Here is a 247,528-nt window from a genome sequence, read left to right as displayed (position 1 = left end):
AAAATATAGACGTTGGTATTTCTGACGTCTGGATGTTTGGCGTAAGATGTTAATGTCTACAGCAGATGGTACTGTTGGACACTTTTAAGAGGCTGCAACAGTGGATATTTACGATTTGAATGGGAGACGTGAAATACAAAACATTAAGGACACCTACTATTTCCATGACATAGACTGACCAGGTGTATTCAGGTGAAAGCTATGATCCCTTGATTGATGTCACTTGTTAAATCTCTTACAAAAAAAGTCATATAGGAATCCAGAATGCAGAAATGCAGGAATACAAATGCAGAAATAGGAATCCTGCAGGAAAACAAATATCTCAAAGGATTTTGTGGGCCACTTCCCTGTGGGACAATTTCTGCAGGAATCCTGCAGGGTCCAGCAGGAATCCTAAAGGTAGTCCTTCAGGAGAAAAATCATGCATGAATCCTGCAGATAGTCCTAAAATAAATCCTGCAGGATTGTTTCCTGAATAACTACATACAGGACTCCTACAGGAATTGTCCTACAGCAAAATGGCCCCAAAATCTTGTGGGATATGCTGTAGGTAAGATTCCTGCTTATAATTCCACAAGCTTTTCAGGGCCATTTTCCTGTAGGACAACCTGCAGGGTCCCCTCATCATCCTTCATAGAGAAGTTACTGTAAGACAATACACATTTTCAAAAGAATGGACAGAAAGCACAAGATATCAAATTCTATTGCAATTGTATTATTCAATGCAGCAATAAAGGATGAAAAATCATGCATGAATCCTGCAGATAGTCCTCAAATAAATCCTGCTGGATATTTTCCTGAAGGACTACGATAAGGAAGAGTCTTACCTACAGGATATACCACAGGATTTGGGGGCCATTTTGCTGTAGGACATTTCCTGTAGGAGTCCTGTAGGTTCATAGAGAAGTTACTGTAGGACAGAACACGTTTTCAAAAGAATGGACAGAAAGCACAATATATCATATTCAATTGCAATTGTATTATTCAATGGAGCAACAAAGGATGATTTTGATTGTCCATTTCAGCTCCAGGGTTGTATAAAAGATGATTCCTAGGAAAATCACCTGCATGGCTGTCCAGTGCTGCATCCTGTGTTAGTCAGTCTCACTGTTGTTCATAGGCTCGGTCTTAACTGGAGAGGAGATAGATAAGAGGGGAAGAGTTCATAGGATGTAACAGCAGAAACTGTGTATGTGAATGTTTGGCTCCGTTTTAACAGTTGTTATAGAAATGCACCACTAATGACTCAAACTCAATGTAAATTAATCAATCTTTATTATCACGGCCGGAGAGGTTCACAAACTCAATCCAAGCTTAATGAAAACTCTTATAAGGGTGTTTGTTCCCTTTCAGTCCTTATATACTGCTACACAAACAAGTCATATAAACATAATTTACGTTACTCATTATTCATTTTTGTTTCTGCATGTGACTGACATGGCTTCTTCTCTCAAAGCTGGGACCTTGAAACCGACATACTCCTTTTGGATCCCAAAGCAATGTTCTAGATTAATCCTGTGTACAATCAATCAGATTGTACAGTCAATCAGTCACTCACATAAACTCAACAGAGTTAGTTATTAAAAAAACAGCATTGATCTGATACACACGAACAGAAAATGTCAGTATAACAGCTGAAACACAGTATAACAGCTGAAACAGTGCATTTTGTTACCTTCGCCTGCATGTGTGTCCAGTGCTGCGAACCTGTGTTAGTCAGTCTCACTGTTATTCATAGGCTCGGTCATAACTGGGGAGGAGAGGAGAGAGATGAGTCATAGGAATTCATAGGATATAACAGAAGAAACGTGTGTGTGTGTGTCATGAGGGATAGTGACAAAATAACAAGTAACAGTTAGGTCATACTTACCAGAAAAGTACTTACTGTAATAAATCTACATCAATGAAAGGGGTCATCTTGGAACAACAACAAACTTGATTGTTGTTAAACATCGTTATCAATCAATCAAAACCATTTATAAAGGCCTTCCTACATCACCTGATGTCACAAAGTGCTGTACAGAAACCCAGCCTAAAACCCCAAACAGCAAGCAATGCAGGTGTAGAAGCACTGTGGCTAGGAATTAAGGCCATTAAGTTGTATTACCAATAGGCTGTCAACTCAGTTACATGGGTAATTATTGACCTATGTAATTATATACAATTAAACATGATACAAAAGAACACCGAAGACAACTTATTTTTTACTTTTATTAAATATTGATATTATCTTTCTCTCTATGCTGAAATTTAAAAAAAAAAGCACAACACAATGGTCCAAACCAAATAGCCTCATTGTGACAACAATACAATAATGTGACAACAACACATAATGTGGTTGACTCCCTGGGGATATGCCATCTCTTGTGAAGAGTGGATCAGTTTTCATTAACTTGTCAGTCAAAAATCAACTAGAGGAAAAGTGATCAGAGCCCAAATTCTGAAAAGCATTAGAATATAAGTATTCTTATACAAAGTCAGCCTTTGTAGATGAGACTTTCAGGGACCTGCACGGGCAGGGTGTAGTGGTGTATATTGATGACATTCTGATATACTCCGCTACACGCACCGAGCATGTGTCCCTGGTGCGCAAAGTGCTTGATCGACTGTTGGAGCATGACCTGTACGCCAAGGCTGAGAAAAGTCCATCTGTCTCCTTCCTATGGTACAGCATTTCCACCTCAGGGAGATGTGGAGATGGAGAGTGACCGCATTTCAGCCGTGCGTAATTGGCAGACTCCCACCACGGTAAAGGAGGTGCAGTGGTTTCTAGGGTTTGCCAATTAATTACTACCGGAGGTTTATCTGTACGTTTGCGGTGGTTGGCTGAGGCGGACAAGGCTTTTGGTCACCTGAGGGCTCTGTTTACCTCGGCTCCCGTGCTGGCCCATCCGGATCCCTCTTTTGCAGTCACACAAACAACACTCTCCATCTCCCGGCCTCCTGCCTGATGGCGCCGGTAGTATTGGAGCTGGACGCGGACATTGAGCAGGCGTTGCGTGCAGATCCAGCTCCCCTCCAGTGTCCCGCTGGGCGTCTGTACGTTCCGCCTGCTGTCCGTGACTGGCTGATCTATTGGGCCCACACGTCACCCTCCTCTGGTCATCCAGGCATCGTTCAGAGGGTGCGCTGTCTGAGTGGGAAGTACTGGTGTCCCACTTTGGCTAAGGGCGTGAGGGTTTATGTTTTCTCCTGCTCGGTGTGCGCCCATTGTAAGGCTCCTAGGCACCCGCCCAGAGGTAAGCTACACCCCTTACCCGTTCCACAGCGGCCATGATCACACCTGTCGATCGATTTCCTGACCGATCTTCCCCCATCACAGGGAAACACCACGATCCTGGTTGTTGTGGATCGTTTCTCTAAGTCCTGCCGTCTACTCCTGCTGCCCGGTCTCCCTACAGACTGCGGAGGCCTTGGTTACACACATCTTCTGGCTCTACGGGGTGCCTGAGGACATAGTGTCTGATCGGGGTCCCCAGTTCACTTCGAGGATCTGGAGGGCGTCCATGGAACGTCTGGGGGTCTCGATCAGCCTTACCTCGGTTTTTCACCCCGAGAGTAATGAGCTGGTGGAGAGAGTAAACCAGGATGTGGGTAGGTTTCTGAGGTCTTGTTGCCAGGAATGGCCGAGGGGAGTGGGCAACGTTTGTGCCCTGAGGAGAGATGGCCCAGAACTCGCTCCGCCACTCCTCCACTAACCTCTGCCCCTTCCAGTGCATACTGGGGTATCAGCCGGTTCTGGCTCCTTGGCATCTGAGTCAGACCGAGGCTTCTGCGGTGGACGACTGGTTCCGCCGTGTGAAGGAAACATGGGATGCCACCCATGTTCACCTTCAGCTCGATGTGCTGAGCCAGAAAGCCGGCGCAGACTGTCACCGCAGTGAGGCCACGGTGTTCGCACGAGGGGACAGGGTCTGGCTCTTGACCCAAAACCTGCCCCTCCGCCTGCCCTGCCGGAAGCTGGGTCCGCAATTTTGCAGGTTACAACTTCCCCCCGATTACCGAATTAACCCCTCGTTCCATGTGTCTCTCCTCAGGCCGATTGCTGGCCGGCCCGCTCCAGGAGTCTAAGGTGCGGGAGGTTCCTACGCCCCCTCTGGACGTCGAGGGGGCCCCGGCGTACTCCGTTCAATCAATACTGGATTTGAGACATCGGGCGAGGGCCCTTCAATACCTTGTGGACTGGAAGGGGTACGGTCCGGAGGAGAGATGCTGGGTTCCGGTGGAGGACGTGTTGGACCCTTCAATGCTGCGGGAGTTCCACCGTCTCCGTCCAGATCGCCCTGCACCTCGCCCTCCAGGTCGTCCCCAAGGCCAGTGTCTGCATGCTGCTGGAGCCGCACGTCAAGGGGGGGATACTGTCACTTTTTCCACCGAAGTTGTTTCCTCTCCTTGTTCGGGCGGTGTTCGGCGGTCAGCGTCACTGGTCTTCTAGCCATTGTCTATCCACTTTTCATTTTCCATTTGTTTTGTCTTGTTTTCCTACACACCAGGTTTCCATTTTCCTCATTAAGTGTTGTGTATTTAACCCGTTGTTTCCCCCCCCCCCCCCATGTCCTTGTGTGGAATTGTTTGTTTGTTTGTTACTGGGGCGCATCGGGTTTTTTACCCATTCAGGTCATTTTTTTATTGCTGTTGGTTTTGAAATTAAACTGCTCCGGCTGTTACCTATTTCTGCTCTCCTGCATCTGACTTCACTGCCACCAGTTCCGCAACCCTTACGTAGACCTTTGTGATGTGGGCTGCTTTGTTCTTGTGTAACCTTGAGGACGGGACTGAGAAAAGTGTGACTTTTGTGAGCCTTTTCCACCACGTGCATCACTGACCTTGTGAACACCTTTCCGACGTTCTCAATGTCCCAATAGCTCAATAGTATCCCTGTGGGCAAGCTCGAGTCCAAATGCGATATCACAGGCTTTCTTAAAGGTCCTTCTCTGACAGAAGCCTTCTGTGATATGCTTCACCTGTGAGACCACATACAAACTTGTCTCGGAGAGCGTCATCAAGAAATCATGCAAACTCACATGTACTTGCCAGCCTTTTCAAAGCAAGGATGTAGTCAGCCACGGTTTCCCTTTGACTCTGGTGACGTTGGTAAAAATCTGAAATGTTCTGCAATGAGAATTGGCTTATGCTTGAAATCCCTTGAAAGCGTTTCAGTCAACTCCACTACTTTTATTGGTTCAATGAGGCCTTTCAGAAATCCATACTCAGTTGGACCCAAAACACTGAGAAATACGTCTGCTTTCCTTTCATCTTTGATTTCATTTGCAGCCAGCCAACACTCAAAACGCTCTAAATAGGAATCAAAATCTTCTTTTGTAGCCTCAAACTCTGGTACTCGGCCAATGGTTGCCATTTTCACAATTAATTGTTCAGTATCCTCATTCCTTGTATTCCTTAATTTTCTGAATTTTCATGTAATTCTTCACTTTCTTCATTTCAGAAGTTTCTGCAATTACTTAATTCACTGCACTCATTTGTAATAATGTAGACACTGTGTTAAGTTTCTTCTTCCTTTTTTTAACAATATTTCTCCACTGAGATTGCCTAATTTCAATGGGTTCCATGACAGTTTTTAATTTAACCACCAGAGGGCAGCTCCTAAACGCTGTACCTACTAGCAGTGCTTAGCCTTTTCTACTGCGAAAAAAATGCATAAATAACTGACGATTTACAAAATCATTTTGAGTTCCATTACTCACGCAACATTCTTCCCTTCAAGCAATGTCTGTTTAAGAAGCTTAATTATCTCGTCGCCGCTGTAATATTTGTGTTGTGGAGAAATTACCAGGCAGGAGACGGGAGTACAGTTAGTTTCGTTTAGTCAAAACCTCTCGTGCTCTACAGCCCCTGGGCCCAATAGTGTGCATGTGCATTTCCTATTAGGTGTAGTAACGTAACACTGCCATAATAGATTACTGCTTAGTAACAGCATAGTAACTCATATAAACAGATATAGATTACATATACTACAAGCATCTGACGACTTTTTTTATTGATTGAGTCACTGGTGCTTCCTGCTTTAATTATTTCTTGTTAGCAGGAATCAGGAGGATGGAATTATGGTCAGATTTGCCAGATGGAGTGCGAGGGAGAGCTTTGTATGCGTCTCTGTGTGTGGAGTAAAGGTGGTCCAGAGTTTTTTCCCTTCTAACACATTTAACATGCTGATAGACATTTGGTAAGACCGATTTAAGTTTCCCTGTATTAAAGTCCCCAGCCACTAGGAGTGCAGCCTCTGGGTGAGTGTTTTCCTGTTTACTTATGGCGGAATACAGCTCATTGATTGTGGTCTTAGTGCCAGCCACAGTCTGTGGTGGTATGCAGACAGCTCCAAAAAATACAAATTAAAACTCTCTAGGTAGATAGTGTGGTCTACAGCTTATCATGAGATACTCTACCTCAGGCAAGCAAAACCTTGAGACTTCCTTAGATATCGTGCACCAGCTATTATTTACAAAAATACATAGTCCACCGCCCATGTCTTACCAGACACCGCTGTTCTATCCTGCCAATAGAGTGTATAACCAGCCAGCTGTATGTTGATAATGTCGTCGTTCAGCCACGACTCCGTGAAGCATAAGATGTTACAGTTTTTATTGTCCAGTTGGTAGTTTAATCTTCCGCATACCTCGGCGATTTTATTCTCCAAAAATTGTATATTTGCTACCAGAATGGAAGGCAGAGTGGGTTTATTTGATAGCCTACGAATTCTCAGAAGGCAGCTCACCCTCCGGCACCTTTCTCTCCACCTTCTCTTCACACAAATGACAGGGATCTGGGCCTGTTCCCGGGAAAGCAGAATGTCATTTACTTCGTGCTCGTCAGACTCGTTAAAGGAAAAAAGGATTCTGCCAGTTCGTGGTGATTAATCGCAGTTCTGATGTCCAGAAGTTATTTTCAGTCATAAGAGATGGTAGGAGCAACATTTTGTACAAAATAAGTTAAAAAACAAGTTACAAACAACGCAAAGAAATGAACAAAAAAACACAATTGGATTGGAACACATAAAACGTCAGCCTTCTTCTCCAGCACCATCTTAATGATAATGGCTAGAATGGCGTCAGTGGAATGGTATCAAACACATCAAAGACGTGGTGGTTTCCATGTGGTTGATTCCACTCCATTCCAGCCATTACTATGAGCCTTCACTGCACTCAAGGTGTACCAGGACAAATAGTGGAAATGTTCACTCTCTACGAACACTGTCATGGAAAATTGATTATGTTATAATGTTTGTATTGCATTGTAGTGTTTTTTTTATTCGACAGAATAGAGTATTGTGTTTGCGTTCCACTGAGGATGGGCCTCTATGAGATAGCACTGACAGAGGAGATTTACGATGTCTTTGGGTGATAAAACCTAAAGAGCATTCCAGATTGGATGAGGTAATGGTTTTGTACTATGAAGTACCAGGAATGAGATTAGAACCTCGTCCGAGGGACCAAACTCAACGATAAATAATAGTGAATGTTATCAGGTTAAGGGATACTCCTTTCTCAAAAAAAAGTATTCCATTGTGAACAGTTTCTAAGATCTGTGGTTCGTCATGTAAGTTGAGAGGGGTGTATCTTGGCTATAAAAGATCTTTGTATTTTTCTGTAGTCACTTTCAATGGTTCATTAGAGATAGCGCATCATTGAAAGTCAAAAAGGCTATTGCAAAGCTTATTATTATAAAATATGTTGTTTACGTATATCTCTGACTGGTGTGTAGTTTGTAACTCTCCTCATTTGGTAAAACAGACAAATGCCACCACATTTGGCGATGAGGATGGGATGTGAATCTTCACTCGATGACCTCTCCTGAAGATCTGGGCAAATCGTGCATGAGCGATCCCTCAAACTTGGGATCTCAAGGAAACCATACTTCGGGAACGAAGCAGATGGACACACCTTTGATCTGAGAGGCAGCGAGCCGAGTGGATACCACATCTCGAACTTTGTGGATACCACATCTCGAACTTAGTTGTTTTAAGAAAGAGGTGAGCGAACCTCTGAGTTTTTAGATAAGCCTCTGTTACATAGGCTCTGAGTATGTATTCCTTTATGAGGAGGGCACCTTGGAGGCGTAAGCAGGGCCGAATCAGTGGGGGATGATCTGAGAGTCAATCGACTCAAAGACACCTATCGTTGGTCGGTTGTGGGCGACCTAGAGCCGTCCTGACACTGAATTGATCACAGTGGGGATTGGTGTGGTCTGTGGGGGTGAGGGGCGAAGGTGACTGTGTGTTCTGTGTGAAACACAGTACTTGTGAAGCCCTATTGGAAGAAGGACCTCATTCTGAAAGTCTCTGTGTGACTGTCTAAGTGACCCTCAGAGGTGGTGAATTCCAATTATTTTAAATGTGCTAGCCAGGTATGCCCTGGGTTACTATGTGTGAGTATTTTGTTTTGGGACCACTAGGTAATATTTTGATTACATTATGGGTTTCCCTGTACATATAGACAGGGTGTGAAATCCTGTGTGGGTAATCTTTGTAGGAGCGTTCTGTGTGAGCGCGGTAGGTTGACTCTGTGTGGGTAACCTTTTAATTATGTTCTGATGTTCTGTGTGAACATCTGACCAATCCTGTGTGGGCCATCCTTAAAGTTCTGTGTGATTACCTAAGAATTTCTTACGTTTTATATGGATTCTGTGAATATATGAAAACACGATAAATTGTATGTGTGTATAATCGATTACTAGTGATATCGATGAAAGTAATACTGAGAATATAATTAGATACAATTTAAACCACCCCTTTGTAGACGTACGTAGGTTTTGAGTTGGTATCTTTAATGGATAATTTGATAAAGATGAGGTTTTAAGCACTATTAAACTGTCTACAAAATCTGGGCAATTGTGCTCTAGAAACTGATCGGAGTGTGTACACTTTTGGTTAATTTACTGTAACGATGTAACTATAAATGCTTATTGGATTATCTCCGTCTGGGAACAACATTTGAAATAAAACTGCCCTTAAGGTCTGAAAATGTTTTCTTTTTTCTTCCCAGTATGAGAGGAGTTGCGGAATTTATTGAATAAACCGTTTTCCATAATGTTAGAGCGAAGATGGAATCTCGACGTAATTTATAATGTCGTACAAAGCCTAGGGTATCCATCAAACTAATTATCATTGCGTGATTAATGTTATGTAGTAAAGTAATTGAAATAAGTTGCATGAGAAAACATAATCTACTTTTATTCAAATGCTCAAGATCTGTTTCCTAGTCAATGAATGTCGATTTTACTCTTTGACTGCTAATCTATTCATTTGGCATGTGAGAATCATCACCGGAGTAACGCTTGGACCTTTAAATTAGGACTATTTTCTGGGAATTGTCTCGGTTGTACGTGCCTGATTATACGACTACAGACCATTGTGAAGTTGGTTTATTTGCGGGGAGTCTTAGTCATTCAAATAGCATTGCTGGTGTAGTGGTAGAATTCTTGCCTGCCAAAAAGGAAGCCCGAGTTCGGTCCTCAGCCAATGCACTGCCTAAAATCTGAGTTTCTGATTGTAATTCAACTATTGGTATGTTTTGCCTGGAAAGATACGGTCACTAGTGTTTGTTTAAGATATAAACTGAAAGTTTTAATAGCTTGTGTCATATAATATAAATATATAATAATAATATATATCCCATGTCATGTCTTGTTATGTCTGTTCCTGTCCTTTCTCTTCATTCTCTCTCTCTGCTGGTCTTTTTAGGTTACCTTCTCTGTCTCTCATTCCTCAGCTGTTCTACATCTGCCCTAACTAGCTCTTTCACTCTTCCCCACCTGTTCTCTCTTCCCCCTCTGATTAGGTCTCTATTTCTCTCTCTGTTCCTGCTACTTTCAGTGTCTGATTCTTGTTTGTGTTTTTTGATGCCAGAAGCAAGCTGTCGTCTCGTTTGCTTCCACCTTGTCCTGTCCTGTCGGAGTCTGCCTGGCAGGAGCATCCTGCACTATACAAACGTTCTTTTTGTTCCGCTGACAACGTTGGAAAAGGATTTATGCCATTCCTGTATTTTCATTAAAGAACTCTGTTTTCTGTTAAAACCGCTTTTGGGTCTTCACTCAAGTTCATAACAGAAGAATCAGAACAAGAATGGACCCAGCGGCTCCGGACCCTTTTCACTCCGCCGTCGAGATCCAGGGAGCGATGCTAGGCAGACACGAGGAGGAATTGTCTGCTGCTCAACATGCCGTTGAGACCCTGGCCGTCAAGTCTCCGACCTCACAAGACGGGTTCACCTACTCCACCTCGATCCACCGCCCACTTCCAGGGTTTCCGAGTCTCCGGAGCCCAGGATCAACAACCCGCCGTGTTACTCTGGGAGCCCACTGAGTGCCGCTCATTCCTCACTCAGTGTGATGTGGTGTTCTCTCTCCAGCCCAACACTTACTCCAGGAGCGCAGCCCGCATCGCCTCGTCATTTCTCTCCTTACCGGACGGGCGCGTGAGTGGGGCACGGCAGTCTGGGAGGCGAGGGCTGAGTGTATTAACCAGTATCAGGACTTTAAGGAGGAGATGATACGGGTTTTTGACCGTTCTGTTTTTGGCGAGGAGGCTTCCAGGGCCCTGTCTTCCCTATGTCAGGGGAATAGATCCATAACGGATTATTCTATTGAGTTTCGCACTCTCGCTGCCTCTAGTGACTGGAACGAGCCGGCTTTGCTCGCTCGTTTTCTGGAGGGTCTCCACGTCGAGGTTAAGGATGAGATCCTCTCCCGGGAGGTTCCTTCCAGTCTGGACTCCTTAATAGCTCTCGCTATTCGCATAGAGCGACGGTTTGATCTTCGTCGCCGAGCTCGTGGAAAGGAGCTCACGTTCTCCGTTGCTCCCCTCTCCACATCACTGCCACCTGCCGCATCACTGCCACCCTCCTCCGCCGGCTCGGATGCTGAGCCTATGCAGCTGGGGGTATTCGCATCTCGGCCAAGGAGAGGGAACGGAGAATCACCAATCGCCTCTGTCTCTACTGCGGCTCCGCTGGTCATTTTGTCACCTCATGTCCAGTAAAAGCCAGAGCTCATCAGTAAGAGGAGGGCTACTGGTGAGCGCAACTACTCAGGCCTCTCCTTCTGGATCACGCACTACCTTTCCGGTCCATCTCCGCTGGCCCGGTTCATCTGCTTCCTGCAGTGCCTTGATAGACTCTGGGGCGGAGGGCTGTTTTATGGACGAGACCTGGGCTCGGGAACATGACATTCCTCTCAGACAGTTAGGGAGCCCACGGCCTTGTTCGCTTTAGATGGTAGTTCTCTCCCCAAGATTCAGCGTGAGACGCTGCCTTTAACCCTCACTGTCTCTGGTAATCATAGCGAAACCATTTCTTTTTTAATTTTTCGTTCACCTTTTACACCTGTTGTTTTGGGTCATCCCTGGCTAGTGCGCCATAACCCTTCTATTAATTGGTCTAGTAATACTATCCTATCCTGGAATGTTTCTTGTCATGTGACCTGTTTAATGTCTGCTATCCCTCCTGTTTCCTCTGTCTCTTCTTCACAGGAGGAGCCTGGCGATTTGACAGGGGTGCCGGAGGAGTATCACGATCTGCGCACGGTGTTCAGTCGTTCCAAGGCCACTTCTCTCCCTCCACACCGGTCGTATGACTGTAGTATTGATCTCCTTCCGGGAACTACTCCCCCCGGGGTAGATTATACTCTCTGTCGGCTCCCGAACGTAAGGCTCTCGAGGATTATTTGTCGGTTTCGCTCGACGCCGGTACCATAGTCTCCTCCTCCTCCCCCGCCGGAGCGGGGTTTTTTTGTTCAGAAGAAGGACGGGTCCCTGCGCCCATGCGTGGATTATCGAGGGCTGAATGACATAACAGTTAAGAATCGTTATCCGCTTCCTCTTATGTCTTCAGCCTTCGAGATCCTGCAGGGAGCCAGGTTTTTCACCAAATTGGACCTTCGTAACGCCTACCATCTCGTGCGCATCAGGGAGGGGGACGAGTGGAAGACGGCGTTTAACACTCCGTTAGGGCACTTTGAATACCGGGTTCTTCCTTTCGGCCTCGTTAACGCTCCAGCTGTCTTTCAGGCACTAGTTAACGACGTCCTGAGAGACATGCTGAACATTTTTGTTTTCGTTTACATGGACGATATCCTGATTTTTTCACCGTCTCTCTCTCGATTCATGTTCAGCACGTGCGACGCGTCCTCCAGCGCCTTTTGGAGAACTGTCTTTATGTGAAGGCTGAGAAGTGCACTTTTCATGCCGCCTCTGTCCCTTTTCTCGGTTCCGTTATTTCCGCTGAGGGCATTAAGATGGATCCCGCTAAGGTCCAGGCTGTCATTGATTGGCCCGTTCCTAAGTCACGCGTCGAGCTGCAGCGCTTTCTGGGCTTCGCTAATTTCTACCGTCGTTTCATCCGTAATTTCGGTCAGGTGGCAGCTCCTCTCACAGCCCTTACTTCTGTTAAGACGTGCTTTAAGTGGTCCGTTTCCGCCCAGGGAGCTTTTGATCTTCTTAAGAATCGTTTTACATCCGCACCTATTCTTGTTACACCTGACATCTCTAGACAGTTTGTTGTTGAGGTTGACGCGTCAGAGGTGGGCGTGGGAGCCATTCTTTCTCAGCGCTCTCTCTCTGACGGCAAGGTCCATCCTTGCGCGTTTTTCTCTCATCGCTTATCGCCGTCAGAACGTAACTATGATGTTGGTAATCGCGAACTGCTCGCCATCCGCTTAGCCCTAGGCGAATGGCGACAGTGGTTGGAGGGGCGACCGTTCCTTTTGTCGTTTGGACTGACCATAGGAACCTTGAGTACATCCGTTCAGCCAAACGACTTAATGCGCGTCAGGCTCGTTGGGCTCTGTTTTTCGCTCGTTTCGAGTTTGTTATTTCTTATCGTCCGGGCTCAAAAAACACCAAACCTGATGCTTTATCTCGTCTCTTCAGTTCTTCTGAGGTCTCCACCGACCCCGAGGGGATTCTCCCTGACGGGCGTGTTGTCGGGTTGACTGTCTGGGGAATTGAGAGGCAGGTAAAGCAAGCACTCGCTCACACTCCGTCGCCGCGAGCTTGTCCTAGGAACCTTCTGTTCGTTCCCGTTCCTACTCGTCCGGCCGTTCTTCAGTGGGCCCACTCTGCCAAGTTAGCCGGCCACCCCGGCGTTCGGGGTACGCTCGCTTCCATTCGCCAGCGTTTCTGGTGGCCCACTCGGGAACGTGACGCGCGTCGATTTGTCGCCGCTTGTTCGGTCTGCGCGCAGACTAAATCTGGGAACTCTCCTCCTGCCGGCCGTCTCAGACCGCTTCCCATTCCCTCTCGACCGTGGTCTCACATCGCTTTAGATTTTATCACCGGACTGCCTTCATCAGCGGGAAGACAGTTATTCTTACGGTTGTCGATAGATTCTCTAAGGCGGCTCATTTCATTCCTCTCGATAAGCTCCCTTCTGCTAAGGAGACGGCTCAGATCATTATCGAGAATGTTTTCCGAATTCATGGCCTTCCGTCTGACGTCGTTTCCGACAGAGGTCCGCAGTTCACGTCTCAATTTTGGAGGGAGTTTTGCCGTTTGATTGGGGCTTCCGTCAGTCTCTCGTCCGGCTTTCATCCCCAGTCTAACGGTCAAGCCGAACGGGCCAATCAGACTGTTGGTCGCATTTTACGCAGTCTTTCTTTTCGTAACCCTGCGTCTTGGTCAGAACAGCTCCCCTGGGCAGAGTACGCCCACAACTCGCTTCCCTCGTCTGCTACCGGTCTATCCCCTTTTCAGTGTAGCCTCGGGTACCAGCCTCCGCTGTTCTCATTTCAGCTCGCCGAGTCCTGCGTCCCCTCCGCTCAGGCTTTTGTCCAGCGTTGCGAGCGCACCTGGAAGGGGGTCAGGTCGGCACTTTGCCGTAATAGGGCGCAGACTGTGAGGGCCGCTAATAGCGTAGGACCAAGAGTCCTAGATATTGTTGCGGTCAGAGAGTATGGCTCTCCACTCAGAACCTTCCCCTTAAGACAGCTTCTCGCAAGTTGGCCCCGCGGTTCATTGGTCCGTTCCGTATTTCCCAGGTCATTAATCCTGTCGCAGTGCGACTTCTTCTCCCGCTATCTTCGTCGCGTTCACCCGGTCTTCCATGTCTCCTGTGTTAAGCCCGTTCTTCGCGCCCCCGCTCGTCCCTCCCCCCATCCTTGTCGAGGGCGCACCCATCTACAGGGTTCGTAAGATTTTGGACATGCGCCCTCGGGGCCGTGGTCATCAGTACCTAGTGGATTGGGAGGGGTACGGTCCTGAGGAGAGGAGTTGGGTTCCCTCTCGGGACGTGCTGGACCGTTCGCTGATCGATGATTTCCTCCGTTGCCGCCAGGTTTCCTCCTCGAGTGCGCCAGGAGGCGCTCGGTGAGTGGGGGGGTACTGTCATGTCTTGTTATGTCTGTTCCTGTCCTTTCTCTTCATTCTCTCTCTCTGCTGGTCTTTTTAGGTTACCTTCTCTGTCTCTCATTCCTCAGCTGTTCTACATCTGCCCTAACTAGCTCTTTCACTCTTCCCCACCTGTTCTCTCTTCCCCCTCTGATTAGGTCTCTATTTCTCTCTCTGTTCCTGCTACTTTCAGTGTCTGATTCTTGTTTGTGTTTTTTGATGCCAGAAGCAAGCTGTCGTCTCGTTTGCTTCCACCTTGTCCTGTCCTGTCGGAGTCTGCCTGGCAGGAGCATCCTGCACTATACAAACGTTCTTTTTGTTCCGCTGACAACGTTGGAAAAGGATTTATGCCATTCCTGTATTTTCATTAAAGAACTCTGTTTTCTGTTAAAACCGCTTTTGGGTCTTCACTCAAGTTCATAACAGCTTGTTTGGTTCAAATTGAATGACGAATTAATTCAACTTAAATAGCGAGGCGAGTTTGATGTGATACGTCTGTTGCCTAAATGGTCTGCTGAAATAACTTATTAAAATAGGAGTCATATTTAAATAACTGAATCAAGGAAGAGACAGTTACCTAAATCTAATGAATACATTTGGCGCTTTATATGTTATTTTTAAAGTCTTGAACATTTCATAAGTGTGAAGCCGAAAGAGAAGAGAAAGTTGTAAAGTTTGGTTTTAATCTTACGATAGAGGTAAGGTAGAATGTTGTTTGAGTAGGGATTATATTTTTACCCACTGGTAAAAAAAATAATAAGAGGGTTGTGTGCGTTGGGTTATGTTGGGATGAAAGTGATTCAGGTCTGAATAGTTGAATCGTAAAAGTTTTGTGATGGTTTCTGGTTATTGAATATTGGTTTGATTGTTGAGGCAACACCAGTGAATTTGAACAGGAAGTTAATGTATTCTAACATTATAATCTGTTTCCATTACGTGGAACAATGTCATGTAATTGAAGTGGATTGCAGTTTGAGTTCATTTGTATTTTTACACACTGAAAGTAGTTTGACTAAAGATGCTTTTCCTTAAGGGAACTATACAGTCATCTCTCATGGTGGATCTTGTGGATTTGTTGCCATAAGGTTTGGGTTATCTGTTTAACAAAAGTACTGAGTGGAGGGGGAGCCTGGACATTTAGAATCTTCAATTCAAGATAGTCAGTATATTGCATAAGACTTTTTCCAACTCAGGAGCTTATGCTTTCTATAGCTATTGGGTTTCCTTTCAAGTACTTTGAGAGCCTGTTTGCAGACAGACTGAATGGGTTTTAATGTTGAACTGCAAGCTTGGGCCAAACTAGTCAAGTAGTATGTTAAGTGAGGGTATCATACATTTTAAATATAGTTTTGTTAACCTCTGTAGTCAAAACAATTTCATATGTTTTGGAAATTTGCTAGGTTGAATTTGGTTATTTGAGTTATTTTTCTTTTCATTTGCTTTTTAAAAGAGAGGTTGGAATCAAGTATGATGCCGTGGTACTTAAAATCCGATACCACCTGGAGCTTTTCCCCTGATACATAGACATCTGTCTCAGGGGCATCAGTTGTTTTCTTTGTGAGGAACATGCAGACTGTTTTTTAAAATTGAGATGCAAACATGAGTCTCTGTGCAACTTTGTCATCTAAACCATTACAGTAGTGAGTTCTTGTGTAGGTTGTTGTTTGTTATTTGTATGCATTTATCACTGCATCATCAGCATACATTGGAACTTCAGACCCTGTACAGACAGAAGGAAGATCATTAATGTACGAGCTGAACAGTATTGACCTTTGGGGAATGCAAACATTGTAGATATGAGTGGAAAAAAAAGTTAGTTTTGATTTTTACGCTGATGAGACAGCGCCCACTTTTGAAAGATTTTAGATTTGTTAAGAATCAGGATAGTTTTTACGAAATTTATGCAACAAGTTGAAATGATTAGATTGGTGGAAAGGGGTTATGGGTTTGTTTATTTGTTTACTGTTTATTGTTTATTTTAGGTGTTGACTTAATTAAACATTGTATTATCTGATATGTTTGAGTAGGTTTCTTTCTTCCGGAATGGATGGAAGTAACCTAAAGTATGTATGTTAAAGGAGCCATGGGAGAACACGTCTCAAACAACATTTTATTAAATGCCTGGGATTAAATATCACTTATTCCTTACGCTGAGAAATGTACTACATTTGCGACAGAGGAAAAAAACATTTAGATAGTAATGATACCAGGATAATTGTATCTAAGGGTAGCGTATGTTCAATTTAGCATACATATACATTGATGTAGATTAAAACTAATGATTAATGATTTGAGGTACAGTGGAATTATCATTATTATTAGGTTTTGTTTATAGTTAACTTTTGTGTTTCTGAATCGGTGTAGTATAATGATTGCTAACAAAGTGTTTTGTGTTTATTCTGGGAAAATGGGGGTGTCATTGTCTCTTTCTGAAATGTTTCCTGGGACTATAATCTTGGAGAAAGTGAGGGAGATTGAGGCCGTAAACTATCCAATTTGAAAAGGGCCTGGAAGTTTTTGTGTTTTTACCTTAAGGTTTGCAAATACACACACACACAACACATGTTTTATGACTATTTGTTGGTGTTTTTAAAATACTATGTTTGATTTGTTTTTTAAATTTCCTTTGGGTTTATTGAGTTTTCCATTTGTTTTAGTGCCAAGGTATCTTAAAGGGGCATGCATGCACATGGAATTTTTTATGAGTTTTTATTTTCTGAGTTTTAAATAAACATGTGAATTCTTTTGATAAAGGAATGTTCTGGGAACCTGGGATACAACATGTAGGAAATGTTTGACTATTTTTAAAGTTGTCTAATGTAGTAAGAAACACTTCTTTGAAGGGTTTATATGACCTATGTGTCACGACTCCTACCAAAGGTGGCTCCCCTTCCTGTTCGGGTGGCGCTCGGCGGTCGTCGTCACCGGCCTACTAGCTGCCACTGATCCTTTCTCCCCTTTCTGTTTATTGGTTTCACCTGTTTGTGTTTAGGCTGATTAGTCAGGCTTTATTTGCCCGCCTGCTCTGTGTGCGGGATTGTTTGTTGTAACTTGTGTGCACGTCTGTGGGTTACGCGTTTCCCATTTTGTGGGTTTTGCTGGACAGTTTAAGTCCCCATGTTTGGGGTATTTGTTTTGTTGTGCGCTCTGTGTTTTCGTGTGGTTGGCTTATGTTCGCTGTTTTGTGCATTAAATTAGCACTACCCTGAACTCTCTGCTTCCTGCGCCTGACTTCTCACCCACTACACCCAGAATGTTACACTATGACCTCTGTCATGACTTTCCGTTGTGGCTTCATCACCCTCATTGGAAAGCCATTTGGATAATGAATTTAAGGTCATTTGTAATACTGATTTCAAGGTCATTTGTGTAATTGATAAATATGATGGAGTTTAAAGTTCTTTGCCATATTAACTAAGGGTAGGCTGCTTAACTAAGTCTATTTTCCTGTGACCATATGGGTAAAATTATTTTTGTATTCTTTTTTTTATTTGAATTTGATTAGGTTATTTGAAATGTTGTTTTATCTTCTGTACCAGTAGTAGATTTGTTTTATATATAACTCTCATGGAGAGTTATGTGTTAAAAATGGGGGAGGATTCAGTTCTTTGAGGTTTTGGATTGAAGTTTACACACCTTGAGTGATATTATTGTGGGTTAACCTCAGCAACATTATGCTATTATCACATAGTTCTCAGTCACAAGTAATGGAAGAATAATTACTAAATTCTTACATTTCATTGTTGGTCTTTCCAACAGGCGTCCGTCATTTTGCCTTGTTGAAGTTGATCGGAACAGGACCAACCGCCTCAGGCACTGTGGAACTGTTTCCACTCAATGGTGAGTCTTTTTGTTTTCTCTAAAGATGATACTGTGTACTAACACAATGTCAACAGTTAATGTCAACATGTCATGCATTCTGTGTTGTTGGGCAGGAAATGGAATCCAACTCCCTTTGAATGATCTAACCATTCCTATACACAGACCTTTTCCAAGAGATATGCTACAGAAAAACAATCTGTCTATGCTGCCCTACCAAGCAAAAAGGCAGTAACTGCTCATTTGGTCGAAAATGAGTTAATGTCATTTTTGCTACATTAAATACATGCTTAATCATGTGGACAAGTATCCTGCCTCTATTGTATTGTGTTCTGGAGAAATTTTGGTTTATGCTAGCAGTAATTGCATAAAGTTACTGTGAAACCAGAGTAAATAAATGCCTTTTTTTTCAGTTCAACGCTATGAGCAGTTACTGCCTTTTTGCTTGGTAGGGCAGTATGTTATTCTGTCATGTCCCACACTGATTCATACTCACTCTAATATATCGACTCTGGATTGGTCATTTGACCAGTTCTGTCATTTCTTGATTTCTTGTTTAGATTGATTTATTATTTGTATTGTATTTGATAGACGTTCTCCTTCACTGTTGGAGCTAGTAGCATAAGCATTTAGCTGCACCTGCTATAACAGCTGCAAATCTTTGTACGTGACCAATCAACTATGATTTGATTTATTAACAGTCAAATGGTGATGGCAATAATGGGGATATAGCATGACAAACACCTTTCCTTTATCCTTGACAGGAAAGAGCCAAACGGAGAACGAGCCTTTGTCACGGGACGTGGTCACTGGTCTCCAGGACCAGCTGAAGATCAACCGGGAGTACTTCAGTATGCTGGTGGTGGGGAAGGACGGGGACGTGAAAGCCTGGTTCCCCTCGCCCATGTGGTCTTTGGCCAACATCTATGACCTGGTGGACTCCATGGAGCTGCGGCAGCAAGAAGAGAAGCTGCAGAGGACTTTAGGTATTCGCTGCCCTGAGGACACTGGCGGTAGTTACCAAGGTTATGATGAGGAAGCAGATGACCACAGGTCAGAGGAGTGAAGGACATTAAACAGCCCAAAGGCCTCAAAGACCCCATGGCAGCCAGCTCAAATGAATGGTTGTGGGTAAACATTTGACACAATAACAGATTGAACCATGAAAGGCTTTTTATTTTAAATGTTTTTGCAAACATTTATCAGAGGCGTGGCATTTGTAGTTAGAAATGTCCGACATTACATAAAATTATCTACAATTGAAGAGTTGCATTCCAAAACGCTGTATATCAATTTTCAGAAATGTTGGTAAATGAGCTTTTATTGTTTAATGTAATATCAAATCATGACATGGGGTTGTTCAATAACAAACATGTATTTGTTTAAAATCTATCTTTTGATGCTTTCAGAGAGGCAAATAATCATGTTTTTTCACAAAACACTATATACGGGCCTCACTCTCAGAGAAATAAGTTGTACTGGTTTTACACAGTGAAATGTTACAAATAACTACATTTGTAATAAAGAACAGTACAAATTATACATTTATATTAAATTTTAAAATGTATAATTCACTACAGTAATATGAGATCTGTATGGAAAACATTTACATTTGACATTTTAGTCATTTAGCAGATGTTCTTATCCAGAGCGACTTACAGTTAGTGCGTTCATCTTAAAATAGCTAGGTGAGACAACCACATATCACAGTCAGATATACAGGATACAAACTTTCCATTCCAGCTAAACAATGGACATATACTGTTTTACCCCCCCCCCCCAAAAAAAAAGAATCTAACATCAATAAATAAAAATCAGAGAACAGTAATATTTTACACACATTATGGTACCCGTAAACAATCATTGCTGATTAAAAAACACAAATGTAAAAAATTGATGGATGTAACGTTTTGGAAATAAAGTCTTCAAATACTTAATATGTTTCTTGAAATTAAAAAAAGGTTTGTTTTTATAATTGTGATGTTGACATCTGTTTCTTTCAAAATTACAGACGTGGAAAACTTTAAAAAAGAAAGTAATGAAGAACTATGCCTGAAGGTGTGCTTCAACAACTCCCCTATTTGGCCACATCAATCACACATGTCTACATTGTCATGGAAAATAACTCCAACTCTTACAGTTTGTTATAGACTAATATCCAGGTAGTAGGATAGGAATTGGTTTGACAACAGAAGGTCAGGTCATTAGCTGTAAACTAAGAGTAATCTGTGTTTCATCGTGACCTACAGATGTAAGATCTTAATTTAATCACCCTGTTGTAGGTGAACTTTTCTGCAATGCAGGAAATCCAAAACGTATAATGTATTCAAGGATTAAAAAGACTTTTGATTTTTGTAATTTCCACTTTCAGACTTGACTTTCCCTTGTGAAAAATGTATCAACCCCTACAAAAATGTCCATTAGTTATAACCCTGTTGCGTCAGGATTATTTTCCTGCTGTAGCAAACTGGCTCAAATTAAGATCCTACATCAGTAAACATATAATAGGAATAAGATGGGTCTAAGAAATGTGGTTGTACAGTATTTGACCTGGATATTGGGCTGTTGTTTTTCAGCTATGCTGGGAGCAATTAAAGTAGGATTTGTGGGGAGAAAAAAACATGTGTTCAGCAGCTTTGAAATGGACGCTGATAACTAGGTGCAGCACATAGTAAAAAAGAAAGTTACAGCATGCCGGGAAAAAATTGCAGTAATAACTGTCAAAGACAGACCTTCATCTTTCCATTATTTCAGTTTGGACAAATCAGTTAATTTTAGATCAATCTATTTCATTAAAGATCTTGGCAAGATACTATCTAAAATTTCACACAGCATTCATCCAGACACTTTTCATTTCATTTCCACAGTCTCTTTCAACAATGACAACAACCATATCAACCCTTCATTCACATATTGGCGAGCCCTCAGGTTTGACTGTATTGGCCAGTGGACTTTCTGTCTTTGCGTCTCTGATCCTCTTGTCACATAATACAGTCAATTGTATTACAGGGTTTTGTATACTAGTCCATGATGTACACTACCGGTCAAAAGTTTAAGAACACCTACTCATTCAAGGGTTTTTCTTTATTTGTACATAATAGTGAAGACATCAAAAATATGAAATAGCACATATAGAATCATGTAGTAACCAAAAAATTGTTAAACAAATATACATATATTTTCCATTTGAGATTCTTCAAATAGCCACCCTTTGCCTTGACATCTTTGCACACTGTTGGTATTCTCTCAACCAGCTTCATGAGGTAGTCACCTGCAATGCATTTCAATTAACAGGTGTGCTTGTTAAAAGATCATTTGTGGAATTCCTTTCCTTCTTAATGCGTTTGAGCCAATCATTAGTTTTGTGACAAGGTAGGGGGTATACAGAAGATAGCCCTATTTGGTAAAAGACCAAGTCCATATTATGGTGAGAACAGCTCACCAGCAGGGAAACAACAGTCCATCATTACTTTCAGACATGAAGGTCAGTCAATCCGGAAAATGTCAAGAACTTTGAAAGTTTCTTCAAGTGCATTGGCAAAAACCATGAAGCTCTATGATGAAACTGACTCTCATGAGGACCGCCACAGGAATGGAAGACCCAGAGTTACCTCTGCTGCAGAGGATAAGTTCATTAGAGTTACCAGCCTCAGAAATTTCAGCCCAAATAAATGCTTCACAGAGTTCAAGTAGCAGACACATCTCAACATCAACTGTTCAGAGGAGACTGTGTAAATCAGGCCTTCGTGGTTAAATTTCTGCAAAGAAACCACTACTAAAGGACACCAATAAGAAGAAGAGACTTGCTTTGGCTAAGAATCAGGAGCAATAGACATTAGACCGGTGAAAATGTGTCCTTTGGTCTGGAGTCCAAATTGGAGATTTGTGGTTCCAACCGCCATGTTTTTGTGAGACGTGGTGTGGGTGAACAGATGATATCCGCATGTGTATTTGCCATCGTAAAGCACAGAGGAGGAGGTGTTATGGTGTGGGTGTGATTATCTGGTGACATTGTCTGTGATTTATTTAGAATTCAAGGCACACTTAACCAGCATGGCTACCACAGCATTCTGCAGCGATACGCCATCCCATCTGGTTTGGGCTTAGTGGGACAATCATTTGTTTTTCAACAGGACAATGACCCCTGTGTAAGGGATATTTTACCAAGGAGGAGAGTGATGGAGTGCTGCATCACAATCCCCCGATCTCAACAAAATTGAGATGGTTTGGGATGAGTTGGACCGCAGAGTGAAGGAAAAGCAGCCAACAAGTGCTCAGCATACGTGGGAACTCCTTCAAGACTGTTGGAAAAACCCTTGAATGAGTAGGTGTTCTAAAATCTTTGACCGGTAGTGTACGTCCAGAGGAGGAGACTGCCATACTTATGCCCCAACAGGAGAAGTTGTTAAAAGCACACAGACACCGAGATCACAAATGCTTCACACACACACACACACACACACACACACACACACACACACACACACACACACACACAATCACTGTCTCTCACACTCAAACATTCAGTACACACAGAGGAACTCATTCACATGCACAAACAAAGACACTCCTCTACCCAAGGACCACCAGCCCACGTACAGACTAGATAGATACCCTGGGCGCTGACTGTTCCCACTATGGTGAGTACCAGACTTGCAATCATATCATCGTGAGTTGGGACCCTGAGAAGTAAATGGTACTGTATCTTTATTAGCTACTGTATAACTAGCTGCAACTTTCAAAGTTTATTTGCCATGTGCACAGGATACAACAGGTGTAAAACAGTACAGTGAACAGGAGGGTGCTGAGGGGAGAACCTAGACCACTCCAGTATCCCTGTACATTGAGTACAGGCACTGGCACTGACCTACATATACTTGCATTCTCATGTTTCTTTAACTCTCATCGTTGTTCTTGTATAGTTTTTATTCAGACTTATTTTTTAAAATGTTATCTAAGTTATTATCTATGTTATTATTATCATCGCATTGTTGGAAATATCTCTCAAGGTTAGAATTCCACTGTACCACAGGAGGTTGTAGGCACCTTTAATTGTGGAGAACGGCTCATAATAATGGCCTGAACGGAGCAAATGGAAAATAACACCTGTAAACAATGTTTTTGATGTATTTGATACCATGCCACTAATTCCACTCTAGTCATTACCATGAGCCCATTCTTCACAATTAAGGTGCCAACAACCCCCTGTCCAATATCCTGGCATTTGGGACTGCCTCAGCCAAACCCAGTCGGCCTCCTAGGTTCAATTTGGAAAAGTTCAAGAAGGGTATAGAGGCTTGTACCGATGGTAAGTGTTCTATTTCAAACATAACTAATAAGTCACATGAGGCCAAAATCTGACAACTGAGAGACAGATTAGAGCTGTTGAATTTGCTTTACAGCACAGTGCGTTGCTTTATATAAGCTCTGTTACATAAAGAATAAGTGAAGTTAAACACAGTGCTTCCCTGTAATTTAATGTCAAAATGTAAAACCAAAGATGCAGAAACGAATGCTTCCCCTAAATAAGTTCCTTCTCGTTTCTCTTTTTTCTTCCTCCTTTCTACAGCTGATGTTTGCACCCTAACTGGGATGTTCGTCTTTAAACAGGCACATATTCAAGTGAAAAGTTTCAGGTTTGGATCCACATGGGGATATGGTTTTGACTAAAGACAGATTTTAGCATGGTTTGCATGCATTACTGTTAGCCAGCAGAGAGAAGAATCCAATGTGAATTCCACACTCCCCCTGGTGAGAATGTAGGCCAAAACTGTTACAGACACTATTTATCGATTTGAGTAAGGATTGTTGCCTACATGCAGGTTGAAAATCAACATATTCAGTAACCAGGTATCCAAGAGTACAAGGGTCATCTCAATCTCTACTATTCTCCCTTTCAACTACATAATAACATCCACAGAACAAGTTGGACTGAGACTTGATTCAAATAAAATAATTTGTATTTGTCACATACCAGTTTTGCAGATGTTATTGCGGGTGCAGAAAAATGCTTGTATTCAATCACTATATGTAGGTGATTTGAAAATGAACATGTTCATGCAATTTCCTTATTCACTGTATGCGTGAGGAGGTCATCTAAAGGCCTGTGTTGTCTCCCCTGAAGGTCCTGCTGGGTTAAAGAAGAGATCTGTTGCCCCAACCCCTGCCTCTCACCCCAGTAACCATATGCCCCCCCCCCCCCCCTGCCCTCTCACCCCATGGCCCTTAGCCTGCCCCCGCGACCACCAGAAGCCATGTGAGTGCCGGACTCTGATAATCAAAGGGGAGTCGTATGAAAACCAGACGATATTAGAAAATACCACTACTGGCATTGAAGTACATCACAGGAGGCTGCTGAGGGGAGGACGGCTCATAGTAATGGCCAGAACAGAGCTAATGGAATGGAATTAAACACATGGAAACCATGTTTGATGTATTTGATACCATTCCACACCAGCCATTACCATGAGCCCGTCCGTCCCAGTAAAATCCACATAAGGCTCTAGAGACACACGGTACTTGCTTCAGAGCATAGAAACAGCACATCTTCCCTTTCACAAAACCCAGCTCTTTGTTTATATCCTACTATTCATTATTTCCTTCAGTAACTTTCACAGTTGAATCCCACTGGGCACACAGTGGTTGAATCAACGTTGTTTCCACAACATTACAAATACATTACAGTGAACTAACATGGAATCGACATTGAATTGATGTCTATGCCCAGTGGGATACTTGTCCACTGATCTTATTTCCATTGTGTTGTCCTGAGTCATTTAGGCCAGTTGACTGACTTTTTGACTCTGCCTCCAGAATCCAACCAGACCCAGAAGAGAACTATGATGATGTTACGTACGCCTCTAGGAAGAGGGAACGCAACACCCTGCTAGAATTGAACTCTCCGTGGAGTGAAAAAGGTATGGGATTGTAGGTGCGAGTAAGGATGACAAAAGCAGAGAATTTATTCCTTCACAAGGTCAATTTGGGGAAAAGGGGCTGTAACAGAACCAAAGCAAAGAAAGTAAATGTCAAAGCCTTCTCTCCTACCTTACCTGCCTGCCCACTACTTACCACCTGGTGCGCTAACCAAAATACAGGGAGTGGTCTGCCCAGGTCCAGACAGTAAATACGACAGGTTATGTATGCCCGCAGGCCTCTTGCCTAAGCACTCCCTAGGTGCCTTCCCCCTGGGAACAAAATCAGAATACAAACGGAAGTAAACGATTTCAATAATCAAAAACACACATACCTTAATAGCAGCGGCTACAAAGTACTTAACAATAACATTTCCAACTCACTCACACACTCACACACACTCACACACTCACACACTCACACACTCACACACTCACACACTCACACACTCACACACTCACACACTCACACACTCACACACTCACACACTCACACACTCACACACTCACACACTCACACACTCACACACTAACCAAAATACAGGACATAAACCTCAGCTCTCTGTAGCAACAGAACACTCGCTTATATAGAAGGAGTCTGTAATGGGATACAGCTGTATCCACTGACGAGGGGGCGGGGTCAGCTCCAATTACCATAAAGGGCTGACCAATCAGCTGCTTGGGGGAATTTCAGGAAGCCATCCTGAAACACGCACATACAAAAAAAACACAACACAGAAACTGGGGAACGTAACAGATTATATGGGGTTAATGAACAGCCCTCCAACCCCTCCAGTATTCTGACTGCATCTTTTTCATCTAATAGGACAGTGAAAGTGATGAAATGTATGAAGATCTTGATGAAAGATGGTGAAAAAGATTCCCTCCAAGTTCTATTCAACTTTTTCTATTGTACCAATCTGTGAAATGTGCAACAGGTTTTAACATAGAGACTCTATAGTGACTCTATAGCGCCCAAAATCTGATGATGTCTGAGACAAATCTATAGTTTTATACACTGCCCTCTAGTGAGCATTAACACCACTGACACTTATTTATTATCAGGGGGGCAGTGGAATCAAAGGAGCAGGAGTGAGAGGGAGGAAAAAAGCAATAGGAGGTGGAAAAGACAGAACAGAGAGAATATGAGACAAAATAATAAGAGACCAAAAGGAAATTCAAAGTAAGTGTTCCCAAAAGCCTGCTGTTCAGTAGTTCCCCTAGATCTTGTTGTATTGTAGAATCCATCCGGTAGACTATAGAGAGAATAAAGTAGACTGATTTATGACCCTATGTCCGGATGACGTGTACATACCCAAATATCGGTATCCGGCCAGGACATCCTGTTCCTGTTGTCACGTGTTAGAGGGTGTGTTCATTTATATCTATATTGCATCCATACCTATGGGGGGGGGGGGGTTGCGGCAGACGCATTATAAATAAAGCCCAGAACAACACGTGCCCCCAGAACACTAAATGAGATTTTAAAAATAAAACCCAGAACATTAAACAGAAAAGTATGTCTCCTAGGCCAATTCTCGGGGTGCTATGCATCTCTTGTCACGAACCCAATGATAAAAGCATCGAGGACATTTTATATGAGGCCCCTGAATGTTTTAAATGAGTTTTGGATACGAGTGATGGACATATGTCTTACATATTCCAACCTGAGGATTCTACTGTTAAGATATTCACAGGCAGTGGCCCCAAACACCTTTATCATGCAAAACCCGGGAGTTTTTCTCCTGCGCTGCGTATGAGAGAATGGCTTAAGATAAGGCTAGCGCTCTGTCAAATTGAACAGGCCGTGAGCGGTACAACCCTGCCAGGATATGCAATGGAGGAACTTGTGTGCGGGCACAGTGATTTGAAGGCCCTAAGAATCTCTTCAATAGCGTATAGCCCCGACTCTAAAGTGACAATTTTAGCATGTGAACAATTTGATAGTACAAATGTGACGAAGTCTGTCAGTTCATATGTATTTTCCAAAGCCTGCAAGGATGTAAACTTTTTTATGCCAGTGTTTAGCTTTAAATGGATTGATTACCCTATATTCATAACCCTGATGAATAAGCTGGACAGTCTTTTCCAAAATCGTGAACAATTACGGCGCTGGCCGCATCTATCCTTAAAACATACCCAGGATTTACATGCCAGACGTTTGATCTATCCCTGGAGTGAAAACTTACGGAGCCTTGACGGAGAGTGTGTGGGATATCCTGAGAGCAAGAGAGCATGTCTTGATGTGGGTGAATTGGAGACGGATGGGGGTCAGGGCTAACCGGTCCCTTTATCTGTAATAAATGAATAGTTAAAATGTTAAATTAATTATAACATGTTTTACACTGTACAGTGCCTTGCGAAAGTATTCGGCCCCCTTGAACTTTGCGACCTTTTGCCACATTTCAGGCTTCAAACATAAAGATATAAAACTGTATTTTTTTGTGAAGAATCAACAACAAGTGGGACACAATCATGAAGTGGAACGACATTTATTGGATATTTCAAACTTTTTTAACAAATCAAAAACTGAAAAATTGGGCGTGCAAAATTATTCAGCACCCTTAAGTTAAAACTTTGTAGCGCCACCTTTTGCTGCGATTACAGCTGTAAGTCGCTTGGGGTATGTCTCTATCAGTTTTGCACATCGAGAGACTGACATTTTTCCCCATTCCTCCTTGCAAAACAGCTCGAGCTCAGTGAGGTTGGATGGAGAGCATTTGTGAACAGCAGTTTTCAGTTCTTTCCACAGATTCTCGATTGGATTCAGGTCTGGACTTTGACTTGGCCATTCTAACACCTGGATATGTTTATTTTTGAACCATTCCATTGTAGATTTTGCTTTATGTTTTGGATCATTGTCTTGTTGGAAGACAAATCTCCGTCCCAGTCTCAGGTCTTTTGCAGACTCCATCAGGTTTTCTTCCAGAATGGTCCTGTATTTGGCTCCATCCATCTTCCCATCAATTTTAACCATCTTCCCTGTCCCTGCTGAAGAAAAGCAGGCCCAAACCATGATGCTGCCACCACCATGTTTGACAGTGGGGATGGTGTGTTCACGGAGCTGTGTTGCTTTTACGCCAAACATAACGTTTTGCATTGTTGCCAAAAAGTTCAATTTTGGTTTCATCTGACCAGAGCACCTTCTTCCACATGTTTGGTGTGTCTCCCAGGTGGCTTGTGGCAAACTTTAAACAACTAGTTTTATGGATATCTTTAAGAAATGGCTTTCTTCTTGCCACTCTTCCATAAAGGCCAGATTTGTGCAATATACGACTGATTGTTGTTCTATGGACAGAGTCTCCCACCTCAGCTGTAGATCTCTGCAGTTCATCCAGAGTGATCATGGGCCTCTTGGCTGCATCTCTGATCAGTCTTCTCCTTGTATGAGCTGAAAGTTTAGAGGGACGGCCAGGTCTTGGTCGATTTGCAGTGGTCTGATACTCCTTCCATTTCAATATTATCGCTTGCACAGTGCTCCTTGGGATGTTTAAAGCTTGGGAAATCTTTTTGTATCCAAATCCGGCTTTAAATTTCTTCACAACAGTATCACAACAGTTCATGATGCTTTCTGCGCTTTTAACGGACCTCTGAGACTATCACAGTGCAGGTGCATTTATACGGAGACTTGATTACACACAGGTGAATTGTATTTATCATCATTAGTCATTTAGGTCAACATTGGATCATTCAGAGATCCTCACTGAACCTCTGGAGAGAGTTTGCTGCACTGAAAGTAAAGGGGCTGAATAATTTTGCACGCCCAATTTTTCAGTTTTTGATTTGTTAAAAAAGTTTGAAACATCCAATAAATGTCGTTCCACTTCATGATTGTGTCCCACTTGTTGTTGATTCTTCACAGAAAAATACAGTTTTATATCTTTATGTTTGAAGCCTGAAATGTGGCAAAAGGTCGCAAAGTTCAAGGGGGCCGAATACTTTCGCAAGGCACTGTACAGTACAGTGTTGTTACATTGTGCAAATAGTGCTACATGTACTTCTGGCGCCGACAGAGATGGCCGCCTCGCTTCGCGTTCCTAGGAAACTATGCAGTTTTTTGTTTTTTTACGTGTTATTTCTTACATTAGTACCCCAGGTCATCTTAGGTTTCATTACATACAGTCGAGAATAACTACTGTATATAAGATCAGCGTCAACTCACCATCAGTATGACCAAGAATATGTTTTTCGCGACGCGTATCCTGTGTTCTGCCTTACAAACAGGACAACGGAATGGATCACATGCAGCGACCCAAAAACGACTCCGAAAAAGAGGGAAACGTGGCGTTCTTCTGGTCAGACTACGGAGACGGGCACGTCGTGCCCCACTTCCTAGCATTCTTCTTGCCAATTACATTTACATTTAAGTCATTTAGCAGACGCTCTTATCCAGAGCGACTTACAAATTGGTGAATTCACCTTCTGACATCCAGTGGAACAGCCACTTTACAATAGTGCATCTAAATCATTAAGGGGGGGTGAGAAGGATTACTTATCCTATCCTAGGTATTCCTTGAAGAGGTGGGGTTTCAGGTGTCTCCGGAAGGTGGTGATTGACTCCGCTGTCCTGGCGTCGTGAGGGAGTTTGTTCCACCATTGGGGGGCCAGAGCAGCGAACAGTTTTGACTGGGCTGAGCGGGAACTGTACTTCCTCAGTGGTAGGGAGGCGAGCAGGCCAGAGGTGGATGAACGCAGTGCCCTTGCTTGGGTGTAGGGCCTGATCAGAGCCTGGAGGTACTGCGGTGCCGTTCCCCTCACAGCTCCGTAGGCAAGCACCATGGTCTTGTAGCGGATGCGAGCTTCAACTGGAAGCCAGTGGAGAGAGCGGAGGAGCGGGGTGACGTGAGAGAACTTGGGAAGGTTGAACACCAGACGGGCTGCGGCGTTCTGGATGAGTTGTAGGGGTTTAATGGCACAGGCAGGGAGCCCAGCCAACAGCGAGTTGCAGTAATCCAGACGGGAGATGACAAGTGCCTGGATTAGGACCTGCGCCGCTTCCTGTGTGAGGCAGGGTCGCACTCTGCGGATGTTGTAGAGCATGAACCTACAGGAACGGGCCACCGCCATGATGTTGGTTGAGAACGACAGGGTGTTGTCCAGGATCACGCCAAGGTTCTTAGCGCTCTGGGAGGAGGACACAATGGAGTTGTCAGCCGTGATGGCGAGATCATGGAACGGGCAGTCCTTCCCCAGGAGGAAGAGCAGCTCCGTCTTGCCGAGGTTCAGCTTGAGGTGGTGATCCGTCATCCACACTGATATGTCTGCCAGACATGCAGAGATGTGATTCGCCACCTGGTCATCAGAAGGGGGAAAGGAGAAGATTAATTGTGTGTCGTCTGCATAGCAATGATAGGAGAGACCATGTGAGGTTATGACAGAGCCAAGTGACTTGGTGTATAGCGAGAATAGGAGAGGGCCTAGAACAGAGCCCTGGGGGACACCAGTGGTGAGAGCACGTGGTGAGGAGACAGATTCTCGCCACGCCACCTGGTAGGAGCGACCTGTCAGGTAGGACGCAATCCAAGCGTGGGCCGCGCCGGAGATGCCCAACTCGGAGAGGGTGGAGAGGAGGATCTGATGGTTCACAGTATCGAAGGCAGCCGATAGGTCTAGAAGGATGAGAGCAGAGGAGAGAGAGTTAGCTTTAGCAGTGCGGAGCGCCTCCGTGATACAGAGAAGAGCAGTCTCAGTTGAATGACTAGTCTTGAAACCTGACTGATTTGGATCAAGAAGGTCATTCTGAGAGAGATAGCGGGAGAGCTGGCCAAGGACGGCACGTTCAAGAGTTTTGGAGAGAAAAGAAAGAAGGGATACTGGTCTGTAGTTGTTGACATCGGAGGGATCGAGTGTAGGTTTTTTCAGAAGGGGTGCAACTCTCGCTCTCTTGAAGACGGAAGGGACATAGCCAGCGGTCAGGGATGAGTTGATGAGCGAGGTGAGGTAAGGGAGAAGGTCTCCGGAAATGGTCTGGAGAAGAGAGGAGGGGATAGGGTCAAGCGGGCAGGTTGTTGGGCGGCCGGCCGTCACAAGAAGCGAGATTTCATCTGGAGAGAGAGGGGAGAAAGAGGTCAGAGCACAGGGTAGGGCAGTGTGAGCAGAACCAGCAGTGTCGTTTGACTTAGCAAACGAGGATCGGATGTCGTCGACCTTCTTTTCAAAATGGTTGACGAAGTCATCTGCAGAGAGGGAGGAGGGGGAGGGGGAGGAGGATTCAGGAGGGAGGAGAAGGTGGCAAAGAGCTTCCTAGGGTTAGAGGCAGATGCTTGGAATTTAGAGTGGTAGAAAGTGGCTTTAGCAGCAGAGACAGAGGAGGAAAATGTAGAGAGGAGGGAGTGAAAGGATGCCAGGTCCGCAGGGAGGCGAAGTTTTCCTCCATTTCCGCTCGGCTGCCCGGAGCTCTGTTCTGTGAGCTCGCAATGAGTCGTCGAGCCACGGAGCGGGAGGGGAGGACCGAGCCGGCCTGGAGGATAGGGGACATAGAGAGTCAAATGATGCAGAAAGGGAAGAGAGGAGGGTTGAGGAGGCAGAATCAGGAGATAGGTTGGAGAAGGTATGAGCAGAGGGAAGAGATGATAGGATGGAAGAGGAGAGAGTAGCGGGGGAGAGAGAGCGAAGGTTGGGACGGCGCGATACCATCCGAGTAGGGGCAGTGTGGGAAGTGTTGGATGAGAGCGAGAGGGAAAAGGATACAAGGTAGTGGTCGGAGACTTGGAGGGGAGTTGCAATGAGGTTAGTGGAAGAACAGCATCTAGTAAAGATGAGGTCGAGCGTATTGCCTGCCTTGTGAGTAGGGGGGAAGGTGAGAGGGTGAGGTCAAAAGAGGAGAGGAGTGGAAAGAAGGAGGCAGAGAGGAATGAGTCAAAGGTAGACGTGGGGAGGTTAAAGTCGCCCAGGACTGTGAGAGGTGAGCCGTCCTCAGGAAAGGAGCTTATCAAGGCATCAAGCTCATTGATGAACTCTCCGAGGGAACCTGGAGGGCGATAAATGATAAGGATGTTAAGCTTGAAAGGGCTGGTAACTGTGACAGCATGGAATTCAAAGGAGGCGATAGACAGATGGGTAAGGGGAGAGAGAGAATGACCACTTGGGAGAGATGAGGATCCCGGTGCCACCACCCCGCTGACCAGAAGCTCTCGGGGTGTGCGAGAACACGTGGGCGGACGAAGAGAGAGCAGTAGGAGTAGCAGTGTTATCTGTGGTGATCCATGTTTCCGTCAGTGCCAAGAAGTCGAGGGACTGGAGGGAGGCATAGGCTGAGATGAACTCTGCCTTGTTGGCCGCAGATCGGCAGTTCCAGAGGCTACCGGAGACCTGGAACTCCACGTGGGTGGTGCGCGCTGGGACCACCAGATTAGGGTGGCCGCGGCCACGCGGTGTGGAGCGTTTGTATGGTCTGTGCAGAGAGGAGAGAACAGGGATAGATAGACACATAGTTGACAGGCTACAGAAGAGGCTACGCTAATGCAAAGGAGATTGGAATGACAAGTGGACTACACGTCTCGAATGTTCAGAAAGTTAAGCTTACGTAGCAAGAATCTTATTGACTAAAATGATTGAAATGCTACAGTACTGCTGGAGTAGGCTAGCAGGCAGTGGCTGCGTTGTTGACTTTGTAGGCTAGCTGGTTGTGGCTGCGATGTTGACACTACACTAATCAAGTCGTTCTGTCGAGTGTAATAGTTTCTACAGTGCTGCCAATGTCCAGTCTCTTGACAACAAGGTTGATGAAATCCGAGCAAGGGTAGCATTCCAGAGGGACATCAGAGACTGTAACGTTCTGTGCTTCACGGAAACATGGCTCACTGGAGAGACGCTCTCGGATGCGGTGCAGCCAGCGGGTTTCTCCACACATCGCGCCGACAGAAACAAACACCTTTCTGGTAAGAAGAGGGGTGGGGGTGTATGCCTTATGGCTAACGAGGCATGGTGCAATGAAAGAAACATACAGGAACTCAAATCCTTCTGTTCACCTGATTTAGAATTCCTCACAATCAAATGTAGACCGCATTATCTACCAAGAGAATTCTCTTCGATTATAATCATAGCCGTATATATCCCCCCCAAGCAGACACATCGATGGCTCTGAATGAACTTTATTTAACTCTTTGCAAACTGGAAACCATTTATCCAGAGACTGCATTCATTGTTGCTGGGGATTTTAACGAGGCTAATCTGAAAACAAGACTCCCTAAATTTTATCAGCATATCGATTGCGCAACCAGGGGCGGAAAAACCTTGGATCACTGTTACTCTAACTTCCGCGACGCATATAAGGCCCTGCCCCGCCCCCCTTTCGGAAAAGCTGACCACGACTCCATTTTGCTGATACCTGCCTACAGACAAAAGCTAAAAAAAGAAGCTCCCACGCTGAGGTCTGTCCAACGCTGGTCCGACCAAGCTGACTCCACACTCCAAGACTGCTTCCATCACGTGGACTGGGACATGTTTCGTATTGCGTCAGATAACAACATTGACGAATACGCTGATTCGGTGTGCGAGTTCATTAGAACGTGCGTTGAAGATGTCGTTCCCATAGCAACGATTAAAACATTCCCTAACCAGAAACCTTGGATTGATGGCAGCATTCGCGTAAAACTGAAAGTGCGAACCACTGCTTTCAATCAGGGCAAGGTGTCTGGTAACATGACTGAATACAAACAATGCAGCTATTCCCTCCGTAAGGCTATCAAACAAGCTAAGCGTCAGTACAGAGACAAAGTAGAATCCCAATTCAACGGCTCAGACACAAGAGGCATGTGGCAGGGTCTACAGTCAATCACGGACTACAGGAAGAAATCCAGCCCAGTCACGGACCAGGATGTCTTGCTCCCAGACAGACTAAATAACTTTTTTGCCCGCTTTGAGGACAATACAGTGCCACTGACACTGCCTGCAACGGAAAAATGCGGTCTCTCCTTCACTGCAGCCGAGGTGAGTAAAACATTTAAACGTGTTAACCCTCGCAAGGCTGCAGGCCCAGACGGCATCCCCAGCCGCGCCCTCAGAGCATGCGCAGAGCAGCTGGCTGGTGTGTTTACGGACATATTCAATCAATCCCTATACCAGTCTGCTGTTCCCACATGCTTCAAGAGGGCCACCATTGTTCCTGTTCCCAAGAAAGCTAAGGTAACTGAGCTAAACGACTACCGCCCCGTAGCACTCACTTCCGTCATCATGAAGTGCTTTGAGAGACTAGTCAAGGACCATATCACCTCCACCCTACCTGACACCCTAGACCACATATGTCAGAGTCAAGGCCCGCGGGCCACATCCGGCCCGCGAGAAGGTTTTTTACGGCCCCTGGGATGATCTTGATTTATTATTAGAACCGGCCCGCAGACCGCAGCAAGCCGGCAGCCCGCAGATCTTTTACACGCACCAATACTACATTTCCCACAATGCAACGGTGACGCACCAGCAGTAGGCTGCTTCATTTCAATATTTATTGGCACAGCAGTCGTCAGCATCACAGTAAAATTAACTTTCAGATACCCATCAAAAATGGCAAAACGGAAGGTGGACACTGAGAACCGGGGTTTCAAACAAGGTGGGAGTCGGAGTATATGTTCACGGAGCGCACAGTTGGCTGATAAAATAGGTATGCTTGCCGCTGACTTTCGACCCGATTTGCTGACTTTGAAGCACAAAAAAGCAGGTTGGAACTGCAACCCATTTGCTGTTGACGTGGAAAGCTCACCACCAAACCTCCAAATGGAGTTGATTGACCTCCAATGCAATGATGCACTGAGGGCAAAATATGCGGCAGTGGGTGCTGCGGAGTCAACAATGCCCCAGCTGCGCATCCAGGCTGCTCAAACGTTGTCTATGTTTGGCAGCACATACCTGTGTGAACAACTTTTTCTTTGATGAACCTGAACAAAACATCACACAGAAGTCGACTTACTGCTGAACACCTCCACTCAATTCTGAGGATTTCCTCAGCTCAGAGCCTTACCCCGAACATTGATGAACTTGTGGAAAAGATGGGACACCACCAAGTATCACCCTCAACCTCAAACAAGTGAACATTACTGTGCAATCACATATTTAGAGTTTTTACTCAGTTCAAGTTTAAAAGTTAAAGTTTAATATTTGTTTTCACTGCATGTTACTTCTCCTTAAACAAAGTGTTGTTTTTGATTAATAGATTTTTGCACTTTATTTTATTGTATTTCAATCCAATTATATTTTAAAAATATTTCAGTTGAGTGGATGATAGAAAATTGCTATTATTGTTTTTTTCTTTGAAGTAAATTTAGCCCACTTTTGCTAAAATAGAAAATATAGGCTACTGATGGTGCCTTGAATACCGGTTTCTTTCATTTAATGTTCATGTTATGGGGATTTTTATATAAAGGAAATTTGTCTTTTGTGTCTGTTGAAAATTAAAGATTACTGACAGAGCCATAAGAAAATATTGCTTTATTTATCTGATCATATTGGAATATATTTGTTAGGTTTTCAGTTGGTTCAATTAGGTTCACTAGACTATATGCGTCATTTAAAAAATTTTCAATGAACATTCGAACAGTCCGGCCCTCGGCTTGTATAAATTTTTTATTTGGCCCTCCGTCCATTTGACTTTGACACCCCTGCCCTAGACCCACTCCAATTTGCTTACCGCTCAAATAGGTCCACAGACGATGCAATCTCAACCACACTGCACACTGCCCTAACCCATCTGGACAAGAGGAATACCTATGTGAGAATGCTGTTCATCGACTACAGCTCGGCATTCAACACCATAGTACCCTCCAAGCTCGTCATCAAGCTCGAGACCCTGGGTCTCGACCCCGCCCTGTGCAACTGGGTACTGGACTTCCTGACGGGCCGCCCCCAGGTGGTGAGGGTAGGTAACAACATCTCCTCCCCGCTGATCCTCAACACTGGGGCCCCACAAGGGTGCGTTCTGAGCCCTCTCCTGTACTCCCTGTTCACCCACGACTGCGTGGCCACGCACGCCTCCAACTCAATCATCAAGTTTGCGGACAACACAACAGTGGTAGGCTTGATTACCAACAACGACGAGACGGCCTACAGGGAGGAGGTGAGGGCGTGTGGTGAGTGTGGTGTCAGGAAAATAACCTCACACTCAACGTCAACAAAACTAAGGAGATGATTGTGGACTTCAGGAAACAGCAGAGGGAACACCCCCCTATCCACATCGATGGAACAGTAGTGGAGAGAGTAGCAAGTTTTAAGTTCCTCGGCATGCACATCACAGACAAACTGAATTGGTCCACTCACACAGACAGCATCGTGAAGAAGGCGCAGCAGCGCCTCTTCAACCTCAGGAGGCTGAAAAAATTTGGCTTGTCACCAAGAGCACTCACAAACTTCTACAGATGCACAATCGAGAGCATCCTGGCGGGCTGTATCACCGCCTGGTACGGCAACTGCTCCGCCCTCAACCGTAAGGCTCTCCAGAGGGTAGTGAGGTCTGCACAACGCATCACCGGGGGCAAACTACCTGCCCTCCAGGACACCTACACCACCCGATGTTATAGGAAGGCCATAAAGATCATCAAGGACATCAACCACCCGAGCCACTGCCTGTTCACCCCGCTATCATCCAGAAGGCGAGGTCAGTACAGGTGCATCAAAGCTGGGACCGAGAGACTGAAAAACAGCTTCTATCTCAAGGCCATCAGACTGTTAAACAGCCACCACTAACATTGAGTGGCTGCTGCCAACACACTGACACTGACTCAACTCCAGCCACTTTAATAATGGGAATTGATGGGAAATGATGTAAATATATCACTAGCCACTTTAAACAATGCATACGTATATACTGTACTCTATATCATCCTTATGTAATACATGTATCATCCACTTTAACTGTAATACATGTATCACTTTAGCCACTTTAACTATGCCACTTTTTACATTTACATACTCATCTCATATGTATATATATACTGTACTCGATACCATCTACTGTATCTTGCCTATGCTGCTCTGTACCATCACTCATTCACATATCCTTATGTACATATTCTTTATCCCTTACACTGTGTATAAGACAGTAGTTTAGGAATTGTTAGTTAGATTACTTGTTGGTTATTACTGCATTGTCGGAACTAGAAGCACAAGCATTTCGCTACACTCGCATTAACATCTGCTAACCATGTGTATGTGACAAATACATTTGATTTGATTTGATTTGATCCCTATTACTGAGAGGATGCGTGCTTATTCTCATTTCACAAGATTCTGACATCTTCCTCTTTTCGGCTGATTTCTATCCTCTGTGGAGTCTTAATTTGCATGGTGCAACGTGCTGAATAAGATATATGTGAAGACATACTGCAGATCTGTTCCGTCCTACACCAAGTGTCCCAAAGGAGTATGCAATGCAAAGGGAAGGCTGCACTGAAGAGCAAAATTCAGGACATTCTCAGCGGTCGCTCCAGGTTCATCATTCGAAAGACGACCACTGATTCAAAAGGAACACAAGTTTTCATCACAGGGAAGGCAAACTCCAAAGCTGTGGGAAAGGACAACCAAAACAAGAATGGAAATGTTTTTACAGAAATAAACACATATCCTTCTACTGTAGAGATAAGAGAAAGAAAGACCGTGGCCAACTCTAGAGATAATAAACCAGAGAACGTTGGCGAGGGAGAAGAATCCTTGGAGAAAAACAACTCCCCCAAAAAAGGCAAGGGAAAGAAAGATGGGAAGAAAGGGAAAGGGAAAGGGAGAGTGAAGAAAAACCACAGAGAAGTGAATGAGAACAATAAGAAAGCACTGATGGACTTTGTAGAGCATTTGAAGGGGAAGAGAAGACTTATGGTATGTGCTTTTATAGGTATCTTTTAAGTATATCAAATAATCTGTTTGTTTGTGATAGATGTGTTCATCCATTTGTGATACAGGTGATAGCCACGCCCAGTGCCACGAGCTTCATTTCTGTGACCTTGCCCTGAGAAAAGTTACTATGGCAACCATCCTGAGCTCAGGGCCTGACACTACCCTCACCCTGCACCACTACCAACTTGGTACTACTATGTGTGTGTCTGTGTCTACTGACTCCATCTCCCTTAGATAGATCCTACATTGATCCTACATCATATTCTCTTCAGAACTATAGTGTCATTATCGTCTTAAAGAGATTATCCTGTACTTTTGTATACTTTTTAGCCAGTAGTTCTGAAAGTAGCCCACATAAGCCAAAAATGAAACCCGAAAATTGCATAATGCATCACATATGTGCACCATGTCATTGCGCTCTCTCTCTCTCGCTCTGCTGTGGGTGTATCTTGCTAGCTGTCACTCAAATGGAGAGGGGCTGAAACTAATTGGCTAGAACTTGAATTGCTACGTGGGGGAAAATGTAGGGAAAAAGGCGTAGCACAGCTTCCAGAAAATCTGTCGCTTTCAAACTAGGGATTTCGTAGACAGTTGAGGTAAGACAGTAATAGTGGTCATAGATTATGTACAGTATATATGAACTACACATAGACACATTCAGGCCAAAGCAGGAGGTTACAACAAAGCCTCCTTCACTCATGCCGCCAAACATACCCTGGTAAAACTGACTATCCTACCGATCCTCGACTTTGGCGATGTCATTTACAAAATAGCTTCCAATACTCTACTCAGCAAACTGGATGCAGTCCTATCACAGTGCCATCCGTTTTGTCACCAAAGCCCCTTATACCACCCACCACTGCGACCTGTATGCTCTAGTCGGCTGGCCCTCGCTACATATTCGTCGCCAGACCCACTGGCTCCAGGTCATCTATATGTCTATGCTAGGTAAAGCTCCGCCTTATCTCAGCTCACTGGTCACGATAACAACACCCACCCGTAGCACGCGCTCCAGCAGGTATATCTCACTGGTCATCCCCAAAGCCAACACCTCCTTTGGCCTCCTTTCCTTCCAGTTCTTTGCTGCCAATGACTGGAACAAATTGCAAAAATCACTGACGCTGGAGACTTATATTTTCCTCACTAACTTTAAACATCTGCTATCTGAGCAGCTAACCGATCGCTGCAGCTGTATATAGCCCATCTGTAAATAGCCCACCCTGTCCCGTCCTGACCATAGAGAGTCCTTATTTTCTATGGTGGAGTAGGTCAGGGTGTGACTGGGGGGTTAGTCTAGTTTATATTTTCTACGTGGGGTTCTAGTTTTGTTTTCTATGTTGGTGGTTGGTATGATTCCCAATTAGAGGCAGCTGGCTATCGTTGTCTCTAATTAGGGATAATTTTTAAGTAGCATTTTTCCACCTGTGTTTTGTGGGATATTGTTTATGTGTAGTTGTATGTCAGCACGTTGGTCCTAGTATGCTTCCAACGATCGTGACACACCCAATCTACCTACCTCATCCCCATATTATTTTTTATTTGGGGCAGCAGTGTAGCCTAGAGGTTAGAGCGTTGGACTAGGAACCGGAAGGTTGCAAGTTCAAACCCCCGAGCTGACAAGGTACAAATCTGTCGTTCTGCCCCTGAACAGGCAGTTAACCCACTGTTCCTAGGCCGTCATTGATAATAAGAATTTGTTCTTAACTGACTTGCCTAGTTAAATAAAGGTCAAATTTACTTTTCTGCTGTTTTGCACACCAGTATTTCTACTCGCACATCATCTTCTGCTCATCTATCACTCCAGTGTTAATTTCCTAACCTGTAGTTACTTTGCTACTATGGCCTGTTTATTGCCTTACCTCCTCATGCCATTTGCACACACTGTATATTGACGTTTTCTTTTCAATTGTGTTATTGACTGTATACTTGTTTATTTCATGTGTAACTTTGCTTTATCTTGGCTGGGTCACAGTTGTAAATGAGAACTTGTTCTCAACTAGCTTACCTGGTTCAATAAAGGTGAAATAAAATAAAATATAAAATACTTTGTAGTCGCCCAAGTTGAGGATCATGTCTTTAACAAAAAAACAGGTTCCTCTTTGGGCTTTCATACAGTAAAACTCTGCATTTCTATATTTACTCCAGATTCTGAGGCGCCATTCACCTCACGACCAGAGAAGTTCACTGACCCAGATCTCATCTCTCAATTGATGAAGCACCATGGGATGTCCTCTAAGGTTTTCTCTATTACTATGACTGACTATGATCTGAAACCCAATGTAAGCATAATCTCTATCTTGCCAGTGATATTTTGATAACACAGATCACCTTCCTCAGAAAAGTGTATAAATGTTTATTGCACTTAATGTGCCAAATTTAAATGCAGTATGTGGTATTTGTAACGGTCGTTGTTGGTGGAAGAAGAGGAGGACCAAAGCGCAGCGTGTTATGTGTTCATGATGTAAATATTTAATGAATCAAACTGAACACTGAAATACAAAACAACAAAGTGAAAGACCGAAACGACAACGAACCAGTCCTGTCTGGTGAAGACACACAACAGAAAATAATCACCCACAACTCAAGGGTGAGAACAGGCTGCCTAAGTATGGTTCTCAATCAGGGACAACGATTGACAGCTGCCTCTGATTGAGAACCATACCAGGCCAAACACAGAAATCCCAAATCATAGAAAAAAGAACATAGACTGCCCACCCCAACTCACGCCCTGACCATACTAAAATAAAGACAAAACAAAGGAACTACGGTCAGAACGAGACAGTATTTGTATCCTAATTATTTATATCCCTTTTAGAAAGTATTTGATGTACCTCCACCCTCATCTGCGTTGATGGAATATGTTGACATCTTTCCATCGCGACGATCTGAAATGGAGAGAGAGAGAAACTCCACTGACCTGCTCCAAATCCCAAGAACAGGGCGGGGCATTGTTGAGGTATGTGATTAAGACTACACAGTATCTGTAATGACACCATACTTAAATACTTTAAAGCTGCTATAAAGCATTATAATACCTGACGGCAGGTTGGTGGTTAATAGCGTTGGGCCCGTAACCAAAAGGTCACTGGTTTGAATCCCCGAGCCGACGAGGTGAAAAATCTGCTGATGTGCCCTTGAGCAAGGCACTTAACCCTATGTCAATAAATAATGTGGTTCAAATGTCACATGCGCCGAATACAACAGGTGTAGACCTTACAGTGAAATGCTTACTTAAAACCAACAACGCAGTTATAATAAAATACCTATAAAAAAAGAAATAAAAGTAACAAATAATTACAGAGCAGCAGTAAGATAACAATAGTGAAGCTATATACAGGGATTACCTGTACAGAGTCAATGTGCAGGGGCACTGGTTTGTCGAGGTAATTGAGGTAATTTGTACATGTAGGTAGAGATATTAAAGAGACTATGCATAGATAATAACAGAGAGTAGCAGCAGCGTATAAGGGGGGCAATGCAAATAGTATGGATAGCCCTTTGATTAGATGTTCAGGAGTCTTACAGCTTGGGGGTAGAAGCTGTTTAGAAGCCTTTTGGACCTAGACTTGGCGCTCCGGTACCACTTGCCGTGCGGCAGCAGAGAGAACACTCTATGACTATGCTGGAGTCTTTGATAGATTTTAGGGCCTTCCTCTGACACCGCCTGATATAGAGGTCCAAGCTCCCTGCTATCCAGGACCCGGTGATGTACTGGGACATAGGCACTACCCTCTGCTCTCGATGGTGCAGCTGTAGAATCTTTTAAGGATCTGAGGACCCATGCCAAATCTTTTCAGTCTCCTGAGAGGGAATAGATTTAGTCTTGCCCTCTTCACGGCTGTCTTAGTGTGCTTGGACCATGTTAGTTTGTTGGTGATGTGGACGGAAGGAAGTCCAGGATCCAGTTGCAGAGGGAGGTGTTTAGTCCCAGGGTCCTTAGCTTAGTGATGAGCTTTGAGTGCACTATGGTGTTGAACGCTGAGCTGTAGTCAATTAATAGCATTCTCACAAAGGTGTTCCTTTTGTCCAGATGTGAAAGGGCAGTATGGAGTGCAATAGAGACTGCATCATTTCTGGATCTGTTGGAGCAGTATGCAATTTGAGTGGGTCTAGGGTTTCTTGGATAATGGTGTTGATGACCAGCCTTTCTAAGCACTTCATGGCTACAGACGTCAGTGCTACAGGTATGTAGTCATTTAGGCAGGTTACATTAGTGTTCTTGGGCACAGGGACTATGGGGGTCTGCTTGAAACATGTTGGTATTATAGACTCAGACAGGGAGAGGCTGAAAATGTCAGTGAAGAAACCTGCCAGTTGGTCAGCGTATGCTCAGAGTACACGTCCTGGTAATCCATCTGGCCCTGCGGCCTTGTGAGTGTTGACCTGTTTAAAGGTCTTTCTCACTCCGGTACTCACAAGCGGTACCGGAGTACCAAGTCTAGGACTAAAAGGCTTCTCAACAGTTTTTACCCCCAGACCATACAACTCCTGAACAGGTAACAAATGGTTACCTGGACTTTTGCATTGTGTGTGTCCTCCCCCCAACCCCTCTTTTACACTGCTGCCACTCTCTGTTTATATTATATGCATATTCACTTTAACGATACATTCATGTACATACTACCTCAATTGGCCCGACCAACCAGTGCTCCCGCACATTGGCTAACTGGGCTATCTGCATTGTGTCCCACCACCCGCCAACCCCTCTTTTTACGCTACTGCTACTCTCTGTTCATCATATATGCATAGTCACTTTAACCATATCTACATGTACATACTACCTCAATCAGCCTGACTAACCGGTGTCTTGCTACTCTTATTTTCAAATGTCTTTTTACTGGTGTTTTATTTCTTTACATACCTACACACACACACACACACACACATACTTTTTTTCTCCGCACTATTGGTTAGAGCCTGTAAGTAAGCATTTCACTGTAAGGTCTACACCTGTTGTATTCGGCACACGTGACAAATAAACTTTGATTTAATTTGATCTACATTGTCATGGAAAATAACTCCAACTCTTACAGTTTGTTTTAGACTAACGTTAATATCCAGGTAGTAGGATAGGAATTGGTTTGACAACAGAAGGTCAGGTGATTAGCTGTAAAATAATAGGAATATGTGTTTCATGCTAACCTACAGATGTAGGATCTTAATTTAATCACCCTGTTGTAGGTGAACCTTCCTGCAATGTGGGGAATGGAAAGGAAATAGAAATGGGGAGAAACCTATAAATGTTTTCAAGGTTTAAAAAGGCTTCTGAAGTTTGTAATTTCCAATGATTTCCCCTTGTGAAAAATGTATCCACCTCTGCACAAATGTCTAAGACATTTCATTATTTCTTTAATCCGGATAATTTCTAGAACTTTGAAAGTTTCTTCAAGTGCAGTCGCAAAAACCATCAAGCTCTATGATGAAACTGGCTCTCATGAGGACCACCACAGGAATGGAAGACCCAGAGTTCATTTGAGTTACTAGCCTCAGAAATGGCAACTCAAATAAATGCTTCACAGAGTTCAATTAACAGACATGTCTCAACATCAACTGTTCAGAGGAGACTGTGTGAATCAGGCCTTCATGGTCAAATTGTTGCAAAGAAACCACTTTCTTAAGGACATCAATAAGAAGAAGAGACTTGCCTGGGCCAAGAAACATGAGCAATGGACATTAGACAGGTGGAAATTTGTCCTTTGGTCTGGAGTCCAAATTGGAGATGTTTGGTTCCAACCGCCGTGTCTTTGTGAGACGCGTTGTGGGTAAACAGATTATCTCTGCATGTGTTTTTCCCATTGTAAAGCATAGAAGAGGTATTATGGTGTGGGGGTTCTTTGATGGTGACACTGTTTGTGATTTATTTAGAATTCAAGGCAAGCTTAACCAGCATGGCTACCACAGCATTCTGCATCATTCTGCAGATACACCATCCCATCTGGTTTGGGCTTAGTGGAGCTATCATTTGTTTTTCAACAGGACAATGACCCAACACACCTCTAGGCTGTGTAAGGGCTATTTTACCAAGAAAGAGAGTGATGGAGTGATGTATCAGATGACCAGGCCGCCACCTCAATCAAATTGAGATGGTTTGGGATGAGTCGGACCACAGAGTGAAGGAAAATATGGTTAATATGTAATGAAATGAATTATATGTACACATGAAGACAATTGAAAGGGTGAAATGAGAAACGTCATTGTTTGCAAACTGATCGACTTTGATACCAAACTAATGGGGATTATAGATTGAATAACCATTCACTGTTTGTATTCTTTCATGATTTATGATAAATAGTTACGAGCCTAATTGACTTACGGATGATTACTATTGACTTCTTAATGAACTGGATTGTTGACTTCCCTATTTATGTTAATCATGAATGATTGTTATGATATAATCTTTGGCATGAGGAATTTGAACGGATACATGTTGTTTGTTTCCTTAGTGATGCAGCACAAACTACTCAGTAAATATACCACTTTATGGTTAAAGGAATTCCTGCCTCAGTCTCATCCATTCATCTGTCACCTGACACTTTGATTTAACACCTCACTGTCAGTCATCCTACCTGTCCAGCTACCCACACAGATTCCACTAATCTTTCAGATGGCTACTTTGAAGAATCTCAAGTATAAAATATATTTTGATTTAACACTTTTTTGGTTACTACATGATTCCATATGTGTTTTTTCATAGTTTTGATGTCTTCACTATTATTCTACAATGTTGAAAATAGTACAAATAAAGAAAAACCCTTGAATTAGTAGCTGTTCTAAAACTTTTGACTGGTAGTCCAGAGGAGGAGAGAGGCTGTATTTCACATGACAAACATTACAGTAGACATGTGACACTAGTGGTTCAGTGGAGATGGAAACAGCAGTGGGGCTGCTTGGAATAGGCAAATAAAGGAGATGAATAGAAAGTGATAAGGCTGCCATACTTATGACTCAATAGGAGTCCCTCTGCAGAGAGGGGAAGTTGTTAAAAGCACACACACTGAGGTCACAATTGCTAACACCCACACACACACACACACACACACACACACACACACACACACACACACACACACACACACACACACACACACACACACACACACACACACACACACACACACACACACACACACACACACACACACACACACACACACACACACACACACACACACACACACACACACACACACACACACACACAAGAGGAACTCATTCACATGCACAAACAAAGACTCTCCCCTACCCAAGGACCACCAGCCCACGTACAGACTGGAGAGACTCCCTGGGCGCTGACTGTTCCCACTATGGTGAGTACCAAACTTACAGTCAATGGTACTGTATCTTTATTAGCTACTGTATAACTAGCTTCATGTTTCAAAGTTTATTTGGCACGTGCACAGGATACAACAGGTGTAAAACAGTACAGTAAACATGAGGGTGCTGAGGGGAGAACGGCTCATAATAATGGCCTGAACGGAGCAAATGGAAAATAACACCTGGAAACCATGTGTTTGCTGTATTTGATACCATGCCACTTATTCCACTCTAGTCATTACCATGAGCCCATTCTCCACAATTAAGGTGCCAACATCCTCCTGTGGTACAGTAATATTCTAACCTTGAGAGATCTTTCCAACAGTGCAATGATAATCATAACTTAGATAACATAGATAAAATGTCTAAAAAACACACAAGAACTGCATTGAGAGTTAAAGAAACATGAGAATGCAAGTATATACAGGTCAGTGCCAGGTGGGTTTATACATAAAAAGTGAATGGTAGTAGGATTGTTGTGACTTAGATGAGGAGCAGATCAAATTTGATGACCAATTGCTGGGGATGAATCAGAATAGCTGGGTAACATAGATAACATGTTTTATTTTCATGATATGCTTGTGAGTTATTTCTCATTTAGAATGTATCTTGTTGTACTATAGTGGTGGCCATTTGCAGTTATCCTTTCTCTGTCCTGGGTTCAGTTACTTGGGCCGCAGAGAGGGGAGAGGTCAAGCTTGTCTTCATATGTAAACATATCTTTTAAACCATGTGAAGGGATGATTGAGGGGAAACCAATTATCTCTTGGCTCCACAATGTCTGTCTGCACATACCACCTCAATAAGCCTGACTAACCGGTGTCTTGCTACTCTTATTTTCAAATGTCTTTTTACTGTTGTTTTATTTCTTTACATACCTACACACACACACACACACACATACTTTTTTTTCTCAGCACTATTGGTTAGAGCCTGTAAGTAAGCATTTCACTGTAAGGTCTACACCTGTTGTATTCGGCACACGTGACAAATAAACTTTGATTTGATTTGATCTACATCGTCATGGAAAATAACACCTGGAAACCATGTGTTTGCTGTATTTGATACCATGCCACTTATTCCACTCTAGTCATTACCATGAGCCCGTTCTCCACAATTGAGGTGCCAACATCCTCCTGTGGTACAGTAATATTCTAACCTTGAGAGATCTTTCCAACAGTGCAATGATAATCATAACTTAGATAACATAGATAAAATGTTAAAAAGTCTGACTAAAAAACACACAAGAACTGCAATGAGAGTTAAACATGAGAATGCAAGTATATACAGGTCAGTGACAGGTGGGTTTATACATAAAAAGTGAATGGTAGTAGGATATACATGTAACAGGGCAGAACATTTCACTTGGGAAAGCTTTACTGTTTGTTTACCGTCCTTGTTGTACAACGTAGTGTAGTGGCAGGTAGGAGCGGGAGTTTTGTAAATATATACTATTCTATTTTAATTTTCTTTGTTATACGGTGCCCTGTTTTCTTTGCACATTTCTCTTTGAAGTTTTATGAAAGCGCTATGAGACGGAGATTACAAAAGTTTGTTGATGTCTTTTTGTTTTTTTTCTTATTAGAGTAGCTCTTAACCTCTGCATTAGAGAAGTACTTGTTCAAAGCAGTTTTGCTAAACAGGGTTGTGGCAGTCTGGATTGTGTAATACAGCCTTTTCAACTTGAAACTTTTGGTTCCTCTTTGCTTTTACTCAAGACATGTTATCCTTTATTGAGCTACAAGAACAACATCTAAGACACTGACCTCTCCTTAGTGTGTCAGGAGGTTAGTTATTATGTTGGAAAAATCATTAATACTAAGTCATCTTAATTACAACAGCCTACTTTTTTTTCAGCCATGGATTTTGTTCAAGGCCATGTCATACCAAAATAATTCCCAGCTCACAGCCAAATCATCTCATGTATCAAAAAAGTCAATGTGTTGCTGTAGAACCTCTGTTATTGGCTGTAATTTACTGCTGATAGAGATGCAGAGAGGGGAAAGGTCAAGCTTGTCTTCATATGTAAACATATCTTTTAAACCATGTGAAGGGATGATTGAGGGGGAACCAATTATCTATTGGCTCCACAATGTCTGTGTGCCAGTCACTGTGTCTCTGTGATCTTGTCCAGGAGGGGTGTATTTGATATATGCTAGTGGATGAGTTTTTGTTTTTGGTCCTGAGTGGTACCAAGAGCGAGATAAGAACATAGTTTAGGAGACAAAGCTGTACGATAATTTATAGCCAATGCTGTCTGGCTATGTGTGTCTTTGAATAAAGGATCTCGGTTGCAATGTGTAAGGACTCTCAGAGAATTCATTTAAAGACACTGAATTGATCTGAGAGTCACAGGGTTGTGATGGAGCTCATATTAATTAAAGATGGACTTTATGATAACTCTGACTTGTGTGGTGGTTTGGTCTCATGATATGGTAAATACAGGAAATTTCCACTACACAATTTACCCAGAAATCCAGATAATTCCAAAGGGTTCACATATGTTTTCTTGCCACTGTAAGTGGATTCCACCTGAAGTGGATTCCGTGTCGTTTCTGGGGGGAAACTATGGAGTTGAGCAATAGTCATGCATGCTCACCAATGAGGCAAAAGGTAGTGTTTAGCTAATGATTGAACATGTCACGTGCATTGACTGCTTTAAGCAGAACCAGTGGGAATGATATTCAGATACCTAATAAATAATCTCCCTCTGTGGCTGTGTTACAAGTTGCTCTTTATATGACATGACACTATTTATTAGGCTATTTGTGTATTCATTAAATACAATACATTGTGAAACAAGTGTTAACATGTTTCATTAATTGATTAGTTGATGCCACTTCTTATGGACACTTCTGCCCCCCTAGCTGTCTCAATTGTCTGTCCAAGTTCAACAACAGCACAGCGTGTTCCTCCCTGTGCAGGGTGCCGTTGGCCTTGTGCCGACGGCACCCTGTCACCCTGAATGTCTGTCCTCCGGACTTATCAGCACTTCCACATGATAGGCTGCTCTGTCTCAATTCAAACAAACCTCATTAATGTGAGGTGTGGTGCTACAAGAGGAAAGCCATCCACCACTTATCCCTTACTGTCAACAACATGGAGCATACAGTAGTCTTTTACTGCAGCTATCACTAGTGCAGCTTATAACAGATGCATGTTCAAAACCTCACACCAGAGTAGAGTTCCCAGAACCTATGGTACCTGTTCACACAGACAGAACACAAATAAACAGATTTTTTGTCATTTGCATCTTGAGCATGGAAATACAGGATTAACAAGAGACTACAGCTACAACAACAATGTAGGCGGACACAGAAGTTAAAGAACTCTTTCACCATAGAGTGGTAATCTGGTTATTTGGGCCATCTTAGGTCATCGTAATTATATTTTTAACAACCAGCCATTCAATATATTGTTTTTGTCAAATAGTAAGTAGCAGAACCATTATCGTTAGACCTCCTATATTGACTATGAAAAACAAAGCATGGGTTAATCAAGTAATGTGAGCACAGAACAGCTATGTGTCCACTTCCTGTTTAGCACCGTGACTGTTGCATTTCCTGTGTGATCTGTCACACACTGGGTCCTGAGGGTCTAAGTGCTCTTAGTACCTCAAGACACAAATAGGTAAGTGAATCATTGTTGGCTTACTTCAGTGAGATTGAAGTGGCTAAAAATACCAACATGGTGCAAACACAGTATAGTTTACTCAGGGTTCGGTCGTAAGGCTTAGGATCCTTTTTAGATTCTGTCCTTTGAGTTTCATCAATCTGAGCTGTAAAATCATAGACAACCTTTCTCTTAGATGTTGTGATTGGTTTGGAATGAGTAGTTGTACGTGTGGAAGTTGGAGTAATTTCTAAATGTCAGTTGAACAATTGTTACAACCTCCAGCTTTCTCCCCCCTGGGTCCCACCCCTTTCTCTCCCTTTCTCTCCCTCTCTTCTTTCTCTAGCTCCCTCATTAAATGTGCCTGTGTTTGTATAGTAGAGACATTTTCAATGGTGGTTAATGAATCAATAAGGCAATATTGATGTGAATGACATTAAATGTTTCCGTCTTCCTCAAATTCATATTTATTAGGGGAAACTCCTGAGAGTGTATACATAAAGCACACTTCCTCCTCAGTAGTCTTTCTCTGTTTCTTGCCAGCAGGACAACAAGTCTGATGTGAAGGCCATCACTGCTCGCTTCAACACGGGGGGAAATGCTACAGAGGGTATCTCCTCAGAACGTCCAAAAGCTACAGTGCACCCCACCCTGTCCTCAGGACCCCCCATCCAGCCTAAGAAACCTGCCCTGGAGACCAGCCTCTCAGGCAGTGCAGCCTCCACCGCGCCCAAACCCAACTTCCTCAAGAGCACCATCTCCACCAAGAGCGCTCCAGAAGTCAGGGACAAACCCTCCTTTGTCAAACAGTACCCCTATAAACTCAAACCACCTGGCCCAGAGATATCCCAGGATGCTGAGGTCAAAAGCCCTTTGCCCAAACTCCCTCTCCAGAAGCAATCTCTGAGCTTGACCTCGTCTGACACCAAGTCTGCCTTTCCCAAACCTCCCCTGGGTGTGGCCAAACCCTCCTGGGTCAAAGACAGCAGCCCCAAACCTGACGATAGTGGGGGTACCTCGAACTCCATCCCACCCAAAATACCCCCTTCCAAAAAAAACATAATCTCCATTGCAAAGATGAGTCTACAGACAGAGGATAGTGTGGATGGAGCAGTGGATTCTACCACCAAACCACTGGGAGCAGCTTCTATCCTCAAACCCTCCAACTTCAGGACTGCACAGAACATGTTCAATAGAGGAGATACCCTATCTGAGAATGGGGTAAAGGAAATAACCAAACTTCCCCTCACTTCCAGCGACTCTTGTCTTCCTATACCTACAGCCAGTAAGAAACCAAGCTTCATTAAGAAGCCCCTGGGTCCCACCTCCCCAGTCGTGGGGGTGAGCAACAGTAGCCCGTCCCCCCCCAAATTGAACCCCATGCCTAATTTCCTGGCAATAGGGACTGCGCCAGCCAAACCCAACCGGCCTCCTAGGGTGACCTTGGATAAGTTCAAGAAGGGCACAGAGGCTAGTACTGATGGTAAGTGTTCTATCTCAAACGTAACTAATAAGTTACATACCGCCAAATCCATTAATAGTGAAGATGCTTCTGCTGTGGTTTTCTAAACATGCTGCAGTTGTTCAGACTTTCCGTCTTGCACCCAGACCAGAGGGGTTTATGTGGTTGTATGCTCCACTGATCAGAACCCCCAGAGACGGGTAGTAGAGGACACGCAGACACACACACACGCAGGCAGGCAACTTGCATGTACACACGCGCACACACACACACACACACGCAGACAGGCAACTTGCATGCACACACGCATACGCACACACGCACATGCATGCACACGTAGAGTACACACTCACTCACACACTCGGCTGCATCATAGGTCTTCATCACAAACCACAAGACAGAATCTGACAACTGAGAGACAGATTAGAGCTGTTGAATTTGCTTTACAGAGCAGTGTGTGGCTTTATATAAGCTCTGTTACATAAAGAATAAGTGAATGGTGGTCATCTAAAGGCCTGTGTTGTCTCCCTTGAAGGTCCTGCTGGGTTAAAGAAGAGATCTGTTCCCCCAACCCCTGCCTCTCACCCCAGTAACCATATGGCCCCACCCCTGCCCTCTCACCCCATGGCCCTTAGCCTGCCCCCGCGACCACCAGAAGCCATGTGAGTGCCGGACTCTGATAATCAGAGTGGAGTCGTATGAAAACCAGACGATATTAGAAAATACCACTACTGGCATTGAGGTACATCACAGGAGGCTGCTGAGGGGAGGACGGCTCATAGTAATGGCCGGAACAGAGCTAATGGAATGGAATTAAACCCATGGAAACCATGTTTGATGTATTTGATACCATTCCACACCAGCCATTACCATGAGCCCGTCCTCCCCAATTAAGTTGTCACCAACCTCCTGTGAAGTACATACATAATTAAAATGCACATAAGCCTGTAGACACACACTGCAATTGCTTCAGAGCATAGAAACAGCACACCTTCCCTTTCACAAATCCGTTTTTTTGTTTAGATCCTAATATTCATTATTTCCTTCAGTAACTTTCAAAGTAGAATCCCACTTGGCACACAATGGTTGAATCAATGTTGTTTCCACATCATTTCAATGAAATTACAATGAATCAACATGGAATCGACGTTGAACTGACGTCTATGCCCATTGGCATACTTGTCCACTGACCTTATTTCCATTGTGATGCGGTGGGTCATTTTGGCCAGTTGACTGACTTTGTGTCTCTGCTTCCAGAATACAACCTGACCCAGATGAGAACTATGATGATGTGGGATTAATGAACAATCCTCCACCCCCTCCCTCTGGAGGACATCCTAGTCAAAAGACTAAGGTGAATCTTTTTCCTAATTCCTCATTTGTCCAATTTAGGCCTATGTATTTGATTAAATACCACCATACAGGCCTACAGTATTCTGATTGCATCTTTTTCATCCAATAGGACAGTGAGAGTGATGAAATGTATGAAGATCTTGACAAAAGATGGTGAGAAAGATTCCCTCCAAGTTCTATTCAACTTTTTCTATTGTACCAATCTGTGAAATTGGAAACCGGTTTTAGACATAGACAGAGGACTCTATAGCGACTCTATAGCGACTCTATAGCGCCCAAAAGCTGATGAGATGTCTGAGACAAGTCTATAATTTTATATAAACACTGCCCTCTAGTGAGCATTAACACCACTGACACTTATTTCTAATCAGGGGGGCAGTGGAATCAAAGGAGCAGGAGAAGAAGAGAGAGATGGAGGAGAAAAAACGACAGGTGGAAAGGAAAGAACAGAAAGAACGTGAGAGGAAAGAACAAGAGGCCAAAAAGAAATTCAAAGTAAGTGTTCGCAAAAGCCTGTTGTTCGGTAGTTCCCCTAGATCTTGCTTTATTGTAGATTTATTTATTGTATTCCAGTATACTATTTATGAAGTGAATGTGTTTACGCTGCATCTTCTATCATGTATTTATGTTTCCTTTTGTGGCAGCTGACTGGTCCACTGAAGGTCATCCACAGGGTCCAGGCCAGAGTGGACAGTAAAGGGAGTAAGACGGACCTGGGGCTGAAGCAGGGAGAGTCTATTGACATCATGCGTGTTTTGGACAACCCAGAAGGACGCTGGCTAGGGAGGTCACAGGACGGCTCCTGTAAGTGACAGCTGTCTCCTCCTCCTTCTTCTCCTCGCTCCTATTCCAGGTTTCTTTTCTCCCTCACATCCTTTTGACTGTTCTTCATGTGCAAGACTAACATGTGCTCTGTATATTTGCAGATGGCTATGTGAAGACTGAGTCTGTTGAGATTGACTTTGACACCCTGAAGCATCAGGGTGTGTCTATATCCAGTCATATGGAGCACAAACCGGAGGTATACGATGATGTGGCCTTTCAGAATGACCTCAGCAGGTAAAATGGCTCTCGATCCTGCTGACACTGTAAAAAACATTTGAGACAAATAACCATTGGAAAGACATGAAAACCTTATTATTGTAACTGCATGAATTTCTTTCTGTCTTTTGATTGTGTAATTATGTGATCCAATGGAATGATGTCCTCCTCATTCCAGTGGGATTAAGAGTGCAGGAAGTAAGTTTCAATTGACCAAAACGTAATATTGAAACTGATCAACACAATATGGTAATGTGGTCACGATTTACTTTAGTTAAATCTAGATTACATTTTTATCTTGGTCATTCCTAGTGGTTTTTCCTTCCCCTCCTGATAAGGATAGTGACATATATGATGATCTTGACGATTCAAGCTTCGTCAGGTGAGAATATCTTTTTGCACTATGATGGTGTAGATTCATTGGTGTGCATTCATCTGTGAGTGTATATTTTCTATGCATGTGTCTGTGTAAGTATGTGAATAAGTATGTATGTGCAGCCCTAGCCCCTCGGACTCCAGATCCCCTCCTAAACCTCGCTCTTGGATGTTTATTAAGGGCTTCGACCAGTGGAGGAAAAGCCCAGGCAGCAAAATTGAGTAATACCATAAGATGGATCAGGAAATACACTGTAATTACCTCCTATCCCGATAACCCCAAATATCAAAGCACTAATCAGGAGGGACTGAAGGGATTCATTACCTCACTACTGAATAATTTAATGAAATCATACTTACATCATCAATGCTTGACTTGGACTGAAATAGGTGCTAGTACTCATGTTGGGTCCCGGTACCATTAATATTTAGGTGCAGGAGCTCCACAATACCATTGAGCTAATATTCTATAAGAGGAACAGGAGCTCAAGCAGTAGAAAGTTTGGGGTAACGGTACTTAGCTCTGGTGAGCTCCTGCCCAAGTCAAGCACTGTAAATCATTAAATAAATACTTATTTTACATCCTTTAATGAATGAACAGCCTTCCCCATTTCTTTCTATACATCTACTGTAGATGCACTCACTTACAATGTTCTATGCACAGGTGTGGAAAAAAAACCTCAACTCTAATCATAGTTCCATTGGTTGTGATTTGTTGACCTGTTTTTGTTTTATTATTGCTAGATTCTCTGTATTGATTTGTGTCCTTTTGCTTACAATGAACCCACAATCAATAAAATCAACTTGCACCAGACATAACATGGACTAATATTTTAATTCTGTTTTTGTCATTTTCAGAGTATCCCCACCTTCCCAGTTTGACCAGACAGGAAAAACTGGTAACTTAATATGATTAATATGCAGAGTGACTATGTGTGTTCTGTGTCGGTGGCATTACAACAACTGAAGAATAGAATTGTGAAAGTACTGTTAACTTCCCTTCCGTTTCAATGTGTTCTTGATGTTATTTCTCTGTATCTTTTGTTGTTCTAAAAAGAATCTTCTGAAGTCAGTGATTCAGATATTTATGATGATGTTGACACCACTAACTTCCATCTGCCTCCACCTATTAGCAGGTAATGACAGAGAAAGTATTTTTTTTAACCCGTATTTAAACAAAGTCGCAGTAATTACATAAGAATGTCCTTATCATCCACTGGGAAGCATTTTGATAATGTCCCGTTTTTCTCTCTTCAGTCTCCCACTAAGTAAAACCAAGGGTAAGGCTGAGGACAAAGATCCTAAAAAGCTAAAGACACTTGAAAAGGAAGAGAAGGAATTCAGAAAGAAGTTCAAGGTAATTTGCCTATCACAATTTAAGTTTATAATTTTACATTTTTTGTACATTCATTCAATCCTCAAACCTGACCTCTCATTCCTATAGTATGATGGGGAAATCCAGGTACTCTATCAGGTGACCATCGTTTCCACCTTGGCCAATAAGAAGTGGAGCAGTAAAGATCTGTTGTTGAGACCTGGGGAGACTCTGGATGTCATCGTTAAGCCTGTAGACAACAAACTCATCTGCAGAAACGAGGAGGGCAAGTGTGAGTAACAATGAATCCTCAGTGTGATACATAGGCGTTCTGCAATAAAACACATCTGCAAGGGAACTAACTTCAATGATCTCTCCCCATCTCTCTCTCCTTCAGTCGGCTACGTCTTGACCAGCCATATTGTAGTAGAGTAAGTACAACACAAAAATAGATAATACAAAATCACATCCATAAATACACATAATATACTGTATAGTATGTAATTAACAGTTTACTAAACTGCAGAGAAAAATGCTTGGATATGAAATACCCAGAATTTGATACCAATCATCTGTTTTGCTTTTACAGAGATGCTGATATCTATGATGACATTAGTGATGGTATGTTTCAGACCTGACATGCAACGGCATCTAATAATGAATATCATAATATATGCTAAATCAGAAGATCAAGCGATCAACGCTATCAATTTTATTCTTGCAATATGGTGCTGATATGTTTTTCTTGTCTGAGATTTTTTTTTTAAATGTCAGTCATCTCTAGTAATAGCTGTCATTTCTTTGCAGGTTGCATCTATGACAATGACTGAACACTGTCTACAAAGTGATGTGATATTTGTATTTTGGGGGTTTCTTGTTTATATCAACAACCTTTATCTAATTTACTGTGATTATTTTGAGGTGAAGTGGTTTTCATTCAAGAACAACACAGTCCACAGACACTTCCTCCCTTTATGAATAACTGTGACTTTGCATTGAATAGGCCTAAATGACATACAATGTTACGTTTTTATATTGAAAGTGTATTTCAATGCTTATATTCTATATTCAACAAGAGATATTACAATTCTGATTGGAAACAAAGGTGCAATGATGATGATGATACATTTATCAAAAAAAAATATTAACAATTTGATGCCAAATATAGCATGTCTGATCAGTTGTCATATGGTTGGCTGGTTCTCACCTGTCATGTTATGTCATATTGTAGACCTGCTGAAAGTAAAAGTCCATTAGTGATGTGCAATTCGCAAACGATTTGTTCTTTTTTAACTACTCTTTTTACTGACTTGAAAATCATAATTAGTTTGACTGAGTGACTTGTTCATTTTAGTTCTTTGCTAGACCTGCTTGTGCTGGCAGCAATGTATCCTACCACTGAGATAATAATAGAGGCCCACAGTGGAGGCGTCATGATACCCAGCTGTCAAGCAGAGAAATGGTTCCTATCGCTTCTCCACCAGTAATTTTTCCCATAACGAATTTTAGAAACACTTCAAATAAGGGTGTGACATTTTGATAACCATGTAACTCTCTAACAAGGTGACTTTCATCAATATATTTGGTTCCATTTACTCAGATTCAAAAATGATAATTAACATCAAAGTAGGCATCATGCAAGTACTACAAAACCCTCTTGCACGTCATCTTTAACTGACACCTTTGCTAACAGGTATTGATTCAATTTAAAAACCTGCACAAGACAGTTCACATAATTGTCAATTCAAAGAAATGTAACCTATTTATTTATTACCACATTTAGCTAAAATTAGATAGTTAATCCAGAGATTCTTGCCTTTGTCTCGATTCGGCAGGCTCGTCCAGATCATAATGGCATGTGTAGTTCTTTATGATAGCTACATGAACATCTAATTAGCATTTCATTTTGGGGGGGAAATACAGGTGAAAATATTGAGAGATTTACATGGTTATCAAAACATCACACCAAGGTAAGCCTACACGAAACACAGCCCTTATTTTAAGTGTTTATAAAATCTAATATGGGATTTATAAAATCTAATATGGGAAAAACGAATGGAGGAAATGGTTCCACATTTTTTTCCTCCATTCGTTTTTCCCATATGGGATTTTATAAACACTTAAAATAAGGGCTGTGTTTCGTGTAGGTTTACCGTGGCGCGATGTTTTGATAACCATGTAAATCTCTCTCTCAATATTTTCACCTATATTTCCCCCCCCATCATTGCACCTTCTTCTTCTATGATATCATGGCAGTCCGGAAACAATCGTTTAAGTGCATGCCGCCACCTACTGTGCTGGAATGCACGATCAATCATGATCTGCCCAAATCTGTACTACCATGAAAATACAATTCAAAACCAAATTAAATCCCTACTAACTTCTAGCAGAACTAACCTGGAGCTAACCTGGTCAGAGCAATTTCCTTGTTTGAATGCTAGGTTTTATGTGTATTATGACTCATACTGTGGAACTCTATAAGAATGAGGCCTACAGCAGGATAAATACATGCTCCTCCAGCTCAGTGCCTCCAGATGTACCCCAACCACCAACTAAAATAATTGTCTGGTATATGTGCAATCATGAGTATAGAGAAGAAAAATACATGTTTAAAACTGAGAATTGTTTGCATGGTGCAAGAATGAATGCTATTAATTGATTATTTAATGTTATGGTCACAGCTTTGTAGAAACAAAACATACACAGCCTCTGCTCAACTAGAACATTCATAATTTGGGGGTCTGCAGTTCGCGAACGACATAGTGCTTATAGTTTGGTTTACACCAGCTCTCGAAGTTCTAGTAGTCCCATGTGTCGCGTCAGTAACAATGCATTCCGCCAAGTCATTCACAATCTAGTCCGTTTGAGGCCACAACTAGACCTCGTTTCAAATATAGGTCTATCAAGAAATAATCGTATTTGTATGCCTAGCAATTAACCAATGTACATTATTTAGAGCACACGTTTACAAGTCACAGTCAAAAATGACAGCTCCAATAAGCCCCTTATGGTGAACGAGAGGCTTGTAGAATCACGAGTTCTGTTCGCCAGTAGAGGGTCCAGCGTGCTCTGTATGTTCCGTAGCTATGGGCATTACTGCCTTAAATGAACGAAATGAGTCGACATATTAGTTTCTTTGACTGAATGAATCGTAAAGATCCGAGTCGGTAAAATGAGCCGAACTTCCCATTACTTGTCCATGACCACATTGCATTGTATGACATAGCCCTAACCTGTCTGGTTGAAAGCGCGAGAGAACTAAAGTCTTGATTGTATATAAAGCCCATGCTATAGACATAACGTTGAATCACATAATAACAAATAAATAAAAGTAAGAATTACTGTTCCGAATAATCGACTTGATCTGCTATCAACACTCCTCCCTGGCATGCGCATTTCCTCAAGTTTACAACAGCAATATGGTACCTCCAGTTGTAGTGTCGCCTGTCATCAAGGTAAATCTATATTTATTTTATTAAATTGTGTTGTATAACTAACTCCATTGAAATCATATGATGAATACAACATGTTATTGTTGTGTCATGTTAAAACAGATGTTTGTGCCGTTAGAAAGCTTACTAACGTGAACTTTCATATGACATTGACTGGTTAAATCCAATGAGGGTTAGCCAGCTAGCTAGCTAACGTTGACTAATGATATGCCTGCCATAAAACTAGCCAAACGTAACTAAATAATCCGGCCAAACCAAAATCAATGTTTATAGTAATTTAGTTCATTGACCTGTAATAATTATTGATAACAACGGGCTAATTTATAGACTTGCATGGCTAACTGGGGGCGTTCCAATTCATCTAAGAGGATACGTTAGTCTTGCTAGCGTGTCAGACTCTAACTTTGGGTGTGTTCGTAAATTCACTATGGGTGTTCGTAAATGTAGAGCGTTGTCAGATTGTCCCCGTTTGTAAATTCAGAGTTTCGCTCTCGGAGCGTTCAGAGCGCACACTGGACGCTTTGCCAGTCAAGCACCCAAGCTAACTGGCTAACGTTGGGTAGCTTGCTGATTAGCTACATCCAGACACATGAGAGAACACTTCACTCTGACCATTGTACTCGCCCTAGCAGAGCTGGTTAGGTTGATTTCATGTTATCCAGAGCGTTGGTGACTAACATGCTGACCACACCGCATACGCGAGCATTGCAAAATACATTTACACGTTATTCAATCATTGCACCCACACTGCTCGTGCATAATTGAGTTTCTGTGTGGCCAGCCGCTAAAATAGAACTTGGTTCTTTTTGTGATGCCCAAGCGCTCCCATCTCTTCATTGGTTTTTAGGCGTATATACCCACGTGAGTGATTGAAAGCTGAACTGAGGTCCACACTCGGTTCATCGTTATGGTAATGCACCGTAAAGGTGGTTGCCATCCGCCGTGTAAAGTCCAAATAAGAAAAATAAGCCTGAAGGAATTTACCATTTTATCTGTGGATTAATTGTTGGAGTAGAGGACCTTGTACATTTCAGGTAAAATAACAACCCAACGTTTATATCTCAGGACAAATTATCTAGCAACAACAAGCTAGCTAAATTGCCATAAATGTTTAATGCGTTTTGTCCTGTCCCCAAATTAATATAATTGGTTTAGAGTTTGTTTTGATATTTCAACCTGTGTGATCTGATCGTGTCTGGTGTGGGTGACAAAGGGTGTTGAGCATTTGCAAATTCATATTATTTTGGCGCTCGGTCACGCTCAGACGAGAGTGCTCTGAAATCGGGTAGATAACCAGAGCAAATTTACAAACGCGCCCTTTAATTAATTATTATGCCAAAAGACGATTGAAAGTCAACCAGTTTAGACAGATGTCAATACTTTTAAACTGGGTAACGTTAAATCAACTCAATTTTCCTTTATTTCAGACAGCAAGGTGGTCATTCTTGCTCATTGGCATGTTTTATGGCAAACAGAGATATGGTAAGTAAAGTTACGTTTTTATTTTATTTAGCATAAGCTCTTATCCAGAGCGACAAACAAAAGCAATTAGGTTTAAGTTCCTTGCTCAAGGACACATCAACAGATTTTTCACCTAGTCTGCTCGGGGATTCAATCCAGTGACCTTATGTTTACTGGCCCAACACTCTTAACCGCTAGGCTACCTGCCTCCCTACAAGATATAATATTGTGTTAATGTCACCCGAGGGTATTTTGAATGTTCATAATTGCAATGTTACTGAATGTCATCTCTGCATTTCCGTTAGACTATCTGAAGCCAAGAGCTGAGGAAGAGAGGCGTGTTGAGGAAGCAGAGAAGAAGATACGGGAGGAACAGGAAAAAATAGCCAAAGCACTTGCAGAAGGTAAATAGTAAACCCATCAGAATGTTAGGGGAGATGAATAGCTGATGGTATCATACAGTTCTTATCATGCTGGTATAACTGTTGATCTCAGGCAGCTGTATAGGCATAGCAGATTTTTTGACCAACCTTTTCTTTGCAATACTTTCTTTGTCCTCGATTAGGCGAGTTATAAACTTGTGTGTCCAGTTACAGGTGGTACTCCAAAAAAACAGAATATTCAGAACAATATTAATCAAGTGAGATTTTTTTGTATTTATTGGACCTTTATTTTAACAGTGTGTAAGTCTTTGTTTTGGTCATACTGAGACGCACTGTCATCTACCTTTACACTTGGCGACGTCGCATAGAAATTACTAGTTCCTGCAAAGATGCTGGAAAATGCGAGCTGTGCGGTAGCTTCGATGATGAGGAACCTTTTCACGTGGTGCAAAAGTAGATTTCATGTTTTTCTAAAATATTCTCTGGTTTTTGGAGTACCACCTGCAACTGGACACAGAAGTGTATAAGGCAATGGTGCCTCTCCTAATCGAGAATGAAGAAAGGGTCGCCAAGAAAAGGTTATTTGAAAAATCTCCTGCTATGCCTATACAGCTGCTGAGATCAACTGTTATCTCAGCATAAGAACTCAGTGATCCCATCAGCTAGAGGATGCTGTGAAGATGTAAGTGAAGAAATGTTTGATTTGAGCATGGAGTGTGAAGCATGTTTTTTCTTTTGTCCCCCACAGCCTCTGAAGACACCATCCTGAAATGAACTTATGGATCTACTCTGTCATGTTAGAATAAGAAGAAATGAATGATAAACATAATTATTTGAATGTATTACAGAATTCCTCTCTGGTATATCTGTTTAGATGGTAATGTGCTTACAATTATTAGTATAATACTAACAACTTCCAGTACTCTCAAAACACATCCAAAATGTGTTTTGACATCCAAATTCAACCAGATGTTGAATTTCTTTTACCCAGATGTTTCACAAATTTACTCTAACATTTTGTATAATTTTAATCTCAAATCAGAAAACATTTGTCTATACCCTTGTGTATTCTACTGACTAAATGGATAGGAATAAATAGTAAAGCTAACTGTCTGGTTCCCAGGTGTATACTGTATGTCTGGGACTGTCACCCTGCCCTTCAATGTTAGGAGGAAGGACTAGGTTGTAATCCAGGCCCAGTTTAGCATAAATCCCAGGATTCAGGTCATAGGCCAATCTAAGAAAGTGCTGAGTCAACACTACTGCCACACACTCTTCTGCCTAGGTTCAACCATGGAGATCAATAGGACTCTAGTGCCGAAATGCAGATGCCATTTTGGGACAGATAAATTATGTGATGTGTATGGGTTTAACACAGAATAGTCATCTACCTGGCCAATTTGTGATTACATTCATGAATATTTGACATGCACATACTTTTTCTATAATCTGAATTCATTTTGTTGTAACTTGTTCTTGCATTTCTATCTGTATGCTGCTGGGCCAGGGGTAACTTAGATACTTTGACCCAACCTCTGGCCATATGCATACAAACAGTAGTATATTTTACAAATGAGTTTTCCTGTTATATAAAACTAGCAAGATACCATTAGACAAAATGCATCCTTTAAAAATGAATTTACTTTATTTTGGTTATTGTAGATAGCACATACAGAGCTTCAGAATTCTGGTCATGTTTACATGCAAATATTTGTAACAGCAAATTGGGGAATAAAATGTTAGTTGCCATTTTTAATGGTATGGTTATGCAAATATAATTGCTGCATCTAATAAATGGGTACTTGATATTTAGTTTAATGTCGGCGCAGAGCATAACAGTAATGTTGCACTGATGTTCATAGAGAATCTATTTATTACCTATTAATCATCTGAAAAAATATACTATAATTTAAATATATTTACAGCAAGAGACTATTTACAAATGATTACATCTATCAAAGCATAGATACCCCATAGAGAGTGGGGCTGCTATAAGAACATGATTATTCTTTGTTCATAACGAGTACTAGGAGATTCTTTGGATCCACTGAGTCGGCTCGTATCAGAATCAAGGCCACTGGCTTCAATAACTACCGAGGGATGGGACTTTGACCATTATCCTCAGTGGACCATTTGGAAATCCATCCATATTGTTATAGATCATACACACACATCATTTGAGACATATTGTATCTTGTTTTTACCTTAAGTATGTCTTATTCAAATATTCTAAAATAGGCAGTGAACAGTTACATATTAAGAATGATTGTTTTTTCAAAATGTAGGATTTCTAGTTCAGTGTCGATAGCCAGGGAATGGAACAGACCTTCCTGAAAATGTCAACTCCTTTCTCTCCTATCTCAGTACAATACATTTTAAATGTACACACAGAGAGAATCTTGACTTCAGACTTTCTATAATATTTACCTTGCTGTACTTAAACAGCACGGGACAATACAGTAACAATTAGTTAACAGCAAAATTATCACATAGCAACCCACAACAAGGGGTAACATTACCCTGTAATGGAGTGAAATCATAAAACAAATACTGTGGGTGATTTTTCTGTCCTATTTCACACATGTACAAGTGTGTATTAATACTCTTGGGAATTAGAAATGTGTTTTTTTGCATATCCCAACCCCTTCAGAGAATGGGGTCATGGCCAGAGTTTGCCATTATCAATGGTGACCCTGGAGCAGTTAGGGTTAAGTGCCTTGCTCAAGGGCACAAACAGATTTTTCACCTTGTCGGCTCAGGAGTTCGAACTAGCGACCTTTTGGTTACTGGCCCAACGATCTAACCGCTCGTCTAGCTACCACCATGGCGTATCAGGACGCTAACCTAACTACTGCATAATCTACTTTTGATTACCATTAGGGTAAACACATTCTCTCATGTAAATGATGACTGACTGGAAGGTATGAAGAACAACATAAGTCACTGTAATTACACTGTTGATGTAATATTGGATTCTTGATGAATCCACCAAGGTTTTCTATAATAACTGCCCCTGAACAAGGCAGTTAACCCACTGTTCCAAGGCCGTCATTGAAAATAAGAATTTGTTCTTAACTGACTTGCCTAGTTAAATAAAGGTAATATAAATGTTTAAAAAAATACAGAATACTGTTAAAAATTATTTATTATTTAACAGTATTCTGTATGAAAAAGGTCAAATGAGAAGCAATGCCTATTCATGTTATATTCATAGGACATTCCACATGTTTAGAAACAAATATTTCAGAATTTAGTGATTTCTTGTTCCTTAAATTGGTTGATAAAGACCTTCAGGAACTTAGTGTATATAAGACGGATACTCTCCACACGTCTACGAGCAGGATTCCTCCGAAGGTTGTGAAACATAATGACGGGTAACTTCTAAAATGTGGATTTGCCAATGCAACTAATGACAACTACCCTTCAACTGAAGGAAGAAATTTGACTGTTGTGTCCATAATGTGCCAACATGGGTCTGTAACCAGCAGGTCCAACGGCATTTCTGCGTAGCTGCTAAATAGTCCCTCTGGCTCTTCTCCAAGGCTCTGATGCTGTGAGTGCAGGCTGTCTTTCCACAGCTGCTCTGAGGTGAGGCTGGCCCTGCCCCGGCCGGCAGCAAGACTGTGTGGCTGTGATGTATCCTGGAGTGATCGACCTCCAAAACGGGCTCTAGCACACTGAGCACGTCTTGGACCCTGTACATTACAAGAATAGAAAATAAAGTACGTGTTAAGGATCATCTGTGTTACTTTTACTGCAGACAAAATACTCTCTAAACTACAGAGCAATAATGCAATATATCCTCCACTCTGACCTGACTGGGCTTCCAGGATGGCCTGCTTGGCCTCGTACTCTTCCTGCTTGGCCTTCCACTCCTTCCTGTTGTTTAGGAGGCCATCATACATCGGCTGGATGGCCGGATGGAAGCGGGACAATTCCTGATGGAAAAATAAACTAAACATAAACTAGTGAGCTCTATTTCTGACAGTCAAGCCAGCTAACTAAATAATGCTTGTTTGAATGACAGTTGTGCATTTGGTTATTCTATACATCCAATAGAAGGTATGATTCATGGTTTACTTTGTGCTTAGCAATAGATGTGAAACTGAGAGATGTAGCTAGTCTGAAAAAGTGGTAGTACATACTGTACCTTGTAGATGAATGTGCAGACAAAGTCAATGAAACCACACTGCAGCTTGGGCAGTTGGCCAGCGCAGTTTCTGTCCATCATAGTCTGGAGGAAAGGAGGGAGAGAAACATGATTAAACACACACACACACACACACATACTCACACAATGAATATACTCACAATGGGTTGTTTTTCAAGAACTTCCCTTTCCAAGTCACCCTGCTCCCAGAACTCAGCTGCTTCAAACAGCGCCACCTGGATGAAGCCAGACAGTCCCAAGTGTTTCACTATGTTGGACATCTTTATTGATTTACAGAAACACAAAAGCTTCTGCTAAAATGTCTTCAAGGTATATAATTAGGCTAAAATCTGAGGATCTCCTCACCTTGCTTTGCACCTCCCATGGTTTAGTGATGGCTGACAGGTCACATGCTGTCATCATCATGGCCCTTTGAGGAGAATTATTGGAGGTATCAGAGCAAAGTAGAAGTGCTAAGATATGATCCAATGTGCGTTATAATCCTAAATATCCCACTATCACTACAATCCTCCCCCTACCATGAACTGCACTCACAAGACAATCTCTTTCCTGGTCGTCTCCAGTGACATCCAGTCCACCCACTTCTTCTCATCTTCGTAGGTCTTTGATAGGTCAACAATCTTCTGGAACATTGTTCGCTTCCTGGTGACATTGGAAAAAACAGAGATTTATACATTCTGTTAAAGTTATAAGCTGTGCATTGTGAAATCTTGTTTTCCACAACTTTACAGGGCTAAGTAGGCATGATCGTTGCAGCTAAAGCTGTGAAAAGCAAACATTTGGATTAACAGTGCTTCAATATGCAGAGAAAGAGTCCACATTAACAACAATACATTCTTCCTAAGATTTGAACCAGGTTATGTAGACAAACAGTGCAATTAGTGCAACCAATGACAATAGTGAGGGGTGTTTCATAATGATTAAGTTAATTAAAATTAATTAGTTAAACTGTTAAATATTATATGGCATATTAAATATATTACACTATTGCTATCATATAGAAACATAATGGAATATTGTACATCATATTAGCATCAACATACATTATTGTTTCATTCAATAATCTTTTGGTTCAACATTAATGTATAATGAGCATCATCAACATGGGGAACATATTAGTTGTACACTAATAAGCTGTAGAAATAATATATCAATTTATAAGACTTGTTCATAAAGGAAAAATATGTTCATAAGAAGGGCCTGAGATCAAAGTCAATATTCAGGCAACTAGGGGTCAATGTTATTAGATAGGATATCCAGTAAGCCTCCCTTTGTAGTAGTAGAATCTCAATGTTACCTCCTCTCCTTGGTAGAGCAACATGCTCAATGCCTGTGTATTTGAGGGAGGGGATTGGATGGTTAGCTTCAACAAAGTGAGCTGCTACTGGATAGTCAATGTTCTTACACCTGATTGAGCTGCGGTGTTCAGCTATGGGTTGTTTTAATCGTCTTTCGTTTGTTTTACGTGGGCTTTTCCACATGAACAGGTGATGAGATTACTCTCTTGGTCTTGCATGAGATGATACCCCAAACAGGGATCTTTCAAGCTGTATATGAATGTATGAAGATAGATGTTTTTATAGTGCTACTACACTGTGTGCATGAGCCACATTTGTAGTTCCCATTTGGGCATTAACACTCCTGCAACCTCAGCAAACACACTGGACCCCAACACACACATACAGTACACACAATTACATGTTGAAGTCAGAAGTTTATACACCTTAGCCAAATATATTTAAACAATTGCTGACATTTAATCAGAGTAAAAATTCCTTGTCTTCGGTCAGTTAGGATCACCACTTTATTTTCAGAATGTGAAATGTCAGAATAGTAGAGAGAGTAGAGAGAATTAGTAGAGATAATTATTTATTTCAGCTTTTATTTCTTTCATCACATTCCCAGTGGGTCAGAAGTGGCCACTCAATTAATATTTGGTAGCATTCCCTTTAAATTGTTTAACTTGTGTCAAACGTTTTGGGTAGCCTTCCACAAGCTTCCCACAATAAGTTCGGTGAATTTTGGCCCATTCCTCCTGACAGAGCTGGTGTAACTGAGTCAGGTTTGTAGGCCTCCCTGCTCGCACATGCTTTTTCAGTTCTGCCCACACATTTTCTATAGGATTTAGGTCAGGGGTTTGTGATGGCCACTCCAATACCTTGACTTTGTTGTCCTTAAGTCTTTTTACCACAACTTTGGAAGTATGCTTGGTGTCATTGTCCATTTGGAAGACCCATTTGCAACCAAGCTTTAACTTCCTGACTGATGTATTGAGATGTTGCTTCAATATATCCACATAATTTTCCTACCTCATGATGCCATCTATTTTGTGAAGTGCACCAGACCCTCCTGCAGCAAAGCACCCCCACAACATGATGCTGCCACACCCGTGTTTCACGGTTGGGATGATGTTTTTTGGCTTGCAAGCCTCCCCCTTTTCCTCCAAACATAACAATGGTCATTATGGCCAAACAGTTATATTTTTGTTTCATCACACCAGAGGACATTTCTCCAAAAAGAACGATCTTTGTCCCCATGTGCAGTTGCAAACCGTAGTGTGGCTTTTTTATGGCGGTTTTAGAGCAGTGGCTTCTTCCTTGCTGAGCGGCCTTTCAGGTTATGTCGATATAGGACACGTTTTACTGTGATATAGATACTTTTGTACCGGTTTCCTCCAGCATCTTCACAAGGTCGTTTGCTGCGGTTCTAGGATTTTGCAATTTCCGCCCCAAAGTACGTTAATCTCTAGGAGACAGAACGCGTCTCCTTCCTGAGCGGTATGATGGTTGTGACGGCTGCTCACAAGGATGACCCAGACTTGTGGAGGTCTACAATTGTTTTTCTGAGGTCTTGGCTGATTTCTTTTGATTTCCAATGATGTAAAGCAAAGAGGCACTGAGTTTGAACGTAGGCCTTGAAATACATTCACAGGTACACCTCCAATTGACTCAAATGATGTCAATTAGCCTATCAGAAGCTTCTAAAGCAATGACATAATTTGGGGGAATTCTCCAAGCTGTTTAAAGACACAGTCAACTTAGTGTATGTAAACTTCTGACCCACTGGAATTGTGATACAATGAATTATATGTGAAATAATCTGTCTGTAAACAATTGCTGGAAAAATTACTTGTGTCATGCACAAAGTAGATGTCCTAATCGACTTGCCAAAACTATAGTTTGATTAAAAAGACATTTGTGGAGTGGTTGAATAACGAGTTTTAATGACTCCAACCGAAGTGTATGTAAACTTCCGACTTCAACTGTACGTCCACACACACATAACACATGCATACTGACTACACACACACACTTTCACATGCGCTGCTACTACTGTCTATGATCTATTCTGTTGCCTAGTGACTTTACCCCTTTTTGAAATTGTTTTTATTTAATCTTTATTTAACCCCTACGTGTGTGTACATAGCTACCTCATTTACCTTGAACCCTGCACCCTGTCTCGGTACTCCTTGTATACTGTATAGCCACGCTATTTTTACTCCTTATTGTTATTCACTGTGTATTTATTCCTTGTGTCACTGTTTCTATTATTACACTGAACAGCTGAAGGAATAATGTGTTGGTCCCATGTTTCATATTCAACCTAATATTAGGTAGGTGTACCACTGTTTGTTGTACTCACTGTATTATTCATGTCCAGATAGAATTGGGTGGATTTGCTGGACTAAAAATATATACTGAACAAAAATATAAACAAAACATGTAAAGTGTTGGTCCCATGTTTCATAAGTTGAAATAAAAGATCACAGACATTTGCCATAAGCACAAAAAAGCTTATTTCTCTTAAAATGCTAAACAAATTTTTTTACATCCCTGTTCGTGAGCATTTCTCCTTTGCCTAGATAATCCATCCACCTGACAGGTGTGGCATATCAAGAAGCTGATTAAAGAATGTGTGCACCTTGTGCTGGGGACCGTAAAAAGCCACTCTAAAATGTGCAGTTTTGTCACACAACACAATGCCAAATATGTCTCAAGTTTTGAAGGAGCGTGCAGTTGGCATGCCTACTACAGGAATGTCCACCCAAGCTGTTGCCAGAAAATTGACTGTTCATTTCTCTACCATAAGTCGCCTCCAATGTCATTTTAGAGAATTTGGCAGTATGTCTAGCTGGTCTCACAACCGCAGACCATGTGTGACCACACCAACCCAGGACCTCCATATCCGGCTTCTTCACCTGCGGGATTGTCTGAGACCAGCCACCCGGACAGCTGATGAAACTTGAAACTGTGGGTTTGCACAACCAAAGAATTTCTGCACAAACTGTCAGAAACCATCTCGGGGAAGCTCATCTGCATGCTCATTGTCCTCACCAGGGACTTGACCTGACTGCAGTTCGGCGTCGAAAAATGCTCACCTTCTATGGCCACTGGCACGCTGGAGAAATGTGCTCTTAACAGATGAATCCCGGGGTTTCAACTACCGGGCCGATGACAGCCTGTATGGTGTCGTGTGGGCGAGCGGTTTCCTGATGTCAAGGTTGTGAACAGAGTGCCCCATGGTGGCGGTGGAGTTATGGTATGGGCAGGCATAAGCTACGGACAACAAACACAATTGCATTTTATCGTGTCATTCATCCACCGCCATCACCTCATGTTTCAGCATGATAATGCACAGCCCCATGTCGCAAGGATCTGTACACAATTCCTGGCAGCTGAAAATGTTCCAGTTCTTCCATGGCCTGCATACTCACCAGACATGTCACCCATTGAGCATGTTTGGGATGCTCTGGAATGACGTGTACTACAGTGTGTTCCAGTTCCCGCCAACATCCAGCAACTTCGCACAGCTATTGAAGAGGATTGGGACAACATTCCACAAGCCACAATCAGCAGCCTGATCATTTCTATGCGAAGGAGATGCATGAGGAGAATGGTGGTCTGATCCACGTCCCTACCTTTTTTTAAGGTATCTGTGACCAACAGATGCATATCTGTATTCCCAGTCTTGTGAAATCCATAGATGAGGGCTGATTTCCTTATATGAATTGTAACTCAGTAAAATCTTTGAAATTGTTTCATGTTTAGTGTATTTTTTTGTTCAGTGTGTTTTTATCTTTAACTCTGCATTGTTGGAAAAAGAGCCGTAAGTAAGCATTTCACTAGTCTTCACCTGTTGTTTAGGAAGCATGTGACAAATAAAATGCCATTACTCACTTGAAATAGAGTTGCAAGTCTGTTGCAATGATGGCAATGTCCAGTAGGTGGATCGCATGCTCGTTCTGTCTTCTGTTGAGGTTCTGGTAGATATTCAAGGACTGGTGGGAGGGAGGAGGAGTTAGACGAAAGCGTCATGTGATCAACATGGAAGTAAAGAGTACCAATAAATAAATAATTGACATCAAAGATGCTACTGCAGCAGTTGAGATTCAAAAGTCTTACGTACCTCGTCTGCCAGAAGGAACTTGCTAAATTCTAGATGATGCCTCTCCAGGACAGACGAGCCGTGAAGCTTGGCTAGTGGGTTACCAGATCTGTCGATGAGGAGGGACCAGACCACTCACTGTACAGGGAACTCATCATAAGCCAATCATCACACAAAGCTAATTCAAGTGCTTCTCTACATTTACAGTTGCAATGAGAGAGATAGTAAAAGAAGAGACCTAGAGATATATGAAGGGCTGGATGTACCAACTCTCAGAGAGCAGAGATTCTCAGGAGTACTCACTTCACCTGGTAGAGGTTGTTTGTCCCCCTGTGGTCGATATCATGGAGAAAAGCAGATGTGATCATGGCCATCACCTCCAGATCTGTGTAGTACCTTTTCAGGTTCCCTGTCTTGACACAAAAAAACTGCAGTTTGACATTAAGAATTAGAGATGTCTTTTAATTATGTCTTTCAGTTAAGTTTTTGGGCAAATACAAATTGTTGTTGCAGAGAATATTCCTGTGCAGCAGAAAATGCCAATTGTAGTATATTTGAGGTTTAAAAAGGCTTCTAAAGTTCATAATACCCACTTTGAAATGTCAGACTTGATTTATCCTAACAAAAAGCATATCAACCCGTTGCTGCAGGATTATCTTCCTCATGTGAGAATCTAGTCAAATTAGGATATCTGTAAGAAAATATGCCTTTTATTTTCTGTGAGACAAAATAAAGTACATTACTACTGAGGCTTAAGCACTCAAATCAAATCAAATCACATTTTATTTGTCACATACACATGGTTAGCAGATGTTAATGCGAGTGTAGCGAAATGCTTGTGCTTCTAGTTCCGACAATGCAGTAATAACCAACAAGTAATCTAACTAACAATTCCAAAACTACTGTCTTATACATAAGTGTAAGGGGATAATGAATACGTACATAAAGATATATGAATGAGTGATGGTACAGAGCAGCATAGGCAAGATACAATAGATGGTATCGAGTACAGTATATACATATGAGATGAGTATGTAAACAAAGTGGCATAGTTAAAGTGGCTAGTGATACATGTATTACATAAAGATGCAGTAGATGATATAGAGTACAGTATATACGTATACATATGAGATGAATAATGTAGGGTATGTAAACATTATATTAGGTAGCATTGTTTAAAGTGGCTAGTGATATATACTCCTACCGTCAACAGTGTGAACATAGTCTGCCCAACATTGAAACCGTGGCGCCAGTTGTGATAGGTGATTTTCCTGTAGCCTTTGCTGATAGAGAATAGGAAACGCACCAGAACCTGATGATTTTCATGGGATTTGGAAGTAGAGAATTAGAACATAAACAGATATTATGGGAGAGCAATAAATTAACTAATGACAAACAACATACCTACATGTTCATATATACAGTATTTTCAGAGTATTTGCTCAAATTGACACTTCCCCAGCATTGAAAGTTGTTGCAGTACAGATCATGATTGTACAGTAACGTTACCTCCTGTGGAACCTGGAACTTCTTGACCACTCCGACCTCATAGTACATCTGGATCCCACACATCACCAGCTCCAGCTCTGTGCAGTCAAAGTCAGAGAACCCAAACTCGTAGATCTCAAACTTCTTGGGGCCAGGTAGCTCTTTTTTCTGTATTATAATGCATGATTATTATGGCATTATTAACAGCAAACTAAACATATGGCCATATGAATGTAGAGGTTTCAAATACAGGCCTACTGTTCCAGTTAATCTGGAACCAGAGGATGACCAAACTGTTATTCTACAAATATAACGTGGTAATACCAGAATCTGCAGAAACTCATCCTCTTCACAGTCACAGGGCTCTCTGTTGAAATACTGCCTGGTTTTCTAACATACATGAAACAACAATGAGTGTCAAACATTAAAACAATACTTCTCGTATAAAGGGGGTTAGATCTTTGGTGTGTACATTATCTTTGAGCAAGTCTTCACCAGGATTGTCTGTATTTCGTCATCACGGCACTTGACGTGGTAGAGAACCATGTCCTGGGCTATGTCTTTCCGGTTCTCCATCATTTTCATCCTGTCATTAGTGTCTGTGTTGAGGTGGGACCAGCCCAGGAAGTTAGTCATAGCCTGGGGAGACAGACAGAAACAATGTCATTCAGAGTAGGTTTATTCAGTAGCCAACATGGTAAAACTTGGTGAAGACTTGAAAGTCCTGATGAAGACAAGTGGGGAAGGTGGGCAACAACACTTCCGCCACACTGGTCCTCAATACAGGGGCCCCATAGGGGAGCGTCCTCAGCACCCTTCTGTACTCCATGTTCACCCATGACTCCCTCCAAGTCAACAAAATGAAGGAGCTGATCGTGGACTACAGGAGACAGCAGAGCGAGCACACCCCCATCCACATCAATGGGGCCGTAGTGCAGAGGGTCAAAAGCAAAAGTTCCTCAGCGTGCACAAAACTGACAACTTGAAAGGGTCCCTTCACACAGACAACAAGGAGAAGATGGTGCGACAGCGCCTCTTTAACCTCAGGAGGTTGACAAAATTTGGCTTGGCCCCTAAGACCCTTACAAACTTCTACAGATGCACCACTGAGAGCATTGTCGGCCTGTACCACCTGCCTGGTATGGCAATTGCACTTCCCACAACCGCAGGGCTCTCCAGAGGGTGCTGCAATCAGAGGGTGCTGCATCACTGCCTACCCTGCAGGGTATCTACAGCACCCGGTGTCACAGGAACGCTAAGAATATCATCAAGGACCTCAGCCACCCAAGCCATGGCTTGTTCACGCTACCATCTAGAAGGCGGAGACAGTACAGGTGCAACAAAGCTGAGACTGAGAAACAGCTTCTATCTCCAGGCCATGCAAATAATACAAATAAAATATAAATTATTGGAATTCACTCTGCCCTGAACTTTAATCAATGTTCTAGCCGGCTACCACCCAGTACTCTACCTTTAACCTTTGAGACTGCTGTCCAATTTACACTGAGAACTGGTCACTTTATTAATGTTTACATACTGTTTTACCCATTTTACCCATATATATACACGTTACCGTTCAAAAGTTTGGGGTCACTTAAAAATGTCCTTGTTTTTGAAAGAAAATCACGTTTTTTTTGTCCTTCAAAATAACATCAAATTGATCAGAAATACAGTGTAGACATTGGATGGAATGTCTACATAGACGTGCAGAGGTGCATTATCAGCAACCATCACTCCTGTGTTCCAATGGCACGTTATGTTAGCTAATCCAACTTTATCATTTTAAAAGGCTAATTGATCATTAGAAAACCCTTTTGCAATTATATTAGCACAGCTGAAAAAATGTTGTTCTTGATTAAAGAAGCAATAAAACTGTCCTTCTAGACTGGTTGAGTATCTGGAGCATCAGCATTTGTGGGTTTGATTACAGGCTCAAAATGACCAGAAACAAAGGCTTTTCTTCTGTAGCTCGTCAGTCTATTCTTGTTCTGAGAAATGAAGGCTATTCCATGCGAGAAATTGCACAAACTGTCTCTAACCGGAATAGAAAGAGGAGTGGGAGGCCCCGGTACACAACTGAGCAAGAGGACAAGTACATTGGTGTATAGTGTGAGAAACAGTTGCCTCACAAGTCCTCAACTGGCAGCTACTTTAAATAGTACCCGCAAAACACCAGTCTCAACGTCAACAGTGAAGAGGCGACTCTGGGATTCTAACCTTCCAGGCAGAGTTCCTCTGTCCAGTGTCTGTGTTCTTTTGCCCATCTTAATCTTTTCTTTTTATTGGCCAGTCTGAGATATGGCTTTTTCTTTGGAACTCTGCCTAGAAGGCCAGTATCCCGGAGTCGCCTCTTCACTGTTGACGTTGAGACCGGTGTTTCATCAAGGATCTCTCCGTACTTGCTCCGTTCAACTTTGCCTCGATCCTGACTAGTCTCCCTGTCCCTGCTGCTGAAAAAATCCCCACAGCATGATGCTGCCACCACCACCATGCTTCACTGTAGGGATGGTGCCAGGTTTCCTCCAGATATGGCGCTTGACATTCAGGCCAAAGAGTTCAATATTGGTTTCATCAGACAGGACAATCTTGTTTCTCATGGTCTGAGAGTCTTTAGGTGCCTTTTGGCAAACTCCAAGCAGGCTGTCATTTGCCTTTTACTGAAGAGTGGCTTCTGTCTGGCCACTCTACCATTAAGACCTGATTGGTGGAGTGCTACAGAGATGGCTGTCCTTTTGGAAGGTCCTCCCATCTCCACAAAGGAATTCTAGAGCTCTGTCAAAATGACCATCGGGTTCTTGGTCACCTCCCTGACCAAAGCCATTCTCCCCCGATTGCTCAGTTTGGCGGCCAGCTCTAGGAAGAGTCTTGGTGGTTCCAAAGTTCTTCCATTTAAGAATGATGGAGCCCTGGTCTAGGGCACTGCATCGCAATGCTAGCTGTGCCACTAAAGATTCTGAGGTCAATTCCAAGCTCTGTCACAGCCGGCCGCGACCGGGAGACCCATGAGGTGGCGTACAATTGGCCCAGCGTTGTCCGGGTTATGGGAGGGTTTGGCTGGCAGGGTTGTCCTTGTCCCATCGCTCACTAGTGACTCCTGTGGCAGGCTGGGCGCAGTGCACGCTGACATTTTAGAAAAAGCTGTTGTACAGCAACTCACTGCCTTCCTGAAAACAAACAATGTATGCGAAACGCTTCCATCTGGTTTTAGACCCCATCATAGCACTGAGACTGCACTTGTGAAGGTCGTAAATTACCTTTTAATGGTGTCAGACCGAGGCTCTGCATCTGTCCTCGTGCTACTAGATCTTAGTGCTGCTTTCAATACATTGAACACACCACATTCTTCTGGAGAGATTGGAAACCCAAATTGTCTACACGGACAAGTTCTGACCTGGTTTAGATCTTATCTGTCGGAAAGATAACAGTTTGTCTCTGTGGATGGTTTGTCCTCTGACAAATCAACTGTAAATTTCGGTGTTCCTCAAGTCTTCGATTTAGGACCACTATTCTTTGATTTCATCCATTTTTGAATAACAAAATAATGAAAAAGTTAAGGGGACTAAATACTTTCCGAAGTAACTATATATATATATATATATTCTGGTCTCTGACATTGCTCATTCTAATATCTCTTCATTAAAATATATTTCTGGATTATATGTGTATTGTTATTTTTTTATTGCTAGGTATTACTGAACTGTTGGAGCTAGAAACACAAGCCTTTTGCTGCAACTGCGATAACATCTGCAAATCTGTGTACGCGACCAATAAACTTTGATTTAATTTTATTTGCAACATTGGGAGACAGACAGTCACAATATCATTTTGAGTAAGTTCACTAAAGTCAATGTGGTCTACACAAAGCAGGAGCAGAAGAAGGCTTTCTCGAGTCACTTTACTTGACCACTTCTCTGTGAAGACAGAAGGAGTTGATAAATCAACTGAGTGCTGTAGTATAGTAAAGTACCTCCATTAGCTCCTCATCCTGCTGGTCGAATGGCTTCCCATCTTTCCTGTTGTAGAATGTAGCCACGCCCACAATCTCTTCCATCATGTTGACAATTGGCATGGACAGCACATTCTTTATGGTCCAACCACTGTCATCCAAGGGCTCTGACTGCATCATGGGAAGACACAAAGTAAATGCTCAACAGGAATTAGGCAAGTTGCTCAACTTTTTGCCAAAACTACATATAAGGATACCTGATTATATAATGAAGCAAAATGTACCTGAAACTTGAACATCTCCTCTGTTGTGGGATTCATGATGTTACATATCTAGATATTAATAATAAACAGTACAGCATCAACAACACACACAAATCGTGGCAATTTGAATGTTCTCGCATTTTAAGTCAATTCTAAATTCTGAACTGGAATAATAGTTAAAAGGGGGAACTTACAAGACCAGTTTCGGCCACATATGTGGGCAATCCAGTACACAACACCCAGTGTTCTAGAGTGGGAGTCCTGTTGACAGGAGACATTCAGACAACACACATTGATTATCCCTCTATACAGTTTCATACAGGGTTGTAACTACTTCAACTATACACAAATGTTCAGAGAAAGGTGAGAGAAACATACGCGATAACTTTGATATCTTCTTTTCCATGCAAAATATAATCAATGACTTTGTAGAATATGACTTCCTGCAATCGCAGATAACCCCCCCAAAAAATCACAAATGAGAATTTGCAGAACAAAGGCAAAACGGTAAAGAGCTGTTCATGTGGTAATAAGTAGATAGATATGAACACTTACTCTGCCATCCGGAGTAACAGGTCCAGCATAGGGGGGCTGGTCTCCCATCAACACTGGCCAGATGTCAAAGAACTCCTATAGCAACAAAGCAATGACACAGATGGATTGTCACACACAGCATATTAATAATATACTGTATAGTGCTATATGAGATATGTCATGTAGGCTACAGTATTACCAGAGGACCCATAATAACTTCTTTATGATGACTAAATGTCTTGGTCATTCTTGAATTGCGGTGGCATTTACGTCCCTCACATTTGCAACCATGAAAAAAACACTTCAACATGACAAATAGTTACATATCATACCTATTTTTGTTTATATTTTACTGATTATCAATGATAAAACATAATGCAAGTACTTTATACTGCAAAACCTTATGTTTGTGCATGAAAGTACTTGGGGCAAGCAAATGGACTGGTCCCAGTTGTGATGAGCAGAGTTGTAGTGACATGTTTTGGGATTTGGAGATATCTATCTATTATTTTTAATGCAAGAAAGTAATCAAAATTATTCCATGTATTGTATAGACCAATAAAAACGAAGGCTATTAAAACACCTTTATTTTAAAATGTTTACAAATACAATATGTGTCCCTAAGTCTTATTTCATTGGTGTTACTGCCTTGAAAATCACTCATTGCATTGAGCATTCCCTCCAGTGGCAAACTGTTATCGGGGGAGGGGTCTATATTAAAGAAAATTATTTGCTTATCACTGTCACACCCTGGCCTTAGAGAGCTTTTTATGTCTCTATTTTGGTTTGGTCAGGGTGTGATTTGGGGTGGGCATTCTATGTTCTTTTTCTATGTTTTGTATTTCTTTGTTTTGGCCGTAGGGAGCTTTTTTCCTCCTATGTTTTGTGGGTAGTTGTTTTCTGTTTAGTGTTCTTCACATGGCAGGACCGTTTCGGTTTCGTGTATTCTCTTTGTTATTTTTGTTTAAGTGTTCAGTTTCAATAAAAGTCATGAACACTCACCACGCTGCGCTTTGGTCCGGTTCCTCATCATCCGACGACGACACCCATTACAATCACACCCTTTTAGTATGTCATAAGGCTTGAGGATTCCATTGAACATTTGGTGTGTCTAAATCAAAAGTGTAATTGGTGTTACTCAATTTAAATGCAGGGAAATTACGTTGTGTGCAACATGATTAATTATATCACTTTAATAAATTATTTTTAAGGGGTTATTGACCTTCGATTTGAGCATCTGTGACCATTTAAGTAAATCTTAATTTAAAGTGTGTCATTGTGTTGCCGTCAACGGTGTTGCTACTCCTACTGGTGGCAGAATGTAATCATAATGATATAAATGATACAAATTAAAGTAATTCAACTGCCATATTAGTTGATTTGGAATAGGAAGATGTGCCCAAATATATTTAAACAAAACACATTTTAGACAAATGTAGTCATTTTTTCCAAAATGCCATGCCGAAATGTCACCGCAATTGAAGAATGACCCGGATACATGCAGACAGAGCATCACCTTCTCCTTTGTCATATCCAGTAGGCCCACAGAGTACCTGTCACAGTTCAGGTATGCCCGCACAGTATACAGGGCTTTATGGAACTGTCTCTCAATGTCTGTCAGCTCCTCAAACACCTTGTTGGCGGACCACAACAGGACCTTTACCCGACAGAAATGAACAACCACCAAGGATTAGTTAAAAATCAGTTGGTTGCTATATCCATAAATGTGTGAAAGCTAAATAAGAGCCTTTTTTGTGTGTGCACCATATTGTCATTGACAACTATTCCTTCCTCTGAATATCAGTGCAGACAGCAGACTCACCTGTCCTTTTCGAGTCTCACAGTTGTACAGGTAGTTCAGCTGGTAAATCTTCAGGTTCAAAGAGGCTATTCTGAGATACTTCAGAAAAAGCTGGGAGACAGAAAATCTGAATTATTCTTAGAGTGAGTGACATACATTGATGTGTAATTAAGGTGGTAGAGGGAAGGCAAGAAGAATGAACGCATGTACTGTATGTGGAAACAGGTGTAAATGTGACCATCCTCTTCATAAAGGCAATACAGTTTGTACGCGTTCCTTGTTGGACATGTTTGTGTTCTACAACAGCATTCAGTGTTTGTATGCTGCATAAACTTTCAGTAAACAAACTTTGGGATTGGGGAAGGCCTCTTGATTACCTTTTTAGTAATTTAGCAGATGTTCTTATCCAGAGCAATTTACAGGAGCAATTAGAGTTAAGTGCCTTGCTCGGGAATTCAAATGAGCAACCTTTCTGTTACTGGCCCAACACTCTTAACCGCTAGGCTACCTGCCTCCCATCCCCAACTAATTCAGGCTCTAATGTCATGTAATTTTTTTTTTGTTAATTTATTTCACCTTTATTTAACCAGGTAGGCCAGTTGATAACAAGTTCTCATTTACAACCGCAACCTGGCCAAGATAAAGCAAAGCTGCGCGACACAAACACAGAGTTACACATGGAATAAATAAACGTACAGTCAGTGACACAATATAAAACATCTACAGTGTGTGCAAATGAGGTAAGATTAGGGAGGTAAGATAATAAGTAGGCCGTAGTGGTGAAGTTATTACAGTTTAGCAATTTAACACTGGAGTGTGCAGATACTGGGGTGCAAAGGAGCAAAAAAATAAAATAAAATAAATAACAATATGGGGATGAGGTAGTTGGATGGGCTATTTACAGATGGGCTATATATACAGATGTAGTGATCTGTGAGCTGCTCCGACTGCTGATGCTTAAAGTTAGTGAGGGAGATATGAGTCTCTAGCTTCAGTGATTCTTGCAATTTGTTCCAATCATTGGCAGCAGAGAACTGGAAGGAAAGGCTGCCAAAGGACGATTAGGCTTTGGGGGGGACCAGTGAAATATACCTGCTGGAGCATGTGCTACGGGTGGGTGCTGCTATGGTGACCAGTAATGACCTCATCATAGTATTTCCATTGTGACTATGTGGGATTTCCCTGTTGACATAGAGATGTGTGGATCATATTCTCAGAGACTCACTTAATCCTCAGTACTCACATCCTCATCCTCAGTGGTGAAGTGGGGTCCAGTGGTCTTGTTCAGGGCCATGATCACAGCCACCACATCCTCTCCGTTCATGATAGGCGAGGCTAATATGTTCCTGGTTTTGTACTCTGTCAGTTCATCAACAAATGAGCTGAAGTGACTGCTCTGTATGGCAGAAAACCAAACAAATCACTGACATCAGAGATCCCACGTTGATGTGTTAAGATGGGTCTATAAGTCAATACATAGGCTTGGTGTGGAGCCTTTTACAGTTCACATATCATTATAGACCACAGATTAATACATGTTAACCTCTGGCAAATTCAAGATAAAAGACCACGTATAAAAGGGATATATGTAGCTATTTTGTTAAGAAATACACTTCAATATCAAGAGTGAATGTAAATTTGGGCAATGTGAAATATACATTTATACATTTAGAAATAGCTTCATGCTGACCCCAATGTAAACGCCCCAAGACAGGTGCCATAATCCCAGATACAGCAGGGGGTAATGGGATATATAATAACTGGATTATGTCTGTCGAGAGGATTTATATTGTCTCCAGGTATACATTTAGAAGCTCCCCACAGAACAGTATAGTTGCCGTACTACTTTATGTGGCACTATGTTTTAACAAGAATAACGTGAAAACTATGTGTATGTTAAAATAGTCACGGAATAAATAACTATTCACTTGTTTGTCTGGCTGAATATGAACTTGATGCATCTATCTATTTTGTATGTGTTTGTTATTTGTGGCAGTAGGTGCAGCTAACATATATTATCATGTGGGAGTGAGTGACAAGGCCCCTGAAAAAGGTTATTGACACAATCACACTGAAGCCACTCTGGGACACTGTCTGTCTGTACTCATCACTACCACAACATTTATGTCCTAACCTCTGGGACACTGTCTGTCTGTCTGTCTGTCCCCATCACTACCTCTGGCTCCTATTCTCTAGGACACTGTCTGTCTGTCCCAATCACTACCACAACGTTTATGTCCTAACCTCTGGGACACTGTCTGTCTGTCAAAACCACAACGTTTATGTCCTAAACTCTGGGACACTGTCTGTCTGTCCCAACCACTACCACAACGATTATGTCCTAACCTCTGGGACATTGTCTGTCTGTCCCCATCACTACCACAACGTTTATGTCCTAACCTCAAGGACACTGTCTATCTGTCCCCATCACTACCACAACGTTTATGTCCTAACCTTTGGGACATTGTCTGTCTGTCCCAACCCCTACCACAACCTTTATGTCCTAACCTCTGGGACATTGTCTGTCTGTCCCAACCACTACCACAACGTTTATGTTCTAACCTCTAGGACACTGTCTGTCTGTCCCCATCACTACCACAACGTTTATGTCCTATCATCCAGGACACTGTCTGTCCCAACCACTACCACAACGTTTATGTCCATTCTCTGGGACACTGTCTGTCTGTCCCAACCACCACCACACCGTTTATGTCCATTCTCTGTGACACTGTCTGTCTGTCCCAACTACACAACACCACACCTCTAGGACACTGTCTGTCTGTCCCAACCACTACCACAACGTTTATGTCCATTCTCTGGGACACTGTCTGTCTGTCCCAACCACTACCACAACGTTTATGTCCATTCTCTGGGACACTGTCTGTCTGTCCCAACCACTACCACAACGTTTATGTCCTAACCTCTGGGACACTGTCTGTCCCAACCACTACCACAACGTTTATGTCCCTCTGGGACACTGTCACTACCACAACGTTTATGTCCTAACCTCTGGGACACTGTCTGTCTGTCCCAACCACTACCACAACGTTTATGTCCATTCTCTGGGACACTGTCTGTCTGTCCCAACCACTACCACAACGTTTATGTCCCAACCTCTGGGACACTGTCTGTCTGTCCCAATCACTACCACAACGTTTATGTCCTAACCTCTGGGACATTGTCTGTCTGTCCCAATCACTACCACAATGTTTATGTCCTAACCTCTGGGATACTGTCTGTCCCAACCACTACCACAACGTTTATGTCCTAACCTCTCGGACACTGTCTGTCTGTCCCCATCACTACCACAACGTTTATGTCCTAACCTCTGGGACACTGTCTGTCTGTCCCAACCCCTACCACAACGTTTATGTCCTAACCTCTGGGACACTGTCTGTCTGTCCCAACCACTACCACAACGTTTATGTCCATTCTCTGGGACACTGTCTGTCTGTCCCAACCACTACCACAACGTTTATGTCCATTCTCTGGGACACTGTCTGTCTGTCCCAACCACTACCACAACGTTTATGTCCATTCTCTGGGACACTGTCTGTCTGTCCCAATCACTACCACAACATTTATGTCCTAACCTCTGGAACACTGTCTGTCTGTCCCAATCACTACCACAATGTTTATGTCCATTCTCTGGGACACTGTCTGTCTGTCCCAATCACTACCACAACGTTTATGTCCATTCTCTGGGACACTGTCTGTCTGTCCCAATCACTACCACAACGTTTATGTCCTAACCTCTGGAACACTGTCTGTCTGTCCCAATCACTACCACAACGTTTATGTCCTAACCTCTGGAACACTGTCTGTCTGTCCCAATCACTACCACAACGTTTATGTCCTAACCTCTGGGACACTGTCTGTCTGTCCCATCACTACCACAACGTTTATGTCCATTCTCAGGGACACTGTCTGTCTGTCCCAACCACTACCACAACGTTTATGTCCTAACCTCTGGGACACTGTCTGTCTGTCCCAACCACTACCACAACGTTTATGTCCTAACCTCTGGGACACTGTCTGTCTGTCCCAACCACTACCACAACGTTTATGTCCATTCTCTGGGACATTGTCCGTCTGTCCCAACCACTACCACAACGTTTATGTCCATTCTCTGGGACACTGTCTGTCTGTCCCAACCACTACCACAACGTTTATGTCCTAACCTCTGGGACACTGTCTGTCTGTCCCAACCACTACCACAACGTTTATGTCCTAACCTCTGGGACACTGTCTGTCTGTCCCAACCACTACCACAACGATTATGTCCTAACCTCTGGGACACTGTCTGTCTGTCCCAACCACTACCACAACGTTTATGTCCATTCTCTGGGACACTGTCTGTCTGTCCCAACCACTACCACAACGTTTATGTCCATTCTCTGGGACACTGTCTGTCTGTTCCAATCACTACCACAACGTTTATGTCCTAACCTCTGGAACACTGTCTGTCTGTCCCAATCACTACCACAATGTTTATGTCCTAACCTCTGGGACACTGTCTGTCTGTCCCATCACTACCACAACGTTTATGTCCATTCTCCGGGACACTGTCTGTCTGTCCCAACCACTACCACAACGTTTATGTCCTAACCTCTGGGACACTGTCTGTCTGTCCCAACCACTACCACAACGTTTATGTCCATTCTCTGGGACATTGTCTGTCTGTCCCAACCACTACCACAACGTTTATGTCCATTCTCTGGGACACTGTCTGTCTGTCCCAACCACTACCACAACGTTTATGTCCATTCTCTGGGACACTGTCTCTGTCCCAACCACTACCACAACGATGTCCACTCTGTCTGTCTGTCCCTCTGGGACACCACTACCACAACGTTTATGTCCTAACCTCTGGGACACTGTCTGTCTGTCCCAACCACTACCACAACGATTATGTCCTAATCTCTGGGACATTGTCTGTCTGTCCCAACCACTACCACAACGATTATGTCCTAACCTCTAGGACACTGTCTGTCCCCATCACTACCACAACGTTTATGTCCTAACCTCTGGGACACTGTCTGTCTGTCCCAACCACTACCACAACGATTATGTCCTAATCTCTGAAACACTGTCTGTCTGTCCCAATCACTACCACAACGTTTATGTCCTAACCTCTGGGACACTGTCTGTCTGTCCCAATCACTACCACAACGTTTATGTCCATTCTCTGGGACACTGTCTGTCTGTCCCAACCACTACCACAACGTTTATGTCCTAACCTCTGGGACACTGTCTGTCTGTCCCAACCACTACCACAACGTTTATGTCCATTCTCTGGGACACTGTCTGTCTGTCCCAACCACTACCACAACGTTTATGTCCATTCTCTGGGACACTGTCTGTCTGTCCCAACCACTACCACAACGTTTATGTCCTAACCTCTGGGACACTGTCTGTCTGTCCCAACCACTACCACAACGTCTGTTCTGTCCTAACCTCTGGGACACTGTCTGTCTGTCCCAACCACTACCACAATGTTTATGTCCAATCCTAACCTCTGGGACACTGTCTGTCTGTCCCAACCACTACCACAACGATTATGTCCTAATCTCTGGGACACTGTCTGTCTGTCCCAACCACTACAACGTTTATGTCAACCTCTGGGACACTTCTGTCCCCAATCAACCTCTTTATGGACACTGTCTGTCTGTCCCAATCACTACCACAACGTTTATGTCCTAACCTCTGGGACACTGTCTGTCTGTCCCAACCACTACCACAACGTTTATGTCCTAACCTCTGGGACACTGTCTGTCTGTCCCAACCACTACCACAACGTTTATGTCCTAACCTCTGGGACACTGTCTGTCTGTCCCAACCACTACCACAACGTTTATGTCCATTCTCTGGGACACTGTCTGTCTGTCCCAACCACTACCACAACGTTTATGTCCATTCTCTGGGACACTGTCTGTCTGTCCCAACCACTACCACAATGTTTATGTCCATTGGGACACTGTCTGTCTGTCCCAACCACTACCACAATGTTTATGTCCACTGTCTGTCTGTCCCAACCACTACCACAATGTTTATGTCCTAACCTCTGGGACACTGTCTGTCTGTCCCAATCACTACCACAACGTTTATGTCCTAACCTCTGGGACACTGTCTGTCTGTCCCAATCACTACCACAACGTTTATGTCCTAACCTCTGGTCTGACACTGTTTATGTCCTGGGACACTGTCTGTCTGTCCCAACCACTACCACAACGTTTATGTCCATTCTCTGGGACACTGTCTGTCTGTCCCAACCACTACCACAACGTTTATGTCCATTCTCTGGGACACTGTCTGTCTGTCCCAATCACTACCACAACGTTTCTGTCCATTCTCTGGGACACTGTCTGTCTGTCCCAACCACTACCACAACGTTTATGTCCAACCTCTGGGACACTGTCTGTCTGTCCCAACCACTACCACAATGTCCAACCTCTGGGACACTGTCCCCAATAACCACAACGTTTATGTCTGGGACACTGTCTGTCTGTCCCAATCACTACCACAACGTTTATGTCCTAACCTCTGGGATGCTGTCCTGGGACACTGTCTGTCTGTCCCAATCACTACCACAACGTTTATGTCCTAACCTCTGGGACACTGTCTGTCTGTCTGTCCCAACACTACCACAACGTTTATGTCCAACCACTACCACAACGTTTATGTCCATTCTCTGGGACACTGTCTGTCTGTCCCAACCACTACCACAATGTTTATGTCCATCTGGGACACTGTCTGTCTGTCCCAACCACTACCACAACGTTTATGTCCTACCTCTGGGACACTGTCTGTCTGTCCCAATCACTACCACAATGTTTATGTCCATTCTCTGGGACACTGTCTGTCTGTCCCAACCACTACCACAACGTTTATGTCCATTCTCTGGGACACTGTCTGTCTGTCCCAACCACTACCACAACGTTTATGTCCTAACCTCTGGGACACTGTCTGTCTGTCCCAACCACTACCACAACGTTTATGTCCATTCTCTGGGACACTGTCTGTCTGTCCCAACCACTACCACAACGTTTACACTGTCTGTCTGTCCCATTCTCTCTGGGACACTGTCTGTCTGTCCCAACCACTACCACAATGTTTATGTCCATTCTCTGGGACACACTGTCTGTCTGTCCCAACCACTACCACAATGTTTATGTCCTAACCTCTGGGACACTGTCTGTCTGTCCCAATCACTACCACAACGTTATGTCCTATGCTCTGGGACACTGTCTGTCTGTCCCCATCACTACCACAACGTTTATGTCCTAACCTCTGGGACACTGTCTGTCTGTCCCAATCACTACCACAACGTTTATGTCCTAACCTCTGGGACACTGTCTGTCTGTCCCAATCACTACCACAACGTTTATGTCCTAACCTCTGGGACACTGTCTGTCTGTCCCAATCACTACCACAACGTTTATGTCCTATCCTCTGGGACACTGTCTGTCTGTCTGTCCTAACCTCTGGGACACTCTGTCTGTCCCAACCACTACCACAGCGTTTATGTCCTATCCTCTGGGACACTGTCTGTCTGTCCCAATCACTACCACAACGTTTATGTCCTAACCTCTGGGACACTGTCTGTCTGTCCCAATCACTACCACAACGTTTATGTCCTAACCTCTGGGACACTGTCTGTCTGTCCCAATCACTACCACAACGTTTATGTCCTATCCTCTGGGACACTGTCTGTCTGTCCCAACCACTACCACAACGATTATGTCCTAATCTCTTAGACACTGTCTGTCTGTCCCAACCACTACCACAACGATTATGTCCATTCTCTGGGACACTGTCTGTCTGTCCCCAACCACTACCACAATGTTTATGTCCATTCTCTGGGACACTGTCTGTCTGTCCCAACCACTACCACAACGTTCATGTCCATTCTCTGGGACACTGTCTGTCTGTCCCAACCACTACCACAACGTTTATGTCCATTCTCTGGGACACTGTCTGTCTGTCCCAACCACTACCACAACGTTTATGTCCATTCTCACTGTCTGTCTGTCCCACACTGTCTGGGACACTGTCTGTCCCCACCACTACCACAACGTTTATGTCCATTCTCTGGGACACTGTCTGTCTGTCCCAACCACTACCACAATGTTTATGTCCTAACCTCTGGGACACTGTCTGTCTGTCCCAATCACTACCACAACGTTTATGTCCTATGCTCTGGGACACTGTCTGTCTGTCCCCCCAACCACTACCACAACGTTTATGTCCTAACCTCTGGGACACTGTCTGTCTGTCCCAACCACTACCACAACGTTTATGTCCTATCCTCTGGGACACTGTCTGTCTGTCCCCATCACTACCACAACGTTTATGTCCTAACCTCTGGGACACTGTCTGTCTGTCCCAATCACTACCACAACGTTTATGTCCTATCCTCTGGGACACTGTCTGTCTGTCCCCATCACTACCACAACGTTTATGTCCTATCCTCTGGGACACTGTCTGTCTGTCCCAATCACTACCACAACGTTTATGTCCTATCCTCTGGGACACTGTCTGTCTGTCCCAATCACTACCACAACGTTTATGTCCTATCCTCTGGGACACTGTCTGTCTGTCCCAATCACTACCACAACGTTTATGTCCTATCCTCTGGGACACTGTCTGTCTGTCCCAGTCACTACCACAACGTTTATGTCCTAACCTCTGGGACACTGTCTGTCTGTCCCAACCACTACCACAACGTTTATGTCCTATCCTCTGGGACACTGTCTGTCTGTCCCAATCACTACCACAGTGTACGTTTATGTTTCATTTCCACATTCTGACTCTTACCTCATTGGCATCTTTCAAATTGATGTGTTTCTTGGTCTGGGCCACATTTCCCACCACCCCAAGGTCCAGGGGGAAGACTATCTCGTGGTCAGGGTGAACCACACAGTCATCCAGCTCAGACTCCGTGGTGATGTTGAAAAGACGCGTGGCTAGCTCCGCGATGCCGTTCCTCTCCCGGTACATGAACAGGCTGCAGCGGTCAGCTTGGATCAGGGCGACGATCCTCTTCAGGATCTTGAACACCACTTTCTCCATGTTCACATTCTCCTGCATTTCTTTGATCAGGTCGAAAAGGATCTGGCCTTCCTCTATCTGGCTCAGCTCCTGTAACATCACAAAATCCACCTTGGACTCCGGGATCCCCGCCATCACAGAGAGGGCACCTGGTGTGAGCTTCTTGTTAAAGTAGCCCTGGGCGAAAGCCAGGTTTCCATCCAGGAACTTTTCAACATCTTCCTTTGTCGCACTCATCTTGGGTTAGGGATGTACTGGTTCTACCCCAGTTCCAGTATTCAAACCAATGGTCCCTAAAAATACTACAAAACCAATTGTCTATTGATTACTGGCAAATAAAATAGTGGACACATTCACTCCATGTTATCCCAAAACACCTTGAATAAAGAGGGCAGGCAGGTTAGGCACATTAGTTAGGTCCTGCTGTGAACACAGGATACACCTGCAATGACAGGGGAGGGAGGGCTGAATCCAATCCAATTGTCATCAGCAAGCTTTTCTCTTAATAGTGTTGAAGGTGAACCAGGATCTGCTCATGCAAAACTGATCAGGTGATCACTATGAAGGAGGCCATCCCAGTCCAGTCCTTTCATTGAGATGTATGGGGGTCTATGAGATAATAAGACAAGCCTGGTGATAAAATGGCAATAATCTTTCCACCCCGGCTATATTAAGGTTCCTCAACCATCTTATACAAAAGGTCAGCTGGATAATCTCCACATGAATAGATTCATACTATCAGATCTGCTACCTGCCAGTGAGATGAGGCTGGCGAGGGAGGTGTGTCATAGTCATATGTTTCGTTCATATGAACCTGCGCGTGTCTGTCCTCGTTTATGAGGGTATATGCTTACGGGCATTTGCTTATGAGTGTGTATAAAATAATTTGGCCTGTAATGTTTGTTACTCAGTATTATGTTGAATATAACTACTATTATTTTATAATAAATATAAAATTGATTCAACAGTTCTTTAATCACAATTACAGTATAAACCTCTGTAACTAATGGGGTCAGTCAGTACATACTGTATGCATGCAGCAAGGGGAACTGACAGACCTGACAGCAGAGAACTGTTGATCCCAATGCATTATATTCATCTGAGATACTCTCTACACATGGAGATGAGGGATTTAACACATGTACACATCCAATGATACTAGCTGTAATATTAATCCAACCATTGCAGGCCTCTACATTACCTGTTTGTCACCAATGAACTGTTGCCCCTTTGTGGTCCCTGGTGCATGGGCCACATTTTAACCTAGAGATACAGTGTTACAACACAAGATGGCAGCCGGCTCATACTAAGGACCAAACTAATTGTGCTTGTACTGTTAATCATTGCTACTGAGGCTGACCATGCCATTAAGATTCAAGCCATCAAAATAATTGCATTCAAGAGATTATGTTTAACCAGTACATATTAGTACTGTTGCTTGTTTGTCATACTCCTTCTGTTATTTTCTATTGGCACTATAATTCTTCAATGTCAGTTCAATTAATTTGATATGCCAAATATAGTCAGCAAATGTATGCTCCCTCTCAGCCTCTATCCCAAAGGTTGAATGAATAAAAAGCAACAACACGCCTAGACTTACTTTCCACTGGTCTAAATGATTACAGTAACCTGGTAACCAAAATACCAACATTGAACGCCTGTACAGAAAAAGCTGGGCATTGTCTAACGCAGTACAATATCATATGATATTGTCAATAGACATCCATGTGCCAGCAATCTTCCCTGAGGTCTAAGATCAAGTGTGGTGTTACAAGCATAAATATTGTACAGGCATCAGCTTGGAGTTTGCAAGCACAGTACGTGGCTTTTCAAAGAACTACAGAACAGCTAAAGAACTACAGAATAACTAAACAACTGTATAACATCTAAAGAACTACCAAACTACAGACCAACTAAAGAACTACAGAACAACTAAATAACTACAGAACAACTAAAGAACTGCATAAATACTAAAGAACTACAGAACAACTAAAGAACTACATAACAACTAAAGAACTACTAATGCCCAAAGAGCTATCCCAGAAATAGACAATAACACTGGGTGTAATGCCTCAAAGTAGTGTTGAGAAAGATTACAGTACACAATGCTCTAACTACTGGAAGTGCCTATAGTTAAATGAATGAAGATTGAATGAAGAGGGGTGGTGCCACTCCTCTGCAGAGCCCGTTAGCCAATCATTCATGCCCTTTACCATCATCCTCTGTGTCCAATCCTCAGAACAAAATGTCCCCAGAGAACTCCAGACAGCTCCTGGCAGGAGGCTCTAGGTACTGGGATTACACTCTTATACTGGTAACAGGTGGACAGTGGTGGGAAAAGTACCTAATTGTAATACCTTCATAGAAAATGACTCATGTAAAAGTGAAAGTCACCCTGTAAAAGTCTAAAAGTATTTGGTTTTAAATGTATTTAAGTATCAAAAGTAAAAGTATGAATAATTTCACATTCCTTATATTAAGAAAACCAGACGGCACTATTTTCATATTTTTTACAGATAGCTCAGGGCACACTCCAACAAAGTGTTTTTGTTTAGTGAGTCCGCCAGATCAGAGTCAATAGGGATGACCAGGGTTGTTCGCCGGGGAAATATATGGAGTGAAACGTACATTCTTTTCTTTAGGAATGTAGTGAAGTAAAAGGAAAAGTTGTCAAAAATAGTAAAGTACAGCTACTCCAGAAAACGACTTAAGTTGTACTTTAAGGTATTTTTACTGAAGTACTTTACACCAGTGCAGGTGGATGAGAAAAGACGAAAATAGACTCCATTGACACAGTACATGCTTGTGGTAAAAATAGGCATGTCATGTAAAAAAAAATAGGTCTTCTTAAATAACTACGATCATGCAACTATACTAAGATCCTGGTGAGGTCATCTCACATGGGCCTTGTTACACAATATTATTAAAGTCACCTGATCAGGGTGAATCTCCCCAGATGAAGAGAGCAATCTAGGACATTTCAGCCTCACCCTGCAGGCTCAAAATGGAAATTGTGTGTGTGTGTGTGTGTGTGTGTGTGTGTGTGTGTGTGTGTGTGTGTGTGTGTGTGTGTGTGTGAGAGAGAGAGAGAGAGAGAGTTTTTGTATGCGAGTGTGAGTGCGTTCATGTGTATGTGATACAACAGAAGCGTTAGTGTTTATTGTATCATGTTGTTTCCAGCTGAGTTCATACACTGAGTCTCCATAGAACACAAGTGTTACCTTACAAACATAACCTTAAAGTCATGCCAGTTATGTACATCATATATACATGGATCAGAGTCAAACACTAGCTCACACAGCACACCTTGTCCACAGGCTAATTGCTACCAGATAGCAATAGCTTGACAGAGAGATTCAGCTGATGGATGAGACTACAATATTGAGACTTTTAGCCAGCTACTTCAGGATCTCCAAACTAGTGTCAAGGTCTACAACTGAGCAGTGCTGCTGGCAGTGGGTGATTTTTATTTATTTTTTATATATACATTCTGTCACGTAAAGAGCACATCTCAAGAAGTTAAATAAAATACATGTAAGTGCCTGTTAAGTGCCAAATAAAGTTACAGGGTTGACAATTACATTTTCAATTAGCCATGAATCCCATTGTGACAGCAGGAATGGAAGCTTCACAAAATAAAATGCTTTTTTCCCTTCTTTTTTTGCCAGGCTTGACGTGTTATGCTCAACCCGGTCAGTTTTTCACCACAAAACACCAGAAAATTGCCATAAAGCATAGAACCAGCTCACCTGCTTTAAACTATGATTTGACTACTAGATGTTCAATGATTCTTTTGAATAATAATAAAAAAGGAATATGGTTTTAACATTTTAAAATGAGAGTAATCCCGCGTGGCTAAGTTGGTAGAGCATGGCACTTACAATGCCGGGGTTCTGGGTTTGATTTCCACTGGGGACCCGAAAAAAAATGTATGAGCTCATTACTGCAAGTTGCTCTGGATAAGAGTGTCTACTAATTGACTAAAATGTAAAAATGAGATTTAAGTTCACCTATCACACCCTTTGGCATTCCCCATAGGGGAACCCTTTTTGGTACCAGATAAAACCCTTTTGGTTCCATGTAGAACCATTTTGGGTTCTGTGTAGAACCCTCTGTGGATAGGATTCTACATGGAACCCAAAACAATTCAAAAGTGTTCTACCTTGAACCAACAAGGGTTCTTCAAATGGTTCTTCTATGGGGACAGCCGATAGCAGCTTGTTTTCTAGAGTGCGGGGTTGACTTTAAAATGAAGGACGTTGTTTTTACTTCAAAATGAATCACTAATTACATGATATAAATAATAATAATCTTCAGAAATAACTTTGTCAAAGCAACAAAACAACTAGGGCTTTACAATCAGAGTGAAATCTTAAACCTGGGTTAGGTGGGTTAAAAATCTTTCTGTAAGTCTCAGAAATGAACATGTCAATAGGCTGAATTTTGGCACTGATTTATTGTATTCTCTGTTTGGTCTATATTAAAGAGAACTTAAATTAATATAACAGCTTTAAAAATTCTATTTGGGGCAAAGTTTCTACTTAAAATATCAAGGATGACGCAAAATACACTTATTTTGTGGAATGACACTAGTATTCCATCAGCATAGTAATGATTTATGTGCTGGAACACTACAACTAATGCTCATGACTGCTGGCTCTGTTTTCTCTAATCTTGCTGGTCCTCTGTGTTTGTAGAATACATTTTCCCATTGTACGTGTGTGTGTGTTTGTGTGTGTGTTTCTTCACAGTTACATAAAGCCCTAATTGTTTTTACGGGAGGCATGGGCGGGTTCAGAGGTGAAGCCAGATTATAGTCGGAATTTCACCAACCGGATTAACCCGCTATTTAATCACCTTATTTACTTACAAGAAGTGAAAATAATCACTAAGCTTGTCTGTGTTCGTGTATATAAAGGACCCCAAACACAAGAGACTCCACAACCTAACGGACAACCACAAAACAGAGATCACTGAGTTCTACTTGCTGCTCATCTTTACAAAGAAAGGTAAGGTCCAGCCACTTGGTAAAGAGGAGCCGTGGATATAATATAACTTGATTATCTTACTGAAAACGTAAATATTGTTCTTGAATACAGTATGAATTAATTTTGGAAGATACTAGTTAGCTAAGAATGAGATATGCTTTTGTATATATGTGCATGCGAAATATGGGATTGGACAGCTCATTTCTACTTCAGGACCCTACGCACATGTAACAGAATGACCATCGGTCCTAAAAAAAAAATGTTTATGTAATTTTACCACAACTCCTAGTGTGTTTACTAACTTCATTTGAGGCTCTCTCTCCTGATCGAGTGTCTATTTTGTCTAGTGTGGTCAGTTCATCCCCATTCTCTCTCTCTCTCTCTCTTACTCTCTTACTCTCTCTCTCTCTCTCACTCTCTCTCTCTCACTCTCTCTCTCTCTCCCTCTCTCCATCGCTCTCCCTCTCTCTCTGCTGTGCAGCATGGGATCCTCAAAGCTGACTTTCCTCATGGTCCTGATGGCCTGCGTGGAACACACCTGGTCTGCCTCCTGCGTGGTCGACAGCTTCACAGTCAAGGAGGACTTTGAACCGAAGAGGGTGAGCTTTGCTACAGTACATACATTATGGGTCACATCCCTAGACAGACAAAAACAAGCAAATGATGTCAGTTCTAAACATGATTGGATAAACATGGCTGTACGAGAATGTTTAACGTAAATGAATATGATATTATTACAATGATCTACTGATGAAGTCTTACGTCTCCATATATACATTTAGTGCTCTGGATTTCCACCCTCATCTCCATCACTGTCTACGGTATGTGTGAGCATTTCTCACCTTTCTGGTTTTGTTCTGTTTCTCTCTGTGGCAGTATGCAGGGAAGTGGTATGCCCTTCAGAAGAAGGACCCCGAGGGACTATTCCTCCAGGACAACATCTCCGCTGAGTACACCATCGATGATGACGGCACTATGACAGCCTCCTCCAAGGGACGTGTCACTCTCTTCGGGTGAGTAGGTCTATATCAACTTGGAAAAACTAGCATATAAAGCATAGAGTCTAAACTAATTGTCTAATTGTACAGAAGAATGTGGTTTGATATCCGGACATTAATCTAAACAATTTGTTTGTTAGACAACAAGATTTTGTGGACAGGAAATATAGACAACAGTTTACAGTGTATGTTATGGATCGCAATAATGTTGCGTTTGTATTTGACCTCCGGTTCTGTTTTGCGAGAGCTAATATGAGTTTGAGTTTGTTCTGGATTGTGTGCTGATGAGTGTGTGTTGTTGTGATGACAGGTTCTGGGTTGTGTGTGCTGACATGGCTGCCCAGTACAGTGTGCCTAACCCCACCACCCCCGGCAAGATGTTTATGAACTACCAGGGGCTGGCCAGCTACCTGTCCAGTGGAGGTGACAACTACTGGGTGATTGACACCGACTATGACAACTATGCCATCACCTACGCCTGCCGTACACTGAAGGAGGATGGAAGCTGCGAGGATGGTTACTCCCTGATCTTCTCCCGTAACCCACGTGGCCTACCCCCAGCCATCCAGCGCATTGTCCGTGGGAAACAGGAGGAGATCTGCATGGCTGGCCAGTTCGAGCCTGTCCTGCAGTCCGGTGAGTTGGACACAGCATGAAAAAAAATGAGATCCCATCTGGATAATTGCAATGAGAGCATTTATCCAGAGCATCCTGATTAATGAATGAAAGATAAGCGGGAGCTTAGAGTTGTAGTTGAAATACAATAAAAAAACTATTCACAACCTTAGGAAGATAACTTATTCATGCTCCCTAACCTAACTTATTTTTCTCTTTCATCTACAGGAGCTTGCTAAGTTGGCAGCACACCCTGTGCTCAATTCCTTAAACATGCTGGCATGAAAAGAGGCCTCCAGGGCCGATGGATGCATCCATAGCAGCGCTGTAGAAATGAATAGACCGTGTTGCGAGGCGGGAGGGAAGAAGCCCACCTCAGCCATCCATTGTCTCAAGGGAAGGGTTGCTCAATTAGGTTGGTGTGTTCTGTCAAGTCAAGTGCGTGTGTTAAAATGTACTGCATTTAAGCAAAAAGGCCTGAGTGTGTGTGGTATATGGCCAATATGCCATGGCTAAGGGCTGTTCTAAGACAAGACGCAATGCGGAGTGCCTTGATACAGACCTTAGCCCTGGTAAATGGCCATACATCACAAACCCCCGGGCAGCCTTTTTGCTATTATGAACTGGTTACCAATGTAATTAGAGCAGTAAAAATAAATGCTTTGTCATACCCTTGGTATCTGGTCTGATATGCTATGGCTTTCAGCCAATCAGCATTAAAGGTGCAAACCACCCAGTTTATAAAGAAAGATACCTGAGGTACATTTGAGACCAACACTGAGACAAAGCACCACAACAAACCTCAAAGTTACTCTGAACAAAAATATAAACGCAACACTCAACAATTTCAAAGATTTTACTGAGTTCACAGTTAATCTATGTTTTCACATGACTGGGAATACAGATACGCATCTTTTCGTCACAGATACTTTAAAACAAAGATCAGACATTTTCAGCATTCAGGAATTGTGTACAAATCCTTGTGACATGGAGCCGCGCATTATCACTTTTAGTTTTTAGTTATTATATTTTTTAGTCCTGCAAATTCAACCAAATCTATCTGGACATGAATACTACACTGAGTATACCAAACAGGGGCACACCTACCTAACATTGGGTTGAACCCCCCCCCCCCCCTATTCGACAGCGCAAAGCCTAGCAGTACAATTTATTTTCTCTGAGTGTGAGGTGGATACAGTTGAAGTAGGAAGTTTACATACACCTTAGCCAAGTACATTTAAACTCAGTTTTTCACAATTCCTGACATTTAATTTCAAGAAAAATTCCCTGTCTTAGGTCAGTTAGGATCACCACTTTATTTTCAAAATGTGAAACATCAGAATCATAGTAGAGAGAATTATTTATTTCAGATTTTATTTCTTTCATCACACTCCCAGTGGTTCAGAGGTTTACCTACACTCAATTAGTATTTGGTAGCATTGCCTTTAAATTGTTTAACTTGGGTCAAACATTTTGGGTAGCCTTCCACAAGCTTCCCACAATGAGTTCAGTTAATATTGGCCCATTCCTCCTGACAGAGTGGGTGTAACTGAGTCAGGTTTGTAGGCCTCCTTGCTCGCACACGCTTTTTCAGTTCTGTCCACACATTTTCTATAGGATTGAGGTCAGGGCTTTGTGATGGCCACTCCAATACCTTGACTTTGTTGTCCTTAAGCCATTTTACCACAACTTTGGAAGTATGCTTGGGGTCATTGTCCATTTGACCCATTTACGGCCAAGCTTTATCTTCCTGACTGATGTCTTGAGATGTTTCTTCAATATATCCACATAATTTTCCTACCTCAACAAACATTTGGCAAAACACAACACACAATTCTCTACCTTTGGCACAACCTTCACAACTAAAATCTATTGTGTGCAAATGAAAAGCAACACTGTTCAACAAGCTAAGCTGAATTATCAATTGATCACTTTCTCTCTTCACATGTGCAAACAGTGATTGCATAAATGTTCACTTTGCAATCAGACCTTTGGTATGGATAAAAAGACCACAGGTGAGTACTCCTATGTTTGGCGAACAACGGAAGCAAACTTGACAGAGAGGGGTAGAGTTTGAGGTGGGAGTAGAGGTATTTTTTATTTAACTAATCAAGTCAGTTAAGAATAAATTATTATTTACAATGACGGCCTACCCTGGATGACGCTGGGCCAACTGTGCGCCACCCTTTCAGATTCCCAATCATGGCAGGATGTGATGCAGCCTGGATTCAAATCAGGTACTGCAGTGACACCACTTGCACTGAAATGCAGTGTCTTAGACCACTGCGCCACTGGGGAGAGGTAGAGACAGAGGTGGACATAGAGGTGGAGGTGGAGATAAAGGTGGAGGTAGAGATAGAGGTGTAGGTAGAGATAGACATCGAGGTGGCGGTAGAGGTAGAGAGAGGTGGAGATAGAGATAGAGGGAGGTAGGGAGAAGTGGCGATGGAGATAGAGATAGAGGTGGAGGTTGGGGTGGAGGTAGAGATGAAGGCGGAAGAGTAGGTGGAGGTGGGGGTAGAGATGGAGGAGGAGGTAGAGATGGAGGTATTTGTATTTATTATAGATCAAATCAAATTTATTTATAAAGCCCTTCTTACATCAGCTGATATTTCAAAGTACTGTACAGGAACCCAGCCTAAAAACAGCAAGCAACGCAGGTGTAGAAGCACAATGGCCAGGAAAAACTCCCTAGAAAGGGCTGAACCTAGGGAGAAACATAGAGAGTAACCAGGCTATGAAGGGTGGCCAGTCCTCTTCTGGCTGTGCCTGGTGGCCAAGATGTTCAAATGTTCATAGATGACCAGCAGGGTCAAATAATAATAATCACAGTGGTTGTCGAGGGTGCAACAGCTCAGCACCTCAGGAGTAAATGTCAGTTGGCATTTCATAGCCGATCATTCAGAGTATCTCTGCCACTCCTGCTGTCTCTAGAGAGTTGAAAACAGCAGGTCTGGGACAGGTAGCACATCCGGTGAAAAGGTCAGGGTTCCATAACCGCAGGCAGAACAGTTGAAACTTGAGCAGCAGCACGGCCAGGTGGACTGGGGACAGCAAGGAGTCATCAGGCCAGGTAGTCCTGAGGCATGGTCCTAAGGCTCAGGTCCTCCGAGAGAGAGAAAGAAAGAGAGAAAGAGAAAATTAAAAATAGCATACTTAAATTCACACAGAACACCGGATTAGACAGGAGAAATACTCCAGATACAACAGACTGACCCTAGCCCCCGACACAAACTACTGCAGCATAAATACTGGAGGCTGAGAAAGGAGGGGTCGGGAGACACTGTGGCCCCATCCGACGATACCCCCGGACAGGGACAAACAGGCAGGATATAACTCCATCCACTTTGCCAAAGCACTGCCCCACACCACTAGAGGGATATCTTCAACCACAACTTACCATCCTCAGACAAGGCCGAGTATGGCCCACAAAGATCTTCACCATGGCACAACCCAAGGGGGGGTGCCAACCCAGACAGGGAGATCATGTCAGTGACTCAACCCACTCAAGTGATGCAACCCTCCTAGGGACGGCATGGAAGAGCATCAGTAAGCCAGTGACTCAGCCCCTGTAATAGGGTTAGAGGCAGAGAATCCCAGTGGAGAGAGGGGAACCGGCCAGGCAGAGACAGCAAGCATGGTTTGTTGCTCCAGTGCCTTTCCGTTCACACACTCCTGGGCCAGACTACACTTAATCATAGGACCTACTGAAGAGATGAGTCTTCAATGAAGACCTAAAGGTTGAGACAGAGTCTGCGTCTCTCACATGGGTAGGCAGACCCTTCCATAAAAATGGAGCTCTATAGGAGAAAGCCCTGCCTCCAGCTGTTTGCTTGGAAATTCTAGGGGTAGTTAGGAGGCCTGCGTCTTGTGACCGTAGCGTACGTGTAGGTATGTACGGCAGGACCAAATCAGAAAGATAGGTAGGAGCACGCTCATGTAATGCTTTGTAGGTTAGCAGTAAAAACCTTGAAATCAGCCCTTGCCTTAACAGGAAGCAAGTGTAGAGAGGCTAGCACTGGAGTAATATGATCACATTTTTTGGTTCTAGTCAAGATTCTATCAGTCGTGTTTAGCACTAACTGAAGTTTATTTAGTGCTTTATCCGGGTAGCCGAAAAGTAGAGCATTGCAGTAGTCTAACCTAGAAGTGACAAAAGCATGGATACATTTTTCTGCATCATTTTTGGACAGAAAGTTTCTGACTCATGCAATGTTACGTAGATGGAAAAAAGCTGTCCTTGAAACAGTCTTGATATGTTAGTCAAAAGAGAGATCAGGTTTCAGAGTAACGCCGAGGTCCTTCACAGTTTTATTTGAGACAACTGTACAACTATCAAGATCAATTGTCAGATTCAACAGAAGATTTGTTTGTTTCTTGGGTCCTAGAACAATCATCTCTGTTTTGACCAAGTTTAGAAGTTGAACATTTGCAGCCATCCACTTCGTTAAGTCTGAAACACAGGCTTCCAGGGAGTGCACGTTTGGGGCTTCACCATGTTTCATCGAAATGTACAGCTGTTTGTCATCCGCATAGCAGTGACAGTGAACATTATGTTTCTGAATGACATCACCAAGAGATATAAGAGATATAAGATATATAGTGAAAACAATAGTGTTCCTAAAACGGAACCTTGAGGAACACCAAAATTTACAGTTGATTTGTCAGAGGACAAAACATCGACAGAAAATATCTAAACCAGGCCAGAACTTGTCCGTGTAGACAAATTTGGGTTTCCAATCTCTCCAAAAGAATGTGGTGATCAATGGTATCAAAAGCAGCACTAAGGTCTAGGAGCATGAGGACAGATGCAGAGCCTCGGTCTGACGCCATTAAAAGATAATTTACCACCTTCACAAGTGCAGTCTCAGTGCTATGATGGGGTCTAAAACCGGACTGAAGCGTTTCGTATAGATTGTTTGTCTTCAGGAAGGCAGTGAGATACTGCGCAACAGCTTTTTTTTTTAATTGAGAGGAATGGGAGATTCGATATAGGCTGCTAGTTTTTTTATATTTTCTGGGCCATGGTTTGGCTTTTTCACGAGAGGCTTTATTCCTGCCACTTTTAGTGAGTTTGATACACATCCGGTGGATAGAGAGCCGTTTATTATGTTCAGCATAGGATGGCCAAGCACAGGAAGCATCTCTTTCAGCAGTTTAGTTGGAATAGAGTCCAGTATGCAGCTTGAAGGTTTAGAGGGCATGATTATTTTCAACATTGTGTCAAGAGATATAGTACTAAAACACTTGAGTGTCTCTCTTGATCCTAGGTCCTGGCAGAGTTGTGCAGACTCAGGACAACTGAGCTTTGGAGGAATCGGCAGATTTAAAGAGGAGTCCGTAATTTGCTTTCTAATGATCATGATCTTTCCTTCAAAGAAGTTCATGAATGTATCACTGCTGAAGTGAAAGCCATCCTCTCTTGGGGAATGCTGCTTTTTAGTTAGCTTTGCGACAGTATCAAAAATACATTTTGGATTGTTCTTATTTTCCTCAATTAAGTTGGAAAAATAGGATGATCGAGCAGCAGTGAGGGCTCTTCGATACTGCACGGTACTGTCTTTCCAAGCTAGTTGGAAGACTTCCAGTTTGGTGTGGCGCCATTTCCGTTACAATTTTCTGGAAGCTCGCTTCAGAGCTCAGGTATTTTCTGTATACCAGGGAGCTAGTTTTTTATGACAAATGTTATTTGTTGTTCGGGGTGCGACTGCATCTAGGGTATTGCGCAAGTTTAAATTGACTTCCTCAGTTAGGTGGTTAACTGATTTTGGGGTAGGCAGAGGGAGTCTGGAAGGGCATCTAGGAATCTTTGGGTTGTCCGAGAATTTATAGCACGACTTTTGATGATCCTTGGTTAAATCAAAAGTCTCAGATCACAAAAATCAGTTAACCACCTAACTGAGGAACTCAATTTTACCTTGCGCAATACCCTTTAACTGAAACATCCTCCCTCGTAAGCAAGCTACACAAACCAGCCAATAAGCTGCCATGTTGAGTAGGTGAAGGCAAGACAAAAATAAAGCCAAAAACCCATTGGCTTAACAATGAAGTGGCAAGGGGAATCACCAATATAACCATGTTACATATGGGGTGGAAGGTGTATGATCGCAAACCCCACTGAACATATGGCCATTTTCCAGGCAATGTAGGAGGCCTGTTGTGGCATTCCAGTCCTTTCAGGGGTGGAGGTGTCATGCTAAATCAAATCAAATTTTATTGTTCATATACACATGGTTAGCAGATGTTAATGTGAGTGTAGCGAAATGCTTGTGCTTCTAGTTCCAACAGTGCAGTAATGTCTAACAAGCAATCTAACAATTGCACAACAACTACCTAATACACACAAATGTAAAAGGATGGAATAAGAATATGTACATAAAAATACGTTGATGAGCAATGGCCGAGCAGCATAGGCAAGATGCAATAGATGGTATAAAATACAGTATATACATATGAGATGAGTTACGTAAGATACAGTTGACGTCGGAAGTTTACATACGCTTAGGATGGAGTCATTAAAACTCGTTTTTCAACCACTCCACAATAACAATAAGGAGTAAAAATAGCGTGGCTATACAGTATACAAGGAGTACCGAGACAGTGTGCAGGGTTCAAGGTAATTGAGGTAGCTATGTACACACACATAGGGGTTAAATAAACATTAAATAAAAACAATTTCAAAAAGGGGTAAAGTCACTAGGCAACAGAATAGATCATAGACAGTAGTAGCAGCGCATGTGAAAGTGTGTGTGTGTAGTCAGTATGCATGTGTGCATGTGTTATGTGTGTGTGGACGTACAGTTGAAGTCGGAAGTTTACATACACTTCGGTTGGAGTCATTAAAACTCGTTATTCAACCAAATGTATTTTTAAACAAACTATAGTTTTAGCAAGTCGGTTAGGACATCTACTTTGTGCGTGACACAAGTAATTTTTCCAACAATTGTTTACAGACAGATTATTTCACTTATAATTCACTGTATCACAATTCCAGTGGGTCAGAAGATTACATACACTAAATTGACTGAGCCTTTAAACAGCTTGGAAAATTCCAGAAAATGATGTCATGGATTTAGAAGCTTGTGATAGGCTAATTGACATAATTTGAGTCAGTTGGAGGTGTACCTGTGGATGTATTGCAAGGCCTACCTTCAAACTCAGTGCCTCTTTGCTTGACATCACGGAAAATCAAAAGAAAAAATGGAGACCTCCACAAGTCTGGTTCATCCTTGGGAGCAATTTCCAAATGACTGAAGGTACCACGTTCATCTGTACAAACAATAGTATGCAAGTATAAACACCATGGGATCATGCAGCCATCATACCGCTCAGGAAGGAGACGCGTTTTGTCTCCTAGAGATGAACGTACTTTGGTGCGAAAAGTGAAAATCAATCCCAGAACAACAGCAAAGGACCTTGTGAAGATGCTGGAGGAAACAGGTACAAAAGTATCTATATCCACAGTAAAACAAGTCCTTTATCGACATAACCTGAAAGGCCGCTCAGCAAGGAAGAAGCCACTACCTCAAAACCGCCATAAAAACGCCAGACTACAGTTTGCAACTGCACCAGAGAAATGTCCTCTGGTGTGATGAAAGAAAAATGGGACTGCTTGGCCATAATGACCATTGTTATGTTTGGAGGAAAAGGAGGATGCTTGCCAGCCGATGAACACCATCCCAACCGTGAAGCACGGGGGTGGCATCATCATGTTGTGGTGGTGCTTTGCTGCAGGAGGGACTGGTGCACTTCACAAAATAGATGGCGTCATGAAGAAGGAAAATTTATATGGATATATTGAAGCAACATCTCAAGACATCAGTCAGGAAGTTAAAGCTTGGTCGCAAATGGGTCCTCCAAATGGACAATGACCCCAAGCATACTTCCAAAGTTGTGTCAAAATTGCCTAAGGACAACAAAGTCAAGATATTGGAGTGGCCATCACAACGCCCTGACCTCTGACCTATAGAAAATGTGTGAGCAGAACTGAAAAAGCATGTGTGCTCAAGGAAGCCTACAGACCTGACTCAGTTACACCAGCTCTGTCAGGAGGAATGGGCCAAAATTCAACCAACTTATTGTGGGAAGCTTCAACCAACTTATTGTGGGAAGCAAACCTGAAATGTTTGCCCCAATGTAAACAATTTAAAGGCAATGCTACCAAATACTAATTGTGTGTATATTAACTTCTGACCCACTGGGAATGTGATGAAAGAAATAAACACTGAAATAAATCATTCTCTCTACTATTATTCTGATATGTGACATTCTTAAAATAAAGTGGTGATCCTAACTGACCTAAGACAGGGACTTTTTACTTTTTAAATGTCAGGAATTGTGAGTTTAAATGTAATGTAAACTTCCTAGATCAACTTTATGTAAACATTATTAAAGTGGCATTTTGTAAAAGTGACTAGTGATCCATTTATTAAAGTGGCTAATGATTTTAGTCTATGTTGGCATTAAAATTATTTAAGGATCGGACCCTTTTTTTCTCCAATTCTTGCCTAAAATGGCATACCCAAATCTAACTGCCTATAGCTCAGGCCCTGAAGCAAGGATATGTATTTTATTGATACCATTTGAAAAGAAACACTTTGAAGTTTGTGGAAATGTGAAAGGAGTGTAGGAGAATATAAGACATTAGATCTGGTAAAATAATAAATAAAAATGATTTTCTTATTTTCTTTGAAATGCAAGACAAAGGCTATACTGTACTATTCCAGCCTAGGTGCAATTTGGATTTTGGCCACTAGGTGGCAGCTGTGTATACGCAAAGTTTTAGACTGATCCAAAGAACCATTGCATTTCTATTCAAAACTTTGAATCGAGACTGCCCAAATCTGACTAATCTGTTTAATAATAACTTTTCATGTTCAAAACAGTGTACTCTCCTCAAACAATAGCATGGTATTCTTTCACTATAATAGCTACTGCAAATTGGACAGTGCAGTTAGATTAACAAGAATTTAAGCTTTCTGCCAATATCAGATATGCCTATGTCCCGGGAAATTTTCTTGTTACTTATAACCTCATGCTAATCTCATTAACCTAGATTAGCTCAACCGTCCCGCAGGGGACCCACCGATCCTGAAGAAGATTTATAAATGTATTTAACACTCTGATGACCTTGAGATAGAAGCAGTTTTTCAGTCTCTCGGTCCCAGCTTTGATGCACTTGTACTGACCTCATCTTCTGGATGGTAGCGGGGTGAACAGGCAGTGGCTCAGGTGGTTGTTCTGCTTGATGATCTTTTTGGCCTTCCTGTGACATCGGGTGCTGTAGGTGTGTCCTGGAGGGCAGGTAGTTTACCCCCCGGTGATGCATTATGCAGACCGCACCACCCTCTGGAGAGCCTTGTGGTTGAGGGCAGTGCAATTGCCGTACCAGGCGGTCACACAGCTCGACAGGATGCTCTCAATTGTGTGTCTGTTGTGAGGGTTTTAGGTGACAAGCCACATTTCTTCAGCCTCCTGAGGTTGAAGAGGCGCTATTGCGCCTTCTTGACCACACTGTCTGTGTGGGTGGACCATTTCAGTTTGTCCATGATTTGTACGCCGAAGGAACTTAAGTTGCAGAAACATTTCAAGGGTGATCATTCGAAACAGGATGCACCTGAACTCAATTTTGATTCTCATAGCAAAGGGTCAGAATACTTACGTAAATAATGTATTTCTATTTTTTTTTATCTTTAATACATTTGCAAAAAATTCTAATAACCTGTTTCTGCTTTGTCATTATGGGGTATTCTGTGTTGCTGATTCATTTATTTTTAAAATCAATTTTAGAATAAGGCTGTAGCGTAACAAAATGTGGAAAAAGTCAAGGGGTCTGAATACTTTCCGTAGGCACTTTATGTCCTAAATACAAAGTGTTATATTTGGGACAAATCCAACGCAACACGTCACTGAGTATCACTCTTCATATCCAAGCATGGTGGTGGCTGCGTCATGTTATGGGTATGTTTGTCATCGGCAAGGACTACGTTTTTTATGATCAAAAGAAACAGAATAGCGTCAAGCACTGGCAAACTCCATGAGGAAATCCTGGTTCAGTCTGCTTTCCAACAGACACTGGGAGACAAATTCACCTTTCAGCAGGACAATAATCTAAAACACAAGGCCAAATATACACTGGAGTTGCTTACCAAGATGAAATTGAATGTTCCTGAGGGGCCACGTTTTGACTTAATCAGCTTTAAGATCTACAGCACAGCTTGAACATGGCTGTCTAGCAATGATCAGCAACCAACTTGACAGAGCTTGAAGAATTTTAAAAATAATCATGTGTGAATATTGTACAATCCACGACAACTGTGCAAAGCTGTTAGAGACGTACCCAGAAAGACTTGCAGCTGTAATTGTTGCCAAATGTGATTTTAAAATGTATTGACTCAGTGGTAACTACTTATGTAGATGATACATTTCTGTATTTAATTTTCAGTAAATTTGCTAACTTTTCAAAAAATATATTTCCACAGTCATTATGGGGTATTGTGTGGAAATGGGTGGAAAAACACATTTTATTAATTTTGAATTCAGACTGTAACACAAAATGTGGAATAAGTCAAGGGATATGAATACTTTCTGAAGACACTGTATATAGATAAAGTAAACATTCACAAACACATGTTGCATAAAACTGGACTCAGGGGTAGATGTAACATAATAAATGTAAATCCGAGACTCTCAAATTAGTATGATATGTTAGATTTCATATGGTATGTATTCATTTGTGACTGTCCATCATACATCTTGTATGATATGTTACGAATTACAATTCATATGATATGAATTTCAGTTAGCGCAATATGTCACTAACTGCAATTTCTTACAATATGTTATGAATTTGAAAAATGTATGATATGTAACAAACTACAATTTGTAGCTCGGTGGCTAGGTGGTTAAACTTCATGTTTAGCAAGGCTAGGGCTTAGTGTTAGAGGTTAAGGTTATGTTTATGGTTAAGGTTAGGAATTATGTTAAAGGGTTAGCTTTAGGGTTAAGTGTTAGGTTAAAGATTTAAGTTTAGGGTTATTGTTAGGATTGGGAGTTAGGTTAAAGGGTTAAGGTAAGGATTAGCTAACATGCTAAGTAGTTTCAATGAGCTGGCCTTTTTAATAACAGCGTAGCTAGTTTGTTTTGAGTCTATTGTGTTGTTGTTTTGTATTCCACTGGTCCAGATGGTCCCACTCACCAGTCCCTCAGACGCCAGATGGCTAATTAAAGCTTCTCCTCACAGAACCTCTTTGTAAGAGCCATAGTTAATAATATAAGTGGATTTACCTGCTCAGTTGTTCTCCTATAGTCTGTGAACTGTGAATACTGGCAGACAGAGATTCCACTGGTCCAGGTCCAGCTCTGTCCACACTAGGTACAGCTAGGTTCAGACTAGGTCCAGACTAGGTCTAACTAGGTCCACACTAGGTCCAGCTAGGACCAGACTAGGTCCCGTCTAGGTCCAGCTCTGTCCACACTAGGTACAGCTAGGTTCAGACTAGGTCCAGACTAGGTCTAACTAGGTCCACACTAGGTCCAGCTAGGACCAGACTAGGTCCCGTCTAAGTCCAGACTAGGTCCAGACTAGGTCCAGCTAGGTCCAGACTAGGTTCAGCTAGGTTCAGACTAGGTCCAGACTAGGTCCAGACTAGGTCTAACTAGGTCCACACTAGGTACAGCTAGGTTCAGACTAGGTCCAGACTAGGTCTAACTAGGTCCCGTCTAGGTCCAGCTAGGTCCAGACTAGGTCCAGCTAGGTCCAGACTAGGTCCAGCTAAGTCCAGACTAGGTCCAGTCTAGGACAGTTCTGTAATTCAGTTCTCTCTCACACCAGTTCAACGGCCTCAACTCCTGAATCATGAGACCACAGATATCCTATTAAATTATCAAGTTAGTTCTAATATGTAGTTCTTTGTGTGAGCCTTCAAAGCCTTTACCTGGAAAGTCCCCATCTGAATATGGCCCACACAAAACGTGACTTTGTGTATTAACAGAATAGCGGAGTTGCAATAGGCTTATCAAGCTAGTTTTTCAGGAACTCCTGTTGGGTGGTGGTCCTTTGCATGGGGTGTTGTAAGTTTCCTTTAACAATCAGTCTTCCAGATAGACAGACACAGAACCTTGGTATAAAACTCTTTAGTAATAAAATGCAATTGCAGACAGAGATTCACATACAGAGTACCTCAGTAGTCTATAGTAAAGATCTGTGTGGCGAAACAGGAGACAAAGCTCCTTATACTAGTGGTGTGGACAACCTACCGGCAATCATATCTTAACATTGGATACAAAGTATCTAAGATGAGTAAAACATGTCTAGACTGTGTTTTCTCACTCTGCTATCTCAGCCTTGAGCCTGGGTGACAATCAGCAGGTTCAGACCATTCTCAGCCAGGAAACTAAAGCATTTACCCAGTACTTTTCAGTCATTGCGCATTGCAAGCATACAAAGGTTATCACATATATACAGTAATCATGGCATTGGCAAGTTCTTAACTTCCCTGCCTGGGCTGATTTTTTAATTTTACCTTTATATAACTAGGCAAGTCAGTTAAGAACAAATTATTATTTACAATGGCGGCCTACACTGGCCAAACCTGGACGACACTGGGACAATTGTGCACCGCCCGATGGGACTCCCAATCACAGCCGGTTCTGATACAGCCTGGATTTGAACCAGGGTGTCTGTAGTGACACCTCAAGCACTGAGATGCCATGCCTTAGAACGCTGTGCCACTGATGAGACAGTGGATTATGCAGTCAGATGGAACAGAGTAAATATGCATTTTAACATCATAGATTTAGCCGGATGTAACTTGTGGAATAGACACCAGCTGGAATGTGCTTTTAATCAGCATTCAGGATTAGACCCACCCATTTAAAAAGCTATATTTAAACCATGATCACCCACTGAGAAATACTGTAGTTATTTCATGAGAATGAATAGAAAAGGTAAACATTCACAAACACCTGTTGCATCAACCTGGACTCAGGGGTAGATGTAACACAGTAAATGTAAATCTGGCACACTCAAATTATTATGATAAGTTACATTTCATATGGTATGTATTTATTTGTGAGTGTCCATCATCCATTTAGTATTAAATGTTACGAATTACAATTCGTATGATGTGTTACGAATTTGCAAAACATATGATATGCAGCAAATGTGTAGCTATGTGTCTAATGTTAGCTAGGCTAGGAGTTAGGGTTAAGCATTAAGGTTAGGGCTAGGGTTAAGGTCAGGGTTAAGGTTAGGGTTAGGAGTTAGGTCAAAGGGTTAAGGTTAGGGTTAGAGGGTTAGCTATCATGCTAAGTAGCTGCAAAATTGCTAATTAGCTAAACTTGTAATGTTGTCTGTGATGACATTATATCACGCAAACGTTGGGTTGCTTAGACATTCACGTTAACACGCTACCATCCACCCCGATCAACTGCCTATTAACCAGAAATGTATAACATATTTGTATGTTATTGTAATTTGTAACATATCATACAAGATGTATGATGAACATTCACAAATGAAAACATACCATATGAAATGTATGTGTCATATTAATTTGAGTGTCCTGGATTTACATTTACTATGTTATGTCGAGTCTATGAGAACAGGCTGGTTTCATTGCCATGCAGTTTCCATTGCCTTTTCTAACTTCCTTTCTGTACTATTCAACAGTGGTGATTGTGGCATGGTGAGAACTCAAGATAGGAGACTGTTCCCTCTAGTGGCACATGGTATTTTTAATTTGGCCTAACAGAGACAGAAGAAAAAGCAAGACACAACCTTAACCCACATTTTTTTCTGATCGCTTATTTGATTTATTATACTTTTCTTAATGCTTAGGTTGTTATGAATGTACTGATATAAGTCCCAGAAACTTTAAGAAAAAACACTTCATACAGGAGTAGTGCCTGTTGTTCACACACGCTAGAATGACCCACCTGATCTTGCCACCTCCCATCGCCTTCCATTTTTGAATATTTGTTCGAGCGGCCACTTGAGAATCTAGTCAATATAATGGATAATCTGTGGTGACACAGTTGACCAGAGCAAGCTGTTCCCTTCCTCGCTTGAGCATGCCAGATATTTTGAAGGAACCGTGAGCTCATGAGGAGAGCATGCTTGACACGCTAGAGGGAACGCTCACTTACACAGATCATTTTTTCTATGGTAAACAGCCCGAGTAAACTATCTTATTTATCCACCATCATTAGTGCTACCACACTCATGAGGAAGAGTTATGATTGTGCAATGATTATGGATTTATTTGTATCTTTATGGTACCTCAAATCTATATGGTATGCATTATTTTCCCCTCAACAACTGTTCGCCCCGTCCTAAAAAGACAAAAACAGAAAGCAATTGGTGACCGATAAAGAAACAAAAAACTTATTGGCTTTATAGTGAACTTAGTGTGACACAGCATTATAGCCAGACCTAAGGTATTAGATGTAAAAACACATTATTCTATGGTTACAATATAACCCAAAGGACTTTACAACAACAATAACTAGACAACAATGACTGGGGAACTTTGATCTGGAAAAACAAAGCTTACTTTTTCATGACACAAATTGCCTTTTAGAAAATGTAATTTTAAGCAAGCCAAAGTATGTTTTGCAACTACATATTGTTCTTATTATTTTGAAACCATCCGTCTTGTCAGGATCAAAGGGGGAATGTTCAACATTGCTGCTCAAGCTAAGCTCTGATTCTACTCATTCTAAGCCATAGGCAGAATTCTATCGCATTCATGACTACCTTCGTTGCTGGAAATAAAAGTAGACTACAGGCTTTGTTACCGGCAATATCTTTCAGATATATAGAAAAGGCAGCGAAAAGTTGACGGCATGGTAAAGTTTGTGGCTAAACATCTTGGTATGTAAGGGGTATTAGTTAGAGTGGATCTCAAGGTCAAAAGTGTATCTGCTGTAAACCTGGATGTTCAGATGGATGACATGGTTACCAATAGGTCACTTTTCCAAGCTCGCTGACTAATCCTATTCAAACATTTACATGTTGATACAAAAAACTGTTTACTCTCTTCAAAGGAAGTTAATGTGTAAAGGACCTTTATTTACTCTCACACCTAGGGTTGCAAAAAGTCTGGGTACGTTCAAAAACGTTTGCCAAAACACCGGCTGTAGGATTGCCAGAATCAGGAGGGAATAAGCAGGAAATCCGTTAACCTTCAACCAGGATTTCTGGAAAACCAGTGAATGTATTAAAAGCCCAGAATTTTGCAACCTTACTTACACAAGATGTTCCATGTATGTAAGACTGAACTGGCATAACAAAAGTCCTCTCTGTACAGCCAGTACTGCAAAAAGAACCCAACAATAGAATAGAATAGAACACCTACATATTGTTGCTAAGGTAGGCTACCCGGGGAGACAATAAAGCACTTGACAGTGACACATTTTACAAAGTAACAGTGCTAGTGATGTGACAATGTCCTAGAGAAAGCATTATATATTTGGCAAGCAATATAACACATACAACACAGTTCATGATCATTCTGTGTCTTCGAGAGAGACTGTTCATTCCCTCCACCCCCTCACACAGACTCTCAGTCCCATCAGTGAATGGATGCCTCAGTCTCCATGGTAACAACCCATCCCACACAACCCATCCCCTGTCCCCTCCTCTCTCGCTCTGTGATTGGAGGATTAGATGAGTGGTGCCTGGATGAGAATGAGGCTGCTATTCCCATCATGCTTTGCTCCATCCAGTTGTACGGAATCAGGCCTGTGGGTGTGCGCACAGAAGATCTCAGAAGAGGAGGCATGGCTACTGTGTCCTCTCACAAGCCTTCACATTCCTTATGTCAGGGTGAGTCTCCTTTCCTTGTTCACAATGTTGGCTCTGTCTCTGTGCAGCCACAGATGGACCCCTGCAGAGGGGCTTTGTAGCTAAAACAGATACATGTCTAGACTGAGAATGAATAGTACATCAGAGAACACCCCGACTCTGGTGTATTTGCAGAGACAGAGCTTTAATCCTCTCAGATCTGTTACGTATAGTGCGCCTTCTACAGTACATACTTACACATTTACAAAACAAGGTATTGCCTTATTTATTTATGTGTTTTATAATAACGTCCTCATCTCAATATTAACTTGAAAGGTAAATGTTTCAGCAGCATGGTGTATTCCTCTCTGCATGTTTTTCACATATACAGGTTTTTCAAGAGGTATATTCTGTCTGGAATGCATTGTATATAAACTGATGATGAACTGTATTGTGTTGCACATTGTCACACTTAAACAACAATGAGCGACCCCTCCCTTTAAAGATTACAGTAATTTAGTACCATTACTCTACTGAAGCCCGTTACTCTGTCGGAGAGGGGTCTGTTGAATGCCACTTCTTCAGCCCACCAACATTAGTGCCATTCACTATGAAACACAGCCACACAAAGCAATTGTTACTACTACGGGACCAAGGCACTGATGGAAAAAACAGACAATCCAATGACTCTTAATTCCATTTATATTTGGGAAAATGTACATAAATTCATGAGGTAGAAAGAACCAATATCACCAAGCACCCCTATTTGGAATAACCCCACCTTCCCTCCAGCATTTAATGATAACACCCTTAAGTCCTGGTTCCAAAGTGGCATCATTCATTTTGAACATGTGTCCTATGATGGATCTCTATTGTCATTCATTCAATTACAAGAAAGATTTGGATTGTCCAAGGCCGATTTCTTTACGTTCTTACAACTCAGAAATCTTATTTGTATTTATATTTGTACTTATTGGGGATTCCCAATCTTCCTGGGGTCCAAACATATTAAAACACTTACATTACATATAAAACAAAGATGAAACAGTACATCATATAAACATCCTTACACTACTACATACCGGTCAAAAGTTTGGACACACCTACTCACTGAAGGGTTTTTCTTTATTTGTACTATTTTCAACCTTGGAGAATAATAGTGAAGACATCAAAACTATGAAATAACATATGGAAACGTGGAGTAACCAAAAAAGTGTTCAACAAATCAAAAAATGTTTTATATTTGAGATTCTTCAAATAGCCACACTTTACCTTGATGACACAATCTTGGCATTCTCCCAACCATCTTCATGAGGTCGTCACCTGGAATGCATTTCAATTAACAGGTGTGCCTTGTTAAAAGTTCATTTGTGGATTTTTTTTCCTTCTTAATGCAATAAAGCCAATCAGTTGAGTTGTGACAAGATAGGGTGGTATACAGAAGACAGCCTTATTAGGTAAAAGACCAAGTCCACATTATGGCAAGAACAGCTCAAATAAGCAAAGAGAAACAACAGTCCATCATTACTTTAAGACATAAAGGTCAGTCAATATGTAACATTTCAAGAACTTTGAAAGTTTCTTCAAGTGCAGTCGCAAAAACCATCAGCGCTATGATGAAACTGGCTTTCATGAGGACCGCCACAGGAATTGAAGACCCAGAGTTACCTCTGCTGCAGAGGATAAGTTCATTAGAGTTACCAGCCTCAGAATTCGCAGCCCAAATAAATGTTTCACAAAGTTCAAGTAACAGACGCATCTCAACATCAACTGTTCAGAGGAGACCGTATGAATCAGGCCATCATGGTTGAATTGCTGCAAAGAAGCCACAACTAAAGGACACCAATAAGAAGAAGAGACTTGCTTTGGCCAAGAAACACAAGCAATGGACATTAGACTGGTGGAAATTTCTTCTTTGGTCTGGAGTCTATCTTGGAGATTTTTGGTTCCAACTGCCGTGTTTTTGTGTGTGAACGGATGATCTCCACATGTGTATTTCCTACCGTAAAGCATGGAGGAGGAGGTGTTATGGTTTGTGGGTGCTTTTCTAGTAACACTGTCGGTGATTTATTTAGATTTCAAGGCACACTTTACCAGCATGGCTACCACAGCATTCTGCAGCGATATGCCATCCCATCTGGTTTGGGCTTAGAGGGACTATCATTTGTTTCTCAACAGGACAATGACCCAACACACCTCCAGGCTGTGAAAGGGCTAATTTACCAAGAAGGAGAGTGTTGGAGTGCTGAATCAGATGACCTGGCCTCCACAATTCCCCGGCCTCAACCAAACTGAGATGGTTTGGGATGAGGCTTAGGAAGGAAACCAAAAATGTGATAACGTCCATCCCATATTACAACATTTTCCGTCAAGACAGAACTGCTGAAGGGGGTGGAATTACAATCTACTGTAGAGATAGCCTGCAGAGTTCTGTCATACTATCCAGGTCTATGCCCAAACAGTTCGAGCTTCTACTTTTAAAGATCCATCTCTCTAGAAATAAGTCCCTTACTGTTGTCGCTTATAGACCCCCTCAGTTCCCAGCTGTACCCTGGACACCATATGTGAATTGATTGCCCTCCATCCATCGTCAGATGTTCGTACTGCTAGGTGACCTAAATTGGGATATGCTTAACACCCCGGCCGTCCTACAATCTAAGCTAGATGCCCTCAATCTCACACAAATTATCAAGGAACCTACCAGGTACAACCCCAAATCCGTAAACATGGGCACCCTCATAGATATCATCCTGACTAAATTGCCCTCTAAATACACCTCTGCTGTTTTCAACCAGGATCTCAGTGATCACTGCCTCAATGCCTGCGTCCATTATGGGTCCGCGGTCAAACGACCACCCCTCATTACTGTCAAACACTCCCTAAAACACTTCTGCGAGCAGCCCCTTTTAATCAACCTGGCACGGGTATCGTGGAAGGATATTGACCTCATCCTGTCAGTAGAGTATGCCTGGTTCTTCTTTAAATGTGCTTTCCTCACCATCTTAAATAAGCATGCCCCTTTCAAAAACAATTGAATTAAGAACAGATATAGCCCTTGGTTCACTCCAGACTTGACTGCCCTTGACCAGCACAAAACCACCCTGACACTGTAAAGTCCATGGATAATAAGAATACCTCCTCCCAGCTTTCCACTGCACTGAGACTAGGAAACACTGTCACCACTGATAAATCCACGATAATCGAGAATTTTAATAAGCATTTCTCTACGGCTGGCCACCTGGCTACCCCAACCCCAACCAGCTCTGCACCACCCCCTGCTTCTCCATCACCCAAATCCAGACAGCTGATGTCCTGAAAGAGCTGAAAAATCTGGATCACTACATATCAGCTGGGCTAAACAATCTGGACCCTCTCTTCGTAAAATTATCAGCCGCCATTGTTGCAACCCCTATTACTAGTCTGTTCAACCTCTCTTTCGTATCGTCTGAGATTCCTAAAGATTGAAAAGTGGCCGTGGTCATCCCCCTCTTCAAAGGGGGAGACACTCAAGACCCAAACTGTTACAGACCATCCTGCCCTGCCTTTCTAAAATCTTTGAAAGCGAAGTTAACAAAGATCAATCAGTTCGAATCAAACAAAGATCAGTTTGAATCCCACCATACCTTCTCCGCTATGCAATCTGGTTTCCGAGCTGGACACAGGTGCACCTCAGCCATGCTCATGGTCCGAAACAATATCATATCCGCCATCAATAAAAGACAGTACTGTGTAGCCGCCTTCTTCGACCTGGCCAAGGCTTTCGACTCTGTCAATCACAATATTCTTATCGGCAGACTCAACAGTCTTGGTTTCTCTAATGGCTGCCTCGCCTGGTTAACTAACTACTTTCCAGATAGAGTTCAGAGTGTTAAATCAGAGGGCCTGTTGTCCGGACCCCTGGCAGTCTCTATGGGGGTGCCACAGGGTTCAATTCTCGGGCTGACTCTTTTCTCTGTATATATCAATGATGTCGCTCTTGCTGCTGGGTGATTGTTTTATCCACCTCTATGCAGATGACCCCATTTTGTATACATCTGGCCCTTCTTTGGACACTGTTTTAACAAACTTCCAAACGAGCTTCAACGCCATACAACACTCCTTCCGTGGCCTCCAACTGCTCTTAAATGCTAGTAAAACGAAATGCATGCTCTTCAACCGATCGCTGCCCACACCCACCCACCCGACTAGCATCACTACTCTGGACGGTTCTGACTTAGAATATGTGGACAACTATAAATACCTAGGTGTCTGACTAGACTGTAAACTCTCCTTCCAGACTGATATTAAGCATCTCCAATCCAAAGTTAAATCTAGAATTGGCTTCCTTTTTCGCAAATAAGCCTCATTCACTCATGCTGCCAAACATACCCTCGAAAAACTGACTATCCTACCAACCCTTGACTTCGGTGATGTCATTTACAAAATAGCCTCCAACACTACTCAGCAAATTGGATGCAGTCTATCACAGTGCCATCCGTTTTGTTACCAAAGCCCCATATACTACCCACCACTGCGACCTGTAGGCTCTCGTTGGCTGGCCCTCGCTTCATATTCATCACCAAGCCCATTGGCTCCAGGTCATCTACAAGTCTTTGCTAGGTAAAGCTCCACCTTATCTCACTGGTTACAATAGCAGCACCCACCCGTAGCACGCGCTCCAGTAGGTATATTTCACTTGTCATCCCCAAAGCCAACACCGCTTTTGGCCGCCTTTCCTTCCAGTTCTCTGCTGCCAATGACTGGAACGAATTGCAAAAATCACTGAAGTTGGAGACTTATATCTCCCTCACTAACTTTAAATGCTAGCTGTCAGAGCTGCTTACTGATTGCTGCAGCTGTACACAGCCCATCTGTAAATAGCCCATCCAACCAACTAGCTACCTCATCCCCATATTTGTTTTTGTTTTTCTGCTCTTTTGCACACCAGTATTTCTACTTGCACATCCTCATCAGCACATATATCACTCCAGTGTAGATTGCTAAATTGTAATTACTTTGCCACTATTGGCCTATTTATTGCCTTACTTCCTTACTTCATTTGCACACACAGTATACAGATTTTTCTATTGTGTTATTGACTGTATGTTTGTTTATCCCATATATACATCTGTGCTGTTTTTGTCGCACTGCTTTGTTTTATCTTGGCCAGGTCGCAGTTGTAAATGATAACTTTTTCTCAACTGGCCTACCTGGTTAAATATAGGGGAAAGAATTTTTTTATGTTGGACCGCAGAGTAAAGGAAAAGCAGCCAACAAGTGCCCAGCATATCTGGGAACTCCTTCAAGACTGTTGGAAAAGCATTCCAGTTGAAGTTGGTTGAGAGAATGTCAAGAGTGTGCAAAGCTGTCATCAAGGCAAAGGGTGGCTATTTGAAGAATCTCAAATCTCAAATATATTTTGATTTGTTTAACACTCTTTTGGTTACTATATGATTCCATATGTGTTATTTCATAGTTTTGATGTCTTCACTATTATTCTACAACAAAGGAACATACCCCTAGAGCCTGCGAGAGCTGGGGCGCAAGATGGCTCAACGACTGATCACACGGTTACGGACCCAGGAACAGAAACGACTACGAGTAGGAACACAGCACATGAGACAACCATAACAGCAGCAGGACACACACTTCAGGTGTGCAGCTGTGGTTGGGAGAGAGTAACATCGGCAAGGGGGTTAAGGATCCATCAAGGGATGAAAAGGTGCTTGGGAGAGCAGAGACAGGGACCTCGCATTGACCAGTACTTCTTACGAAGCAGCCAGTCAAATCAGTAGAATGAAGCACAGCGACGGGACGCAAACCAAAGTTCGCAGAGCATCAGCACCCCTTTAACCGAGGAGGATAACACAAGCACAGAAATTCCGGTGGATGAACTCACCCAACCACAGAGACCTCTAAAAGAGGAAAAGATCAAAGGGCACAGACCGAGTGTGAAGTGGCCCAAAGCTGTTGAAAAGAGAGAGTGGGACACAATCAACAACGACCTGACAAAAATCTTGGAACAGCAGAGAAAAAGCTTGAAAGGATGGGAGACATTATCTACCACTACGGAGAAGAGCACTTTGGAGTAAACGAAAAGAGAAGTGGCAAGACGCCACCCGCGCCAGCCAAATCTAGGAGGCAGCAGGAGATCGAGATACTTGTCAGAGAGAGAAGGCAGCTGAGGAAGCAGTGGAAGAAGGCCTCTGATGCAGAGAGAGAAGGTCTCATGCTACTCCAAGCAGACATTAAATGTCGGCTGGCAACCTTGGACCTAAGGAAACTTCGTAGGAAGAAGGAACACTCAAGAACCCGGTTCTATAAAAACCCTTTGAGTTTGTCAAAGATTTCTTCGCAAAGGAAAAGTGCGGGATCCTAAAAACTCCAAAGCCTTAACTGGAAGAACATCTGGAAAAGGTCCACCAGGACATGAAAAGGCATGAGCAGATAATCATCCCACATGACATCCCACCTATTCAACCACCAGAATTCCATCTGGACACTGACCCTCCAAAATGGAGGGAAGTAGAGAACGTTGTCCGAAGAGCAAGAGCGGCCTCGGCTCCTGGGCCTAATGGAGTACCATACAAGCTCTACAAGAACGCCTCGGATGTTCTACGCTTTCTTTGGAGGCTCATGAGGATAGTGTGGCAGAAGGAAATAATACCAAAGGCATGGCGAAGGGCTGGTGGTGTGCTAATCCCGAAAGAGAAGGATGCGACAGACATCAGTCAATTCCGACCAATCTCCCTTCTCAACGTCGAAGGGAAGATCTTTTTCAGTATAATAGCACAGAGGCTGTCCACTTATCTGGAAAGGAACAAGTACAATGACACATCTGTACAGAAAGCAGGCATTCCTGGTTTCTCTGGTTGCCTGGAACATACTAGTATGATTTGGCACCAGATCCAAACAGCTAAGAAGGACAAGAGAGACCTCTATGTCATCTTCCTTGACCTGGCCAATGCCTTTGGCTCAGTTCCCCATGAACTCCTCTGGGAATCCTTCAACATTTTCCACGTACCAGAACCCATCACTACACTGGTAAAGGCCTATTTCCAAGACCTGCAATCGTGTTTCACAACACCTGACTTCACAACAACATGGCAGCGCTTGGAAGTAGGCATAATGGCAGGTTGTACAATATCTCCACTGGCCTTCACTATGGCCATGGAGGTCATCATCAGGGCATCGAGATGGGTGGTCAGCGGTGAGAGAACAAAGGAAGGGCTCCGTCTCCCACCTATCCGAGCATACATGGATGACATGACTACACTGACTACCATGGCAGCATGCACCAGGCGGCTACTTGCAAAACTGCAGGATAACATCAAGTGGGCCCGGATGAAAATCAAGCCAAGCAAGTCTCGAAGCATCTCCATAGTCAAGGGACAGCTTAAAGATGTGAGGCTCTGCATTGGAGATGACCCGATACCAACGGTGTCTGAGCAACCCATCAAGAGCCTGGGTAGATGGTACAACGAAAGCCTCCGGGATAAAGATCAAGTGCAGCAAGTAAGGCAGGACATCGCCGACGGTCTTGAGAACATCAACAAGACCCTACTGCCTGGGAGTCTCAAGCTTTGGTGCCTACAGTTTGGACTTCTCCCCCGGGTAATGTGGCCACTCACCGTCTATGAGGTCCCAATAACAACAGTTGAGAAGATGGAGCGAACCATTACCTCATACGTGAAAAAATGGCTGGGTGTCCCACGATGCCTGAGTAACATCGGCCTCTATGGCAAAGGGGTCCTTGAACTACCTCTTACAAGTCTAACGGAGGAGTACAAGTGCTCTAAAGTAAGACTTCAGATGACATTGAAGCACTCCAAAGACCAGACCATTAGCAAGGCTGCACCTCCCCTACAAACTGGACGGAAATGGACATCATCCAAGGCTGTGCAGCAAGCAACATCAGCCCTGAGACACCAAGACATTGTGGGGAATATCCAGCATGGAAGAGGAGGCTTTGGCCTGGCAGCAAGCAAACCAAAGTTCCATAAGGCGACAACATCTGAACGCAGGAAGCTGGTGGTTGAGGGGGTGCGCAGACAGGAGGAGACTGCAAGAAGTGCAAAGGCTGTCTCTCTTGCTAAACAAGGGCAATGGATGCGGTGGGAAGGCCTGGAGAGGAGAAAGATCAACTGGAGTGAGCTTTGGGAAATGGAGGCAAGCAACATCAGCCCCCTGCCCAGCTCCAGCGACTCTCAGGCATATAATGACAGGTTGCAAGACCAGCCTCTCACAAGGCCGCTACACCTGGAGGCACAATCAGGTCCTCAAGAGCCTGGTTGCAGCACTTGAGACCAAGAGGAGTGCAACCAATTCATTACCTCCAAAAACAAGCAATCCCGTCAAAACAACAACATTCATCCGGGAGGGACAGAAAAGGCCCAAGTATCCTCCTACGAAGCCAGAAACTGGACACCTAGCCATGGCCCGGGACTGGAAGATGCTTGTCGATATTGGCCAGCAACTAATTTTTCCACCTGAGATTGCTTCTACAAACCTTAGGCCAGACATGGTACTCTGGTCCCCTGCCCGAAAGGCTGTGTACATCATAGAGCTCACAGTCCCGTGGGAAAACTCTGTTGAAGATGCAGTAGTACTACTGTAGTACTGTGCGCCTCCCATAGTCCGTTCTGGACTTGGGGGCTGTGAAGAGACCTCTGGTGGCATGTCTTGTGGGGTATGCATGGGTGTCCGAGCTGTGTGCAAGTATTTTAAACAGACAGCTCGGTACATTCTGCTTGTCAACACCTCTTAAATAAACAAGTATTAAATTGCTTCAACGGAATCTGGATGAACCTAAGGCATCTTACATAGAAAAAATACTGAAAGAGGCTGCTACGCCAAAGAAGTTGATTGGCAATTTTTTCAAGGGTTGTTTGAAACTCTACATGGTGGTTCAGAACCTAAAAGGAAAAAACGGGAAACAGATCTAAAGGAAGAAATTGGGGGGAACCATTGGTCACAGATATCAAATTGCTGGAGAGAAAAAAATTGAGCCATCAATTGGAAAGCCTCACATCTGCCCTCAATAACAAACTAGAGGACTGAACTTCCCATTAGACATTACAAAATCAAACATAAACCAGACACATTTGAATGTTTTCTATAGTGCCTGTTTCATTGAGTTTTTTTGTGTTGTGTTATACAGTATGTGTTATATGTAATAATAAAAAATGTAAACAAACAACATAGACAGAAATAACTTTTTGCTAAAAAAATATTCCGCAATAAAGGATTTTGCTAGGACTGTCTGGGAGTAGTCTGAATTGGGAGGGGAAAACTGAAAACTAGCTGTTATTGGCAAAGAGGTTCGGAACTCTCTTTGTTTTTGGTCTATTAACCAATTTACCCCCTGGTGATGTCACCAGGCAAGCCGAAACTCCCGCCCATGCAAACCTGCTGATTCGAAGGTCCTATGTAGATTTCATTTTCAACCAGCAACTGTCAGGAAATAACACTGATCAAATTTGTTCACACTTTTACAGCTGTTGTACAATATGATACAAAACAAAGGAACAACTGAATTTTGACTGCACTGGTTAAGTCTTTGACATAGCTAAAAACCAGAAACACAAAACATATTTTAGTAGTCCATCAATGATGACTAATATGCAAAGCAGAAGTAAAAAAATAATGTACCTGAACACAGACCTTACTAAGTAAGCGCACCTTTCTGATTCAGTGTGGTTGGGTTAAATGCGGAAGAAGGCATTCGGCAACTGACTAGGTATCCCCCTTTCCCTTGGCTTCTGGAAACAGGACATTCTGTCTAATTAAAAAAGTCTGGTTCTGAAAAGCATGTGCATTTGTTTTTTCATTTCCATATTTGTCACATATATTATGTAAATGAATGCAATACATTGATAAACTGAGAGCAAGGATCGGTAACCTGGTGTCCAGTCAATAGTGAATGAAGCCCCAATCTGTGGTAAGGCATCCACACCAGGCTATGGTATCAACTGGAACTATGTGAACAGTTTGGCTTTTGCAATTTGTGACCCTTCTTCATTTTCAGTTGGACAACCAGATCCCAGGTTAAGTCTGAATAGTAACACTGTGGAAGATAAGCCACACCGGCCAGTAAACGATTGACTTATGTTACCCTATTGCCCTGATCTTGACTCGATGAGACAGTGCCCCCCCCTCCCCATGATAATGATCAGTGTCAGGCCAAGGGTTGCCCTGATCTTGACTCGATGAGACAGTGCCTCCCCCCTCCCCATGATAATGATCAGTCTCAGGCCAAGGGTTGCCCTTATCTTCATGCTCATCCAACATAAATTTGCCACAGAAACCGGTTTGTCAGTCTCCTCGGGGGAAGTGAGCGAGGTGCATGTATGACACTGCCAGAGAGACAGTGGAGACGGGGGAGACAAAAGGAGAGAGAGAGAGAGAGAGAGAGCGAGCGTGTGACACGTTGGCTTTAAGTGTGAGGGACAGTACAGATAGTGGTGATTATTTTCAGGTATACCTGAAGATACATGTACCTGACTATAAAACTAAAACACCCAGTTTGCATTCCTCTTTGGGTTGGCAGAACACAGTGTGGGTGAGTTATTGTTTTACCTCAGCCTGAACATTGCTAAAATAACAAGTAGCCTAACTTTGTAACCTACAGTATGCATGCCATATCATGCATTTAGATGTTTTAATACAGGTATAAAATATCATTTAAAGGAGAGAGTGTTAAAAATAGTGTTCAAATCTGGAGTGTCCACCAATTAGATTTTTTACCTAAAATTTCTCTTACTATTTGAGTCCCCTTAGTGCAGTTATTGCTGTACATGGGGGGTGGGTGTTGACTTCGGCAACACAAAGTAAAAGCAGGAATCAAAGCCCATTAGACAGTTGTAATGAGGTTAGGATGAGACACAATGATGACTTGATCTTCTGTGCACTGCTACTGTAAGGGATTATCATCCTAGTTATCATATACTGCATCGTTTAGTGCTTCTGAAGACATGATGAGACATGAACGGCTCTATGGTGAATGTCTGTATTACCCATTCATCTCAATCTAGGGATGTTCAGACTGTCCACAGCGGGAAATGGAGTCATTTTTTGTTTTTTTCACTGATATCATTAGAGGCATGCTTTGATACTTTCCGGTTAGGTCCCATTTAAGATATATTGGGGTTTTATATGATAATTATTATTATTATAATAACACATTTTATTTTGAACCCTTTTCAAGACCCCCAGTCACTTTACATACACAAGCTAATCAGCAGTATAAAAAGTAATACAATCACACATTAAAATAAGCAAATGCAAAAATACATACAGTGCCGTGAAAATGTATTTTTCCCCTTTCAGATTTTCTCTATTTTTGCATATTTTTACACTGAACGTTGTCATCTTAAAAAAAAACTAATATTAGATAAAGGGAACCTGAATGAACAACAAACACAACATTTTGATACGTATTTCAGGGCCTGGACGACTTGCCACCATTGAAAGAACCATGAATTCTGCTCTGTATCAGAGAATTCTAAAGGACAATGTCAGGCCATCCGTCAGTAAGCTGAAACTAAAGCGCAGCTGGGTCATGCTGCAAGACAATGATACAAAACACGCAAGCTAGACTACATCAAAATGTCTGAAAAGCAACATATTTAAAGTTTTGGAACGGCCTAGTCCAAGTCCAGAAAATCAGAAAGTGGAAATATTTATTCATGGCACTGTATATGGACTGTCAATACATTGTCTGTGTTTGTCTTTGGATTGAGGGGCAATCTGAAATGGGTTGACAGATATGGTCCTTGAGTAAGTTTTTCCATTGCCACTGTGCTGAACATTGCTGTGCAATATTGAACTGGATGTGGGAGCACATCAACAGCAGGCTCTATGAGAATAGTCTAACTTATCTCTCATATATAATGACATGTTTATTGCTTTTCAATGTATTCATGTTATCCATACAGTGAAGCTATTTTCACTAAATCACTTACAATTTCATCGGTCTACACTACCCATCAAAGTTTAACTAGCAGACCATGTGAGTGATGTAACACCCCTTGAATTCCAATGCTAGCTTGGAAGTTGCTGTGTTTAATCATTGTTTCCTTTCAGGGAGGAAACACTATCTAATGATCAAAGAGTATCATGATGAGTGAAGGTTCTCTGTCTGATTCATTCCAGGAGCACGGCTAAGCGCCACACCAAGACCACCACCACAGCCTACCCCGTCCAGAGGCCATGGAGGAAGCCAAGGTCACAGAGGTTCCCCACCTGGAGCGGAGGGTCAGGAAGCGGAAAGAGCCCATGGCCATCCTGAAGACCAAGCTGAGCCGTAGCCTGTCCTGCTCCATACCCAGGGTCAAGACAACCCTGACTGGATTATTCCCTGTGGTGCTCTGGCTGCCCAAGTACAAGCTGAAAGAGTATATCTGGGGTGATCTAATGTCGGGCATCGTCATAGGCATCATCCTGGTCCCTCAGGCCATCGCCTACTGTCTGCTGGCCGGAGTAGACCCCATCTATGGCCTCTACACTTCCTTCTTCGCCAACATCATCTACTTCTTCATGGGGACCTCCAGGCACGTGTCTGTGGGCATCTTCAGTCTGATGAGCCTTATGGTGGGCCAAGTGGTGGACAGAGAGGTGTATATGGCAGGGTTCGATTTGGATGACACCAAAGCAGATGGAATCTTGAATGTGACAGTTGACTCAGACAGCTCAGCCATCAACCTGACCATGGGGGCCTTCGGCATGGAATGTGGGAAGGAATGTTATGCCATCAGTATCGCAGCAGCCATGACATTTTTGGTTGGGATTTACCAGGTACATTTTCAACTCAACCACTCTGATTCATCACTCTCAAAACTGCTTTGAAGATTTTGTGAAAAAGATGTAACAATTACTCCTGAATTGATTTTACTTGATTAAACACTGATGTCATAAACATTGTAGATCCCCCTACAGATGTAGGATCTTAATATGAACCATATTTCTACAGCAGAAAATAAATCCTGCAGCAACAGGAAATTATGTAGATTATAATTCATGGGAATTTATTGTAGGTGTTGATACATTTATCATTAGGGCAAATCACGTCTGACATTTTTAAGTGGAAATTATGACCTTTAGAAGCCTTTTTAAGCCTTGAATACGGTACAAGTTTGCATTTCCTGCTGTACAGGAAAGTTCTCGCCAATAAACAAGTGATCAAATGAAGATCCTACATCTGTACATCAAAGATGACTGTGCTGAATATATTGACCTTCAGAATAGATTACATGAACTATCTGATAAAAATGTTTGTCTCTTTCCAGGTATTGATGGCTGTGTTTAGACTGGGCTTTGTCTCCGTCTATCTCTCTGCCCCCATGCTGGACGGCTTCGCCACTGGTGCCTCGTTCACCATCCTCACCGTACAAGCCAAGTACCTCCTGGGGCTCAAGATCCCTCGCCACCAGGGCTATGGAACAGTGGTGGTCACCTGGATCAACATCTTAAGCAACATCCAGAATACCAACTACTGTGACCTGATCACCAGTGCCATCTGCATCTCCGTCCTGGTGGCGGGGAAGGAGCTCCAAGAGCGCTTCAAGGACCGTCTTAAGATCCCCCTACCCACAGAGCTGGTGGTGGTGGCGATCGCTACACTGGTGTCCCACTTTGGAGACTTTCATAGACGGTACGACTCCAATGTCTCTGGGGCTATCCCCACAGGCTTCATCCCCCCTAAGGTGCCCAGTTTTGGGTTGATGCCCAGGGTGGCATTCGACGCCATCCCACTGGCTGTGATCAGCTTTGCTTTCACGGTTTCCCTCTCTGAGATGTTTGCCAAGAAGAACGGCTACACCGTTCACCCCAACCAGGAGATGATGGCCATTGCTTTCTGTAACATCATCCCTTCTTTCTTCCACTGTTTTACCACCAGCGCTGCCCTGGCTAAGACGATGGTGAAAGACTCCACGGGCTGCCAGACTCAGGTCTCCAGCATTGTGAGTGCCTTCGTCGTTCTCCTGGTCCTACTCTTTTTTGCCCCCCTTTTTTACTCCCTCCAGAAGTGCGTCCTGGCCTGTATCATCATCGTCAGCCTGAGGGGTGCGCTCCGTAAATTCAGAGACGTGCCCAGTAAGTGGCGCATCAGTAAGATGGACGCTGTTGTCTGGATGGTGACGATGAGTGCCTCAGCTCTGATCAGTGTGGAGATGGGGCTGGTGGTTGGGGTAATTTTCTCTATGCTCTGTATCATCGTCCAGACCCAGAAGCCCAAGGTTTCTCTGCTGGGACAGATCCATGACACTGCCCACTACGAGGATATGGAGGAGTATGAAAACCTCATGTCTCTCCCTAAAGTAAAGATCTTCCGTTTCCAGGCCCCGCTGTACTATGCAAACAATGACTTCTTCCTGAAGTCACTGTACAAAGCCGTGGGCTTGGCACCCTTCCTGGAGATGACCAGGAGGAGGAAAGCAGAGAAAAAAGGGGAAACACTGGCAGCGAAGGAGGCTGGGAGAGCCGACAAGACTAATGGAGAGGTAAAGGTAGGGCTGGGTTCCAGAGAACTTGACTTACATACGATCATCCTCGACTGCTCTGCCATGCCCTTCATAGACTCAACAGGAATACAAACCTTCAAAGGGATCCTTAAAGACTATAAGGAGGTGGGTGTCACTGTGCTGCTAGCGAGCTGCAACACCACGGTCATAGATTCTCTCAGTCAAGGCTCTTTCTTTGGGAAGGCTGACAAAGACATGGAAAACTTGTCATTTTACACTGTACATGCTGCAGTTCGATTTGCCTATGACAGGGCAGCTTCTACATCAGAGCTCTCCAACCCTGTTCCTCGAGAGCTACCGTCCTGTAGGTTTTCGATCCAACCCTAATCTAGCACAGTTGTTAGTTGATAAACTGAGTCAAGTTAGTTAAAACTGGGGTTGGAGTAAAAACCATACAGGAGGCTAGCTCTCTAGGAACAGAGTTGGAGAACCCCGATCTACATCCATTGGTGACGCACAGAAAGGTTGGAGGCACCTTCATTGGGGAGGACAGGCTCGTGGTAATGTCTGGAGCGGAATCAGTGGAATGCGACCAAATACATCAAACACATGGTCTCCATGGTTGCTATGGTTTCCATGTATTTGATGCCATTCCATTTGTTGCGTTCCGGACATCATTATGAGCCGTCCTCCCCACCACAACCTCCACTAGACTAGAGCCATATATATCCAAACAAATGGAAATGGTGTAGACTGAGACAGAAGAACAAGGTTTTTTTTTAATGTGAGGGAGAATGAGTAGTTGAAGAGTTAAATAGTGTAAGTATGCAAGATTATGAAAGATAAAGTGAGCAAACAGCATCACTGGTAATTTTGCTCCTCACTTAGAGGCATCAATACATAATGTTTTACATTTTAATAGATGAATATGCTGATTAAGAATCCTCAAATGGAATAATGCCAAAAGGGAAGTGTTTGGAGGGAGATTTTACTTGACTCCTCAATCAATACATAACATACAGCTACAGTTAACAGTATAGGAACCTATTGAACTTTTCAACAACAAAATATTCCCTTAATGTTATACTTGAATTATAAGACAAGCAAGCTTTTGTACAGTGATGACCATGTGTCAGTGATACTGTTAATGCGCTGGATGTTTTATAGGGGATTTATGATTGACCATCCAATTAATAATGAAGGGAGTATCAATATATTTTATGTTACATTTTGAGTTTGGCCAGGACAGATTCACCGTAACATAGTACATTTCGACTTCACAATTTATTTTCTAAAACACAACCTATGGTTACTAATCCAATATGTTACCTCAAGATGTACAATATTAGTTGACTTTTCAGATTAACTTTTGAAGTTTGGAATCTCATCAAATAATTAAATTCCCATTTAATATTTCTTAAAATCTGTACATTTGAGTTACCAAAAGAAACAATAATTTTGTATATTTATACAGTATCTGGAAATCCATGGTTTAATAAACTATTACAATACATTGTGTAATTTAAATGACTAAAGATTTTGAAACTGTGAAGCTATAAGGAATGCCATTTTCAGCACGCAGTGTCAATTATTAACTGGCAAACATGGAGCATTGGACAACACTTTGTCTGTGCTCAGCCATATACAACACTTTGTCTGTGCTCAGCCATATACAACACTTTGTCTGTGCTCAGCCATATACAACACTTTGTCTGTGCTCAGCCATATACAACACTTTGTCTGTGCTCAGCCATATACAACACTTTGTCTGTGCTCAGCCATATACAACACTTTGTCTGTGCTCAGCCATATACAGCCTAGGCCTACTACTTTGTTTGATAATTTCATGATTTGTTCCATCGGTATGACATTTTTAAAATGGTTATTTAGCATTTATTTAACTAGTCAAGTCAGTTAGTAACAAATTCCTATTTACAATGATGGCCTACCCCTGCCAAACACTAACCCGGGCAACGCTGGGCAAATTGTGCCCCGCCCTATGGGACACCCAATCACGGCCGGTTGTGATACAGCCTGGAATCGAACCAGGGTCTGTAGTGCTGCCTCTAGCACGGAGATGCAGTACCTTAGACCGACAACCGATTGGGTGCTCCCAAGTGGCATGTATTACGGTGACTTTTCCTATTACAGGTTCAAACATATGTCCAGACTATTACAGACATTCATTACAATTTGATCTAACTGTTTATTGAAAATGTATTGAATGCACTGTCTAACGTGTCCATCTAATCAGCAATAGCTGGCTACAGTATTTTGACTGACAACGTTCAGTCCTGAAGTGAAAATGTAATGTAGCTTACTATCCACTTGACGGAGGCAGAGAGCCTCTCTGACCAAAACGAGAAAAGGGGAGTGTCATTAGTGAATAGCACCATTGCTTCGTCGCGGCTATAATGACAATTCAAACCAGCCAGCCACACGTCTTTTTAATTTAATGTAAAACATTTATATTCGTCAATAGCTACCTAGTTTTCAGAGCAGCTAACGTTATGTCAAGCCGGAGGAGGTAAGTTGACTTGGTTTGCTAGCTAAAGTGGCTATAATTAACCAGATTAGTAAGGAGTTAACGTTAGCTATACTTAGGAGTCTCTCTAGTTAAGTTTGCTGCAGCAATGTGTGAATTAAATTAGAAGTAGCTACCACAATGCAAAAAGCCAATGCCATTGCTGGGATAGGGGAACGTTTCATACTAGACTACTCTTACTTTGACAATGACTATAGTAGGTTAGCTAAATTTAAGTTATTCCGCCTTCAAAACAACTGGTAACTCGTATATATCGGACTTGTGAATTCAAGACAATTGGGAACCCGGCTGGCGGAAAAAATCGTTTAATGGTCATCTAACTCGGAGTTCCAACTCAAGAACTCGGGCCTATTTCTAGAACTCTAACTTTCCGCCCAGAAGATCAGACGTCATGATTTGACCGTCATTTTTAGTGTTCCCAGGTGTCTTGAACGCACCAATAGTTAAACACACGTTGTTTTCTAGCTCGGGAGTATTCATTACAGAACACGTTCAGTTTAATAACCAAACAGAACTACACTCGTTTTTGGACAAATGCAGGTCTCTCAGTTTCGTTTGCTTCCGTTTTAAGGAACGTTTTGCAACAGAATTGGCGCAATGAATAGACCCGTGGGGCAAGAGGAGTCTTCAACGCGCTTTATCGTTAAATCATCCCCACATCACACATTTTTATTAGTGACTGGCTTTAACACGCTTTTGTTAATCATTAAAGTAAAAATGTTGCTAGAGTAGTGACAAACTTTCTTCTGCTAGACCCACCAGACTAACGTTAGCTCCCGAGTCATAGTACAGATCCAACCCAGGCGAGGGGGGTCATGACTAATTTACCACAGCCCATAGAGGTCTCTAGTGGCCAAAAGGCCTCATTTCCATGGGCTGCGCCATGGAAGGCATCCACAATTGCAATGTAGTCAACTGGGTGGGACTTCCAACTTCATTGGCTGATCCCTCCTGGTGACCCTGTTCAATTCATTTGTAACATGGTTACAAAGAGAGAAAAAGCATCAAAGGCACCCAAGATTTTGATAACTAAGCCAAGATAGACCACAGCCTGTCATTTCCAATGGGAACAAATTAGTCGTGGTGTGCAGAACAAGCAAGGAGGGGGCAGAGCCAAGCATGAGCTAGCGAGATCCTATTGGGCATTCAAGCATATATTTGCATAAGGGAATGCCTACTCCGTGAAATCCATCTTCTCCTACTGTCTGCCACTGGGCTTCCTATCATCACCACATTTGGTAGTGAGAGGAAAACACCAATGAGATGCTTCACATGTATACTTCCGATCAACTATCTGGCTCATTTTACTATCTTTGATGGCGCTGCCCATGCTGTCACAGACACTAAATATAATGGCACCGATACAGTGATGAGTCCTCTATCTCAATGCCACATCCACAGTCATAATGGCTAAACCCTGCCTATTTCTAAAATGTATCTGCTTTTAACCACACTGCTAACCTTGTGCCTAACCTTAAGACCAGAAAGGAAAGCAAGTTTTTGTTTTCATGTATTTTTTTACGATTTAGCCAATTTTGGCTGTGGTAACTAGTGACAACCCGGTGAAAACCCAATCTGCACCGTTTGGCAACATGATCCATTGTTAAGAAACATACAACATCTCCTTTCTATAAAGTGTGTATATTCAAATTGTCATACTATATTTCATTGGAAAGGCAGAACGTTTATCAAAAGCAATCACTTTTGCATGTGAACACAGAATCGTACTCATTACTCCACATCCTTAATCTACCTCACTTTCGTTTTGAGTGAACTTTGCCAACGAATGCAATCACTCTTCAACCAATGCAAACTACTTTTGCCCGGGCCAGGGGTGTATTCATTAAGCCAAGTCTGTTGCAAAATGTTTTGTCTGTTCAACGTGACGTAAAAGCGGTTGGGTTCTTAAACGGAAGTTGTAGTTCATTTTAATTGTATGATTTCCACGCATTGCCATTTCAATCAGAATAGTCTGTGATGTGTTTGAGACAAAATATCCACAGGAAAATAGTATTAAACAGACTTCAAAATGCGGATCTCTGTGTGGTGGTCAATACTTGTTGGGTCATCGGCTAAGACATGTGCACAAGACAGAAGTACATGGATAGGATACAACAGAAGTCTTGAAGGTGTTTACATAGTGTAAGCATGTGACAGATATAACAACGCCAGTACCGGCGCTCTAATAATTCAGGAAGACAACACTTTCCTGTGGATATTTTGTCTCATATTTTGACCAGCTGAAGGACCAACCGCACAGACAACCAGTAGAGTAAGTGCAAATGTAATTTTATACAAGATTCTGGCTTGAAAGGAAACTTTCCAAGTTTTGCAGTGCTTGGTTTGACTGTATACCAATAATTGGTATCATATCCAATTTATTAAGTAATGTGTTTGCGAATGGGGCTGAAGTATGGGATTAAAAACAAACAAAAAAATAACTATTGTAAATTATAAACCCAGGTAGTTTGAGCCCTGAATGCTGATTGGCTGACAGCCGTGGTATATCAGCCCGTACACCACGGTCTTGACATGTCAACATCCGCTGAATTGCAAAGCGCCAAATTCAAATTAAATTACGAAAAGGATTTAATTTTCATGAAATAACAAGTGCAATATAGCAAAACACAGCTTAGTTTGTTAATCCACCTGGCGTGTCAGATTTCAAAAAAGCTTTACAGCAAAAGCTATCCAAGCGTTTATGTTAGGACATCTCTCTCAGCAGACAAAACGTTACAAACAGCTAGCAGCAAAGTAGATTGGTCACGAAAGTCAGAGAAGTCATAAAATGAATCGCTTACCTTTGATCTTCGGATGTTTGCACTCACGAGACTCCCAGTTACACAATAAATGTTCCTTTTGTTCCATAAAGATTATTTTTATATCCAAAATACCTCCATTTGGTTGGTACGTTTGTTCAGAAATCCACAGGCTCGAGTGGTCACGACAGGGCAGATGAAAATTCTAAATAGTATCCGTGAAGTTCGTAGAAACATGTCAAACGTTTTTATAATAAATCCTCAGGTTGTTTTTACTGACTGTAGCTTTTTCAATAGGAGAGAGCGAGAAAATGTCTGCTCCAAGCTGTTGCGCATGCAAAACTCTGCTGGCACCCAGTCATCCAATGACGCGAAGTGATCCTTCTCGCTCATTTTTCATAATAAAAGCCTGAAACTGTGTAAAGACTGTTCACACCATGTTTAAGCCATAGAGAAAGGAATCTGGTTGATATCTCTTTTAAATGGAAGGCATGCAATGGAACAGAGGTTTCTGGAAAAACAGCACTTCCTGGTTGGAGGTTTTTGCTTGCAATATCAGTTCTGTTAATCTCACTGACAATATTTTGACAGTTTTGGAAACTTTAGTTTTTTCTATCCTAATCTGACAATTATATGCATATTCTGGGCCTGAGAAATAGGCAGTTTCATTTGGGTAAGTTTTTTGTCCAAACATCAAAATACTCCCCCCTACACTCAAGAGGTTAAGTTGGTAACCAGTTGCGTCAAGCCTAAGAACAGCCCTTGGCCATGGTATATTGGCCATATACCACACCCCCCCATGCCTTATTGCTTAAATATACTGTCTGTAAAATGTATGTATGAGCTGGATGTAGAAGCCTGAGTGTTGTCCATTAGTTTACTCCAATTAGGGGAGGAATGGTAGGGTTGGGGGAAAATAATATAGTTCTTTTTTTATACAGTACCAGTCAAGAGTTTGGACACCTACTCATTCAAGGGTTTTTCTTTATTTTTTACTATTTTCTACACAGTAGAGTAATAGTGAAGAAAAAACTATGAAATGACACATGGAATCATGGAGTAAACAAAACAAGTGTAAAACATTTTTTTTATAATAATCTAAATATATTTGAGATTCTTCAAAGTAGCCACCCTTTGCCTTGATGACAGCGTTGCTCACTCTTCGCATTCTCTCAACCAGCTTCATGAGGTAGTCACCTAGAATGCATTTCAATTAACAGGTTGTTAAGTTTAATTTCTGGAATTTCTTTCCTTAATGTGTTTGATAATTTGTGTTGTGACAAGGTAGGGTTGGTATACAGAAGATAGCCCTATTTAGTAAAAGCAAAGAGAAACGACAGTACCTCATTACTTTAAGACATGAAGGTCAGTCAATCCGGAACATTTCAAGAACTTTGAACGTTTCTTCAAGTGCAGTCGCAAAAGCCATCAAGCGCTATGATGGAACTGGCTCTCATAAGGACTGCCACTGGAAAGGAAGACCAAGAGGTACCTCTGCTGCAAATAAGTTAATTAGTTAACGGCCTCAGAAATTAACAGCACCTCAGATTGCAGCCCAAATAAATGCTTCAGAGTTCAACTAACAGACACATCTCAACATCAACTGTTCAGAGACTGCATGGTTGAATTGCTGCAAAAAAAAACACTACTAAAGGACACCAAGAAGATACTTGGGCCAAGAAATACGAGCGATGGACATTAGACCGGTGGAAATCTTCCCTTTGGTCTGATGATTCCAAATTTGTGATTTTTATTTTATTTCTTTGGTTCCAACCTCCGTATCTTTGTGAGATGCAGAGTAAGTGAACGTATTATCTCTGCATGTGTGGTTCACACCGTGAAGCATTGAGGTGTGCTTTGCTGGTGACATTGTCTGATATTTTATTTAGGATTCAAGGCAAACTTAACCAGCATGCCTACCACAGCATTCTGCAGTGATACGCTATCCCATCTGGTTTGCGCTTAGAGGGACTATCATTTGTTTTTCAACAGGACAATGACCCAACACACCTCCAGGTTATGTAAGGGCTATTTGACCAAGAAGGAGAGTGATGGAGTTCTGCATCAGATGATCTGGCCTCCACAATCACCTGATCTCAACCCAATTGTGATGGTTTGGGATAAGTTGGACCTCAGAGTGATGGAAAAGCAGCCAACAAGTGCTCAGCATATGTGGGAACTCCTTCAAGACTGTTGGAAAAGCATTCCAGTTGTAGCTGGTTGAGAGAATGCCAAGAGTATGCAAAGCTGTCAAGGCAAAGGGTGTCTACTTTGAATAATGAAATATATATTGATTTGTTTGACTTTTTTAAATATATTTTTTATTTTTGTTACTACATGATTTTATAGTTTTGATGTCTTTAAAAAAAAATGTATTCTATTTATTTAACCAGGTAAGTTAGTTGAGAACAAGTTCTCATTTGCAACTGCGACCTGGCCAAGATAAAGCATAGCAGTTCGACACGTACAACAACACAGAGTTACACATGGAATGAACAAAACATACACTCAATAATACAGTAGGGGAAAAAAAGAAAACAAAGTCTATATACAGTGAGTGCAAATGAGGTACGATTAGGGAGGTAAGGCAATAAGTAGGCCATGGTGGCGAAGTAATTACAATATGGCAATTAAACACTGTAGTGGTAGATGTGCAAGTAGAGATACTGTGGTGTAAAAGGAACAAAATAGATGGGCTGTATACTGATGGGCTATGAACTGGTGCAGTGATCTGTGAGCTGCTCTGACAGCTGGTTCTTAAAGCTAGTGAGGGAGATGGGAATCTCCAGCTTCAGTGATTTTTGCAGTTCGTTCCAGTCAGTGGCAGCAGAGAACTGGAAGGAAAGGCGACCAAAGGAGGAATTGGCTTTGGGGGTGACCAGTGAGATATACCTGCTGGAGCGTGTGCTACGAGTGGGTGCTGCTATGGTGACCAGCGAGCTGAGATAAGGCGGGGCTTTACCTAGCAGAGACTTGTAGATAACCTGTAGCCAGTGGATTTGGCGACGAGTATGAAGCGAGGGCCAGCCAACGAGAGCGTACAGGTCGCAGTGGTGGGTAGTATATGGGGCTTTGGTGACAAAGGATGGCACTGTGATCGACTACATCCAGTTTGCTGAGTAGCGTGTTGGAGGCTATTTTATAGATGACATCGCCGAAGTCAATGAAGGGTAGGATGGTCAATGTTACGAGGGTATGTTTGGCAGCATGAGTGAAGGAAGCTTTGTTGCGAAATAGGAAGCCGATTCTAGATTCAATTTTTGATTGGAGATGCTTAATGTGAATCTGGAAGGACAGTTTACAGTCTAGCCAGACACCTAGGTATTTGTAGTTATCCACGTATTCTAAGTCAGAGCCGTCCAGAGTAGTGATGCTGGATGGGCGGGCAGGTGCGGGCAATGATCGGTTGAATAGCATGCATTTAGTTTTACTTGCCTTTAAGAGCAGTTGGAGGCCACGGAAGGCAAGTTGTATGGCATTGAAGCTCGTCTGGAGGTTAGTTAACAGTGTCCAAAGAAGGGCCAGAAGTATACAGAATGGTGTTGTCTGTGTAGAGGTGGAATAGAGAATCACCAGCAGCAAGAGCGACATCATTGATGTGTACAGAGAAGAGAGTCGGCCCGAGAATTGAACCCAGTGGCACCCCCATAGAGACTGCCAGAGGTCCAGACAACAGGCCCTCCAATTTGACACACTGAGCTCTATCAGAGAAGTAGTTGGTGAACCAGGTGAGGCAGTCATTTGAGAAACCAAGGCTGTTGAGTCTGCCAATAAGAATGTGGTTATTGACAGTCGAAAGCCTTGGCCAGGTCGATGAATACAGCTGCACAGTAATGTCTCTTATCGATGGTGGTTATGATATCGTTAAGGACCTTGAGCGTGGCTGAGGTGCACCCATGACCAGATTGCATAGCGGAGGTGGTACAATGTGATTCAAAATGGTCAGCAATCTGTTTGTTAACTTGGCTTTCGAAGACCTTAGAGATGTAGGATAGATATAGGTATGTAGCAGTTTGGGTCTAGTGTCTCCCCCTTTGAAGAGAGGGATGACCGCAGCAGCTTTCCAATCTTTGGGAATCTCAGACGATACGAAGAGAGGTTGAACAGGCTAGTAATAGGGGTTGCAACAATTTCGGCAGATAATTTAAGAAAGAGAGGGTCCAGATTGTCTAGCCCGGCTGATTTGTAGGGGTTCAGATTTTGCCGCTCTTTCAGAACATCAGCTTGGTTGGGTTGCTGTGGAGGGTGCCGGGCAGTTGACCAGGGTAGGGTTAGCCAGGTGGAAAGCATGACCAGCCGTAGAGAAATGCTTATTGAAATTCTCAATTATAGTGAATTTGTTGGTTGTAACAGTGTTTCCGAGCCTCAGAGCAGTGGGTAGCTGGGATGAGGTGCTCTTATTCTCCATGGACTTTAGTGTCCCAGAACTTTTTTGAGTTTGTACTGCAGGATACACATTTTTTTTTAAATAGCTAGCCTTAGCTTTCCTAACTGCCTGTGTATATTGGTTCCTAACTTCCCTGAAAAGTTGCATATCACGGGGGCTATTCGATGCTAATGCAGAACGCCACAGGATGTTTTTGTGCAGGTCTGGCGTGAACAAAGGGCTATATCTATTCCTGGTTCTACATTTTTTTGAATGGGGCATGCCTATTTAAGATGGTGAGGAAGGAACTTTTAAAGAATAACCAAGCATCCTCTACTGTCTGGACGAGGTCAATGGCGTTCCAGGATACTCCGGCCAGGTCGATTAGAAAGGCCTGCTCGCAGAAGTGTTTTAGGGAGCCTTTGACAGTGATGAGGGATGGTCGTTTGCTCGCAGACCCATTACGGATGCAGGCAATGAGGCAGTGATCGCTGAGATCTTGGTTGATAACAGCAGAGGTGTATTTGAAGGGTGAGTTAGTTAGGATGATATCTATGAGGGTGCCCGTGTTTACGGATTTGGGGTTATATCTGGTAGGTTCATTGATAAATTGTGTGAGATTGAGGGCATCAAGCTTAGATTTTAGGACGGCCGGGGTGTTAAGCATGTCCCAGTTTAGGTCACGAGCTCAGAAGATAGATGGGGGGGGGGGGCAATCAAATCACATATGGTGTCGAGGGCACAGCTGGGGGCAGAGGGTGGTCTATAGCATGCAGCAACGGTGAGAGACTTGTTTCTGGAAAGGTTAATTTTTAGAAGTAGAAGCTCAATTTTTTGGGGTACAGACCTGGATAGTAAGACAGAACTCTGCAGGTTTTCTTTGCAGTAAATTGCAACACCGCCGCTTTGGCAGTTCTATCTTGTCGGAAAATGTTATAGTTAGGAATGGAAATTTCACGGTTTTTGGTGGTCTTCCTAAGCCAGGATTCAGACACGGCTAGGACATCCGGATTGGTGGAGTGTGCTAGGGCAGTGAATAAAACAAACTTAGGGAGGAGGCTTCTAATGTTAACGTGCATGAAACCAAGACTTTTACGGTTGCAGAAGTCAACAAATGAGAGAGAGCCTGGTGGATGGGAGTGGAGGTAGACAATGCAGGGCCTGGATTAACCTCTACATCACCAGAGGAACAGAGGAGGAGTAGGATAAGGGTACGGCTAAAGGCTAACAGAACTGGACGCCTAGTACGTTCAGAACAGAGAGTAAAAGGAGCAGATTTCTGGGCACGGTAGAATATATTCAAGGCATAATGTACAGACAAAGGTATAGTAGGATATGAATACAGTGAGGGTAAACCTGTGCATATAGTGATAATGAAAGAGATGTTTTCTCTAGAAATAGCATTTAAACCAGGTGACGTCACTGCATGTGTGGGGGGTGAAACTAAATTGTTAGCCGAGGTGTGTTGAGCAGTGCTAGAGGCTCTACAGTGAGATTTTTCTATTGTAGAAAATAGTAAAAATAAAGAAAAACCCTTGAATGAGTAGGTGTCAACTTTTGACTGGTACTATGTATACATTTTTTAAATATTTGATTTACCTAAATATGCATTGGAAATGCAGACAATTACATAGATTCTGTCTATCTACAATATTAAAGCCGATCTACCCCCTAAAAAAAAGATTGTTTTTGCAGTGCTTGGTTTCAAACTGTATACCAATAATTGGTGTCCTATTCAGATTTGTTAGGCAATGTGTTTGCTACTTAGCCAGCTGAAGTTACCAAATGTGATGGTCATGTCACTCATCTCTGCAGTGAAGCCCTGGCTTTCTCTCTAGTGACGGGTATAAACCATGCCATGGCCAAGCTGGTGGACATCTGGGACAGCATGGGCATCATGGAGGAGCAGAGGGTAGAGCGGATGGAGACGGTGAAGAAACACATTGAGGTGAGGCTTCAGAAAACGGGTAATGTAGATGAACTGAAAATGAAACGGAAGCCTTGTCAAGTAACTAATTAACAGACTGACTTGACATTCCTAATCTAAAGGACCTTTTGAATGACATGATCACTGAGGAGGAAGCTTTGAAGCACCGCATCCGAACCAATATCATCACTTTTGAAAAACAGTTGGATACCTTGTGTCTGGAAATGTCAATGGATCCATACAAAGTAAGTGGTTATTTCTTCAGGCTTAACAACAACAACAGTAAAGGTTGGTCTTTAAAGGTTCTGTGTCTCAATAGTTTAGCTGGTTCCACCCCTTGACTCTTTTCCTTCCATTGTGCTAACCTCCTGTCTCCATCTTGTCCACCTGTCAGTTGGAGGAGGGCCTGACAGTCCTCCAGATCGAGAAGAACCTGCGTCTGCGTGTGGAGGTTCTGACCAAGGAGAAGGGGGACCGTTTGAAGGAGTTACACGGACTGCAGCAGCAGGATAAGGAACTGTGCTTGGAGCTGTGCGTCACTCCCTATTATGTTCCCACAGGCATCATACCCTCACACACTCAGTTGCAGGAGTTCCGGGAGCACCTCAAGACCCTCAGTGAAGAAAAGGTATTGCAACAGCTGCCAGGATGGCAAGACTTTAGTGTGAATGTTATGAATACCTGACTCAAGTATTACTAAGAACACTATTATTAATTTCTTATTTTTTAAGTCTCTTTTGTGGTCTTGTGATGTTTGTCTTTTGTTGGAAGCATCTCGTCTCTTGTCCCTCCCTTCCCCCGTTCTGTAGAAGAGTCGTGCAAAGGTGTTCTCAGGGCTACGTGAGGACATCAGGAAGCTCATGGAGGACATGGGTCAGAAACCAGAAACCAGTCTGGAGAAAGAGTCGGTGTGTCATGGCGAGGAGATATTCCTGCTCACGCATGAAAACATCAAAGCCCTCCAACTGCTGTTGTCCCAGGTACTGAAAATAATTTGATAAAACTTACTAATGATTATTCAAAGATTTTTGTTGTTTTGGTTCTAGGACTTTTGACCAATTATATTAGTATATTTTTGGTTAGATGAAGGTCAAGAAGGAATCCCTGATGAATACTCTGGCTGAGCTGAAAGAACGAGCTATGTGCCTGTGGAATCGTCTGGAAGCGCTGGAGCAAGATCGCACTGCGTTCCAGGAGAGTGTGCAGGGTACCCTTTCTGACCAAATCACACAGGTTGGAACTCCCTCTTCATACATCTCCCTTCACCACTGTGTTGGACAAAGCTTCACTGGCATACCATACACCACTGTGTTGGACAAAGCTTCACTGGCATACCATACACCACTGTGTTGGACAAAGCTTCACTGGCATACCATACACCACTGTGTTGGACAAAGCTTCACTGGCATACCATACACCACTGTGTTGGACAAAGCTTCACCGGCATACCATACACCACTGTGTTGGACAAAGCTTCACTGGCATACCACTGCAAAACAGTAAACATGGCACCATAACTATTAAGTTTCCCCAGAATTGAACTAGAACATCAGTGTTTGACAGTCCTGTATCATTAGGGCAGTGTTTCCTAACTCCAGTACCTTCAACAGTACACATTTTGGTTGTAGTCCCAGACAAGCACACCTGATTCAACTTGTCAACTAATGATCAAGCCCTCAATGAGTTGAATCAGGTGAGTTTGTCTGGGGCTACAACAAAAACATGTGCTGTTGGAGGTACTTGAGGACTGGAGTTGAGAAACACTGCATTAGGGCATACGGAAAATTTAAATGAGTATTTCTTAAGGAACGAGTTCAGATGGTACCTCCTCTTGTCGCTGTTTCAGAGATTTATTTTTACTTCTACTGAACCTGACCTTGTTGCCCTTCCAGTGGCAGGAGGAGGTTGATCGACTGACAGTCCTGCAGAAAGCCATGTTGGAGGATGTGATTGACAAGGTCCGACAGGAACTAGTGGCTCTCTGGGACAAGTGCAATCAGGGCACTGAGCAGCGTGAACCCTTCAACGCCCACATCTGTGACGGTAGGTAGAACAATAATGGAAATACTTCCTCTCACTCATACGCAAAACGCATACATACTGATCGAACCGATCTGTCTTTCCCTAGATGACTTCACAGAGGAATTGTTGGCACTGCATGATGCTGAGCTATTGAAGGTGAAGAATTACTATGACCAGGCTAAACCCTTACTGGAGGTTCTGCAGAAATGGGAGAAGTACTGGGCCCTCTTCCAGGACTTTGAGGTAATGCTGGAATTTGCAGTCAAGCTATGTTTGTAAAATAAATTGCAAATATGTATTTTTAATTGTGTACCACTTGATGCATGTAATGGTTTTCAATCAAACATATCCACATACCAGCTGCTCTTGTTTCTGATACATGTTCAGTGTGGTGCAGAATTGTTTTTGTTCCACTTGACATAGAAACATGTCTAATTTTCAAACCTCTTTGCAGAAAAAGGCCAATGATCCAAACCGCTTCTCCAACAGAGGAGGAGCCCTTCTCAAAGAGGCCAAAGAGAAGGTCAAAGTTCAGAAGATGTTGCCAAAGGTAAGGCTGGATTTGACTCCTCAACATGTCCCTCTAATAACTTTATTTGGCAGTTGGAGGGAGAGACATTTTTTTAATATATTCTTTATTTTTAAAGTAGGGCTGTTGTACATGTTGGTCTAGAGCATCCCAATCATGCTCAATGGCTGACATGTCTGAGAATGGAAGAACTGGGGCATTTTCAGCTTCCAGAAATTGTGTACAGATCCTGGCGATATTGAGCCGTGCATTATCATGCTGGACATGAAGTGATAGTGGTGGATGAATGGCACCACAACGGGCCTCAGATCTCGTCACGGTATCACTGCATTCAAATTGCCATCAATAAAATGCAATTGTGTTCATTCTCTGTAGCTTATGCCTGCCCATACCATAACCCCACTGCCACCATGCCACCTCATAACCCCATGCCACCTCTGTTCACAACATTGACGTCAGAAAACCGCTCACCCACACGTCTGCGGTTGAGGCTGGTTGGACGTACTGCCAAATTCTCTAAAAGATTCTTGCAGTCAGGAAACTTTTATTGTCCCCAGCACAATGTGCACCTGTGGTAATGATCATGCTGTTTAATCAGCTTCTTGATATGCCACACCTGTCAAGTGGATGGAATAGCTTGGCAAAGGAGAAATGCTCCCTAACAGGGATGTAAACAAATGTGTTCATAATTTGAGAGAAATAAGCTTTTTGTGTGTGGAAAGTTTCTGGGATCTTTTATTTCAGCTCATTAAACATGGGACCAACACTTTACATGTTGCATTCATATTTTTGTTCAGTGTATATATTTTTCGAAATATAATGTACATTTAAAATGTAATGTCTGAAAAGTGGCAGCAATGGTTGATGGTAATCAAAAGATCACCGCCTCCTTTATTCAATGTCAAATCTCGCCCCACTGTATGCTGCTGCCCCACTGTATGATGGGTATATGATGGTGTCAGTGAGGTTGTGACCTTATGTAAAATGCCAATGATGTATACAGTTTAAATGCCAGTGAAGTGTGTGTATATAAAGGATTTTGACAAAGGAAAAGTGATGTTGATCCTCCCTGTTATGTGATGTGACTAGTTGGAGGAAGAGCTGAGGACTGGTGTTGAGAGCTGGGAGAAGGACCAGGGTACTGCCTTCCTGGTCCAGGGCCAGAGAGTCATGACCTACATCTCCACCCAATGGGAGGAGCACAAACAGCTGAGGGGCAAGGAGAAGAGTGAACGTGCCACTGTAAGTCCAGGCCCTCATAATGCTCTCACATTGACCCAGCAGTGTTCCCCAGTCAGCCCAATACTGGTCCATAGAGGCTTTGGGTGGGGGTTTGCTATTTGTCTTTAAAAACTATCAACAAACCTGATCTCCCTGTTCCCATGTGCAAAAGGCCAATTCTAAAACGTACTGTGCTGAACTTGGATTGAAATAGACTTGTACACCATATGGTGGTCAGCATGTGTAACTGTTGAATGGTGGGAAACAGGGATTTGACCATTCTGTCCCCAGCAGTTTGTTATTGACTGGTCTGTGACTGAGGCTTTGTTTGTCTCGGTGTTGCAGACATCAAAGAAGGGGGAAATGACAACTCTCTTCAAAACTCCCACGAAGAGGGCCCATGGTGGGATGAACACCCTCACCCCCAACAAGATCAGGAAGGTACAGTAACTAGCAGTGGTCCACAGGGCTAGTTCACTCGCCTCCAAAACCAACTGGCCACTTTACTATTGTGGTAACTTTTTTATTTATTTAACTAGGCAAGTCTGTTCTTAACTTTCTTATTAACAATGACTGCCGACACCAGCCAAACCCAGACAACGCTGGACTAATTGACCTTGACCACCATGACTGTCCTTTCAGCAGACTCCTACACAGCCGATCATGGTGCGCTCCTACAGCTGCAACTCATCCAGCACCTTCATCAGTGTGCCTAGCAGCAAGCCTCCTCTCTCCCAGATGCAGGTACACACACACAGCACTCACTCCAAACTGTGGCTCATCATTGGTTCTTGTGCTTGCACACGTATATCCAAATTGAATGTTCAACATCTTCCTTTTATATTGCTGGACAACTGTTAAAACAACCACTAGGTGATGCTGTTATAGAATTTTTCTTATTCAAGCGGTAAGCCATTCGGCCACAGTCAACTTAGCTTGTGAAAGAATATTGACAGCAAAATCAAAACTTGTCTTTAGAATCTAACCTCTTTCCAAGGTCAATCATTCTGGTAAAGAGATGCAGAAATTGAATACTTCAAATGGATTAGCAGAGACTGCTGGGAAGGAAGTGTGTTGCATGCTCAGTTTGTTGACTGATGTGCTGTTTGTTTGTTTTGTCCATTCATTGGCTAAGCAGAAAACCAAGTCCCTTGAGAGAAGCAACAGCAGCAGTAGTCAGAGGACACCCCTGCATGAGTACAATGGTACAGAGGAGAAAAAACCTGTTGACATCAGCTACTCTGACTTCACTGTAAGACCAGACTTTTAAACTATACTCTAACTCAGCGGTCACCAACCTTTTCTCAGTCAAGATCACTTTCGGAGTCAAAAAGCAAGCCAAGATCTACCTCACAGAATTGATTAAAAGCATGACACGAATCGAGGCCTATGCAACATTAATCTAATTAAACCAGTTCTGTAGGAATGAGGTTTGTGCTGTATGCCTAATATATTACCACAGCATACTGCCAATCTTGTTCTTGTCGGACCATACACTGTCATTCAAATGTTTGGGGACACTTAGAAATGTCCTTGTTTTTGAAAGAAATTCACTTTTTTTTTGTCAATTAGAATGACATCAAATTGATCAGAAATGCAGTGTAGACGTTGTAAATGACTATTGTAGCTGGAAACGGCTGATTTTTATTTTATTTTTATGGAATATCTACATAGGTGTACAGAGGCCCATTATCAGCAACCATCACTCCTGTGTTCCAATGGTACATTGTTAGCTAATCCAAGTGTATTATTTTTTTAAGACTAATTGATCATTAGAAAACCCTTTTGCAATTGTTAGCACAGCTGAAAACTGTTCAGATTTTTAAAGAAGCAATAAAACTGGCCTTCTTTAGACTAGTTGAGTATCTGGAGCCTCAGCATTTGTGAGTTCGATTACAGCCTCAAAATGGCCAGAAACCAAGCACTTTCTTCTGAAACTGTCTATTCTTGTTCTGAGAAATGAAGGCTATTCCATGTGAGAAATTGTCAAGAAACTGAAGATCTGGTACAACGCTGTGTACTACTCCCTTCACAGAACAGCACAAACTGGCTCTAACCAGAATAGAAAGAGGAGTGGGAGGCCCTGGTGTACAACTGAGCAAGAGGACAAGCACATTAGAGTAATGGAGTACAAATTCATGACCTCCATATTAAAATAGACACGACGAGCTGCTTATAATTATAAGGCAGGGCTGTCGATACTTTTGGCTACTCATTCATTGCAGCTACAATTCTGGTTGTAGCGGGAGTAGAAGTAGGGTGAAGCGCATTTTTATGTTTTGTAAAAGTGTTGAATAAAAACAGTGACAGTGCTGAATTAAAAACTGAAGTATGAAAGCAGCAGCTTTTTGCTGTGTTCTTTAAGTCTCTCTGGTCATGGGTTTTAAAGTGATTAGATCTCATGTAGTTTGGGGGTTGTGGAAGCTGTAGGCATGGTGATTTTAGCTATTCAATAGGCCAGTGCACTTGATTTAGCTCTCAGGTCTGCCGGGTAGGCGGAGTTTGTTCCTTCAGACAAATGAAATGGTTCAAAATGGGAGAACTTAGATTATCTGGCGCGCAGGGCTTCTGAATCAAGTGCACCTACTGCCAGCAGCACAAGATGAATAAAAAATAATAATAATAGGCGCATAAGGCTTTATCGACCAGTTAACTTCACTGTAAGACCAGCATTATATGCTGCCACCTCAACTTTCAATGTTTACTTCAATAATCCATACCAGACACATGAATTTAAAGCAAAGATTGACAACAACAAATTATTGCATTCTGCTTACTCCTCTAGATTGCTTTTTAAGTGGGGGGGGGGGGGGGTATATCAGTTACTAAAATATGTGTCTTTCATTCCCCCAGGGTGACCTGTCCAAAAAGACAAATGATGCAGTTTTCAATTCGACAGCAAAGGACCTTTTCTGATTTTCTCATGATGGTCCCCACATTTTAAGATGTGCGTGTGGACAATTCACCCCGCACAGGTTGTGCTGTGTCCACTTGGCACTCCTTTCGTGTGTGTATATATGGCCGGTGTTTGTAATGGTCAGTGAGAATTTCAGGTAATGCAAGTCTTTGTTATCTTGATGTAAATCATTTTTTGTAGTTGGTGTTGCTGTTACTTTGAAATGTGACCAATGTTGCCTTTTTGTAATGCTTATTTTTGGACACCCTGTATGGAAGTGAATAGGTCTAAATGGACTATGTATGTGTCGGGTGCGGATGAAACATCATAAAGCTGTGTTTTCCAGTTATTAATACTGTGCAGTCCAGGGAAGTGAATCACAAGTTTGATACGGTAGAGCCCCTTAGATGTTACATCCAGTACTTTTGATATTTGACTTGTTACTAAATGGCCAGGCTCCACCGGAGGAAGCATCCTGTTTAGATACAGACCTTCCAGCAGAACAACATGCAGCTCTTTCTGTATGTAAATATTGCTCTCTTGAAAATATACTTTTCTTATTGCACATACGGTATTGACAATGTGTTTTGTCTTGACGTGTGCGTTGTCAACGTGCCTGTTTTTATTTTATCTTTTTTGACTTAATTAATAAATATATATATTTCAATTACATCTTTTGAGTTCATTTTTTAATCTACGGTATATCAAAATACACATGAAACAAGAGTTTGGCTTTAAACATATGGGGGAGTGTTCGATTAGAGCCAAAGTCCTTAAATTGAACCAGGCCCTGTAAACTTGAGTGGTTATAGAGAATATGAATTCCTCTTCTGCGCCATCAATCCTGGATTGTATCGTTGACCTTGAGGTCAAACACTCCTCTACACTCGACCGACGAGTGGGATTGTAGAAACCATGTAATTATCATGGATAATCAAGTTAGTCATTTATGAAAAGGGAGAAAAGGATTTTTGCTGCGTAATTGCCTCACTGAAATAATAGCATAATGGTCAAACATGTTTTAAATTATTTCAAGGCAACACAGTATTACACAATTAAAGCTGTTTGCTATTCAGCGGTCTTCATTGAAGCCCATCAATTTTTCTGGCCTGCATGATCAGAAGTACAAGGCTCGATTAGACAGCAATTCAAAAGCAATTTTGTTAGTTGCTGAGTTCTTGGCACATAAAATTGTGAAGTTACACATTTATTTATCACAAATAATATCCAACAATGTAAAAGAAATCTGACTAAAAAGTTGTCACATAGTAACAAGACATTGCTCCTTATTTTCTGAAGCCGAAATAAATACAATTTAGTAATGTCTATTTTATACCATCAGTTCTCTTCAGATTAAAATGTACATGAAATAGTTGTCAGAGTCAAAACTGAATATAAATAGTAAATGCTAAGTTGATTGACATAATTAAATACAGTTGTTTTTAACATACATGGGTCACTACCAGGAATGAGACTCTTTCATCCAGTGTTTCCCCCAGGTATTTTTTCAGCAGCAGTGGCAAGTAAAGCAGGGGATGGTAGGCATGGCCAATGGAGGGGTTTTAGAAGCCCTCTTGACAATTCTATACGTTTTGCCATAGGGCAGAGAGAATCTTACAGTTAAAGCTAGTTTCCTACAATTGCTCTTATGCTGAGTAGCTCAAACATAACTAAATTAAAGGGGGTCCCATGCCATGACATTTTTGGAATTTCAGATTCTCCGTGACTAGTTTTTATTGTGGTGGTTGTTAGTTCCTCAAATATGATCTTATTTAAAAAAAAAAGTGTTTTTTATATATATATATATTGCTCCATTGTCTTTTCTACATTCCTTATATATGGTTTTAGTTGTTGAAGTTTAGATTTAAAATGTTTTACCATCCCGAAAATATATATATATTTTTTCAGTGGCGGCCATGATTTAGCAGCGGCGGTGCGACGCTTGTAAAATGCATATAGGGGAAACACTGACAAAACTGGTGAGCCAACAATAGCTTTTAACTTTATAGGGACCCGTAGAATATTAATCACCAACAATCATCTTGGCGTAATGCTCAAGTCATTCCACAGACACTAACTGGCTTTTGATCTCTTCATGCATCTTCATTGTCTGATAGTCTTCACCTGGGGGAAAAAACTGACTGGACAGTGTTTTTACGCAGTAAATTCATAAACCATGATCTGGTAATTCAATAATCAAATGATTGACTTCTTCATTATCAGACTGTAGTCCTTCAGACAAGAATCTCATTGTGGTGACCATACGTCCCCATTAATACATACTGTATTTCACGTGTTGAACTTGCGTAAGACATAAGCAGGTTTAGGTCATTATCTCTGGGCTATAGACAGTCCACCCATGGAGTCCTGAGATTCCAGCTCATTGGATAAAATCCTCCTGCTGTTGTCACTGTAGCTTCCGTTGGGAAGGAAGGATAGTCTAGAAGGGGGAAATGAAAAGAATGTTAGTTATGAGCTCAGCTGGCCACGACCGGGAGACCCATGGGGCGGTGCACAATTGGCCCATCGTTGTCCCGTTTAGGGGAGGGTTTGGCCGGTAGGGGTGTCCTTGTCCCATCGCGCTCTAACGACTCCTGGGCCGGGCGCATGCATGCTGACACGGTCGCCAGGTGTACGGGGTTTCCTCCAACACATTGGTGTGGCTGGCTTCGGGGTTAAATGGGCATTGTGTCTAGAAGCAGTGCGGCTTGGTTGGGTTGTGTTTTGGAGGACGCACGGCTCTCGACCTTCGCCTCTCCCGAGTCTCTGTATGGGAGTTGCAGCGATGAGACAAGACTGTAACTACCAATTGGATACCAAGAAATTGGAGAATTAAAAAGGGGTAAAATAATAAAAACATATATATTTTTTTCAAGAGTTATGAGCTGATGAGGGTCCAAGTAAAAGATGATATCCAATGGAAAGTGAATCTGAAAAAAGACAGTTCTTGACAAATGAAGGCTCCTAGTAGGCAGGGCAGATACCAGACAGTGTTGCACAACCAGCTACGCTAACCATAGAATAGACACATCTCTCACGCCTCAAGACATGAATTCTTAATTACAATGTTCCTCCATGTGAGACAAGGGAGATGTACCTGTCCGTAGTTTTGTCTGTCTTTGTCTTGTCTTGTCACTACTATTGCTGCCAAACCTTGCTGCATCCCCCTTCCCCTTCAAAAGGAGCACAATGAAAATAAGCTTTTAAGCTTTGTGTTATCATCAATGATTTTCTTAAATTGTTTGTGGAGGCGTCACTGGCTGGAGCGCCCTTATGTATGTATTTAAAATGGTCTAAATTCAATCAAATCAACCTCCAAATGCACTCTGTTCTCGCAGAAGACTGTTTACTGTCAAAATAGAGCTCTCAATCTCTATTTGTCAAACAAGTACTTATCATACCCATATGAACAATGTCAGATGCTATTTGTCTAAGCCTGTACAGAATGTCATATCAGGCATTGTCATGATCAACTTGACAACATGAAAATGTCACCAGGAATCCATCAAACTTGGACATGTTATCACTCCTACACGGATGTTTCAAACATACATTTTCTGTCAGGAATGACAGATGGTTTATAAATAGCCTACTGCAATTGCCTTAGTTCATATTTACACTGCTAAACGGCCATTAAAGCTGCCATAATGCACAGCTATATATAATGCTACAGTGCCTATTCTATGCCGGGTATTTTGTCAGTGTAATGATGCCACTTAAATGGAATGAATCACGATGGCACAATGTGGCATCACACCACACACAGTAACAGAATCACTCTGTACCTATGGCATCCTGTGGCACTGGACTTGTTCACTGCAGTTATGTTTCAGCACTTCCTGCAGGGTCGACAAAGGTACCTCATAACATGCGTTCCTGATTGACAAAATACACAAGACATGTTCAATGTTATTTCTAGATTATTAATGTTATGCACTATAGACTAGCGCCAGCTCAAACCTGAGGGCTGCATCCAGTTGTGCTATCAACTGAGAACCGAAGGCATTTTGCGGGAATTAGACATTTTGAATGCTGATGATACATTTCTAGAGAACCACCCTTATATGGTTCATTTCACCTACATGCCATGTGATTTAGCTTAAGATGTTTATGGTTAAATAACTAAAATAGATCTCCATAAAGGACATTCCCACGTTTGACCACAATGGGATCTATAAAAACTGTGCTCCACATTGTGAACCCTGAACCTTGAACTGTATTTTGTATCATACAAATGCTTTGGCAGAGATGTCACCCTATCTCTTACACTAAGCAGTAGATCCAACTGATATCTTTGGCTGTAGTGCAAACTTCATTACAAGAACAAAATGTGTTGTCCACATTTTTGAAAACAGAGTGACCTTCAGCTAGGATGTACTGTTTTGAAAGAACAAGTGCCAAAATAAACCCACATGAGGTCAAACACAACATAAACATACTGTATCAAAAGAAGCACTATAACTATATAGATACCATCCAATGCATGTCCAATTTGGCCTAAACTTTCCAACAGCTCTCCAACTCTATACAACTCCTCGAAAGAGAATGTGTAGTGAGCATGAGAAAGCCGATTTGGTTTATTAGCTTAGATCGTTGTCACTTAATACAATATTTAGGCAAGTGAAGAGGGAACACAACCCCTTCTGCCGTTTTCTATGCTCCATTTCATGGCAATATTTTTTGGGGTATATCAAATAATCAAACCCTCATCAAATAAAAATTAAAGCAAATTTTATTTGTCACATACACATGTTTAGCAGATGTTATTGCAGGTGTGGTGAAATGCTTGTTTTTATAGCTCCAACAATGCAGTAATATCTAACAATTCACAACAATACACATAACCTAAAAGTAAAATAATGGAATTAAAGAACATATAAATATTAGGATGAGCAATGTTGGAGTGGCATAAACTAAATACAGTAGAATAGAATACAGTATATACGTATGAGATGAATAAAGCAAAAATATGGAACATTATTATTGTGACTGGCGTTCCATTATTAAAGTGGCTAGTGATTTCAAGTCTACGTAAACTACCGTTAAAAATCTTGGGGTCACTTAGAAATATCCTTGCACATTTTTTTGTCCATTAAAATAACAAATTGATTAGAAATACAGTGCAAAGATTGTTAATGTTGTCAATGACTATTGTAGAAACTGCAGATTTTTTTTAATGGAGTATCTACTGTACATGGGTGTACAGAGGTCCATTATCAGCAACCATCACACCTGTGTTCCAATGACACTTTGTGTTTAGCTAATCCAACTGTATCATTTTAAAAGGCTAATTGATCATTAGAAAACCCTTTTGCAATTATGTTAGCACAGCTGAAAACGGTTGTGCTGATTAAAGAAGCAATAAAACTGGCCTTCTTTAGACTAGTTGAGTGTCTGGAGAATCAGCATTTGTGGGTTCGATTACAGGCTCAAAATGGCCAGAAACAAAGAGCTTTCCTCTGAAACTCGTCAGTCTATTCTTGTTCTGAGACATTAAGGCTATTCCATGCGAGAAATTGCCAAAAAACTGAAGATCTCACAACGCTGTGTACTACTCCCTTCACAGAACAGCGCAAATGGGCTCTAACCAGAATAGAAAGAGGAGTGGGAGGCCCCAGTTCACAATTGAGCAAGAGGACAAGCACATTAGAGTGCCTTTTAAAATGATAAACTTGGATTAGCTAACAACGTGCCATTGGAACACAGGAGTGATGGTTGCTGATAATGGGCCTCTAATGGGCCTCTGGCCTATGTAGATATTCCATAAAAAATCTGTCGCACAACTGAGCAAGAGGACAAGTACATTAGAGTGTCTAGTTTGAGAAACAGACGTCTCCCAAGTCCTCAACTGGCAAAACACCAGTCTCAACGTCAACAGTGAAGAGTCGACTCCGGGATGGTGATCTTCTTGGCAGAGTTCCTCTGTCCAAAGCCCTGACCTCAATCCTATAGAAAATGTGTGGGCAGAACTGAAAAAGCATGTCCGCTCAAGGAGGCCTACAAACCTGACTCAGTTACACCAGCTCTGTCAGGAGGAATGGGCCAAAATTCACCCAACTTATTGTGGGAAGCTTGTGGAAGTCTACCCGAAACATTTGACCTAAGTTAAACAATTTAAAGGCAATGCTACCAAATACTAATTGAGTGTATGTAAACTTCTGACCCACTGGGAATGTGATGAAACAAATAAAAGCTGAAATAAATAAATCATTCTCTCTACTGTTATTCTGACATTTCACATTCTTAAAATAAAGTGGTGATCCTAACTGACCTAAAACAGGGAATTTTTACTAGGATTAATTGTCAGGAATTGTGAAAAACTGAGTTTTTTTGTTAAGTTACAGCCTTATTCGAAAATGAATGAATTTTCTCTCATCAATCTACACACAATACTCCATAATGACAAAGCAAAAGAAAATGGAAATATCACATTTACATAAGTTTTCTGACCCTTTGCTCAGTACTTTGTTGAAGCACTTTTGGCAGCAATTACAGCTTTGAGTCTTCTTGGGTATGAAACTACAAGCTTGGCACACCTGTATTTGGGGAGTAAATCACATTTTATGCAGATCCTCTCAAGCTCTGTCAGTTTGGATGGGGAGCGTCGCTGCACAATTTTTAGGTCTCTCCAGAGATGTTTGATCGGGTTCAAGTCCGTGCTCTGGCTGGGCACCTCAAGAACATTCAGAGACTTATCCCGAAGCCACTCCTATGTTGTCTTGGCTGTGTGCTTTGGGTCGTTGTCCTGTTGGAAGGTGAACCTTCGCCCCAGTCTGAGGTCCTGAGCGCTCTGGAGCAGGTTTTCATCAAGGATCTCCCTCTACATTGATCCGTTCATCTTTCCCTCGATCCTGACTAGTCTCCCAGTCCCTGCCGCTGAATAACATCCCCATAGCATGGTGCTGCCACCACCATCCTTCACTGTAGGTATGGTGCCAGGTTACTTCCAGACTTGATGCTTGGCATTCAGGCCAAAGAGTTCAATTTTGGTTTCATCAAACCAGAGAATCTTGTTTCTCATGGTCTGAGAGTCTTTAGGTGCCTTTTGGCACTCCGAGCAGGCTGTCATGTGCCTTTTACTGAGGAATGGCTTCCATCAGGCCATGACCATAAAGGCCTGATTGGTGTAGTGCTGCAGAGATGGTTGTCCTTCTGGAAGGTTGTCCTTCTCCCATCTCCACAGAGGATCTCTGGAGCTCTGTCAGAGTGAACATCAGGTTCTTGGTCACCTCCCTGACCAAGGCCCTTCTTCCCCGATTGCTCAGTTTGTCTGAGCAGCCAGCTCTAGGACGAGTCTCGGTGGTTCTAAACTTCCATTTAAGAATGATGATGGCCACTGTGTTCCTGGGGACCTTCAGTGCTGATGACATTTGTTGGTACACTTCTACAGATCTGAGCCTCGACACAATCCTGTCTCGGAGCTCGACGGACAATTCCTTTGATCTCATGATTTGGCTTTTGCTCTGACATGCACTGTCAACTGTGGGACCTTATATAGACAGGTTTGTGCCTTTCCAAATCATGTCCAATCAATTGAATGTACCACAGCTAGGCTCCAATCAAGTTGTAGAAACATCTCAAGGATGATCAAGGGAAACAATATGCACCTGAGCTCAATTTTGAGTCTCATTGCAAAGGGTCTGAATAATTACGTAAATACATTTATAAAGTTTTGAAAAAACTGTTTTCGCTTTGTCGTTATGTGGTATTGTCTGTTGATTGAAGAAAAAGGTAATTTAATACATTTTAGAATAAGGCTTTAACATAACAAAATGTGGAAAAGGGAAGGGGTCTGAATACTTTCCGAATGCACTGTCATCAACAGAGACGAAGGGAGACCAGTTGAACGTCTCCAGGGGAAGGTTGTTTCTGTTTAATTTAGTCTTAATTCCTCGGGCGCTGGTACACATGGTTCTTTTTATCAACATATGTGATCAGTCTTAAACTATAAACTCTGAATCCTGGAGGACTCTGGGTGGAAATGAAACCAAAATACAGGACCTCAGACCTTGCCCTGGCAGACACCAGGAGCCATGGGGATTGCATGTTGATTAGCTTAATAATGATGTGATTTTCTTCTGACATGACATCAAGGAATGTAGAAATAGAGCTACAGCAGGGGTGAGCCAGTTCCGGCCCGTGAGCCCATTCAATCTGGCCCGCGGGAGGTTTGAGTAAGAATAAAATAAAATCACTCCAGGCCACTCTTGAATTTCTACAACTAGATAGAAAGTATGTAGAAATTAGAATGGACCTATATATTTTCAAATACCTGCCCCTTTTCTGAAATTTGTTTTGACAAACAAATCGTTCCAACAAAAATAAATCTGTGAAGCCCTCCGCTGAATTTTTAAATCCCACTTCCTGATCTACAGTATATCTCTCAGACACTTAGACCTTATTTCACAGGGTCAGAAAACAGAAAATGGCTTGAGTCCCTTGGGTACCTGACTACCCTGAATTTCTTACTGCCAAAACATGTTACGAAGAATTTGTTCTGCCCCTGAAAACAAATAAATTGCATTTTTGCAGCTCTATCAAATCCCTAAGTCCCAGTCAGTCTCAAATGAATTACAACCAAATCCCATCTATGGTGCAGTATTTGTTCAAATGTAGTCATGGTACATTTTACAACTGTTTATTCCCAGACTAAAAATAACATGTCTTTCTATTGAAGAGGGCAGAACAGCAGTACATTCCCCAAAGGAAATGAAAACACTGACTTCCAGATCACCATTATCCAAGGCATTATGCCACCGGTATAGTAGGTCTATAATATGCTATTCTGATATTTGAAAATATCTATATAATAGATGAAAACATCTTGTATTTTTTATACCTATTCATCCATTCATCTTGCACTGCATAAATCCATTTGCAGTCACTGACGACAACTGAAATTGCCATCCGGATCAGCTCCTCTGATCCCTGGTATGTGGACGTTACTAGTTTCAGTTTGTATGGGGTTTATTGGATTGAGGCTGAGACACACTGTTAAATTCCCCAATCCTGGTATGTGGATGTTACTAGTTTCAGTTTGTATGGGGTTTATTGGATTGAGGCTGAGACACACTGTTAAATTATCCAATCATGTGGTCCTAAACTCAAACCTTTGATCATAACCAGATATCCACCAGTATGGTCAGGGCAGGACAGGAGTGAAAGGGGCTGTGTGTGAGAGACCCTGCTATCTGAGCCTTGCTATCTCAGCCCTGCTATCTGAGCCCTGCTATCTCAGCCCTACTATCTGAGCCCTGCTATCTGAGCCCTGCTATCTCAACCCTGCTATCTCAGCCCTGCTATCTGAGCCCTGCTATCTCAGCAGGTAGCCAAATCTCCACAGGTTAGATCACTGAAGAGATCTGTCAAGCATCAAACCAGCTCTGGTAAAATAAACAACCCAAACCTTGTATCTGCTTTAACTGTTTTATCTGAAAAAGTCAAATGAACATTACTGTTCAAGTTTCAAAACATGCATATTAATTACACATGAACATGTAGTGCTCATAAAAGCTTCCGTTGAGTCCATCATAAATCTATTCTGTGCAGTAAACAAACACCTGGTTTGACTAAAGTCTGCAGAACCTAGAGGGGCTGAGTTGTGAGTTTAGTACAATTAAAATTATATTAAATTATATGGTTTGACTCAACCATGTTTATTTGGTTTGAATCAACCATATTTGCATGATATTGTGAGAAGTAGTAAACAATTTATATAACATACTATAATCGTGAAATTCACAGTACATTTGTAATATACTATAACATGGTGAACTATGTGTATTACAACTTGTTGACGTCAAAGAAAGTACTGGAAGCTTTGTTATTAAACTGGAACAGATCAGTTGCCCCCAGGTCATGAAGTCATTTCCCCCCCATTTTTCCACAGTCTTTCACTATTACATCAAGACATCATAATAATAGTAATAATATGTGCCATTTAGCAGACGTGACTTACAGTCATGTATGCATGCATTTTACATATGGATAGTCCCGGGAATCGAACCCACAACCCTGGCAGTGCAAGGACCGCAAGACAAGGCAGGAAGAGATAGAATCAGACATCCACATCAGTTGAGGTCCTGCTGTATTTATGAGCTATATTTAAATCCAGTCTCCAATAATGCACTCAGTACACTGTACCAAAATACACTCCGCGGCCAGTTTATTAGGTACACAACCCTGTTCACAAAAATGATTCGCTCCTAGTGAGTCACGTGGCCATAGCTTGCTATATATATTTTTATTTATTTAACTAGGCAAGTCGGTTAAGAACAAATTCTTATTTACAATGACGACCTACTGGGGAACAGTGGGTTAACTGCCTTGTTCAGGGGCAGAACGACAGATTTTACCTTGTCAGCTCGGGGATTCAATCCAGCAACCTTTCAGTTGCTGGCCCAACGCTCTAGCCACTAGGCTACCTGCCGCCCTACAGCAGGCAGACAAGCATTGAGGCATTCAGTTACTGTTCGATTGAACGTTATAATGGGAAAAACTAGTGACCTAAGTGACTTTGAGGGTGATATGATCGTCGGTATCTCAGAAATGGCTGACCTCCTGATCTTTTCACACATGTCTAGAGTTTATTAAGAGTGGTGTGACAAAACAAAAACCATCCAGTTAGCGGCAGTCCTGAGGGTGAAAACAGCTAGTTGATGAGAGGTCAAAGGAGAATGGCAAGAATCGTATAGGCTAACAGGCAGGCCACAAACAGGCAAATAATGGCACAGTACAATACTGGTGTGCAGAATGGCACCTCAGAACCCACATCTCGTCGGTCCCTTTCACGAATAGGTTATTGCAGCAGATGACCGCACTGGGTTCCACTCCTATCAGCTAAAAACAAGAAGAAGCAGCTCCAATAGGCACGCGATAACCAACACTGGATAATATGAGGAATGGAAATACATTGCCTGGTCCGACGAATCCCGGTGCCTGTTGCGTCATGCTGATGGCAGAATCAGGATTTGCCTGGTGTCAATGGTACAGGCTGGTGGCGGTGGTGTAATGGTGTGGAGAATGTTATCCTGGCACATGTTAGGTCCCTTGATACCAATTGAGCAATGCTTCCATTCCCCAAAGAATTCAGTCTGTTCTGGAGACAAAGGGGGGTCCGACTCTGTACCAGATGGGTGTGCCTAATAAACTGTCAACTGAGAGTAGATTCCCACAATAGAAACAGCCTGGACCTGGCTTGTTTTCCATGTTTTAAAAAACTGTCTTGCTCTGTAAGTTTGTTTTCTTTGAAGAAAACGAAAACGATTTCATAAAAACTTGCCTTCTTTTGATCATCCTGTGCCTTCGGAAGGTATTCAGACCCCTTGACTTTTTCCACATTTTGTTACGTTACAGCCTTATTCTAAAATAGATGCAATAAAAAAATCCTCAGCAAACTACACAGAGTACCCCATGAGGACAAAGCGAAAATAGGTTTTTAGACATTTTTGCAAATACCTTATTTACATAAGTATACAGACCCTTTGATATGAGACTCAAAATTGAGCACAGGTGTATCCTGTTTCCATTGATCATCCTTGAGATGTTTCTACAACTTGATTGGAGTCCACCTGTAGTAAATTCAATTGATTGGACATGATTTGGAAAGGCACAAACCTGTCTATATAAGATCTCATAGTTGACCGTGCATGTTAGAACAAAAACCAAACCATGAGGACGAAGGAACTGTCTGTAGTGCTCCGAGACAGGATTGTGTCAAGGCACAGATCTGGGGAAGGGTACCAAAACATTTCTGCAGCATTGAAGGTCCCAAAGAACATCATCATTCTTAAATGGAAGAAGTTTGGAACTACCAAGATTCTTACCTAAAGCTGACTGCCAGCAAAACTAAGCAATCGGGGGAGAAGGGCTTTGGTCAAGGAGGTGATCAAGAACTCGATGGTCACTCTGAGAGAACGTCACATCTGGAGGAAACCTGGGACCATCCCTACAGTGAAGAATGGTGGTGGCAGCATCATACTGTGGGGATGTTTTTCAGCTGCAGGGACTGGGAGACAAGTCAGGATCGAGGGAAAGATGAACAGAACAAAGTATAGAGAGATCCTTGATAAAAACCTGCTCCAGAGTGCTTAGGACCTCAGACTGGGGTGAAGGTTCACCTTCCATCAGGACAACAACCCAAAGCACACAGCCAAGATGACATAGGTGTGGCTTTGAGACAAGTCTCTGAATTCCCTTAAGTGGCCGAGCCAGAGAACGGACTTCAAATCAAATCAAATCAAAGTTTATTTGTCACGTGCGCCGAATACAACAGGTGTAGACTTTACAGTGAAATGCTTACTTACAGGCTCTAACCAATAGTGCAAAAAAAGGTGTTAGGTGAACAATAGGTAAGTAAAGAAATAAAACAATAGTAAAAGACAGGCTATAACAGTAGCGAGGCTACATACAGACACCGGTTAGTCAGGCTGATTGAGGTAGTATGTACATGTAGATATGGTTAATGTGACTATGCATATACACTGCTCAAAAAAATAAAGGGAACACTAAAATAACACATAGATAGATCTGAATGAATGAAATATTCTTATTAAATAATGTTTTCTTTGCATAGTTGACTGTGCTGACAACAAAATCACACAAAAATAATCAATGGAAATCAAATGTATCAACCCATGGAGGTCTGGATTTGGAGTGACACTCAAAATTAAAGTGGAAAACCACACTACAGGCAGATCCAACTTTGATGTAATGTCCTTAAAGCAAGTCAAAATGAGGCTCAGTAGTGTGTGTGGCCTCCACGTGCCTGTATGACCTCCCTACAACGCCTGGGCATGCTCCTAATGAGGTGGCGGATAGTCTCCTGAGGGATCTCCTCCCATACCTGGACTAAAGCATCTGCCAACTCCTGGACAGTCTGTGATGCAACGTGGCGTTGGTGGATGGAGCGAGACATGATGTCCCAGATGTGCTCAATTGGATTCAGGTCTGGGGAACGGGCGGGCCAGTCCATAGCATCAATGCCTTCCTCTTGCAGGAACTGCTGACACACTCCAGCCACATGAGGTCTAGCATTGTCTTGCATTAGGAGGAACCCAGGGCCAACCGAACCAGCATATGGTCTCACAAGGGGTCTGAGGATCTCATCTCGGTACCTAATGGCAGTCAGGCTACCTCTGGCGAGCACATGGAGGGCTGTGCGGCCCCCCAAAGAAATGCCACCCCACACCATGACTGACCCACCGCCAAACCGGTCATGCTGGAGGATGTTGCAGGCAGCAGAACGTTCTCCACGGCGTCTCCAGACTGTCACGTCTGTCACGTGCTCAGTGTGAACCTGCTTTCATCTGTGAAGAGCACAGCACGCCAGTGGCGAATTTGCCAATCTTGGTGTTCTCTGGCAAATGAAAAACGTCCTGCATGGTGTTGGGCTGTATGCACAACCCCCACCTGTGGACGTCGGGCCCTCATACCACCCTCATGGAGTCTGTTTCTGACCGTTTGAGCAGACACATGCACATTTGTGGCCTGCTGGAGGTAATTTTGCAGGGCTCTGGCAGTGCTCCTCCTTGCACAAAGGCGGAGGTAGCGGTCCTGCTGCTGGGTTGTTGCCCTCCTACGGCCTCCTCCACGTCTCCTGATGTACTGGCCTGTCTCCTGGTAGCGCCTCCATGCTCTGGACACTACACTGACAGACACAGCAAACCTTCTTGCCACTGTTCGCATTGATGTGCCATCCTGGATGAGCTGCACTACCTGAGCCACTTGTGTGGGTTGTAGACTCCGTCTCATGTTACCACTAGAGTGAAAGCACCGCCAGCATTCAAAAGTGACCTAAACATCAGCCAGGAAGCATAGGAACTGAGAAGTGGTCTGTGGTCCCCACCTGCAGAACCACTCCTTTATTGGGGGTGTCTTGCTAATTGCCTATAATTTCCACCTGTTGTCTATACCATTTGCACAACAACATGTGAAATTTATTGTCAATCAGTGTTGCTTCCTAAGTGGACAGTTTGATTTCACAGACGTGTGATTGACTTGGAGTTACATTGTGTTGTTTAAGTGTTCACTTAATTTTTTTGAGCAGTGTATGATGAACAGAGAGTAGCAGTAGCGTAAAAGAGGGGGTGGCAGGTGGTTGGTGGTGGGCCACAATGCAGATTAGCCAATGTGCGGGAGCACTGGTTGGTCGGCCCAATTGAGGTAGTATGTACATGAATGTATAGTTAAAGTGACTATGCATATATGATAAACAGAGAGTAGCAGCAGCGTAAAAAGGGGGGTTGGGGAGGGGAGGCACACAATGCAAATAGTCTGAGTAGCCATTTGATTAGCTGTTCAGAAGTCTTATGGCTTGGGGGTAAAAACTGTTGAGAAGCCTTTTTGTCCTAGACTTGGCACTCACCATGCAGTCGTGGGTGAACAGGGAGTACAGGAGGGGACTGAGCACGCACCCCTGTGGAGGTCCAGTGTTGAGGATCAGTGCGGCAGATGTGTTGCTACCTTCACTCACCCCCTGGGGACAGCCTGTCAGGAAGTCCAGGATCCAGTTGCAGAGGGAGGTGTTTAGTCCCAGGATCCTTAGCTTAGTGATGAGCTTTGAGGGTACTATGGTGTTGAACGCTGAGCTGTAGTCAATGAATAGCATTCTCACATAAGTGTTCATTTTGTCCAGGTGGGAAAGGGCAGTGTAGAGTGCAATAGAGATTGCATCGTCTGTGGATCTGTTTGGGCAGTATGAAAATTTGAGTAGGTCTAGGGTTTCTGGGATAATGGTGTTGATGTGAGCCATTACCAACCTTTCAAAGCACTTCATGGCTACGGATGTGCATGCTACGGGTCTGTAGTCATTTAGGCTGGTTGCCTTTGTGTTCATGGGCACAGCTGGTCAGCACATGCCCGGAGCACACGTCCTGGTAATCCTGTTTAAAGGTCTTACTCACGTCGGCTATGGAGAGCGTGATCACACAGTCGTCCGGAACAGCTGATGCTCTCATGCATGCCTCAGTGATTTAGCTCGTCTGGTATGCTCGTGTCACTGGGCAGCTCGCGGTTGTGCTTCCCTTTGTAGTCTGTAATAGTTTGCAAGCCCTGTCACATAAGACGAGTGTCAGAGCCGGTGTAGTATGATTCAATCTTAACCCTGTATTGACCCTTTGCCTGTTTGATGGTTCGTCGCAGGGCATAGCAGGATTTCTTGTAAGCTTCCGGGTTAGCGTCCCGCACCTTGAAAGCGGCAGCTCTACCCTTTAGCTCAGTGCGACTGTTGCCTGTAATCCATGGCTTCTGGTTGGGGTATGTACGTACGTACAGTCACTGCGGGGATGACGTACTCGATGCACTTATTGATAAAGCCAGTGACTGATGTGGTGTACTCCTCAATGCCATCGGAAGAATCCCGGAACATGTTCCAGTCTGTGATAGCAAAACAGTCCTGTAGTTTAGCATCTACTTCATCTGACCACTTTTTTATAGACCAAGTCACTGGTGCTTACTGCTTTAATTTTTTCCTGTAAGCAGGAATCAGAAGGATAGAGTTGTGGTCAGATTTACCAAATGGAGGGGATGGAGAGCTTTGTACGCGTCTCTGTGTGTGGAGTACAGGTGATCTAGAATTGTTTTTCCTCTGGTTGCATATGTAACATGTTGATAGAAATTTGGTAGAACTGATTTAGGTTTCCCTGCTAAAGTCTCCGGCCACTAGGAGCGCTGCCTCTGGGTGAGTGGTTTCCTGTTTGCTTCTTTCCTTATACAGCTGAATGAGTGCGGTCTTAGTGCCAGCATCTGTCTGTGGTGGTAGATAAACAGCCATGAAAAGTATAGCTGAAAACTCTTGAACCCGATCGAACATCTCTGGAGAGACCTGAAAATAGCTGCACAGCGACGCTCCCCATCCAACCTGACAGAGTTTGAGAGGATTTGCAGAGAAGAATGGCAAATACTCCCCAAATACAGGTGTGCCAAGCTTGTAGCGTCATACCCAAGAAGACTCAAGTCTGTAATTGCTGGCAAAGGGTCTTCAACAAAGTACTGAGTAAAGGGTCTAAATACTTATGTAAATGTCATATTTCTGTTTAAAAAATGTCGAAAAAACTCTTTTTGCTCTGTCATTTTTGGGTATTGTGTGTATGTTGATGAGGGGGAAAAAATGCTTTAATCAATTTTAGAATGAGGCTGTAAAGTAACAAAATGTGGAAAAAGTGAAGGGGTCTGAATACTTGCAGAATGCACTGTATCTTTGATCTCTCATTTCATCAAAGTTAAAAACAATCATTCCTGAAATTCTACTTTTTCTTAAATGTATTTGCTGATATCAGAATCCGTGGCTTTTTATCATCAGTTTCAGAGACAAAGATTTGTCTAGGCTGATTTATTGTGGTTTTCCTTTATGAAGAACTTTTCCCCTGACTATATATCCAGCCGCAAGCATCATAGTAAAACATGATTTACCACCAGTGTCATTGGGCCATCTCAGCCCATGTATTAATAAGCACATTACTGCAAGCCTATAGAGTAAGACAATGTTTCGTGTAAGACACAGTGAATGACTAGTGACCTCTCTCTGTCTTTCTTATCCATTACTGTCTTCTACAGGTGATCACTTAGGCCTGTCATGTAACATCATGAATATGCTTGCTTATACAACCAGTGCTTAGGGTGGTTGTTATTGAACAAACACAAAATGGCACTCTTTGCATATTATACATTTTATTGTTTGCAAGTTCATTGAGAATTCTTTAGGCATGTGAGTGTGAAGGTGTATAATTTATAGAATCCATTTCATCGTTGTTATATGGAATGTTTGTCCAAAGTTAATTTAATTGTTTTGCTGCATAATGTGGAGGAGAGCTTGCCTTAAAAATAATCACAAAACCAATTAGCAATGCTGTATCAACAACTGTCAAAGCCAACACGTTGATTTGGAATGGTCATATCAAGGCTAACCAATGTAAATAAACCTTTAATAATCTCTTAATCCAATTTAATCAAAGCCAAGTGGTGATACAGTATGTAACCAATTCCAGCATTTGTACTGAACACCGCTGAATCTCCAGAGGTTACTGCGGACTGATCAAATCCAGGCTTCATCTACGCCACTAATCCAAGCACACTGCTAACAGAAACCACTGAAAAGCTCAGTGTGAATAGAACAGTGCATATTTATACTGGCAATTGCTTAAAAGCAAAATCCTCCAAACGCAGATCCTGCCAAATGCCTGTCTTGAATTGGGGTCGGAAAGACTCATCAAAATGATAGTTTTGGACAGATCTGGCAGAATCAACACCTCGGCTGGATTTGTACACGGACATCAGACGATACACATGAGATGATGTGCTAGATGTTTTGCTGTTACTATACAGTCAATCAGGATGGGAAACAACCTCTTTGGTTGTTAGTATCATTCTGAAAATACCTGATATTATTTATTTATTGTAAAATTGTCATTTATTGTCAAATTAGTCATGCAAGCTGAAGAAGAGACTCCCTGAAATCTACACTGGAACCAGTATTACAGTTTACAACAGAAATCATTCCGCAACCATTTCCAGGTTACACAGGTTACGATGATGATTACTGAGATCATGAAATACAAATCTACCACAATTAGGAAAGCTGCTCTTCTGGATGTTAAAACAACTACATTAGCAAGATATTTCAGGATGCTGTATTTGACAGACATAAGAGGCGAACCTGATAAAGAAAGCATTGTTTTCAATGGCTAATCAATGTGATTGACTGACGCTGTAGCCCAAAGACTGACAGTGCTGGCCATCAACATGAGATGGGTTGATTTGGTGCTTTAGAGAAAAACATTTTCCTTGGTTTGACCAAATATGGAGATATACTTCTAGGTAATTGCTTAGAAATTAGGTTTTACTAAATGCTTACTGCAGCTGGAGAAATTGGCACACAAGGGTTATTCTCTTGGTAATAGTCACCATGGTGATAAACACTTATAGAAAGCCTAATAATTGTGAGAGAAATCTACAGCACAGCCTCACTCAATCCACTATTATTATCCACATCAATTATTTTCTGTGATTTCAGTAAAAAGAGGATTTGATTCATTCTAGCTGTAAATCAAAAACATTGATCTCACTACCAACAGTGCAGTTGACTGTAAGGTGGGATTGTATATTTACCTAGATATGTTACACTCACATGATTAAATTGAGATTTTGTGTCACTGGCCTACACACAACGTTAAAGTGGAATTATATTTTTCGAAATTTGTACAAGTATAAAAAAATCTGAAATGTCTTGAGTCAATAAGTATTCAACCCCTTTGTTAGGTCAAAACTAAATTCAGGAGTAAAATGGGCTTAACAAGTCACATAATAAGACCCACTGGTTGATGCTTATTTATAAAACCCTCTTAGGCCTCACTTCCCCCTATCTGAGATACCTACTGCAGCCCTCATCCTCCACATACAACACCAGTTCTGCCAGTCACATTCTGTTAAAGGTCCCCAAATCACACACATCCCTGGGTCGCTCGTCTTTTCAGTTCGCTGCAGCTAGCGACTGGAACAAGCTGCAAAAAACACTGAAACTGGACCATTTTATCTCAATCTCTTCATTCAAAGACTACATCATGGACACTTACTGACAATTGTGGCTGCTTCACTTAATGTATTGTTGTCTCTACCTTCTTGCCCTCTGTTCTGTTGTATGTGCCCAATAATGTTTGTACCATGGTTTGTGCTGCTACCATGTTGTGCTGCTGCCATGTTGTGTTGCTACCATGTTGTTGTGATGTTGTGTTGCTGCCATGCTATTTTGTTGTCTTAGGTCTATCTTTATGTAGTGTTGTGGTGTATCATCGTTTTTCATTTTCACTTAGTCATTGTGGGGTTATTGTGTGTAGATGGGTAAGAAAAAAATATATTTAATACATTTTGAATTCATGCTGTAACACAAAATGTTGAATAAGTCAAGGGATATGAATACTTTCTGAAGACACTGTATGTCAAGTCACTGTAGGAATAAAACAGGACAATGTGATTCAAGGAGGCAACCTACCCTCTTCATGCAGCTTAATTCCACTTCCATAAAAAGAAAATATATTTAGCTGTTCAGGTCTACGAAGTACAGCTGTTGTTGGTTCACATTGGCAGAATGAATAGAGATGACATCACATCAGTTTCTACAGAGCACAGACTTTCTACACAGTAAACAGAAAACCAAAGAGTGACCACTAGGGCTGTTACAGTGGCCGTATTACTGCCACACCGGAGGTCACGAGTCATGACGGCAGTCAAATTCCACGTGACCATTTAGTCACGGTAATTAGGCTTCTCCAAGCTCTGATGTTGTTGATGGTCATTAGTAGCCCACCAAACTTGCTAACTGCCTGGTACTCAGCACTCTATTGTCCATCTAATCACTCTGACATCAATGCAAATGTAATCGAAAATCAAATCAAACACTTCATGAGAGCAGATGAGCTCATGTTGCACAACATTTCTATACATTGCAAATGTGTGAGAAAACAGAGTGATGGCCTCTATTAAAAATAGGAGGATCCCATTAGCTTTCTATAGGCTAGGCCTTATATTTATTTCTAAACGTTCCTAATATTAAGCACATTGCTTATCATTACAACAGGAGTATAGGCCACCTAGCTGGCATGAAAATGAACCACGGGAAAAGCACACTCCATTCTCTATTTAAGTACATAGATGACATGTATTTTTTTCACCTGTTTCAGACATCATGAAAATGGTCCATTCTAAATAAAACAAATTTCACACATATATTATTTGGTATACAGCACCAGTCAAAAGTTTGGACACACCTACTCATTCAAATCAAATCAAAATCAAATCAAATTTATTTATATAGCCCTTCGTACATCGGCTGATATCTCAAAGTGCTGTACAGAAACCCAGCCTAAAACCCCAAAACAGCAAGCAATGCAGGTGTAGAAGCACGGTGGCTAGGAAAAACTCCATAGAAAGGACAAAACCTAGGAAGAAACCTAGAGAGGAACCAGGCTATGTGGGGTGGCCAGTCCTCTTCCTCGTCATTCAAGGATTTGTATTTATTTGGACTATTTTCTACATTGCAGAATAATAGTGAAGACATCAAAACTATGAAATAACACATGGAATCATGTAGTAACCAAAAAAGTGTTAAAATCAAAATATATTTGAGCTTTGAGAGTCTTCAAAGTAGCCACCCTTTGCCTTGATGACAGCTTTGCGCACGCTTGGCATTCTCTCAACCAGCTTCACCTGGAATGATTTTCCAACAGTCTTGAAAGAGTTCCCATATATGCTGTGCACTTGTTTGCTACTTTTCCTTCAGTCTGTGGTCCACCTCATCCCAAACCATCTCAATTGGGTTGAGGTTGGGTGATTTAACTAGGCAAGTCAGTTAATAGCAAATTCGTATTTGCAATGACGGCTTACCGGGGAACAGTGGGTTAACTGCCTTGTTCAGGGGCAGAACGAAAGATTTATTTGACCTTATCAGGTTAGGGATTTGATCCGGCAACCTTTCAGTTACTGGCCCAACGCTCTAATTACTAGGAGGCCAGGTCATCTGATGCAGCACTCCATCACTCCCCTTCTTGGTCAAATAGCCCTTACACAACCTGGAGGTGTGTTGGGTCATTATCTGGTTGAAAAACAAATGATAGTCCCACTAAACACAAACCAGATGGGATGGCGTATTGCTGCAGAATGCTGTGGTAGCCAAGGTCAGTCAATACAGAACATTTCCCACAATTTTGAATGTTTCTTAAAGTGCAGTCGCAAAACCATCAAGTGCTATGATGAAACTGGCTCTAATGTGTCCCGCCATAGGAAAGTAATACCCTGACTTACCTCTGCTGGAGAGGACAAGTTCATTCGAGTTACCAGCCTCAGAAATTGTCCAAATAAATGTTTCACAGAGTTCAAGTAACAGACACATCAACACCAACTGATCAGAGGAGATTGCATGAATCAGGCCTTCATGGTCTAATTGCTGCAAAGAAACCACTACTAAAGGACAACAATAATAAGAGGATACTTGATTGGGCCAAGAAACACAAGCAATGGACATTAGACTGTTCTTTGGTCTAATGAGTCCAAATTTGAGGTTTTTAGTTCCAACTGCCGTGTCTTTGTGAGACACAGAGTAGGTGAATGGATGATGTCTGCATGTGTGGATCCCACAATGAATCTTGGAAGAGGAGGTGTGATGGTGTAAGGGTGCTTTGCTGGTGACACTTTCTGTGATTTATTTAGAATTCAAGGCACACTTAACCAGCATGGCTACCACAGCATTCTGCAGCGATACGCCTTCCCATCTGGTTTGGTCTTAGTGGGACTATCATTTGTTTTTCAACAGGACAATGACACAATACACCTCCAGGCTGTGTAAGGGCTATTTGACCAAGAAGGAGAGTGATGGAGTGCTGCATCAGATGACTTGGCCTCCACAATCACCTGACCTCAACCCAATTGAGATGAACTGGGATGAGTTGGAACGCAGAGTGAAGAATCTCAAATATAAAATATGTATTGATTTGTTTAACACTTTTTTAGTTACTACATGATTCCATATCAAAAGCAAATCAAATCAAATGTTATTGAACATATACACATGTTTATGTGGTAGGTAGCCTATTGGTTAGAGCGCTGGGCCAGTAACCAAAAGGTTGCTGGATCAAATCCCTCAGCTAACAAGGTCAAAATCTGTCGTTCTGCCCCTGAACAAGGCAGTTAACCCACTCTTCCCCGGTAGGCCGTCATTGTAAATAAGAATTTGTTTTTAACTGACTTGCCTAGTTAAATAAAGGTTAAATTTAGAAGATGTTATTGCGGGTGTAGGGAAATGCAGCTTCATAAAATAGTATCCGCAAAACACCAGTCTCAATGTCAACAGTGAAGAGGCGACTCCGGGATGCTGGCCTTTAAGGCTGAGTTGCAAAGAAAAAGCCATATCTCAGACTGGCCAATAAAAAGAAAAGATTAAGATGGGCTAAAGAACAAAGACACCGGACAGAGGCCTAGTAGGCCAGTATCCCGGAGTTGCCTCTTCACTGTTGACGTTGAGACTGGTGTTTTGCGGGTACTATTTAACGAAGCTGCCAGTTGAGGACTTGTGAGGCGTCTGTTTCTCAAACTAGACACTCTAATGTACTTGTCCTCTTGCTCAGTTGTGCACCAGGGCCTCCCACTCCTCTTTCTATTCAGGTTAGAGCCAGTTTGCTCTGTTCTATGAAGGGTGTAGCACACAGCGTTGTACCAGATCTTCAGTTTCTTGGCAATTTCTCACATGGAATAGCCTTAATTTCTTAGAACAAGAATAGTCTGACGAATTTCAGAAGAAAGGTCTTTGTTTCTGGCCATTTTGAGCTTGTAATCATACCCACAAATGTTGATGCTCCAGATTCTCAACTATTCTAAAGAAGGCCAGTTTTATTGCTTCTTTAATCAGCACAATAGTTTTCAGTTGTGCTAACATACTTGCAAAATGGTTTTCTTTTGTTTTATGATTCATTTTACCTCTTTTTCTCCCCAATTTTGTTGTCTCCAATTGTTTTAGTATCTACTATCTTGTCTCATCGCTACAACTCCCGTACGGGCTCGGGAGAGACAAAGGTTGAAAGTCATGCGCCCTCCGATACACAACCCAACCAAGCCGCACTGCTTCTTAACACAGCACGCATCCAACCCGGAAGCCAGCTGCACCAATGTGTCGGAGGAAACACCGTGCACCTGGCAACCTTGGTTAGCGTGCACTGCGCCCGGCCCGCCACAGGAGTCACTGGTGCGAGATGAGACAAGGATATCCCTATCCCCTCCCTAACCCGGATGACGCTAGGCCAATTGTGCGTCGCCTCACGGACCTCCCGGTCGCGGACGGTTGCGACAGCCTGGGCGCGAACCCAGGGTCTCTGGTGGCACAGCTGGCACTGGAGTACAGCGCCCTTAACCACTGCCCCACCCGGGAGGCTCAAAATGGTTTTCTATTGATCAATTAGCCTTTAAAATGATAAACTTGGATTAGCTAACACAACGTGCCATTGGAACACAGGAGTGATGGTTGCTGATAAGGGACCGCTGTATGCCTATGTAGATATTCCATTAAAAAAAATCAGCCATTTCCAGCTACAATAATTATTTACAACATTAACAATGGCTACACTGTATTTCTGATTAATTTGATGTTATTTTAATGGACAATTTTGTACATTTTCTTTCAAAAACAAGGACATTTCTAAGTGACCCCAAACCTTTGAATGGTAGTGTAGGTATTCCTCCGGTCCATATGGGATAGGGCAGTGTGCAGTGCGATGGCGATTGCATCGTCTGTGGATCTATTGGGGCGGTAAGCAAATTGAAGTGTATCTAAGGTGTCAGGTAAGGTAGAGGTGATATGATCCTTAACTAGCCTCTCAAAGGCTTTTTGGGGCGGCACGGTAGCCTAGTGGTTAGAGCATTGGACTAGAAAGGTTGCAAGTTGAAATCCCCGAGCTGACAAGGTACAAAATCTGTCATTCTGCCCCTGAGCAGGCAGTTAACCCACTGTTCCTAGGCCATCATTGAAAATAAGAATTTGTTCTTAACTGACTTGCCTAGTAAAATAAAGGTTAAAAAAAAATAAAAATAAATAATGATGACAGAAGTGAGTGTTACGGGGCAATAGTGATTTATTTCAGTTATCTCTGCTTTCTTGGGTACAGGAACAATGGTGGACATCTTGATGCAAGTGGGCACAGCAGACTGGGCTAGGGAGAGATTGAATATGTCCGTAAACACTCCAGCCAGCTGGTCTGCGCAAGCTCTAGGGATGCCATCTGGACCGGCAGCCTTGCGAGGGTTAACACGCTTAAATGTCTTACTCACGTAAGAAGGAAGAAGGAAAGGAAAGCCCACAGTCCTTGGAAGCGCGCCGCGTCGATGGCACTGTGTTATCCTCTAAGTGGCCGAAGAAGATGTTTAGCTTGTCCGGAAGCAAGACGTCAATCTCCATGACGTGGCTGGTTTTCCCTTTGTAGTCTGTGATTGTCTGTAGATCCTGCCACATACGTCTCATATCTGAGGCGTTGAATTGCGACTCCACTTTGCCATTATACTGACATTTTGCTTGTTTGAGAACCTTACCGAGGGAATAACTACACTGTTTGTATTCAGCCATATTCCCAGTCACCTTGCCATGGTTAAAAGCGGTGGTTTGCGCTTTCAGATTTGAGCAAATCCTGCCATCTATCCACGGTTTCTGGTTAGGGTAGGTTTTAATAGTCACAGTGGGTACAACATCTCCTATACACTTCCTGATAAACTCAGTCACCATATCCGTGTATTTGTCGATGTTATGCTCAGAGGCAACGTGGAACATATCCCAGTCTGCGTGTTCAAAACAATCTTGAAGTCTGGATTCCAATTGGTCACCTCAACGTTGAATAGTCCTTTGGACGGGTACTTCCTGTTTGAGTTTCTGCCTATAGGAAGGGAGGAGCAAAATGGTGTCATGATCAGATTTGCCGAAGGGAGGGTGGGGGATGACCTTGTAGGCATTTTGAAAAGCTGAGTAGCAGTGGTCTAATGTTTTCTCAAAGCGAGTGCTACAGTCAATGTGTTGGTAGATCCTCTTTAGCATTTTTCTCAAATTTGATTTGTTATAATTCCCAGCCATATGTGTTATTTCATAGTATTGATGTCTTCACTATTATTTTACAATATAGAAAATAGTAAAAATAAAGAAAAACCCTTGAATGAGTAGGCGTGTCCAAACTTTTGACTGGTACTGTACATACGCAGCAAGTGAGTTTCAAGCTTGGGGAATCAAATTATCACCATAAAAAGTCACCTTTATAATAAAAACATTACATGCATAATCGCATATGTCATCACTTTTGAGAATGGTGTTTTCTTGCAAATGAAACATTTGCGCTTATAGTCTACTGCCATGTGCGCATTGCTGAACTTATAATGTGAAGAAATAGCCTAATAGTTTATCATCATTTTAAGCTAAACGTTCTCATCTGTTGCGTTAGGCTCATTGCTTTTAAAACATCTTTTTTGATGCTAGTGGTTATATTAATTTGGGATCTATCGCATCCCACAAATGTCCCAGACTATCTATTGAATATTTATTTCTCACACAGAATAGAATAGGTCAACTTTTGTATTATGGGGGATAGTAGATTGACATAGGTTAGTGCTTTTGCTGTTCGTTAGGCCTACTCATCTTGTTGGCTAACTAAAAGTAAATGTGGATAGTTCTTCCAATATGCAGCCGGGAAAATGTAGGCATTATCAAGACCTTGTCAAATTATTAATGAGAGACTGATGAAGTGTGTACAGCCTTCGCAAAAAACAAAGCAGATCTCATGTCTTTCATGCAACTTTTTTCAAATCATTGTTAGAGTAGTTTCATGCAGCCTTAAAATATATAAAAAATCTGAAACATATAGCTCAACATTTGTATCACAACTAAAGTTTCATAAATAACTCTAAATTTAGCATATAGAAGTACCTGTTCCTTTGTTAACCTCTCAACACAGAATAGACGCATGTGTGCACTCCCTCAAAACATTTGGAGAAAATACCCCTTCTATTTTATTCAGTTATGTTCAATTGTATTATTCATACTGTCAAACATACATACTGCCAAACATAAGGACAACTCAGAGTATGCAATTCTGTTCTTCTGAAATAAACCACATTTTCTTCATATAATGTTTCTTTAGACCTGTCTAAAATAAAGAATGGATTTATTGTGATGGTGTAGGCTATATTACAAGGATTTATTAGACTTAGACTCCTAGATCAGCACTCCTACTCTGAGAAGCTTTTTGGATACGGGCCCAGGGCTGTTTGAGCTGAGGGTCATTAAACTCTCACTATGTAGTTGAACATTTTACCAGAACTATACTGTAGCTACCTGGGCTTTTACAACATGCAATAACCACACTTCCCCATCATTGCATACAGACCAATAAAGCAATATCACCGCCTTTATAAAGGAAAAACCAGCTGTGTGGCAAACACAGATGCCTCTCTACCAGACGAGATAAACGCCTTTTACGCTTTCTTCGAGGTAAACAACAGCGATCCTCCTACGAGGGCCCCCGGTGCTCAACGGGATGTGTGCTCAGCCCCCTCCTGTACTCCATGTACACTCACGACTGTGTGGCCATGCACGACTCTAACACCATCATTCATTTTGCCAGCGACAAGACAGGGGTGGGCCTTATTGCTGATGGTGACAAGACAGCCTACAGGGAGGAGGTTAGAGCCTTGGCAAAGGGGTGCCTGGGGAACAGCACCTCCCTCAACGTCAATAAAACCAAGGAGCTGATCATGAAGTCTAGGAAATGGGGGAGGAGCGCACCCCCATCTGCATCGACGGGGCTGCAGTGGACATCACAGAGGAACTGACATGGACCAATCACACCGACACTGTGGTGAAGAAGGCACCACAGCGCCTCTTCAACCTCAGCAGACTGAAGAAATGTGGCATGTGCCCTCAGATCCTCAAGAAGTTATAAAGGTGAACCATCGAGAAGGATCTTGATCGGCTGCATCCCCGCCTGGTATGGCAACTGCACTGGCCTCGACCACAAAGTTCTACAGATGGTGGTGCGGACAGCCCAATACATTACTGGGGGCGAGCTCTCTTTTCTGAGAAAGTCCAGGGAGATCGTCAAGGACTCCAGTCACCCGAGCCATGGATTATTCAATCTGTTACCATCTGGCAAATGGTATCGGAGGATCGTGTCTCGGACCAACAGGCACTGAGACAGTTTCTACCATCAGGCTATCAGACTGTTGAACAGCTAGACCCTAGCTGTATAACTGCTCAGACCTGTACCACTAAGACTATCTGCACCACCGAGACTATCTGCACCACCAACCCTTACACCACCAACCCTTACACACAAGCACAGACACATACAACCACAAACAGCTTTGTTTTGGTGAAATGTCAGGACTTTTTGGAATGTAAATATGTTTGACCATTAAAAATCCTATTTTCCCTAAGCCCTAACCTTACACCCAAATCCCTAAACCTAACCCTTACCTTAACCCCAAAACCCTAAACCTAACCCTTAAGCTTAAAATAGCATTTTAACAAATTCAGGACCCGGAAAAAGTCCTGACTTTTCAAAACAGTTCTTGTTTTCCTACCTTTTCAGGACATTTGGGTGAAATGTCAGAACATTGTGTTCCTGATAATGTAGGAAACCACACACACACACACATAGTCAACGCTACTGTTCTATTATATACTTTTATTAAAACTGTGCGGCCAAGACACAATCCACTTTACATTTATAACAGAGTTATACTTGATCATAGCACATTCATGATTTATATCGTATATCCTATTATGTACATATCAGTTTTATTACTATGCATACTACCTTCCTCTATTACTTGTTATTTTCCATTTGGATTATTATTGATATCGATATTGTATCGCAATGTTCAGGGAGCTAGCATGTAAGCATTTCACTGCACCTTGGACCTGCTGTAAACTATGTCCGTGATAAATAAAATAGGATTTTATTTAATTTCATTCAAGTCTGCCTTGAGATAACTAACAGCCAACACAATGCTCTACTACCGTAAAAGGATTCCATCTTCTTGCCAGAAGTAGTGTACTAGAGCCATCAATACTGCATCCAAGATAAATGCATGGATGCAATACAGTTGAAGTCGGAAGTTTACATACACTTAGGTTGGAGTCATTAACTTCTTGGTGACAGAGGGGGCAGTATTGACTAGCTTGGATGAATAAGGTGCCCAGAGTAAACTGCCATCTACTCTGTCCCAGATGCTAATATATGCATATTATTAGTCATATTGGATAGAAAACACTCTGAAGTTTCTAAAACTGTTTGAATGATGTCTGTGAGTATAACAGAACTCATATGGCAGGTGAAAACCTGAGAAAAATCCAACCAGGAAGTGGGAAATCAGAGGTTTGTAGTTTTTCAACTCTTTGCCATTCCAATATACAGTGTAAATTGGGTCATATTGCACTTCCTACAGCTTACACTAGATGTCAACAGTCTTTAGAACTTGGTTTGAGGCTTCCACTGTGAAGTGGGGGCGAATGAGAGGGGATAAAGCCAGGTGTCTGGCAGAGTGCCACAGGCTCGTGAGGAGCGGTCTCGTTCCATTGCACAGACAATGGAATTCTCCGGTTGGAACATTATTGAAGATTTATGATAAAAACATCCTAAAGATTGATTCTATACTTAGTTTGACAAGTTCCTACGACCTGTAATATAACGTTTTGAACTTTTCGTCCGACGTTCTGCTGGACCTGAACGAGCGTTTGGATTTGTTTACCAAACGCCCTAACAAAAGAAGCTATTTGAACATAAATGATGAACTTTATCAAACAAATAAAACTTTTATTGTGGAACTGCGATTCCTGGGAGTGCGTTCTGATGAAGATCATCAAAGGTAAGTGAATATTTATAATGCAATTTCTGACTAATGTTGACTACACAATATGGCGGATATCTTTTTGGCTGCTTTGTTGTCCGAACGCTGTACTCAGATTATTGCATGGTTTGCTTTTTCCGTAACGTTTTTTTTTTATCTGACACAGCAGTTGCATTAAGGAGAAGTATATCTCTAATTCCATGTATAACACTTGTATTTTAATCAACATTTGTGATGAGTATTTCTGTAAATTCCAGAAGATGATGTCATGGCTTTAGAAGCTTCCGATAGGCTAATTGACATCATTTGAGTCAATTGGAGGTGTACCTGTGGATGTATTTCAAAGCCTACCTTCAAACTCGGTGCCTCTTTGCTTGACATCATGCTTGAAAAACAAAAGAAATCTGCCAAGATCTCAGAAAACAATTTGTATACCAACACAAGTCTGGTTCATCCTTGGGAGCAGTTTCCAAACGCCCGAACGTACCACGTTCATCTGTACAAACAATAGTATGCAAGTATAAACACCATGGGACCACGCAGCCGTCATACCGCTCCGGAAGGAGATGCGTTCTGTCTCCTAGAGATGAATGTACTTTGGTGCGAAAAGTGTAAATCAATCCCAGAACAACAGCAAAGGACCTTGTGAAGATGCTGGAGGAAACAGGTACAAAAGTATCTACAACCTCAGTAAAACGGGTCCTATATCGACATAACCTGAAAGGCCGCTCAGCAAGGAAGAAGTATCCACTGCTCTGAAACCACCATTAAAAAAAGCCTGACTACGGTTTGCAACTGCACATGGGGACAAAAATTGTACTTTTTGGAGAAATGTCCTATGGTCTGATGAAACAAAAATAGAACTGTTTAGCCATAATTGCCATCGTTATGTTTGGAGGAAAAGGGGGAGGCTTGCAAGTCAAAGAACACCATCCCAACCGTGAAGCACGGGTGTGGCAGCATTATGTTGTGGGGGTGCTTTGCTCAGGAGGGACTAGTGCACTTCACAAAATAGATGGCATCATGAGGTAAGAAAATTATGTGGCTATATTGAAGGAACATCTCAAGACATCAGTCAGGAAGTTAAAGCTTGGTCGCAAATGGGTCTTCCAAGTGGACAATGACCCCAAGCATACTTGCAAGCAAAGTTGTGGCAACATTGCTTAAGGACAACAAAGTCAAGGAATTGGAGTGGCCATCACAAAGCCCTGACCTCAATCCTATAGAAATTTTGTGGGCAGAACTAAAAAAGCATGTGCGCTCAAGGAGGCCTACAAACCTGACTCAGTTACACCAGCTCTGTCAGGAGAAATGGGCCAAAATTCACCCAACTTATTGTGGGAAGCTTGTGGAAGGCTACCCGAAATGTTTGACCCAAGTTAAACAATTTAAAGGCAATGCTACCAAATACTAATTGAGTGTATGTAAACTTCTGACCCACTGGGAATGTGATGAAAGAAATAAAAGCTGAAATAAATAAATCATTCTCTCTACTATTATTCTGATATTTCACATTCTTATTATAAAGTGGTGATCCTAACTGACCTAAGACAGTGAATTTTTACTTGGATTAAATGTCAAGAATTGTTCAAATCTGAGTTTAAATGTATTTGGCTAAGGTGTATGTAAACTTCTGACTTCAACTGTATGTTTGACCTGAAATGTCTATATCTAAATGATGTACAGTGGCCATTTTGCCCCAGGACACCCATCATCCCATGTATGAACTATTTTGGTGGCAAGTTGACGAGTCAATACAACTAATGGAACATGGCCAGACTGGGAATTCCACAAGGAAATCAGGGTCAGTATACAAATGTGTACTCTCTGAATCTTCAAATCAAATTTTATTGGTCACATACACCTGTTTAGCAGGTGTTATTGCGGGTGTAGCGAAATGCTTGTGCTTCTAGCTCCGACAGTGCTGTAATATCTAACAATTACACAACATAATCCCAATACTTATAAATCTAGTAAAGGAATGGAATTAAGAATATGAAAATGTATGGACGAGCAAAGTCCGAGAAGGCACAGAATAAGATACAGTAGAATAGTATAGGATACAGTATATACATATTGACCATAAAGGTTGAGAGCAAAACATTTGTAAATTAAGAAAAGGGGCGTAACAAGAAAAACTTCCCAAAAGGATTCATTCAAGGCAGAAAAGAGTTGGAGCACTCAACAAAAAAGGCTAAAAATTATTTTCTCACTTTAAACCATTGGTCAGATTGAGTAAATCACCTGTAGTCATCCTGAACAAAGGATTAAATGGAGCAAATGAGTGCTCCAATTTAACACAACATTTTGCCTCAAATTAGTCCTTGGTAAGCCCCTTAGATGGATTTTGGTCATTGTTGTCGAGCACCCCTCCCACTTTTCATTGTTTGCAGTAGCGCGGAGGCCTACCTGAACTCTCATTTGGAAAGTAAATGCACTCATTCTCAGACGTTTTTTTCACTAACGGTTCTTTTGACCAATTAGGTCAGCTCTGAAAAAGATCTGATGTGAGAAGATCTAATGTGATTGGTCAAAATGCCAATTAGTGGGACAAAGTTTAGCATTGGTCTGCCTGTGTAAACACAGCAAGAGAGGCTGAAGGGGTGTGTGGCTGCTAGAGCCTGACATAATCCTCTAAAATACCCCTGAAAAAACAACAACTCAGTACATCCCTGCCAACAGATCAGCACCATTGGGACATGTTTCTGCATTTGGCATTCCTGGATTACAATCTTAGGGTTTATGTGAAAGTTAAGAACATTCACAACATCGCAAAAATAAGAAGTCCAAAGTACTTGGAAGGGAAGATATTCCAGCTCTTTCCAGGCACATGCAATATCTGTTAATATAATTAACCTTCTTACCAATTTTACCTAACAGCTCGAACAAGACTGATGACACACTTCACCTGAATAGAACACCAGAGACATGGTTAGAAGGAGGAAAAAAATGAATAACCAGCATTCTGTGCATCGGCGTCTGCTTTTGAATCCTTCACTACTTGCTATGTGAATAAAACCATTGAATGAACCAAGGATGATTCATGTGTGAAGCGAGGTGAGAGCTGAGTGCAGCAGAGGGCATGGTCTGTGTGAACCAAGGTGAGAGCTGAGTGCAGCAGAGGGCATGGTCTGTGTGAACCAAGGTGAGAGCTGAGTGCAGCAGAGGGCATGGTCTGTGTGAACCAAGGTGAGAGCTGAGTGCAGCAGAGGGCATGGTCTGTGTGAACCAAGGTGAGAGCAAGGTGAGTGCAGCAGTGTGAGCTGAGTGCAGCAGAGGGCATGGTCTGTGTGAACCAAGGTGAGAGCTGAGTGCAGCAGAGGGCATGATCTGTGTGAACCAAGGTGAGAGCTGAGTGCAGCAGAGGGCATGGTCTGTGTGAACCAAGGTGAGAGCTGAGTGCAGCAGAGGGCATGGTCTGTGTGAACCAAGGTGAGAGCTGAGTGCAGCAGAGGGCATGGTCTGTGTGAACCAAGGCTAAACCTGCTTTCAGCCACAGGAACTCCATTCTCTCTCTGCATTATGACCACACTTGTTACACAAGGCTTGGTTTTTGACGTGTAATGTGCTTATGCCTTTTTCCTTCAGATTACTAAACACACACTATGAATCCACACTTTGTTCTGATGCTGAAAGCAGCTTTATAATGAAAACACAGACTAAAGCTGCTAAAGTCGCTGAAAAAAGGAAATGTTTGTCTATTATGATATCCATAAAAAACACTGAAAACAATGGATTTGACCATCCTATGTAAGCATTATAACCTAACTATCAAAGTGTTATTCAACATCCTACAACCTCATGGAAGGACGACTGGGACCCTGTGTGGGACGTTGAGTTCAACCCCATGACCCCCAGTCAAGCCAGGTGCTCATTTGATCTGCCACAGTATAATACAGATAGGCTAGATAAAGACACAGAGCTGACAGTGAATTTATCTGTACTGTATCTCTGAAATGATTTACTATAGTCAGTCACATGGTGAAGAGTGAACATTTGAACCAATAACCTAACAGCACGGCTATAGTACTCTCTCTAACCCACTACCCTGAATAATCATGAGATTAGCAGCCAATGTAAGGGCTATAGTACTCTCTCTAACCCACTACCCTGAATAATCATGAGATTAGCAGCCAATGTAAGGGCTATAGTACTCTCTCTAACCCACTACCCTGAATAATCATGAGATTAGCAGCCAATGTAAGGGCTATAGTACTCTCTCTAACCCACTACCCTGAATAATCATGAGATTAGCAGCCAATGTAAGGGCTATAGTACTCTCTCTAACTACCCTGAATAATCTAACCCACTACCCTGAATAATCATGAGATTAGCAGCCAATGTAAGGGCTATAGTACTCTCTCTAACCCACTGCCCTGAATAATCATGGGATTAGCAGCCAATGTAAGGGCTATAGTACTCTCTCTAACCCACTACCCTGAATAATCATGAGATTAGCAGCCAATGTAAGGGCTATAGTACTCTCTCCCACTAACCCACTACCCTGAATAATCATGAGATTAGCAGCCAATGTAAGGGCTAATAATCATGTTACTCTCTCTAACCCACTACCCTGAATAATCATGAGATTAGCAGCCAATGTAAGGGCTATAGTACTCTCTCTAACCCACTGCCCTGAATAATCATGAGATTAGCAGCCAATGTAAGGGCTATAGTACTCTCTCTAACCCACTGCCCTGAATAATCATGGGATTAGCAGCCAATGTTAGGGCTATAGTCAGCATTGATGCGTTGTATGACTGCTAGGGAGCAAAACAGTTGCAAGCAGAAATAGCTCTTGTGATTGAAAACATTTGACTAATAAATGTATATTATTGATGTGTAATGAATATAGAAACGTCACAAAAATCACATGGCTGCACTTGTGCACGTGGAACTGTATCCAAATTAACAGCGCTGACCACTTTAATGCTGGAAGAAAAAGTATCTTACTCAAAATCCGGAATTACTTTCCAACAGCTTCTATTCTAGTTGCAGTAATTTGATTCTGAGCGGAAAAAAGAGACATCTGCTTTGTGTCTCAGACACTTTTTAATAGACAGACATTAATACTGTTTGTTTTTCTGCCTACTAAATGAATCTGAGGAGTAACCTCTACATCTGTGAATACAGACGCAGAGTTACCAGCTAAACATGAAATGTTCTTTTCCACAACTGAATAAAATAGAAACACATGGATGGTAGACTTGTAACACTTTGCATGGAAACAAAGTCATAATCATTATATGTGAAAAACCCACAAAAACATTTAACAATAACAAGAGGCTAAGTCACACCCTGTATGTAAAACCAGCAACTGCTCTCGGTCTCTGTCTCTCTCTCTCTCTCTCGCTCTCTCTCCCTCTCTCTCTCTCTCTCTCTCTCTCTCTCTCTCTCACTGTCTCTCTGGCTGTCTCTCTCTCGCTCTTTCTCTCGCTCTTTTTCTCTCTCTCTCTGTTTCTGCCTATGTCTCTGACTCTCTGTCTCTCTATCTCTGACATTCCACGATAGAGTCAGGTCCATTTTCTTTTCCCCCCTCTGTGTAACTAGTACTGTTGAATTCATGTAGATGCGTGCTGCTTGTGGCACCGGGCTGAGGGGCGTAAGTGCCTTCCTTACCCATGAGCCTCTGACTCCGTCAGAAGAGTACAGCACTGTTCAATGAGCCCAACCAAATTGAGTATGGAAAAATCAGGGAATAGGAGCAGATCTAAATCTCCCTAATGATGCCCCATCCTTCACTTATCTTCACTTGAAGATAACGTCCTCTGCTTTTCCACATGAACATGTGTATTCTTTATCATATTGTAAACAGTACCAGTCAAAAGTTTGGACATACCTACTAATTAAAGGGTTTGTATTCATTTTTACTATTTTCTACATTGTATAATAATAGTGAATACATCAAAACTATGAAATAACACATATGGAATCATGTATTAACAAAAAAAAGCATTAAACAAATCAAAATATATTTTATATTTGACATTCTTCAAAGTACCCACCCTTTGCCTTGATGACAGCTTTGCACACTCTTGGTATTCTCTCAACCAGATTCATGAGGTAGTCACCTGGAATGCATTTCAATTAACAGGTGTGCCTTGTTAAAAGTTCATTTGTGGAATTTCTTTCCTTCTTAATGCGTTTAAGCCAGTTGTGTTGTGACATGGCAGGGGTGGTATACAGAAGATAGCCCTATTTGAAAAAGACCAAGTCCACATTACGTCAAGAGCAACTCAAATAAGCAAAAAGAAACGACAGTCCATCATTACTTAAAGACATGAAGGTCAATCAATCCGGAAAATTTCAAGAACTTTGAACGTTTCTTCAACTGCAGTCGCAAAAACCATCAAGCGCTGAAACTGGCTCTCATGAGGACCGCCACAGGAAAGGAAGACCCAGAGTTACCTTTGCTGCAGAGGATAAGTTCATTAGAGTTACCAGCCTCAGAAATTGCAGCCCAAATAAATGCTTCACAGAGTTCAAGTAACAGACACATCTCAACATCAACTGTTCAGAGGAGACTGAGTGAATCAGGCCTTCATGGTCAAATTGCTGCAAAGAAACCACTACTAAAGGACACCAATAAGAAGAAGAGACTTGCTTTGGCCAAGAAACATGAGCAATGAACATTATACTGGTGGAAATCTGTCCTTTGGTTTGATGAGTCCAAATTTGAAATGTTTTGTTCTAACTGACGAGTCTTTGTAAGACGCAGAGTAGGTAAACGGATGATATCCACATGTGTGGTTCCCACCGTTAAGCATGGAGGAGGAGGTCTGATGGTATGGGAGTGCTTTGCTGGTGACACTGTCAGTGATTTATTTAGAGTTCAAGGCACACCTAACCAGCATGGCTACCACTGCATTCTGCAACAATACGCCATCCCATCTGGTTTACGTATAGTGGGACTATCATTTGTTTTTCAACCGGACAATGACCCAACACACCTCCAGGCTGTGTAAGGGCTCTTTGACCAAGAGGGGGAGTGATGGAGGGCTGCATCAGATGACCTGACCTCCTAGTGGTTAGAGCGTTGGGCCAGTAAGGTTGCTGGATCGAATCCCTGAGGTAACAAGGTAAAATAAATCTGTCGTTCTGCCCCTGAACAAGGCAGTTAACCCACTGATCCCTGGTAGGCCGTCACTATAAATAAGAATTTGTTCTTAACTGACTTGCCCAGTTAAATAAAGATCAAAAATAATAAATAAAATGAATAAATAAAAATACAGGTTCAATTTTTTTTTTATCAACCTCAACCCAATTGAGATGGTTTGGGATGAGCAGCCAACAAGTGCTCAGCATATGTGGGAACTCCTGTTGGAAAAGCATTCCAGGTGAAGCTGGTTGAGAGAATGCCAAGTGTATGCAAAGATATCATCAAGGCAAAGGGTGGCAACTAAAATCTATTTCGATTTGTTTAACTTTTTTTGGGTTACTACATGATTTCATGTGTTATTTCATAGTTTTGATGTCTTCACTATTCTCCTACAATGTAGAAATAGTAAAAATAAAGAAAAACCCTTGAATGAGTAGGTGTGTCCAAACCTTTGACTGGTACTGTATGTACCTGCTTCAAGGCTTTCCTAATGTTTTCTTCCTTCCCTCATTCAGAGCAGAGCTAAATGTGTTATGTGTACTGAAATATGAGGGGAAAAGATGAGACTGTTTGTCTATAAATATCACGACTTCCGCCGAGGTCGGTCCCTCTCCTTGTACGGGCGGCATTCGGTGGTCGACGTCACCGGTCTTCTTGCCATCGCTGATCCATCTTTCATTTTCCATTGGTTTTGTCTTGATTTTCTACACACCTGGTTTTCATTATCCAATTACATGTTCTTGTACTTAACCCTCTGTTTCCCCCATGTTTGTTGTGCGTGATTATTTCTATGTTCAGTTCGGTTCATGTTGGCTGGTTTTTCGACAGTTGCTGTGTTCACCGGTGTGTAATTATTACCTTTGGTTTTTGGTCAAGTGTATTTGTTTACCTTGTGCTTTTATTGTTTGAATAAAGTATGTTGCTCACTCATTTTGCTCTCCTGCGCCTGACTTCATACACCAGCTACACTCCACTTCTGACAATAAAAACACCTCATAACAGCGCTGAACCACGGATAACTAAGAAAAATGTTAAAATAACACGGTCATTCAACACATTTAATATTCAACATCTCGAAATCTGATCTAAATAGGAATTATTTGATTTCTCTGATGGGAGTTGGAGAATAACCAGATTTTTCCAAAAGTTTTTGGCAATATCTCATCTTAGATGTTTAAAAATGTATTTTAAGTAAGATTAGACAACAGAGATTCCGCATAACCCACCTACCTGAGAGAGAATTATCTTAATTCAGGGCTTGATAAAAGGGAGGACATGGGTGGGTGGTCCAGTATCAGTTCCTTACCTGAGCGCGATGGAGGTCCCGTTGACAGATCCAGAGTAGTGTCTGGTGGGGCCATAGCTCCCCTGGCGTACATATCTCTCATCACCACAACACAGTATCATGAGGAAGGCCCGTCTGAAGGCCCGGTTCAGGAAGGCGTAGAGAAAGGGGTTAAGGCCAGAGTTAATATAGCCAAGCCACAGCCAGGCGGTCCACATCTGCCAGGGCACACTGTAGTGGATGAAGGGGTCCACCACGTTGGTGATGAAGAAGGGGGCCCAGCAGAGACAGAAGCAGCCCATGATGACAGCCAGGGTCTTGGCAGCCTTGGTCTCTATGCGCATGCGACTGGAGCCCTGCTGCTCGGAGCTGAGGTAGTGCTGGGGGGGCGCCGAGTAGGGGGCGGAGCCTGCCCGCTGCAGCGTGCCAATCTGCCGCACGTGGCCCATGGCAGTGACGTAGATGCGCTGGTAGGCCAGGACCATGAGGCTCAGGGGAACGTAGAAGGCCACGGCGGAGCAGATGAGAGCATATGGACGGTTCACCACGAATACACAGTTGGTCTCGTTGCTGTTGCCGCTAAACTTCCTCTGCTCTATCTGAAGGCAGCGTGCAGAGAGAACAATCCATTAACAAGCCGATCCACATACAGGAAGAGACATGCACGTTCTGTAGTATCCACATCCACAAATGCAATAGCTACACGCATGTTTCTCATTCAACCAACAGCATATAAATAGAGAGAGTGCAACGACTGACTGCATAATGCCCATTTCCTGACTCTCTTATAACAAACTTCGAACAGGTATTATTTGTGTTCATAAACTGGTAGCTGTGGATTGTGCTCAGCACTGACTTACAGTAGGTCTCAGAGCAAGAGGCTGTATGCCTGGTGTTGTATGTCTGTCAATGTAAATGGTATTAGTAGCTTTAGTTTTATGAGTATTGAGTGCATGGAGAAGGCCTCCATTTGACAGAGGGAAGTTTTTGTCAGGTGTCAAAGGTGAAACAATGAGTCATAGTGCTGTTTTTAGAACTAGAAAAGGGCTTGCGTAAGTTTGCTCTCCCCAAAGAGCATGATGCTTGAACTGACTACTACATCCCCATCCCATGAATTTGAAATATGTTATGCTTGTTGGTTTAACCATGTGTCCTTCACTTAACATGTGTCCTGTTCACATTTTCAAGGATCAACAAAATGTAGTATTTAGTATAAAAAGGATTTAGATGTAATGAATAAGACTAAAGAGCAAGCCACTGTCTGTAGTAAAACCATCAGACAGACAGGAAGAACATAGCTGCTTATAGACTTACAATGTCCTCTATGCCGATGGCGTGCCAACTTTGCATGATGGGAAGGAAGGAGATGAAGGAGGGGATGACCCAGCATCCTCCCAGCATCAGGGCCACTCTCAAGGGCGTCATTTTATTCCTGTACACCAGCGGTTGGCAGCAGATTGCATAGTACCTATCAATAGAATATAACAACATTATAACAACATTATAACACCATCCACAACATCATAGGTTCAACTGAGGTAAAAAACAATCTATTGATGGTGTCTACAGGCCACAAATATCTACCTAATATGTACATAACAAAATATTGCCAGTGGTGACTCATTCCTAATTCCGTATTCTTTAAAATAATCTCATGACTTGCATAACCAAATAATAAACAAAATTCACATCCTATTGACTTCACCATGTATGGTGGCTTTAGCCCTTAGTACATATTTTGGTATGTACATATTAGGTCGATATTTGTGGACAATAGTGTCCAAAATATTAGCAACACCTTCCAAATATTGAGTTGCACCCACTTTTGTCCTCAGAACAGTCTGAATTCGTCAGGGCAAAGTGTTACACAGGGATGCTGGCCCATGTTGACTCCAACACTTCCACAGTTGTGTCAAGTTTGCTGGATGCCCTTTGGGTGGTGGACCATTTTTGATACACACGAGAAACTGTTGAGCGTGAAAAGCGTTGCGGTTCTTGACACACTCAATCCGGTGCGGCTTGCACCTACTACCATATCCTGTTCAAATGTATTTAAATCTTTTGTCTTGCCCATTCACCCTCTGAATGGCACACATACACATTACCTGTCTCCTCCCCTTCATCTACGCTGATTGAAGTGGATTTAATAAGTGACATCAATAAGGGATCATAGCTTTCACCTGGATTCACAAGCAGGGACTCATCACTTCAAACTCTACTTTAAAAAAGATAAGTATAATTCTAACGACCAATCAGGCCTCTTGTCACGACTCATGTCTCATATTTCCACCCAGGGAAGCTAAAAGAATGAAGCAGAAATCATATTTGTGTTTGGAGTGAGGGGCTGAGCTAGCAGGTGACTCACTGCAGTGGCTTTTCACTGTATGGTGCAGGACAAGACAACATAGCTGCTCATCTGTCAGCCATGACAGCTGCCATATGCTATAGACAAAGGACAAAGAGGTGCTCGAGGGCAATCCAAGGCACATGCTAATTCTAATACAGCTGGGTGCTAACAGAGGCGTAGGGCTATTAGGCCGAACGGATGCATCAAGGTGAATGGGATAGGCGCGTGGAAAAAGTTTGCAATAGCTGGCTGACATATTTACAAATGTTTACATGAGTAAAGGTATTTTTTCACTATATTCATTGCTCACCTGTCCAGTGCTATGCAGCACAGGTGTAGGATAGATGCAGTGGTCAATAGCACGTCCAGTGAGGTCCGAACCAGACAGAATATCTCCCCGTACCGCCACTGACTTGTGGTCAACTCAATGGCTGCAAACGGCATGACAACCACAGCAACCAGGAGGTCTGCAAACGCTAAAGACACTATGAAGTAATTGGTCTTCTTTTTCCTAGAGGGAGACGAGGAACAAAAACATTTTGATTTATTTCCAGAAAGGCACACGAGTTGAATGTAAAGATAATTATATTTTTGTTATCTGTTAGAATTGGCAACTGATCTGCACAAGACAGAACACGTTTTTTTTCTCTCTAATTACCCTTTAATACCATATCGCTAAACATAAAACATGACAGAAAGGATGCCAGTGCCGGATGTAAAAACAGCTACTTAGTTTGTCTCCAAATAGCTAGGAAGTGTCCATCACACGCCCTACTTCAATTGAATTCTGATCAATCATCTTTTGGTACATAATTTCATATACAGAACCAGTCAAAAGTTTGGACACACCTAATCATTCAAGGGTTTATTTTTACTATTTTCTATATTGTAGAATAATAGTGAAGACATCAAAACGATGAAATAACACATATGGAATCATGTTGTAACCAAAGAAGTGTTAAACAAATCAAAACATATGTTTTATTTTAGATTCTTCAAAGTAGCCACCCTTTGGAAGTTTTGCACACACTTGGCATTCTCTCAACCAGCTTCATGAGGTAGTTACCTGAAATGCTTTTCCAACAGTCTTGAAGAAGTTCCCACATATGCTGAGCACTTGTTGGATGCTTTTCCTTCATTCTGCTGTCCAACTCACCCCAAACCATCTCAATTGGGTTGAGAACGGGTGATTGTGGAGGCCAGGTCATCTGATGCAGCACTCCATCACTCTCCTTCTTGGTCAAATAGCCCTTACACAGCCTGTAGGTGTGTTTTGGGTCATTGCTTGTATTTCTTGGCCCAAGCAAGTCTCTTCTTCTTATTGGTGTCCTTTAGTAGTGGTTTATTTGCAGCAATTCAACCATGACGGCCTAATTCAAGCAGTCTCCTCTGAACAGTTGATGTTAAGATGTGTTTGTTACTTGAACTCTGTGAAGCATTTATTTGGGCTGCAAACTGAGGTACCGTTAATTGACGATATCTGGGGCTGGTAACTCTAATGAACTTATCCCCTGCAGCAAAAGTAACTCTGGGTCTTCTGTTCCTGTGGCGGTCCTCATGAGAGATAGTTTCATCATAACACTTGATGGTTTTTGCGACTGCACTTGAAGAAAGTTCTTGAAATTTTCCGTATTGACTGACCTTCATGTCCTCTAAAGTAATGATGGACTGTCATTTCCCTTTGCTTATTTGAGTTGTTCTTGCCATAATATGGACTTGGTCTTTTACCAAATAGGGATATCTTCTGTATACCACCCCTACCCTGTCACAACACAACTGATTGGCTCAAACGCATTAAGATGAAATAAATGATGATGAACTTCACAGGGTGGTGAAAGTACAAGGTGGTGAGCTTGATGCTCCTTTCCAATAAATATTGAAGGTCTTATTCTGATGACATGATGATCGATCCTTGGCCGCCGTTTGACAAATAAAAATAATCATATTATTTTACCATAATAATCTCAGCATGTAAACTATACGTGCGCTCTAGCCAACAGCTGTCATGCATAGGTGTAATAGGTGGCAGGGAAGTCAGGCGCAGGAGAGTCAAACTGAGTGTAAAATGGAGTCTTTTAATAAAGTTCCAAGAGTATGATGGCTAGAGCACACGTGCCAAACCCAGAGTGGGCACACTCACTATATAAAGCAACATTTTTCATGAGAAACCCATCAGTAAAGTTGAAAATGCCATTTAACTTGTATTTTTTATCCGGTACATGGGAATTTAACAGTATTTTTATGTGCACTACATCATCACGCACAGCCTTTTTGGGATCCCGAGTGGCGCAGCGGTCTAAGGCACTGCATCTCAGTGCTAGGAGCGTCACTACAGACCCTGGTTCAATCCTGGGCTGTATCACAACCAGCCATGATTGGGAGTCCCATAAGGTGGCGCACAATTGGCCCAGCGCCGTCCGGGTTAAGGTTCATCATTGTAAATAAGAATTTGTTCTTAACTGACTTGCCTAGTTAAATAAAGGTTAAATAAAATTAAAATAAAATGTATCTGCAATAAGTCAATTTGATGGAAACATCTCTGGTGGGAAAATGCGCATATGTTTTTATCCTGATTTTAGAATATTTGCATGAAAATCTATTGTCAATTGGATGAAAAACCACACTCTAAAGAGGTCACATTTTTTCCTCTGACAACTTATATTTCACAGAATGTGACTTACATGTAAACAGGAAGTGTGCTTACCGCAATTGTCTGTCCTTGCAGAGTGCCACCATCACCAGCAGGTTCCCCAGAACAGTCATGATGATGATGATGGTGAGGAAGATGGTGAGAATGATCCTCTCCAGCGAGTTCAGCACTTGCTCCGTGTTTGCCACTTCATCGACTGAACTATACAATCAAACAATGATGGTTATTGAGTTCATCATCATCATCACATCATTTCAAATGTGACTAATGAATACAGTAATGCATTAGATACAAGCACAACTCAATCATAATACATGTATAAATTAAGACCTTTCATAGAAAAATATATAATTTTCTGAGTGGCTTTTAGATGTTTAATGTTGATCATCACATGTTCCACTGTGTGTTCTTACTGTTCAGGTGGGTGTGATTCTGTGGCCATCACTGTTCATCTGCATGGAGTTCGCTAGAGGAGAGTCCTCCACACAAAATGCTGTGGCCCTGAGGACAAACACAACCAGGCCCATTCATCACAGCTCCAATACAAACACTGTGAATTATTCAAGTCTACAGCTCTAATCCTGTATGATGGTAATGTTACCCACTCTAAACCTGTCTCGTACGCATGTAACAATGGCTGTTTAGAGGACTTCTTTATCAGTTTTGAATATTATTAACTCAGAAGTCCAGGAAAGTGGTGTTGTCTTATAGCAAACAGTTACAAAGTTCCTGTCATAACCCACCATATCTAAAGTGTGTGAGGTTTACCTCATGTTACAGTATCATGGTCCCTATGTCAACATTGTTGAGAATCCCCGTCTATTGTCAATGTTTGGCCAACAGTTTTCTTACCACAAGTAAACTTCCTTGAAGCAGACTTGAGATAGGACAGCTACAATAGATAACCACTACAGTCTGAGAAGGGCTTGAATCCAGGGTCTGGATCCCTCAGACTTTAACAAAACAATAGTGAAAGAGCAAACAGAGGGCAGTGGTTGCATGTATCTGCACAGCGTGCTTATGACCCACAAATCTCCCCTCCACACAAAGCTTAGGGGCATGACAGCACACATAGACACACAAGCACACGTGCGCACTGAGCACCCACACACACACCTACCAGAACAAACACAACCCACACAGCCAGTGGAATGAGACAATATTTGCCATATCTGTATGTCAACGGCATAAAAGAGAGCAGTGAAAGTTCAGACAATGGCACTATTTTCTTTGACCCAGTATTTCCCTAGATTTTCCGATCATAAATGTGTCATTTGTTAGACAGGGAGTTGAGTTGAACAGGAAGATTTCCTTACACAACATGAGGAAGGGAGAAGGGTTTTGGCACATTATTATGAACATGGAGTCCTCTGTGGCCAAATCACACCTCAGCCTCCGGAGAGGGAGCAGTGGGTCCAAATCACACAGGAGTGCTCTGCCTGGAGCCCCTGCTGGATAAATACATGCGGAGGGTGAGAGTGAGGTGGGAGTATGCTGAGATCCAAGTGGGTAAATACATGAGAGGACTGAGGTGTATGCTATTCTAGAAGACTCCTCATTCCAATGGAGATCACACTCTTAAGCACAGCTCTTCAAAACAAAGGCATGCCTCCCATATTGGATTTCTCCATAATCTGCCAAGCTTCAGTACTCCATGAATTTTGCAGCCTCAGAGTGCGATGACAGTCCGACAGCTTCTAATGGAATGATGGACCATACCAGAGCAATTATATCCTCACAAGTTCCATTTATAAGCATGTAATCACATTGGAATGACTGTCATTCTATAGCATTCCAAGAGTTGTATAAAATCAATGTAGGTAAATAAATATACAATCATTTGAAACTGTTCACAAATCACAGTTTGAGATCTAGTTATCCTTCATCCTAAACTGGAACATAAAGTACACATCTTACAAAGAGAAGACGCATTCCAGGAACATAAACACTTGACTTGGCGATGGCATCACAGTCTATTTCACAATGCTCACATTGAGTCCTCGAAACACTCTCTCTGGGAGTTTTATTCAACCTACTGTTACTAAGGCTTTTCTTTTGTGTTCAAATACTTCAGAGAAGTATATTAACTTCTCATTCCAAGGCTTTGAGGCAAAGAAACAGTCATGTTTGAGCATAAAAACAGTCTGAAGCCATTGAAATGAATAGCTTGTCGGAGTCAAGTCCTCAGCAAGCACTACAATAGTTTAGAACAGGAATGTCAAGCAGAATGTATCCAAAGCACTGCAATCCTGTGATATAACTGCCATCCTCGCAATTACAAGAACCAAGATATTTGCAGATGATTATGCCATGAATACAAATACAACTTACTGTAAAAGCCTTGAATGAATCCCAATTCATTTACCAGTGCCTCCATATAAATAATTAGCAAGTAGATACTCCAAAACAACTTCACACATAATTTCACAAATCTTGCTTTAAGAGGTCTGGCATGCTGTGGATTTACATGCGAGGAGGAGGAGGGTAAAATCTGGCCACTGGCAGCTTGGACTTCTCCATGACACCACTGTAGTGCTCTCGTTGCTCAATGGGCGAGGTTCCTCCTATCATATCCACAACCAATACATTCCAGAAAGTTGCTTGTCTTTGAAAATTGTAATATACACTGAGTATACCAAACATTAGGAACACCTTCCGAATAATGAGTTGCTTTATCGACACTAATTGAAGTGAATTTAACAAGTGACATCAATAAGGGATCATATTTTTCACCTGGATTCACCTGGTCAGTCTATGTCATGGAAAGAGCAGGTGTTCTTAATGTTTAGTACACTCAGTGTAGTTCAACTGGTATTGGATAAATAAAATACAATTGTTTACTACTAAAATCCATGAAAATAACACTTGTTGCCTTTGTTCATTTTCATCCGTGGTCCCAGAATAACAATAAAGGATTTCAAATCTGGGCAATTCACTTTCCAGTGTGTTCAGGGCATTATTTTGTCCCAACAAATTCAGCCAAGGAGCCGAGTTTAACTCAGACAGACATGCCTGAAGAGAAATTGAAGGGAATTTTAGAAATAGCATACTTACAAAGTTTGTTCAAGAACCAATATATATGAGCTCATAGAGAATCAAAATAACTAAATCAGAGATCCCTGATGTGTTAAACACCTGCCACCATCACAATTTTGAGTTATTGAGAAGGACTAAAACAGATTCATTGAATCACAGTACAGTACATTACATAACATTAGTGGAGGAATAACAAACAGTTCTGACAAATTCTGCTCGCATAATCAGATCTGACACCTTCCCACACTAGCTGTCTTTACCGTGTGGCTCTTCAACAGGCAAACTGATTCATTTTTGATGCACCTCCACTGACCACATGCCACAATTTATTTCATTTATTTTATTTTGATTATAGAATATATAATGTAGCTATGCTATAATCTCAGCCACAGTAGTTTATTACAATAAAAGTAAGTAACTGTAACAGTAGATTGATAGTAACTGTAACTGTGGGTTGATAGTAACTGTAACAGTAGACTGATAGTAACTCTACCCGTGGATTGATAGTGACTGTAACAGTGGGTTGATAGTAACTGTAACAGTGGGTTGATAGTAACTGTAACAGTGGGTTGATAGTAACTGTAACCGTGGGTTGATAGTAACTGTAACAGTAGACTGATAGTAACTGTAACAGTGGGTTGATAGTAACTGTAACAGTAGACTGATAGTAACTGTAACCGTGGGTTGATAGTAACTGTAACAGTAGACTGATAGTAACTGTAACAGTAGGTTGATAGTAACTGTAACAGTAGGTTGATAGTAACTGTAACAGTAGACTGATAGTAACTGTAACCGTGGGTTGATAGTAACTGTAACAGTAGACTGATAGTAACTGTAACAGTGGGTTGATAGTAACTGTAACAGTAGACTGATAGTAACTGTAACCGTGGGTTGATAGTAACTGTAACAGTAGACTGATAGTAACTGTAACAGTAGGTTGATAGTAACTGTAACAGTGGGTTGATAGTAACTGTAACAGTAGACTGATAGTAACTGTAACCGTGGGTTGATAGTAACTGTAACAGTAGACTGATAGTAACTGTAACAGTAGGTTGATAGTAAATGTAACAGTAGGTTGATAGTAACTGTAACTGTGGGTTGATAGTAACTGTAACAGTGGGTTGATAGTAACTGTAACATTAGACTGATAGTAACTGTAACCGTGGGTTGATAGTAACTGTAACAGTAGGTTGATAGTAACTGTAACAGTAGGTTGATAGTAACTGTAACAGTAGGTTGATAGTAACTGTAACTGTGGGTTGATAGTAACTGTAACAGTAGACTGATAGTAACTGTAACAGTAGACTGATAGTAACTGTAACAGTGGGTTGATAGTAACATGGTACTGTGGGTTGATAGTAACTGTAACAGTAGGTTGATAGTAACTGTAACAGTGGGTTGATAGTAACTGTAACAGTGGGTTGATAGTAACTGTAACAGTAGACTGATAGTAACTGTAACAGTAGGTTGATAGTAACTGTAACTGTGGGTTGATAGTAACTGTAACAGTGGGTTGATAGTAACTGTAACAGTAGACTGATAGTAACTGTAACAGTGGGTTGATAGTAACTGTAACAGTAGACTGATAGTAACTGTAACCGTGGGTTGATAGTAACTGTAACAGTAGACTGATAGTAACTGTAACAGTAGGTTGATAGTAACTGTAACAGTGGGTTGATAGTAACTGTAACAGTAGACTGATAGTAACTGTAACAGTGGGTTGATAGTAACTGTAACAGTAGACTGATAGTAACTGTAACCGTGGGTTGATAGTAACTGTAACAGTAGACTGATAGTAACTGTAACAGTAGGTTGATAGTAAATGTAACTGTGGGTTTATAGTAACAGTAACAGTGGGTTGATAGTAAATGTAACTGTGGGTTGATAGTAACTGTAACAGTGGGTTTATAGTAACTGTAACAGTGGGTTGATAGTAACTGTAACAGTAGACTGATAGTAACTGTAACCGTGGGTTGATAGTAACTGTAACAGTAGACTGATAGTAACTGTAACAGTAGGTTGATAGTAACTGTAACATTAGACTGATAGTAACTGTAACCGTGGGTTGAGAGTAACTGTAACAGTAGGTTGATAGTAACTGTAACAGTAGGTTGATAGTAACTGTAACAGTAGGTTGATAGTAACTGTAACAGTAGATTAATAGTAACTGTAACAGTGGGTTGATAGTGACTGTAACAGTGGGTTGATAGTAACTGTAACAGTGGGTTGATAGTAACTGTAACAGTGGGTTGATAGTAACTGTAACCGTGGGTTGATAGTAACTGTAACAGTAGACTGATAGTAACTGTAACAGTGGGTTGATAGTAACTGTAACAGTAGACTGATAGTAACTGTAACAGTAGGTTGATAGTAACTGTAACAGTAGGTTGATAGTAACTGTAACAGTAGACTGATAGTAACTGTAACAGTGGGTTGATAGTAACTGTAACAGTAGACTGATAGTAACTGTAACAGTAGGTTGATAGTAACTGTAACAGTGGGTTGATAGTAACTGTAACAGTAGACTGATAGTAACTGTAACCGTGGGTTGATAGTAACTGTAACAGTAGACTGATAGTAACTGTAACAGTGGGTTGATAGTAAATGTAACTGTGGGTTGATAGTAACTGTAACAGTGGGTTTATAGTAACTGTAACAGTGGGTTGATAGTAACTGTAACAGTAGACTGATAGTAACTGTAACCGTGGGTTGATAGTAACTGTAACAGTAGACTGATAGTAACTGTAACAGTAGGTTGATAGTAACTGTAACAGTAGGTTGATAGTAACTGTAACTGTGGGTTGATAGTAACTGTAACAGTAGACTGATAGTAACTGTAACAGTAGACTGATAGTAACTGTAACAGTGGGTTGATAGTAACATGGTACTGTGGGTTGATAGTAACTGTAACAGTAGGTTGATAGTAACTGTAACTGTGGGTTGATAGTAACTGTAACAGTGGGTTGATAGTAACTGTAACAGTAGACTGATAGTAACTGTAACAGTAGGTTGATAGTAACTGTAACAGTAGGTTGATAGTAACTGTAACTGTGGGTTGATAGTAACTGGAACAGTGGGTTGATAGTAACTGTAACAGTAGGTTGATAGTAACTGTAACTGTGGGTTGATAGTAACTGTAACAGTGGGTTGATAGTAACTGTAACAGTAGACTGATAGTAACTGTAACTGTGGGTTGATAGTAACTGTAACAGTAGGTTGATAGTAACTGTAACAGTAGACTGATAGTAACTGTAACAGTGGGTTGATAGTAACTGTAACAGTAGGTTGATAGTAACTGTAACCGTGGGTTGATAGTAACTGTAACAGTAGACTGATAGTAACTGTAACAGTGGGTTGATAGTAACTGTAACAGTGGGTTGATAGTAACTGTAACAGTGGGTTGATAGTAACTGTAACAGTAGACTGATAGTAACTGTAACAGTAGACTGATAGTAACTGTAACAGTGGGTTGATAGTAACTGTAACAGTAGGTTGATAGTAACTGTAACAGTAGGTTGATAGTAACTGTAACAGTGGGTTGATAGTAACTATAACAGTAGACTGATAGTAACTGTAACAGTGGGTTGATAGTAACTGTAACAGTGGGTTGATAGTAACTGTAACAGTAGGTTGATAGTAACTGTAACAGTAGGTTGATAGTAACTGTAACAGTAGGTTGATAGTAACTGTAACAGTGGGTTGATAGTAACTGTAACAAATGGTTGGATAGTGTGTTCTATGTACCATACGTTCTAAGTCTGTTTTGGGACTGTTCCTCTAATGGCTGACTAATTGTACTTCTCTACAGTAACACTATGGTGTCATCTTTTCAAATTCACATGGCGAGCAATTCAAAGGCTCTCAATTTCTCCATTAACAACATTATTAAGACGACTTTAACTTTCCCATGTGCTCAGGGAGACAATTTCACACGCGATGCACACCAACGACAGGGACAAGACGCAAACCCGGACATTCGTTCAGTGCAAAGAAATATATTTCATGAATTGAGCTACTTGACCATGCAGGGACACTGAGGAGTTGTGACAGCCTGTGATGGGGGTAAACAGAGAATGAACACAGACACACCAGGCACCATGGAATAAAACAGCTATTTGCTACCATCAGGCTGCTGTGGATGTGGTTTTCCCTTTATTTGGTGGGAACTGACTGAATCTCCATTCTCTCAATGCACCATATGGCAGCACTGTCAATATCAATGATTTCTAGATGCTTGAGCTATTGACTGTGACTAAAGCTATGTCAAGTGTACCATAAACAAGTTTTCACATGATTTCACATGTGAAATTTCACATGAAATCATGTGATTTTCCACATGTTAAATCATGTGGTTTTACCTGTAAGGGATATAGGAGAATTTCACTTTGTCAAAAGTGGAGCTTGGAAGTCAAAGCAACCTGAAACAGAAGGAAACAAAAGGAACGTTGTAGCAGAATCCTATGGGTGTGGTAGGCTACACTGGAGCACTAGCAGAGACAGACTCATACACTGGAGCATCGTCCTGATTATGTCTGCTGGTGCCTTAATTAAGAGACAGACTATCTATAATTATGTCACTGTGATGCAGCCACCTGGTGCCTTAATTAAGGAAAGAGCAATATCTATAGCCGAGTTACACAGTTATGTCTGCTGGTGCCTTAATTAAGAGAAAGAGCAATATCTATAGCCGAGTTACTATCGTCCTGATTATGTCTGCTGGTGCCTTAATTAAGAGAAAGAGCAATATCTATAGCCGAGTTACTATCGTCCTGATTATGTCTGCTGGTGCCTTACTATCTATAGTTACCTGATTATGTCTGCTGGTGCAATATCTTTAATTGTCCTGATTATGTCTGCTGGTGCCTTAATTAAGAGAAAGAGCAATATCTATAGCCGAGTTACTATCGTCCTGATTATGTCTGCTGGTGCCTTAATTAAGAGAAAGAGCAAAGTTCCTAATCAGAAAACTGTACCTACACATGCAAACATCCTCTTGAAGGTATTTCAGCAAGGCTATACATGATGCCTTGGAAATGAATTAAATGAAATGAAACAGGATTGGCTACAGGATAAGCATTCCTCCTGGAGGGTAACGTTACATAATCACTGGAGCTCTCCTAAACAAACTGTAGACCTGGTAGCAGCTGATATCTGTTTTGGTAATATATTTCAAAGGGACAGGAGATGATAATCTGACCCAGAGAGAGCAGTGAAAGGGGGAGGTGTGCACGTGCACGTGCATACGTGTGTAGGGGTGGCAGGTAGCCTAGCGCTTAGAGTGTTCGGCCAGGGCTAATTAACCGACAGGTCGATGGTTTGAATCCTCGAGCTTACAAGGTGAAAATCGGTCCATCTGCCCTTGAGCAAGGCACTTAACCCTAATTGTTTCTGTAAGTCACTCTGGATAAGAGTGTCTGCTAAACGACTAAAATGTGTGTGTGATAGAGAGAGCGTGTGTACTCTGTGCTGTTAAATGGATGTTCCGTACTTTCTCGTCTCTTTTTACCTCCATTTAGAACAGCGGTGTTAGTTGAACTGTGGACAGTCAACCTGATCTCTGCTCTAATGAAATCCACAAGGTGTTACGCTATAAAACCCAACAAGGTGTTAGACAATAAACCAACCCTGTGTGTGATAGGGTACTGTTTCTAAAGGGTGATGAAGTAACAAGGAAGGAAGAATTCATATCTGATGTTAATGGAATATTAATTTCCAAAAACATTATTTAGATTAAAAAGTGCTCTTTGGTTCTGAAAGACTTCTATTAATATTATCATAATTTATAAGCCTACTATTATTTTGATATAGCCAACAAGCACTTAGATTTGCCAATGTCATATCACCATCAAGCAATCAACTGTAATTTAAACTATGGACAATAAACTGTTCTTTGCCAGTTAAGTACGAAAACTGGGTTAAAATAGTGCACTAGAATGGACAAAAATATGCACAAGAAGAGCAAGTTTAATATGATACAGCTCTGTTCCAGTTTTGGGGACGTTACTCTGAAAATATAGTTTACCAAGCTACCAATTACTTTACACTGGAAGAAGTTAATCTACACTAAAGCTACTCTTAAGAAAAATATAAGTTTACTTAACTAAAGATACTTTAAAAACCAAAACCAAGTACTTTAAGACTTTTACTCAAGTAGTATTTTACTGGGAGACGTTCAATTTTACTTGAGTCATGATCTATTAAGGTTTCTTTACTTATACTCAAGTATGAAAATTGGGTACTTTTTCCACCACTGATTTCTCTACTCCCCAACACTACTCTGTTCACAATCAAATTAGCTACCCTATCATAACCATGCACACATAATAATAATGGCTAGATAAGTGCTATCTCGATTATAACATGCATTAATTAGTAATAAAAATAAATAATTAGCATATACAATTCCAGTGGTGGAAAAAGTACTCGATTTTCATACTTGTGTAAAAGTTAAGATACCTTAATAGAGAATGACTCAAGTGAAAGTGAAAGTCACCCATTAAAATACTACTTGAGTAAAAGTCTAAAAGTATTTGGTTTAAAATATGCTTAAGTATCAAAAGTAAATGTAATTGCAAAAATATATTTAAGTATCAAAAGTAAAAGTACTAATAATTTAAAATTCCTTATATTAAGCAAACCAGAATGCACAATTTTCTAGATGTTTTTTAATTTAGGGATAGCCAAGGTCACACTCCAAAACAGACATCATTTAAAAACGAAGCATTTGTGTTAAGTGAGTCCGCCAGATCAGAGGCAGTAAGGGCCAGTCATGATCTCTTGAGAAGTGTGCGAACTGGACAATGTTCTGTCCTGCTAAGCATTCAAAATGTAACGAATACTTCTGGGTGTCGGGGAAAATGTATGGAGTAAAAGGTACATTATTTTCTATAGGAATGTAGTGAAGTAAAAGTAAAAGTTGTCAAAAATATAAATAGTAAAGTACAGATACCCCCCAAAAACTATCTAAGTAGTACTTTATAGTATTTTACTTAAGTACTTTACACCACTGTACAATTCAGGATTTGTATGGGGGCTGTGTATGTCTATAACATAATTCTGATAATGCGTCCGTTAATCATAGTCGGATATACCAGTCAATTTGCTAAATTCTCGTACGTAATTGTGTTACACACAACTATATCGCACATGCAGAATATCCCTAGAATATCCCTAGCTATATTATTTTCGACGTAACCCATTCATTTTCAATGTCTGAATAACTTAAAAACAAACCACAACGCTGCTGAGAGGTTCCGAATTTGATCTTAAAGTTTTCCTCACCTGTGGGCTCGGCGCCTCGGTTTACGGGTTCGAACAGCCCTGTGTTGCTATGGACTCTCATATTCCATTGGTATTTTGTCACAGATTACACACATCAAGCAATGACCATTGAGTGCCATAGGTGCGGGTAAATGAGATACCATGGTGCGCAAGGCGATGTGCAGGAGAACAGACGATTGAGCCGCGATCACAGTTTGCAAACGAACTAAATTGGCGAGTTGGGCTGTAGATGGGAAATCCTCTTTCAAAGCCCGCTTCTCCCAGATGACAGAAAGGGTTGACTATGACGCCCCCGTGGGGTGCCAGTAGGGAGACACCAGACCACATATCTCCATATCGATGGCTCTGCCTGTACCAGTTTTTATTGTGTCAAATGCTAGATAAACACTTTGTTTCATTTTTGTTTGGCAGGACAACTGTTACTTTGATGGCCAACACTGACATTCTGCTTGCCTCAGAATCTGCATTGGTCTGCAGCTTCAAATAAAAATGTCAAATGAAAACAAACTAGATGTTCAAACAGTATTAATCCAAGACATAGCGAAAGAGGATTATTTTGGAACAATACACAATGAATCTTGCTTACAACAAACGTGTGCCTTTATTTAGGTTGTTTTTGTGCTGATTGCACAGATATTGTGACAGCTGGTTAAATGAAATCACTAGCGAAGGCAAGAACAATAATCATGTAAGGAGAAGTGCAGTATTATCATAAAGAGATGTATACTTGGAATACGGAGGAGGAATGGAGGGAAAAAGAGAGGCAGAGGAGGTCTAAGAGAGAGAGGGAGGAAGAGGGTGAGCTTGAGTCGGTTAAAAGGGGTGGGGAAAAGGGAGATGGTTTGTTGAAACAAGAATGGTAGAACGTGTAAGCAGAGGGAGCTGAAGACAGGAGGAGAAATGGAAGTGAATGAGGGTGAAGTATCGGAGGTTGTAGGTGTGGTGAGGTTCTCGGAGCCCGAGGCTTGCACCAAGGGTCAGGATGAAGATGATTCCGTGACAGTAGGAGTTACTTTTTTGGAAAAGGTGGACCCTTGCCTTTTAGCTGATCCCTTCATCACCAGAATCCACAGTACCCAACTCTGTTTGACCCGCCCTGAAACCACAATTCACATCTCTTCCCCCCATGAATTTAACGTGGAGCGCCTGCTCCCTCTGACCAGCAGAAACACAAACAATTATCACAAGACCACTTCTGGTTGCCCTCACCGATTCCACAGCACCCAACTTGCACCAAGGGTCAGGATGAACAGAGTTGGGCGCTGTGGAATCGGTGAGGGCAACCAGAAGTGGTCTTGTGATAATTGTTTGTGTTTCTGCTGGTCAGAGGGAGCAGGCGCTCCACGTTAAATTCATGGGGGAAGAGATGTGAATTGTTTTGCTCTCATGAAAAGGGCACCATTGAAAGGAATGATTACTGGAGTAGCTGTAAATGGGAACGTTGACCAACTGAAAGGGAAGATTCCCGGTGTTTGTGATGCTCGTCATTTGGTGCGACACAGATAGGGTGGCGTGAGTGGTGAAACAGAAGAGTTTGTTCTTTTGAGTTTTGATGTTGAGTCTTTGCCCGACAAAGTGATGTTAGGATATATCAGTTAGCCTGTACAAGCTTTTGTGCTGAATACGTTAAATTGTTACAGGTGTCAAGCTTATGGACATGTGGCAGCAGTGTTTAGGAGGGAGGTTCCTAGGTGTGAGAAGTGCAGAAAGGCAGGAGACAAAGGAATGTGTAGCACTGGGGAAAGTAGTGGAACGTGTTAATTGTAGGGGTGCCAATGGGGCTGGGGATCAGAAATGTCCCGTGCTAGAGAGGCGGTTGGGGTTTCCAGGTTTAGAGTAGTGCAGAAGTTGTCATATGCTGAGGCAGTGAAGAAAGTAGAGGAAAATGGGTCATGGGGGAGGGGTCCTGAGAGGAGTGGTGTGAGAATAAACCAAGAAGTGATATATGTTTCAGTACGATTGGATTTTTAGCATTTAGTGCAGGGAGGGAACGTAAGAGTGTGCAGGGAGTTATTTGGGTGTGTGAGTCTTGACGTCAAAAGAGTTACAGGGTGTGTTAAATGGTGGTGTCCCATCCTTTCAGACTGTTGGCCTGAGGTAGGATTAAATATATTTAAATAATGGAATAGGGTGTTATTTTATTTTATTGTTTCTTTTTTGTGAGTGTAGTGGTAGATGGTAGTGTATTTGTTTATTTAAATAAATAAATAAATCTATCAAAGGATGAGGGATTTATACTCCAATCTAGTAGGTGGCGGTATTGCAACATTCATTCCATGCCAACCGCCGTTAAACCTCATCGAAGAAGAAGGCAAACGTGTGCCAATCTGCTACAGGAGGCTCGAACTGCAGGCACTGCGCCTGATGAAGTGGTGGGGGTGGGACCAACTGAAGTCCATCCAGGAAGCGTTTTGCTGAATACTTTCAGTTGCCATCGAGATATCACGATGAGATAGCAGTAATGTGATAGTTCTGTGTAATACAATATGCCAGTTTTTAGAAAAAACTAAACACATTTCGTAACGTTAATCCTGAGTTTTTTTCCGGAGTTTGTTTTCATGGCATAGTTAGACAAATAGCCATGTGTATCGTCAACCTTGTTGCAGAATGGATCAATAGTATATGCAGAATAGATGCAGAATAAGCGTTGTTTTGGACCATCTGTTGTCTAATCCAACAACTGTGTGGTTTAATTTACCACTGAACAAACCCCAGCAGTAAACTCATTTTAAATAATGTCGAAACTAGTGGGCACTGCGGGGGTCTCTGTGTTGGGCGACAAATCTTTGGAGTTTTACCGAGATCCAGTTGCTTTTTGTGAACAACGTATTGAAAAGCATGGGACGCGGATATTTCAATCAAGACTTCTGAACAAACCAACTTCCTTCGTCTGTTCGGTGGAAGGGATGAAGGAATTACTTTGCGGTATAGCCACGTATTCGTGTGTATGTGCGTGTGTGTCACAATAACCTAATAAGTTCAACGGTAACAAGTTTTGACTAATAGGCCAACATTTTATACATTCATAGTTTTTGCTTTTCGGTCCACATATCAGTTTAGAGTCAATTTCAATTTTTAACGCATTAGTAGGAAGTGATGTGAATACATCAATGATGGGCTCCCGAGTGGCGCACTGCATCTCAGTGCGAGAGGCGTCACCCTGGTTCGAATCCAGGCTGTATCACAGCTCGCCGTGATTGGGAGTCCCATAGGGCAGCGCACAATCAGCCCAGCGTCGTCGGTGTCAGCCGTCATTTTAAATAATAATTTGTTCTTAACTGATTTGCCTGGTTAAATTAAAAATACATTTAAAAATATATATATGATTTGTCCATTGATTAGACATGGCCTGGTAAGTCAAGTGATGGACATGTGACTTTGCCTAGGGGGTAGGGGTGAGAATTGTGTGTTTCCCCATTGAAAGAGGACATTGCAACTTATGTGATCATGACTGTATTTCAGAGAAGTCATCTGTGTTCCTGAAAGACCCCACTGATGTAATGCACAACATGTATGGAGACAACATAGTGACTGCTAATGGTGAGTTGATGTCCCAAAGGTCCATAGGGTGCAACTTGCATGCAATTTGCTTATAAGGGTATAGGGGTTGTATTAGAGAGCCTACACCTCCTCTGGCCTTTACAAAAACATATTTGATTGTACATGTTCACAGGGTAAAACTGCTTTAGGCCTTCACACTATTTGCTTGTTTTATTAATTTATCCGAAGTTGAAAAACATACAAACAGAATATTCGTTATTTAGACCAATAGATGGAGTCATTGCACATTTTTTCTTTATTTCTGCTATGAGCAACTCCATAATGTTATTCTATATGGTTCATCCAGGCGAGGAAGCCTGCTTGCTGCGCCTGTCTCTCACCAACCTTTTCACAGGAAAGTGTCTGGCCTCAGGCTCTGACCTCATTAACAGGTAAAGACTAGTTTCATTTATTGAGTATGACAGGGTGACCAAATGTCATTATAAATATACCTTCATTAAGGATAACAATGCTTGTTTCTCTGTTGTTCTTTCCTGCACAGTGTTTCTGAACGGTGCTTGAAGAACCTTTCTGCAACGTAAGAACCCTTGAAATCCCCACTTCATGCACTTCTGTCTTATTCAACATACACTAGTAGGACCAGAAATGTTTCACCGACACTGCCTTCACAAAGTATTCATAACCCTTGACTTATTCCACATTTTGTTGTTACAGCCTGAATTCAAAATGTTTTTTTAAAAAATTAAGAATTCTCTCCTACAGTATCTACACACAATACCCCATAATGACAAAGTGAAAACATGTTTTTAGACATTTTTGCACATTTATTTAAGATGAATACAGACATTTCTCATTCACACCCTTGAGTCAAGACATGTTAGAATCACCTTTGGTAGCTATTACAGCTGTGATTCTTTCTGGGTGAGTCTCTAAGAACTTTTCACACCTGGATTGTATAATATTTGCACAAAATTCTTCAAGTTCTGTCAAGTTGGTTGTTGATCATTGCTAGACCGCCATTTTCAAGTCTTGCCATAGATTTTCAAGCTGATTTAAGTCAAAACTGTAACTACGCCACTCAGGAACATTTCATGTCATCTTGGTAAGCAATTCCAGTGTATATTTGGCCTTGTGTTTTATGTTATTGTCATGCTGAAAGGTGAATTTGTCTGCTGGAAAACAAGACGGAACAAGGTTTTCCTGTAGGATGCTTAGGTCTATTCCGTTTCTTTTTATCCACTCCAAAAAAATCCATAGTCCTTGCCGATGACAAGCATACCCATAACATGATGCAGCCACCACCATGATTGAAAACAGTGGGGGCTGGTGTGAGGAGCTATAGGAGGACGGGATCATTGTAATGGCTGGAATGGTATTAATGGAACGGAGTCACACATGGTTTCCATATGTTTGATGTGTTTGATACCATTCAATTTATTCCATTCCAGCCATTACAATTAGCTCGTCCTTCTATAACTCTCCCCACCAGCCTCCACTGATTGAAAATATGACGCATGGTACTCAGTGATGTGTTGTGTTGAAATGTTTCCTTATTAAAAAATATATATATTTATCATTTTTTAATGATTTATCAGGGGGTGATTCAGCACCCCTGTTTCCCGTGGCTATGACTGGGTGTATTGATACACCATTCAAAGTGTAATTAATAACTTCACCATGCTTAAAGGGATATTCAATGTCTGTTTTTTACCTATCTACCAATAGGTGCTCTTCTTTGCAAGCATTGGAAAACCTCCCTGGTCTTACTCATTGAATCTCTGTTTGAAATTCACTGCTCGACTGAGGGACCTTATAGATAATTGTGTGTGTGGGTTACAGAGATGAGGTAGTCATTCAAAAATCATGATAAACACTATTATTGCACACAGAGGGAGTCCATGGGGTATTGTATGTAGGCCAGTGTCACAAAATCTCTATTAAATCTATTTTAAATTCAGGCTGTAACACAACAAAATGTGGAAAAAGTCAAGGGGTCTGAATACTTTCTGAAGGCACTGTATTTCCATGTATGTCCTGTTCACTTCTCTGATTACCACTTCTTGTGTAGTGGGGAGCCTGTGTCGGTGTACCCTCTGTTTAAACGACTGGGAACAGAACTGGTGTTGGGGCTGTTCCTGAATGTGAAACCAGATGAGACACCAGAGCTTTTCCAAGAAATTACAGCACTCTGTACCCTACACTGGCATGGTGAGACTACATGCTCTGTACCCTACACTGGCATGGTGAGACTACATGCCCTGTACCCTACACTGGCATGGTGAGACTACATGCTCTGTACCCTACACTGGCATGGTGAGACTACATGCTCTGTACCCTACACTGGCATGGTGAGACTACATGCTCTGTACCCTACACTGGCATGGTGAGACTACATGCTTTGTACCTGGCATGGTGAGACTACATGCTCTGTACCCTACACTGGCATGGTGAGATGACATGCTCTGTACCCTACACTGGCATGGTGAGACTACATGCTCTGTACCCTACACTGGCATGGTGAGATTACATGCTCTGTACCCTACACTGGCATGGTTAGATTGCATGCTCTGTACCCTACACTGGCATGGTGAGACTACATGCTCTGTACCCTACACTGGCATGGTGAGATTACATGCTCTGTACCCTACACTGGCATGGTGAGTCTACATGCTCTGTACCCTACACTGGCATGGTGAGACTACATGCTTTGTAGATGGTGAGACTACATGCTCTGTACCCTACACTGTCATGGTGAGTCTGACATGCTCTGTACCCTACACTGGCATGGTGAGACTACATGCTCTGTACCCTACACTGGCATGGTGAGATGACATGCTCTGTACCCTACACTGGCATGGTGAGACTACATGCTCTGTACCCTACACTGGCATGGTGAGACTACATGCTCTGTACCTGGCATGGTGAGATGACATGCTCTGTACCCTACACTGGCATGGTGAGATGACATGCTCTGTACCCTACACTGGCATGGTGAGATGACATGCTCTGTACCCTACACTGGCATGCTCTGTACCTGATGGTGAGACATGCTCTGTACCCTACACTGGCATGGTGAGACTGACATGCTTTGTACACTGGCATGGTGAGATGACATGCTCTGTACCCTACACTGGCATGGTGAGATGACATGCTCTGTACCCTACACTGGCATGGTGAGACTACATGCTCTGTACCCTACACTGGCATGGTGAGACTACATGCTCTGTACCTGGCATGGTGAGACTACATGCTCTGTACCCTACACTGGCATGGTGAGACTACATGCTCTGTACCTGGCATGGTGAGACTACTGCTCTGCATGGTGGTGAGACTACATGCTCTGTACCCTACACTGGCATGGTGAGACTACATGCTCTGTACCCTACACTGGCATGGTGAGATTACATGCTCTGTACCCTACACTGGCATGGTGAGACTACATGCTCTGTACCTGTCATGGTGAGACTACATGCTTTGTACCCTACACTGGCATGGTGAGACTACATGCTCTGTACCCTACACTGGCATGGTGAGACTACATGCTCTGTACCCTACACTGGCATGGTGAGACTACATGCTCTGTACCCTACACTGTCATGGTGAGTCTACATGCTCTGTACCTGTCATGGTGAGACCATGCTCTACCCTACACTGGCATGGTGAGACTACATACTCTGTACCCTACACTGGCATGGTTAGATTACATGCTCTGTACCCTACACTGGCATGGTTAGATTGCATGCTCTGTACCCTACACTGGCATGGTGAGATTACATGCTCTGTACCCTGAACTGGCACAGTGAGATTACAGGCTCGGTACCCTACACTGGCATGGTGAGATCAGTCTCTGCCACCTGTAGGTTTTCCCCTCTTACAATGGAAGGCATGCCGCCCACACTGGGCCTCAATGAACCATCACAACTACAATTTCATCATACCAGCAATTGAAGAAACACTTTAGTCTCACTTTCTTTCAAATAATTTACTGTCCCCTGAAGGTGGTGAATATATGTATAGCCAGACAGAGGTCTGACAAAACAGACTGCTCTGCATTCAAGGAGCCCTGTTTTCAAAGGGAGTGGAATAGACACACAGATCTGTGCATTAGCTGAACGACAGTGGTAATTAGATCTCAACACCTACATTGACAACACTGCCTCAGGCATCTCGGGGGAAACCCAGTAGGTGTCAATAACTATTACATTAACACGGCATGTTCATGTGGTAATTGTAGGGCCAATATACTTTTCAAAAGGGAATATTAGGCTAATCAAACTGTAGTGGTTTCTTTTCTATAGGTAGACATAGGCCCCTTTTCAGGTTGATGTAAACATAGAGATAGAAACATATATTTTGTCAGAATGTGACCTTTGACCTGTACTTCCCCTACAGGGATCATCTCAACTCCAATCAGTGTGAAGGTTCCTCTGTGGTCCTCTGGCTTTTGCACAGCACTGGAGGCTAAAGACAAGCTCATGGACATCATTAAAGACAAGCTGGAGTGTGAGAGACAGGGGTGAGTTTTTAAATATGTTGTCATAGACACACAACCTTGTGGTCGCATTGTCACTTTCTCTTATTAATGCTTTCTCATTTACTATCTCTTTCTCTCTCTATCGCTCTGTAGGTTTGTAGGTTATCTCCGTGATCTACCTCTCCCTGATGCCAGTTGTGCCTCCCAGCATCTGCTGTTGTTCATCTCTGCTCTGATCCCCAAAGCCCTGGCATCCTTACTCACCTCCTTCACCCTGGTTCTGAGTGGCGCAGGCAAGGTGAGACGGCCTGGTTCTCTTACTAAACCTTCAGAGCACGGGAACGTACTTTAAATCATGTTGACCTTACATTGTAGTAACAACTATACAGCTTTGGATTAGTGTAGTACTGCGGCAATCCTGTACGAACACTAACGCTTAATTTTTTTTGTCAGAAGGAAATTAGGAATCGTGCGAGGGCAGACCCTGATTACCTTTACTACATCCTCCTGGAAGTACAGAGACTTTGGCCTCCGTTCATTGGTGGAAGGAGAATAGCCAATCAAGTGAGTCCACTACATTGCTTGTTATCAATAACATTTGATCTGATATCTTCCCTCTCTCTGTCCATTCATGATCTGAGCTCAAGGGGGAGTAGCATGCCCACAAATAGATCTCTAAATAAGTCTGCTTGTAAAGGGAACATCATGTATTTTCCTAGACTTATGATAGCCAACTGTGATCTCCCTGCGGCACGCAGTGACAATTAACTTATTTCTAAGTTGTTTAAAATGATGAATGACAAGTATGTTCACATGTTCCCCAGTTGATATCCTCTATGAATGATTATCTTTCGGAAATATTGCATGAGCAGCCCAAGCATGAGTATACAGCTATCGACTCTGTTCATCTCATTGTATTCTATGTCTGATAACAGGAAGGCTATTAATCAAAACAGGCCTCCTACATCCAAGTCAATGTTTATGATGCAGATGCAGAAATGAATGCATTGTGTGACCAAAAAATAAGCTATTGAATATTGTATAATGGTTGTTTTTAGTAATAGAGCTGTCAGCCAGTAGATTATTGGCTTACTGTGATTGTCATCTCTTCATTGTTCACTGGCTGGCTTTGTAATGAAAATGGTCCAGTTGATGACGTCCATCTTGGAATAGTGTGACCTCATGCCTCTTCACGCAACAACAACAGCCCATGAGGGGAATTGATTGGGCTCAAATTGATTGACCCTCTTACCCAAGGGCTATGTTTGCTTTATGAGTGGAAAAAGTAATAGCATTTGCAATGGCTTAAATTGTTTACTAGCTAGTATGTTGTGTAATTTATTTTTCACCTTTTTTTAACACAGAGTTAGTATAGTTAGCATAATCTTTGAACTTTTATTTTTTATTAGGAAAATTCTTCAATTGGTCTGATGTAGAGATATCTCCCTGTGTGAGTCCTGGCCTGGAGAGGGTGTTGATAATAAGTGATTTTGGACTTCAACCAGCCGGTGAGGTGTTGACACAACTAGGAGCAGAAAAAAACAAGTATTGAGATTAATCCGGCCCAAACAGGTGGTTGGTTATAAGATGCATATTTAATCAAAATAGTTCATGAATATGAATCTGTTGTGCAGAGTGAACTGTCAGGGTGACAGAGTGTTGGGGACGGGAAGAATGGATAGAGGGAGAGGGAGGATGGAGAGTGAGATGGTAGAAAGCATGGAGAGAGGGATAGGGGAGGAGGGAGGGATGGAGAATGAGGAAGGGAGAGGCGGGGAGGAGAGGAGCCCTGAGTTTCTGGTCGTCTTGCCTCAGAGCCCAGCTCCCAGTAGACCTAGCAGCCACAGGGAAATACAGCTGGGCCTCTTCTGCCTTTGGGCCATAGCAACACACACAGAAAGTCACTAACACACATTTTCATATCAGAATATTTTTAGTCGTGAATTAATTAACATTGCACTACACTCTGTACTGTACATTTAGTTTTCTCCAGGGTTGTCGGGAAAAGGAACATTTTGTGACTCACCCTCCACCCACTCCATCGATGGTAGTCAGTGAACTGTGGTTATGCCCACAGTCTCACATGTAGATTGGGATGTTTGGCTCCTGTTTGCCTGTGAGTGTTAACGTCACTGTGGTAACAGAAAGGTGTGTGAATGGGTGTTACATATTCATGATGGAGGTGGAAGGAGGGGGGAGGCACCATGTGTGTGTAACAGTATAGCTTCCGTCCCTACCTGGGCTCGAACCAGGGAGAGCAATTGAGAGGGACCCTCTGCACACACAGACAACTGACACCCACGAAGCATCGTTACCCATCACGCCACAAAAGCCACGGCCCCTGCGAAGGAAGGGGAACAACTACTTCAGGTCTCAGAGCGAGTGACGTCACCGATTGAAACGCTATTAGCGCACACCACCGCTAACTAGCTAGCCATTTCACATCGGTTACACTCACCCCCCTTTTGACCTCCTCCTTTTTTTCCAGCAGCAACCAGTGACCTGGGTCAACAGCATCAATGTAACAGTATTTCTTCCGTCCCCTCGCCTGACCCGGGCTCGAACCAGGGACCCTTTGCACACATCAACAACAGTCACCCACAAAGCATCGTTACCCATCACTCCACAAATGCCGCAGCCTTGCGGAGCAAGGGGAACAACTACTTCAGGTCTCAGAGCGAGTGACGTCACAGATTGAAACGCTATTAGCGTGCATCACCGCTAACTAGCTAGCCATTTCACATCAGTTACATGTGCATCCCAAATGGAACCCTATTTCTACCCTAGTAGTGACAAATAGGGTGCCTTTTGGGACACTTTCCTTGTCATGTGCTCTCACGGCTCCCCCTCCTTCCCTCCCTTCCTTTCTCCCTCCCTCTATCCCGGCTGGTTGGATGAATAATGGATAACCACACGCCCAGGTTATGATGGGTAATTGATTGAGGCGGTAAACACTGATGTTACAGTGTTGGAGTTGGGTGGAGGAGCGAAGGAGGAGCGAGGGAGGGAGGGTGATTGTCATGGGTGGAGGGGGGTTCGTCACGCCCTCCCCTCACCTGGGGTGAAGCAGCTCCTCCACAATAAGAGAGATATAGAGAGAGAAGGGAAGGGGGCTGGACCATTCTTTTTTTTTGGTGGGCTGGTCGAAATTGACACACAAAAATATATGTTTTTTGAAATAAAACAATTTATAAAGGGCCTGTTAAGATGTTTTTTGTATATATATTTGTGCAATTTCGCAGTTATAATAATCTATAATGAGCCTTTGGCTGATCAGTGGGTAATGGCCTGCCCCCCTACCAAGATGTGCCGGCCTGGTTTTCTGATAGGCTGAGCTGAGGTTATGCAAACTCATGTTCAAAGTCAAACACGGCATCAGCAAAGTGACCTGCTCCGACTCTTGTCATCAGTTAGACAGCCAAGATCATGGGTCGTAAAAAACAGAAGAGGTTGAGGTAGATACTGTATGTACATATCACAGGAGGAGGCTGAGGCAAGAATGGCTAGTAACAGTGACTAAGGTTCAGGGAAGGGTATGGCTAGTGATGACTGTCTATTGACACAAACGTGTGTCAATCAAATTTACATCATAATATTTTTTTGCTCGGACTGTGTCTCAACCCCACTGCATCCGACTGCGTCTACATTCGGCGTCTGCGGTGGAAAGTGGCAGAGCTACAGCGCTGTTTCAGACCAGGAGACATCCCGAAAATCGGTCTTCTCACAAAAACGTCTGTGGTGTCCAAAAGTTTTGGCTTACTAACTAACATGACCACTCTATGGAAAGATGAGACTCTCACGAACATGACAGGGATATGAACTTGAATATTTCCATAAACACTCCAGCTAACTGGTCTGCACATGCTCTGAGGACGCGGCTTGGGATGCTGTCTAGGCCGACAGCTTTCTGAAAATTAACACGCTTAACTGACTTACGTCGGCAATGGAGGCGTCGATGGCTGGCTGGCTTTCCCTTTTTAATCCTTAATTATCTGGTGTCCTTGACGTCAAATTGCGGTCCTTGTAGCCATCCCGGAAGGGAGAGTAGCAAAGATCAAGAGTTTGTGATGCACGAGTAGCACCGGTGATGTTGATAGAATTTGGTTTTCCTCAGATTTCCTTAAAGTCCCCAGCTACAAAAAAATGTGGCCTCAAGATATGCGGTTTCCAGTGTAGTTCCTTGAGAGACGTCGTGGTGTCTGCTTGGGGGGAATGTACACTGCAGTGATGATGAGCGAAGAAAATTATCCCGTGAGGTAATTTTTCCGCTCCATTGGCCAAGGTGCAATCACTGGAGAATATACTGGATGATCTCCATTCGAGACTATCCTACCAACAGGACATTAAAAACTGTAATATCTTATGTTTCACCAAGTCGTGGCTGAACAACGACACAGATAATATACTGTTGGCTGGGTTTTCCGTGCATCGGCAGGACAGAACAGCTATGTCTGGTAAGACGAGGGGTGGGAGTGTGTGTCTAATTGTCAATAACAGCTGGTTCGTGATGTCTAATATTGAGGAAGTCTTGAGGTATTGCTCACCTGTGTTAGAGTACCTCTTGATAAGCTGTAGACCACACTATCTACCAAGTGAGTCCATTTATTTTCTATTTACCACCACAAACCGATGCTGGCACTAAGACCACCCTCAATGAGCTGTATAAGGCCATAAGCAAACAAGAAAATGATTATTCAGAAACACCGCTCCTAGTGGTCGGTGACTTTAATGCAGCCAAACTCAACCTCATTTCTACCAGCATGTCACATATGCAACTAGAGGAGAAAAAAACTAGACCTGCTTTACTCCACACACAGACACATACAAAGCTCTCCCTCGCTCTCCATTTGGCAAATCTGACCATAATTCTCTCCTCCTGATTCCTGCTTACAAGCAAAAACTAAAGCAGGACGTACCAGTGACTCACTCAATACAGAAGTGGTCAGATGACGCGGATGCTACGCTACAGGACAGTTTTGCTAGCACAGACTGGGATATGTTCCGGGATTCATCTAGTGGCATTGAGGAGTATACCACCTCAGTCACCGGATTCATCAATAAGTGCAGCGACAACGTCGTCCCCACAGTGACTGTATCTCAACCAGAAGCCATGGATTACAGGCAACATCCGCACCGAGCTATAGGCTAGAGCTGCCACTTTCAAAGGGCAGGACACAAATCCAGAAGCTTATAAGAAATCGCGCTGTGCACTCAGATGGAGCATCAAACAGGCATAGCGTCAATACAGGACTAAAATGTAACCCTACTACACCAGCTCTGACGCTCGTCGGATGTGGCAGGGCTTGCAAACTATTACGGACTACAAAGTGAAACCCAGCCGCGAGCTGCCCGGTGACGCAAGCCTACCAGACGAGCTAAATGCCTTTTATGCTCGCTTCGAGGCAAGAAACACTGAAGCATGTATGAGAGCACCAGCTGTTCTGGACGACTGTGTGAAAACGCTCTCTGTAGCCGGTGTGAGTAACGTCTTTAAAACAGATCAACATTCACAAGGCCGCGGGGCTAGACAGATTACCAGGACCTGTACTCAGAGAGTGCACGGACCAACTGCCAATTGTCTTCACTGACATTTTAAACCTCTCCCTGCCCGAGTCTGTAATAACTACATGTTTCAAGCAGACCACCATAGTCCCTGTGCCCAAGAAAGCGAAGGTAATCTGCCTAAATGACTACCGTAGCCATGTGCTTTGAAAGGCTAGTCATTGCTCACATCAACACCATCATCCCGGAAACCCTAGGCCCATTCCAATTTACATACTGCCCCAACAGATCCACAGATGACGCAATCTCAATTGCACTCCACACAGCCCTTCCCACCTGGACAAAAGGAACACCTATGTGAGAATGCTGTTAATTGACTAGAGCTCAGCATTCAACACCATAGTGCCCACAAAGCTCACCACTAAGCTAAGGACCCTGGGACTAAACACCTCCCTCTACAACTGGATCCTGGACTTCCTGATTGGCCGCCACCAGGTGGTAAGGGTAGGCAACAACACATCTGCCACGCTGATCCTAAACACGGGGGCACTTCATCGGTGCAAGCTTAGTCCTCTCCTGTACTCCCTGTTCACCCAAGACTGCATGGCCAAGCATGACTCTAACACTATCATTAAGTTTGCTGATGACCGGCAACGATGAGACAGCCTATAGAGAGGAGGTCAGAGACCTGGCAGTGTGGTGCCAGGACAACAACCTCTCCCTCAATGTGAGCAAGACAAAGGAGCTGATTGTGGACTAAAACAAACTCACCAAGACAGTTGTGAAGAGGGCACGACAACACCTTTTCCCCCTCAGGAGACTGAAAAGATTTGGCATGGGTCCCCAGATCCTCAAAAGGTTCTACAGCTGCACCATCGAGAGCATCCTGACCAGTTGCATCACCGCCTGGTATGGAAATTGCTCGGCGTCTGACCGTAAGGCGCTACAGAGGGTTGTGCATATGTCCCAGTACATCACTGGGGCCAAGCTTCCTGCCATCCAGGACCTATGTACTAGGCGGTGTCAGAGGAAGGCCCAAAAAATGGTCAAATACTCCAGTCACCCAAGTCATAGGTACCGGAGTGACAAATCTAGGTCCAAAAGGATCCTTAACAGCTTCTACCCCCAAGCCATAAGACTGCTGAACAATTAATCAAATGGCCACCGGACTATTTACATTGACACCCTCCCCCCTTGCCCTTTGTTTTTACACTGCTACTACTTACTGTTTATTTTCTATGCTTAGTCACTTTATTCCTACCTACATGTACAAATTACCTCGACTAACCTGTACCACCGCACATTGACTCTGTACCGGTACCCCCTGTATATAGCCTTGTTATTGTTATTTTATTGTGTAATTTAAAAAAAAAAATTTAACTTTAGTTTATGTAGTAAATCTTTTCTTAACTCGATTTCTTGAACTGCATTGTTGGATAAGGGCTTGTAAGTATGCATTTCACGGTAAGGTCAACACCTGTTGTATTCGGTGCATGTGACAAATACAATTTGATTTGATTATAGTTACTCCACAATACTAACCTAATTGACAGAGTGAAAAGAAGGAAGCCTGTACAGAGTACAAATATTCTAAAACATGCATCCTGTTTGTATCAAGGTACTAAAGAAATACTGCAAACAAAAATGCTCTGAAATCAAAGTGTTATGTTTGGGGCATCATGTTATGGGTATGCTTGTAATTGTTAAGGGCTGGAGATTGTAAATGTCACTGTAGGCACTGTATGTGTGTGCGTGTGTGTGTGTGTGGATAGAGACCTGTGAGTGTGCATATCGCCAGTGCATGTAGAGTCACTGCAGATAGTCCATACAGATAATCTGGGTAGCCATTGATTAGCTATTCAACAGTCATCAGAGGCGCCAGACCTTACATGGCATCATTAAGGTTGCGGATTAAGATTCCTGAGCTTTCGGAAAGACGTGAGTAATCCTCTCAAATGGAACGGGGGTGTGTGCAGCAGCATTTTGAGCATGTCCTGTTGTTGCTTGCTGGTGGAATATTAACTGAGGTCAGTGAGTCTCACTGTTCTCTACAATGTACTGACTGGAGATGAATGTTTCCACTCTGGACAGTCAGAAATAATGAGGAAACACTGACAGACCATCGCCTCTTCTTTCCTGCTCTAGCTAGGCCACTGCGTTCATTGACTTCGCCCTGGACTCTTGGACATCAGCACACTTTGCCTCTGTAAAGTCCTCTGCAACAATCACTCTTGGACTCACACACTTTATTCTGGAGCTCATGAAAGGCTTTATGTTTCACGTCAGCTGCTACATCCCCTTTGTGCCAGCCTATGATCAGAGAAGGTCCAGACAGCAACTCTTGAAATCCAGACCCATCTCTGCCCATGTTGTGTTTCTTTCCCTCAGAAACCAGAGCCCTAGCCAGCCCCAGCCCAGCCCAGGTGGGCCCATATGCTGCCTGCTAATGGGGTTATACATAAAACATCCTCATCTGGCCAACTGCCTGCCTGGCTTCCTGATAGAAGGATGTGCATGTCACTGGGAATAAGGACCAGGCCTGATGAGGGGCTGTAGTCTACTGGGGACCTGTGATACATTACTGTAGCTCCTTAGCTTCAATCAGCCCTCTTTAAAAGCCAGGGATCATGAATACAGACATATCTCTTTTCCCAGTTTTTAAATCGTTTTCATAGAATCTTATTTCCCCAGAAACTCTGCTACTGTACAATGATCAGTGTTCCTTTAAAAACAAACAATGATCAGTATTCCGAGAAGTGTTTTGTCTAGCACTCTGCAGAGTGTGGAGACACATTAAACAGTGTTTTTCAGAGCCCGTGTGTGTGTTTTTGTGTGTTTGTGTGTGTGTGCTCATGCCTGCGTGAGTGTGAACTGTGTGTGTGTGTGAGAGTGATCTCTGCTCTGAGAGGAGGCTCTCTGTCTGCCCTTGATAAACAGGAAGCAGCTTTTCAATAATGACATCTCAGTGCTTCTCTGTGATGGACTTAATGCCTTAACAAACACCCCACTGCCTCTAAATGAGATAATGCCTTAACAAACACCCCACTGCCTCTAAATGTTTTTTGTTGGGTTTTTTTCTTCACCTTTATTTAACTAGGCAAGTCAGTTAAGAACAAATTCAATGACGGCCTAGGAACAGTGGGTTAACTGCCTGTTCAGGGGCAGAACGACAGATTTGTATCTTGTCAGCTCAGGGATTTGAACATGCAACCTTTCGGTTTCTAGTCCAACACTAACCACTAGGCTACCCTGCCGCCCCATAATTGAGTTATTGTTTTAACAAACACCCCACTGCCTCTAATTGAGTTAATGCCTTAACAAACACCCCACTGCCTCTAATTGAGTTAATGCCTTAACAAACACCCCACTGCCTCTAATTGAGTTAATGCCTTAACAAACACGCCACTGCCTCTAACTGAGTAAATGCTTTAACAAACACGCCACTGCCTCTAACTGAGTAAATGCTTTAACAAACACGCCACTGCCTCTAACTGAGTAAATGCTTTAACAAACACGCCACTGCCTCTAACTGAGTAAATGCTTTAACAAACATAATTGAGTTAATGCCTCTAACTGAGTAAATGCTTTAACAAACACGCCACTGCCTCTAACTGAGTAAATGCTTTAACAAACACGCCACTGCCTCTAACTGAGTAAATGCCTTAACAAACACGCCACTGCCTCTAACTGAGTAAATGCTTTAACAAACAGAGCGAGAGAGATGAAGAAGGAATTATTCCCCTGGATTCCCTCTCTACGTTTTTTGCCAGTCTAAATATATTCAGTAAGTAAATAGTGATGACTAATTATATACAAAATTTATGTTTCTATAATTACAAACCTCAGGTTGTTTCTACCATGTTCATAGCAGCACTGTATGTGAGGATTTCTAGGAAAATCAACCATTCCCACATGAAAAAATACTTCAGTATTTACTACATAATTCTGTAGTAAACTGCAGTATACTTAAGAAATAAGGCACGAAGTGTGGTTTATGGCCAGTATACCACGGCTAAGGGCTGTTCTGAGGCACGACGCATCACACCCCTGAGGTGCCTTACTGCTGTTATAAACTGGTTATCAACATAATCACAGCAGTAAAACTAAATGTTTTCTCATATGCGTGGTATACGGCTGTCAGCCAATCGGCATTCAGGGCTCGAACTACCCAGTTTATAATGTAGAATACTATACTACAGACTGTAGTATCCCTTGATCATGTGTAGTACTTATTATACTGTTGTAGTATACAAAATGCTATGTATATACTACAGTATTATCCGCAAAAATAACACTGTGTAATGTTTGCAAAAACACTACAGTCAGCAAAAACACTACACTTTTTGTACTATAGTTAACACTACAGTATTTCATTTGCATATACAGTTGAAGTCAGAAGTTTACATACACTTAGGTTGGAGTCAATAAAACTTGTTTTTCAACCACTCCACAAATGTCTTGTTAACAAACTATAGTTTTGGCAAGTCAGTTAGGACATCTACTTTGTGCATGACACAAGTAATTTTTCCAACAATTGTTTACAGACAGATATTTCATTTATATTTCACTGTATCACAATTCCAGTGGGTCAGAAGTTTACATACACTAAGTTAACTGTGCCTTTAAACAGCTTGGAAAATTCCAGAAAATGATGTCATGGCTTTAGAAGCTTACGATAGGCTAATTGACATCATTTGGGTCAATTGGAGGTGTACCTGTGGATGTATTTCAAGGCCTACCTTCAAACTCAGTGCCTCTTTGCTTGACATCATGGGAAAATCAAAAGAAATCAGCCAAGACCTCAGAAAACAAATTGTGGACCTCCACAAGTCTGGTTCCTCCTTCGGAGAAATTTCCAAACGCCTGAAGGTACCACGTTCATCTGTACAAAAAATATTACGCAAGTATAAACACCATGGGACCACGCAGCCGTCATACTGCTCAGTAAGGAGACGCGTTCTGTCTCCTAGAGATGAACGTACTTTGGTGCGAAAAGTGCAAATCAATCCCAGAATAACAGCAAAGGACCTTGTGAAGATGCTGGAGGAAACAGCTACAAAAGTATCTATATCCACAGTAAAAACGAGTCCCATATCGACATAACCTGAAAGGCCGCTCAGCAAGGAAGAAGCCACTGCTCCAAAAATGCCATAAAAAAAGCCAGACCTCGGTTTGCAACTGCACATGGGGACAAAGATCGTACTTTTTCCTTTGATCTGATGAAACAAAAATAGAACTGTTTAGCCATAATGACCATCGTTATGTTTGGAGGAAAAAAGGGGGAGGCTTGCAAGGTATTGGAGTGGCCATCACAAAGCCCTGACCTCAATCCTATAGCAAATTTGCGGGCAGAACTGAAAAAGCATGTGCGGACAAGGAGGCACACAAACCTAACTCAGTTACACCAGCTCCTTCAGGAGGAATGGGCCAAAATTCACCCAACTTATTATAGGAAGCTTGTGGAAGGCTACCAGAAATGTCTGATCCAAGTTAAACAATTTAAAGGTAATGCTACCAAATACTAATTGAGTGTATACTGCAGTTTTCTTTTACTACATTATTTGTACTATAGTTAACTGTAAATACTACAGTAACTACTACAGTGAATACCTCAGTCAAGTCTGCAAAAACACTAAAGTACTATAGTATTTATACCACGTTGAGTTATTATCAAATGACTGCCCTCACAACTCAATGCCAGTCTCCTACTGTTTTATTCACTCCAAAGGACACTACTCTGGGAGGCTTCCACATTCCCAAGGCTTACGCTGCCATGTACGTCAGCCACGCCATCCACCGCGACCCGGAAGTGTTCCACCAGCCAGAGGACTTCCTGCCAGAGAGGTGGTGTGGAAGGTGAGGACTTTACACAGAAACCCTTCTCTTTTTGCTTTTACAGTAGCATCGTTCACTTCTTTGCTCAAACAAGCCAACCTCCACCTATACTAAGATCTTCTGTCTGAGCACACAGCTGTGCCTCAGTGTTAAACAGTTTACCAAATCAAAAGGAATGTTTTGTTCTGACCTTGTCCTGTCTCTGTGTGTGTGCCTCTGTCCATGCCGGTAGCCAGGCTGCAGCTGGAGTTAAGCAGTTTTATCAGTATTGTCTCTTTCTCTCTCTTTCCTTCTCTCTATTTCTCTCTCTCAGCTTTTTTTGTCTAACAGCTTTCTCTCCCTCTGCAGGGTTTTATTCTGGTATTATTCTCCCTCTTTTCTTTACCGTGACCTGGGTGACCCCTTGCATTCTCCAGCTCACTTCACAGACACCTGGGGCTCCGGTTTAAAAATAACACCCTCTGTGCTGAGAACATGTTATGTATTCTCTCGTCCTCCCTCTTTCTTACTTACTTGCTTTCTTTTGCTTTGAAGCTTCCTGTGTTTGTGTGTATACATTAGGTGGGACTCTTTACTCCAGTGTTCATGAGTTCCCTTGAATCATTAGAGAGTGTGTCCTCTGAGTGCATCATGGAGCCCAGGCTGGAAAAACAGCCAATTATAAAGGTCTCAGGACAACTCTCACATACTCTCAAATTTCCAATAACATATCCACAAATGTACTCTATTTTGTCTAATACCTTTAGAATATAGCCCATGTAATGTAAGGATTTTATATTTTTGCCATTATTGGATGATGAGCTCGAGATGAACATTTTAAATATGCTGATGATGAATCTATTCAGTGGAGTTACCATCTGGTGTTGCCTGAGGTTCTAAAGGAGGGGCTTCTATATTGTGAGCTCATCTTGTCCTGTTCTGAAGGATTTACCATAGAAATAGATACATTAATATATATGGGATATATCTTTATCTCTATTCTATGGGAGAGGCTGATCATGAGAACAACTGAGTATCAGAGATACTGTTGCTAAGGCTGTCAATGCTTAGCGCCCAAAGATCTGGCAAGAGACAGAATGAGTCATACAGTTATAGTGTTACAGTGAAATTACAGGGAAATTCTGTGGTAAAACTGTGATAATGTCTGATAAGCGCATTATAACAATTTGTGAAATTCATACCATGACTGATGAATCAATAAACAATGTTCAGGGTAGGTGCTCTGATGATGGGGGGGGAGTCACTGAGAGAGAGAGAGAAAAATAGTAAGACGGTTAGAAAGGTGGAGACGGTGAATCGAACTGGCCTAATTGTCACTTGGATGCACACAGATGCTGCCCACTGCTGCATGGCATGATCCATGATGGGACCTGGCTTGTCCGCCATGTATGAGGTCACAGTGAGTGGTGGTTCACTTCCAGTTCCTATCTCACCAGCTGTGACGGCCACTGTTGAGGGTAGGGCTTCAGACTACTGGGGGGTGGGGGGTAGCAATACTCAGTGAGAGGAGAGAGGCCTGAGGATGGTAGGGGATGGGGGTAGCAGAGCTCAGTGAGAGGAGAGAGGCCTGAGGATGGCAGGGGATGGGGGTAGCAGAGCTCAGTGAGAGGAGAAAGGCCTGAGGATGGCAGGGATGGGGGGTAGCAGAGCTCAGTGAGAGGAGAGAGGCCTGAGGATGGTAGGGGATGGGGGTAGCAGAGCTCAGTGAGAGGAGAGAGGCCTGAGGATGGTAGGGGATGGGGGTAGCAGAGCTCAGTGAGAGGAGAGAGGCCTGAGGATGGCAGGGATGGGGGGTAGCAGAGCTCAGTGAGAGGAGAGAGGCCTGAGGATGGCAGGGGATGGGGGTAGCAGAGCTCAGTGAGAGGAGAGAGGCCTGAGGATGGCAGGGATGGGGGGTAGCAGAGCTCAGTGAGAGGAGAGAGGCCTGAGGATGGTAGGGGATGGGGGTAGCAGAGCTCAGTGAGAGGAGAGAGGCCTGAGGATGGCAGGGATGGGGGGTAGCAGAGCTCAGTGAGAGGAGAGAGGCCTGAGGATGGTAGGGGATGGGGGTAGCAGAGCTCAGTGAGAGGAGAGAGGCCTGAGGATGGTAGGGGATGGGGGTAGCAGAGCTCAGTGAGAGGAGAAAGGCCTGATGATGGCAGAGGATGGGGGTAGCAGAGCTCAGTGAGAGGAGAGAGGCCTGAGGATGGCAGGGATGGGGGTAGCAGAGCTCAGTGAGAGGAGAGAGGCCTGAGGATGGCAGGGTATGGGGGTAGCAGAGCTCAGTGAGAGGAGAGAGGCCTGAGGATGGTAGGGGATGGGGGGTAGCAGAGCTCAGTGAGAGGAGAGAGGCCTGAGGATGGTAGGGGATGGGGGTAGCAGAGCTCAGTGAGAGAGGAGAGAGGCCTGAGGATGGTAGGGGATGGGGGGTAGCAGAGCTCAGTGAGAGGAGAGAGGCCTGAGGATGGTAGGGGATGGGGGGTAGCAGAGCTCAGTGAGAGGAGAGAGGCCTGGGGATGGGAATGGGTAGTGGTCGACCCCCCCCCCAGGGAAAATAAAGCCCCATCTGCTGGTAAGGAAAGTGAACAAGAAGAGAGAGTTTTTACACACTGCTCTGGTGATTATCCATGAGCATCATGCTCTGTGGCAGCAGGATGGAAAATGTGAGGTAGACTAGTCTAGAGACTCACTCATCTAGGCAGTTGAAGCTCAGTTTTGCTCTTTTTATTATATTGATTCATATCTCCCTCGCCTGTAGTGCTTCTAAGTCATTTGAGTCAAAATGAGACATGGAACAGTATGTGGAGGAAAAAGTAGAGAGATAGAGAATATTGTATGGATATGCACCAATGGAAAGTCATCAAGTAGTAGTCATCAACAGGATGATTGGCCACTGTAATTCTTCTATATACACACACACACACACAAGGTTTAAGTGAGGGGAAGCTTTCAGTACTGTCTGTGTCACATGAAGAATAGAGAGACATTCAGGGGGGAATGCATTAGAAAAACACATTTTAATAAAGACCAGGGGGAAAAGAACTAATACATTTTAATAGAAACCAGGGGGAAAAGAACTAATACATTTTAATAAAAACCAGGGGAAAAGAACTATAATACATTTTTCATAAATGGAATTGTGTTCATTATTTTTTGGTATTTTTAAAAGCACTGCATAAACAGAGGGAGGAGCTATGTTTACGTGTTTATGTTTTACAAACAGTGACTGTCTGAGAGTAATGTGGATGAGTTCAGAGCTATAGATGTAGGGTCTTAATTTGAGCCAGTTCGCTATGTCAAGTATATATGGTAACAGGAAATGTGAATTATTATTTTGTAGGGGGGTTGATACATTTTTCGTAAGGGAAAATCAAGTCTGAAATTTCAGTGGAAATTACAAACTTAAGAAGCATTTTTAAACCTCAAATGCACTACAAGTTAAAAATGTCCTGCAACAGGGTTATCAAATTAAGATCCTACATCTGTACACAGACAGGCTGGCCAGTTTTCATTTCGGTTGACTTTAATATGAAAGTGCCCATGTGCTGTATAGGAAAATTAAATAAAGGGGTTAATGGTGTTGTTTTTATTGTTGTGGCGTTGCTCAAGTCAGGAGAGCTGTCTGCTTCTCATGCAGTTTGATAGTAAAGCAGAAATACTGTAGAAGGTGATTCAACCATTTATTAAATTGGCTTGCGAAAGCAGCTACGCTTTAAATATTGTATCACTTATTTCTGACTTATAGTTAAAGGGGCTTGTGAAGCAAGAGTCCCACATTTAAGTCTTTGACATTCTGACTAATTATTATTATTTTTTAGCATGCTACTCCTTTTACACCGTTGAAACTTTAAAACGTGGAGACTGGATTGGAGTTGCTTGTATATAACTTTTTTGATCTATTTTATACTTTTTAAACTACTAACCTTTTTGTCCTCCATCCACTTTCAGGGGATTTCCTCAGTATTCCAAAGGCCCCATTATAACATCATCACTTCCAACATTCCATTCACTGTAAATTCAACAATGCAACGTATGACCACTTTGCCAACAACTTAGACAAAATGTTAGAGGGTATGACATCTTGTAGCCCTTCTTTGCTATTCAAATCTGTAGACGGAAACAAAAATATCTATTACCAATCTAACGATACAGCTGTTTTAGTTTACGCATAACCAACCAATCAATCAATCAACAACTGACCACAACCACACAACTACTGACTACAACTACTGACCAAAACTACAAACCACTACTGACCACAACTACTGACCACAACCACACAACTACTGATCAGAACTAATGACCACAACTACTGCTCTGGCCTGCACTAGTTTGGGTCCAGCTCTGGTCCTGGGCGTAGCTAGCTAGCTCTGGTTCGCACTAGCTCTGGTCTAGCTCTGGTCTGCACTGTAAATTATAACTACTTAAATGTGCTTAAATTAGCATATAATACTGTCGTGTCTTTGGCTATGCCCGGATTAAGTGATATGACATGCTATTCTATAAAATAATTTCTCCGTAATTAATATCACCTGATTGAGCTAATCATGTAAATGTAATTAACTAGAGAGTCGGGCACCACAAAATAGAGGAGCGATTACGATAGAGGAAGCCAAGTGTAGATTTAACTTTAGCCTGCAGCTTTGATATGTGTCGAGAGAAGGACAGTGTACCGTGTAGCCATACTCCCAAATACTTGTATGAGGTGACTACCTCAAGCTCTAATCCCTCAGAGGTAGTAATCACACCTGTGGGGAGAGGGGCATAATTTTTATCAAACCACATGACCTTTGTTTAGGAGGTGTTCAGAACGAGGTTAAGGGCAGAGAAAGCTTGTTGAAGAGTGTTTTAACACAAAATTCGGGGAGGGGCCAGCTGAGTACAAGACTGTATCATCTGCATATAAATGGGTGAGAGAGCTTCCTACCACCTGAGCTATGTTGTTGATGTAAATTGAGAAGAGCGTGGGGCCTAGGATAGAGCCTTTGGGTACTCCCTTGGTGAGAGGCAATGGATGAGACAGCAGATGTTCTGACTTTATACACTCTTTGAGAGAGGTAGTTAGCAAACCAGGCCAATGACAGCAATACTCCTTAGCTGTCCCACAAATATGGAATGGTCTACTGTATCAAAAGCTTTGGCCAAATCAATAAAAATAGCAGCATAACATTGCGTAGAATCAAGGGAAATGGTGACATCATTAAGGACCTTTAAGGTTGCAGTGACACATCCATAACCTGAGCGTTAACCAGATTGCATGCCAGAGAGAATACTATAGAAGAAAGCCAGTCAGTTGATTATTGACAAGTTTTTCCAATACTTTTGATAAACAGGGCAAAATAGAAATAAGCCTATAACAGTTAGGATCAACTTGATCTCCCCCTTTAAATAAAGGATACACCGTGGCTGCCTTCTAAGCAATGGGATCCTCCCCAGAAACGAGAGACGGGTTAAAAAGGTCAGAGATAGATAGGCTTGGCGATGATAGGGGCAGCAACATTAAAGAAAGGGTCTAAACCATCTGACCCAGATGTTTTTTTGGGGTCAAGTTTAAGGAGCTCCTTTAGCACCTCAGACTCAGTCACCGCCTGCAGGGAGAAACATTGTAGCGGGGCAGGGGAAAAAGAGGGAGGAGCATCGGGGCTAGTCGCATTAGAAGAGGTGGGAGATGAGGGAATGTTGGACGGGCAAGGGAGCATGGCTGAGTCAAATAGGAATCCTGACTTATTGAATTGGTGATTTTTAAATAGCTCAGCCATGTGCTTCTTGTCAGTAACAACCACATCATCAATGTTAAGGGACATGGGCAGCTGTGAGGAGGAGGGTTTATTCTCCAAGTCTTTAACCATTTTCCAGAACTTTTTGGGGTTAGACCCACAGAGAGACAACTGCTCCTTAACTTCTTATGGCTGCAGGGGCCATATTGAGTAGCTTGGATGAAAAGGTGCCCATTGTAAACGGCCAGCTCCTCTGTCTCAGTTGCTAATATATGCATATTATTATTATTATGATTTTATATTTTTAAAACAACCTGAGGATTGATTATAAAAACGTTTAACATGTTTCTGTGGACATTACGGAAACTATTTGGAATTTGTCTGCGTTGTCGTGACCGCTCTTTCCTGTGGATTTCTGAACGTAACGCGCCAAACAAACAGAGGTATTTTGGATACAAAAATAATCTTTAAGGAACAAAAGAAACATTTATTGTGTAACTGGGAGTCTCGTGAGTGAAAACATCCGAAGATCATCAAAGGTAAACGATTAATTTGATTGCTTTTCTGATTTTCGTGACCAAGCTACCTGATGCTAAGTGTAGTTAATGTTTTGTCGCGCGATCGATTAACTTACACAAACGCTTGGATTGCTTTCGCTGTAAAGCACATTTTTAAAATCTGACACGACAGGTAGATTAACAAAAGGCTTAGCTGTGTTTTCCTATATTGCACTTGTGATTTCATGAATATTAATATTTTTTGTGATATTCATTGAATGTAGCGCTATGCAATACAGCGGTTGTTGATGACAATTATCCCGTTAACTTCTTGCGACGAGCAAACCCGTATCCGGGAGCGTAATCATAGCCTCAAATGCATTAGCATAACGCAACGGACATAAATACCCCTAGAAACCTTTCCTATTCATGAAAATCACATATGAAAAAAATATATATATTCAAACACAATCATAGCCTTTTGTTAACAACACTGTCATCTCAGATTTTCAAAATATGCGTTACAGCCAACGCTAGACAAGCATTTGTGTAAGTTTATCATGGCATAATGCTATGCTAGGCTCTGCTGGCAGCAGGCAACATTTTCACGAAAATAAGAAAAGCAACCAAATTAAATAATTTACCTTTGAAGAACTTCAGATGCTTTCACTCAGGAGACTCCCAGTTAGATAGCAAATGTTACTTTTTTCCCAAAATAAATATTTGGGAAAATATTATTGGCTGAGAAATCAACCGAAAAATGCTACAACTATAACGCCAAACCTTTTTCAAAATTAGCTACATAATATCGACAGAAACACGGCAATAGTTGTTTAGATCCATCCTCAAGGTGTTTTTAACAAATATATTCGATAATATATCCATCGAGGCAGTTGGTTTCTCATAAGAAGCGATTGGAAAAATGGCTACCTCAGTATTTTACGCAAGGTTTTCTGCGGGAGACACCATGTGACCACATGCCATATATGGTCCCTTACAGCCATTCTTCAAGGAAAATGCCTAAAAAGATGTCACAGTGCTGTAGACACCTTGGGGAAAACGTGGAAAACGTAAGCTCATTCGTAGCTCATTCACAGCCATATAAGGAGTCATTGGCATGAGGCGGTTTCAAAAAATGCGGCACTTCCTGGTTGTTTTTATATCTGGGTTTCGCCTGTAACATCAGTTCTGTGGCACTCACAGACAATATCTTTGCAGTTTTGGAAACGTCAGAGTGTCTTCTTTCCAAAGCTGTCAATTATATGCATAGTCAAGCATCTTTTCGTGACAAAATATCTTGTTTAACTTCTTGCGACTCCAAACCCGTATCCGGCAGCGTAATCATAGCCTCAAGCTCATTACCATAACGCAACGTTTCCTATTCATGAAAATCGCAAATGAAATTAAATAAATATAGTGAAACACAAGCTTAGCATTTTGTTAATAACAACACTGTCATCTCAAATTTTCAAAATATGCTTTTCAACCAAAGCTACACAAGCATTTGTGTAAGAGTATTAATAGCTTAGCATAGCATTAAGCCTAGCATTCAGCAGGCAACATTTTCACAAAAACAAGAAAAGCATTCAAATAAAATAATTTACCTTTGAAGAACTGCGGACGTTTTCAATGACGAGACTCTCAGTTAGATAGCAAATGTTCATTTTTTTCCAAAAAGATTATTTGTTTTGTAGAAATAGCTCCATTTTGTTCAGCACGTTTGGCTAAGAAAAAAAAGAAAAAATGCAGTCACTACAACGCCTAACTTTTTTCCAAATTAGCTCCATAATATCGACAGAAACATGGAAAACGTTGTTTAGAATCAATCCTCAAGGTGTTTTCACATATCTATTCGATGATAAATCATTTGTGGCAGTTGGTTTCTCATCAGAGGCAAACGGAAAAATAATGCAGCTGGAGATTACGCAATAATTGCGACGGAGGACACCAAGCGACCACCTGGTAGATGTAGTCTCTTATGGTCAATCTTCCAATGATATGCCTACAAATACGTCACAATGCTGTCGACACTTTGGGGAAACGACAGAAAGTCTACGCTCATTCGTGGCCCATTCACAGCCAATATAACGAGTCATTCGAACACAGCGCCTTCAAAATCTGGGGCACTTCCTGTTTGAAATTTCATCTTGGTTTCGCCTGTAGCATCAGTTCTGTTATACTCACAGACAATATCTTTGCAGTTTTGGAAACGTTAGAGTGTTTTCTATCCAAAGCTGTCACTTATATGCATAGTCGAGCATCTTGTCATGACAAAATATCGCGCTTAAAACGGGAACGTTTTTTATCCAATAATTAAAATACTGCCCCCTAGTTGCAAAAGGTTAAAACGGGAACGTTTTTCATCCAAAAATTAAAATAGCGCCCCCTAAATCCAACTGGTTAACAGGAGGGCAGCCATAACAAGTTAAAATAACTAACTTTGGCCTTCTGGATAGACTGAGTGTACTTATTTATCATTTGTCTGAACGAGAGCCTGAGTGTGTGTGCCGAGACTTTCGCCAAATGCAGTTCTTAACTCTGCAAGATCACGATCGGACTTGGGGCTGAACCTGATTTTAATTCTCATTTCCTTTATGGGGGCCTGTTTGTTAACAATACCACTGAAAATATGAAAAAAGCGTCCAAGCGTATTCAACAAAGGGGATCAAGCTGACTCTATAACAATTACAGAGGCCAGGTCATGAAGGAAGGCTTGCTCATTGGCTTGCTCAAGTTTATAGCAAGCGTCTATGACAAATCAGGACAGGTCGTTTCACTGAGCAGCCATTACGAACACAGGCTGTAAAACAGTGATCACTAAGGTCTTTACAGAAAACACCAGACTGATACCTATCAGGATTATTTGTGAGGATAACATTGAAGAGAGTATCCTTTTCGGGTGTTTGGAGTCATACCTTGAGAGATTGGTAATAATCTGAGAAATATTTAGGGAGTCCCAGTGGTTTAAGCTTGTCCCAGTTTAGGTCACCTAGCAGGACAAAATCAGACTTAGTGTAAGGGGCCAGGAGAGAGCTTAGGGTAGGTAGGGTACAGGCCGGTGCTGATGGAGGACAATAACAGTCAACAAAGAGCTATTTGAAAGTATAATGCTTAAAACCTGCAAATCAAATTGTTTGGGGACCGACTTGGTGGAGACAACCGAGCACTGAAGGTGATCCTTGGTAAAGATTGCCACTCCCCCACCTTTGGAAGATTTGTTTTGCTGAAAAAGGTTATAACCAGAAAGGTGAACATCAGTATTCAAAACACTCTTCCTTAACCACATCTCAGTAATGACCAACACATCTGGATTGGAGCTGTGAGCTCACACTTTCAATTGATAATTTTTAGGTAATACGCTTCTAGTGTTAACGTGCAGAAAACCCAGGCGTTTACGAGAGCAGAAATCAATGAAGCATATATGAGAGCACAATTCATAATTTGGGCTAGCAACAGAAGATGGGCAAGTGTGTACATGCACATTTCCAGATATAACCAGCAGTAATACAATCAAGGCATGGCAGAGGACAGGGAGAGCTCTGCAGTGTTGATTTATGACATTTGAATGTGCAGTAGATGGCAATGTGCATTACATCGCAATGTGCATTAGATGTTAGCCTAAATAGTTTATTTATTAGATAGAACTAAAGCTAGCTATCAGTAGTTCTTCAACTACCACAAAAATCATTTTAAAGCACTGTCATCACTAGATGCACCATTATATTCCTCTCCCCAAATAATAGCCTAAAACCTTCCGATCATTACATCATAATTAAATTTAAATGAAACTTAATTTACACTGAACGTTTTGCAAAAGTAAATCATACATCTACTTATCTGAAACCCACAGCATGAATGATTCACTTTCCTAAAAGTGTCGTCCACATGATCCTACCTTTTATTCCCATTTTCTTGTCCTATGTCTTTCTTCTTTCAGTTTTCACATGAAAAACTGTAGTTTATACTTTTTTTTATCTAACCCATAATTCAAAGTAATAATGTTGATACAGTAGTTTATCAAAGTAATCAGACCAATTATTTTACAAAATGTAACTTTGACAATATGTAACTGCTTAGCATCTGGGACAGAGTTGCAGGCCGTTTACTCTGGGCACCTTATTCATCCAAGCTACTCAATACTGCCCCCCTGTCACCAAGAAGTTAAACTTATTAAACTTTCATGGGATTTCATGGGATCCACTTTCATGGGATTTCTTCAACATTCTGAAGCTTCCATTGTGACATCATCATTTCCAACCTTCCATTCACCGTGAATGCAACTTCTGATACAAATCAGATACTTTGACTACTTCCCAAAAAGGTCTAACTGCCCTGTAATTCAAATCTGAAATCAGAACAGAATTATCTAGTATCGATCAAATGTAACACCTGTTGATTAAGTAACCACATCAACAAAATGTTCCCTTACGTTTTCCAAACCGCTTTTCCAGACACATTGGTATACTTCTCTGCTATTCAAATCTGGAATCAGAACAGGATTATCTGGCACCAATCAAAAGTTACAGCTTTTTTTCCCCTGAGTTTATAGTGGCGAAAAGTATATTGCCAGCTAACAGCTCTCTCGTGTCGTCATTGAGCAGCCCAAACAGAGCCATTGCTATGGATACTCACACATGCAGAGGAGCACATGGGCAGCGCAGGCAAAAAATATTGAAGAGGGTGATTGAATTTAAAACCACATATTTTATGATGATGAAGAATTGTGAACACCAAGAAAGCAGATACACATCTTCCTTCATATTTCACGCGATCACTTCTGATCACATGTTTTGGTCTGATCATATAAAATAACTCGCCAACAGTAACTCTTGAACCATTCAAGCTCGAGACACCAAATCAACTTTCACATATTCAGGCTGTCTTAATTTCAATTTTTTTTTAAAACTTTTATCAAATATAACTATATCAATTTGCTACAACTAGCCTAAAATAACTCACTAACAGTAACTAATGAACTGTTTAAGCTGGAGACACCATGGCCTCCCGGGTGGCGCAGTGCCAGCTGTGCCATCAGAGACTCTGGGTTCGCGCCCAGACTCTGTCATAACCGGCCGCGACCTAGAGGTCCATGGGGCAACGCACAATTGGCCTAGTGTCGTCCGGGTTAGGTAGGGCTTGGCCGGTAGGGATGTCCTTGTCTCATAGCGCACCAGCGACTCCTGTGGCGGGACTGGCGCAGTGCGCGCTAACCAAGGTTGCCAGGTGCACGGTGTTTCTCCGACACATTGGTGTGGCTGGCTTCCGGGTTGGATGCGCGCTGTGTTAAGAAGCAGCGCGGCATGGTTGGGTTGTGTATCGGAGGACGCATGACTTTCAACCTTCGTCTCTCCCGAGCCCGTACGGGGGTTGTAGTGATGATACAAGAAAATAGCTACTAAAAACAATTGGATACCACGAAATTGGGGAGAAAAAAGGGGTAAAAGAACATTTTAAAAAGCTGGAGACACCAAACCAACTTTCACATGTTCAGGCTATCCTATCCACTGCCACATAAATACTTTCAAAGAGCTGAAGCAAGTCACATCATTTTTATTCATGGAAAATGACAATCTAGTTCCCATTTTTCACTGTAGCATGGCACCATTATCAGGACTGGCAGACTGGGGTGTGACAGTTTGTAGGGAGGACAGTGTGGGAGAGAGGAGGTTATCAACAATGCTCAACTGCTTAGTACTGCTCTCTCTAGCACCTCCAAGAATAGAAGCAAGCTAATAAACAACCTAATAAACCATTTGACTTTTACTTGACTATTCTTGTTGTGCCAGACATCCTGCATTATTAGAGCCCCATAGATTCCATCTCTCCATCTAGACAGGATGTTGATCTGGGGTAACGGAGGGTACCTGCTGTGTCTGCTACTCTGTCATTTAATAAATAATCATAATAATTTCCTCCTCGGACGAGACAGGATGGTCCTTTTGGCTGCTGTTGCTGTGGTTTCAGTGCAGCTGTGCAACAGATGTTGTGTGCAGCTGTGTGCATGTGTGTGTGTATGTGTGTTGGGCAGGGCAGTAAGCTTAGTTTGTCTTAGCAGACAGCCCCAGTGTAACTGAAACTCTGACCGAAAAATAGATAGCAGCCTGAAGACATTTGGATACATCCATTACAGCCATTGTTGAAGGAGGCCACATCAAGTGGTTTAGGTTAGTCTCAGACGTATGTCTGGGTTTGTATTTCACTAAGTAACTCAAGGACAGCTTCTGTTTCACTGATAGCTCAGTATATACGCATTGACTGTGACAACATTGTAAGGGAGTAAAAACAAACAAGAATAAACTTGTCACCATTCCAAAGGTTATTTAAGCTATAGTCTATAAAATCTACAGCATCACAAGATAATTAATGGAAATGAATAGTCTTGTTACCATGCATTTAAAGGAAGAAAACACTCCTCCTCCCTGATATGAATGATTTGTATGGCTCTTAGTAGCATTGGTAGTTCTCAATAGGCAGGAGGTCCTGATCAGAACCAGGTACAGAGAGAGGCTGATGGCAGGTCCTGCTGATTTAGCCCGCTGCTTTATTATTCTCTGAGTGAGTCGTGAAGTCATGAATTAGATTTACGAGCCCTCCTGTGACACCAGCTCACTCCACATAATAAGGAAAATCCACTGAAATTCATACTGTGCGAGATTTGTAGGTTAAATGCTTTAATGCTCCTGTTGATCGTTATTGCAGCACATTAGGTCCAGGCTCCACCCTTCAGTCCCTCAATAATAGTGATTATGTCATTTCTCAAGGTGCACTCGAACTATGATGAAACAGAGGTTAATGGATATGGGATGTGATAATGGCTACATAAAGCTTCTATCATTTATTCATATAATTAAATATATTTAATCGTCACTCTCCGAAGGGGATATCTGCCTTCCATCAAAATTAATGTATTGTAGCGTCAATAGGTTATTGTAAATTATCTTAAAACGGTGAATTGTTTTCCTTTATCATGTCAGATTTGTACCATATCAAATGTGAGTGTCTCTCTCTCTCCACACGCAGTAGATAACGGTTGCCAAGGCAACTGGTAACCTGACTGTGTCTGTACCAATGGGGATTCCCCTATGCATATGGCTGGGCCTCCATTCTTATGTCGTATTAGCCTTATGAATGAAGTCTTCATATTTCTTGCATGTCTCTTTATCGATACATCCATTTGCATCCATGCAATGTCCATTGGTATGTGTCTGTGTGTGTGTGTGCACTGGTGTGTTTGTTTGTGGGAAAACTGTGTGTCTCTCTGTGTGTGTGTTAGCGTCCAAGTGTGTGTTTGTGAGTTGAGAGAGAGAGGGATGCTTCTCTCTTGTATGAAGCCCTGGGGAGGAGGATGATTCAGAAGTGAGTCAGAGCAGAGCATCCCCCTGCCTTAGCTACAGAAGGGGGATGGATGAGGCTCCTCTCTTCTCTACAGCTGCTCTTTCTGCAGTGAGGTGAAGGACACAGGGACTCATCATCACACAGACTAATGACCTCTGAGTTGGGTTTCCTTCCTAGAAAGTAACACCCTTAAGATTTGGGGGAGAGACACAGGATCAAGTCAGTCAATACGCTGGCCACAAGCCAAGCTTCTGTTTCGCTCTGCGTGATGAATATTTCAGAGACTGTCCCAAAGGACACACTATTCCGTATATATTGCCTGGTCAAAAGTAGTGCACTAGTGCATCATTTGGGAGGCCATCAGACCCTCTCCTACTCTCCTTATCAACTGCCTCTTCAAATCAATCCGCTCGCTCTTCGAGGACCAACATCCTTCTTCATCTGCATAAACCCTCTTCACCTTCTTCATCTGCATAAAACCTCTGAGACTGTAGTGTTTTTCATCAGCATACAGAGTACAATAACCCTTTACACAGGGCCGTCTGTAGCCTTTTGTGGGCCCTAAGCAAGATTGCCCCCCCCCACCACCACCAAGCTGGCAAAATGTTTAAGTGGCCCCCCTATTGACAGCAGAGAGAAAAATGTACGTTTTAAAGTTAGTTTTCTGCACTTCTACACATTTTGCCATAGGTGAAGAGAACATTTGATAGAACATATCATGCAATTCTTCCTATTTTTCCTTGTGGTGTAGAGAAATATTTGCAGTTTTAAAGCAAATTTCCTGCAATTCTACACATTTTGCAATGACTTATGCCATGTTAATGATATGAGTGAGAGTGACTAACAAAATCAATGTGGGCTCCCTGGAGGTCAGGGCGCCTGGGTAGAGGAGTGCCCTGTCGGTATTCATCCATGATAACTGGCTAGACTAATTTACCAAGGTCAGGGCGTCTGGGTAGAGGCGTGCCCTGTCAGTATTCGTCCATGATAACTGGCTAGACTAAGTTACCAATCCAAAAATTGTTAGCTGACATTGTTAATTAAGTGACTGTCAGTGACTGACAAAACAAGAGAGAACTGCTGATGCGCTCGCACCTTGTGTATTCAACTATTGTACCTCTCAACAATAAGTTGACACCCCGAAATGTATGAGATGGTGCCAACAGAGATGGTCGCCTTGCTTCAGGTCCTTAGGAAACTATGCAGTAATTCGTTTTTTTTAAATGCATTATTTCTTACATTGTTAGCCCAGAAAATCTCAAGTGTTATTACATACAGCCAGGAAGAACTATTGGATATAAAAGCGATGTCAACTTACCAACATTACGACCAGGAATACGACTTTCCTTTGTTCGGACCTCCACCCTGGACGTGGGATCTTATCCCAGAGTTCGACCCAGAACAACGCGTTCGCCGCAGGAGAGGCAGACGGCCTACTGGTCAGACATAGAAGGCGAGCACCATCCACCACTTCCCAGCATATTACTCAACGATGTCCAGTCTCTAGACAACAAGGTGATGAAATTAGGGCACGAGTTGCCTTCCAGAGAAACATCAGAGATTTTAACATTCTCTGTTTCACGGAAACATGGCTCACTCGGGATGTGTTGTCAGTCGGTACAGCCACCTGGTTTCTTCACGCATCGTGCCTACAAACAAACAACTCTCTGGTAAGAAGAAGGGCCGGGGTGTATGCCTATGATTAACGACTCATGTGATCATAACATACAGGAACTTAAGTCCTTTTGTTCACCTGACCTAGAATTCCTTACAATCAAATGCCGACCGCATTATCTACCAAGAGAATTCTCTTCGATTATAGTCACAGCCGTGTATATCCCCCAAGCAAATACCTTGACGACCCTGAAAGAACTTCACTGGACTCTATGTAAACTGGAAACCATACATCATGAGACCCTGGGTCTCGACCACGCCCTGTGCAACTGGGTCCTGGACTTTCTGACAGGCCGCCCCCAGTTGTAGGAAACAACATCTCCACCCCACTGATCCTCAACACTGGGGCACCACAAGGGTGCGTTCTCAGCCCTCTCCTATACTCTCTGTTCACCCATGACTGCGCGGCAATGCATGCCTCCAACTCAATCATCAAGTTTGCAGACAACACTACAGTGATAGGCTTGATTACCATCAACGATGAGACGACCTACAGGGAGGAGGTGAGGGCCGTTGGAGTGTGGTGTCAACAAAACAGAGATGATCGTGGACTTCAGAAAACAGCAGAGGGAGCAGCCCCCCATCCACATCGATGGGACAGTAGTGGAGAAGGTGGAAAGTTTTATGTTCCTCGGCGTACACACCACGGACAAACTGAAATGGTCCACCCACATAGACAGCATCGTGAAGAAGGCGCAACAGTGCCTCTTCAAGCTCAGGAGGCTGAAGAAATTTGGCTTGTCACCTAAAGCACTCACAAACTTTTACAGATGCACAATCTAGAGCATCCTGTCGGACTGTATCCCTGCCTGGAACGGCAACTGCTCCGCCCACAACCGCAAGGCTCTCCAGAGGGTAGTGCGGTCTGCAAACTACCTGCCCTCCAGGACACCTACAGCACCAGATGTCACAGGAAGGCCATAAAGATCATCAAGGACAACAACCACCCAGCCACTGCCTGTTTACCCCGCTACCATCCAGAAGGCGAGGTCAGTACAGGTGCATAAAACTGGGACAGAGAGACAGAAGCTGTTTTTCAATCTCAAGGCCATCAGAGCCATCAGGCCATCACTAACATCGAGTGGCTGCTGCCAACATACAGACTCAAATCTCTTGCCACTTTAAAACATTTAATAAATTGATTTAATAAAGGTATCACTAGTCACTTTAAATAACACCACTTTAATAATGTTTACATATCCTACATTACTCATCTCATATGTATATAATGTATTCTATACCATCTACTGCATCTTGCCTATGCTGCACGGCCATGGCTCATCCATATATTTCTATGTACATATTCTTATTCATCCCTTTACATTTGTGTATAAGGTTACATGTGTGTGAACTTGTTAGATATTACTGCACTGTCGGAACTGGAAGCACAAGCATTTCGCTACACTCACATTAATGTCTGCTAACCATGTGTATGTGACCAATAAAATGTATTTTGATTTTTGACTGATTCCCGGGGCCCTAAGCAACCACAGAGGTTGCTTATGCCTTGAGCCGGCCCTGCCTTAACACCTTTACTCCAGGCTGGGGTTCCCTCCCTCTTGTCCTGGTTGTTGTCACACTCCTCTTCTGGGCCTCGTCGTGCTCAATTCATTTAGAAGGAAGAGTAATGCCCTACCTCTTTTTAATGGTATCCATTGCTCTCTTCCATCATTGGGTTCCTGTCCTCTTTCTATATTCTGCTTTCTCGTCTCTCCCCCTTTTCTTCTCTCCTCTCTTAGTCCCTGTCTCTTCTGAATGTCCCTGTCTCTTCTGACTGTCTCTGTCTCCTCAGTGGACATCAGATGGAGAAAGCAGTGTGCTGGGTTTCAGTCAGCTCTAAGGCTTGATCAGCCGCCTAAGCAGCACTAATGACTGTCCAGTCCTGTTATGAGATGTTATGCATGGACCACAACCCTGATCTCATTAAAGATCCCATGGCACCTATCGTAAGAGTAGGGGTGTTAACCCCGGTGTCCTGGCTAAATTCCCAATCTGGCCCTCAAACCATCACGGTCACCTAATAATCCCCAGTTTACGATTGGCTCATTCACCCCCCTCCTCTCCCCTGTAACTATTCCCCAGGTCGTTGCTGTAAATGAGAATGTGTTCTCAGTCAAATTACCTGGTAAAATAACGGATAAATAAATAACCAGCAGCTGTGGAAACGTCGGCTGTGATACCATACAGAGGGATGTAGAGACTGGACAAGTCCGAGTGGGGATGCTTGCCCGAGTGGGGATGCTTGCCCAAGTGTGACAATGCATTGGCCTGAAGAAGGATGACAGCGAGATGTCCTGCTGGAGCTCATTCACACATCATGCTTGAGAGAAATCTTACGTACTCTCATCCACCGTTTCACATGGAAGTAGAAATTATGTATTTTGTATTTGAAAATTATTGCACTTTACAATGTTGCTTTAATCTATTGAGTTACATCAGGAGCATCAAACTTCCCAAAAATAAGATACATGGGCGGGGTGATTCATTGGGTATTCTTAATATGATATTTATGACGTTCAACACAATACTGCCCTCCAAGCTCATCACGAAGCTCGGGGCCCTGGATCTGAACCCCGCCCTATGCAACTGGGTCCTGGACTTCCTGACTGGCCAACCCCAGGTGGTGAAGGTAGGCAATAACACCCCTGCCACGCTAATCCTCAACACGGGGGCCCCACAAGGATGTTTAATCAGCCCCCTGCTGTACTCCCTGTTCACCAATGACTGCTTGGTCATGTACGTCTCCAACTCAATCATCAAGTTTGCTGACAACACAACAGTGAAGTGGCGCAACAGCGCCTCTTTAACCTCAGGAGGCTGAAGAAATTCAGCTTAGTCCTGAAGTCACAAACTTCTGATGCACCACTGAGAACATCCTGTCGGGCTGTATCACCAACTCGGAAGGCAATTGCAATGCCTGCAACCGCAGGGCTCTCCGGAAGGAGGTGCGGTCAGCCCAACACCCTCCAGGACATCGACAGCACCCACTGTCACAGGAAGTCCAAGAAGATCATCAAGGACCTGAGCCACGGCATGTTCACTCCACTACCTTCATAATCTCCCTCGATCTGGGGCTCCACGCAAGATCTCACCCCGTGGGGTCAAAATGATCACAAGAACGGTGAGCAAAAATCCCAGAACCACATGGGGGGACCTAGTGAATGACCTGCAGAGAGCTGGGACCAAAGTAACAAAGCCTACCATCAGTAACACACTACGCCGCCAGGGACTCAAATCCTGCAGTGCCAGACGTGTCCCCCTGCTTAAGCCAGTACATGTCCAGGCCCGTCTGAAGTTTGCTAGAGAGAATTTGGATGATCCAGAAGAAGATTGGGAGAATGTCATATGGTCAGATGAAACCAAAATATAACTTTTTGGTAAAAACTCAACTCGTCGTGTTTGGAGGACAAAGAATGTTGAGTTGCATCCAAAGAACGCCATACCTACTGTGAAGCATGGGGGTGGAAACATCATACTTTGGGGCTGTTTTTCTGCAAAGGGACCAGGACGACTGATCCGTGTAAAGGAAAGAATGAATGGGGCCATGTATCGTGAGATTTTGAGTGAAAACCTCCTTCCATCAGCAAGGGCAGTCCTATATTGCACAAATCTGGCCTTTATGGAAGAGTGGCAAGAAGAAAGCCATTTCTTAAAGATATCCATAAAAAGTGTTGTTTAAAGTTTGCCACAAGCCACCTGGGAGACACCCCAAACATGTGGAAGAAGGTGCTCTGGTCAGATGAAACCAAAATTGAACTTTTTGGCAACAATGCAAATGTTATGTTTGGCGTAAAAGCAACACAGCTCATCACCCTGAACACACCATCCCCACTGTCAAACATGGTGGTGGCAGCATCATGGTTTGGGCCTGCTTTTCTTCAGCAGGGACAGGGAAGATGGTTAAAATTGATGGGAAGATGGATGGAGACAAATACAGGATCATTCTGGAAGAAAACCTGATGGAGTCTGCAAAAGACCTGAGACTGGGACGGAGATTTGTCTTCCAACAAGACAATGATCCAAAACATAAAGCAAAATCTACAATGGAATGGTTCAAAAATAAACATATCCAGGTGTTAGAATGGCCAAGTCAAAGTCCAGACCTGAATCCAATCGAGAATCTGCGGAAAGAACTGAAAACTGCTGTTCACAAATGCTCTCCATCCAACCTCACTGAGCTCGAGCTGTTTTGCAAGGAGGAATGGGAAAAAATGTCAGTCTCTCGATGTGCAAAACTGATAGAGACATACCCCAAGAGACTTACAGCTGTAATCGCAGCAAAAGGTGGCGCTACAAAGTATTAACTTAAGGGGGCTGAATAATTTTGCACGCCCAATTTTTCAGTTTTTGATTTGTTAAAAAAGTTTGAAATATCCAATAAATGTCGTTCCACTTCATGATTGTGTCCCACTTGTTGTTGATTCTTCACAAAAAAATACAGTTTTATATGTTTATGTTTGAAGCCTGAAATGTGGCAAAAGGTCGCAAAGTTCAAGGGGGCTGAATACTTTCGCAAGGCACTGTATATGTGTATGTATATATGTGTATGTATATATGTATGTGTGTGTGTGTATGTGTATATATATATATATATGTGTGTACGCGACCAACAAGATTTGATTAGATATGACAATATATAGTTTAACAAAGAATATTGTGCATTTATCTATTTTTTAATTCATCATGTCATCGTAATCAGCATGTTATTCAGATGGGGACACCAAATACCATATGTATAAACCAATTTGAACATTGAGCTCAGAGGACTCAAAAGCTGCCCTTCCTCTCTGAGTGCACAGTGAGTCACAGAGCGGGTCACTGCTACAGATATGTATTAATCATGACATTGTTTAATTTAGGAAATGTGCATGTCTGATATTACTGTGGCTTTGAACATTGGTCCCCATTATGTAACGAGGCTTGATCACCAGGTGCAGGAATCGCGTTATGTGCCTGTCTACGCCACATGCAGTCTGCAGGTCCTCCTCTGGAAGCATCTTTTTTACTCTGACCTTAATAACGACGATAAACATACTGATCTAAACGCATGTACACAATCAGACATTCTACTGTAACTGAACATGCAGACATTTTGAACAAGCATACATTCTAAAGACTCAGACACTCTACACAGTAGTCATTCTGACTGAACCATGACGGTTTTATACATTCAGTTATTGTTTGTGTGGGTTTTTAACCTCTTCTATATTGCTTTCTGGAGACTGTGATATGCTTGACCCCTGAGGTGATTGATATGTCAGTCATCTGCAGGTGTGACTCATAGCAGATTGTTGTACCCCCCTCCCTGCGTCATAGTGACTGACTGCACACTCACTGGTACACAGTGATAGAGAAGGGGAGGCAACACTTATTTATTGGGTGCCTTTATGTCAGCTTGAGTGTAGAAAATACTTACATGAACATACTGTATATATTTCCCTACACTCTGTTGCAAGTATGATTGTTCAAAATGGTTTACATTATCACAGTTGCATTACTCCCAGGAAGCACAACAAGGGGGATGGAAAACCATTTCAACATTAGAATAACATTGTTGAAACTGACCACAGGATCCGATGATCTGGTTGGAAACACAACTCTGCATGATTCTGGAAGCCAGCCACTCAGAACCTGCACTTCATCTCTGTCCACTTAGTGCATTTGTCCATAATCCTGTCTCAGAGCAAGCCAATATGTTTCTTCTCTCTCACTCCACTTAATTCCTTCCTGTAATGCGAGTGGAGAAAGATAATTATATCAAAAACATGTTAGTTCATGTGTGTGGTGCAGAGACGAGTAAGTAAGTTCCTGCTGTCAGTCCAACAGCTACAGATGTAGGATCTTAAATTGATCACCCTGTTGGAGGAGAACTTTCCTGCAATGCAGGACATTTTAAACGTATAGTGTATTTGAGATTTTAAAAGGCTTCTGAAGTTTGTAATTTCCATGTAGAAATTTCAGACTTAATTTCCCTTGCAAAAAAATGTATCAACCACTACAAAAATTTAAATTAATTATAATCCACATAACAATTCAAATGTCCTGTTACTGCAGGATTCTGGCTCAAATTAATATCCTGCACCTGTATATGGACATATACTGTACTATGACAACATAACATGATGTCAATTATATGGATTTGTGAATAGGCACAAATCATTGTTGTGTATGATATGAATATATAGCACTGCTTTACATACATGGTAGGCAAGCTCTACTTCCTAAAGGTAGTGATAGCATTGTCTGTTCTGTTGGCTCCCTGATGCTGCTGACTTAATCACCAGGGTCGTCACCTCACATCTCTGCACCGTGGCAGGACATGACAGCTACAAACCACAGCACCCCGAGGTCTCGGCTCTAGTCATATGAGGACAGAGAAATGAAACCGAGTGGGAAGAGAACACTGTTATGTAATTGGTTATGCTGTGCTTTGTTGTCTGTCTTAGAAACGCAGGACAGGAGCACCTCCTCTGCAGCCTAGGCAACGGCCCCAGGAACTGCATCGGAGTCCAGCTGAACAACGTCTTTCTCAAGGTGACTCCTCTCCTTTCCTCTCCTCCCTCATCTTTCTACTCTAATCACGTTTCTCTCCTCTCATCACTCTTATTTTATTTTTCTCCACCAAAGTTATCGTTGATCTTTTTTTAATGGATTTAACATGACGCTACCAATGTCCTTTAAATGTAAACACTATAAGGTCTATGTACATTTGTTGATAAAACAAAGTCCTACATTACTGACCATTTAGATAGGAATGGTCTGTCTGCGGTGCCTGAAGTCTACAGTTTCTCCAGAAAGTAGAGCACCCCTCAGGAGACAGGGACAGGGATGTTCAGTAGGGATTCCTCTTGGCTAAAGGGGTGTTACGGTGGTAAGTTTTGCTGCGGATGTTCTATTGGCTGCTTGTAAGAAAAGACCAGCTGTGCAGGGCCCTCTGTGGCGTCATTACCAGGCTAGCAACCGCTGACTGAGACTGTCTGCTTGCGTCCCAAATGGCACCCTATTCCCTATATAGTGGTCTACTTTTGACCAGAGGCCCTGGCCAAAAGTAGTGCACTACAAAGGGAATAGGGTGCCATTTGGGTTACAGACCTGGAAGACTCAGTGGGAGGCAGGTGAGAAAGAGGACAGGTGTGCTGCGGCCATAATGACAGCAAGGTGGGAGAGGATCCACTTCCTGTTTCTGGTGTCTATGATAACGTGGTGTGTATGGGTGTGTACTGGCAGTATATATGCGGTGGCTTAGATGGGCAGGAGGCAGGAGTCATAGTATCTGATCACCAGAGCTCGCTCTGCTTATCTGTCTATGGCACAGAGAGATGTGAGACAGGCCCTGTTGACAGGGATATTGATGTCCCATGTTTGCTGTTCGCAGTCAGGATCGGCCGGTGATGGTGACACATGATGTCCAGTAATTGCACTCTGAAAACCAACACAGCAACAATTGTTTTAACAACAGCAGCGGCTTAAACCGCCACATACACACCACACTACGTCCTCCTGGCCTGGCCTGGTCGACAGATCATATCAGACCCCTGTGGGGCATGAGGGAGGCTGGGTTCCTACTACCCTGGCCTGGTCGGCAGATCATATCAGGCCTCTGCGGGGCGGTAAGGGAGGTTGGGTTCCTACTACCCTGGCCTGGTCGGCAGATCATATCAGACCTCTGCGGGGCGGTAAGGGAGGTTGGGTTCCTACTACCCTGGCCTGGTCGGCAGATCATATCAGACCTCTGCTGGGTGGTAAGGGAGGTTGGGTTCCTACTACCCTGGCCTGGTCGGCAGATCATATCAGGCCTCTGCTGGGCGGTAAGGAGGAGGTTGGGTTCCTACTACCCTGGCCTGGTCGGCAGATCATATCAGGCCTCTGCGGGGCGGTAAGGGAGGTTGGGTTCCTACTACCCTGGCCTGGTCGGCAGATCATATCAGGCCTCTGCGGGGCGGTGAGGGAGGCTGGGTTCCTACTACCCTGGCCTGGTCGGCAGATCATATCAGGCCTCTGCGGGGCGGTAAGGGAGGAGGTTGGGTTCCTACTACCCTGGCCTGGTCGGCAGATCATATCAGGCCTCTGCGGGGAGTTTGGGTTCCTACTACCCTGGCCTGGTCGGCAGATCATATCAAGCCTCTGCGGGGAGGTTGGGTTCCTACTACCCTGGCCTGGTCGGCAGATCATATCAGGCCTCTGCGGGGAGGTTGGGTGCCTACTACCCTGGCCTGGTCGGCAGATCATATCATGCCTCTGCGGGGAGGTTGGGTTCCTACTACCCTGGCCTGGTCGGCAGATCATATCAGGCCTCTGCGGGAGGTTGGGTGCCTACTACCCTGGCCTGGTCGGCAGATCATATCAGGCCTCTGCGGGGAGGTTGGGTTCCTACTACTCTGGCCTGGTCGGCAGATCATATCAGGCCTCTGCGGGGAGGTTGGGTTCCTACTACTCTGGCCTGGTCGGCAGATCATATCAGGCCTCTGCGGGGAGGTTGGGTTCCTACTACCCTGGCCTGGTCGGCAGATCATATCAGGCCTCTGCGGGGAGGTTGGGTTCCTACTACCCTGGCCTGGTCGGCAGATCATATCAGGCCTCTGCGGGGAGGTTGGGTTCCTACTACTCTGGCCTGGTCGGCAGATCATATCAGGCCTCTGCGGGGAGGTTGGGTTCCTACTACTCTGGCCTGGTCGGCAGATCATATCAGGCCTCTGCGGGAGGTTGGGTTCCTACTACCCTGGCCTGGTCGGCAGATCATATCAGGCCTCTGCGGGGAGGTTGGGTTCCTACTACCCTGGCCTGGTCGGCAGATCATATCAGGCCTCTGCGGGGAGGTTGGGTTCCTAATACTCTGGCCTGGTCGGCAGATCATATCAGGCCTCTGCGGGAGGTTGGGTTCCTAATACCCTGGCCTGGTCGGCAGATCATATCAGGCCTCTGCGGGGAGGTTGGGTTCCTACTACCCTGGCCTGGTCGGCAGATCATATCAGGCCTCTGCGGGGAGGTTGGGTTCCTACTACCCTGGCCTGGTCGGCAGATCATATCAGGCCTCTGCGGGGAGGTTGGGTTCCTACTACCCTGGCCTGGTCGGCAGATCATATCAGGCCTCTGCGGGGAGGTTGGGTTCCTACTACCCTGGCCTGGTCGGCAGATCATATCAGGCCTCTGCGGGGAGGTTGGGTTCCTACTACCCTGGCCTGGTCGGCAGATCATATCAGGCCTCTGCGGGGAGGTTGGGTTCCTACTACCCTGGCCTGGTCGGCAGATCATATCAGGCCTCTGCGGGGAGGTTGGGTTCCTACTACCCTGGCCTGGTTGGCAGATCATATCAGGCCTCTGCGGGGAGGTTGGGTTCCTACTACCCTGGCCTGGTCGGCAGATCATATCAGGCCTCTGCGGGGAGGTTGGGTTCCTACTACCCTGGCCTGGTCGGCAGATCATATCAGGCCTCTGCGGGGAGGTTGGGTTCCTACTACCCTGGCCTGGTCGGCAGATCATATCAGGCCTCTGCGGGGAGGTTGGGTTCCTACTACCCTGGCCTGGTCGGCAGATCATATCAGGGCTCTGCGGGGAGGTTGGGTTCCTACTACCCTGGCCTGGTCGGCAGATCATATCAGGCCTCTGCGGGGAGTTGGGTTCCTACTACTCTGGCCTGGTCGGCAGATCATATCAGGCCTCTGCGGGGAGGTTGGGTTCCTAATACTCTGGCCTGGTCGGCAGATCATATCAGGCCTCTGCGGGGAGGTTGGGTTCCTACTACCCTGGCCTGGTCGGCAGATCATATCAGGCCTCTGCGGGGAGGTTGGGTTCCTACTACCCTGGCCTGGTCGGCAGATCATATCAGGCCTCTGCGGGGAGGTTGGGTTCCTACTACCCTGGCCTGGTCGGCAGATCATATCAGGCCTCTGCGGGGAGGTTGGATTCCTACTACCCTGGCCTGGTCGGCAGATCATATCAGGCCTCTGCGGGGCGGTGAGGGAGGTTGGGTTCCTACTACCCTGGCCTGGTCTGCAGATCATATCAGGCCTCTGCGGGGCGGTGAGGGAGGTTGGGTTCCTACTACCCTGGCCTGGTCTGCAGATCATATCAGGCCTCTGCGGGGCGGTGAGGGAGGTTGGGTTCCTACTACTCTGGCTGCGTCCCAAATGGCACCTTATTCCCTTTTTAGCGTTCTACTTTTGACCAGGGCCCATAGGGACACCGTAGTGACGCCCATGGGGCTCTGGTCAAAAATAGTGCACTATATAGGGAATAAGGTGCCATTTGGAAGGCAGCGTTATCCTGACAGATCAGCTTGCTTCCTCTGACGTACTGAACTGAGTGTCTGTACTGAGCTCTCTAATGCCCACTGATAAACAAGGATCTGGGAGATTACCATCCACTCAGCAGGGAGTATGACTCACTCTCTATTGCTTTTTATCCAATAGAACTAGATGCTGTCAGTCAAATAAACGGTAGGTACCACCACAGTACTTCATTCAGCCTGTCATTCACCCTGGGAATTGCAGATGTTCAGAACTATGCAGCAGTAAGAGACTCCAAAGGCACAGCATTGTAACAGGAGGAGCTGGTGTGTGCTTACGGACGTCATCAACTTCCATACATCTTTTTTTTTCTAGGAGAAAATAATCACCCTCCCTTCTCCTGTTCAATGATTTAGTGCATGCGGACGGACAAGGCTGTAGTGAGGAATGACTCAACCCTGATCATCTTATCATGGGAGAGTTGACGCTGAACTATACTTACGCTGCATACAGATGTGCTGACTGCAAAGGCGGCCATATGGCTGCTATAAGAACTGGTTAGCTGGCTTAGGTGTTTTGTTTGTTGGAATGGAATGCAATCCATTGTGTCATTGCTTAATTATGGTGTAGGTCGGTTTATAGGGAAAATACTGTATAGGTCTCAAACTCATATATGAGATATTGTGTCTCTCTGAGTAACTGATATTTGATGACAGCCGGAGCAGAAAGCATATCTTTGAGCCAGTTACCATGGCAACAGACATACAGTGGTTTGAGGGGATGAGCTGTACTGAGCCTGTTGTATCAAAACAGCCACTTTACCGAGCTCAGGTCAAAATCTTAAGCGATAAAAGTAATGTTGATGTTTTGTAAAAGTAATAATACATTACTCTCATATGTGGACTAGAATGCAATTCCTCCCTGTTGTGGACAGACACCCAGTAACATGTTTTGATGGTATATACTGTATAGGCCCTATATGTGTCCATTGTGGTACTTGAGACACATTCACTACGCTTAAGTTCAAATCCTAGGTGATATTGCATTATAAAGAAGTGATATACTGTCTTGTCATGTCAAGGCTGCTAACAAGCTGCAGTGGGCAGTGACGGTAACATTGCACCCAGACATACCCATTCTGAGGAGCGGGGGGTGACAGGGCGGTTTCATGTCATGGAAGAGATGAGGCATCACTGTTTGGCTTAGTGAAATCCAGCGTGGCCAGTCCCCCAAACCCAGGCCACCCCTGAGGGGACAGTCCATTTGTCATCCTCCTTTACACATGGCAGCCTCCACACCTACACACACATCAGCAGTGCTTTCTCACTGGGCCAATTTCAACAACAAAAAATTATGTGATGACGTTGAATCAACGTGGAAAACTGATTGGATTTGCAAATGGTCATCAACATAAGTGAATTTTGTATTTTTTTCACCCAACTTTTAATCTAAATCCAGTAAGATGGTGACATGTTTTGAACTGACATCTGTGCCCAGTGGGCTCTCTCTCTACAGCAACACCAAGAACACTACTACTGTATAAGAGTGGTATGAGAGGTGACAAGATGTAAGACTCATGGATATACTCTAAGGGTTGATATATATTATATCTAAGTAAAGCCAATCATATATTTCCCTTTAAGCATGAAGGGATATATTACCAGAAGAGAAATGGGGTTAGTGTCATGTTAGTGTGACACTAAATTAGTGCCACGCATCAACATTTTTTAAAGCTTTTTAAATGACATGCATTGGAATAATAGTCTGATGGAATCTGTCCTGAACATGCTCTGTCCTTATCCTTGTGATTTACTACCTGGCCCATCCCAACTGCAGCAGTGTGGTCTTTACCGAGGCACAATCACTGGAGAGGTGGCTGGTTGTCTCTGTTTTGGCCAGACTAGTGCATGGGTTGGGTGTGACCAGAGACCAGTGAGGAGACTCTGGAGAGCAGTGGGATGTAGGTCAGAAGCTGTGAGTCATCTTTCCCCCTTCCCTCCCCCTTACCGCCTCTGGCAAAGGCACTCTCTCCGGAGAGAGAGGAGAGGCAAGGACGATCTGTCACTCATGTACTGTTAGCATCAAACTGGTCACTTCAGAGATCCTGCCAAAATGCCACTCTGCAGTGGACGAACAAGACACTACGACACAAGCAGCGCTGTTATTTGTCGTTCATTAGCCAGATTGGCCAGAGTGATTGTTCATGTAGCCTAATGTGTTGTCTTAAAGGGACATCTCTATTGTACATGGAACCTAATGTGTTGTCATAAAGAGACATCTCTATTGTACATGTAGCCTAATGTGTTGTCTTAAAGGGACATAATGTGTTGTGTCTTAAAGGGACATCTTTATTGTACATGTATCCTAATGTGTTGTCTTAAAGAGACATCTTTATTGTACATGTATCCTAATGTGTTGTCATAAAGAGACATCTCTATTGTACATGTAGCCTAATGTGTTGTCTTAATGGGACATAATGTGTTGTACAATAGAGATGTCCCTTTAAGACACATGTCGCCTAATGTGTTGTCTTAAAGAGACATCTCTATTGTACATGTAGCCTAATGTGTTGCATTTTAAAGGGTCATCTCTATTGTACATGTCCCTTTAAAATGCAACACATTAGGATACATGTACAATAGAGATGACCCTTTAAAATGCAACACATTAGGCTACATGTACAATAGAGATGTCCCTTTAAAATGCAACACATTAGGATACATCTCTATTGTACATGTAGCCTAATGTGTTGTCTTAAAGAGACATCTCTATTGTACATGTAGCTTAATGTGTTTTCTTAAAGAGACATCTCTATTGTACATGTAGCCTAATGTGTTGTCTTAAAGGGACATAATGTGTTGTGTCTTAAAGGGACATAATGTGTTGTGTCTTAAAGGGACATAATGTGTTGTCTTAAAGGGACATAATGTGTTGTCTTAAAGAGACACCTCTATTGTACATGTAGCCTAATGTGTTGTCCCTTTAAGACACAACACATTATGTCCTTTTAAGACAACACATTAGGCTACATGTACAATAGAGGTGTCTCTTTAAGACACAACACATTATGTCCTTTTAAGACATCTCTATTGTACATGCATCCTAATGTGTTGTGTTTTAAATGGACATAATGTTTTGCATCTTAAAGGGACATAATGTGTTGTGTCTTAAAGGGACATAATGTGTTGTCTTAAAAGGGACATAATATGTTGTCTTAAAAGGGACATAATGTGTTGTCTTAAAAGGGACATAATGTGTTGTCTTAAAAGGGACATAATGTGTTGTGTCTTAAAGGGACATCCCTATTGTACATGTAGCCTAATGTGTTGTCTTAAAGAGACATCTCTGTTGTACATGTAGCCTAATGTGTTGTCTTAAAGGGACATCTCTATTGTACATGTATCCTATTGTGTTGTCTTAAAGGGACATAATGTGTTGTGACTTAAAAAAAAAATTTTTTTTTAAATGTTTACCTTTATTTAACTAGGCAAGTCAGTTAAGAACAAATTCTTATTTTCAATGACGGCCTAGGAACAGTGGGTTAACTGCCTGTTCAGGGGCAGAAAGACAGATTTGTACCTTGTCAGCTCAGGGATTTTGGTTACTTTCGGTTACTAGTCCAATGCTCTAACCTGCCGGGATATAATGTGTTGCATCTTAAAGGGACATAATGTTTTGTGTCTTATGGTACATCTCTATTGCCACCAGAAAGACATCTGTATTTGTGTTTCAGGCAGCGTGTGGGTACCTGCTCCAGCACTATGATTGGGACCTGAGCCCCTACTCACAGGACCTCCAGTACAAATGGTTGCCTGTTTCCCGGCCCACTGTCCCTCCAATGGTGAGCTTCACTGAGCTGGAGCTGGAGAGCAGTGCCACAGACCTGCCTGATGGTCCACCCTAAAGACCAAAGCATGGACACTGATAGGACAAGGAGAGGCCCCGCTGTAGCAGTGGTCCTAATGGTCTCTCAAGGACACCAGTATGTGCAGATCTTAGTTATTACCTGTCACTCGATCTTCCTGATTTAATGATAATGTTGATATGGATCACTGTTCACATCTTGATCCTGCATGTTGTCCAGAACGGGACTGAAAACAGTGACAGTGTCATACAGTTGAAGTCGGAAGTTTACATACACCTTAGTCAAATACATTCAAACTCAGTTTTTCACAATTCCTGACATTTAATCTGAGTAAAAATTCCCATCACCACTTTATTTTAAGAATGTGAAATGTCAGAAAAATAGTAGCGAGAATGATTTATTTCAGCTGTTATTTCTTTCACACATTCCCAGTGGGTCAGAAGTTTACATACACTCAATTAGTATTTGGTAGCATTGCCTTTAAATTGTTTAACTTGGGTGAATCATTTTGGGTAGCCTTCCACAAGCTTCCCACAATAAGTTGGGTGAATTTTGGCCCATTCCTCCTGACAGAGCTGGTGTAACTGAGTAAGGTTTGTAGGCCTCCTTGCTCGCACATGCTTTTTCAGTTCTGCCCACACATTTTATATAGGTTTGAGGTCAGGGCTTTGTGATGGCCACTCCAATACCTTGACTTTGTTGTCCTTAAGTCTTTTTGCCACAACTTTAGAAGTATGCTTGAGGTCATTGTCCATTTGGAAGACTCATTTGCGACCAAGCTTTAACTTCCTGGCTGATGTCTTGAGATGTTGGTTCAATATATTCACATATTTTTCCAGCCTCATGATGCCATCTATTTTGTGAAGTGCACCAGTCCCTCCTGCAGCAAAGCACCCCCACAACATGATGCTGCCACCCCCGTGCTTCACGGTTGGGATGGTATTCTTTGGCTTGCAAGCCTCCCCCTTTTTCCTCCAAACATAACGATGGCCATTATGGCCAAACAGTTCTATTTTGTTTCATCAGACCAGAGGACATTTCTCCAAAAAGTACAATCTTTGTCCCCATGTGCAGTTGCAAACCGTAGTCTGTTTTTTTTATGGCGGTTTTGGAGCAGTGGCTTCTTCCTTGCTGAGCGGCGTTTCAGGTTATGTCGATACAGGACTAATTTTACTGTGGATATAGATACTTTTGTACCTGTTTCCTCCAGCATCTTTGCTGGTCCTTTGCTGTTGTTCTGGGATTGATCGCAACAAATTATGTTCATCTCTAGGAGACAGAACGTGTCTCCTTCCTGAGCTGTATGACGGCTGAGTGGTCCCATATTGTTTGTACAAATGAACGTGGCACCTTCAGGCGTCTGGAAATTGCTCCCAAGATGAACCAGACTTGTGGAAGTCTACAATTTTTTTTCTGAGGTCTTGGCTGATTTCTTTTGATTTTCCCATGATGTCAAGCAAAGAGGCACTGAATTTGAAGGTATGCCTTGAAATACATCCACAGTTACACCTCCAATTGACTCAAATTATGTCAATTAGCCTATCAGAAGATTCTAAAGCCATGACATAATTTTCTGGAATTTTCCAAGCTGTTTAAAGGCACAGTCAACTTAGTGTATGTAAACCTCTGACCCACTGGAATTGTGATGCAGTGAATGATAAAAAAATCAAATGTATTTGTCACATACACATGGTTAGCAGATGTTAATGTGAGTGTAGTGAAATGCTTGTGCTTCTAGGTCCAACAATGCAGTAATAACCATCGAGTAATCTAACCTAACAATTCCAAAACTACTACCTTATACACACAAGTGTAAAGGGATAAAGAATATGTACATAAAGATATATGAATGAGTGATGGTACAGAGCGGCATAGGCAAGATGCAGTAGATGGTATCGAGTACAGTATATACATATGAGATGAGTATGTAAACAAAGTGGCATAGTTTAAAGTGGCTAGTGATACATGTATTACATAAGGATGCAGTAGATGATATAGAGTACAGTATATACGTGTAAATATGAGATGAATGATGTAGGGTATGTAAACATTATATTAAGTAGCATTGTTTAAAGTGGCTAGTGTTATATTTTATATAAATTCCCATCATTAAAGTGGCTGGAGTTGAGTCAGTGTGTTGGCAGCAGCCACTCAATGTTAGTGGTGGCTGTTTAACAGTCTGATGGCCTTGAGATAGAAGCCAGAAGCTTCCTGTGACATCGGGTGGTGTAGGTGTCCTGGAGGGCAGGTAGTTTGCCCCTGGTGATGCATTGTGCAGTCCTCACTACCCTCTGGAGAGCCTTACGGTTGTGGGCGGAGCAGTTGCCGTACCAGGCAGTGATACAGCCCGACAGGATGCTCTCGATTGTGCATCTGTAGAAGTTTGTGCTTTTGGTGACAAGCCAAATTTCTTCAGCCTCCTGAGGTTGAAGAGGCGCTGCTGCGCCGCCTTCACAACGCTGTCTGTGTTGGTGGACCAATTCAGTTTGTCTGTGATGTGTACACCAAGGAACTTAAAACTTACTACCCTCTCCACTACTGTCCCATCGATGTGGATAGGGGGGTGCTCCCTCTGCTGTTTCCTGACGTCCACAATCATCTCCTTAGTTTTGTTGACGTTGAGTGTGAGGTTATTTTCCTGACACCACACTCCGAGGGCCCTCACCTCCTCCCTGTAGGCTGTCTCGTCGTTGTTGGTAATCAAGCCTACCACTGTAGTGTTGTCCACAAACTTGATGATTGAGTTAGAGGCGTGCATGGCCACGCAGTCATGGGTGAACAGGGAGTACAGGAGAGGGCTCAGAATGCACCCTTGTGGGGCCCCAGTGTTGAGGATCAGCGGGGTGGAGATGTTTCAGTTTCACGCGAATGCTGCCATTAATCCACGGTTTCTGATTTGGGAATGTTTTAATCGTTGCTATGGGAACGACATCTTCAATGCACTTTCTAATGAACTCGCTCACCGAATCAGCGTATTCGTCAATGTTTTTGTTGGACACAGTGCGGAACATATCCCAGTCCACGTGATGGAAGCGGTCTTGGAGCCTGGAATCAGATTGGTCGGACCAGCGTTGAATAGACCTGAGCGCGGGAGCTTCTTGTTTTAGTTTCTGTCTGTAGGCAGGGAGCAACAAAATTGAGTCGTGGTCAGCTTTTCCCGAAAGGAGGGTGGGGGAGGGCCTTATATGCGTCGCGGAAGTTAGAATAGCAATGATCAAATGTTTTACCAGCCCTGGTTGCACAATCGATAAGTTAAATAATCTGTCTGTAAACAATTGTTGGAAAAGTTACTTGTGTCATGCACAAAGTAGATGTCCTAACCGACTCGGAAAAAGTATAGTTTGTTAACAAGAAATTTGTGGAGTGGTTGAAAAACTAGTTTTAATGACTCCAACCTAAGTGTATGTAAACTTCCTACTTCAACTGTATCTCTGTTCTTGAGTCCGCCTCGTAGGGGACTGTTTCCTGACTACTGCCGAGGTGTGGTGGTCTTTCTAGCGCTTTTAGCTGCCGAAGCATCACCCAGGCAGAGCCTGCTTCAGGCATAAGTTACATAAGCTGTCACTTAGGGCCCCTGGCCACTAGGAGGCCCCTGACCTCAATTAGCCATGTCAGCTAACCCTTTTTATATTGGTAAGTTAGTTTAGCGAGTTTTCTAAACTAGTAGTAGGCTAATCATGGCCGAATACCGACTGGGAAAGCAGGGCACATGCCCAGTGGCCTTGACTTCCATTGGGCCCCCATTGATTGATCTCTGCCCGAAGCTAAATTAGTAGAATTGCATGAAATTTGTTATAAAATATTTAAAATGTCTCTCCAAGCCCCATGACAAAATGTGTAGAACTGCAGGAAGAGAGGGGGAACACAATTATTTTTTTTGCAGGCTTGGTGGGGCGGCCCCGCCACCCAAATCTAGATTAGGGCCCCCAAAAGGCTAGATCTGGCCCTGTACCCAGGTATGTGCTACACTTCAGAAGCACACAGCTACCCAATGAAGAGCTCCGGGCATGTCTAAATAACTGTCGCTGTTCCCTCTGTGTCATCTAAGCTTTCTCCGCTAAATCTACTGCCCAGCCTTTCTGAACTACCAGGCTGAACAACACATTATCATCTGAAGCTGTGGAAGAACATTGCCCAAGAACTACCAGATAATTTGTTTTCTTTGTTTTTTATTTATCTTTGAGATTCTCTTTGTAATGAAAAGCACTATATAAAATCAATTATGCTGATTTTTAAAAAACTTTTTTTTATTGTCAAGTTGCTGCCAATGATTGCAATATAGGTACATACTGCAGCCTACATTAGATGATGTTGCCCTATTTTAAGATTGTTGTTGTTTATATGTGTGTTTATTTAACCTTGGGAAAAAACTACTGTATCACACTTTGGATGCTTTAGGACTGTCTCTATCACTGCACCGTTAGCCTGTCATATGACAGGGGATTTAACAGTTCTGCAGCACCAGAAGTCAAGGAATGCCCTCAGATTTCAGCATTGCACCAAGGGCTCCTGAAATGTTCCCCCTCTCACTCTCACTTAGCAACCAGAAGTGCTTAGCAACGGTTCGTCCTAGCTACTCAGAGGTACCTAGCCCATGTTATTGTCTGGCTGCTTATTATCATGCAGCTCTCACCCTCACACAGACAGACATCTTCACATTAAACATTTTGTTTAATAGTATCAGACGGAACGGAACTATCTTATGAATGGCAATGAAGTGCAAGCTGTTTTAGGTGAATGTGAATATGTCAATGGATATCTCATATTGTACATGTTTCTGATTTATTTTTTTCTGGTCAATAGTTACTCTGAAATGATAACCTTTAAGAGTAGTCTAGAATGGCTAAATATTAGCACTGTATAATGTATTTGAATCCATATTTATTAAAGATTATGATAAACTGTGAAAAGAGGATTATGTATCTGATCATTACGATAGTAATTGAGCTATTTTTTCATGAGACAGATTGTGATAATATAAATCATAACTTATTTCTTCAGGTCATATCCTCTGTATTACCTGCAAACACAATTCCATCTGATGTCATACTTAAAAAAAAATGTAATGTTCATTTTAAAAGTTCTATCAAATATTTATTATGCATTTACTATGTACTGATATTTTGTAGGTAATAATGTTTCCACTCTGTTTTTCTGTCAATCACAAGTAGTAAATCCCTAAGAATGCAAGCTATTTGAATGTAGAAACTCTCACTTTCTTATGAAAAACACTAGCACAACAGTAGTTCAGTCTTAGTTAGTGAACAAATCTATTAAATGCAAGTTATGCTGCTTATCATCAAATCAAATCAAATTTTATTTGTCACATACACATGGTTTTCAGATGTTAATGTGAGTGTAGCGAAATGCTTGTGCTTCTAGTTCCGACAATGCAGTAATAACCAACGAGTAATCTAACTAACAATTCCAAAACTACTACCTTATACACACAAGTGTAAAGAGATAAAGAGTATGTAC

At 42.6% G+C, this 247,528-nt stretch overlaps 8 protein-coding genes across 27 annotated transcripts; 6 read left to right on the top strand and 2 right to left on the bottom strand.

The window, feature by feature from the left end:
- The first annotated feature begins 24,241 nt into the window (after window positions 1-24,241).
- LOC135548282 (coiled-coil domain-containing protein 80-like) lies at window positions 24,242-44,375 on the top strand. 7 transcript variants are annotated; one of them, XM_064977726.1, is made up of 5 exons: window positions 24,242-24,410; window positions 24,968-25,071; window positions 40,030-40,163; window positions 40,700-40,840; window positions 41,915-43,247. In XM_064977726.1, the coding sequence occupies exons 1-5, from the start codon at window positions 24,373-24,375 to the stop codon at window positions 41,918-41,920; spliced, it is 423 nt and encodes a 140-aa protein (XP_064833798.1). In that variant the 5' UTR covers window positions 24,242-24,372; the 3' UTR covers window positions 41,921-43,247. The 7 variants fall into 7 exon arrangements, 4 of the variants coding, with proteins under 4 accessions (XP_064833798.1, XP_064833797.1, XP_064833796.1 ...); XM_064977725.1 differs by lacking the exon at window positions 41,915-43,247 and adding an exon at window positions 43,254-44,375 and having other exon boundaries at window positions 24,243-24,410; window positions 40,030-40,121; XM_064977724.1 differs by lacking the exon at window positions 41,915-43,247 and adding an exon at window positions 43,861-44,375 and having other exon boundaries at window positions 24,244-24,410.
- A 642-nt stretch (window positions 44,376-45,017) lies between these two features.
- LOC135548281 (FYN-binding protein 1-like) lies at window positions 45,018-55,693 on the top strand. Of its 6 annotated transcripts, none has more exons than XM_064977719.1 (17): window positions 45,025-45,191; window positions 49,357-50,293; window positions 50,808-50,934; window positions 51,530-51,626; window positions 51,735-51,778; window positions 51,997-52,120; window positions 52,270-52,429; window positions 52,552-52,684; window positions 52,845-52,864; window positions 52,979-53,048; window positions 53,900-53,940; window positions 54,099-54,177; window positions 54,299-54,398; window positions 54,486-54,648; window positions 54,754-54,787; window positions 54,946-54,977; window positions 55,164-55,693. In XM_064977719.1, the coding sequence occupies exons 1-17, from the start codon at window positions 45,102-45,104 to the stop codon at window positions 55,184-55,186; spliced, it is 2,274 nt and encodes a 757-aa protein (XP_064833791.1). In that variant the 5' UTR covers window positions 45,025-45,101; the 3' UTR covers window positions 55,187-55,693. The 6 variants fall into 6 exon arrangements, 4 of the variants coding, with proteins under 4 accessions (XP_064833793.1, XP_064833791.1, XP_064833790.1 ...); XM_064977718.1 differs by having other exon boundaries at window positions 49,354-50,293; XM_064977720.1 differs by lacking the exons at window positions 52,845-52,864; window positions 52,979-53,048 and having other exon boundaries at window positions 45,026-45,191; window positions 49,354-50,293.
- A 7,101-nt stretch (window positions 55,694-62,794) lies between these two features.
- LOC135548280 (rod cGMP-specific 3',5'-cyclic phosphodiesterase subunit beta-like) lies at window positions 62,795-86,528 on the bottom strand. The gene is made up of 22 exons (XM_064977717.1): window positions 86,058-86,528; window positions 78,484-78,636; window positions 77,262-77,351; window positions 76,956-77,096; window positions 75,461-75,535; window positions 75,284-75,348; window positions 75,100-75,166; window positions 74,927-74,974; window positions 74,664-74,813; window positions 71,192-71,335; window positions 71,021-71,086; window positions 70,718-70,864; window positions 70,413-70,520; window positions 69,512-69,621; window positions 69,230-69,317; window positions 69,001-69,101; window positions 64,358-64,465; window positions 64,169-64,232; window positions 63,964-64,038; window positions 63,803-63,886; window positions 63,467-63,590; window positions 62,795-63,347 (listed from the first exon to the last, which is right to left on the bottom strand). The coding sequence occupies exons 1-22, from the start codon at window positions 86,526-86,528 to the stop codon at window positions 63,322-63,324; spliced, it is 2,505 nt and encodes an 834-aa protein (XP_064833789.1). The 3' UTR covers window positions 62,795-63,321.
- Window positions 86,529-91,099: 4,571 nt separating this feature from the next.
- LOC135547918 (purpurin-like) lies at window positions 91,100-93,562 on the top strand. Its single transcript, XM_064977127.1, has 5 exons — window positions 91,100-91,300; window positions 91,761-91,878; window positions 92,156-92,292; window positions 92,588-92,913; window positions 93,121-93,562. The coding sequence occupies exons 2-5, from the start codon at window positions 91,762-91,764 to the stop codon at window positions 93,129-93,131; spliced, it is 591 nt and encodes a 196-aa protein (XP_064833199.1). The 5' UTR covers window positions 91,100-91,300; window position 91,761; the 3' UTR covers window positions 93,132-93,562.
- Window positions 93,563-108,629: 15,067 nt separating this feature from the next.
- On the top strand, window positions 108,630-124,627 carry LOC135548279 (sulfate transporter-like). Of its 2 annotated transcripts, none has more exons than XM_064977716.1 (3): window positions 108,630-108,721; window positions 120,812-121,453; window positions 121,945-124,627. In XM_064977716.1, the coding sequence occupies exons 2-3, from the start codon at window positions 120,869-120,871 to the stop codon at window positions 123,505-123,507; spliced, it is 2,148 nt and encodes a 715-aa protein (XP_064833788.1). In that variant the 5' UTR covers window positions 108,630-108,721; window positions 120,812-120,868; the 3' UTR covers window positions 123,508-124,627. The 2 variants fall into 2 exon arrangements, with proteins under 2 accessions (XP_064833788.1, XP_064833787.1); XM_064977715.1 differs by lacking the exon at window positions 108,630-108,721 and adding an exon at window positions 118,991-119,219.
- Window positions 124,628-125,508: 881 nt separating this feature from the next.
- LOC135548278 (protein regulator of cytokinesis 1-like) lies at window positions 125,509-142,057 on the top strand. Of its 3 annotated transcripts, none has more exons than XM_064977714.1 (14): window positions 125,509-125,647; window positions 134,629-134,738; window positions 134,840-134,962; window positions 135,112-135,345; window positions 135,527-135,697; window positions 135,801-135,950; window positions 136,610-136,760; window positions 136,846-136,982; window positions 137,194-137,289; window positions 138,358-138,510; window positions 138,835-138,930; window positions 139,132-139,233; window positions 139,628-139,741; window positions 141,343-142,057. In XM_064977714.1, the coding sequence occupies exons 2-14, from the start codon at window positions 134,649-134,651 to the stop codon at window positions 141,403-141,405; spliced, it is 1,680 nt and encodes a 559-aa protein (XP_064833786.1). In that variant the 5' UTR covers window positions 125,509-125,647; window positions 134,629-134,648; the 3' UTR covers window positions 141,406-142,057. The 3 variants fall into 3 exon arrangements, with proteins under 3 accessions (XP_064833786.1, XP_064833784.1, XP_064833783.1); XM_064977712.1 differs by having other exon boundaries at window positions 134,606-134,738; window positions 139,135-139,233; XM_064977711.1 differs by having other exon boundaries at window positions 134,606-134,738.
- A 401-nt stretch (window positions 142,058-142,458) lies between these two features.
- LOC135548277 (5-hydroxytryptamine receptor 4-like) lies at window positions 142,459-193,632 on the bottom strand. Of its 3 annotated transcripts, XM_064977710.1 has the most exons (8): window positions 185,460-185,565; window positions 184,445-184,579; window positions 183,542-183,629; window positions 183,183-183,329; window positions 180,789-180,989; window positions 179,446-179,599; window positions 178,153-178,730; window positions 142,459-143,825 (listed from the first exon to the last, which is right to left on the bottom strand). In XM_064977710.1, exons 3-8 carry the CDS (start codon window positions 183,568-183,570, stop codon window positions 143,717-143,719), a joined length of 1,218 nt encoding a protein of 405 aa, XP_064833782.1. In that variant the 5' UTR covers window positions 183,571-183,629; window positions 184,445-184,579; window positions 185,460-185,565; the 3' UTR covers window positions 142,459-143,716. The 3 variants fall into 3 exon arrangements, with proteins under 3 accessions (XP_064833782.1, XP_064833781.1, XP_064833780.1); XM_064977709.1 differs by lacking the exons at window positions 184,445-184,579; window positions 185,460-185,565 and adding an exon at window positions 193,446-193,632; XM_064977708.1 differs by lacking the exon at window positions 184,445-184,579.
- Window positions 193,633-195,826: 2,194 nt separating this feature from the next.
- On the top strand, window positions 195,827-247,315 carry LOC135548276 (putative cytochrome P450 120). 4 transcript variants are annotated; one of them, XM_064977707.1, is made up of 11 exons: window positions 195,827-195,903; window positions 196,908-196,985; window positions 197,293-197,377; window positions 197,488-197,523; window positions 199,015-199,154; window positions 201,339-201,462; window positions 201,574-201,718; window positions 201,874-201,984; window positions 212,651-212,778; window positions 234,406-234,493; window positions 241,919-247,314. In XM_064977707.1, exons 2-11 carry the CDS (start codon window positions 196,946-196,948, stop codon window positions 242,087-242,089), a joined length of 1,068 nt encoding a protein of 355 aa, XP_064833779.1. In that variant the 5' UTR covers window positions 195,827-195,903; window positions 196,908-196,945; the 3' UTR covers window positions 242,090-247,314. The 4 variants fall into 4 exon arrangements, with proteins under 4 accessions (XP_064833779.1, XP_064833777.1, XP_064833776.1 ...); XM_064977705.1 differs by having other exon boundaries at window positions 195,830-196,370; window positions 201,877-201,984; window positions 241,919-247,315; XM_064977704.1 differs by having other exon boundaries at window positions 195,830-196,370.
- The last annotated feature ends 213 nt before the right edge of the window (window positions 247,316-247,528 follow it).

The sequence above is a fragment of the Oncorhynchus masou genome, chromosome 11 (genome assembly GCF_036934945.1).
Source record: "Oncorhynchus masou masou isolate Uvic2021 chromosome 11, UVic_Omas_1.1, whole genome shotgun sequence".
Classification (NCBI taxonomy): Eukaryota; Metazoa; Chordata; class Actinopteri; order Salmoniformes; family Salmonidae; genus Oncorhynchus; species Oncorhynchus masou.
Note: the sequence above shows the minus strand (reverse complement) of the source record. Positions and strands in the feature narration are given on the sequence as shown.

Coding starts and splice junctions, on each gene's coding strand:
- LOC135547918 (XM_064977127.1), top strand. CDS start 91,762: ATGGGATCCTCAAAGCTGACTTTCCTCATGGTCCTGATGGCCTGCGTG. Junction 91,879..92,155: donor AGGACTTTGAACCGAAGAGG/GTGAGCTTTGCT, acceptor TCTCTGTGGCAG/TATGCAGGGAAGTGGTATGC. Junction 92,293..92,587: donor GGACGTGTCACTCTCTTCGG/GTGAGTAGGTCT, acceptor TTGTGATGACAG/GTTCTGGGTTGTGTGTGCTG.
- LOC135548276 (XM_064977704.1), top strand. CDS start 196,181: ATGTCGAAACTAGTGGGCACTGCGGGGGTCTCTGTGTTGGGCGACAAA. Junction 196,986..197,292: donor CAACATAGTGACTGCTAATG/GTGAGTTGATGT, acceptor TGGTTCATCCAG/GCGAGGAAGCCTGCTTGCTG. Junction 201,985..212,650: donor GAAGGAGAATAGCCAATCAA/GTGAGTCCACTA, acceptor TTCACTCCAAAG/GACACTACTCTGGGAGGCTT.
- LOC135548277 (XM_064977709.1), bottom strand. CDS start 183,570: ATGGCCACAGAATCACACCCACCTGAACA. Junction 183,330..183,541: donor GAATCACACCCACCTGAACA/GTAAGAACACAC, acceptor TTGATTGTATAG/TTCAGTCGATGAAGTGGCAA. Junction 180,990..183,182: donor TGCAAGGACAGACAATTGCG/GTAAGCACACTT, acceptor GTCTCCCTCTAG/GAAAAAGAAGACCAATTACT.
- LOC135548282 (XM_064977723.1), top strand. CDS start 24,373: ATGGCCCTTAGCCTGCCCCCGCGACCACCAGAAGCCAT. Junction 24,411..24,967: donor CCGCGACCACCAGAAGCCAT/GTGAGTGCCGGA, acceptor CTCTGCCTCCAG/AATCCAACCAGACCCAGAAG. Junction 40,164..40,699: donor ACTATGATCTGAAACCCAAT/GTAAGCATAATC, acceptor TATCCCTTTTAG/AAAGTATTTGATGTACCTCC.
- LOC135548279 (XM_064977716.1), top strand. CDS start 120,869: ATGGAGGAAGCCAAGGTCACAGAGGTTCCCCACCTGGAGCGGAGGGTC. Junction 121,454..121,944: donor TTTTGGTTGGGATTTACCAG/GTACATTTTCAA, acceptor GTCTCTTTCCAG/GTATTGATGGCTGTGTTTAG.
- LOC135548278 (XM_064977711.1), top strand. Junction 135,951..136,609: donor TTTCTGACCAAATCACACAG/GTTGGAACTCCC, acceptor TTGCCCTTCCAG/TGGCAGGAGGAGGTTGATCG. Junction 136,983..137,193: donor CCCTCTTCCAGGACTTTGAG/GTAATGCTGGAA, acceptor ACCTCTTTGCAG/AAAAAGGCCAATGATCCAAA.
- LOC135548280 (XM_064977717.1), bottom strand. CDS start 86,528: ATGAGTGCGACAAAGGAAGATGTTGAAAAGTTCCTGGATGGAAACCTG. Junction 77,352..78,483: donor TCACCACTGAGGATGAGGAT/GTGAGTACTGAG, acceptor TCTGTCTCCCAG/CTTTTTCTGAAGTATCTCAG. Junction 64,233..64,357: donor ACCAGGAAAGAGATTGTCTT/GTGAGTGCAGTT, acceptor TTCTCCTCAAAG/GGCCATGATGATGACAGCAT.
- LOC135548281 (XM_064977718.1), top strand. CDS start 45,102: ATGCACAAACAAAGACTCTCCCCTACCCAAGGACCACCAGCCCACGTA. Junction 53,941..54,098: donor TGACCAGACAGGAAAAACTG/GTAACTTAATAT, acceptor TGTTCTAAAAAG/AATCTTCTGAAGTCAGTGAT. Junction 54,978..55,163: donor CTATGATGACATTAGTGATG/GTATGTTTCAGA, acceptor ATTTCTTTGCAG/GTTGCATCTATGACAATGAC.